This window comes from Cottoperca gobio, chromosome 10 (genome assembly GCF_900634415.1).
Source record: "Cottoperca gobio chromosome 10, fCotGob3.1, whole genome shotgun sequence".
In the NCBI taxonomy this organism is placed as follows: domain Eukaryota; kingdom Metazoa; phylum Chordata; class Actinopteri; order Perciformes; family Bovichtidae; genus Cottoperca; species Cottoperca gobio.
Genome location: NC_041364.1, coordinates 6,564,801 through 6,788,752, shown reverse-complemented (window position 1 = coordinate 6,788,752; position 223,952 = coordinate 6,564,801). Strand labels below are relative to the sequence as shown.

The 223,952-nt window shown below is 40.8% G+C and overlaps 7 protein-coding genes across 13 annotated transcripts; 1 reads left to right on the top strand and 6 right to left on the bottom strand.

The window, feature by feature from the left end:
• Positions 1-7,487: 7,487 nt before the first annotated feature.
• gfra4b (GDNF family receptor alpha 4b) lies at positions 7,488-50,820 on the bottom strand. Its single transcript, XM_029442418.1, has 8 exons — positions 50,533-50,820; positions 24,384-24,659; positions 24,002-24,082; positions 17,612-17,957; positions 16,740-16,849; positions 15,835-15,969; positions 11,043-11,209; positions 7,488-10,483 (listed from the first exon to the last, which is right to left on the bottom strand). The coding sequence occupies exons 1-8, from the start codon at positions 50,573-50,575 to the stop codon at positions 10,340-10,342; spliced, it is 1,302 nt and encodes a 433-aa protein (XP_029298278.1). The 5' UTR covers positions 50,576-50,820; the 3' UTR covers positions 7,488-10,339.
• Positions 50,821-69,016: 18,196 nt separating this feature from the next.
• On the bottom strand, positions 69,017-76,260 carry smyd5 (SMYD family member 5). Its single transcript, XM_029442354.1, has 13 exons — positions 76,130-76,260; positions 75,167-75,275; positions 74,652-74,791; positions 73,990-74,111; positions 73,817-73,886; positions 72,869-72,973; positions 72,576-72,638; positions 72,054-72,124; positions 71,858-71,964; positions 71,596-71,652; positions 71,380-71,474; positions 70,894-70,964; positions 69,017-70,567 (listed from the first exon to the last, which is right to left on the bottom strand). The coding sequence occupies exons 1-13, from the start codon at positions 76,220-76,222 to the stop codon at positions 70,417-70,419; spliced, it is 1,254 nt and encodes a 417-aa protein (XP_029298214.1). The 5' UTR covers positions 76,223-76,260; the 3' UTR covers positions 69,017-70,416.
• Positions 76,261-77,882: 1,622 nt separating this feature from the next.
• Positions 77,883-87,527, bottom strand: sfxn5b (sideroflexin 5b). 2 transcript variants are annotated; one of them, XM_029442320.1, is made up of 14 exons: positions 87,191-87,527; positions 83,749-83,817; positions 83,350-83,427; positions 83,086-83,112; positions 82,916-82,970; positions 82,794-82,819; positions 82,608-82,661; positions 82,166-82,222; positions 81,908-81,973; positions 81,497-81,587; positions 81,293-81,408; positions 80,961-81,046; positions 79,400-79,517; positions 77,883-79,150 (listed from the first exon to the last, which is right to left on the bottom strand). In XM_029442320.1, the coding sequence occupies exons 1-14, from the start codon at positions 87,245-87,247 to the stop codon at positions 79,073-79,075; spliced, it is 978 nt and encodes a 325-aa protein (XP_029298180.1). In that variant the 5' UTR covers positions 87,248-87,527; the 3' UTR covers positions 77,883-79,072. The 2 variants fall into 2 exon arrangements, with proteins under 2 accessions (XP_029298180.1, XP_029298181.1); XM_029442321.1 differs by lacking the exon at positions 83,749-83,817 and having other exon boundaries at positions 79,073-79,150.
• A 2,232-nt stretch (positions 87,528-89,759) lies between these two features.
• rab11fip5b (RAB11 family interacting protein 5b (class I)) lies at positions 89,760-102,770 on the bottom strand. The gene is given in 9 exon segments (XM_029442318.1): positions 89,760-91,056; positions 92,864-92,999; positions 94,350-94,607; positions 94,609-95,003; positions 95,005-96,799; positions 97,426-98,035; positions 99,486-99,870; positions 99,872-100,013; positions 101,878-102,770. Coding segments are annotated over 9 exon segments (4,362 nt in total). The 5' UTR covers positions 102,258-102,770; the 3' UTR covers positions 89,760-90,795.
• A 1,786-nt stretch (positions 102,771-104,556) lies between these two features.
• On the bottom strand, positions 104,557-113,726 carry bend4 (BEN domain containing 4). Its single transcript, XM_029441501.1, is given in 7 exon segments — positions 104,557-106,403; positions 107,276-107,516; positions 107,807-107,833; positions 108,008-108,099; positions 109,597-110,131; positions 110,133-110,206; positions 113,023-113,726. Coding segments are annotated over 7 exon segments (1,683 nt in total). The 5' UTR covers positions 113,504-113,726; the 3' UTR covers positions 104,557-106,170.
• Positions 113,727-115,255: 1,529 nt separating this feature from the next.
• Positions 115,256-119,672, top strand: shisa3 (shisa family member 3). The gene is made up of 2 exons (XM_029441503.1): positions 115,256-115,914; positions 117,556-119,672. The coding sequence occupies exons 1-2, from the start codon at positions 115,644-115,646 to the stop codon at positions 118,125-118,127; spliced, it is 843 nt and encodes a 280-aa protein (XP_029297363.1). The 5' UTR covers positions 115,256-115,643; the 3' UTR covers positions 118,128-119,672.
• A 539-nt stretch (positions 119,673-120,211) lies between these two features.
• On the bottom strand, positions 120,212-220,609 carry atp8a1 (ATPase phospholipid transporting 8A1). Of its 6 annotated transcripts, XM_029441496.1 has the most exons (40): positions 220,476-220,493; positions 220,232-220,364; positions 211,803-211,856; positions 202,871-202,985; positions 197,130-197,229; positions 194,764-194,862; positions 189,358-189,403; positions 189,175-189,215; positions 186,966-187,039; positions 185,503-185,572; positions 185,259-185,386; positions 184,618-184,729; positions 184,150-184,315; positions 183,789-183,794; positions 180,997-181,124; positions 180,412-180,489; positions 180,203-180,291; positions 175,836-175,880; positions 172,890-172,962; positions 169,402-169,507; positions 167,643-167,725; positions 167,039-167,088; positions 166,655-166,724; positions 165,804-165,888; positions 164,528-164,667; positions 162,411-162,549; positions 159,960-160,024; positions 154,374-154,546; positions 152,327-152,510; positions 150,305-150,415; positions 144,666-144,740; positions 142,906-143,028; positions 138,657-138,735; positions 137,352-137,413; positions 137,033-137,089; positions 136,621-136,728; positions 127,697-127,785; positions 127,239-127,331; positions 125,735-125,826; positions 120,212-122,737 (listed from the first exon to the last, which is right to left on the bottom strand). In XM_029441496.1, the coding sequence occupies exons 2-40, from the start codon at positions 220,278-220,280 to the stop codon at positions 122,640-122,642; spliced, it is 3,555 nt and encodes a 1,184-aa protein (XP_029297356.1). In that variant the 5' UTR covers positions 220,281-220,364; positions 220,476-220,493; the 3' UTR covers positions 120,212-122,639. The 6 variants fall into 6 exon arrangements, with proteins under 6 accessions (XP_029297356.1, XP_029297355.1, XP_029297358.1 ...); XM_029441495.1 differs by having other exon boundaries at positions 220,232-220,609; XM_029441498.1 differs by lacking the exon at positions 175,836-175,880 and having other exon boundaries at positions 220,232-220,609.
• Positions 220,610-223,952: the final 3,343 nt, after the last annotated feature.

Below are 223,952 nucleotides of genomic sequence, written 5' to 3'. Positions count from 1 at the left end.
GAATGTGGCAAGAAAACTTATTTCCTTCATACTGTAAGTGCGAAATACAGCACAATGTGGTATGTCACCCTAATGCCACTGAACTGTTGCTCTTCTTTACATATTTTCTTTTATTAAAAATACCTTTTTTCTTCTTCTAGGTGTTCATTTCATTATGTGTTATAACTTAATAAATGACATTTGAAAATTGCATTTGCCATTTTATAATGGCTTTCCACCTGGTGCTTTTGAAACTTGACATTTCTTTATAAGTATGTTTGAGCACCTGCGTAGATTCTCAGTATGTGTCCCCCGGGGTTGCCATGGCTGCAGAGAGCTTCAGTTATTGCAGGTTGCTTTCAGAGCCCCCACGTTCGTGCAAAGACATGTTGGATAACTCTCGGTGCACTGAGAGCAATTGTTTGATTTCAGTGATGTCAACACTGATGTGGTTGTATTGTAAACAGTAATTGTAAAATGCGAGCAGATCTTTATGTTTTGACTTCTGAAGAAGGGATGTAATGCTCGTCCAAACCTTCAGGGGGCAGTATAATCCCAGTTCAGAGTCTCCCAAACTGCCAGTTTCTTAGAAGAAATACACAAAAATACAAATTCGTCTTTTATAATAGCTAAGTGAGTGGAAATGAAGTTGTTGCCTTTTTATATTGATTAATGGCTGCGGCTCGATGTGGTATTTAATGTTTTGTTAAGCACCTAATGACTACTAAGTGCGGTTGATTGTGTCAGGTCCTCTACTGGTTGCATTGCTTTGTGTTTTGATTGCTAATTGCAGCCTTCACATTACTTTTAATTTCTTACATACTGTCTGTTTAATCTGTGGTTTTAAAAGAACGAAAACTCAAGCTTCTCAAATAGAAGGAGGTGTTGCTTTTCTTTATCATATATGATAATAAAACAATAATAACAACATATTTTACACTTACTTATAATTCAAGACTTAGACTGGAAAATAAGTGGTGGATTAAAGTAAATACTTAAGAATGAAAGGAACTGCATCTTTAAAAATGTTGTACATGAAAGCCTGGGATGATATTCACTCCTTGTGTTGTTTCGGGCAAAGATCAAGAACGCAAAGGTGGTTTTATTAAGGCTGACTGGATAAGGTGATATGCAACCAATGGGCAGCTGTTGGCTTGACTTACATCTTGAACTTAAAGCTGTGGAAAAGTTGTTCAGCAGTTGGTGGATGTCTGCAGGAAAGGGAGAGACAAGAAAGAAAACATGACAAACCTCTAGCCCATATCTTTGCCCATGCAGAGACTTCTCTTCGGGGCAAATTGCTGCTTGTTCTAGTCTGAAAGGCTTTGCTACAATGATAGTGACTGAGTGAGGGCATTGATGGTATCAGAGGTGGATGTGAACTGACATCTTCATACACTCAACCCACCAGTTTGTTGCGTTCAGAATGTCTCATTTAGCAGCAGAGCAGAAAGCAGACAGAAACGCTCTGACAGATTACTGTCAGCATGGTCAAGACTTGTATTTCTTGGGGGAAATTTGAATATTGCACCCCTAGTATGAGGACAAGTAGAAAACATGTAAACATCTCAGTATAATTGAGGCACGGGATGAGTATTGTATGGTGTAACTCAACAGAAGGTCGATGAGTTTTTGGTTTTGTAGACTGAATTTCTGGACTTGAGGTCACCAGCTGCACACACTGACTCACTGTAAGCCTCTGTGGGTGAAGGCAGGAAGGTGATGGGGTCGTGATGAATCGGGGAACGACATGTTGTGACTGATGAGACCCAATCAAGAAAGTCAATGTGGGTGTCTGCTTCATCGTCTTCAGTTTCAGTTTCAGTTTCAAGTTTTATTTGTCATATGTAGGTTAACACATATTAAAACGGCAGAATGAAGTGGTTGTATATTAAATCTTTCCGCATATTTGAAAATGCAGTTCTTACACAATTATTCCCTTAAATATAACAGCTGTCCTCTAGGGATTATCGGCCACAGAGACTTCACGGTGGTGGGACATGATTTAAGGCAAGGGATGATTGGGGATGGCATTTTTAAAATGTCAAAAGGGGTGAGAAGTGCAGAGCTGCCAACTGCTTATCTGTAGTTTGTCCCTGTTCTGTAATATCACACTATCAGGGGTATTTCATGAGAAGGGGGGGCGGGGATACTTCTCGCTGCTGCTGTTGGGGACACAATAGAGAATATTAGAGACAAGCCATGCCTTTGTTTGAGCTGTAACTGTACATTCAGATACAAGTAGCTCTACTGTATATTTTATTCAGTGTATGGCAGAAAGACTGAAGGGGCTGGATGTGAAGGGAGGTCAGTGTGGACCCAACTACCCTTCTAATATTGTGAGATGCTTGTCTACAGTACAGGTACATGCCTGCAGCCTATGTTATTATGTTCCATCTAAATATTATTGACAACTTGACACACTCCCCGTGTCAGTTTCAGGTTATTGTCAAGAAGTGCAAATTCTAGTCTAAACATCCTTGAATATAGGAAGTAACATTTTCTACAAGATACACAATCCTAACATTTTCATTGTTGCAAAACCTTGAATTATTTTCAGTGACAGATGTTTTTAAAGTTCAATGCCAACTTTCTCCAATATCTGCAAAGGGCAACTATGACGTCATTAAAGCCGCTCTGATCAACTTGACTTTTTCAATCGATCAGATGTCTACATGTTATGATGAAAAGGTGTTGCTCCTGGTGATGAACTCACAGAATTATCACCCAACATGTTAATGTCTTTGAGCTCATTGTTTGGTTTTACAGCCTACAACTTTACTGCTTTGGTTCAGTCTCACCGCTCCCATCAAACTTGTTTCCAGTATCTGCAGGCAGCTGTTTTCTGCAACAACAAAAAAAGATCTGATAAACCCTCCGTACGTAGTCTGCTCAGCACAAAACAGCAGACAGACAAAATTACCGAGCAGCTTGTGAACACAGAGGAGATCATACGGTTACAAAATACATATTCATTGAAATAAATGCAGAGGATAACGCAATAAAGTTAAAAATAACGTATTTCCATTGTGGTCCTATTGGTATAAATGCTGGACAAAAATAACACAAACACCAGTCAGTATAACGCGACACAATTCAACATCACAAACTGCAGCCTCCAAAACGACCATAAAGTTGAATCCGCTTGAGAATTGTCCAGCATGAACATAATTCCTAGAGATGGATGTTGCCCAATTCCTCCACTTTCAGGCAGTAAATTCGGTCTGCATGTTACTGTGAGTCATGACACTGTATACAAACTGTCAACCAGCTCACTATAACATACTTGCAGTAATTGTGGCAGTCATCGTGAAAGGGCCTCTGGGGGAGGGGCTCTGAAAAATGGCCTCCCACAGGGAGAACACAAGTACCCAACAATCTAGTAAGCTCCCATGAGGCCCCAGTTGGGGTCCATAGGGGGTAAAGGCCAGTGAAGGATTGGTGCATAGTGGGCAGTCATTACTGTCCAGCTGCTCCCCCTCTGACGCTGTCCTGCTCCGGGACAGGAAGGTGTCTTCTACAGTGCAGCTGCTGGCAACTGTAACAAGAATTCCTAGCCTGTAAGACTTGACGCTAGATGTTCACATGCAAGTTCACACCTGTGAACTCCAAACACATGCTCACATGTAAATGACTGTAGGAACACTGAGTCTTCTTTCTGTCAGAAAACAAATGGCACGATGAAAATAAAAATCACCTTTACGAGAGAGATTTGTGCACGTGCGTTCATGCAAACACAAAAATACACATCTATGCATGGACACACACAGATTACAGACACAAACAGATGTCTGCAGACATACGCCTACATGCTTCACACACATACGCATGAACACACAGACTCTGCACAGATGTGAGCAGACAAACGTGAACGTACTCATGCATCTGGAGGACTATGTCTGCAACAAAATATGCAACGCTGTTTTCAACTCGTGGAGACATGAGATTGAAAGGCGTCAAGTTTTGTTCTACAAATATGCGCTAATTTGCACACGTACAAGTAGAGGAATCCATGAACATTTATGGAGCAAGGAGAAGATGGCGGGAACGTTTTCCCGAGACAAAATCTCCAGTCATAATTAAACATAACCCCAAGAGAGATTTACCTTACACGTCACATACAAAGCACTATTTCCACCTCTAAATTTAAAGCAAAATATCAGTTTGTATCACCCTGTAGTGTAATAATGACTGAGCATTGCATTTGCCTTGCTGTGAGGACTAGACTCTTGCAGGGGAAAGACAGTGATGCCCTTCAGACAGATTATTAGTACTGAGTTACACTGATTAAAAACCATGCTAAGTAAACAAGCCACGTTCAGGGGATTAGTCTCCAAGACAGAGCCGTTATATGCAGATACAATTTTTTGTCATTTCACACGGGCAGTTCAACGGTTTGAACCTGCTGCATGTTTCTGTTGCTTTTATCCAACATTGTTACTCATATTTTCCTCTTTGCCAAGTACTTAACAGGCTGAAGCTAATTTCAGCTGTCATTGGTACTCTTATCTATGCAAATACTGAAGTGGATATGAATCTCAAAACATATTTAAGTCATGCTGGATTTTAATGACGCTCTACATAACAACTTTGCAAATTGACATTTTAATGTCTCACAAAAACATCATTTATTTCGCTTTAACAGAGTGAACAGTTCAAACTCTCCTGTCGCTATTTAACAATCGTCATTACTCATTTTCCCGAGTACATTTTTTGATTTACAGCTCATACTGTATTCTAAGAGGGAACATTGAATAGGTTTTGTTTGTGATTGCAGTGAGTTTTAATCACGCTTTTCATTGGAAGTGAAATCATGTCGCAGCTACTAACAAGTCATTATGTTGGAGTGGAAAGCAGTGAGACAATTAAGTTGACATATGTTAGAAGCCCTGTATGTACTTTGTTGCAGTATTTACAGCAATTAGTGGAAGGAATCAATTTCAATTTGTTCCCGCAAACACAAGAGATGGATAAAAATAAAAATAAAACACAGGAACTGCATGAAAGTAGTGAATGTTTGTTGATGTGTTGCAGGTCAAAAGACCCAGTGGTAAATGGCAAGAGGTTTCAACACCCTTGAGCAACATTTGATAGTTGCTATTGATCGGTGTTAGATTCAGAGCCATCATTGGATAGAAACTGCGGTGAATGGAGGGGCAAGGGCGACGGGGGGGGTGAATAAATCCAAGCGGTACTCCCTAACATATTAAAGTTATAGAAAAATACAAGAAGGGGAAAGAAGCAAAGAAAGAAGCTTTGGACAGCATAATGTTTCATCTGTTTTGTGTGTGTCAGGATATTTTGCCAGCCTCATTCATAAGCCAGTTCGTCCATCTAGTGCTGATAACCTAAATAAGCAGTGTGCCAACTCTGCTTCAAAGCTGCATCACTTGTTATACCTCAAACAAGGTCGTGGACAAACCTCAACCCTAAATCATTTTAAATCTGTAACAGAGCCTTGGAAAGCTCATCTTAAATATTTTAAATCCTACACCTCGCAATATCAGTCCATACGCTCATCCAGTGAGTACTGGAGTACACATATTAATATGGATTAAAACTTAATGCTTCAGTCATAGACAGTATGGTGAATATGTGCTCATATGCATATAGAGTTCACTCTAGTCATGACTACATTTATGTAGAATATACATCAGATGCATAAATGTTTGCAATTGCTGTCTTCAAAACCGTAGATCATAGGTCCCCCCCCCCCCGTCACACAGACCTCCTCAAGCCTCTTGTGTAAAATATATACAGTAGGGGGTCCCTGCACTACGCTACACTAGTTTGGGGGTCCTTGGCCCAAAAAACGTTGAAAACCCCTGCACTAGATTATGTGAAATTGTCGCAAACTGTTTGTATTGAATGTATTTAATGTACTCTACATATCATGTATGTTCTACAATATGAGCAAAGTGCTCGTTCAACATTAGGGAGAAGTTATATCATGTTCTTGGTTAAATATTAAAATCTCGACAGTGGGCAGGACGCGAGACTTTGTCTCTGGTTTCAAAGTCTGTATTTGAGTACCAAACTGTCACTTTTAATTAACATTCAAGTATTTTACATTTGACATTTTACTGTATTTTGTATTAAGTTACTGAAACCAAAACATTTATGTAACGTAAAAAGAACTCTTCTTGACAAGAGGTCCTGTTTTATGATTCAGGGTGTAATTAACCATAATCACATCTGTACTAGTTCTATAGAAGCGCGTTGTGAGGATGAGATGTGACAACGCGATTGCTTGCATATTTTATCAATGTTTCTTTTATCTTAATGCATACTGTGTTTAACATTGGGGTGAGAACAGTTTTGGGGAGTGAACCTTCACTTTGACTAATTGTATCATGGGTCATCAATGATGACAGATTACACTAAACTTTGTTTGTTTTTTCCAGAACGCTGAACACTGAGAATGAAAAGTCATTGCTCAAGGAGTGATGAGTCTGTAATAAATCATATTCTGAGCCTTCAGATTCATCACAGCGATCTGCTTCTCTCCTACACTTGTAGGATGACGAGCGGAGAGTTCCTCTCTGTGGTGTTGTTATTTTTGGAAGACACCGGCTGATTTCAGTGTCAGTGCCTTTAGAGTAATATCACCATGATGCAAACAAAGTGTTGCGTTCTTGACTTACTTTTGATGGACAGCTTTGTAAACACCCCTCCCGCCTTTTCCCCCATTGTGAGTAAGGACTCCCTTCTGGTGTCATAACTCTGAGACAACTTTGATTCACCTGGTTAATTTCTCTCCCTGAGCAGAGCTGGATAACTCTTACGTCACAGTCTTCTCTTGAGTTTCTTTCTCTGCTTGTACAAAAAATAGCTGTAACCTTTTGAAATGACACCAGTGTTTCCATGCAAATGTATTGTGTAAACGTACCATAACATGAAGAGGGACTGACACTGTGGTATAAATGACTCATTCAGTTACAAACACTACTACAAAGTCGCTTTTGAGCAGAAGCAATACTTTGATTAACTGGTTCCAGTAATTGTGAGACTTTCCTGCTTTTCTGTGTTTTATATCATTTTAAATTGAATATTTTTTTGGGCTGTTGTGCGGACAAAGCAACACATTTTAGGACGTCACTTTGGGATCACAGAACTTGTATTAAGCCTCTTTATACCATCCTGTCACTATCCTATTTTTCCAAGAATGAATGATTATTTGATTAATCAATAACGAAACAATCAGTAGTTGACATTCTTTCTGTTACAAAAAAATTGTGGCAATCAGCATATTGGTGTACGTTTTCAAATCATGAGACAAAATAGGGAGTTGTGTGAACTCAATATGCAAGTATATCAGTTTAATAACTGAAAACTGACAACATAAGCCAAAAACAGACAAATTACTGTACAAAGAGGAACATTGGTTAAAGGCTGAAAATATCCAACAGGCATACAGTACGTCACGCAAATACAGTTTGATAGAAGCTGTCATAATTGTTGTGTAATATGTCCAACCTTTGGAGCAGTGTTTGCTTTTTTTTTATTTGTTGTAATAGCCTTGTTAGCAGTGTGGCTCTCGGGATGGTAATATTGGTCTGCCCACCACTTTGATCCAGACGGAAATAACTCAACAACTATGGACTGCGGAGGTTTGGAAATGACATTCATGTTCCCCTAAGGATGAATTATAATAACTGGAGACTCCTTAGCAGACATTGATATTCCCATCAGCTTCAGCTGTACTTTGTGTTTAGTGTTCATTTAGGAAATGTTAAACTAAGATAGTGAACATGGTCCAACATCATACCTGCTGAACATCAGCATTTTAATACTGTCATTGTGACAATGTTAGCATGCTGACGTTAGCATTTAGCTCAATGCACGGCTGTGATTCTGTGTATGATGGAGCCTCGAGGAGCTTCTAGCATTCACTCTTATGTTCACTCTTAGTCATGTTGGATCCTGTCTTCTCCTTCTGAAGAAGAGAGGAAACAGACTTTTAATAGTCGGGAACAATAAATCTTCTCTGGATTGACATCTACTCCAATTTAGCAGTGACGTCAACCAACGTCCTTTTGGTGTGGCCTATTTGTTGTCAAATTCTTTACAATATGTTGAATGTTAACAGGCTGAAATTCTGCCGTGTGGTTTGTTGGTGGCTGAATTCGGCTTCTGACTGGGGGTCCGTTTCCTGAGCCACCGCCCCCGGACTGCTCTCCTCCTGGCAGGGTGGTCTCCTGGCGAATGAGACGAAAGTGGCCAACCCACTTTACGCCTCCAGCCCAATTTGGCGTCACGGCTGGCGTGATCCCATTGCAACATGGTCTCCAGTCTTACATTTGATAACAACATGAGAACATTTTAGGCTTTCTTTTTCACTTCCAAAATAAAGAGTAGTTATGGCTCAAAATATTTGATCAGTAATTTAAATGGCAATATTTCCAAATATTTACTTAAATATCTCATAATGTGTATGAAAACTACTGAAATGCTGTTGAAAGTAAGCCTACATTAAATCCAAACTGTAACAGGATGAAGCTCCATTCCATTGACCTATAAGCCTATGATATATAATTGATTTTGTATTTCAATTGCCATTGCTGCAATTTTTCATTGGTTCATTGCAGTATTGTTTTCCTCTTCCCACTTAACACACAGTCATGCTCCTTGACAGTGCAGTTTGTTTCTACCTCATAATTAACAACCAGAAGATAATTACATCATCCAACCAGGGTTTAATTATGGAGACTGTTAATTGTCTGTTTCCAGCAAACTAAAGGCAAAATGGAAGCAATGAAACAGTGGAGGGTTCAGGGTGATTGTCAGCAGAATCTAAAGTCATCACATTTCCTTCTGAGTATAAACAGAAACAAGTAAACAAAGACAGCTCTTTCTGGCTCACTCCTTGTGCTTCTTCTGGCCATTGAATTCAGTATTTCTTAATTTGTCAGATGAGGGATAAATTAACCAACAAATAGTTCTGGTAAATTAGTATGCTTCAATGCCTTTTTATAGGTTAAAATGTGTTTATATTGTCCTTAAACAACTTTATTTGAGGTCCAGAAAAGCATTGCATAAGTTTAGTAGATCTGAAGTGAAGCGGCTGATAAGCTTTTAGCGAGACAGATTGTTTGAAAGAAGATCTTGGGTCACTAATGGCTGGATTATGCTGTAAATCCTGTTATATATTCTCATTTCAAATAATGCACTCTATAGAGCTGTGGAAGTCATGTGAGTGTTAGTTTAGGTAAACAATGTATTCCAGTTGTGTTTCTTCTCTCTCTCCAGACGACTTACTTCAACACCACCAAGCATTTGTCATTTAAAAAAGAATTAATGATGCTAATGTGTAAACATAATTATCTGAGAACTTTTTATTTGCAGCACCTCTGGTCCTGTTCAGAATTATCTGGCAAGTACCCAGAACAGAAAATACTGAATCATTCATAACTGTCTAATCTCAAACAGGCTCCGTAGTGGAGTTGGCGACGCTCGCTAAGTCAAACCATTCACTTAATTCTCTGATACAAACACCCAGAGCCCCGTAAAGCAATGTTCACTGACACAATGAGAAATAAAAGGGTATTACGCTCACAAACACACAGTACAGCAGCTACATGTAAAGAGATACTGCTTCAAGTACAGCTTTAGCAATAACAGATAAAGTGGTGTGAGATAGTTTGACAAAGGGCAACAGTCTTGATTGAGAGGACAATTATGATGTCATTCTTTGTCTTGCGTACTCTGGTTTGCCACGCTTTCTAGATAGTGCTGCAGGTCATATAAGAATCATGGCATCGGTTATGGATATCTGAGCAAAATGGCGGTCCAAATTCCAGTATTGATCAGAAATAATAGTTCTCTTTCAGTCCATTGAGGGAGAGTTGTATTAAAGATACTCCAGCAGCTTTCCAATCACTTTGTGTGCTAAGAACAGAGCAGTCACAAAGCTCACTGGTCTCCCCCGACCATTTCCCTTTACAATATTTCAAAGAGCTTTTGTTGATAACACAAATCTTCACATGTACTGACATACTTCTTATCTTTGTATCATACATATCTGCAGTATATTTTCATAATAACTTGAAAATGGAGACAGTTTGATAGCTGAGAGCTGCGTTAGTCCACAATAGCGACACTCAGACTTCATTTCGGCTTGATTTGATTGCAACGACAATGTAGAAATGTACAGACTGGCTTCGGTCTGCAGAGGTCTCCCACAGTCTGAGAGCACACTGGCAGGTGGAACTGGACCACTTAGACACAAAAATAGAAAAACAGAATTGCTGTACATGTTTAGAGGGAGGAGTAACGCCACACGGTCCATTTTCCTCTGAACTGCACTGGTCCTCCCATCTGCTTGGTACTAGGAGGGTCCTCATCGCGCCCCCTGCAGTCTTTAGTGTCCATTGTTGAGCAGATGAAGGAGGAACAACAGAAGGCTGAAGGCAGCTTGAAGCATTAAGCTGGGAGGTGAAGCAGAGTTTGGGAGGCTGTTGGATGGCAGGGTGGACTGGCCCACTAGTAGCTCATTTCCCAGGGCCTGGGAGGAGACACAGAGATCAGTTAATATGGCCACTCTTTTCTTTGGATAGTCCAATCGTGATTATTGCTAATATTAGTGTGTTACAAACAGCCCTTTGAGTTTTAGGTGAACATCATTACTCATTGTGTAAAAGCAGACTGCTGATAATACGCGTTTAGCTCTGCAGGTCAGGATTTTATAAAAACCTCATCAATTCTTGCCATGTCTTGGCCAAGAAACGCAGCTAACTACACATTGGACCTTGAAAAATCCTTGTTTCTGTTTTTACAGCTTGCATGCTTATGTACATAGTTGATCTTTAAAGTGCCATGGCTGAACTCACTGTTTAAATGAATATTTATGTACATGATTATGTTTTTATGAATAAAAGTGAACCTAGGAACCATTCATTGTCACTTGGCTCTTTATTTTTCCTTCCCAGTCTGTTTGAAAGAGGGTGTGTGGGTGCGTAGTAGGGGCGTCACAATTCTCCAAATTCATGATTAAATTTGACATTTTAAGGTCATGATTGCAAATATGCAATTTCCAAATTTAAAATGACAGTTACATTGCACACCTGTGTTGGTATTATTGTATCCAGAATGTTCCTCATAGTTTCAATGGTTTCTGGTGGAGACGCGGTGCTCCTGTTTTCTCTGCTGCTGTGGCCGGAGCTGGGTGAATGGGACTGGCTGACAGTTGGCTGCTGTTCAGATTCACTTCCAAACGTCATAAGAGCATTCCCTGAAAACATTAGACATAGCAATTAAAAACATTTTGTATGTTCATGGACTTCCACTCATGTAATCACATTGGATGCCTCCAGTTCTGAATAGTAAATCTTTCATGATTTGCTGGGCCTAGAGCTAGTTTGGATTTGGTCAGCAGAGGCGCAAGAGAGAGAGAGAGAGAGAGAGAGAGAGAGAGAGAGAGAGAGAGAGAGAGAGAGAGAGAGAGAGAGAGAGTAAAGTAAAGAGTAAAAAAGAAAACAGAAAATACTCAGTATTCTCTTCAAGTATCCAAACTGCACCTGCCTCTCCACATCGACCTCATTAACTCATAGACCGTTTGCACTGGCCAAACAACTCTGAGACTCTCTCTGTATCTCTTCTAGGCTGGGGGCTCGAGGAAAGACTGGCCACCTCGCCGCACACACCAAGCAAAGATACCCATTGTGTGTACAGGTTCAATGATAGATATATGCTCGCTGACGTCAATAATAAGAACCATTAATTATTCATACTCAAGAGCAGAGGTCATAATAGAAATGGAAAGAAGAGAATTAGCATTAGGTAACATGGCAGGAGAACAGATGACACTATCAATTACAAGCCCTCCATGTAGGACTTATGTAGCACCATGTTATGACATGCTGACCTTTAATCCATGTTATTGTCTCCATTATTTACGTAATATAATTTATTTACTGCTGCTATTTCTACTGTTTATAAATTGTGCAGCTCACCTTCTATAAATCTGTAATCGACAGCATACTGTGATGCAGTTGCGGGCCGTGCATTTCACACCTAGGCCTTCAGTGATGTCCTACACAGTCCTACCTGAATTATTCCACCTCTTAATACCATCATTATGACGCCATGGCTCTAGAAACTATACATTTAGACAGAAACACAGTATAACCGGGCGTTGCATCACCTTAACAACAGAGTTATATTAATATGTACGAAACATTTAGTTGTAAATAGCAGGCATTCCCAGCAGTACAATGTGCAGTGCCTCTCGGAGGCTGTGAGCCGGGGGTACCGCTCGTAGTTAGTGATTTGAAAGTGGCGGACAAACCCTTTTCCCGGCTGTGATAGGCTCGCTAGCGTCGGGGTTGGGGTTGGCGATGTCTAGCTTTTCTTGAAAAGTTTGTCTTGAAAATGGCGTTGTAATTATATCTGCGAACCAAATCCGATCTCTTCTCCACCTTCAGCCATTGTGGGTTGAAAAAAAACAGCTTGTAGAAATCTACACAAATTAGTTCCTTCAAGTTTGCTAGCTCTGCATAGCTCTGCCTCTCAATAGTGCGTATCCAATCAAAAGACGTGGACGTGCTGACGTTATCGTACACCTGCTAGCTGGCCCCGGTGTTCCCAACTCGAAATCTGATTGGTTAACGCCACAGTTTAAGCGACAGGCGCCCGCACTGTTGATTCTGAAGGCCTCAGGGCAGATTTCTTGGACCCTGGCAACACATCATGGCTGAAATATGATTGGATAAAAGCTCTAACATAAAGGCCAGCCCTCCAAATCTCGATCTGAGGCTGGAAGCAGCGCAACCAAGAGGAAAGCTATTAAATGAAGAGAATAGACTATGGGGAATAATTTAATACATATTTGTGGAAAATATATATCAAGATAAAATTTATATTCTGATGATGGCCAGCAGAGAAGGCCTTGCTGGCCCTGACGGCCCACCACTGCTGTGATGCCTGAACGTGTTGCTTGAGGTTTTCTATATGGTCCTCTTTTGATATATTGATTTTAATGTCAGATTTTCCATCATCTTTAGTCTAATTTTTGCAGCTGACGCCATCATTCAGGTTTCAGAACATTTACTTAGTACCTGTAACAGCTGAATATTTATGTTGGATAGTCAAGCCTTAAATGCCATATACATATACGTGTATATATATAAACTACACTACACATCCTTAAGGATTAAAACTGATTGGTGTCCAAAATAATGAGCATTTATCTGAAGAAAGTTTTAATGAATTAGTGCTCTAACTTTTTCCATCAACTGTTAAAAGAAAAAGAAAAGAAAGTACATCAGGTGTTTGGAGGAGATTCCATAAATATACAATTACCTAACAATCACAGGGCCAGCTTACTTATAATTCACTTAGAAGTGAAGTCTGAACAGCCAGGTGGAATTACCAAGGAAACAGCATGAAGGGGATGATTAATAACATGAGAAGATGAAGTGAGCCAGTAAATGGTGGAGAAACAGAGGGACACACTAAGAGAGAGAGTGAAAGAGAGCATACTGTTACATTTACAAAAAGCACAGGAACTCTGATTTGAATACATCTCACTCTGCTGCTGTTTGAGCATGCTGGGAAACATCTGTCCTGTCACATTCTTCTATCCAAAACTTATTTACTTTGGTTTTCATATCAAGTCTGTTTGAATGTCCCCTGTTGCAGGTTATCAGTGCAAATTATTCTGATTGGGGAACGCTGTTTTTGTATTTCATATCATAATCAAATTACTCTGGCTGTACCAGCAGGGAAGGGAAATGAAATGAAAACATAAACATCCAAACGTGCACCTGAATATTTGTGGAACAGTATTTGTTTCTGTTCTACATTGATGGGTTTTTCTTTACACCTGTTAAGACTTTGTCCTGCTATATTCAGCTATATGAGTGTGTGTGTCCATATGCTAACTTTTCCATCTCTGTTGATATAGATCTAAGGCTGCTTGATGTCTCATTTTTGCAACCTGGATAAAATCTTTAAATAGTACCAAATTGAGCTTAAAGGACCAGTTTTACGTAACTCCCCATGAAACCACTGCCTATCCTACTTTACACTTACACAAACATCATGTTAGTTAGTCAGCTTAAGAAGAAAAAAGTATTTCTATTTGACGACATTACTACGTCAACGTGTGCTTGAGCAAAACTTCAACGGTAACTCGGTGACAATTTAGCTTGCCACGCTTTGCCATTGTGTTGCCTTGTCGCTCGTAGTGAGAACATAGCACAAGGGATGCTGATGTGGGATTTTGTCCCTTTTGGACAGTGCCAGTTTAGCCGTTTCCCCCTTGCTTCCAGTCTTTATGCTAAGTTAACATCCATCCATCCATCGTCTACCGCTTATCCGGGGTCGGGTCGCGGGGGCAGCAGCTCCAGGAAGGAACCCAAAACTTCCCTTCTACGGGCCAGATCCGCCAGCTCCGACTGGGGGATCCCGAGGCGTTCCCAGGCCAGTGAGGAGATATAATCTCTTCACCGAGTCCTGGGTCTCCTCCCAGCTGGACGTGCCTGGTGTTCCAGGTGGCATCCTTACTAGATTCGGGGCATCATCAGGACCAGGGCAGCGCCTGCTGGTCCTGCTGGACACCGGGAAGCCTTTTTGACATTATCCTGGATTCATCCATACTTTCTCTTTTTTGACATAATTTCTGTCAAATGTTGTATTTTTGCTATGTTGTTTATCCGGTACACACGACATCTATTGCACGTCTGTCCGTCCTGGGAGAGGGATCCCTCCTCAGATGCTCTCCCTGAGGTTTCTTCCATTTTTCCCCCTTTAATTGTGGTGTTTTGTCCTTGTGCAATGCAAGGGTCTATGGACAGAGGGTGTTGTATCCTGTACAGTCTGTGAAGCACACTGAGACAAATGTGTAATTTGTGATATTGGGCTATATAAATACATTTGATTTGATTTGATTTAAATGCCCGAACCACCTCAACTGGCTCCTTTCAACACAAAGGTAAGCTAACAGTAAACCTTACATTTATTGGACAGATATAAGACTGGAATCTGCATTAAGGATGTACGGCACATGTGCAACTTGTATCTGAATAATGTAGACAAACTCTTTATCGTTGCTATCTGATCATGCAGTTTGTGTTCATGGAGCTGTATAGAAGCTAGGGATGTCACAATACCGGAAGTTTTGTAGTCGATACCAATACCACTGAAGTTTCATGATTTTTGATCCTCAACATTTTAGGAATGTGTGAAAGAGGCTATATATAGTATATCTGTGAAAACATCTCCTTTAAACAACTGTATTTATTCAAAAAGTAAATGTTAAATACATTTGAACACATCATGATTTTGTTATAATTTACCTTCGCCTAATAGTCATTATTACAAAAAAACCTGGTGTTCTATCGTGCCAACCTGGTTTGTCCTGTTTTCTGTTGCCTTGGCCTGCTCCCTCAGTTTTGTATTGTACCAATGTGTTGTGTTCGGCTTTGTTTAATAAAGCTAGCTTTTTTGTTTGCAACCTGCCTGTTGTGTGTACTGCGCTTGGGTCCTCTTTTTAACCGCAGCATGTCACTAGCAACTCCTAGGAAAGGTAGTCACCGGCTGTTAACAGCTAACGTTGACTAGCTTTCCTTGTGATGATTTCAACACAGATTTGTGTTGTTCACAACCCCTGGGTGTCACGTTTTCAGAAATTTGGCATTGACTTGATACTGAAGTATTGGTTTTCATGACATCCCTAGTCACGAGCAGAAACAGAAAAAATATATCCTGGAAAAACAACAACATGAAGAGGCTCGAAAAAACCCAACACAAATTCCTTAACCTGCACAACACCCCATACCTCTATACAAACACAACCCCTTCCCCAAAAACTTCTGTTGGTATGTTCCAGTACATTGTGGATAGAGTGACACTCACTGAGACAGATGTTGTCGGTGAAGTATCCCAGGAAATGGTCACAGTCTTCTCCCCGGCTCAGACTGGCCGAGCACGAGCACCACGGAGCCACGCTGGAAGTTGAGTTGTCGATATAGTTGGGAGTTATTGTGCTTCCTGCAGAGAGACCGCACCAAACCTCAATCAGTATTAAATATTTAATATCCTTTTGAGTTGTTACACTGTATTCATAGTGCTTTATTATCTGAAACATTAATGCACACAGCATTTTCTTTACGCTGACCTAATGCACAGGGCTGATCATATTCTAGTGTTTGGTTGGACTGGATGTGCACTGACCTGTATGATATATTTGAGAGAGAGTCATAGAAGTCTTTGGCATTGACATTTTTTTTCTGTGGCTATATTTTCCTTCAACATAGTGGAGGTTTGATTCCAAGTGCTTTAATAAATACAAGACAGGAATGAAAATGCTAAGTGTGTGTTTGTGCTGAGGGGCACCATTTGAGGTTGTTGAAATGCATTAGGTTAGCTCCTCTCTCCAGTGTGTGTGTGGAAAAGAAGTGGCTGTTCTTTTTTTCATTCACAGATAAAACAATTAAAACACACCTTGCATTGTGTAAAGAGCCTCTGTCTTTGTGTAAAGAGAGATTGTTATGCTTCTGTATCATAAACCCTGTTGAACTTTTGACTTTTGGTTTAGAAACACAAGTTTCATTTCATTCTCCCACTTACTCTCACCTGTTCGGTATTATTAATTGTTCCTCTAACTAGCTTTTTTCACTTATTCCTGGATCTTTGTTGACACTTTTCCCTTTCCTTCTCTAACACAGCATATGGCACATATCTTCATTCACATCTCTTTCCTCCTCCACCTGTCCATTTAGTCTTCCTCTCTGTGTATTACCTATTAGTTGTGCACCTACCTATGAGCCCTGTGTAGGCGAGAAGACAGGCTCCATAGTTCCCTTGCTTACATCCATTGGCAGATGTTTTGGAGGGTTCGCAATCGTACTGGAACTGTGATAGGCGAGACCTAGAGAAACAACGGGCACTGGTTAGCACGTGATAGCTTGATAGCGTAAAAAGTTTTCTGGATATTTTTTTTAATACATTCTTTTTACTATAACTTTCATTTAATTAAGTATGCCCCTCTGACATAAAGAAATATTGTTGGATGTGTTGAACACTGAAAGCTTTGGACTGTAATGTGTAAAGTGATAGAGTAATATATTTCATCCCCCAGACCTGGGATCATTAGCAAAGCCCTCTGAGTGTAATGGGGCTGTGAAAAATAATGGCCATGACCAGAGATAGCAATGAGCGATAACTCAGATCCATCTGGCCCTTTATCTGTGCTAAATATTTAATGTGTTATTCCAACAGGCTCTCTGGGGTGTTCTAACCAATGGAGGTAGAAAGCTTTAGGATAAAACAGCAGGCCATTTTGTTGATTGAATGGCTGTTTATTTGGTTTCCAACAGCCATAATACTGAACAGCACTGGCCCAAATATGTATTGTGATTATATTTAAAATCTATATCTAAGGAGTACTTGAATAAATCCGGAATGATGAAACATTAGCTTTGCTGATTTGGGATACCTTGAAAAAGGAGCAAGTTCATTAAGCAAAGCAAAACTGGGGATTATGATCATATTAGAGCAATATGTTAGCATATCCATATGAGACCATGGCTAAGTGAGAAATAACTTTAATATCTGTTATAGACATGAGAGAAAGACTGACATTGAAATAAATGGGAGCCAATTAAAAGCGTCCATTTAGCTCCGTTCTTACCTGCACACATAGTCAGCGTTACAGATCCTCATCTGTGGGATGCAGTTGGGTTTTTCCACGCTTTCATAAGAGCAACTGGGTACAATAGTCTGCCTTCGACGCTCTGCGCATGCTGTGTCCGTACAGGGGCAGAAGAGCAGTTCGTGTGTGTAGTCGGCGGGGACGCGGTCAAAGAACCTGCGCAGAGCCTTATTGCATTTAGGCCGGTTGCACAAGCCCGACTTGGCAGTGGGTTTGATACAAGCTGACACATATTCTGTGCGGAGCTTCTGGCACAAGTCGTCCACATTGCAAGCCTTGGCCGCATCCAGGCAGCGATTCACAGTTGTCATGCCAACATCTGAGTCTGTGGACAGAAGTAAGGTGAGAGACAAGCGTATATATCAGTGGAAAAACAATACCAAAAAGTTGTTGTGTTTATATGAATAAGAGCGTGCGTGACCTGTGATATGTACTGTATTTATTTATTCAACATGCTGAGATGTAATATCACAAACGTTGAGATGGGTAGTTTGGAATTTAAGATCAGCTGCAAGGTAGAAGTGTCTGTGAACAAACAATTGGGGCTCATTTTCTGAGGACCAGAATAATAAAACGAGTATTATTATTATTATAGGAGTCTGGTCTCTATTTTTATGTTATGAAAAGAGAACAATTTCTTAAAATGAAAATAAGGACACAAGTATAACCTGGCTGGCTTCTTTGTATTATTTAAATGCCAGCACAAGAACCAGGTTCACGTCTCTCCATCCTCCTGATTAAAGTGATCATACTACTACTAGGTCGTCCTCAGACGGGCCCTCCATCGGTGCTTCCAGTCATCCTGATCCTCCATGCATCTGGCTAGCTCGCCAGTATTTTCTGCTCCCGCATCTTTCCTGAGTACATCCACGTATGTTATTGTGGGGCGCCCTAGTGATCGGTGACCGTGTGTTGGCTTCCACAGCACAAGTTTGCTGGCTGGCAGCTCTTGGTGTCTCTGGCAGTGACCTGCCAGCCTCATTCTCCTGACCGCTGTTTTCTCACCCACCCTTAGCGCTCCCCCATACAAGTGCGTGTTGGTGACATGCTCATCCTTGTTGATGCCAAGTACCACACGCAGCATTCTCGCATAGCACCCATCTAGGGATTTCTGCAGGGTGGGCTTCAGGGTCCAGCATTCACTGCCATACAGGAGAACAGACTCCACTGTTGCATGGAAGAAGCTGAGTTTCATTTGTCGGGGGAGGTTGGAGTTCCACACACAGGTCATGCCATTCAGGGCACTCCATGCAAGCGCCTTCCTCACTTTAAAGTCTTGCTCGGACGAGTTGATCCACGAGCCCAGGTATTTGAAATCATTGACTTCCTTTATAGCAGTGTCTCCTGTTGTGTTTAGAGGTGGATGGTCCGGGGAGATGTTATATGTTATGAACTCAGTTTTCTTGGCATTTAGCTGAAGGCCAACCTTGGCGCACTCCACTCTGCCCAGGAGTTCCTGTGCTTGCTCTACGTGGTCAGAGAGCAGACTGATGTCATCCGCATAGTCCAGGTCCGTTAGGACTAGAGCGGGGTGTCGTCTCAACGTCCTAGGTGTTATTATGAGGCCGAGTTCTAGCTCCCGTCCACTGATGGCCTTCCTGAGCACATAGTCTAGGACTATGATGAAGAGGAAGGGGGCAAGTGTGTCCCCTTGCAACACCCCAGCCAGGATGTCAAACTCTTCACTGTTGCCATCTGCCATCTGCCATTCCTCTTGTACCCTTATACATGGTCCCTATGGCCCAGTGTAAATTGGAAGGGACACCGTAGGCCTTGAGTATCTTCATCATCACGCCTCTGTGTATCGAGTCAAATGCCTTTTTGAAATCGATGAAGCACAGTACCGCTGTCAGGTTGTTCTTCTTAACCTCCTCGATGATTCTCCTCAAGGCCAAGATCTGGGTCACAGTGGTCCTCTTCTCTCAGAAACATTTTGGTTCTGTCTCAGGTGGGGGTCGATGGCGCTCTGTATCCGGTTCAGTATCATGCGGTTGTACATTTTTGCAATGACACAAATCAGACTTATGCCACGATAGTTTTCTGGCTTCGAGAGATCTCCGGACTTAGGCACTGGGATGATGTTAGAGAGAGACCACATATCAGGCTGGCTGTTTGTCATAAGGGCCCGGTTGCAGAACTCCAGGATGATGTTGTCAAGATCACAGTTCTTACAGACTTCTGGAGGGATGCCATCCCGGCCCAGCACTTTTCCCCTGCTTCAGTGTGGATTTCACTTTGGCAAACTCCCTGACTGTAAAGGGACCATCGTCAATAGCGAGATTCGTGAGGACGACAGGTATCACTTCCTCAGGTCCATCCACTGTCAGGTGTGTTCCCAGGAGATTTCGGAAGTGAGTGAACCAGGAGGTCACCCTCTCTTCTGGGCTGTCGCCCGCCACCTGTCCCTCCTTCGACCTTTTCCTCCCACTCATCTCATTGATGACCCTCCATGCCTCCCCGTACTGCCATGCGCTGCCTCCACTCTCTGCACCTTCTCCATCAGCTCCTCCCCCCTGATCTTATCGTAGGTATCGAAAAGAAGCTGTTTGGCCATATTCAATACCAAGCGATTCTCTGCAGTCGATTCCCTACCTCCACTGCGTACCTGGTTTGAAGGCCAGGGCTGGCCGAGAATGCCTTCCAGTCATACCGGGTCTTCAGGCTTGGTTTGGGGACCCTGAGGCTCAGTCTCACCCTCATGGAGACCACTCAATGGTCAGAGCCCACAGAGTTGAACGTGCTGTAAGGTTCAGCGTTCAAGATGGAGTTTCTCCACCTTCGCCTTACTAGTATGTAGTCCAGTTGACGTTGCATACCGGTAGCCCGATCCTGGAAGGTCCATCTCTTGCCCATTCTTTTCTGGAACATGGTGTTCGCAGCTAGTAGCTCATGCTCCATAAGTAGGGCTGCAAGATGTTCGCCATTGCAGTTAGTGGAGTTGTGGTACGTGAGAGGTGCATCCTCCGGTCCGAGCCTTGCATTGAAGTCACCCAGGATTGCAAGGAAGTTGTGAGCCGGGATATCATGGACCGCTGTTGCAAGGTCCTTATAGAACTTCTCCACCTCCTCAGCTTGTGTCACATTGGTGGGTGAGTTCACGACTATGACAGTTGTGACTGGGTTGCCATCAAAGTCAGCACTAAGGATCCTGTTGGTGTGATAGTGTACCCTAAGGAGAGCCTTACGTGCCCGAGAACTCAGCAGTAACCCCACTCCGCCAGTGGCAGCTTGTGCCTCGTTTCGCCACGCTGATGAGGTGATGAACCAGCATTTCTCCACTCTGTGATACACGATCTGATCCTCAGCATGCACTCTTCTATGCTCTTGGATTCCCAGGATCTCCACTCCCCTTTCCTTGGCACAGTGTGCCAGCTCCTCCATCCTCCCTTCTTCTCTAACTGTGCTTGCGTTGAAGGTTCCCATGGTGAATGGTCTCCGGCAACGTAGGAGTACTTTGGTCGGATAGAACCCTCCCTTCCGGGTTTGAGGCCCTATCGTCATACTGTCCTCCGGGAGAGGACCACCCCCACCGTCCGCTGCTTGGTTCCTGCGGACTCCCGCCGCTGGAAGTATAGGATTTGGAATGACTTTGTTCTCCATAATTTAGGCCTTACAATGTGCAAATATAAGAATTGTGGGGCGCAGCTCCTCACAGTCCTACTCTGGCCGTTTTGGGCATAAGCCCTTATCCACCCTTGACTCCGATGCCTCCAGATGGTATACGGCTCGGAGCCGGGTGTGAACAGCACCCTTGGTTTTTGTTCGGAGTGTCCTTCTCCTAGATGGGTTGCCTTACATGGCTATGCCTTACATGGCTATGAGGCTATGAGCCCCAGCTGCCCAAAATAGGATGCAGTTTAACGTCTTACCCAGGAACAGGATCATGAAGGCGGCATATTGCACCAACAGGCTCTGAACTTCAGCTGTTAACCTGCTAGACATATGTGCCATTTTCTTTAAAGTACAGACTGCATTGTGGTATTCCGCTGAGTTGCGTCTGTCCTCTGTCTGTTGCAAATCCCTCTCTGTCGTTCTCTTCTCTGTAAAATGTGCGTCACAACTACCTTACTATGGCTGTTCATCCTTTGTTCATTTACTCTAAGCACCCAATCACATGTATTGTGTGAAATAGTGCAAATGCCCAAATAATCATAACTTGCTTGACTCTGATTATAATTTCAGGGTTGTGATGGCCATCAAGCTTAAACGTGTGTGTGTGTGTGTGTGTGTGTGTGTGTGTGTGTGTGTGTGTGTGTGTGTGCGTGTGTGTGTGTGTGTGCGTGTGTGCGTGTGTGTGTTGCTGCAGTGTGACATTGATTTGGGCAGTTATACTTCACATTGTCTGTCAAATGAAGGGAGTCTTTTTTTGTACCCTGTTGATAGAATTGTCCACCAACATTACTGACAACTGTTTTAATTGAGATATTGAGAGTTGCACTTCTGAACTCACATCTAATTAACAATTCAGTTGGGGACAGAGAACATAAGAAACTAATACAAAAGCTGATTTCAAGGGACTACCCGATAGCCGATTGGTAAGGGCGCAAACCACATGGGCGCAAATGCCTTTAGCAGCGAGTGCTCTGTTTGATTACTGGCTGGCCGGATCGTTTGCTCTATGTCATTCCCCTACTATTTCCCCCGCCACATTTCCTGCCCATCTCCACTATCGCTATTAAATAAAAGCATAAAATGTCCCAAAAATGTCCATACGATTTAGGGAAATGCCTAAAATATTTGATATCTGAGTATCTGTATAATCAGATCTGAAGATAAGTGTAACGTGAGTATTGCTAGTGCTCTGTGATCTCCAACGAAAACATAAAGACAACTTCCTGTCCTTTATGGCATCAGTGAATAAAGCAGGCCTCAATTTGTGAACGGTCATGTTTGCTGTGAGAGTGGACACTGGTCCTCGGTGTGTGGCAACTTCTGAATGGACCTTTTGTATACATGTTGCCTGGGAAATGAGCAACCAGCTGACCTTGTTGAGCTGTTTGAGCTTCAGGGATGAGTCATCAGTTTTCTGCAGTGTGTGTGTGTGTGTGTGTGTGTGTGTATAGTTTTTTTACACTGACGCGTGTTCTGGTCGAATAGGTAGATGGATATATTGATGCCATTTCTGTTAGTAAAGATGATGACACATTTTTGTTGGCAGATTGTAGCTGGAGGCAAAACAATTCTCTGAACACATTTTAATGGCTAAAGAAAATATGAGTTTTTCTGAATCATTAACTCTCAAGGGGCCGTAAGTGTTACATAAGGAAGTTAACATTAGCCAACGAGACAAGATTGGCCAACCACCAACATTACACGCTGACGGATGTCTAACAGGATTACCTGCAGTGAATGGCCAGACATTTACACACCTGATAGAAAAAGCAAATCTGCATAGTAAAGAGAAACAGTTTTTAGATGTGTATTCTGTATAACTATTCAATCTATGGTCATTTCTAAGGAGAGGACACTTCAACAGTTTCCTCTGTGTTTGAAATCAAGATCCACCAAGATCATCCGACCAAAGTCTCTTATTCATACCCAGCTCTCTCCGCATATCCAGGGGTGATTGTGCGTTTGCCGTAAGGGCCCCATCCCTCTGGAACTGTCTCCCCCCCTCTTTAGGTCAGAACTTCTCAAAACCCATCTCTACCAACTTACCTTCCCTGTGTAGGGGCTGCAATTAATTTGTGTCATTTGTATTTGTATAGGTATCCTTTGTTTATAACTCTATATGTATTTCCCCTGTAAAGCACTTTGTAACTTTTTTTTACTTACTTACATATTCGATGTGTAACTTAAGACTACTACTCTCAGGTGTTTGCCTTCAGTCTTTCCTTTGTTTTACCTCTAGCTAACACTGTGACGTGATTGTGATGTTGACACTAAAAGGGTCTATAGCTTACATACTGTATGCCTTGGACTCATGCAAAGATACCTTCCAATGCAAGTAATTTTTAATTTCTTGGTAAATGTTTTCTTATTTAACCCTGAACAAACAATTATCCTAATTCCCAAAGTCAAACCTGAACTAATGTAGTTTTACTTACTTAAATGTGTAACCTTAAGATAATGCTAATACTGCATTAGTAGTATAGAAGAAATGTCTGCATTAGTATAGAATTGACACCCATGCATTGAGTTATTTAAACTCAGTCTTACAAATGATTAAGGTTTCCATCCAACAACCTGAAGACAGTTAGGATGAATAGTAATCCTTGTGTTAGTGTGTCTTAAGAACAGAAGGGACCTCTATTTGTCTTGGCATGCTTCCAGGGGAAATTCAGTCGAGTCATGTATTAGTACTAGAACAATACAAAGGGTAGAATTGTATAAGATAAGGTGAAACTTAATGAAGGTCAGTGAACTTGCCAGCTGTAATAGAGGCCAAGCGGACATAGTCGTAATCCCTATGCACAGTCTCATAGGGATAACTCTCCACCAGGTTGAGTCCTGAAAGAAAAATAGAAACATTGGCGTGAATGTCGTAGCGTCACAATTCATTTAAACTGTATGAAACAATAATTATCTCATGTTATCATTTTGCTTTTGCCATTTAGACTCCAATCCACTAACGGATAATTTATACACAGATAAAAGTCTGCCTATTATTCATTTGTTATCTGTATTGTTTTTACCGACCTGTGCTTCTCCATCTTCTGAATGACAATAAAACAAAGCTCTAATTTGTACACTTGTAAAATTCAAGTTTTATTTTAGCAGTATAGACTGCTGCTATCCACAACGCACTTACCATGTATGATGGACTGATGAAGGCTCCAGTAGATGCTCAGGCAGTTCTTCTCCTTCTTCATGCCCCTTTTACACTGGCAGCCATGTAAGGGGCTGGACAGCAGGGCGGACACTGCGTTGGCACACTGGCTCCTGGCACCGGGGCCCAGCTTCACGCTGCCATTGCCCGCCACACACTGACGCAAAGTCCGCAGACGTGGACTACAAGCCTCATCACTTGAGCATGAGTCTCCAGCCACCAAGCAGTCTCTGCCGGCCAGTATAACCTCTAACAGAGCTGTGAGAGACAAAACCAGAGCACAACAGAAGCCGGAGAGATGAGGGAATGAATAAAGGAGAAGCCAGCTGAAATCACACAAATGTCACGAATAAGACAGTAAGAGAGCTAGAAACTAAAGAACATTCTGGTGGGGAAAATCTGAACAGTTGTAAGGGGATATTGAGCGTTAAGTTAAATCAACTGAGTGGCTGTAAATCTGAAAATGTGAGAATGCACAGGTGAGATTCACTCAAGAATGTAATCATCACAGCTTCTCTCATAACATCCAGTGACATTTGAATAAATGCAGCTGATGCATCTCATTGCTCTTTTGTTACATTAGATATTAATGGTCCCCAGAGAATGAATCCTCATGACTTTGGTGATCCCTTAACTTTTTATCTAGTGCCACCATGAGGTTGACATTTGTAGTTTTTCATCAGGTCAAAGTTTTAATGTTTCCAATACTTTGGTTTGTGAACAAATGCCTGCAAAACTATCAACATTTCCATCATCCTCAGCTGTTCCTCGTGTTCAGTGGTTATTAACAAAATTAGCAAGCTAAACTAAGATGGTGATAAATAGTAAATGGCTGCATTTATATGCCGTTTTTATCCAAACTGCTTGACAATTTGCCTTTCATTCAACCTTTCACATACACTTACACACTGATGGAAGTGAGCTACCGTGTAAGGTGCTGGCCTGAACATCGGGACCAAAAGAACAAAACACCCCATATATTCAGTCCTATCGCCCAAACCTATGTGTACGACCCATCCTGAGCCCCAGCTGCTCCAGCTAGTGGCTACTTAAGGAGAATAAAGAAAAGCCCTTCAAACCCATTTCACATTCATACAAAATATTTTACAATTGAAGGAGTAGAAAGTTAGTCTTGACAGTTAGCCCTCTCTATAAAGCAGATCCGCTCTTTTGTCTGTGGTATTTCTTCCTCACACATTAAGCATTTGTCTTATCAAAATTCTTTCTTCTTTTTTATCTAAACTCTAAAACACATTTTCTGTTTGAGCTGTTATATCAAGGTATCTTTTTTTATTACATAACCTCTATTAATTTAAGTTGTTTAAAACTTGACTTGCAATGAAAGCCATACTTTGTGACGATTCATTATCTTACAACTCTGCATGAAGGCTGAATTACTTTAAATATTCTTACTAACTTCCCACAGAGCTTACGTTATGAAACCTTGAATTAATGCATGCTGAATATCTGTGTTGGATATGCTTTTACTGTGTGAAAGATCTTATGTGAATGGCAGACTTATATGAATTATAAACAAAGCTCTCATTGATTCACTGACTCACCTTGTCCTGAGCAGCTTTGACTCCTTCAGTTCTGCTGCGTGAGTCAAGGCTATTCAGCGAGCCAGGGAACATGAATAATAGATGTGTGTCATGTACAGAATAGAACGATAGGTATTAATTTGTTGCTGTGGTGAAAAGCCTGTGCTGTACCATCTCCTTTTATTGAACTATATCTCAGTGCGCCAACATAACAGCTGGTGAGATGGGAACTGTTGGTTTTCTTTTGCATCGCTGGGCTCAGATTGCAGCATAATTACTTTGGGTAAATGTGGGGTCATGAGAAAAAGTTAAATGTATATTAAGTCCTGCCTATACTTGCAGTACTTGGGGTTGTTAGTCAAATCACGAGGGAAGACAAATGGAAATTCATTATTACAACATTATAGGATGTTATGGCTCTTTGTTCTTATATTTTGCAAACAGCTGACACTTTGAGGCATATCAATATGGCCTTCTGCCTTCTGTGTCTCTTGAGTTTGAGTCTAAACGTAATTGCTGCCTTGGTTATGTTCACAGGTGATGTTTGTTCGAGTGAACTAAGCTCCACACACTCATAGAGACAGGGGTTTGCATCCTGAGTCCCATCTGTGCTTAGTTTTAGGGAGGGAAAGCACGTTGGTTATGGTTAAGAAAAGATTGTGGCTTTGGTTAAGTGTTGATAAGCACATTCTGTCTCTTGATTAAAGCTACTGCTGACTGCTGACTTTTTCTGTTGATCTTATGATCATGATCATAGACTTCATACAAGAAGTAGACGTAGTCGCTGTGACGTCAACTATTGGTTTGTGGGCTACAGTTTTGAAGCATTGAGTTTGGCATCTTCGCCGTCGCCATCTGGTTTTTTTAGGACCAGAAGTAACAACGAGGGGACGAGAGGGTGGAGCAAAGCACAACTGAACACTGTACAAGACGTTTTAAGCAAACACAATGTCAGAATTAACACTCATGAGCTAAAAACACACTGTGAAAGGATTAAAGTTGTAAGACACAGACAACATGGAGTGGCCCCTTGCACGATATTAGAGAGAATGCAAGTTTAGGGCACTTATGCATTGGCTTCCCTTTCTAGGCATGGAGGTTACCGCTTGGATCAAATGGATAAATAAAAAACAACTCTATTGCAATCAGCTGGGAACCAGTGTTTTTAAAGTACACACAGTAATATGAAGCAATATGAGCAGTGGCAGAAATATAATCATACACGTCAAGATGTTGACCCAGTGTGTAAAAATGTAGACAATTTACAGAGTAACATTTTTATGGGAGAAGTTTTTGTCATAGAGCTCATGAATCACTTAAAATCCAGAGCCTTGCTGGAGTTAAATGCAGTGGAGGTGGTTAATTTAAAATAAGAGCTGCCACTTTGTCAAATTAAAAGTTTGTTTGTTTGTCTTTTAGATGTGTGTTCTCAGGTTATTCTAAATATATATATATATATATATATATATATATATATATATATATATATATATATTCCTAAGCATGACCCTATAATAAGCCAAGAAGATCCTTTTATTCAAACACTTTAAATTCATACCACCTCTATTTTCTCTACCATCTGCTTATATCAAAAATATTCCATTTCATGCTGCTTTCATCTGCTCTCAGGTATTTCACAGGATTTTGCTGGCAAAATTGTCTCAGTAACTGTTTTGATCTCATTGTTCAATCAATTGCATGTGCCTTTTTTTTAAAAAGATGGATCTATAATCCTCTAATCAGCACATGTCAGCTACGTGCATCCAACTTTAGACGTGTGGATGCTGGGGAAAATGTTTTTTTCTCCAAACGATACCAAAGTCCGACCAAGGCCAGATGGTCAGTTGCAAATTCAAGGCAGGGATCCCAGGCTCTTCCTGCTATGTGTGACAGTTTGTGCTGCCTGGGCAGAAGCTGGAATAGACACCATACATCATGAATGCAAATGAGGTGCTTGATTTGACATTTCCAATAAGCCTCTCTCAATGTACCAGTGGGTTTAGCCAATTAACCATGTCAGTAATCAATGTGGTCTGAGGCTCAGTTAAGTCCTCAGTTTCCCTGCCACATAAATCACAGGCAGATTAGCTGATCAGTTACCCTTGCGTACGGACTTAATGGTCCACTTCAGGAGAGATAAAATGGAAAATGAAACTTAATGAAGTCATCTGGAATGTGACCCTAACTCCTATATACCTACAAAGCAGTACGGCTGTGGAGGAAAATGGTAATGTATTGGTTCACTTATTGAGCATTTCCTTTGTTTCAGTGCTCTTGTGAGATGTAAGTAAGCAGCCTCCAACATCGACGGCTGCCTAACGAAGGCCATTTGGCAACATGACACAAGCCATTTTGTGCATGGTTTTTTGGCAGCTATTTTGCTATATATATATATATATATATATATATATATATATATATATATATATATATATATATATATATATATATATATATATATATATATATATATATGTTTCAGCTAGAAAACCTTTGAATGTTAAGAACATTTAAGACATTATTGTAATTTTTCCTCTTCATATCTTTTTATATTTTAAAACTCGAATTATCGCTTTACGGTTGTACGGTCCATGTCTGTCCAAAATGACATCACTTCTTCATTTTATTCTATTAGACATTTATGTGAAATTGTCATAATTAGAGTATGAACTCTTCAGTTATGGCCAAAAACGTGTTTTGTGAGGTCACAGTGACCTTGACCTTTAACCACCAAATTGACAGTTTTTAATGTAGCAATTAATACAGACATTTCTACGTGTTGAACATATGGATTTGTTCACTTTTAACCTCATTTCCAGTCATGTTCCTTTTTCCACTTACCCTTTCTCAGCCTATCAAGCAATAGAAGTATAAACTAAGCTGTAATCAATCAAATGTATTTTCTTCAAAAACTAGCTTTTATAGTTAAGGTGTATTCTCTTGAAATATTAACTTGAGCCAAAGGAGAAATACATTCAGACCCTGTGCCTCCACATTTCAATTCACTCATCAAAAGTCATTAAAATGTAAAGGGTTAGAAGTGACACATAAAAATCCAAGTGAATATTAAATGTGCTCTTATTCTTTATTAAACTCATGCTGGTCACATTAAGTTCTTGAAGTATAACACTTTGCCTTTGAGAGCAAAGTGAAGTTCATCATATTGGGAAATTAATATAGTTCATTATGTGTCCTGTCGTTTGCTTTATCAGGGACAACTTCTCGGAGCTGAAAATGTAAGTTACTGGCATAAGTGAATATAAATTGTTCTACCAGTGTATGAATCATCATTGCAGAGATGTAGCCTGTATTCTTCTGTTATAAATTGTTGCTGTCTGATACTCTGCGTAAGACAACAGTATTTTCTTTCATGAGACAAAATTAGCAATTTCAGACATCAAAGCAGAGTAGATTGAATTTGACAAAATGCGACTGCAAAATATCCATCTGCGTTCAAAATACAGCAAAGTCAGCTCCACTCATACTTCATGTTAGACATCAAACAAATAGTGCACGAAGAGCTGGAAAAGTGCAATAAATTAACTTCAAAGTATTAAAAAGAGACGCTTCACACTTTTCATCCCAATATGTTAGGTAACTTATATATGGTATGTATAACACTGTTTAGCTTCGCAGCAGCTGTAACCACCGTGCGAGCGCAGTGCAGAGCGGCTGTTCATTAGCTCGCCGGTGGGACATACACTGAGGGACTCGCATGCACTGACAGAGCACAGAGAAGCTCGATTTACCACACACAGTTGTGACTTCCTCCTCTCCTTCCTTGTGACCTCACTATATCTTGACATAGGAAATACTTGTTTGCTACTATAATAATGCTCTGAAAGCCGTATGTAGAACCTTTAAAACAAGACAATGGGCTTTTACGGCATGCAGGGAGTAACACAACTCGGAGAACATTCACACACACACAAGTATCCCATTTGATTTGAAATGTCCGTTAAAGCACAGAAAAAACTATTTTCCTCCAAGTGACGTCTCACATCTCTAAGATAGCATCAGGTCCCGAATATAAACAAATTAGTTCCCTGATAAGCATCTTCCCTCCTCCAGCAACACCACCACCCCTGTCTTTGATCAACACTTTTCCTCAGGGAGGCTTCAGAGTAACTTATATGTGGGATACATAACACTTTTTAGCGAGAGGAGATGGTCCTCCAGTTCGTAGGAAGCCGAGCCTGAACTCAATCTGCTTTCCCCATCTGCAAACATGGACACAAACACTGCATTGCAGTGAACAAGTGACATTTAAGTAAATAACAAATATACATAATCTCAGCCGGTACCAAGCTTTCCCAGGCACTCAACTTCTCAAAACAAACAATATTGCATATGTCTGCGACGCCACTGTAATGAATTATGATAAATGCAATGTCACAGCTTTAACTCCCTCGGCTGCCTCTTGTTAATTCTGCTGCATGTGCTTACGTCTCTCCCCCAAGGCGCTTACATTGACAAATATGCATATTATTAATCACTCTCCATTACTAGAAGCAGGAGCATGATGTTGCCGTATTCTCTCAATGTATTAACACAGGCATGTTTTCTTTTCCAAATGTGTATCGGTGTTTCCTGTGTTTCTTTTATTCTTTGAATTTCACATTCAAACTGTGCAGTTTGAAAACCTCCACAAACACACAAAGTGATCCTGTAATGCAAGGGCTGCTGTCTGAAGGGAGCGAATTGTAAACAAAAGATTATATCTGAACGCACGGAAGATGGTGGTTGTTATTCATGGCTCGAATCGCTGCCTCGAGTAAGCACCCATGTCAGTTTGATCCAAGGGCTAGATGCTGTAAAACTGTCACTGGCACTTGTATCATTAAAGTTTGTTTGGTTCTTCGAAGTACGAGCTGACTAGTAACGACTTGTGTGTGTGTGTGTGTGTGTGTGTGTGTGTCGTGCTTTCCTTTTGATAACTAGTTTGAGCTTTAATTCGTAAATGACAACATGTGCACAGGGAGCTGGGAGGTTAAGGAGTTTGGGATTTAAAGGAGCATTAAGTAATTTATTACATTAATCAACCTCTTACCGAACGTCACTGCCCGAGTCCTGTCAAAGCTTTCTGCTGATAAAGTCACAGGAGATCATATCACTGCCAGGATGAAGTGTTCTCATTGCTACAAGCTAAGAATATAAATGCAAGAGACGTTTAGTGGAGATACTTTCTCTGCACAGACAGAATTTCTATTTGCAACAGTGATTTTGTCCTTGCTGTGCACCGGCTGCTGTTAAAGAACAGGACCAACGCCTTGAGTACTTAATCTAGGTATGACTGGGTAGGGAAGACGCTTACAGGCCTGGCTATAGGGTATAAACTTGTGATGTTTAGCAGGTATAATGTTTACCATGACAACAAATGACAATCCATCGAGAAATTTCACTCGGAACCAAAAAATGTGAACCTCTTGGTGCATAATGTGGACACATCATGTGGGGACCAGGAATTTCCTTCACAAACGTTGAAACATTCACCTGCTGATGGAGAGCGAGGGGATCGCTGAAGTCATAGGGCTTCATCCTCTGGGCTACATGAATGTCTGTCCATCTAATAATAGTTGTTGAGATATTTCAGTCTGGATCAAAGTGGATCACCGACCAACTGACATTGCCATCCATTACATCTACGGTGCTAACACGGCTAAAAATAGCACAACATCCAGTTACGATAAGCAAATCTCAGACGTGAGACACAGAGAGCTCTTCTCTGCTCGTGTACATAGATGTACACACACGGTCTTTGTCCTGACTGATCAGGGAAAGTGGGAATAAATAAAATGAGAGATGGTTTCTCATAGCTAATATTAATCTTTTAGGTTTTTCATGTCATTACATATTATGGGCCAAAGGCACATTTCTAAACTTTTGAATTGCTTTTCTTGTGCGCTCAACTTTATTGCCTTTATTGTTGTCGTTTTCATCGCTACATCATTTGAATTCCTTGTGTTTGTGAAGCACTTTGTAAACTAATTTTAACAGGAGTGCTATAAACTAAATCACTATCATCAAATAGTCATCATTGCCTGTTTGATGTTTGGTGACTGTCTGATGATTTACAGGTGCCTGTGTGATAAATTAAGACTATGTGTGCTGTAAATAGCCGCCGTCGAGTGTAGTCATCAGAGCTCAGGATATTGTAAAACTGGTTATTTTTTGCTTCTTACTTTTTTATTTAATTGTCTAGAGACTGGTGGAGGATAGAGATGGACGTACAAACACATCTGTGAAAACACATTGCTTTAATCTGATGCAAGAAATATGTATATTGTTTCCCCTTTTGTGCAGTTGTGGTCTTAAACATACACCGAGTTTAATGCATCTGGCTCCTGGCTGCCTCACAAGGAAACACTAGAAGGGCCAACTCTTGCCAAAAACAATGGTGAGGCAAAAGCAGAACGTGTTATTGATGAAACAGATGTTGCACTGGTGTAAACACTGAAATTTAACCTAACTTTATAAAAATAAAATAAAAAGGCTGCCTGAAAATCTCAGTCATTGTTACTGAAGTGAAACAGAAGCGACAAACTCCACCAATGTCTGTGTGTTCTGCAAAAAGCCTTAACCGTTCCTCCTCGGGTGGTTTCTAAAAGCTTTCTGAACCAACTGAGGCTTATATCACTGGCAGGCTGAAATAGTCTTAAAGCCAAGTGGGCCTAAGTGCCAAAATTCAGTCCGACACAACACCACCCACCTGCTGACACATAGAAACACACATATGAGCAGACTACAAATCCACAGCTTGATTTGTTCCTGTTGAGCTTTAAGAAAGGCTACAAGACAAAGACAACAATGACAGATAAAGATGTCTGTCGACACTGAAACAACAAGAACACTGCCCAATCTCCTCTACTTCTTACTCTTTCAGGTGCCAAAGGTGTGTTTCGATACAGCAAACTTTAATTGTGTTGTTCTCATTTACAGAATTTACATATTTTATGAACCAGTAATTTCACTTCTTCTTCTGAGACTGCTACAACTACAGTTATTTCATTTAATCTTCAAATTAATAGATTCATTGTTAAGTCTATAAAAGATTTTAGCGGATAATAAATGATTAAAATTGCTGAATATAAATGTGTCTACCAACTAATCAACTCTCTAACTGAGACATAAATCACTGTTTACTGATGGCAACGTTATTTACATTTGTATTATGACCTTGGCAGTACGACGACAGAGAGAGGAGAAACACACACCAGTGTTGGAGAAGTTCTGAAGTCTTAGCCAAACATTGGCCTTTGAACATTTAAATGGAGGTCGGCGATAAAACTTGTTACCTTTTACTCCTTTTAGAAAGTTATGAAAGCTTTCTTCTGATATGCAAAACAGTGTGTGTGCGCAAATTTGTATGTCGGTGTGAAGGCTTGTCAAGTTCAGTGTCAATGTCACACAACAAAGACTGCTTTATCTTCACTTGGAAATTGTGACATTATGAGTGCATGGACTGTTGGTGTGTAATGGTTGCAATTAATTTATCAGCATATCGTCCTTTGCTTGCAGAGAGGGAGAGGGTGACACATCATGTTTCTCTCTGTGTGAAAGTGCTGGCTGTCTGCAGCACTGCGCAGGACTCGTGCCAGCCAAACGGGGCATACAAATGATGCAACAACAGGAAAACATTATACTAGTGCAAGGTATGTGCTGCTTAACTGTAACTTTACGTTGCCTTCCTTTTTATATGTTAGAGTTACATCAAAATGTTAACATTATATTGTTTACCTTCGTGGGGAGGTTGTGTGGATTAATCCAACTAATGAATGCATGCCATCATATTGCTCTGTGGTGAAAGTTACTTCTCCAAGCTCGGGACCTGAAAGGGTCCGGAGGAGGAGGAGGAGGGTCTGAAGGTGAGAGTTCAAATTAAGGAAGAAATTGTAATGAATGTAATTGTAACGGGGAATGAAAGCTTGACTTGAGGCTTAGATCTCATGCACTATATCTCCTGTATCCTGTTAGATGTTTGCATTTTGAGAGAGAAGAGGTTTTTGGGCTATATTTGTATATGAAGTTATGTATGTGGTGGAATAGTTAAAACTGTGGGTCTGAGAGTAGTTTAGAAATGTTCTTCTTCTGATCTAAAAAAAACACTGCTGGCTGTAAAGAGGTGTCACTTTTGACTTTAATTGGTTCAAAACTATAAAACATTCACAAGACTTTGAGCTTACAACATTTATTCTGTGTTGTGATATCTTTTAAAGTGTGATGTTTGCATGTTGTTTGTAGTGTCAGTCCTGCAGGACTACTGTAGTTCAGAGGCCGACGACAAAATGTTCAAACAGAAGAACAATAGAGTTCCTTGTGGCCTTTTGTCCAGCGCTCACACATAGGAGGGACATGTTTAGAGAACAGTAGCAGTGCTGCCTAAACAAAGTAATTAAGTGTTAACCTTCTGTTGGGTCTGATGTTGAGGCAAGACCATAATACCTGCCAGCTGTGGCTGTCACTCAAGAGTCATTACAGGAGTGGGGAGGGGCCGCACATTCCAACATGATGATTGATGGGCACTTTTACTGATGAGACTCTTAACAGCAGAGTCCCGTGTGCTGCTCATACTCCCAGCATGCCTCCAGTCCTTGAGACCCGTCTGTTGGGTCGTAATACAGCAGAAGCATCCACAATGAGAGGAGCTCACACATGAGAGATAGGGCTTTTCAGCTGATTGCCTCCACTGCGATAAAGAGTTGCAACACAGCATTTTCCATACCGTGTTTGTTTTTTAAGGTAATAAATCTAAGGGCTTTTTGCTGTGTTTTACACACTCAATGTATTGCATGGCCTTTAAAGCAGCACTCTGATCTGTAATCGGTGTGTTAACACATACACTGAACCACTTTGTACACGAATATCAGTGCAGGGAAATTATCATTCACCCTGTGCCAACGTTGAGATGACAAAAAGTTGAAAAGTGGGTCAGCATGACCAGATGTTAACCTATTAAGGAGACTCCAGAGCACAGGACTGTGTCAATCATGGGCGACCCGTGGGACTACAAGAGTGATCTTCAGTACATGACGTCTTTGTGATTCACTGTTTTAAATCTTCAGATGAAAGGTCACAAAGGGATGAGAGACGCCAAAAGGCATGGCCTCGAGATCAAAAGGAGCGTAAGCCCTTCGTCAACGCAGGCTTAACTATAAAGTCAAAGCGAGTCTGACACCGGCCAATGCCAAATTTCTTGTAAACTCTTCTTTAACTCGTGTTTCAGTGTGTTTTGCATAGTGGGACTTCTTCTGATTATGATTGCAAAGGATATGTGAAAGTCATTCCTCACGGATCTGAAAGCAGGCTACCTATTTGTCATCTTCAGAGCTGTCAGTTATACTTAAAACACCGTTGGTGATAGATGAAATTTAAAATCCGTAGCTGAAGTGTTGAGCAGTCTCCAAAAAATACTAGCAACATCCGACAGGATAGGATCACAGTGAAATCTCTCCATTAGCAGGTGTAATTTATAACATAGCACGCTGCCTTGCATGCTAATATATCTGATTATTAAGTCATTATTTATGTGCATTTTAATTGTGTGACGTGTTAGAATTTGTCCGTGGTATTGGAATGTTTATTCGTCCAAATATAAAATGTTACATCTTTATTTTATCTTCAAATCGTCGGGTCAACACTTGTTTGTGACACTAACTTCGTCCGTTGTTTGTTCTATCTATTATTATATCTCAGACAAAAAAACCATTAGACATTTCTGTCACAGTGTGGAGAACAAAAGCAATGCCGTGCATGAAATGATTACAATTTTCTTTTTCAGTCACTTCAATTTAACTTCCACTTGCAATAAACCATAACAATGTCCTAATTAATTTCAGCTCTGAAATTCATAGGTACTCAGTCAAACTGGCTGCCTGGATTATAGCTTGCAGGGCCGAACATGACTGAAGCTGAAGTCTAATTGAATAAGAGACATCATTAAACATGTTTGCTGTGTTTCTGAGAAGGTAACGGTGAAGAATCTAAAACTGTTCATAGACAGACTAACAAGCTGTTTATTTCTAGAATGACTAATATGACAAGCTCTGCACAAATCCAAAAATATAACAAGTACATGACAGGTGCTGTAATCCCAGCAGCATTCCCGTCCCTTTCATCCGAGGCCCAGTTTTTGCCATCATAATGGTGGACTGTTATCCACATTTCACTGTACAGCTTGTATGCATGTGTAGTTTGCCAGAACTGCTCTAAAATACATACAGACCTGTCTAACACCGCCTCCAACGTTTAAACAAAAAGATGTTTCAACATAACACATTAAACATCTGTCTTATAGCCTACTCTGACCCACACAGGCATCGGCATTATATTTGAAAGTGGACATTTCATGCTTATTTTCTGTTTTATACTTTCTTTAGGATTTCTACTAGAGCATGTTTTAATGTTTTAATGTAAAAAAAAACAACCATATATTTTTCTCATACTGTCTGAAGCACTTCGTTTAAGTGTCTGTCTCTTAAAGCCTCTCTCTCGAAAAAGCCAAGTCTGCTTTGATTGTAAAACAAATTGCAATGGTGGTTCTCGAGCCGTGGGTGGAGATACTCAGATGAAAGGGGGGCACTATATTCTAATGAGCCTGCATGTGACACAGGAAGGAGAGCCTTGTTGAATCCCATGTTTTCTGAGCTCATCAGCCCACATAAAACTGACTGGGTTGTCTTATTTCACAGATTGTAGGCGGGTAGGGACTCCAAACACCCACAAGCACTGAAAAAGTGAGTTTTTCATTATATGTTACTTAAGAGAGTTAGTTCGAGGAGTTATTTTGGGCGCACCTTTTTTCAGAAGTAAAATTGCCATTAATTTTCTCCATAGACAGTTTTAGATGAGCTGGTGTCTTGGATGGATGTGAAACTCTCCTGGTTAACAAATATCTCACATGCATACATACAAATGTAATGTGAAACTCCCAATGTGCATTTCAATAAGAAACATTGAATCAGACCTTAAGTTTCTGTTATGTGCCCATCTAAAAAGAACTGACAGAAAATTATGTTTTGGATCGTGGGTACATTTTTATTAATTCGGACTATGGTGCCGTGTTTTTTTTTTCAATTATAACAGAAGCATTTAGATTTCACTATATACCCCATGATGTTTACCTAGAGGCCCTGTCACACATATCCGTATGGCAGAAATATCGGCAATAGGTTGATATAAATGAAGGGTAAGTTGTGATCGTTTGAAGGACGCAGACGATACGCCGAACACCCCATTCATACGGCCCTGTCACACAGCTCCGTATGGCAGAAACATGCCGGCGTATATGAAAATTAGCTCAAAATTTAGTCCAAATACGTCCTAACTTTTCCACAGCGGTGTTGTAGCTGACGTATACATAACAAATACATAACGACTTATTATACGTATGTCAAACATTGATAGAGTATCACTTACTTAAAACGTATCAGAGCGTCTGGACAATGGAGCTGGAAAAGTGCCATCTGGTTCACGTCATGCTGATGCTGGAGAACGGCTAACATGTTGAACGCTAGCTGTACTGTAGAAACACGTTTAATAAGTTACTCCGTCGTCAGGCATCATCTTAACATAGGGTAGGAATAGATTATCCACTCGTTACCAATACGTTGGCTGTAGGGTTCACCGTCAGCTGACGTTACCTTTATCTAACGTACCTCTAACGTAGTCACGTAGGTATTTACGTAGGTAAGTATTCACCTACGTATTCACGTATGTCTAACGTCACGTAACGTCTGCATATCTTATGAAGCACACGTCGGGTACAGTCCGGTAATTTTGAACATGCTCAAAACATCAGCGTTCAACAACGCACCCCAGCGTAACACAGTGAGCTCTTAACGAATACTACTTATACCTTACCTTATATCAACGTACACCAGCGTGTTGCCGATATTTTGTATACGCCATATTGTTGTATACGTTATGCATTTGTTGGACATTCGTCTGATTTTTTTGGGGTACCCGATACCTGGCATTTTGGATTCGGTTCTTACTTGGAACCGAGTTTCGGTGTCCAACCCTAATTGTGCAGGAGACTCCTCTTTATCAATTATGGTAGTCGGGAAAAATGCTTCTAGAACCAGTTGACTAAGATTTAAGTCGGATGCTGCTTTGGTGAACTGCTTTTACTATTAGGGAAGAAAATTGATGAAAAAGAAGAAACAAGAGAGAAAACACACCAGTGTGGGCGAGAGAGGGGAGAGGGAGCATGCATATGGAAAGAAAGAGGTGAAACAAACTTAACTTTGCCAATTGTTCAATGTATTCCAGTATTACAGTAAAGTGTCTGGAACTACACTGCAGACTTTAATCACTGCTGATGGTGACAACCAGAGACGAGCTTGTAGCAGCTGTTTTATGTGAGTGGATCAACACACATGGAGTAGACCCACATCATATGCGTCTCCTATATTAATCCTTAAGTAATGTAAGAGACAATGGAATGGAGAAGAGTATTTGGGATTTGACATCTTAGTTGTTGTATTTCAGTTGCTATTGTACCTGAGAAAAGCCTTTGGACCCATGTAAAGCTCAGAGTACCTGAGTAAAGCCTCTGGACGGATCCAAGAGCAGTAGGTTACATGGTTCGATTGTATTGTGTGCTGCATTGCCATTTGTATGATAATCACATAGATTGCTTTCCTTACTTTCCTTTGTCCCTGAATACCAAGACTGTCAAGGCTATCTCATACTGAATGCAACGTATGTCACCCCCCCAGCTGCCTGTTCAAGGATTCCTGGTGTGCTAATCTGTTTTTAAATGAATGTATATTGGCACATTAATGTGATTAACCTGCTTTATAAAAATAAAACGGCTTCCCCACTGATAGGCCAGACTCAAGGCTGGCTAGACTAAATGTCTAAAGTAAAGCCTATAAGATGACCTGAGAATAGTAATTTTTTTTTTTACAATATTCACACTTGAAAATGTGGAGCTCTCGTTAGTGGTGTCGTTTCCAGAAAAGTTCCTTTGTTATAATTTCAACACATGGAATACCATATATATATAATATGTCCAAATTGCTTCGATGAATAGACGTACACTGTGGATACGCTTCTGATTACAATTAGTCCAAGAAGTTCAGTGTGTAATCTTCTGTCTTGCCCCTCTGCACAACCTTTCCAACAGCATTTTATGGATATTTTGAGCAGGACATTAATCATTAAACAACCTTTGTTTTGTAAGAGCCGGCTTGAATAGTCTTGTGGCCTTTTAACGACTTAAAGAGAGCAACGTCAGTTTTTACATGTTTACATGATGTTTTGCGCAACATCACCATGTGTTGTTTCCCGTAAACCCCAAACAGATGTTCCTCCCAGGTTCGAAGGGCATTTAAAGTACAGGTAATCTCAGGCAGCAGCTTGTTCTGCAAAATTGCTGTACAGATGCCCTCCTCTGCCTCCTCCCACCTGTCCTCAACCTGGCTCAAAGGCTCTCTTCCTCTTCCTCGTAGGCCGAACATGTGATGCTTTTCCTTAAGGGACCCCTTTTCTATCACGGAGTAAACTGACGACCCTGACTGAGTGACATGGATATTGCATATTATATTCCATAGCAATAGCAATACAGAACAGCTGATAAACTGTACAATTAGTGAACAGGATAACTGCAGGTTTGTGTAAAATGAGTGAATTGGATTATTTTTCTTTTATATTTAGGTACTTAATACAATCCTCTGTCTCTACTATGTTTTTTTCAAATTTTATTATAACCATACATACTTAATAGGCTTCTTCTTCTTCTCCCTAACACTTGGCCATTGTTTAAAAAGCTCTTTGGTTATTTTAACTGCGTACTTCTCTAAAGCAGAACGAGGCTGCATAGAGGGAACGCTCTGTGACTGCAGCGTGTGTTCAGATCTTTACCCTACTCTTATCCTGTGAGATTTAAAACAAAGTTTATATCTTTAATAATAATCCAAACTTTAAAATGAACTATTTCATCTGGTTCTCTTCACAGAACTTAATGAATTCCTGAGATATAGACCAACTGTATATTTTAAATAAAAGTTGCCTTACACCCATTAAAAATCAAGAAGGCCTCGAGACCCGCAGGTTGGAAGCCAGAGCTGTAAGAGATATCAAGCTGAGGCTCATTATAATGCAGACCATGAGAAGTGTGGGGCAATGGATCAACATCCCCAAAGCAATAGCAATGCTGCCAAAAACAATATGTGCAATATGTGCAACATTAGTTTAAGGCAAAATGTTTGTCAAAATACCATTTAAATGAAATATTGTAATGCATTATATTCTACATACATCTTTGTTTGGAACAGATCCTGCAGAAATCACAGCATAATCATTTTTTATATGCTTTTCCAATGACAATAAGAATAATTGCAATTAGTTATAAGTTTTGTTCAGCCCTAATTAAAAACAAGTATTTGTGTCAGAGAAGTATTTATTATTATTTTCAAGCTACTTTGAAAGAAATTCAACAGAAGATCGACTTGTGTATCCGTTTACAGGGCAGCCGAACAAATGTGCATTGTTTTGATACAGAAGTCGCTCAATAGTTGGTTGAGCATCGTTTCATGTGAATCACTTATGCGTGTGTTTGAATCCAGCTGAACAATGGTTGACTTTACTGCCACTAACAATAAAAACTACTATAATAAGTGTACTGAACATTAACACATTGAGTGGGTATTTACAGAACGAAAGCTGACCATATAAAGTATCAAAACAGAGTTTGAACAAATGCTGTTGATACGTTTTCCATTATGCTAACCATTATGAAGATATATTTACCATGACTAACCCTAACCCTCTGCAGCTTTCAAAGCAGGGTCTTCCTGCGCTTTATCAAATGAGCAGTATTAACTCCCCCTGGATGTGTGTGGCAGAGAGTCAATGAGCTTAATAAGGAGTGATTCTTCTCCAGAGACATATCCATGGGAATGTGGCTCTGGTTTCACAGTTATCACTCACAGAAGGCTGTCAAACGCTTAGTGGCTTTTTCTTGATCCAATTAATTAGGATCTAACAAGGCATGGAGAGGGGAAGGGATTTGAATCTACCGGGTGGTGACAGAGTCAAAGGCTTCTACAAACGAGGCCAGCATCTCGTCACGCACTGGCCATTAATGAGACATGTGAAGTACTTCTGTGTCAAAGAAAGCTGAGTGTAGTACATGCTCATTTAGGTTTCCAACAACATATGAACATGTAGTAAAGCCTGCCTCATAGTAATGAATAATTCACGTTCAGATGAAAAGCTTCCTTCTCACAAACGTTGAGGAAACAATCCTGACAACTGAGCAAAGATTCAACAACTTTTCTTCTTGAGATTCTGTGTCAAGTGAGATGAGAATCTTCCGTGCACTCCTTTTGCAATGTATTGTTTGCGTCATTCCCTGTGTCTATAATAATCAATTAAATGGAGGTGAATGGACGGTGCATCCTCTGCTGCATGGAGCAGATGTTGTAAATCCAATGCAGCTCACACAGACAGGTGCCCTCCAGCCAGTTCCTGTCTGCTGCCTTGGTAATGGCGTGTTTCCTTTCCTTACACTGGAGGAAATAAGCAGCTCTCAGTCCAACCTCTAACATCTCCACATTACAAGGTTATACACAGCAAGTTGACTGATCACCTCTGGAGAGTGCTTGGTGTAAACGAAATGTACTGAACACCAATATGTATTGAACGTCCAGATGAAAAGCAAACACATTCTTAAATGTTCTGTAGTCCTTTTCACTGATCAGATGAATAAGCTGTTTGCAATAAAAGACATTCCAGTGAGTCGATCAAAAAGTAATTTTATTATTTTCTAGTTTGAAATATAAAAAAGGTGCGTTCACCAAGAACTTCCATTGAAAGCCAGCTTCTGCACATCCATGAGTTTATATCTGCTACATAAACCTTAAAGGCCACATGTGGGGTAATGCCACATGTGTCTAACATGGATGGACATGTTTAACACTTTCAGACTGTTAGAGTCAACACTTCAGATCGGAGGTGTTAGTTTGCTTTTGAGCTATAGAGAAATTAAGACCATGGATTGCCCTTCTTTCATGTCAATCTACATCTGCACCTTTCATTTTCATTTTTATTTAGCACAAAAGCCCAAACCAATAGCAATCCACTCAGACAGTCATATATCCATCTGTCTTCTACGCACTCACATCTGTGTAAGTACCAGCATGCATAATTACATTGATACCCGGGTGGGGGGGGGGGTACACTTGTCCTGCATGTTTTGTGAGAGGAAACATACAAATTACGAGAAGAGGATTTGAACCCAGGACCTTCTTGTTCCTGCTTATCTATAAGCCAGTGCGCCACATATTTGGAACAATTAATATATTAATGAACAATAAAATATATGGCAAATGGGCCTGCATGTAGTGTGAAAAAGAACAACCACAAGTGTTTGTGTTTCTAGCCGCAGTTGATGAAGCACTGAAAAAACATGTTGCTCTTTTAGGAAGTGTATGAATAAAAGATTCTTGAATCTTTGTTTTTATGGTGCGGTCACTACCACAAATGCTTGTGGGCTGATATTTTTCCTGAATAATAAAATGTTGCAAATGTATATCACCTCAAGCAGCCTCAACATCATTTCCACTGAGATGTGAGCCGATGTCAGTCTTCCTGGCAGGCTGTACGGTAGCCATGACGGTACTACGGGGGGACATTGTATCAGCGACATGGTTAAGACCTAATAGTGACGACACATGGCCTGAGAGAGTCCATGTACTGCTGCAAGGTTTTACTTATATTTCTCAGTGTAGACAATAATTCAATGTATATTGCGCAAACAAGCTCTTTCCAGTCAATCCTTTTTATTGTAACTACGATGAGGCCAAAAACTGATTTCACTGATTTGATTAACTGAAGGGCCCCTCCTAGGCATAAAGATGCCAAATTAATTTCCGTGATAAACTGCTTGGTGCTATAGCTCTGCTGGTATATGGTCTAGTCTGTGAACGCTGATAAGAAACTATTCCATTTGCTGGCTCAACTGCAGTGTAATTCACTTGCCTGCACAAGTAAACAAACATTGAAACGGTAATTAAATACTATAAAGTTCGAGGCTGCACTTATTTTAATCGAATAATAGCAATAATAAAGCAGTATAGTACGCATGCACAGCTACAGATATCAAAAAGCTCAGTTAGTGAGCTCATTCATCCTGCCTGTCATGAAACCTGTGTTTGGACCACGATGATGCAAGGGTGCGTCATCGTTGTCTAAGTTCCTTTTCTGGCTTTTTGGTCGTTTTATAAACTTTCCGAAGACTTTTCCTCTCAGTTTTTGGCTCAAACATAATGCGTCAAAGTTTATGGCAAGAATAAGTATAGTGAGAGACGATGGAAAGAAAATACAATAACTTTTTTTATAATTGTATTTAAGCAGTTAATGCCACTACTGTAAGATATACTGCTGCATGAGGCTGCCCACAAAGCTGCCCACTGTATGATACTGTAGCTCTACACCGCAGGGAAATTGGAAAGCAGAAAAGGAATGAATTTCAGCAGCTGTCATTCCTATTAGAAGGGAACATAACATTGGACAAATGACTGGTTCATCAGTGATTGTTTTCTGCCAGCAAGTCAAATAGAAAACAGAAGTCCACATCTCTCAATCTCACCAAGGTTTAGAAATGGCATTGTTGTTTTCAGAATATTACTGATTGCACACCGGTTCCTCGGAAAAATGGCAAATAACGTATGCCCACTCGATGGCTGTAGTGTAGGGCTTATTGTGCAAGGAAATTCTAATTTCACACTCAGCTAACTAGAGGAGGGAGACCAGAAAATTTGCCCTTGGACCTTTGTCGCATGTACTCTTCCAAAATTTGCTTCCATCCATCTTCATGAAACTTCACTCACCTCGAATAGGTTTAGCAGTGTCCCAGAAATACAGCAAGAAGGCCGGAAGTGGATCTTAAACCCTCCGTTTGAAATAGTGTCACAATGGGGCTGTGGCCACTTCTCTGGAACAGTCTTGCCCTCTGGATAACCACCGACAGACTCTGAGTTAATGAGCCTTTGTTTGGCACTTTGAGGTCACTGTATGTCTGTGACCTCAGAGCCGTTTTCTACATTTCCTAACTGGTCTAATGGAGAGGGAGACGCAGCTCGTAGTCGGATCGGGAGCCCTACTTATGCAAGTGCTTTGTCCTTTTCACCTCTAGCTCTAAACTTGATGATCAACGGCAGTTTTAAAAACCAGTGTGTTATGCAGATTAAAGGAGAGCCATCCGGCGAATAGATCACTGTCACTTGAGTTAAGATAATGACCACTGGTGATTTTAGCTGAGTGGCAGCTATACCGTCAGTTTGTAGTTTCTCCGTCTCACTTTTGAAGATCACCTACCAGTATAATAAAGGGCATCGTCTTATATTTAGCAGAGAATCAGACCTGAGATCCCAGAATCTGACCAGAAACACGACAATTGACAATTGTTGTGACAGCCAAAGGAAAGAGGGGAGGGGGTCTGGTGAAAGCAGATACTACATGTAATGGAGAATATAGCACGTCCATCCCAGAAGTTTAATTGACTTAATCCTGAAGCATCTCCAAGGAACTGGAGCATCATCTTTCTGTAGCCGTTCGCAGTGTTTTATTTCACTAAACCCACAACATTTCATCCAATAATGCATCTAGTTGACTAAGGGACTTTTCTCAGCAGTTCACAGAAAACATTTGAATAAAAGATAAATAAAATGTACTTTTGGAAGGGTCATTTACAACCACAAAGTGGCAAGTTTCTCTTCCGAAAACAAAGCATCTTCCCATGAGCTCGATTGTTCCTCCAGCTTTAACCACAGTGGGCTTTTCTTGCCAAGACCTTTGTCAGTGTTTGCTGTTGTAATGCCCTGAAACTTTAAACCAGCCACTGAGTCTGAGTGTTTACTTATGTTGAAACACACACACAGGCAAATGAAAGGGAGATCTGGAGCTATGGGCCACGCTGTTGCTTCTACATAACACAGAGGTTTTTATTAAAGCGTGTTTTTGGAATTCCCAATATGCAATTTAATGCATCCACAGTGGCTTTCATTCTCATTATACACATAGTAATAACATGGGTGCACTAGTACTAATCTACTATCTACTAGTACCAACACAAAGCGTCTATCTTACACACCAGGTCTGTTTCCAAGTATTGGGGAATACTTTGGCATATGTGCTTGGAGTTTGGAAAGAAGTTAGTTGGTGGTCAAGTTGAATTGTTGGCAAGTTTTTACAAAGAAGACTTCATGGAATAAACGACAATATCTCTAACTTTGATTTGTAAGTCCCACACTTTTATATAGTTATAGTGCAATGCTAAATCGATGCAATACTCTTTTAATGGTAATATTGTTGTGCTTTTTTCAATTATATTTGGGATCTTGATAGTTGAGGACAGTATGTGATACATACATGATTTCTGAAGGGTTTCCATGGGATTATGGGAATAAAAAACGAGATGGAAATATCTGACTAGAACAGTAAAGCCGGAAAAATCTAATCGATGGGCTCAAATATCCCAGAATACCCTGCAAACGGAGGGAAACTGCAGAGTTGGGTGATTGTCTGTGGGTTTGTCATGACCTTTCACATAGACAGTAATTTGGTTTGCAATTGCAGCAGCTTTAAGTACTTAATCAAATTTCATTACAATAAACTCAATTACGTTCTCATAATTAAAGCATGGAATTCAAACGGACAGATTTTGTCATATTTTTCTAAATATTTGCCAACATGAAGACAGCTGAACATGAGGAATGGAAAGTTATTAATATGAATGGACAGACAATAACGTTTTGACAGCTCCATCTAACTCCAAATTAGGCTCTGTCCTATTTTTATTGGCAAACTAAGCCAGTAAGCCTCTTAAGACATGAAATATAAATGTAAGATCGACAGGAGTTGTAGACTGTGTCTCCCTATTGCACGTTGTTGGTTATTTTGTCCTAACAAAGAGTCTTCAATTACATAAATCTCTAAATGTAAAGCCATTGACTAATGAGTTAACAGTGATATAACTGGAGGCACTCGACTACAGTAATGGATTAGGGCTTTAAACTCAGACTCATTTATTTTTCACTCACATTCATCACGTCTAATCAATGGTACGTCTTTGGCTTCACCCCTCGCCCAGCACGCCGAGACACTGTCACTGCTTGCCTCAGTCATTTCAACTAAGTGCAGCTTTTTCCACAAACTTTACAGTATCTACTGTTTGAAGTTTAATATTACAGGCAGATGATTACGTGAGAAATTGAATACTGTCACCATTAAAGGCCGGAGCAATCAGACCTGACTGACATCAGATGAATGGCAATGTACCAGCTCAAAAGCAGACTTTAAAACCTCACTAATTAAACACAAAGGCATTTCCTAAGGCTCTGACAATGGCTGGAGAACGCTGCCCACAGGAAAAGTGTAACAGCCATTCTGTCTCGAAAGCTTTCAACCCAGCTCTGCCAGAAAGTGAACGTTACGCAGATATATTGATAGGGTTTAGATGGAAAACTCATATCCTTTCATAGAGTTTTATTTCCAGTAGAGCTGACTCTGGATGAATAATACCCAGTTCTGTTAAGGGTTCAGTAAAGGTACATTAGTACGGATGCATTAAGTCATTACTGGAGCTATTATTTATGTCAAAATCCATACCATATCTCCTTTGTTTCCTCACCCGTTTTACTACATTATATAATAGTGCTTAAGCTAAAGATTTACATTTTAAACCCCTTTTTTATATCAAAGCACAAACTCAAGATTAACCCAGTTATAGTCCATATCAGCTGGATATATTGGCTGATATTAGCTTTTGCAGATATCTCAGAGTATATGCATTTATGTCGTCTCAGATGAGTCAAGAAATGTCAAAGATATGTTTGAGGTAATTTAGAAACAGTGTGCATTACAGGCGTTTGTCCACCAGTGGGCACTGACAAGTTCATTGTTCAAGTGCCCCCCCCTTGGTACAAACCGTACTGTGTAATAATGAAATTGAAGGAATCCTTATCAAAAATGTGTGTTTTTGTTATGTGTTCATTAAAAAAAAAAAAGACTGTTTAAATATCTGTATTGACATTAAACATCTAGTATTGGTCTGGCTATAACAGTTATTGCACCTGGCTCCATGACTAGCTCGCAAATTGGGTTAAATGTCAGTCTGTAACTATCATTTATTTTATGGGTCCTTTTGTTTTAGATACATCTGGATAAAAAAAACAGCCCTGCAATAAATTCTGCTTTCATGAAGGCTGTAATGTTCGGCTTTTATGGAAACTATTTTATAGAAGTGTTGATTCAACTTTATGATCACTTTAGAGGATGCAGTGTGGTGTTGTTGAGTTGCACTACATTATACTGAGAGGCGTTTATAATATTTAGTTCATCCACATTGACATAAACTGGCAGCTGAAAGTAGTTAGAAAGCATATTTTTTTGACTACGTTTTGTAAAGCTGAACAGTAAAACACTCTCCAGGCCATGCTAGAAATAAATTGGAGAATGTGCAGAGATTACCATTTGAGAAGTGCATTTCCGTAGCCTGATAGCCAGACCTAGTTGCCATTTTGTCTCACTTCATCCCAGAACACATCAATGATGTGGGTAGCGATGAGATCTGGAACTAGGCTACATTTCCCCCAAAATCTGTACCAAATGTTGTTATGTTGTATGTATGTTCCACGATAAAGTTTCTAAGAAATAAAGATATCAGTTCCTCTCTTGGAACTTATGAAACCATGTTTTCTTGCCCTCTCAGACATGTCTTGCTCTTCTGAATCACAGAAATACTTTAAAATGACTGTAAAAAGTCAGTTATTGCATATATGTGTCACAAGCTGACAATGTACATGTAAAAAATGCCATGAATTGACACCACTTTTCGCACAATAACAAGTGTATTGAGTCTCCAGTGTGACCAGTTTAATGAAACAACATCCCCTTTTAGGCACACAAGTGCTGTATAATCGTCTGGTTTAGTTGTGATGTGTAAGGAACTAAACCAGTCATTTCTAAATACATTTAACCCTGACCAACACTGAGTATGAAGGTGCATGCTTCTCGTGTCATACATGGGGTTAAAGTGGGATTAACGTGTTGGTGAAAATCCCATAGTCAAGGTTACACTATGTCCTCTCGCCAATAATGCCAATGTTTTACTGGGACTGGAATGACTGACCTATCTGTCCCGCATGAAGACAGCATGAGCATGTGATGGGGTGTTTGTCCGCCTGCTTCAAATGAGATTCATGACAAATCCCTTACAAGAGGCCAGCCAATATGCTAGGTAATAGCATCCTTGACAGTACTTATCTGTCTCCATTAAAGACGCAGGTCCTATCCCACAATGTCAAAACCATTAAATCAAAAAGATCTAGCGTGATGGTATTCTGAAGCTGGTCACTGATGCAGTTAAGAAGCAGCTCTGATTGAGGAAAGGAGGTTAAAGTACAAAAGATCTGAAAATAAAGTAAAGAGCTGTGACAGGCCTCAATCACAAATATTTCAAATATTACAAGAGTTATGAACAATTTGCATATCATGGTCCGCTGCTGTTGGGTTTCCACTGCAACCAATGCCGGTTTGAGTGCCTCTAGAGATAACTGCTTTTCAGTTTAACCCATTCATATTAAATGCAATTACCTTGTGCTGCAACTGGGACTTCATCTAAAACTGTGCGGCCCCTTTTGCCCCCCTAGTTAATACTGCAGGAAAATGCTCATCTAACCTAAAAAAAAATTACTTGGACGATTGTGTTTAATTCTATATCATTTCGAGCCTCTGTGTGGATCTGTCAAAGTGAGCCCCGGTGCACATTCATCATGCAGATAAGATCAAAGCTTGGACAGTCGGCTACTTTCCTGGGATTCATTTTTATTTTTCATAACAGTGGAGGCAACAGTGATTCAGTTTGAACTCCTCTGAATGCAAAAACTGACCTTCTGCTAGATGGATGTCTTCTTCAGGACCAGAACATCATCACTGCTCAAGGTTCATGTCCTCAGCTCCGACCAACATGAATCACATACGCAGTGAGCCAGATTGGTGTAGAAATATTGGTTGCTTCACACTGATGGCACATGATGATTAGTTGTTTTGTCTGAATAAGTATTCAAGAGCTGCAACTAAAGACTATTTTCATTATGAATGAATCTGCCTTTTTTTTCTTCTTTTTTTTTACAACAAATTAATTAATAAATCGTTTAGTGATGTTTAGTGTGTACAAATCACAATTTCCCAGAGCCTAAGTTGACCTCTTCAAATGTCCATTTTTGCCTGACCAACAGTGCAACGTTAAAAGAGGTTCACGTCACAGCTCTTCCTGGAACATTGTGGTGCCTTCCCTCTGTGTTGGCTTGCAGGTATCTGGAGCAGTTTAGCGACCTGGTTAATGTGTGAGTCTGGTTTTTTGTCCATATTAAGCCTTGAAAGTCACAGAAACTTCCCAGAATGCCACACAAATGAGTTGAGTCATCCAAACAGTTTCTGACCTTTTGCAGTTTGGTGTTGGCTAATTAATTTGAGCAGATGGCTAAACTGGCTATAATCAGCATCCGGTTTATTATCATCATCTATCCTGAGTAGAGCAACACTTTTTCTTACATTTAAATATGCAGGTTTGCAAAAACAAGTACAGAACTCTTGAGTTGTTTCCAGGTTTATGACTGTCCCCATCTATTACCAGCCAAATACATTTATGACCGTCAAACGTCATTACAGAGAGAAAAGCAGATTCAAAAAGCAAAGACCATTTGTTTCCATTCAGCATTTCTTACTGGCATCTCCATTCATCCCTCTAATTAATTAATAATGAATAAAGGGGTAAGATATAATGCACATCAGTTGCCTTTGTTAAGCAGGAAAGCTGGGGCCAATTAAAAGGAGAATGATCATCTATGGGCATAATTATATTAGCAGTTAACTCTGTGGAGGCAGGATTGAGATTGACACATTTGTGTATTGGTGACAAAGAGGCACTGTGAGGCAACAATCCGCAGCTCTCCCCTCACAAGACTGTAGATTGTTCCAGCTTTGCTCAATTTCATGGAGAGTAGGTAGTTCAGTGACATTGCCATGACTGATTTACTGCTGAGGATGGTCACCTTTTAGACTGTTTAGTAGATTAAACAATAAAGCAAGTGTGCCATAACACTTAGAATGCATCTAATAGGTGAATATGACAGTGTTTGGTGTTAGGGTGAAAACCTATTGAATATTAGATGATAAATATTGTATGACGCGAACAGTATTAATCAGTGGGCTTCTGCAGTGAGTACAAATATGCATTACTAGGAAACCAAAAATGATATCCACACTGACCCCTTGGAATAAAGGAGCCTTCCTATGCAGTTAAGCACGTGCGCGTATGCGTAACGCTCTTTTTTTCGCATAACAGTGAAATCATGTTCTTTAATTATAAATAAGTAATTGAATTATACAAAATTATTTTTTTAGCAGCTTGGCATTCAAAAGATTAAAGACAGAAACGACAACAAACTTCTTCTATTTGATTAATTTGCTCAGATTAATCGAGCTCTTAATGGAGCGGATTGGATTATTTTCTTCCCTGCTGAAGACACACAATCCTGACATTTGCTAAAAAAAAAAATTAAATACAAGTCTTTACTTACCCAAAGTTATGAGATGAAACAGATAAACTCCCCACAGATCCATCTCTATGTAAAATGAGAATTTCGGATAACGGGTCGGACCTACACGGACAGCTGTATAATTACACGGCACGAAGAGGAAATCCTGTTCTGCGTGTGGAGATCATTATTGGAGAATAATGTCTTGAGAAATCCTTAAACCGTTTCTTTAGTGTTTTATTTTTATTAGAATCCCATCAGCTTCTTCTAAGAAGGTGTTACAGTCGATTTTTTGCGCAAAACCAGAGCCATGCGTAATAATGTGAGGGAAAGTTGTCCTGCGCGCTGAATGGTCCGGTATTGTGAGAGAGAGCCTTCTGTTGCGCGTCGAGGTGGTCGCACAAGTCCTTGAGTCCGCTGCTGGAGAGATGCTGACTGCTGCCGGGAAGAACCACTGCCAAGAGGGAGGGAGAGAGTGAGAGCTGTTTGTGCAGGAGAGGGCATTAAACAGCCTGATTACAGGGTCAGGGCTTCCGTGGCATTAATAAAGCATGACAGAAGGTTTATTCAGCAACAAAAACAGCATTATAATATTCCTACAGTGACTCATGGCTGTGGTAGTCAATAGTCATTTAATCCTGCTTTGTGGTATTATAGCAAAAACTGATGCTCTGATAATATTCTAATAGTATTCCCATATGGTCTGATTATTATATCCTATACATGTAACATAATATCACTCAGAATCACTCAAGGTCTAACACCTGTCATTGCATTTTCTTATATAATCTGAAGTGTGAGTTTCTAATGAAATGGCAGAAAGTGCATCTAAAGTAATTGAGTTGGCAGTTTGAACTGAAATTAGGTTGTGAAATGTCACTGCTTTGACTGAGGTCAGCCATAATCAAATGTGTTACAAGCCTACATCTGAGACCTAAGTATTCATGATCAATGCTAAGCCGACTTTGCGCTAATAGAGGCTCTCCGTTCTCCCGGAAAATCTAACAAAAGATTAATATCAATACAAGAAATAGCAGACTTCTCAGGTTTCTGCTTGAGAGTGCCCCAAATCTGCCTCTTCTATTTCATTTTAGGTTTCCTGTGCTCAAAGTTTGAGAGCTCATAGTCCAAATCCAGGTCGACAGCACACCTCTAATTGGTCATACAATGGAATACAGACAGACAGGCAGTCCCTTCTGGTAGATTCATTCCCAAGTCAGATAGCTTTAGGTGGTGAGGCACCTAAATTGGCCATATTTACTCTCAGAAGCTATTAAATGAAAAGTATTACCACATTTATAATGTTTACAATGAGGTAAAGACTGCTGGGAACGCCAGAAGTTACCTTGACAGCCTGTGGTGTAGATGAAAGTTTCCAAATACATTTTAAAAAAATGGTTTTCTTGTATCCTCAACTGTTAAAAGTTTTTTTCTTTTTGTTCCATCCAAAAGCAGAAAATGTTAGCCCCCGCAGAGAGGTGGATCCAGCTCCTGGTCACTACCGATTACCAGCGCTGCTCCATTTTCAGAGCTGTTCACTGTTTTGAAACAGGCAGTTATTGATTCTTCAGTGTTAAGAATTCAACTTTCGTAACCATCTGTTCATTTTATGGTTCAGAAACTCTTTTTGTTGGAAATAAACATCGGCGGGTCAGATTGTGCATTTGGAGTTTGTTGACTCACCCATTTAGTGCGTCTCCAAGACGGCGACAACAAATGGAGCTTCCAGATGATCCATGCAAACAAAGCTGGCGAGGAACAGATAACAAAGGGTCACCATGTTGTATCAGCCATACTCAGTGTGTGTGCTTTACTGTATGTGTGTGTGCATGTGTGTCAGTGTCTGTAAAGCAACAACAGGGGTCCAAAAGGATGATCCAGCTGTGTACCATAGACAGAATGAAGACCTCTGAAGAGCCATTTCAGCCTGCTGGTGTTATCTTTACTGCCATTCATGGCTGCTCCACGACAGTGCTTCACTTGATTTACATGAGCTGGCGAAGTTAAGCATTTCCAGAGCCTTGGTTGTTTCAAGTTTTTTGCTGAGGCTTTAAATTGGAAAGACTGTAACTGTAAAATGTCTTAACGCCTCAACGATTGTAATTTTAACTCCCTAACAAGCTTGCAATGAGAATATTTGGAACAATACATTACCATTTCTATTGGGAGTTAGAGTGCTGAAACGTGGGGAAGATGGGCTCTGAAAATGCTTTATGAATCTTTAAAGAGCTACTCGAGTGCCACAGGGAGCTCCGAGTAAAGTACATATTTGCAATGTGCATGTGCATTTGTAATTCAAATCAACATTAAATGCTCCGAGAATGAAAGAAACCCCGTCAACAGTTTAGGGAGAATTAAAGAGAAAATGTTTATTTTCTTCTGAACCATTAAAGTCTTTGGCTCACTCCCAGTGGATTGTGGGTGCGGAGGGCTTTGTCTTTCTCACCCTCAAATTAACAAACACCAATCTAACGTGATCTGAATCCCCTCAGCTGTGATTTCTCCATCAGAAATGTGGCATAGATCGTCTCTTATGAAGTTACTGTCTAGGTCCAGGATCCCTGACTTCTCTCACAATCTTTCACTTTGGAGAGGAGGTGCTGTCCAAACATGGGAGACTGGACAGCGCTCAGTTGAGCTCCAAGCATTGATTTCCTATCTTAGTGAGCCCAGAGCGACGTGGACACGACATTAATGAGGGATTAGTTATTGTGCCCTTAATCACTGCTGTGTCAAAGCGGCAGAGCTGGGTGATGTAGAGGGGCTTTGTAAATATTTGTCCGAGGCATTTAACAGCTATATAATCACTGCCAAATACAGACTTCTAACTTCTGCATGACGAACCAAAGCATAGTGGCCTCATTTCCCTTTGCTTCAAAGTGGAGTGTCCCATATGATGCATGTCTATTTCTGTTAGTTTGACTATTTTGTTTTGTTTTCCGGAAGGTTTTAAGGCTCCTACACACCACTGGCAAAGCCTCACAGGTGTTTTCAGTTATTGTGTGTGATTCGACCTCATTGAGTTTGCAGCTGGGAGGAGCTGGCCTTGGAATTACATGAAGTTACCAAATGCCCTGTAACCTTTTTTTTTGTCCTTTGATCGACAGAAAGGTAAGATTTCCTGCTTTTCTCTTTTTTTAGATCATATTAAGCTGAATATCTTTTGGTTTTGAAACATTTAAAAGACATCACCTTGGACTTTGAGAAATAAACCCCTAGTGTGCACCTGTGGATAATCTCCAGGGCTTGATAATGATAAAGGTGTTAATTGTCCTTTTCCCAATACATAGGAGATGTTCATCATCAGTCAGTCTGTAGACACAACCTGAGAGGAGGTCGAATAAGGATGAAATGAGTGTCTCTTTAAATACTGAGTTTGCCTTTAATTGCTATTCTACCTAAAAAAAAAAGAAAAATTAGTTCTCTTGTTTCTCTTCTTTATTTATTACCATAATTTGAGGTATCAGAGCTTTGCTGTCCTTCTTTCAGAAGAAGTCGTTAGCTGTCATTCACTCTTACGCAGCATGGTAAACAAGTTTTGCAGACTTGAACATTTCCCAGGCTGGATAATCCTTCACAGTAAACATAAAGCCTTCATTTCAGTGTTGTTACTTCACTGCCCAAGTTGAGAAAATGTTGCATCAGGGTCTGCATTATGTTACACTGTAGCTACTGTCAATCATCTGACATTCATAGCAGGAAATGGAAAGTCTGCAGCAAGAAATAATCCCTGAAAACAGCATACATTTCAAAATCTTATCCATGTCATCATATTTAAGACATCTGTGTTGGCCAGGACAGATGAACAGAAGGACACAAGTAAATAACTTATATTAAGGAAGAAAAGCAGAGACAAGAGTTTGTGTTGCAGTGCAGTTCAATAACGAGTCTCGTGTGTTTCAGGACTTCATTCTACACCTTCACCTTCACACAGCAGGCCATACATACTGCTCCCAGGACAGTGACGTCATGTTCAAACTTGATTTTGAACAGAGTGGTTGCTGTTCTGAGCGAACCACTGGGACACCTCCTCTTGCTCTTTCTTCCCAACTGAGTAGGTCAATATGAAACAACTTACAAGAACTCTTTTTCCAAACTACAAATGTCATTGTCTCATCTTTGAATATTTGAAGAGGTTCAATGTGGACTAATAAAGCTTTCCTTCCTGCAGGCCAGCCAGTATTGGCAGAGGAGTCTCTTCTAAATGTCAGGGGAGGAAATCTACCTTGTTATCTCCAGTGTTTGACGAAGAGGGGCTCCGGTGTTTGTCAGACATTCAGGGAAGTTTGGATGCATGCAGTCACGGCGATCTGAGAAGGGTGTTTCACAGCCCGTGCCATGCCAAATAGAGCAGTGACAGACTGCATGGCGGGCACTTGCACAGACGGTGACTCAGTTAACTCTCACTACAACAGATGGCGTGTCTCACGCATGCTGTGTGAAAGGTTAGGTCACTTCTCTGTGGATGCCTAGTTTCTTAGTGTCTTCAACCTAATTTGGACCACACAGACACAAACAGACACACTTAGGCATGAAATGTACATGGAGAGGTAAAGATTGGCACAACTTGCTGCAACATCAACGCAGTCACAAAGGTGTGGGTTCTTCCCCCCCCCCGCCCCAAATCCAGCTGACTATAGAACACATGCATCCACTCCTGACCGGCTTCACTGCGGTGTATTCTCCACCTTCCCCTTTATTTCCCCTCAGGGTTCAGCTATTACCATTCATGTAATTAAAGATTAGGAGAGACTTAGAAAAAGAGCAAAAAGATCAGATTACACTGGCTGAGACAGATGTTAAATTCATGACACTCTTCTTCTTTTTTCTCAGCATGGGCACTTTATCTCTGTGGTAGGTTTAATGGGGTGATAAGGTTATCCGTGAGCATCTATCACAGATTTCCTGACACTCCTGGTGGCCAAAAATAATCAGATGGCACCTGGATCAACAGCTCTGTGTTTTAAGATCCATAACTCATCCTCCTGGGATTTGTGAATGTGAGCGCTTACACCGAAATATGTGTGGGTGTGTGCAAATGTTTGTGTGTTTAGAAATAGCTACTTGGTCTTTTTCTCTGACACTTCGATGAGAATGTATGCTGTTCAACGCACACGTCTTTGTAAGATAGGAGCACAGATGTTCGTGGGAAGTGATGCTGTAATTGAAAACCATTTCGAGGCGCATTCTGCTCAAAGATGAAATACTTTAAACTTTTACTCTCAAATCATGATCATTTGTTTCACTGTCGGGATGCTCGCCAGCAAAATACCTTTTAAATAAACTGATCCTACAAAGGTTTGTGTAATGCGCATCGTCTGACAGACGGAATACCTGTTGCGTGTTATAAACGTATACACCGCTCCGCCTTGCTTCAATGACTATGACGTGTGTAGAGTGTTCAGAGCTGATCATGGGTCTACTTGGATAATGGACCTACTTGGGTATTACACGTGACACAAAGATCAGGATCTTCGGCACTACAATAGGACACTACTGGACCCTGGATCGCGAGTCATCTGTGGTATATTTGGAAGCGTCATTTGTAAACAAGCCAGACAATGAAACACAATCCAGTTGGAGTAAAGGAATAGATAGCTTAAAGGTTTACACTAGTAAGAAACAGGATTTTAGAACTCTATTTTATCTTTCATCACAGCGTTTGCAGACTGGCTCTATTCAAAGGGATGCTTCTTTCACACGCACAGCTGAAGATGGCTCAAGGACTCGCCTTTAGGGTTAATTTAGTAACTTTGTTTAAGGTAATTAAAGCTGATTGGTTAACACATGTCACAACACAACACTAGACTAAAGTGGTTTGAGCTTCCAACCATCCAATGTCTACACTGACTGCATCGCTCAAGCAGCATGTATATCTGTATAAGCTTAAACAATGTTGACTTATAATATGAAACAGGTGTGTCAGGTTGTTGTGAAAGTAAAGGAGCTGGAGTGAAAGCATACAGAGCTGTGTCGGCAGCAGTGAACATAAAGTCTTACTGTTGTGGGAGATAGACGGTTTGAACACCTGAGTGATATGTAGACAGACTCTTCTCCCTTTGGACGTCTGTGTTGTGAGGGAAAGAAAGTCAACATGTAGCCTTAATAATGTATTGCTGCTTTAACCGTGAGAGATTGAGCTCATTTTAGGCACATGTCTTTGTTATAAATCACGTTTTAAGACTGACCTGACCTGGACACCAGCTCATTGATGTTGCCGATGCCGGTTGTGTATGCGTCCCCTGGGAAAAAAAACAATTAGCCTAATTAAAGGGCAAAATCTGGCAAAGGCAAAGGTCAAAGGGGAACCACTGCTGTTTTTCATGATGGTTGTAAAGCAAACAGCTCCGCAGCAGTGTTATTTTTAGGAGTCTAAAGTGGAAACCTATTACTTTGGCTGTTATCTCACAAGCTACCGGGCTTATGAACATTATTATTTTCACTTTATTTATTTATTATCAAAGACCTACACAAGAGTACATGCATAAATATATACAAGAGTGCAAAAGTGCACATATTTCTTTTTTTGTTTGTACACACAGTTTAGAGCTTCCATAGGGCATTTCACAAAATCTCCATAATGAATTCAATCTCCAACTCTTTGAAGTCATCATTACTTTCATTTTTCCTCAAACAAGCTGAAGTAGCAATTTACCTTGTGCCTTTATTTAATAGGCTGCAGAGTGAGTGGTTGAAGTTGGTGCGGTCTGTCTTCAGCAACAAAATGAATTTGCAATTTGTAATGAGCTCCGCTTCCATCCAAGTAGTTATTCATGAAATTTGCTGTTTGGCAGTGTGGATGGATGTGACCGTTAAAATTCACATGGCGGTTTGCAAGCTGTCGTTGTGTTGTTGTTGTTGTTCTTCTTTTCCTGTCGGTATGATAATGCTACTTGTCGATTCCTATTAACAGGGAATTTAGCAGCTGCTTGTTGTGACTTGAGTAGGAGTTGTGAAGGTATTTATTGTGAGTTAAAAGAACTGAGAGGCTGATTATTTGATGGTCTCCATATGCGATCATTAATTTTCTCTAGTTTAAGCCTTATGTGAGGTGTACGCTAGGCGTAGTGCGGCTTCTGCGTCAGGTAGTCATTCACTCTTTTGGCCCTGAGGCAAAGAGATGTGATCCTTCAACTCATGCAGTATTCAGCGCTATAGGTTTTTCACAGGGCCGTGTATTGCTTATACTGGCCTGAGGTTTCCATGAATACTGCACTGTACCATGCTCTATGATAAACTCCATGTTGTGTGCAGTGTATCGCATTACTTCATGAATTAGAGATGAAGGTTATGACAGAGGGAGACTTCACATTCAATGTGGTTCAGATTAGAGATTAACTGATCACTTTCTCAGATACTCATTGTGCATAAACTTTATTTTATTTTTAAGTTTAGAATCTGTATGCATGTGTTTCATCTCATGCAATGCATAAAAGAGACACATGTCATTGCATTAAATGTTAGTTATTTTCTCTATGTAATTTTGCATTAATGTTCTCTGTTGTGATATAAGTAATGAATTATTATTATTATTATTAATAATAATAATAATATTTAGCCATATCCCACAGGTCTAGATTTAGTTTATTGCATTGAAATACTAAATAAAATGTAAGTGGCTTAAATGAAGACATTTCTGAGACATGAGGATCATTTCTTTTATTTTCACTTCTCTAATATAAAGAAAATATATTTTAATTATTAATCTCTAATAGTAAAATTCATCATGTATCACCAGCAGCACCACATTTAATGCAGTATAACTTGCACACCAAAGACTAAACTACTACATACTCTAAACTAATACAGCCTAAATGAATGACCTGTCAAAAAAAGCCACAATAGAAGTTGTCATGATTTTAACTTTACTCTCTTCTCGGCGCTGCTCTCATAAGCTGTCATTGTAAAACCTCTCACATAATGCACAGCATTATAAATAATAAGGCAATCTGCTGTAAGTGTCATCCTCTCCTGCTTTAATAAATGACTTCTCCAACTACTGGGCCCCAGACCTCATAGAAATACCTGCAATACATAACGCTTTACTTTTTTGTCTTTTCACATAGACGATATTTTACAACTTTTTCCACATGTTTCCACAATGATGGAGATTTATGAAAGAACAATGCACATGCACAGCATTGTAAATCAGAGGAAAAGAACGTGTATGCGTATTTCATTTTGTGTGTAGACCGTAGACTCAGAAGTGACGTCACCCATTGGTTTGTGGACAACGGTTTGGAAGCGTCAAGTTTGCCTTTGCGATCCTGGTTTTTTGGAATGAGAAATTACACCGAGGGGGGAGCATAGTACAACCGAACGCTGAACACTGAACAAGACATTTTCAAGCGAATAAAATGTTACAATTAACTTTCATGAAGCAAAAAAACACTGTGAAAGGGTTAAAGTTCTAAAGTGAAACCACAAACACCTAATCCGTGCAATGCTGTGGTAGCGACCTGTCAATCACAAGGTAGCCACCCCCTAAACCATACCCAGCTTTATCATCTATTTTACTTTAAATGGGACCATAATTTATCAAATTAACATTTTGCTGTATTGAAAAAGACTTGAAACAAGCGATTAAGACGATAAACTTATTTTTATAATGTTTACTGAGGTAATAAATCAAGTGAGAAATATGATAATTTTCTCATAGACTTCTATACAAACAGACTTCTTTTTTGCAACCAGTGGAGTCGCCCCCTGCTGGCCATTAGAAATAATGCACGTTCAAGGCAACTCCGCATTGGCGTGACTTTTCAGAAGAAATTTTAAAAGATTTAATCAACTGATATCGGTTGAATCAAAGCGATGTGCTGAGAAGGTCCAACAGCCACATGCAAAATAATCTTAAATTAAATGGCCTCTTCAAAGTAATGATGTAATGATTTTTTGCCATTTCAATTATTGGATCGTGTCAAGTTGGGTAACAGTCACAGTGAAAGCTGCAGAGACAGGACGCTGCTTTGAGATTAATGACAATACTTCACCCAAAAATCTAAATGTTTGTATCAATCATAAACTCATCCTTCATGGAGAATGAGAGGGACGAAAGTGTTAGTCGAGAGAGGTACTGCATTGGCCAATGAAATACCTGCATTGTGCATATTTTTACTGTTTAACAAACAATCATCACAACAAAAGATGAAGGGATTTTCCACCTTTTGAATAAACTTCCACAAAGTATATGGATACCAATTCTAGAAGCTGCGTTCTTAATGAAGGATGCGAGCAAATACTTGTGCGGTGTGTGTTCAAGGTACTCGAGGAGTACCCATGGGGAAATTATAATGCTGGAATGATAATGTGAAGAATAATAACAATTTGTCCAAGGAAGATAAAAACAGGATTGGATAGGACGTGAAAGCAGTGAGTTCCACCCTACCCTATAGGATTTGACTGGTTTCATACGATGGTAAGATAAGTGTAAGAAAACTGGATGTTTTAAAACCAGCAAAAGAACAAATTCATAACATTTCCAGTGTTTCTTGTCACCTTCACCTGAGATACTTGACACTGACGTGCTGATAAAGTGGAGGCACAATCAAAGCTGATTGAGATAATTATGTAATAGCAAAGGTGATAATTGTTCTTATTACGCTGTTAAAAATGTACTGTAAAAATAAATCTTATGTGAGAAAATCACTGTACTTTATTTATACACATGAAACTGCAGCCAAGTTTCATAAGAAAATTAAATACAAGCAAAAATCGCATGCAACTTCTTTTACTTGGAAAATTGATCATTAGGCTTTTACTACAACGTGTTATTCTCTGTGCATTCTCTGTGGTCATTAGCTTGTTTTATGTATTAAATAGATTAATTGAAATTGCTTTTTCGCTTTATTGAATCTCAAGTTGTAATTGGGTTAATTTACCCCAACGCCACTCTGTTATTTCCCCTGTACGGTGGGTAATTCCCTGGAGATTTGCTCATCACAAATTCATATTGATGTTTGTCAGGGAAATATGACCAAGGGAAATCAGTGTGAAGTCCCAGTTAAAAACAGAAAACCACAGTATTTTGTCTTAAATGAGCTCGGATCTATTTCCCTAATGTGTGAGACGAAGTATGAAAAGCTTCAAGGGGATGTAAGGGCATTCCCTGACTAAATATTTTTTTCACTGAGGGTCACTTAAGATGTTACTACTTTGGCATCGCTATCTAAAATGCAACCACTCTTAATAATGATGCAAGGTCATCTGAGCCGTATGCATTACTTTATGGTACAATAATCTTGCGATGCATTGCGCAAATAGCATGCAGAGTTATTCAGGTCCATGGGAAATGTGCCTCTGTGTCCTCTGGGGAGCGAGAGTGAATGGGAAGACTCAGGATCCGCTCGGCTGGAGAGGGATTACATCCCACAGAGTCTCGTGGGGAGAAAGACACAGATGCTGCATTGATCCTGCTGATAAACACTGAATGGCTGGAAGCTTGAGTAAGTGTCAGGTTCCCCAAACGGAAACGCTAAGTCAGCCCAGAATGAAGTTTGGAGCAGTTCATGGGAGACATGCAATGTGAAATTACCAGAACTAATGTGTGCTATTTGCCAATCATTTGGATCATTTTCCCACTGCAATTTAAATGATGGTAATATGTACTTAATGAGAGACACAACTAAATAACTTCCTGTGTTGCCTTGAGTAGTTAGATGGACATATTATTGTTTTTTATGCTCTATTATTTTTTATATTTTGATGACTTTATTGACAGTATTACATGTTTTCTTGGGGGGGGGGGGAGTTTTCAACAACTTATTAAAGTGGATATAATGGATATTTTTATAATAACAATGTATAAAAATGTGGCGCTCGTAGTGATGAATTGCAACCTGAAGCTGGAGCTCGGCTTAAGGAGCTTTGTATTGAGTTTCAGCTCATTTTTTATCTGTCTGTGTTAGACTTTCTCGTTGAGGACCGTAAAAATTCCTGTTTCTAATGAAAATAAGACATATTCAAAAGCATTTCTTCAGTGATAAGTCGATTTCTGAATGCGGGGCTTCACCGCTAGGAAATCCCAAAGCACTTCTGCACCAGCTGCACCCCTCTGTGACCCATAGCGGGGGTCCGGGCCGTAGCTCTTCGACATGCTGTAATTTACTTAAAGTTACAGTAGATCGCCCTCACTGTTCTAATCTGTCAAAAGATTCATTAATCGTTAAAAAAACAGTCAATAACAGAAAATATTCAGCTAATGTTTGACCCACAATTTTACTGTTTTGCTTCACACACACACTGTGTCGTGGTTTGCGGCTGCACCAGGCAGCTGATTCCAGTGAAAAGGCTATTTTTCTGTCGACTACCTGCTCAGCACTAAACAGCAGACACAGTTAGAGACGAGCTGGTGAACATAGTGGAGCATTTAGCTCCTAAAGAGACAAATATTTCCCCCAGGAGTCGGTGGAGACCAAAAACGGAGCTAAAAGAAGAGAGCATATTGAACTTACACACACACCACATCATGTGGACACACACACCACTCTAAATTAATGATTCCATGTTCTCAGATTGTTTCTGCTTCACCCAAATAGCCAATAGGTCAATTATTGTAGGTTTAAAGGTCGTCATTAGAGCTAAACTGTTGAGTCTATTGATGAATTATTTGATTGACACATTCTCTGGTTTCAACTTTTCAAAGGTGTGTTGTGTTCTTTTTAATGGAATATATTGTGGTTTTGGGCAAAAACATGCAGGGTTATGTTACACTCGAAATTATGATTAGGATAATTATTTAAACACTTGTTAGGCTAATCAAGAAAATGTAGTTACAAGTAAAGAATTGTATTCTGTGTTATTTCACAATTGTATGCTTATATTACATGACTTGTTTCCATTTAGTTATATGATTATTTATTTTATTATTGTCTTATCTATTTAGGTATAATTGATCACTTTCAGTCTGGCAAAAAAAGCCAAATGAATGATTGATTAATTGTCTCTAATCAATTAATACAACGGAGATCTTATCTTTAACTCTATTTAAGCTTTAACAATGATCAACATTATATATCCTGGTTACCATAAAGTGTTTTTATATCAGCACTTGCCTTTAAAGCAGCACTATGAAAGAAAGAAGTACACAATGAGGCACTTCCACAGGGGTCACCGAGTGGAACAAGACCCTCCTGATCACACAGGAGACGACCCTTTTTACGCACAACACAGGCGGCTGCACAGCAGAGGAAACCAAACGATCTCCCTCCAACTGCTCTCTGATTTGCGCAGCGTGAAATGACTGTCCTGTTTGTATGAACAGGAGCGGTGGCCACCCATGAGGTAGGGACCGTGGAGAGGGGTCCAAGAGGCCCTCGTGAATTAAGGCTACATTCATAGAGTCTCCGGGGAGGTCTGCTGATTGCCTGCAGCACTCCTAATTGATTTAGTGCAAGGTCGGAGCCTGAGTGACAAAGGCTAAAGGAAAGAATTTCCTGTTTCTGCATCTATAATTCAGTGGCTTCCTGTGTGTACAAGAGTGGGCTTGTGTGGAAGAAACACATTTATTCATTCACATGTGCCTGATGTAAATATCTGCCTATAGTACGCGAAGAGACTTTAAACTGGGTGTCATTTAAATCTACTGATTATGTGGATTTTGTTACAGTCATTTTTTTATACATTTAAAATGTTGATGTTGAATTTGAACTTGTTGAACATCAATCCATTACTTTTAGCTGTCTTTTTCAAACATGTATCCACTACTTTAACCTATATTTTACTATTTATTTAATACTTTTAGCATAATGTTTAGCTGTCTTTGTTTCTAAGCTACTGCTCTATAATCTTTCCACTTACTCATTGGCAAATACTGATGTTGGCCTGTACTTTGCTTGCTCATCCATGATGGTGGGTGATGCTGTGTTTATGTGTGCTGGTCTGTCAACTGGAGCTGTGTTGTAAGGTATGCAAGCTGTCCAAACCAGCAGTCTGCCAACACGCCCCACTGCGCTGTCCCTTTGAAGGTCTGGTGGATTTCCCTCTGGTGTCTCAAGACTCTTCAACCAGTCACACAAACAGACCGCCAGCTTTATGAGAGAGGCCTTTGTTTTTATTCTCTTCCTCTACAATCCTCGAGCCGTCCCATTACAGTTGAAAAAACACTGCAATGTTGCAAAATACTGTGATTCAATTATTGCTGTTAGCAGATGAAGATCATGGACCATCGTCGGAGGCATGGAGAGAGGCTATTTTCATTTGAGGCAGTTTATTAGATAAAAATATTTTTTACAATTCCCAGAAGCAATTCAGTTTTAGCTAAAGCTTTAACCCATTTCAGACTACGTATTGGAGTTCTGTTTTGTAAAGTGATCTCTCTTTTACTTGGTATGTGTAACAATTTAATTTTAAGAGCACCTTGCTTGAGGCTACAATGACCCTTAACTCCCGACTATTTGAAAGTCACCATTTTCATAACTTGTGGATGTGAAGGACGAGAGGAAAGAAGAAGAAGAAGACTGAGCACTTTATTCGCTCTCTGAAACAGAGAAGGTATATTCCAAATCAACGTGCAAAACTTTCACAGAGAAAAGGAGAGAGACTGGATCATCAAACAGCCCGAAGCAACCTGAACATCTCTCACTAAACCACACAAAGTATTTCCCCTCCCTCCTAAAAAAGAAAATACTTCCCATCACATTAAAGAGAAACATCTGCCACTTCGGGGGCCTTCATCCCATGTCACACTAAACAGGTTTATGTTCAGAAAATGCTAAATGTCTCCAGAGGATCCACGGCAGAATTACGGTGTTGGGTATGGGATTTGTTGGGTGGATCCCTACCACAGAGGTTCAGGCCTTAATCACATTTCCAGCTTGTGCTCGTATCCAACTTTCTGTCTTGGTGGATTTTGCACCTCGAAGCTCAATCATGAAACTTTTTGGAACGGTTCGGTTTCAGACAGCGAGGGCCTTCAGAGGCACATCCATCTGGAGAAAAAGACATTCACTGCGTCATAGAACCACCTGATGCGTCATTTCATCTGCGCTGGACTTGTCTGTGGAGGATTGTGTGTAGAAAACTAAACACTGAGTCGTCTGGGAAGTTCTGGGTAGCTAATATCACGCGGGTGTTCTTGTTGTGTGCGGTGAAAACGAACCCATTTAAATGTTTTATCAGTTCAATCCGTTAGATATATGAGGAAGCCAGCGCTGGATAATATGCTTATTGTTTGTCCCAGCCATGACGTTGCTTGGTAATTAGATGATGTCTTGAGGTGATATTGATTACTAACAATATTTGCTTCTCATAACAGAGGCTCTGCCTGTGGCACAGGGCTTAGGATATGCAATAAAGCCAGATAATTATGTATGTATCTATAGAATTTAATAACAAACTACATTGAAAATAATCAAAAGGTCAGCCTATGCATACCAAATGTTGTTTTTGTGTGGCTATAGGTCTTCATGAATCAATTCATCAGCCAGAAATTACAAATGTGGATATAATACCCCATGTATGAAGGAAATTCTCACTGTGTTATTTCATCCTGAGAGCAGAGAGGGGAGAGGCCTCGTGAAGCCAAGGCTCCGATGTGCTCTTTTTGTGTGAAATCAATGGAAATTGTGAGAAACTCAAATAACTACACAAAGCATTAGGCATGGGCTTCCTTCCCCCCCCCCCCCCCCCCCCATGCTGGTCAAAGCATGTCCTGAGGGTATATGGTGATGAGGGTGGGGCGGGAGGGGGGCTCACTTTCACACGCAGGCCATTTCATTTGGGAAATTTGCAGATGAAGGATCATTTTCTTCTGAATTCAAGTATGGAGGCCATAAATCTTCAAAGGGGTCACTTCACAGAGGCTCCTGCCACCTGCAGGCATTTTCATCAGGGATTGATTAGAAGACACAATTCTCACGGGCCCACAAAACAGGGGTCAACGTAGTGATTAATATGTGAGAGACAAAAGCATAACATTTTGAGTAATACCGGTTCAACTTTTACTGATTCTGCATCTGTTTGTGTATTACCCTCCAACTAAAGCTGAAACGATTACACAATTACTCGATTAGTAAATGGTAAAGTATTCATCAACTACTTATAACCGAATTTGATCTTTCAAGGAAAAATGCGAAACAATTTTGTTTTCAAATGTGATGATTTTCTTTGTGGTTTTTATGATAGCATATGTTGGTGTTGGAATATGTGAAATTATGAAGTTTATTGCATTTAATTGTACAGCTTTCAGCAATATCTACTTGATTTGCACTAACTAGTGCGGTAGCCATTTAAAACTTGCCTGTGTGGAACAGATCAACTTCACACTTGGGTCCTGAGCAATACGCCGGCCAAGTGTGAAGTTGATCAGATCAAAGGTTGTCAAAGGTTGTCTCTATTAATCAGATGGTAGATTAATCAGTAATGAAAACAATTAGTTAATTAACAATAATTAATTCTGACTGCACTACAGTAACACAGGACACGCATCTTAAAGTCAAACACAGTAACTGTTGAAAATGTGGTCAAATTTGGTCATTTATTCTTAAAAAGCATCTTTGAAATATAAAGAATCATTTTTGACATTTTCAGCAGAGTTCATCTCATTAAACTAAATGAAAAAACGGTCTTTTTTTAAAAAGATTCCTGTTGTAATTGGTTCATGAATGTGACCTTTTGCATGATTAACAGTCCATCAGCCAGCTGCCCACAGGATGTGAGAGCAGCTCTTGATATTGAAAAGTGTCTTATCTAGCAAAGCTATCTTGCTAGCATGCTTATGATTCTGACTAGCAAGAATACGCTTCACATAATTGGATACAGTTGCTTCTTTCGCATCCTGGACTTTGAAATGCCACAGCCAAAGGAAAGCATTAGCCTCATCCTGCAAGGATTTGTTGAATGTCCTGCATGAGATGTGAAAATGAGATAGGGAGAGATAAAGCTGAATAGCCAAAGTGTTTCAAATGCCTCATTTGCACTACATGAGTCAGACCGTGTTTGGTCTCAGTGGGAATGTCTGGCTTGACCTTAGAGAAAAAATTCATCTAAGCATTCACAGTTGATCACAGTTGAGCTCTTTCACATATAGCACAATGGTCTTATTTTTAATTGTCCAAGCCTCAAACTGGGAGGTTTTTGCGAAAATTAAATGTACACGTCCTGGACGTCTCAAACCACCACAAGAATGGAAACCCTCAAACATCTATACGCTTTATTGTTGCGATATTATGTTTTGTGGTACTGTGTCGATTCTCCAAAACCCTGTATGGACTTTTAATTAATAGTTTACACGCAAAGATTCATGCATTAAAGGAAGAGCCGGATTCATCCTAGAACCATTTGATGAGATGTTGACCTAAGTGGTGGCTTGTCGACTGACAGACCCACGTTGCTGCAAGCGTGGCTAAAAACACATCAATCCTTTCCGTTTGCAGAAAAGACTTAAATTCTCAAGCAACTGATTGTGTCACCGTATCAACAATAGCATATTTATCTCGAGTCCTCCGTCACTAACAGGACGTTAGGGTTACTGTAGATCCTGTTGTGGCGCTAAAGCCTCAGTTTGGATGATTCACAGCACAATTCTTCATGTTCCAGTCCACTGGCTCGGGCCGCACTGCAAGATTTATATGACGCCATTGAGGTCTTAAACATTTCTCCCTGAAGATGAATGTGATGTTATTGGGCAGCTCACAATGTTTCTGTTTGGTACTGTTGACGATTTTTATCATTTTGATTTTTGCAGAGGAAATGATTTCAGCAGAACCACAGAAATCTCAAACATTGATCAAAGCCAGCAGGTCACTCAGCAGCCATGTTGGTGTTCTCAAACTGTATTTCTCTCTCATGTTTATTTTTATGCAGGGTGAGCTAAAGTGCAATAACCTTACTTCAGGTCGGCTAATTGCACATGAAGCAGTCGTTCATCACTGTAGTTCTGGAGTCGCCCTCCAAGGTAGCAATGGTATGTGTTGTGGTAACCAATCTGGACAGCGCTGATGTAGGTTGGTGATTGTTTCCATATGGGGCCTGTTTTCGAGCAGTCAGTAAGCTCGGGGTCTAAAAACCAGCTTCCATTTCATAGTTTACCCACTTCGAGCATGCATTATGAAATAGATGGACAACTTTCACACTAGCAGTCATAACAACACAAATCAACAGCAGGTGGCTGGACATTTTGACGATAGGACGAAGTTCAGTATGTTAGTATAAAACCATCCGACTGATTACTTCTATCACCAGTTTAGAGTTGTTTAGAATAAATCATGTTAAATTAGGAAGCCTATTTACTTGAGGACAGATTTTTTAAAAATAAAAGGACTTTTAGAAAGCAACAGACAGTGACAGTTACAACCCTAAAGTGTAAAGCTTTACCCATGAAGTCCACTGTAAGGTCACATTCTGCATGATATTATCCTTTTAGTTATTACACAGCTTACAGGCCCTGACGTAAAGATCCCAATCATATTTTATTCAACTGTATAGATTTTTGGAGCAAATCCTAAGAGCATCTCAGGCTGATAGGTTTAAAAAAAATAATACACACATTTGATAAAGCAATGTGCTGTCCAGCATTACAAGTAAGAGGTAAAACCTTATATTTCCTGCACTTAACATTAAAAGTATTGGGAAAATGTGCCATCTTTTAAGTCTTTAAATAGAGTGAAGTACTCTCCCTCCACCATCATAATGCAGCAGTGACAGTAATATACCACTTTCAGATCATTGTAGTCTTTGAAATGTATATGAAGTGTTTTGTACTTGGTTTGTCAGAATAAAGGACTCTTTCTCTGCATAGTAATTATGCTCCCCGACTTCCCTTTCTACCCTTTCCTCAAACACTTGCCTCACTTCCCGCCTCCTCATTCCTCAAATGAGCCTCTATCTAGTCCACTTCTCTCGGGGAGGACTCTTTGACCTCTCCGCTTTCAGTACTTTAAACGGGCCGGGCAGCGTGATTTGGAGGCCTAAATGTGAGCTCGACCCCTGCGATGAGCTGCTGCACCGACGTTACAGAGCTCCTGCAGCGATTCTGGCACGGCTTCAGAGAATGACGGTGGGGGAGGGTTAGCTGGAGGATGTGTCCAGAGGTCCAGCCTCCCACTATGCTGGGTCCCAGGTGTGCATCCTTTCATGAACATAATGTGTCCCGCCATTTCCTTTTTTTGTGTATCCTGGGTGAATTAGCATTTGATGCAGCTACAACTGGGGAATGCAAGTGGAGTAAACTGAGAAGGTTAATGGAGAAATGTCATCCATAGACTGGAGGCACTGGGGGAAACTAGAGGATTATTCTTAAAATTGCAAGTATACTATTATTGAGACGTATTCTCATCCAGTACCTACCTGTGCTACCACCAATTAGACTGCACTTATGTCAGTGTGAACAGTGATCGACTGGCAGGCGTCAGCAGTAAAAGACCTCATTTAATCCTTTTACTAACTAATGATATGAAAGGAGGTGTCGATCTATATGTGGAATGTTAAAGCCAGGAAAAAAAAATAAGCATATGCAATATGCATAGACTGAACAAATATTTGACCAGTAGTCTCCTGTAGCAAAGGCAGATAAATGACTCAACAGACATCCAATTGCAATGCTTTATGCTAGAGTAGTAAGCAACAACTGCTATGCTCCCGTTAGAACATTTTAAATCATACTTGTGTCACTTACTCGTTCTCCTGGGCCACTGCGCTGAATGCCAACTGAGAAAGTTGGGATTACTCATTCAATATTTCCAATCTCTGTCGAGGAACTGAAAATATTGGGATTTGTGATTACAGTCACTGTTGTAATATTGATTCCTGTGTGGGCCGCAGCAATTTCACTCATGTGGAACTGCGGTTTGAAATACAGTTCTCAACAAAGGCCAAACAGTTACTGACAAAGCAATTTTCAACTCAAGGTCTCCACAATACATTAAGTAAGGTTTAACTGAACCCCATAGATCATTGTATGAAAACCAAACTATATTTCACTGGCTGGATGTCTCCCATATGACAAGACTGTAATTACAGAACAGAGCAGAATATAAATAAAAAAAGCCTCTTCAGTACAGTAATGCATAGTCATGTAAGAAACTTCTTAAGTGGAGAAAACCACGGAGAACCATTTGACCTTCGCTTAATCACTTTGCCTTGTTCATGAGTCGTCAGCAACAAGAAGTGATGACAGTTGGATTTAGTGGACCTGACGGTCAGACACGAGGATTGGGGCAGTTTTGTTTTGACTCTGTACTCCAGCACATTGGATCAAACTACACAACAGCTGTGAAGATTAAGTACCGACTTTCAGCTTTAATTTAAAGCTGCTCTACTCAATATTTTTACATTAACAATGCATTAAAAAAAAGGGACTGTGATACCAGAGCTGGTAGTGATGAAGCTGCAGGGAATAATTACAAGCCTCTGCAGTTCCCATCAGCCCTTTCAAGCCTTTTAGAGTCTTTCAGCTCATCGTTTTGTTTTTTTTGGTCTTTTTGTTATTCTCAGCACTGTTGCTGGCAGCAGTTTTAACTCTTTGGTTAAAGGCTATACTAATTTGGACTGCTATGTTTAGCCAGAAGTGGCCAGAATGTTTTGATTTAAAAAAGCAGCGTCCACATTGGATAAACTGTTTAGAAATGTTATCCCTTTTATTACATAGGCACCAAGTTTTGGTGGGCCTACCAGTCCTTAACGTTTTACACACAAACCCAGATAGTTGAAAGTCAAAGTCTTTGTTTTATTTAAACCCACCATTGTGCTGAAGTAGAGCCAAAACAACTAAAAACCTCCCACTGCCCTAAAGCTGCCTTTACAGTTTTCTGTGGCCGATATCTCTAAATGGACACGTGATGAGTGAAACGTAGCGATGACAAGATATTATCCCGCACATGTGGACAGTTCTGGTGAAATGCAGATGGGGTTTTGAACTGGTCTTAATTCCTCAGGGCTTCGTGGTTGCAGGAAAGGGAACGGCTCAGAACAATATGGGCAAGTCATTCGTCAGACATCCGTCATCTCGTCTTCCATCTCATCCCCCTCCGCGTCACCTTCTGCCTCGCCTTCATCCTCCTCTTCCTCCTCTGAAGTCACGTCAAGCTCATCCATTTGGGAGACGCACTTTGGACACGAGCAGACGAACAGGTAGTTCTCCCTGGGAAGAAAATGTTCCGCAGGTCACATTGTGGCACCTCTCAACAAAAGCTGAACTTAACCATTATTCACACCAACATGGCGTGCAACTGCACCTTCTCAGAGCTGAGAATTAACACAGGATGGTGCGAAACACTCAGACTCAAACTTTGCCTACTGAGTGTTGGGCTATAATTCAAAGATGGATTTCCATGTTGATCAATGAGGAGCCATCAGACCCCTAGCGTCTCCACCTCAAGACTCCCCATTATTGCCTGGAAGGGCTTATTGATCCAGAACAGTGCGACTCCATTCGAGTGGACCATCTGGGGGATTAAATATGCTTACCTCAGAATTTTGTGTCTGCTATGACGGCTTCGGTCGCGCTGACAGCAGTCCAAATAACTGATGCAGATCTCCTAAGAATTGAAGAAGAAATGTTTTATATATATTGAGCTCTTAGCAATTACAGTTTAGCTCCATAAACATCCTACTGGTGTTTTCACATAACTGAAAAAATAAGAAAAGGTTTTTCTTCTCCCGCCCTCATGCAGGAAGCCGCTGTGTCCTTCCATCTTACACAAAGCACTCCTGTCTCAGTGAGCATTCAGAGGAGAGCTTTGCTGTGAAAGTAGCACGGCTGCTGTGACATCACTGTGCCACGCAGATGCACTCAATCTTTTCTGACAGCTTGACAAACCAACTCCAATCCTCAAAGTCTCAGCCTTCTAATACCGCCTGACAAGGGAGCACACAAAGCTAGGGAGGGATGTTCTGTCCCGTCTATTTCCTGGGCCAGAATTTATCACTCCAAGCCCAGACGTGTTAGCTGACCTCTCCTGGGCTGATGTCACTAAGGGCACCGAGTTGAAGCAGGAAATTGTTGTCTGGGAAAGAGGCCTCTGCGTTGGGTATGCAGCTGTGGTTACCTGCAGGGGTCAAAGGGTCAAAGGGGCAAAGAAGACAAAGTCATCAGTCCGTCTCTTGACCAGAGTAGCAGTGTGTTTGAACTGAAGTGACAGCAGCGCTCATAACATCATCTGCACTTACATGAGCTTTGAAGCAGAAAAAGTCCAGAGCCCTCGCAGTTTAGAAAGTCTCCCGTTTCTACAGAGAGAAGAGACAATGATGCAAATGTCTGGCACGTGTTGAGATCTGCACACAGATTACATAATCACAGTAATGGCATTGGGACAACACACACACACAATAATCATAATAAAACACTCACTTCTAAAAAAAAGTGCAAATCTGCTCAATTGAGACAAATATTATTTACTCTACAATATACTGCAAGAGATAAAACTGTGACCTTTCTCGATGTCCTTGTACAGCTGGTCGATAAAAGAGTCCAATTGCTCCTTCTGCTGGGCAGGAAGCTGAAGTGCATCGCAGGCATGAACCCACTGACTCAAGGAGCTGAATGGAAACACAGAGCACAAAGAGAGAGAATTATTTGAGCCCAAGTGGTAAAAGAAAATTGAAGGACAAGAGTGCAGAGTGTTTACCTGGTGCCGATGCCTTGTCCGTTGGTTCCCACAAGAGCGAACAGAGAGCGGAAACCCTCGGGGGTAAACCACTGCAATACAATCATATCTTTACTGATCAATGCCGGAGAATCATTCATTTCCTTTGGCCCCTTTCAAACTAAAAAAGGTCAGAGGTCGGGGTCAGCGTCTCTAGCGGGTAGGAATTAACTCTGTGTGCTTTCACTTCCCAGTTCCATCAGCACATTAACATGATTCTGAGTTCAGTAACGCGTCTCAGAAATCAACTTAAATCATAACACACATTTCTGTAACTGCCTGTGCGTCGTCATCATCCGTCAGCACGACTAGGAACATTTTGGATGACATTTATATTATTAAAAAAAAAAGGGATATAATAAAGTAGGGCAACATTTATGGCACAAAGCTCATCACTAAACTGTATTATGACACATTTAATTTGCAACACTGTTATTAGTTGATTAGTCATTAACTGTTAAATTATGTAAAGTATTTAACAAAGCATGAAGTGTTCTTTCTTACCCGACTCAGATGGTCATCATATAGTGTTGCTTTAAAAAGGCTGTGTAACAAGGCCAGCTGCCCCTATAGAGACAACGATTAAAAAAAGAGATTACATAACATACATCATAGATGGCCTCACAGTGGGAATAAAAAGGGTCTTGAGGGAGTACCATTGTCCCGCTTTGCTTATTGACCGTAAACAACTGCGATTAGCATAAGAGCATGACATTTTCTTTGAACTGCCAGACTTTATACATTTTGAACCTCAACAATATCATATTTCCAGCAGAAATAACAGGACAATTACTTACTCTGAACTTCTCTCCCAGTAGCTTATGGGCGATCTCCTCTTCCTCATTACCCGTCCGGCTGCAGAAGTGAGAAAACAGCTTCTGCCAGTGCGCTTCGTCTTTGGCCTGCACGACATAACCAATAAATAAATCAGTAACAAACGTTGTATCACTTAGTTAATTATAGTGCATTTTATTGTTAGTATGCACCATCTTTGTTACACATGTAACGTTTCAATGGCTCCTGTCTTTTGAAGGATAATCAAAACAAAGTGTCAGACAGTTTCCTGTTCACACATAAAGCAGCAGAAGCATTCATTAGCAGCCACCACATGGGAATGCAAGTCCACTCTCCTTTTAGCTCTGTTTTGGTCTCCATCCAATGCTGGCTCTTTAGATGCTAAACGCTCCGCTATGTTTAGTGCTGAGGAGGCATCAGTGGATTTATCAGAGTGGGGTTTTTGTTGCTAAAAAACAGCCGTCTGCTGCCGTTGCTAGAAACAAGTTTGGTGAGTGCAGTGAGAGTGAAGCAAACCAGTAAAGTTATGGGCCGTGAAACCAAAATAATGAGCTGAGAGACGCTAACACACCGTAGAGCTGTTGGTGATAATTCTCTGTGGGTTCATCACTACAAGCAACACCTTACATATGAATCCATCGTTTATATAAAGATATCGATTAGAGAGGCTTTAAAGTTTTCAAATTATGTTTTGTTTACCGTCAGGCGCCTGAAATCCATGAGAGCAAAGTTTATTAAAAATGTCCTCTCACCTGCTTGTCATATAGCTTTCATATTTAGGACGTCAGTTTTAGTTTGGTCTAATATAATGTCAAGCTAAGTTTAAAATCTATCAAAAAGCTAGATTACATGCGGCATGTTGTGTCCTTCTACGACAACGTGTTTGTATTATGCTTCCATGTTGAATCCCAAATGATTTATACTCACTGGAGCTAACGTCAGAGACTCACCTGTTTGACTGTCGCTACCATTCGGGCCATAAGCATGATGCTGGAGGTCTCTGGGGGATAATGCATACTCCTGAAGAGAAGACAAATCTTCATTGGGGGGGGGCGAATGCCATTTTAAAATAGAAAACTCAAAGAGGGTTTACAATGACAACAACTATAAAATGCACTCTGACCTCCATGCATCTTTAAGCTTGTTGACGGGGTGGTCTGCATCGTCCTGAGAGGAACCCAAACACAGAGCCCGATGGTACTGATCTGCCGCAGCTTGTCGACACTCGCTGCTACAGTACATCACCTGTCGAGTTTTAGACCAATCAGAATACATAGAGCCAAAAAACAGAAGCTCATCAAGTGACGAATGTAAACATGCACGATACATTTCGGGTCTTTGTGAGGCAACTCCCCCCCCCCCCCCTTTAATGTAATTTATTAATTTGCTCTTTTTTTATCCTAACATCTATTTTCTGCAATGTACATCTATTAATTTTACATCTTTTGTGCAACACTTTGTAGCTAGCTTTTGAAAGGTGATATAGAAATGTATATACATAATATTTTCTCTTTGGTTAATAAAACATTAATAATAATAATAATAGACGGATTATCTTATTGATCCATCGTACCAGTTCTGGCCTCTAAAAATATCAATCAGCTAGTCACACAGAGTCGACGTAGTGCAAGGTCCTCCCTGACCACAGCTGTCTACAAATCGATAGGTTGCCGGTCTTATATTGATCTGACCTCTTTTTTCAGGACCTTTTCCTTCTGTGAGAAACAAATGACACTTGCTACACAAAGTCAAACCCAAACATCTACGTATCCTGTTTTGACTAACCTGGCATTGAGGGCAGGCTTGGTGCTTCTCTGGTCGAACACGGCAGAGCTCAGGGTAAGGAAGGCTGAGTCCAGGGATGCCGCTGAGTCTCTTCGCATTCTCCTCCGCAGTCTCCAGAGCACGTAAGCAGTACTCGCAGGCTATAAATAGGACACAGTGCAGCAGATGAGCGGAGGTAAAACATTACTGCAGAACCGGTTAGTTTAATAATCAAGTCTGATAAGACATACATGATGTTGACTTCACTGTCTGGACCATCAATAATATATTACATTATTAATGCAATATCAGTCGCTTTGCTTCTTAATTAATACAAGATGCAGTTAAAAAGCACATTAAGTAGGGGCGCCTACTAGTGTTCCAGTGTTTGCTTTTATGTTTATTGTTATGCACCTAAACAAATTCCTTATAATGTGAAACTTGATTTCTGGCGACTAAAATGTGCACAGTAACGTTTTGCAAAAGTTTCTTTACTAAAATGTGTCGTGTGCATTTACATGCAGTCCACATCTCACCTTTATATTTGTACAAAGCATTCCACAGGAACTGGGCAGAGACCAGTGGCCGCTCAGAAAAAATGGCCTCTCCCTTCTTGATGCTCTTTTTGGCAAAGAGACCCTTGCCCTGGAACATAAACAACAAACCATTACTGTGGGGGAATATTCACCAGTCCCTGGACACGTTTCACACATGTTGACACAAACATACCTCACAAATAGGAGTTAAGAGAGATGAGACATGATGGGTAATGGTGAAGTTAAGTTTTCTCAGTGTATAATGTCATTTACCTTTATCTTTCAGATCATTACCACTAATGCATAGAACATTTTCTTTTTCAAGAGTTGTGTTTCTTTCATTTGCCTTTACCGTCATATTTCCACAGCTTTGAAGGCTTATAAGTGCATGAATTCATTTTTTTAATCAACAAAAATGACACTAGACTGAGAAATAATGTGATTGTGGCTCCTGAGTAAGGTACACCACCTGCTTTATGTAAATGCTACTGACATAAACCCTTTTCTCTCCAATATAAACCTCATAGTAATACTGAAGCTAAATGTAATTCAGAGTTGAGCCCAACACAAATCACGTCTGGGTACAATAACGAGAACAACATTAGGTTTACTTTGCGTTAACACAATTAAGTTACATGCTGCATGCATATGACACCATAATAAGTTTAATAGTGTAAAAGGATGGATGTTGTCCCTTAGCGTCCTCACTTTTGGTTGAAATGAACACACTAAACGTCAAAAACCAGGAACTACCAGGTAGTTTCAGACACATACAGATATATAATGATCAGAAAACGTTTCATACAGCAGTCCAGTTCCTCCAGTACTCTGAGCCCAGCAGGCTCTGCTCTGCCCAGCTGTGATTCAGCCGACATGCGACTACCACACCTCTGCTGCACGAGCCGATTTAAGCCACGTATGTGTCTAAAAGTCTTTTTTCTGGCAAACTCTAAACAGCCTTACCTTGATATTGTCTATAAATCGGACATCCACGCAGGTGGAGACTTTGCCGGGGTCCACGCAGAAGGAAAACATGTCATCCAGGGGAGCAGCCATGTTTCTGACGACCTTTTCCCTCTGAACTCTGACACTGACGCTTTATCTCTGCGCAGGCGCAGCAGCACCCTCTGGCGGCCAACACGTGTCACAGCTCAACACTGCAAACTCATTGTTTTATTGTAGGTGACTAAAAAAATAAGCAGCTCAAGAACTGTCAGAAATATATTCAAGATGTATAATAAATATTCGCAAATGTCATCATTTAGCATTTAGTGAACATTATAACATTCATACATACTACTTTACTTTTGTCTTCACTGGTCAGCTAAAAAAGATAATATAGACAATTATCAATTAGTAAGTTGATTATTTTCTTGATTAATTGCCTAAATACATTTTAGAACATTGTGGACTTTTTCTGATTCCTAAGGGGACAAACTACTTTTAAGACTTATCAATTATCAAAGAAGTTGCATATTCATTTTCTAAATAACTGGAGAGGACGGCCCTGTTTATTTTGTTTTATTTGTTACTTTTTCTCTCTTTTTTTTACTTCCGTGTTGCAGGGAGTCTGAGATCTAAGAGTTTCTCTGTAATTGTTGTGCACATGACAATAAACATCAAATAAAGATTATCTAACATATTTCAAATGTAAATGGTGAAACAGTAAAACCATGATGGTCCTTGTTGAAAGCCCCGATGCAATATACTGTATCAATATATTAACATTAAACAGCTGAAGCAAAACATACAGAACAAACTCTGACATGTCGGAAAATAAAGTCTTCACAAAAAAAGTAAATGGAAAAACAGTATTTTTTTATTTTTCTTAGATAATATAGATAAACGTTTTACATTGTTCGACTATCAAACATTTAATAAACTTGTAGTAGAAGGAGTTTACAAAGAATAAAAAATACTAGTTCATAATCAGTAGTATAATATATTAGCTTATACTTTTCTGTTTCAAATATTGTACAAAAGAAGTCAGGGGAAAAGAGTCGTTTAAGAAACAGTAGTGGAGTAAAATGTCCAGTGTTTGGCTATTGCAGGAAACAAAATGTCCAGACAGCAGAATGACGTTGTTGTTTCACATTATTAGGGTAAAAACAGCTGGAATGTGATAAAACAGTGTGTAACTAATGTACATCGACAGGACACACTCCACATTTCTCCATAGACGTATACAGTAAAGCCACTGAGGGAGTGGCTTCATATTGTTCCACAGTTTCATCACTCTCAGTCTACAGCACTGCAGCCTGTGTAGTGCAGAGTTTCTCTACCATCACGTGATAAATACACTTGTTCCGGAGAGATTTCTAAGACTTTTATTTTGAAATCTAGTGCACAGGTCGAAAATATCCTTTTGGGGGGGAAGCTTTCACTCGAAGCTCCTTTTGTCTCATATATATATGTCTTTATATATATATATATATATATATATATATATATATATATTTATATATATATATATATATCTATATATATATATATATATATATATTTATATATATTTATATATATATATATATATATATATATATATATATATATTTATATATATATATATATATATTATATATATATATATATATATATATTATTATATATATTTATTATATATATATATTATATATATATATATCATATATATATATATATATATATATATCTATATATATATATATATATATATATATATATCTATATTCTTATTGCAGATTTAAGAACGTGCAGAAGAGAAACTACATTAGATTACATTATCTCTCTAGTTTGTCCAGCAGAGGGCACTGATTTGTTTTTGTTTTCAACTGTAAAATATCTTGATCAAAATTATTTAATAACCAAATTTAAAGGATCCTTGTCAGAAATGTGTGTGTATTTAATGTGTTTGTGTAAGGAAATACATATCGCTATCTATTATAAGCCTCAGAAATCTGTCGAAGGATTGTAGATTCAGGACAATGGACAAGATTTATCCGCAAGATAATTAGCAGGACTAACATTTCAGCTACACAAAAAGTTGCCGTTATTTTAGTTTTTATCTTGTGAAATACGACGATAGTTTACCTTACGTCTGCCTCACAGGTAGATATAACGTTTCTTTATGGATCACAAGGTAAAAAGGTTAAAACCCACTGATTTAGGAGGTATTGGGTTTAAATAAAGATAAAACCGAGCTGATTATCTAACAAGCACCTGTTTAGTACCACAATCTTAGTCTTTCGACAACACACCATCCTTCACTTCCTCTCACCTCACCGTTTTTCTTAACTCGCCGCAACTTCACTCTTTAGGTTCACTCTCGCCGCTCTCATCACTGTTGTTTTTGGCCAAACAGGCGGCCGTAATCAGCGGAAAAAAACACTGTGCACTACCTGATAAAACGGCAGATAGACAAAGTTAGAGACTTTGCTGAATACAGTAGAAAGTTTACAGCCAGAGAAAGTCCGTTATTGCAGGTTTAAACTGTATTTATAAAGCTTATGAAAAAGCAGCCATAACTATGCTTTAGTGAGAAACAAAGTGTAGCCTGTGTGTGTGGGAAACACTGATCTGTGTATATATTAAAATGAATGAATTAATACTAAAAACTATATCATATCATCATTTCTATATAAAGAGCTTTTGTTATTCGCTCTTGAAAACAGCAAGGACGGAAGAGATATGTCCCATTTTTAAAACCTAGCCTGAATAATTGCTTGGATCTTGAGAACCGTACTTGGAAATAAAAAACAAACCTGGGTTAGTACACGATGATCTACATGCTCTGCTATTATACTGCAGGAGGAAGACTCCCAAACCTGTCAGGACAGGAGGAACCCCAATTTAAGTTCTCCCTGACAGCTTTTCACAATGCAGCCTCGCTCCCGTCCTCTGCTCTCCGCCCCCCCCCCCCATCACCCATCATAGACCCTTGTTGTAGGTCACCACCTTGCAATCTGTTGCCATAGCAATCTCCGGCTCTAGGCAAGACACGTCAATCTGCAAAAGAAAACAAACATAAAACTGAAGGTAAATTCTTTAAGCTTTGAAAATCATTGTGACTTTTAATTATACGTGTGAAGAGACATCTGGAATAAGAGGTGAACCCACTGTTGTGGGCCCGGGCTGTGCATGTCAAGTGGTGTATGTGTAATTTGAATTTCTTCCCAGCTGCTCTCTCTGTCTCTCCGTGAGCCATCTGGTCTTGAATTAGCAGTAGAAGCAGCTGAACCGACGTTTGTACTTTACCTGAGACATCTGGGGGAACAGGCTGATGGCCACGGGCAGGGAGAGGCCGAAGGTAACCAGGCACACGAGGCTGTGGACGGGCAGCAACAATCTGCGGTGGCTCTGCAGGAATCGCAGCCTACACCGAGTCAAGATAGTGATAAAAGGAAATGTGAGCCTGCTGTGTGGATCGATCCCAGATGACTACTGCCAAGCCGGGAGTTATTTTTAGATCTGGAGAAAAGACAACGTGTGCAGAATTGGGGGTGCTATTTTCAACAATTAGAGGGTGGGAGATTAATGTGTCTGTGCCGACGTTCCCGCTCTGGCTTTAATGAGTCCGACTGCAGATATCCAACATTATTCGAGTTTATAATAGAAACAAGTTTGCGTTTAAAAACATTAGGCTGTATTATTACAGTTTTCCTGGCTGTGACCTACTATCCAATGATTATCACGGGAAACACTTTGGGGCACAACATATGTTGGATCTGGCTCATTACACCAACATATATTTAGAGTATTTTTAGACCCAGAAACAAACGAACAATACCGCCCTATAAAGACAGAACGATAACGTTGAGAAAGAAGGAGCTTTAATGCAGGTTGGCCAAACAATGAACATTGTAATGTTGTCAATTTAAGGCCTTTAGGGAAGATTATCTTACACTCTTAACGCTGGACGGTCTTTATTAGGCCTGTGTCAGAGGTGTGTGAGGTGCTTACAGCTGCTCTGCTAAGCTAGTCATCTTTTAGCAGGACTACTTCAGTTGCTGTTACTGTTTTGTCATGGTTGGATTTAGCTCCTGCTTAATTCATGTGGCACAAAAACACTGAATTTCTATCATCAAAATGGATTTTTGAGTTACTGACAACAGGTAGGAAAGAGGAAGTACATTTACTCTCGCTGTAACTGTCAGCTTTAACCCAACAGCCTGTTTTATACATGCAGTACGTCAGTTTCTTAGGTTTCTCTACCTTGTCTGTTTAAAAAGGTTTAATCAGAACATTTAATCTTCCACTAGTTGGTGTTACGAGATAGATCTGAGGGTTGTAGAATGTGGTGAGAAGCAGAAAAAGGAAAAAGCACATTTATTGTTTGTTCTTCTCCTGAATTAACGGATACTTTACTCATAGGAAGTCGTAAATATGTCATTATGTCAAAAAATCATAATATAGTATGTCATAAAAATGTAATATTTTGTATGTCATAAAAAAAGTTAATTAATAATTAAAAATATATTTTATATATATATATATATATATATATATAGTAAAGCAGGTCATAGTCTCATATAAAATTCATAAAAATATATTTTTTACGTTTTCTATCAATATACATATTTGAATATGGCCATAAATGGGGGGGAAATCACTTGTTTCAGCTTCTTAAATTTGAATATGTTGTGGTTGTCTTGGTCCTTTATGATAGTAGACAGTACCTTACATTACCTTTGGGCTGTGAACTTATGTGATGGCCATTTTTCATATCTTTGACATTTAAAGATGAATCAATTAAATGACAAAATAATCGATTAATCAATAATGACAGTAAAAAAACAATATATATTTCTGTACAAACTTCTCTAGGTAGGACATGATGATGGGGGGCAGGACAAAGATGGGCATCGGGAGGACCACTCGTGTGAAGGCGGTCTCCGTGATCGCCTGGGGAAAAAGATGAGAACATTGTGCACACGCTTCATTTCAAATACTGCAATGAGTTGGATTTCATTTTCCCTTTTCGTGAAATGTGTGCTGACTGTAGACTGTATAAAATAGGTGCTGAGTGACAGGAGTCGAGCAGGAAATGATGCATTTTCCCCATTATCGGGGGGGGGGGGGGGGAAACAGCAAATCATATTCAGTGCAGTCGAGTACAAATGATGCAGAGTATGCAAAAAAGCCTCTCACGTGTCTTGCAGCAATTTTAGAGGATCCCACCACATTCCCATTGTCGTCCAAAACATCAATTCCTTCAGATAGCTCGTTGTGTCTCATCAGGCCCACGTTACAGATGTTTGCACTAGCTGAGGACGGCGAGAGAAGGCGGCTTTTACAATTTAATATATTTCCATAATAACTTGTGCTGGTACACAGGGTCCTTTGAAAACCTACCTACAGCTGGGAAGGGGACAAGTCTCTTTATTATCATCCGGGTAGCAGGACTCAGCTTGTTGGCCTTCTGAATCAACACATTCAGTCCCACCTAGTGAAAATAAATGTAAAAGCAGGTTCATTTGAATTAAAACCATATTATAAAGTATGTAACATGCTTAAAATACTCATATACAGTAAAACTGTTCTTTGTATTTGCAGCAGTAATATTGTTATTAGAAGTGTAAAAACACAAGTACTAGTACTGTAGTGCTAAAGCGTTATGTATTACCAGCACAGCTAATGATATAACATGCAGCCATCATTACAACTGCTTGTGGTGCAGCTGTAAAGCAGCTCATGTGCACGTAAAATAAAAACCTTTCGAATCAAACGTTTTAGAGGATGTAAGAAGAAGAAGAAGAAACTCACTGCAATAGAAACAGCGCTGGTCACAGCTCCTACGTAGCCTTGAAGAAACTTGGATGCTGGTGTAGGCTGAGGAGGGAGAAAACTCATTTTATTATACATGGTGACACTTTGTATACGAATGTCTTAACACATGAATGATATTCTATTATGGGGATAAAACAATAAGAACAAACTCATTCTAAAGCAGCCACACTGAGTGTTGAAAGTGTTTGTGGAGACGAAAGTATAATACATATTCACAGTAAAGTAGTTCCCAACCTTTGTGGCGTTTCGGTTTGCATAGTTCACGCAGGCATTGTGACTCTGGTTCAGCCACTGTGGGAAAGAGAGAAGGAAATAAAAAGGAGAGATGGGGGGTTAAAGCAATGAACAAAAGAAAGAAAGAAGGAGTATGGAGGGAGGGAATGAAGGAAAGAAGGGAACAGAGAGGTGGGGGCAGAAAAAGGAAAGAAGTAAAAGCAACAGAGGAAGACATATATGTATATATACACACACACACACACACAGATATTTACAGGCGTACATGTTAAAGCGACAGCACACAGAGAGAAGCAAACAGAACAGCAGCACTTTTATTTTTTACAATGTCCTTATTCCTATAAAAGGTGGGAAAGCATTGCATGTAAAAAGTGTGCTTTCCAGATGCACAGAAAGAACAATACATGCAATGGTTTTACAATATGTTGGTTATTTACAGTACCTGCCATATAATGGTAGACACCACAGTCTGATTTGGGAGAAGAAGGCCAATGACCTAAATGAGACCAGGGAATAAGAGCTTATTTTTTGGGGCAAAATAAGTCTATCCATCCCCGAAACACGAGCATGTAAATGGACATCTGCACAGCCGTGATTTTAAAATGTATGATTTTCATATGAGACTTACAATCGGTGTTCCGAATGGTACATAACCTGCACGGTGGAGAAATGACTTTCAGTGAAATAAACGAGGACAGAATGGAGGTAACTTTCAACAACTTTAGCAAAGATCTTCATCTGAGGTCGTACCTGACATTCGAAATGGCATGAAGATCTTCTCTCCTGTGTCAGGATGAATGATTGCCTGCGTGCAGAGAGCATGACCTCATCCTCATGCGGCCAGGAGCCCAGAGGCTTGAATGTATGGAGATGCATTTACCCTGAGCTGACTTACAAAGTGCGACTGATGAATCACTTACCTGCTTGATCTTCTGGGCTTCCCACAGCTGCACGGGCAGAGCAGTTAAAGAGAAGAGGTGTCATTAATCGTGAGGTTTACATTGTTCTTCTTTTGTATTTGGTGAGGAGACGTTAGTTCACTAAACTCCAGCCAGGACTTTTTGCAGCCAGCCGTCACTACATACTTTCTAATATGTACTACGTTTCCCGCCTTCAGGAACACACGTTTTATTATACGGCAACACACTTTGTATTGATTCACATCAACGTGGATAAAGACTCACCTGAAGATCAGACACTCCAGGTGGACGCTCGCCATGTTTACAGTCGTCAAGTAGTTTCATGCATTCTTTCAATTGTTTCTGCAAGAGAAAGCAAAGAGGCTTCATTTAGACTGAGAATGTTTTAATGTTGTGGCATGTAACGAGAAATACAAACATATTTATCTACAAGGGCTGCCAACGACCGTTTATTTACAATTTACTATCATATACTATATGAAAAACTAAACTCTTTTCATCTTCTGCTTTAAAAAAGAACATTTAAGTCCGAACTGAACTGTAAAGTAATTCAGCTCTACGAATGTTAACTGTTGTTTAAACATGAACAGATTCATTTGAAAAAGGATCATTTATTACGTGACAGTTTATACAGTTGGAAACTTCCATCAGCAACATACAAACCTCGGACACAAACAGCGTGCTGGGGTCGATGATGTCTACGAAGTGTCTGAGTCGACCGAGGAATGAACCCTTGAGAAGACAGTGTGACAAAGTTCACTCTTAATGGAAGCAGACACGTAACAACAGCAGACCATCCTCCACTCTGTGAACGGATGATATCACAAGTCTTCTGGACTCTGAGAAGATGCGTCACTGTGCTTTAGTTTATGCTTAGTAGTTTAACACGTTGTAAAACATCGCTACATCTGTAGCACACTGCTGATTTGTAAATTAAATGTATGCATTTAGAAGGACACAGTAAAAGCACAGTTTATATACAAACAGGGCTGCAGCCATATAAACTGAGGTCATGATCCAAATGACCCCAATTCAAGCCCTAACAAATGTTTGCCTAAGCTACAGTACACAACTAAAACACTACAGCTAAAGTAATACTGAGTTTAAATCTTAGTTTGAACCCCTAACGTTATGGTGTTAATGTTTTATCTTCACTCTGCAGGCATATGATAAAAAAATACCAAATTTATTCTAACTTTTAGAACTTTTAGCTGTTAAATGGTGAAATCCTCAAAACAAAACACAGCCAATAATAATAATAATAAAAAGTATATAAATGACAGTCTTTGCTATCATAACTTTACAATATAACTAAAGTAAAATGTGCCTTTTGAGATGAACTTTTAAGTCAATGCACGAGCCATCTGAGTAAGTTTACCGAACACATTCCTCCAGCTAAGTGCGGCTTGGAGCTGCTGGTGAAGTGCCCTGTTCTCTGTTCCCTTCTCTGTCTTCATCAGCATGCCAATTGCTAAGTACGTGTGCCAACAGTCTGAAAAGGCCCAACAGCAATTTATGCCAACAGTCTCTTTGGAAAACCAGATGGACAAAAACATGGCAGCTTCAATCAAATTCCCTCAGTGACATTTATCAGTTATGAAGGGCAGAAAACACAGTGGAACAAACCCTTCTCTATTTTAATGATCTGTTTAGCATCGGCTCCTAATTGAAATGACTGTATCCAGCCCTCCTGAAGACTCTTTACGGTACTGTAACCCTGCCATTCCTCCATCACATGTCTCCTCCTCTGACAGGCCATATGTGCTGCAGTGCTGTTTTGTAAGAGTGGGGTAGACTGAGGATCCATGTGAGGATCCTGTTTTAATTATGCATGAGTTTCAGCTCCCTGGAGAGTGAACAACAAGGCTGAGCAGAGACTGAGCGCGGCAGAAAGCACAGACAAACTGAGCGAGATTTATGCTGATTCAAAGACTGGCCTAATTTTAACTGTGTTGACGCAAGGAACTGAAAGTATTACAGCACCTTTATCAACCCCGACATGAACTGCAGGTTGCAGATAGAGGGGAAAAAGGTTTATGGGGGTCAGAAAGACTTCCTACCAGAGTCAGCAATAGGAGCCGGAAACCAATATTTAATTACCCACTTCCTTAAAATGATGGTGTTCTAAAAAAAGAATTTGTGATGGTAATCGCTAAAGAGAAAAGTAATTCACAAGAGACAAAGGGTGTAAATGAACTGCTATTTAGGCTTTTTGTGAAACATGCAATATCCTGCGTTAATTAGTCCCTCACCCTCCGACCGAAGAGCAAGAGCGAGTATGTGAAGCTGTTGTTCTGCACTTAAAGGATTTCACCTATTTGAAGCTAATGTACTTGCAAGATTCTTGCTGTTCGGAGGTGTATCCTCATGATTGTTTGCACTTTTTGTAAGTCCCTTTGGACAAAAGCGTCAGCTATATGAACTGTAATGTAATGTAAAGACCCCCAGACTGAAAGAGACACAAAACAACATCATTTTGCATCTCTTGTGGTCATTTTGTTACCATTTGTGGCCGTTTTGCATCTACATGTGCTGGATTTGCGTCTCTGTGTAGTCACACTCATTTTGCATCCTTATGTGGTCGTTTTGTGTCTCTTTTTAGTCGTTTAGCGTTGTATGTGGTCATTTTGCGTCCTTATGTGGTCATTTTGTGTCTCTTTGTGGTCGTTATGTCTCTTTTTGGTTGTTTTGCCTCCTGTGTGGTCATTTTGCATCATTATGAGGTCTTTTTGTGTATCTTCGTGGTCTTTTTGTGTTTCTTTGTGGTGGTTTAGCGTCCTATGTGGTCATTGTGCCTCCTTATGTGGTTGATTTGAGTCTCTTTGTGGTCGTTTTGTGTTTCTTTGTGGTCCTTTTACGTCCTATGTGGTCATTTCACAACCTTATGTGGTCCTTTTGTGTCTCTTAGTGGCCATTTTACATTTCTTTCTGGTTGTTTCGCATCTTTTTGTGGTCATGATCCTTTTGCATTTCTTTATGGTCATTTTTATTTTCTTTGTAGTAGTTTCACAGTTCATTCTCTTTGTAGTTGTTTGATTGAACAGTCACTTCAAACTGAGACTTCCGGCCCAGAAGCCCTTTCCTCCCTGGGCCTGTGCCCAGTAGGCACATTCAGTAATCCATCCGAGTGTGTCACAGTTTGTGTGAGAAGTGAAGTTGGCTCAAAATGTAAGATAAGTTGCTTTCTTTTCGTCTTTTTGTACCTTTCCATAGTTTTTCCATGCTATCGTGCATTTTAATAAAGGTTGCATTTAAATCTCATAGTATTTGAAACGACAGCAGATCATAAAGTTGAGTGACTTATTCAATGTTTTTATGGACCTTGCTCTGCAGTGCAAAGTCAATATTCATATCAATAATGTCTGCTGTTTAATAAATGGCTTTGAAGAAAGAAGTCTTAGAAATGAAATGGACCACCATGCAGCTTCCTCAGTTAATGTGCAATCCCAGTTATCGTGAAGGTCACATTATCTTTCAGGGCTGACCAATGCAAATTCATTTACGAGGACGGAAAATTGAGTAATGGTTTTCAGATAAAGACAGACAGCGCATTAATCTCGATCACATGTGGGGGACACAGTAAGTCTGCAGAAAGGATCCTGAACAAATAAATAAACTTGAGAGAGCTAAAGTGCTATTTTGATTAGATGCATGTACAGAATGATGCGCATTTATGTGTAGATATTGTATCAGAAATCCCCAACAGCTGCGATTGTAAAGCATAAAATAAAACATTTATATTGACATTATATAAGACATCAGTGTCTGCAGAACACAGTCTGATCAAATGTTTCACGGAGCAGCAGCGAGGCAAAGGGTGTGAAATCTGTGGAGATGATAAACAGCGATATGAATGACAAACCTAAAACTAGTATAAACTCAAAACTAACACAATCACGCGCAGAAGTTCATTATCAGTTCAAAGTTGTTGCAGTTGCACAACAAAGACTCGGATCGCAGATGAAAGGCAACTTTGGCTACAAAGTGAGAGCATCCAGAGCAGCAGCAGGGCGGAGGATGGAGATGTTTCCCCCCCCCCCCCCGAAAGCCTTGAAAACAAAATGTAATTAATGCACGTTTGACAAGAAAAGAAGACAGGACTTACCTGCTCGTATCGAGGTCTCCCGAGCTGGAAGGCAGGACATGCTGCAGATTCCGCCATGACACCGAACTATTTATTTATTAATGAACTGAATCATGAACGGATTTTTTTTCCAAGTGGGACGAACTACATTCAATGTGTAACTAGTGAAGCCAACGAGCCGCTCCGTCTGTTGGGATGTGTAGTCTTCTCGTGTGCGTTGACACTGGCAAAGTTGAACCGCATGACTACACATCCCGAATAATCGATAACGTGAACGCTATTGCATAACTGTTCAGATTGATATTGGGAGAGTTAGCAGTTGATGCACCCGGAGGTGGGAAGATCGACCCAATACATCATTTTGTGAAGAGGTGTGGCCTAAAGAGAGAAACCTTGTCTGCAGGGAGTAATGAGCATCACACATGCACTTGATCATAAAGAAAGAAAAGAAGAAATAACCCAGAGCAACAGAGAACAAGAAAAGAAATATTAGTCACCACTTTCATCACTCTTGTCATGGCCGATGGCAACAGACTGCTGCTTTCAAAATGACTTAAGTCTATTAAATGTGCATTATTATCACATTATTATGAACCTTAATCATATTGCTAATTGTATCCATGTAATCTATCCCAATGTACTAAAAACATAATAAGGAATATTGCTCTTAACAAGTGTGTAACCCCATCCCTATATAATTGTGTTTTATTGGTGTTATGTAAATAAGTACTGTACTTTTTATATACTCTACTTGAGTATTTCCATTTTTATACTTTTTATTCTACTGCACTACATTTTGGAGGCAATTATTGTACTTTTTCTATCTGACAGCTTTAGTTACTTAACAGATTCAGATTATTAATACAACATGTAAATCAACAAATGAATTATGAAGCTATTCAGCATAAAGTAGTTGAAAACAAACTACCTTTAGCATCCGAGGCATTAAAATGATGAACACATTAATGCATAAATAATTATAATCCAGTAATATCATAAATGTGATTTTCAAATGGGTCATTCTGCATAATGAGTACTTTTACTTTTACTTGATGTGAATACTTCTACCACTGGAGACAACTTTTCTATTCTTTTCTTTTTCTGTTCTTAAATCTTTACCACTAATGGGGTATAAATGTAAAGAAGCTGCTCAACAGACCGCTCAGTTTAAACAGGAAATGTATCAAATCTCCTGGATCTATAAACAAGAAAACTGCCTATGCTGTTTATATTTTGCTTTGGAGCAGAAATTAATGTAAATCAGCGAGAGAGAGAGAGAGAGAGAGAGAGAGAGAGAGAGAGAGAGAGAGAGAGAGAGAGAGAGAGAGAGAGAGACAGACAGACAGACAGACAGACAGAGAGAGAGAGAGAGAGAGAGAGAGAGAGAGACAAGAGAGACAGAGAGAGAGAGACAAGAGAGAGCAGAGATAGAGAGAGAGAGAGAGAGAGAGAGACAGACAGACAGACAGACAGAACAGACAGACAGACATAGACAGACAGACAGAGAGAGAGAGAGAGAGAGAGAGAGAGAGAGAGAGACAGACAGACTAGAGCAGAGACAGACAGACAGAGAGAGAGAGAGAGAGAGAGAGAGAGACAAGAGAGACAGAGAGAGAGAGAGTGAGAGAAAGTGAATAGAGAGAGAGAGAGAAAGAAGATGAGACAGAGGAGAGATAGGAGAGAGTTGGAGAGAGTAGAGAGAGAGGATGAGGAGAGAGAGAGATGAGAGAACGACGTAGAGGAAAGAGACAGACAGAGAGCGACACGGAGAGAGAGAGACAGAGGAAGACAGACAGACAGAGAGAGAGAAGATTGAGAGGATATGACAGAAGAGAGAGAGAGAGGGAATAACAGAACAGGAAGAGAGAGAGAGGGAGAGAGAGAGAAAAAGAGAGATGAGAGTAGATAGAGAGAGAGAGAAGATCTTTAGAGAGATTTAATAATATTAGAGAGAGTATAAAGACGAGAGAGAAGAGAGCTGGAGAAGATAGAAAGATAAGAGAGTATATATATAGAGAGATAGAATATGAGAGGATTCTCTTCGAATGTAATAGGATATATATAGACAGGGATCTTATATATACAGCTATACATTTTTAATGATGTAATATAGAGAGAATATAGACGACAGGATATAGAGAGACAAAGAGGAGAGGGACAGAAGGAAAAGAGAGGAGAGAGAAGAGAAGAGAAAGGAGAGGAAGATATAGGGTGACAGAGGGAGAAGAAGAGGAGAGGAAGAGAGAGTGGAGATAGAGAAGAGAGAGAGAGAGAGAGAGAGAGAGAGAGAGAGACTTTTTGTGAAGTAAATTAATAAGCAGTACAAAGGCAAATTGTCAACTATTTAAAAAAATGCAATAGATGTAATTTACATCAACATCATCTCTAAACAAATCACATCGTAGATTTAAATCTCCTGAGAATATGCGGAAGTGAAGGAGGTCCATGCTGAAGCAGCAGGTGTCCACACAAACTGTGCAGTAAGGAGTGCCCTCTAGTGGAGAGACAAAAGCATTGCAGCATATGTACACCAAACAGTACCGACGTCTGTTCAGGGACAAACTAACAAAATAACATCACAAACTTTGGCTCATGTGCACTTTGTTTTATTACAGTACAGTACTGAGGTCATGTAAAGCATTGCAAGTAGCTACAGTGGTACTGGAGTGACATTAGAGAATATATTATCATGACAAAAGTATTTTATAGAAATAACTTATAATACTCTTATCTACTGCACTGTGTGACTTCTACAGTAAAACGGTGCTATGTCAACACAAGATAAATGCAGAATAGACAAACAAAACATAAAAATATAAACATTCTTTCATTTTAGCGTGTAACAGGAAATAAGGCTAAAACGAACAAAGTATTTAGTAAAAATGAAAACAAAGAGACAAAATGCAAACAATAAGTCTTCATCTTCTTTCGTCTTTTCGGGCTCAAATACCGTTTTTTGCATAAAGTGATGTTAATGCAGAAACGTCTCTTTTTATAGTATCACATTGCAGCGCAGCATTTTATGATTATGTTGCTGTTTTTTGTAGCATTTCTTAAATTCTATTTGAAAATATGCAATTACCTCAAGTGAACCTTTTTGCACAATCTCACAAAACTGTTTGAGATTAAACTCGTGTCAAAATGTCGAACTTCGACAGCAGCAATTTTAAGGTTACTTAAGCTAACATCATATTTTGCCAGAGGAACTACTTTAATCTTTAAGTTAAATGCACTTTGCAAAAGTGTTTCCTATAGCCTGTATTTTATTGTATGCATGTGTATAAGCAGTGAGTTTAAAGTTTAACAGCTGACTACCTTAAATTATTCTACAAAGCATGAGTAAAATAATCATTTGGCTTTGATAGAAGCTTTTTATAATGGTCATTTCTAGTGGTTTTCTCTTCGTGCCAAATTAGGATAGTAACCAGCATGCATGTTGGGTAATATCGTGTCTACATCAACAAGGCAGTATTAGCAGTGAGAAGACCTGGATGATTGTGAGATCAGATTTAGTGGAGCATTTGTATGACTGTCTCTAGAACAGGGATTCCCCATCTTAACTAATAACCCTGTGTTTTCCACTCACTCTTGAGGAGTCAGTATTCTAGAGGATGCTACGTCACTTGTCACTTGTGTCTAGTGCGCACTTGCAGCAGCGTGGGTGTCTGCTCTATGATCCGCAGTAAAAGATTATCAATGTAGTCCTCCAGGTCTCGAACCTGTAACTTGACCTTTTTCAGCTCAGCCTCACATTTATGCAGCTGCGCCGCCTGCCGCTCGGAGGTCGTGTCCTGCTTTTGCATGTCCATCTCCTGCTGCAGCAGCAGGGAGATCAGCTCCATGTTGGTCAGATGCTGGTAATGGGCCGAGTTGTCCACCGTCACCTCCTGCGAGAGATGGAACAGGAACAGTCAAGATGACCGTGTGTGGCTGGTAAATGTCACCGTTAAAGAATTAGTTTGACATTTAGGGAAATATGCTTATTCCCTGTGATGATGTATTTTTGTAGGCCAACCTGGAAGTTAGCATCACCTTGGTTCCCTCTACAAAAAGCCAATGAATGGGATTATGCAGAAAATAATCTCTGTGGCAAACAAATGTGTACAACGTTTTGTTCAGCAAGATAATCTGAACAAATAACGTTAGGCTGTAAAGAAACTACACCACGGTCACATGACTTCCCATGACTTCACGTCACCACCACTAAAATAAAGGTGGACTAATGTTAAGAATTTAGTAGTCTCATTCAGCCACTTGTTAGCAACCGCCTTTTTTAAAAGCTTCAAAATATTAAATAAATTGGGTATTTATTGTCGTAGAACAAAACGTTAAAATCTCTTAAACTTGTGTTAACCCCAGACTTTCAGTCATCGAACCAAAAAAAACATTAAAGAAACTCCATTCACGTCGTGACGAGAGAACTGGAAGTACAAAAATGCTTAATCATTTCCGGGTATAGGACTCATTCCTAAAGCACTCTATTCAATATGAGGCTAAAGCCAAGAGCTTATTATCTTAGCTAAGCATAAAGACTGAAAGCAGGGGGGAAACTTGGCTCAATCCAAAGGTACACGTCAGTTTTTGTACTGTGGGACGGAGCCGGGCTAGCTGTTTCCAGTCTGTTATGCTAAGCTAAGCTAACTGTCTACTGGCTGCAGATTCATATTTAACATAGGCCTACATGAGAGTGCTATCAATCAGCACATAAGCAAATAAGTCTATTTCTCAAATAGCTAAAATATGCCTTTTAATGAGAACCTGATTAAATGAAGGCTTATTAAGATATTAAATAGCTTACTAACAGGAAACTATGAAGTCATCCTGCACCGAGGGAACTGCTGGTGTTAATAAATGCTCACAGAAGCGTTAAATAGTCTGTGGACCTAATGGCTTTCTGTAATTTATTTAGACATGTTAATAACTTAATTATTCTGCTGTTTGCACACAGTGAGACTCACACAGTGTTATGGGTTCATTTAGAAGATTTACCGTGATTTCTTCCTGTTGGCCAATTATTAATAGGTGACATAATGAATGTTATGCACACCAGCTCAGATCCACTAATTGATGTAGGAACACATTTCCTTGTGTTGTGACAACTAGGCTGTGATTTTATTGTTCAACCCCGTCAGGAACGATCACAGAAATGTGCAAAAAACAGTTTCATATCTTAATTTTCCCATAACAAAATCAGAATCATCTTGTTTTCCTTGAAACACTGTAACAGAGACAAACCAAGGTCTTACAGAGGAAGGCTAGAAACATCATTTTAAACTCTTTTCTAGGCCAAAGAATTAATGGGATCAGCATTTCTCTCCCCAGTGTTGAAAGTAACCTCAGTCTAAAAGGGAGCTGGTCGGTTGCAGCTGCACACTGTCATGTCTGGTTTTTTTATATCCTGGCTTTACTTCATGGCAGTATTAATACTCAATCACAAGATGAGAAATGTGCATAGTGAGCAACTTAAACTAAATCAAGCTTAACCAGAATATGAGCAATACGTGTACTGGCTACATGTAACTGGTGTCGAATATCTGTTGGAAATATCACATCAAATATTTCATTTTATCTGGATTTGTATGAGTAGAAAACCCATAATGTTTCTATGCATGGCAAAGCAATGTATACATTCGTAAATATTATTTATATTGAAGGTTATAAAGGGGTTAATAAAAGGTTTTTGTCTCAAAGTACCTGAGTCCTCTCAGGTTCTGCTGCAGCGTGGTGGGCCATGCGTCCAGGGTGGATGGTAGACTTCAGCTTCTCCAGAACCGAACGACCCTCCTTCTTCTCTGATTGGCTGGAGGTCAACGGCTTCACTGGATGAGTTCTGTAAAATAACGATGTCAGCACGAGCATTTGAACACGGTACGTTTACTAAAAGTGCATAACTGTTTTCTTCATGAATAATCTTGCACAGACAATAGTCAGCAGTTAAACATTGAACTGTCACACACACTTCAAAAGCAGATCAAGAAAGTATGAAGGAATCTGTGAAGGAACAATAAGCTATAAGAGGAACAATGTAAGCGCCGTATACTGTTCGTTTAGCATTAGAAACTGCAGCCATGTGAGTCGAGGTCGAACAAGAAATTTGCTTAAATGCAAGTGCACTAATAATCTTAGGGGGAAACACAGGGTTGACTCACTCAACAACAACAACGGCACAGAAATGTTTAGAAATAGAAATGAGAATAAAAACTTGAAGCTACTTTGTGATCACAGCAGAAAGACGAGCTGGGTTTCTGAGATTACACGTTTTTTTTAAATTATTGATACTAAAAGGTTGTGACACAATAAATATCCACATGTCCCGCCTCACTCTGGGTCCCCTGAAGCATTTCCTCCTCTCCACCCCCAAGTGGTGCTTCTGACTGCCCTCTACTTATTCTTAAGTGTACATCATATGACCAGTATTGTCCTATATTGCAGTTGTTTTTGAGCCAAAAGTCTGAAATTAAATTAAATTAAATTAAATTATTAGACATCAAAGCAAAATTAACATTTTGCTGGACGGGAAGCCGTCACTGGCATGTGTTTTGAGCGCGTCCAGTGATAAGAGTTTCACAAAGCACTAAAAGTGCACACTTTACCTCTCCCAAAATATACAAAGTTACTCAATTTTGAAAAATAATCTGTGGGTGGTAGAGGAAATACAACTGCTTTTGTCCTGAGGAAAATCATTTAAACAGCTGTACCAAAATAAAGATTAAAAAAATAATAAACTAAATTATACTGACTTAGACCGAATACTCTGAATACTAAAACATATTCTAGTTATATAATATACTCCTACAGGCAAAATGACAGTTTAGTACTTCTAGAGATCTGAACATAATGTATCAGGTGTTCAAAGAAGCAGCAGAAGTAGCCACATTTAGGCAGAACAAAGTGAAAGGAAAACAACAAATATACAATAGCCAACAAGAAGCTGAATAATGAGATGAAAAACATAAATGTGAAGCAAAGCCAAGAACAATGCAGCAGGTGTCATCCAACCACTTTGGATGAAGAAACAGAATTTATAGAAGCTTAAATGCATTCAACATCAAGCCAGGCCAACAATAAACAAAGCAACCAGAGCAACTAAATAAAAACCATTACGTGTTTTGTAGTTTATGTGGAAATCTACAGCTTATAAAATCCTACATATGTCATATCCTAGTGTGAGGTTTCTCACCTGCTCTCCTGATGGGGCAGGTTGCTAGCTGGCTGAGTCTCCTCAGGCAAAAGTGAGTGCCGTGCATCGACCAGGGGCTGGTCAGTGGTGGAGGTGGTAGAGGAGTAGGAGGAGGAGGAGGTGTAGGGTGCGACAGCCAGAGTAGTGTTGGCTCCGGCATCGAGCCCCATGCTTGAGGGATGTATGGAGGGGCAACAGACAGGGGTAGGGTGGAGCGTAGCCTGTGCGTCAGCTGACAGGGAGAGTGTACGCGGGACAGGACGGACAAGAGGGTTCTTGCAAAGATTGCCCAATCTTTGACTTTGAAGGGGTTCTAGAGTTTGGTGCTACTTTAGCGTGAAGGTCTTCAAAACTAATGTCAGAGGATTTTCCTGTCACTGTTGTGTCGTCTTTTGAACATAGTTGTGATGTCGTATTAGACTCGTTTTGATCTACTAATGCCATTAACGAAGAAAGAGCTGATTTAGAGGGCTGATATGACAACGGTCCTTCACTGACTTGGGAAATGTTTTGAACGAGGGACAAGAACTGTTCGAACTCTCGATCTCCACTTTTGCTTTGGTTGCTTGGGCTGCCGCAGCTGTTCTGTCGGGACAACCCTTTTGGTCTAAAACGTGCACTAACCACCCCGGGAAACGGCTCTTTCGGGTTAAGTAGCGCCTGTTTTAGCTTGAGGGTTTCCGTTATCATCAAACTCCTTTTTCGTCTTTTTAAAATCCGCCAAACTTCTTGATGTAACTTCTCTGGATTCAGTTTTAAAACCGTCCGCATTAGGTGCTTGATTTTGTAACGACAAAGCAGCGATGTCTCTGCTGTTCACCCTGGAGTTATCATGTGATGCCATGTTATTCAGATCGTAGCAATTGTCTTGGCACACTGAAGAGACTTTATACAGTTTGCTAGATGATGCAGTTATTTCAAAGGACGAGTTCATCTCAGGGATGTAGGTGTCCTTCAAAGTGAACAAATCCTCAGCTATGGTCACCGTCTCTATATGGTAAGCAGCTATCTGTGAAGCTTCTGGCGGTTGTGGAAAAGTCCCGCCAAAACTCTTGATGCCTTTGAGAGTATCAACTACCTCTGACTGAGAAGAGCCATCTGAATCGATAAAACCAAAATCTGAATTATTCACATTCATGTTCATATCTCCTAAAGTTAGTGAGGAAGAGACATTATTGTTGATGCAGGTGGTTTCAGCTGGATTAGACTCCTCTGCTGGAGCGGTTGTAATATCTTGTACTTTTGCAACTGGCTGTGAGGAAGTAGATGACATGTCCAAAAGGTCTGTAACAGATATGTCACTATCAAGAAGTATTTTAGGTCCTGAGTTCACAGATGTCATCTTATTTCCAGGAGTTTCTTCAGCATTCAACGATAAACGATTTACGTTGGGTTGTCCGTAGTTTCCTCTGCACATCCGTCGTCCATACAAGTCTTGCTCAAACAACATCCCTCCCCAGCGGTCGGTTTCATCTTCCAAAGGTTCATATTTGAACTTTTTGAGCTTCTCTTCAGACGTGAATCCTGACGGACTAACGTTTGCGTATGTCTGAGAGTTAACGCTGAGGGAGTCGGAGGTCTCGCTGCTGGTGTGAGGGTCTGGAGATACGCTGTTTCTTTTGCCTTCTGCTTCTCTTCCACGTTGCAGCGAGGCCACGCCGGTCTGCGAGAGGAGGTAGGCTTCTTTATGGACAGCCAGCTCTTGACCTCTGTGCAGCCAGCCATCAGAGTAAATCTCATTCACTGAAGTTCTTAAAGGTCTCCTTGGAGGCAAAGGTGGAGGCTTCTCTTCACATGTTTGCAGCTCTTGTGCGTGATTATTGGTGTTGTTATTAACTGGAAGATAACTATGTCTGTGAGATGGCGTTGGACTGGTTCTCAGCTGTTTCTGAGGAAGATTCCCTTTAGGTGAGTAGAGCCTGCTGGAGGCGAAAGCATCAAACGAGTCATCCATTTCTCCCGCACTCTCTGACATGGAGCGAGGGGCGGAGGAGTTTGGTGTGGCTGATTTGGGTAATAATGCAGGGAGAGATATCTGCCTAGCTACTGGCCTGGGGCGCTCCCGCTTTATGTAAGCCATATTTGTAGCTTTAGCTTCACAAGCAGGGCTGGGTGTGCAGGTTTGGGAGGGCAGAGTAGTGTAATGAAAGGGAGATGAGCTGGATGAGGAGCCAGGCGCAAAAGTAGGAGACCTCTGTGACTCCTCTGCTATGAGATCCTCGAAAAAGGGGTTGCGTTGCATACGAGAGGGGAAAGGGTTAGAGGGGGAGATGGGGGTTGAGGAGGGAGAGGAAGAGGGGGTGAAGGGGTTGGTGTGATTGCAGTCATCAGGTGAGACATGATCGGAGGGGGAGGCAGAGGGAGAGGAGCACTGAGGGGGTACAGGGGAGCGAGGAGGGAGGGGAGGGGGTACGTCTGAGCTGCTTTCTACCTTAGGAGAAACTTCCAGCCTGTAGAAGAAGATAGGGCACAATAGTCCTCTTAGTTAATGATGTGCCAGGTTACCAAATGGGGAACATCTTTCTTACACAAACAGAAAAGACAACCAAAATACTAACTGACATTTCTGTTACCTAGACTAACATCAGTAGATATCAAACTGGCCAAATAAAAGAATTATGAAAACAGTAACTTAATCAAAAAAGGCGGAGCACATTTGCAAAAATAATCAAGCAAAAATAAAAATGCATTGTAGCCATTCAAGACCATCTGCACTGGCAGCTATTCTGCTGGGTGAGCTCATATCAACATGGAAGGATTTTCATTACATTCTTCTTCAGGAGCAGTTTTTTAAAGCACAGGGATGTTGCATCTTTGATTGAGAAAAGTAGACACACGTTGATAAAGAAAATGGAAATGCTTGAGTGTTATTTGTGGAAAATATAGTATGAGATGATGACACGGCATGGTCGTAAAATGGAGTAAACTACCTATTCCATTTTCAAATGAGCATGGAGCAGAGCAAACACTGAACTCAGGACACCCAGCTGAATACAGGCTTCCCATGTGCCTGTTGTTGTGAATTCATCAAACACTGTGGAGCCCAGAGGAAAGCCTGTAAATGACCCAGACTCACCTTGGCTTGGTCTGGGAATCACCGGAGCCAAACCAGCCTCTGAGCCTCCCCTCAGATGTCGAACCAGCCTGGTTCAGGTCTGACTTAGCTGGGAGGGAATCACTCCTTCCACCAGAGAATAACGTCTTTCTTAGCTTCCTCCCTTTGTCAGGGGAAACAACAGTAGAAGAGACGGCCGGCATATCTGCCTGCGCAGCGCGACCCCCCATCTGAGCTTGCTGAATTTGGAGGGACGAGGCCTGAGCTTCCTTTTCGTCCTCTTTATCCTCTTTCTTTATCTTGTCAAAGGACCAGCGTCGGCCATCGGCAAAGGAACCTTTGTCCTCGCTTCTCTTGGTGAGGTTCTGCAGGGAACGAGACAGCGGGGAGCATTTCTCCAGCAGCACCAGCTTGGACTGGTGAGCTCCTGAGCTCTTTGGAGTCGATGGCTCGGAGTCGTAGACGTGGCTGCCATTTATACACAAGGAAGACTTGGACTGCGTCATGGTCTGACCCTTCAGAGACTCCACTGCTAGATTTGATCGAGGGAAGGCGGTCGTGATCTTACTGGCCTCATCGCTGAAGGCTCGCTTGTGTGTGAGAACCTTAGTGGTGTGCTGGCTGGTGAGCACTGTTGGAGGGAAGGAAAACTAAAATTAAACGTTTCAAGTCTACGTCTTTTTTATCTTAACACAGGTAAATCAACAACACTGTCAATCAAAGCCATCCTTAATAAGCTACTATTCTATTAATCATTGCATTTAAGACTTATATAGGGATACTTGTTCATAATAATGCATTCCCTTGGATTTACTACTTACTTGACTTAAAACAGGAACAATTATAACCAAACCACTTGGGGCCTATTTACACGTCCAGATGCAACATTAGTATTCATTTGGAGTCATGTTTGTGTCTACCCGACAAATGTCACTCTCATTTTAGCTTTATTTTGTTTTTAACCAGCTCCTGGGGGAAATATCTAGCCCTTCAGCTGACTACTTACCAAATATCACAGATAGAATGATATCTGTGTACATGTCAGCTGATAAATAACAATAAATTGTAGTACAGAAGATGAAGACGGGCACTTTAGATTGATAGATATGCAACATAGACTTTATTGCATAAACTGATGTTGCCGATGTTGCTGTGTCTGTTCTGTCACCAGCAATGAAACATTGTTACATCCAATATTGTGTCAGATCTGTGACCAAGAAAACATTGACAAGCATCTTTTATCTACTGTCTGAATGCCATCGCTAAAGCATTATCTGTAGGTGACTGTCATTTGTTCATTTTGTTTACCACTAACCAAGCTAGTTCTTATGCTAGCTGTCTGAAGCTAATGTGTTGCTAATACAACATTACAAGTATCTTGTATTTTACAGTTGTCCCATCTCAAGTGTTTTACTCTTGTTGACTCTACTTCTGAATCATTAATGACTGTGTTGTACTTCCTATGGGTATTAATGTTGATCTTTCTCTGGTGATGCCTTCATTGGAAGTTTGTTTAGCTTGCTGTACGACTCCATCGTGCTCCAGCTTCCTTTAGCTACCTGTTTGTTTGTCATTAAGAAACAGTGTCGCCATTACATCATTTGTCCGCCTGAAAGCACGTCCAAGTTTATTTTTCTGTTATTAAAACACAAATATTAGCCTATTAGCCCATTTCAAACAATGATCTTGGTATCAACCTCACAATCAAATGTCAGTTGTGTTTTTTACAGAGGGAGTGACAACTATCTATCGGGTTTCACTAGAGAAATTGTTTAGCAGAGCCACCCAGATCCTGACTCTCTTGTTTCCTGATTAATTTAGTTATTATGTGAGGGCCTAAAGCTACGCTCATCAAATATAGCACAAGGCATTTAGTGTGCGATCGTCCTTCTGCTATTTTCCCTGAAGATTAATGCTTTATTTCTCATTGTTTAATGGTGTTTGTAGAGGTCGTTCTATTTTCCGGAGAGGTCTCTCACCTCAGCTGTAAAACACTGTGAGAATGTGGCTGATTATCAGACAATAATGAAAACAGTGACCAGCCTTCATCTCATACACATGTGAATCATTTCAACGCCTACCTTGTTTAGCTAAAGCTGTCTCTCCGTAATGGGTGTCCACTCTCACTTTGCTCGTGTAGATGGGAGAGCTGGGAGGGTCCGACATCAGATCCAGGCTGGGCGGAGGGCCGGGGTTATCACTGACCATGGACGACACGCTACTCTCTGAAGCCAGCGACGAGCATGACCTGGTGTCAGACGACTTGCGCAGCCTCCCTTTGAAAAAATCTTTCATCTTGCTCCTCTTTTCCTCTGCTATCTCCACATCTGGAGACTCACCTCCGCCCATCTCATCTCCAAATGGCTGCCCAAGGGATCCTGACAGGGCGGCGAAGCGGCCTGGCACGATGGCTGAGGAAGACTCCACGTCCCCCCTCTTCCTCCCTGTGACGCGATCCTTGAGCTTTGCCAAAAGCAGAGCGGGGCTTGTCCTTTATGGTGAGGTCGAACATGCTGGCTGTCATGTTGTTGCGAGTGAACTGGACTGTTACCTGAAGTTCACCACGTTCCTTCTCCTTTCTGCCCGCCCGAGAGTTGAGCTTGAACCATCTGGAGCCACAAAAGAAAAGGGACAGTCAATCTTATATCACAGCTTTAAATATGTTACTGAAGAGGAATGTTATCTGTTTAAAGCACAGATCATAGGGTGCATGTGTTATGTGGTAATTCACAGGGACAAAACGAGCAGCAACAAAAAACATTGATTTCCTTTTGCCAAAGTGTTCCACATATTCGGGGGGATTGTACTCATAATCTCTGACAGCAAACTGTTTTTACAATCCTCAGAGAAGGAAATCACAACCCAAATTCCTCGAGGTCCAGTCGCCTTTGTGTACAATGTGAGACAATACTGTATGAAGAGTCAACCAATGAAATCCTCCCTCTGTTCCTGCCCTCCCAAATCCTTAGAGTGGACCAGAGAAAGTAACAAAACCAGCCAAAACTAACAATTCAGTGAGTTTCACTGAGCGCAGAGAGGGCAGAGAGCCCACAATTAAAGCCAGATGTGTTGCATCGCTTTAGTGGAGATGTTTCACATATTAATGGTGAGTCCTGTTGCATCACCTGTGGCACAACTGATGTCTTCAAATCCTCACAATCAAGGCAAATTAGAAAAGATTAAAAGTTATTTTGAAGATACACTACAACATTGAAAATAACTTAGTCTTACAGTATGTAAACAGAATTCACATTCTTACTCACTTTGGGGAACCTAAACCACAGAGTACAGACTAAACTACACGTTTTCGATCATGGACACGCCTTGCATGAGCAAAACAATTATGCATCACTAATTATAATTCAGCGATGTTATATGTATGATTCTAAAATGGGCCGTTCTGCATAATGAGTACTTTTATTTTTGATACTTTATATTGTGATGCTGATACTTTTGTACTTATTTATATACTATATACTTTACACACTGTGTGAGCAGTAATTCAATCATTTAAAGATGCATTTAGTGTTGTATAAAAGGAAACGGAAGATGTGCATAAAAAGATGGAGGCTTTTCTGTCTAGAATCGCTACATGTACTTCTTCCACAGTGGAAACTGCAGCTCATCTTGTTGATTTGCAGTGCATTGTGGGAATAGCTTCTGTAATAGCATCAGCCTAGAGGGCCAACATTTAATGAGTCTGAATGCATTTAGGATTCAAGCTTTAGCAGTTTTCTGTGTCATCCTGCAAAACACTAACACATCTTATTTCATTGCTTCACTCTCATCGTGTCTTTTATCAGCTGCTGTGTTTTGGGTTGTGGAAGCACATGGTTCATAATCGCTATGAGGATTATCGAAGCAGGTGAGAGGAGAAAGCTTTCCCAAAAATAGTCTGGAGAATGAATTACATCACCTGAATGAAGAACTAGAAAAGCATGTCATTCTCCTGTCATGTTTACTAAATAATCAAGTTCTGTACTTAAGTATGACAGGTACCTGTACTTTAATTTAATATTTCCATTCCATTCTACATTTATTTAGTTACTCTACAGATTCAGATTATTAATAACAAATGTAATCAACTAATCAATTATGATGTATAATTATAGATTAAACCACTCTGCAGTAGTTGAAATGAACCCCACCATTACGGTCTGCAACATAAGTGATGCTTACACATGTATGCATCACTAATTGCATTCTGCATAATGAGTACTTTTACTTTTGGTTCTTAAGTTTATTTTGAGACTAGTACTTTTGCACTTTACTGAAGTAAGATTTTGAATGCAGGACTTTGACTTGAAACAGAGAATGTCTACATTGTGGTATTGCTACTTTTACTAAAACATCTATGAGTACTTGTTCCACCTCTGCCTGTCCCAGTCTGACATAAAAACATGACACATCACTTCTATGTGAGCAGTAAGCTGCTTTTTGTCATGCAGTCTTGATTTAAAATTCGCAACGTACTCATCTCGAGGACATATTCCCTCCTGGAATATTTTATCAAGAGGAATGATGGCTTGACCGAGAAACACGTCGAGTCCGATGAGCACGCGGTGCATGACGGTGAGCACCAGGTCACCGCTCCCCGGGGGGTAGGCGCTCCGGCCACAGTCCTCCAGGATCCCGGGGAGCAGCTCGAAGCAGCACTCCTCGTTCCACTCGGGCACCTCCGCCTTCTCCACCAGACCGGTGTTGTACTTCTCCTTCCCCACCTGGAAGATGGTGTAGAGGTAGCGGCTGCCGTGCTTGCCCTTGGTTCGCAATCCTCTAGCCCGGAGGACGGTGACATTGACATGAGTGGGCACCCATCGCTGATCATCATCCAAATCTATCAACGACATCATCTTGCAACCGCTACACGAGCTTGCCTCTGTGTCCTTTAAATCGTACTTCACTCAGTACTGTCAGTTGATTTTGAGATCATCCCCCCTTTGTGTAGCGCCAGAGTTTCAGTACTGCGCAAAAACACCTCTGCAGAATATCTCCAAAGTCCGCGGAGCCTCTGAGGGTTTACCCGAGGTCAGTCTCCAGACAGTAGACCTGGGCCTGTGATCAAGTTGCAGCTCCGCGTGCCATTCCCAAATCCAATCATTGCAAAACGAAGTTAGTCGAGATTGCGTGCTCAAATCACCCCCAAAGTGCGTGCATGTCGCATCAGTTAGTTTTACTGTCCGATATGTGCTCGTCGTCCTCACGGCCCGCCCTCCTCCAGAGCAGCAGCAGGCCCGCATACAGTGAGAGGGATGCCGCAGAATTAAAGAGAAACACCCAACCGAAGCTTCATGAGAACCAGCGACTCATCACGCTGCTGCACGCTGCACGGGGCGTCCAGAGAGCCGGGAACAGATGCATTCTGTAGCTTGACTTCGTTTTTGAAACAACAGAAAATGAAGTCACTGAAGTTTCTGGGCGGAACCCTCCCTGAAAACTAATTATTTTTCCAGCTCGTGCTGCAAATTCTTTGATTTCGAGAATTAGTGTTTGCAAACCGAACAATGTGTCACCACGTGCGGGAGTGCTGAGAGCTCAAAGAAAGAGGCAACCTATACAAGTCGTAAAAAGACACAATAATTGAATTAAGAAATTAATTGAAAGATTATCAATTTATAAAAATAAAATAAAAAAAGGTTTATTCCCTCCATTAATAGATCCTGACCAATCATTTTAAAATATATATTTTATTGACACACTTCAGTGTTTTACCGTTCGTGGACATACCTGTGCATCATTTAAATTACAGTCCTTTGTCGATATTGAACAGCTTTTACTGATGGACTTCATCATGTTGCTGTCGTTCTTGCAGCTACAGCGCCACCTGCTGGAGATCAGTGGCAATTCATTTAGAGAAGCACAAAAGAGAGCAACGACAGCACATAGTGAAGACTCCCAGGTGGAGGAGCTGAAGTCACTTCCTGTTATTTCTTTCAGTAATAAAACATTTCTGCCACCACACGATCCAATTACATATAAGCTGTAACACTGGGACATCTTGTGAAATTCACTGGCGTTTTGCTAAATCTTACTTCAAAACTGAATATATATGTAATATTCGGTAAGCATGATGCGTTATGTTTGTTTTATTTGCCACAAATTTACCAATTCAGCTTGTTTTGTGTGATTTGGTGAAGTGAAAACATTATTTCTATTAAAACAGTGTTGTTTAAATTAGAATATGTCATCTGCCTTTTATTATTGGTGAAAAGTGTTATATTACTTTTAGATATTTTGGGGAGGGAGTTGCCATTTTTATTTTCTTTTTTAAGTAAAGACGAGGACCTAAAGAAAGTATGACTAGTACTAGTGTATAAACATAATGTGCAACCCTCCCTCAACGCAACAATACTTTTTATATTGCCCCTTAAGGGGTAACTAAGTACATTTACTAGTACAAGTACAGTTTTGATGTACTTGTACTTGTACTTTAGTTTATTTTATATTACTTTATACTTCTACTCCACAATATTTAACTAACAGCTATATTTACAAGTTAATATTAATATTTTACATATTATTAATTTATCAAATATGATGCAGTGGTATAGAGTCAACTACCCAACAGCATAACTTATTTATTTATAATTTAAAAAAATATGGGCTCCGCTGCCACCAGCTATGACATTAAAAATGTTTCTATCATAATATACATCAGTAATAATATTCCAATACATATATATGTATATATATATATATATATATATATATATATATATATATATATATATATATATATATGAATACTTCTTCCACAACTGCTTGCAAACATCAGAAAACCTGATTATTGTTCATGGATCAGATCACAAACCCACAAACCTCAAACCCTCCAATCGTTACTTTATATCAGATATGAATGAAAACATTAAAATAGGCGCAGGATTAATGCCATATTTACAATAATTACCTTAACTTCAAAGTGAGTCGAAACACAATTTAACTATCCAATGAATCACAATCTGTAATCATAGATTTGATGCCATTTAATGACACAAAAATAAAACTGTACTGCAAATAAACACGACTCTCCCTTTAAACTGATCTTTCTTACTTCTTTAAGAATGGAACAAATGTCTAGAGTAATGCCATGTTTGACACGTTTGCATAACACCTATAACCGCAGATAGATCATCATCGACGTACGTTTTTAGCTTCAGTGCTTATTTCATTTATTATAAATAAAAAACAACAGAAGCAATTCGATTTGTAAAAATCCTATTGATGTTTCACAGTGTTGATAACAGCCACTTTGAGGGAGTAAATACAAAGAAACGCTCACATTCAGAACAGCAACACAACGACAGAATCCAACAGGTTGGAGGTTTCTGTGGCACTTTTCTACTTGGCTTCTTAAGAGAGAGACGTGGTATTTCAAGAACACCTCACACAATACTGTACTTTATATTACACATTTACACAGCACTGTCGACGTGGCAAACTGACCTAATAAATCTGGTACATTCAAAACGTAGAAAACATTGTGTCATGAAGTTATTGAGTACCAAATAAAATAAATACAAAGTCGAATGGCTAAATGATGTCCAAGGACGAGACACGTTCAAAAGTGCAAATAACAAAATAAGTGCTCGTTTCTTTTCGACAGATCGTTATTTAGAAATGGATATTTTTCTCTCATTGTGAAGAAGACAGTAACAACACACATTGTGATTATATGACACACGAATCATCAACACTTAATACTGTGGAGGTTTAAGTTTAAGGCATTATTAGATGGCAACATTCATTCATCCCGAGTTAAAAAGTCTCCTCACTGATGAAAACGTGAAATGCAATTAATTTGACCTTGCAGTTGAATACTTTTTGCGTCGGGGTGAATAAAATAATCTATGACGGAGCAAAGAAAGTGCAGAAATTAGCATAACAAATACAGTCTTCTCGTTTTTTTTTCCTCCACTGTTTGTTTTTTTGTTGCAAATCTGCATTTGAGCTGCCGTATACAGCATTTCAAACTAATTTAGGAAACATCTTGTAACCTTTACAGATTGTTATTGAACTGTTCATAACTAAGACTGCTACAGGAAGTTCAAAAACAGATCATCCTTGACCAAAACCTAATTCAACCCAAAGGAAACTGCACTTTAAGCACATTGGAAAGACTTTGAATGCACTTTTAAAACTTGACAAATCAGAATTGATTCATTCAAATAAAATCAAACGGGGATGCAAAGTGCAAGACTACAGGTAACACAACATGACTTTCTCAGAGGCACTCCCGTCGAAGGGTTGCAAGTAAAGGTGCTTCGCCAATGACGCAGAATTTGGCGGATAAATATTGAATGCTACTTTCAGTGACGTAGGCGATGAAGGACGCGGTGTCAATGATGGATATATAAGTCTCTTACTTGGGTTACATTAACACAAATATCTTCCTGATGAACCTTAAGGTAAATTTGTGGGACTCCATCCCAAAAACACAAATCAAAACAAACAGAACTGTTCTATAGATAGTGACAGAACTGCTCAAAACATCAAACCATAGAAAAAGTAGCAAATGGAAGACTCAAATCTTAAAAGTTTAAAACACCTTAAGAGTCTAATTTCGACTAAACAAAATTCTAGGTATAAAAATGGCAAAAGAGCTACAAACTATTGGAACGGCTTCAGAGAGACTGTAGTTATATTCTGTTTCATAGACTTCCTTGGAATGTTTTCTTCACTGGGTAAAGTGACAGGTTAAGGTCAGTGTTTTGGGATATGTTGTTGTACAGCTACATTTCCGGCATTTGTCTTTAGTTTCTCCTGACTTCAGTCCGACTGGCCGTTGTGGCAGCCTTTCAGATACAGTTCGTCCTGCGACAGATGTCCATCGAAGCCGTCCATGTAGAGGCTGCTGGTGCTGCTGCCGCTGCTGCCCAGGAACGTCCCGACCGCTCGGCCCTGACGGGCGTGACCGACGGCGTCGCTGAACACTTTGTTGATCTGCTCCTCTGACGGCATCCACCAGTCTGGGTTTGAGGAACAGTGCATCCGGATGAACTCTAGCAAAAAGATTATCAATAAAAAGAATATTAAAAACAATCTGGAACTCAAAGCAGGCTTTGATTTGTACCAGAGTGCGACAGGAAGGAGGTTTTAACAGCCGACAGACACAGCTGGAGACTAAGTGGAGAACATAGAGGAGCGTTTAACTGCTGAAGAGACTTTTTCATCAGAAGAGTTGGTGGAAACTAAAAACACAACGTTTTGGACTTAAATTCATCAGGTGGATATAAACAATAAGACAATGTTTCCCCCGTAACTGCTGAACGTGGCAAAAAGCAAGTCAAACAAATTCACCATGTTAACTTTAAAGACGGCGATGTGTCGGTGTTGTGCTCACCGTTTGTTTCTGCTGACACCTAGTGGCCAGAAAAGTGTGAGACAGTTTGTAGTGGAAATGATTGAAGTAGTGGTGCGAGTGTTACGCTGATACAGTGTTACACTTTGAAATGCTTTGTTCTGATCGGTTATAACTGAACACAAGTGACCTCGAATGTATCAGATCTTAGACCGAATATAATGATAAGCCACATCCATGTGAAGGCCCACATTAGCTTGTCATGTGAACATCGTCTCAGCTTCATATTGTTATGAGCTCATAAATAATGAACTCACTCGTCAGTTACGGCTGCTTTTTCAAGTCTGAATCTTGGGCTGTAAAAGTGAAGTACTCTAACACGCATGGCACCACATCACTCAAAGCACACTAACATTTTATACGCAGACATTTGCCAGAGCTTCTGGCTGTAAGAGTTCTACCAGCGTTTCAATTCCCAGTGTTTCCATAATAATGTATCACTTAGATTGAGCAGACTGAAGCATAAAGCAAACACTCTTTTTTGACTCAACAGACTTTTTCCAGGCCGCGTACCTCTGAGGCAGCTGACTTTGACGGGGTTGAGCGGTCGTCTCTCCAGGCCTGGATCTCCTGAGTGGACTGAACGTTTCCTTTTGCCCAAACCGCAGGAGAACTTGAGCTCGTCCGTGGTGAAGACGAAGCGAATCAGGTAGCGCAGCAGCCGCCTGCCATCTTTCTTGGAGGAGTTGACGGCTTCGTCCCACTGCTTATTAGAGATGTAGAGAGGGTAGTTCTCCAGCAGCTGTTTACTGCCCTGCAGGGAAGAGGAGCACAGCATAGGTGTTGGTCAGAGGGAGTCCAGGTATTTCAATATCCCTAAATGCACCACGCTTTACCTGCTCATAAAGATTTACTTTTATTCCACATTTGACGGCGTTGTCAACAGTTTTGTCAGCTTTGAAATCGACTCTGAACCTTTTAAATTTGGTATTTGAACTTCCTGTTGGTTTCGCTGGGAAAAAAACAACCAAAAATGACACTGAAATCCTTTATGTTCTAAGAAAACAACAGTATTTATTATAGGCTTAAATAAATAACACAGACCTCGAAGACTGTTTGTCGTTCTTCTTCCTGCAGAGAAAGAATTTTCTTTAATTCCATATTTTCACACCACTTAATTGCTTCAATGAAGAAGTTACTACTGCTGGATGGAAGTGAGCTGATATTTCTTACACCTTAACAAATGCTACTGATCGCACAAGCTTTAAATAGCTGTGAATAAAGTACAGCTGCGTGTTTCCTCACCTCCGTGAGATGCTCCTCTGGCATCGGCTGGACCAGCTGGTTGTGAAACTCAAGAACAGTCTTGAAGTAGTCGAGAGCGTTTTGACAGGGAACTGTGTGAGAACATGTGACCAGAAATAAAGAAGACGTTGTTAAAAATGTCCCCGCAAGCGAAGAGACGACTGATCTCGTGTACAAATGACCAACAATGATCCAGTAATGTGCAGATCAAGTGAAACGTTTTAATGCAAATTAGGTTGAGGTGACGCAGAGGAGCTCCGAACGCTTGGGGGAGAGCGGAGCAGTTAATAAATATAGATGCTATTAAGACTGTTGCCCCAAACTCTGTGATGCATTTAGAGAGCGAGAGCATGCGGCTCTCTGAAACTGATGACACACAAACACTTCAGTTGTGGAGGACTAATGATGACAAACTACATGGAGGTGGAGGATCGGTATTTATAAATGCATTAGTATGAATAGAATATGCAGAAATCAGTTCAACATTTTTGTAAAATATTTTTTCTGCTTAAACAATTTTACTGAGACAAACAGATTAAAGAGCTTGAATAAAGGAGTTGAAACAAATAGTCAATTAATCAATCTACGTCAAATTCATTTCTGTAGATCGAATAATTGTTTTGATAATCGACTTTAATCGTCATTTATGATGTAGATTGCTCTCAGTGATGATGGCCAATGCTAAATGCACCAAATGTATGTGAAAAGTAAAAGCAGAAACTAGCACATAAATACATTATTTGTGCATCAGAATCATTTCCAAGGCTGCAGGTAGAAAAAGAGTGGATATGCCAGAGAGGAGAGGATTAAGCTATTCATGTCTGTGTTTAAGGAGACCCCGGGGAAGACCCAGGACTCGGTGGAGAGATTATATCTCCTCACATGTCCTGGGAACGCCTCAGGATCCCCCAGTCGGAGCTGGAGGATGTGGCCCGGAGAAGGGAAGATTGGGGTTCCTTACTGGAGCTGCTGCCCCCGCGACCCGATCCCGGATAAGCGGTAGACGATGGATGGATGGATGTCTGTGTATAAAGACTCATTTAGTTAATAATAAAAGGTTCATTTCTCTCATTGGAATTTGAAAGTTTTCTCCATTTTATTCTGATGCAAGCAGCCGCAACTGAAAGGTTAAGATATTTATTATTCGTGAGTTTGCCAGAGCTCCAAAATAAAAACTATGCATTTTCCAATATTTATGGTTCACCTTGTCAAATCTCCTAAACTCAAGTGTCAAGTTAGTCTCACGGCAAGCGAGTCCAAGTCAAGACCCAAGTCCTAATTATTGTGACTCCAGTCCATCTAGCAGTATATAGTTAAACAAGCTCCACCTTAAAGAGACTTTAAGTGAATATAAGTGCATTTAGTTGATCAAACTTCTGCACTTTTAGTAAAATATTAAATGCAAATCCCAAAATCTGCCCCTGACACCAATTTAGTGAATATTCTTTAGACATCCAGTATCTCTCCAGATACTTAAAGAATGAAAAGAAACGCCTTTCCTTTCATTTGCCACCAATCTGTAACTCTGCACCTCTGACCCAAAGAATACCCTGAACACCCTGTGAAGTCCTGGCTTTTCACTACTGCACCTGGGATATTCTCCAGCTTGTTGCGGAGCTCCTCGTTCTCCTGCTGCAGAGACAGCACCTCCTGCTCCAACTCCAGGCAGCGTGGACAGCAGTTCTCCTCCTCCTCTTCCTCCTCGGGCAGCGTGGACGACGGGTGGCCGTACGACTCTGACGGAGTCGGCGAGCCCCAGCCTCCCAGGTTGTGTCTGGGAGGAGACACCCCTGAGCCGGGCTCCGCAGACGGACACTGCTCATCCTCCAGACCTGCAGCCAGATGTTGCTGCTGCTGCTGCTGCTGCTGCTGCTGCTGCTGCTGCTGCGGCCCTGAGAGCAGATAGTTCTGTAGGGAGTCTGTAAAGATGCGGAGAACAGCAGAGGTCTGTTGTTGGTTCAAATGGCTTTGTTGGGCCTCCTCTTCTGGGTCTGTGGTGGAAGAGCTCTCTTCAGGTTTGGACTTCCCCAGCGAGGAGCAGTGAAGTCTGTGCACCTCCCCTGATCCGTCTTCCAGCTTGATGTTGGAGGTGAAGGAGGAGGAAGAGGAGGAGGAGGGCTCCAGGAAGACGGCCGTTGTTGAGGAGGCTCAGGACTCGGCTACACTGCTGGGCGAAGGCATCCAGGATGAGACGATTCTCTACGGCAGAGAGAGGAGAAAGCAAGAGGTCAACCGTGACATTTCATCTACAGGTCTATTGTGTTCGTGCTCAATGTTCATTGTTTGACCTCGGAAACAGCTAAATAATCTCAACACAGTCCATTCAGTAGCAATTCTGAGACGTCCAAGAGAGGCTCAGATTACGTTTTAACATCTACAGTTTTATGACAGTCAGGCAAACTCACTCTGATGATGAAGACCACGTAATGCAGTCAAAAGCTCCAGAGCAACTAATAAATGAACCTTTTCTTTGTTGGCTATCATCCGGCTTTAATAGACATTATTTGTTGCCATGTGGTGAAAGAAGATCCAAGTGAAAGTTCTGAAGTATTATCAGCTAAATGTACTTGAAGTAAAAGCACTTGTTCTGCAGTGACACGTTTTTGATTAACAAAACAAAACAAGGGGGAAAAAGCTTTTACTGCACAAATCTGTATTCATATTTTGGACTGTTTTCTAATCTTTGCATTTATTATGAAATGTTGGATTAATTGACCTCTTTGGGACTTGAAAACGTGTTTAATTAAGCCATGTGAGAGGTTCAGAGGGGAATGTTTTCTTTAGTGGATCTGCTGATAACTCTTAGACATCTAAAATGTGACAAGGAGCCCCAAACGCACGTGTTGAGAAGCACTCGGTTTCATTTACTGTTTAAGCTTAAATCATGTGTTTTTTTTAATGCAAAATCTAAATATGAAAAGTAAGTTCTGTCGTCAAATGAATACAGAGGTGTAAAGAGTACAACGTGTATTCTGACGAGTAGGGACGTAGAACCAGAAAGTACCTCAAAAGTACAGCACCTGAAGTTTAGTAAGGAACAGATGGACTTCTGGAAACATTATGAGCAATTCTGTGTTTTATCCTTCACTGGTTTTTGGTTCTTTCTGCCTCCCTTTTCTTTTTCACCCTGTCTTTCTGTGGCAAACCTTTCCACATACTGTAGGCTCCTCTGCTCATAGAAATGTCAGCTTCATTATGTTGATTTATTCAGATGTCAATAAACTCTAAAGTCACAGTAGCTGCTGTGACCAAACCCAGCCGTGCAAAGATAATCAGCACGGAGCTATTGTCCAGAAACGAGCCTCCGTGTACAGTTTCCCTGGTAGTCTGGGCACGTCTCAATGAGATGATCTCACACATACCTCCATGTAATGATTATGAGTCCACTGTCCTCACACAAACACACACAAATATGCACACAGACAAAATGAGTTCTAGGCGGCCACTGCTGCGTTCTCACTCACTCAGACGTGTCTATCAGCATGGCGCAGATGTGTCGCATCTATTAATATGCGTGCTGTCTCTGTTTACTCGTCGAGATGTATCTGATATCATTCTCCTTCACCCTGCACCCCCCCCCCACCCCACCCCACCCGCCCTCCTCTCTTTTCTCACCAGTTCTGTGAGCTGAGAGCCTCATAAAATTTCATTAAAAACAACACGCTCGGCAGAGGCAAATTTATGAGCCCCATTTATTTTAATCACAACTCTTTGGGAAGGGCTTTTCAATGCAATTTGTATTATTGTGTGCTGAACTGATTGCTGAGTCCAGGGGTCTCTGCTGCCTGTCTTCACGAGAAGGGCATCAAGTTGTTTTTTTTTCTTTTCAGCCATGAGAGGGACATTAAGTTGCTCCCATCGTGCAAGATAAAAAGCACTTTGTTGTGTCATTATCAGTAAAAGAAATGCACAGCATGTGAGATTGTGTGCAATGAGCAGGGAAAATATGGTTTTGTGTCATTATTTCATAAGTGATATCGGGACAACGCGCATGTCAGAAGAGGCACAAACAATGGGTCATCATCACTTTAACCTTGGCTTTAGACTTACAAAGAGCCGGGCTGCTCTTCCACAGATTTAAGTGGGTAAAAAGAAAGGACGCTAATACTTATTTTTAGATCAAACCCTATGATACTTCAAGCACACTTTTACCAATTCTCATGCAGGTGAGTTAATACAGTGCAAGCTGAGCTCAGACTGAACACCAGATTGTCTGTAAATCAACAATAACCAGCTGCAAATTGAGCCTCTGCTTCCAGCTGTGATAAAAAGATTAATATCTGATTAGAGGATGAGATGTAATGTTTAATTTCGTAACTGCCAGGATTAGGTTCATTGCTTTCATCTTAATGTTAGTTCCCATGGACCCGCCCTCCACAGGGGGAACACATTTCTTCCTGAGCCTGCACAGCCCTCTAATGAACCGCAGCTGAGGAGAAAAATTAGCACGGAACAATGTGTTTCAACAGAGATTGTGAGGGCCCTTCTTGCACACACACACACACACATACATGAAACACACAAGTAAACACATAGACACAGACAGACAGACAGACAGACACAAACACACACACACACACACACACACACACACACACACACACACACACACACACACACAGGACAGACAATTACCCAATGTAATTTTTATCACATGCACACTGGAGATTCAATCATGACTGCTCTCATTACAGCAGCAAATCAATCACTGCTGACAGGAAGAAAAAGAGGGGAAAAGGGAACAAGAACATGAAGCTCCTGTGAACAAAAGAGATGCTTTCTTTAAATAACATGTTGTTTTCTCTTCCATTGAAGTTGATTGACTCTGTAGAGGCTTTATGCTCAAATATCTGGGCAGCAAAACCCCAAAAATATACACCAGATTCAGGACAATGCGATGACATAGAGCTCAGAAAAGTCTCAATCCAAATAAATAAAACTACATTTTGAGATGGAGCACACCTCCACACCAGGAGTCACTCTCATCACTCACTCTGAACAAGTTTGAAACCCACCTGAGCTGATTCCGTAGGTGCAGTCTGGAGAGGATGTGGGCTCCGCTCTGCCGCTGCTGACGCGCCGCTGCTGGGTAGCAGGAGATGCTGCCGCTGCCGCTGAGGTGGATGTCGGAACTCTGCTGCTGGGCCTGCTCTCACATGGGAAACGATCCTGCTGCTGCTGCTGCTGCTGAGGCGTCGGGTGATGCTGCTGGCTGCTGCTGCTGATAGCGACACTGGTTTGGTGGAGCTGCTGCAGACGCTGGTGGTGGTGGTGGTGATGGTGCGGCTGGAAATGATGAGGCTGCTCGGGGTGGAAAGTGAAGTGATGTCCGTCGCCAAACAGAGGCACCTCGACCACAGCGGACCTGTCAAAGCGCGACTTGCCCGCCGAGCGCTTGCTCTGGAAGGTTTTCAGTGTGCTGTACGGACCCCGTTGCTGTCGGCTCATCTTCGGGGCGCAGGGCCCTTCATCTGCGGGCTGCATCTCTCCCTCCATCCCGGCCAGGTGTCACAGCGCGGCGGATGGCTCCGGGTTGATATTGTGGCGTGCTGGTGTGACGGGCAGGAGGATCAGATCCGTCACTGTCTGGCTCGGTGTCCCTCATACACACTGTGTGAAGGGTGGGCTCATTTAATGACAAGCCGCCGCTCCAATCCCCAGTCGGGAGCGCCGACACTGAGACTCCTCCAGAGGGAAATACAGGCGGGACTTGTGCGCCGCTGCCTGCCTCCTTTGTAGCCACCATCCACACAGAGAACAACGGGGCGCTATAGCAGTTGTACAATCTGGAAATGAAAAAAAACGCAGAACGAAATCCCACAAATGAAAAGGCAGAGGCCATTTTGCTACAGAGCATCAAATAGAGCAACATGAGCGCAAATGAAAGAAAAGGCCACCCACACCCATCCTATGTCAAATGAACACATAGAAAATACTTAGCCATTTTTTATCTATTGCTTCTTCTAATAATGTTTAGTTGGATCAATGAAACGGAATAAAACAAACTGCTAAAATAAGTATGATTTTATACCTCTATTGTTTTAATCTTTGGATTTATATGTATACCTTATTATATTTAAGAAGTTAAAATGACAACTGTTCGTCAATTCAGTCAGAATTTACTTTATGCTTGAAATCCTTTTAGTTTGAAGGCTGGTGTAGCTGTCTAGTAGCCTGCGGGCCTAAAAGTTCTCAGCTCCACGTGGGGGCGCCACATCAATAGGTTACGACACAAGAAGATTTAATAGATGGAGGAATAAAAAGACCTGCTGCTGATTAACATAAATATTTTTCTCTCTCCTTTTCAACAGCTCAGACAGCTCGGTAGTTTTTGCTCCTGCGTAATATCCAAACACATCCAAGTGCTCAGTCAATATTATGTCTAGACACCAAACTGAACAAGAGGTAATAATGAAAGATTTATAGGCCTGTATAAAGAAATGGTCCGAATAAAAATATTGATGGGCTAACAACCTTTAAACGGTGATTGTCATAAACGACCAAATTAAATTCTTAATTCTCACACAGTAATGGTGTGTTTGTCAGTCAACAAGTTTCTAAATTATTCATCAATCGTTTTCACTTCCTTTGAATTAGGGTACTTCCTCTCCTTCACATGCATTACAGTGAGCCTTTATTGGGTTTTATTGGGACCAAAAATAATACAAATAATTGTAAGATGATGATTTAGTTCAGTTTTTTATTTTAATTTAGGGACAAATCTCTTCTTTCATAAACAAAACAGAGGCCTAGCTGGCTAATTTCAACAGTAGTGCCTGGACAGGTTCTCAAAAACATTATAAATGCAAAAAAATAAATTGATAACAATAATACAGATACAGAAGACTCATAATGTCCACACACTGACACAGCAAATTATTTCTTTCGTTTCTTTCTTATTAATTCAACTTTGTATTTGTTACAGGAGTATAATATTAACATAGTCCCCCTTTAAATGTTGAATTGCTCCTCTGCATGACATAATCCTGTTGTGCATTGTTCAGTCTTAAATGTAATGATTATGTATGATTATAAACTGCAATTAGATTTTTTTTTATTGAGTAAACTTTACCTGCTGCACTGTGGCTCTCCTTTCATGCAGAATAATTTCATTAGGATAATGTATCCATGTTATTTGGGCACCTTCATGGTAATAATCGGCACCGCTGCGACCACTACCACCACGTGAATGCGCACGTTTGGTTAATGGGGGTTACGTGCGCGCGTACACAGCCAGAGTCACAAAAGCAGCAACTCTCCAGTGAGGTGGGCTCACAACTTCTGCACCGACGTCAACAAACAGCCGCAGGAGCAACTCAATAAAGAGCAGAGAGAACCCCGGAGCAGATTGTTTCACATGTTTGGATGAGAAGAAACTTCAGTGATGATATTTTAAGAAGTGACTTCAAGCGAAGTTTCAATTAAGGATTTTCTCTTATTGCAATTTGCGAACGTTTGGCTCAAAACGACTTTTGTTGGCGGAAAGATGACGGTGACATAACTTTACATCTCTGGGTCGCCTCGTTTCTCTTTCAGGAAATTTATCTCAATGAAGAGTCTCTAACCCGGGCCGACACACTCGGTGGCCGGGAGCCTACAGGACGCAGGGAACCGTGAACCCCAGCGGCTTGCCGGGATGGTGTGCCTGCTGAACTGCCTGCTGCTGGGTTATCTGACCTGGAATCTGCGGATATCGGACGCACAGGGGGAGTACTGCCACGGCTGGCTGGACTCTAATGGGAATTATCATGATGGCTTCCAGTGTCCGGAGGACTTTGACACCATGGACGCCACCGTGTGCTGCGGCTCCTGCTCGCTGCGCTACTGCTGCGCGGCCGCGGACGCACGGGTGGACCAGGGCAGCTGCACCAACGACAGGGAGGAGGACAACACAGAGTTTGCAGCGCGTAAGTTTACTTGTTTAAAACTTAGTTACCAACTTTAAAAAAATTGCTCAAAGTGCAGCAATTTGGCAAAAGTTTACAAATGAGTTCAGAGTTGGGTAAAAACACCACACATGCATACATTTAAATTATACATCAATTGTATTTAACCTACATGTAATTATAAATAAAGTAAACATGCATACACATGTTTAGTGTAATTATTGGCTTATTTAGTCTGATTGATCTTTAGGAAAGATGGTTTCTACACAGAGGTCAGAGGTCAGCTGAACATCAATAAACACAGAGTAAAGCAGGTTTCAGGGTCTTTGCTCAAGAACACTTCAATTTCCAACCAGAAATTAAACACTATGCTAAAGATTTAGTGCATCTACTCCAAAAATACACTATTAAATGTCTGTTCTATGGGACAACATTTGTACGATTAACCACAACACATAAAGGAAAATATAGTAATGTGTGTTAAATTGTTTAAAGTAAAAAACTCACATAGAAAATTGCACTTTTCTAAGACTATGGTCCATTTTACCAAACTGAAAGTGTTTTCTCATGCCACCTTGTTTCTAAATGAAACTGGTGTTTTAAGGTTAGCATGTTTCATGAAATACACAGAAGTGTCCAGTTTCCAGCACCTTTTTTTTCTCTCAGCTCCTGCGGCTTCATTTGACCTGAACTCCCTGCAGATTGCAATCAGCGTAAAAAAAGGACGCAGCCTGTCAGTCACTCAACAAATGTTCTTAAAACTAACTCCAGACAAATCTTTAAGCAGAAATGTGCAACTAATCTTAATCGAGATTAGTCGGATCACAATGCAGGAATGTATTCAAAACGTTCTAACACAAGCCGGCTTATTGTGCTGCCGAACATAAAACACATTCACTTTGACTTTGGATTTGCCAACCAGAGTAATCACGACACAATGAGGCAGCAACTTATTTTCTTTGGCTCCTTTAAACATTCAACAGACCCACTGTGAGTTGTGAAATCTGTATTAATCGTTCCCTTTAACCCTCAACATTTTATTTTTCTTCAAGGTTTTCTTTAAATGTCCCGAACTGATAAGCTTTGGGGGCTTTAACTGTGTGCTCACAATTTCCTAATTTTTCCTATCAAAATAAATAAACATTCGCTCCGAGGGCTTCATGGAGTGTAACGGGATCTGTTTGTGTTTTCCAGCAGGAATGCGTCTGTTAGGTTTTGGTAATAATACCGTGAATGACTTAAATGAAAGTAGTTTATTAAATAATGTTTAATATTACAATTTTTGCCACCATAAACATCAGTGTAGTTTGTAGTTTGTACTCACCAACAAGGTACGACTTTGCTTTATTTATAAGCACCACATAAACAGTTAATGTTTTATAATTCATTACAATGAAGTTGTAAGCAGATACAAGTGTTTTTGTAAGTTTATTAAATGTTTCTATAGTACCTGTACATGTTATAGAGGGAGGTTAAAGTATTTAATCTTTGATTTATTCAGATTCTTGTGTTATTTTTGTGTCTCTGGTGGAAATGTGAATATAAAATCAGAATAATTAGTAGTCGGTGTTTTCTTACATTTTAATAACCTGCAGCTTTCTGTCCTACGGAGGTGCTTCCTCGTAACTCGTCCTAACCTGCCTGTGTTTCCTCCGCCCGCAGAGCCCATCTACGTGCCCTTCCTAATGGTGGGAAGCATCTTCGTCGCCTTCGTCGTGGTCGGCTCTCTGGTGGCCGTCTACTGCTGCACCTGCCTGCGGCCCAAGCAGCCGACCCAGCAGCCTATTCGCTTCTCCCTGCGTAGCTGTCAGGGTGAAACCATCCCCATGATCCTCACCTCCGCTCCTCCGAGCCTCCGCGCCCCCTCGCGACAGTCCAGCACGGCCACCACCAGCTCTAGCTCGGCTGGAGGCGGCAGCTCAATGCGGAGGTTTTCTCTCGGAGGGCCGGGGCAGCAGCACGGCTGCCTGGTGTCTGCCACCGTCTCCTCGTCAGCCTCCACCCCCACTCAGACTCTGCCTCCACCTCCACCTCCCCCCTACACATCCCCACCAGCAGCCATGTCAGGAGGCATGCAGCATCCACTGCCATCCACCCACACCCACACCCAGCTACAGCTCCACCAGACCTCTCACCCCACTCAGACCTTCCTCCTGCCACAGCAGTACTTCTTCCCTCTGCAGCCCGACGCCTTCTCGGCAGCCAAGGGCTTTGCCGACTTCGGACAGAGCTGACAGGGCTCCCTGCGGGGGGAAATAGAGGGTTTACCAAGATTCCTAGATGGTTGGATGTGAGTCGGCGAGGACAAACACACTGCAACACAGCTGGTGGTGTTTGGGTGGAAGGCCCGGCCGGCTGAACAGTCCTGGAGGACGAGGGATAAAGTACGACAAAGCTGCGTGGCCTGAGGCGCTTCCCCCTTCTGCATCACAGGACACATCAGAGCTCAACAGACCTGTTGAGGCAGTAACAGTGTCCAATCTTATGCACTTTTATCTTCTATTGTGAACAGACCTCACTGGCCTTACTTTCTTTCTTTTATAAAGGTTGTTTTTCAAAGGGGACATCCTACAATACAGACTAGAATCTTGCCAATTTATCACAAACCTTCCTCCTGCAGACGGCACCAACACTGTCACTCTGAGACTCATTGCTACACGATTAGAAATAGATGTTGGAAACCAGGGAAATATTGTTGTTTTTTTGACAATCGTAAGGACTTCTGAAAGAGGAGAGGATCTGAAACACAAAGGACATTTCATTTGGGAGGAAATGTGGACTTTTCTAAGATGTTGTACAGGCATTAAACCCAGAGCAAGGTTGTCATATTGATTCCCTAATTTACAGCTAAAATAAAACGTCGTCTCTCAGAACTTTCTGTGCACTGATAAATGTGAAGTCTGTTAAAGTGAAATGTTTGTGCTCTGAAAGAAGCCTCATCATCATCACTCAGACAGAAAGGAAACCGGAGCGGTCGCGCCTGCACAGCGGCTCACTACCTGTCGCTCACTCTTGCGCCAGACTTCACAGCAGGAATGCAGCGCTGAGATCAGTCATTGTCAGTGTTCAATGAGCATGGCATGGTCACAGTGTTAAAAACAACTCGGCCCAGAAATAGAGGTTTAGGTTGCACCAACAGGTATAGCAAAACCTTGACAAAGAGTGTTCTGTTCTCCAGCTATCTCTCTGTGAAATGGACGTAGCGATCAGTGCGTCGTGAAACCCCGCACACCGTTCAGTCTGAGGATGTTCGCGGCTACATTTCAAAGTGCTGTTCGATCGCAAAATACAACTTACCTGACTGATTCCAGTGTTAACTTCTTCAGGTGTCGTTTATACTCGCAGCTGTCAGATCGCACAGCGGTTCTCACATTCCACGCTCTGCTTTATAAAAAGGTATATTCTTTCTTATCTTTGCCAGGACAGCAACACGTTTCCAGGTCTGATTATTACTCCTCATGCTGAATGCTTCTACTTTATTCTAACAGATTTAATCAAGTCACAGTCATATATAATGACACGATTTTAATGAAATCAAACCACATGTTTGGTTGGCATTTCTTCAACAACAGCCAGTCGATGTATTGACCTTCCCTGATTATCTCTCTGTATAGTAGTTGTTGTTATTAGTGGCGGAGTCCGCCAAACCGTCTACCTGCTCACACGGGATGTCCTTAAGATGTGTTCTAATCATAAATAAGTATTGATCAGCGATCCCAGACTGTAAACAGTGTATGAATGTGACGCTGCAGTTTGAAATAAACATAGTGATGAAACATGCTAAGATAATAACTTCTCCATTCCCGAACAGCCGGAGATGGCACCGAGATCACACCCCGTGGATTTCACATGCAATGAATTCGTCACGGAGGTTAGCACGGACCAAAATAAATACACCAGCTGCTCTTCGCTTGAAATCATCTTTCTTTATTGGCTGCAGTGTAAACGCACCCGTTTCTCTTCCATCATATTTCTGTCAAAGCTGCATTTTTTTCATTATTTCTTTCAGTAGGGCCAAAGCACACGATCACTTTAATTATTCATTCATTCTTTCTGGTTTATAAAATGTAATTTGAGTCACTTTTAATGAGTCTGGATGAGCATCTACATGAACAGATTACTGTCTGTTTTAGTGGAATGTCGACCGACTCCACCGTCATAACAAATATGAACGCTATTGATATCATTTGTGGCCTACAGGCAGACTCGCTGCCTTTTCCTGTTTAGGTTCTCACTTTGCTTTTTGTCCCGATGGTCGCCACACACCAGCACGACAGTGATTGGAAACGTAAAAGAATAAGCAACAATGTTCACAAAGTTCCTCCATGATTGTAAAGTTTATTTCAGTAGTCCTTCATGGCAGTAAAAGACAACACTTATAAGTTTGCAGTCCCAACATGCAGAACAATCATCGAACAAAATGACGGAAAAAGAAACGAATATTAAAACGTAAAAGTTAAAAGGTGCATTTTTTTCTCTTTTGTAAAGTGATCAACACTCGAGGGAGAATCAAAGTAGTACAGTTAAACATTTCAGAGAACAGTTTGTGTTATCCATTCATGCAGCCCACGACTTTCACAGACAACGTGTGTTTTATGTTTCCTAGAAAAAGAAAGCAACAGTCCACATTCAGCGCTTTTGGAAACTCTTGACAAGATGACGACCAATTAAGTTTTTAACACTAAAGACCAGCAGAGAAAATGAATCGTTAACCCTCACTAAAAGAGCTTTCCTTTAAAGCAGAGGTACACTGCATGAAGAAAACAAGTTACAAACATTTACACTCAAGAGAAATCATATACTGTAACCAGATAATACCAGATATCCACTACTGGAAAGGTACATCGAGTGCATTGTGCAACATCTCCTGTCGAAGCGAGCTGAGCATCAGAAACTCTCACAGTCGAGGTCGAGAGTTTGACCACACACACAGTCATACCGCACACTAACACTCGCACTTTCCCATACGGGCCATGCATCAGCACACAGTAGTACACCATAGCTATACCTGTAGTCGTGCAGACGGACAACTGGAGCAAGCCACACACACATATTCATACTCACACACACACACACACACACACACACACGACAAAAGAAACACACCAGGAGACGCCAGAAACTCCCGGTCTCACATAGAGGACACAGACATGCAATGCATACATAGAAGTTATCCACAGTAGAGGTGACACACGCGCACACACACATACACACACACGCATACAGCACATGCACATGCAGGCAATACACTGACACACACACACACACTCACACACATCGTCAGAGATCTGATCTCCCATAGGGAGAAGAAAGCAATCACACAGACATTAAGTAGTCAATTATAAATAAATCAAGCTGTAACAATATTAATATTAATAACAAGACATTTAAGAAAGCTCAGTTTCCTCATTCGATCTATTCTATCCTGCCAGTTTATCAGAGGAAGAAAAAAACTAAAAGTTACAGACAGTTCATTACAAAGCCAGTCAATGCAAAATTCATACATCTCCAATATAAAAATACAAATCCACAAAATAACTATAGAGACAAAGTAGTTTTGATATTGTCGTGGAGTTTTCCTGGCTAATATTTCTCTCTCCCTTAAGCTAATGGCACTTATGTTAGAAGGATAAAATCTCCATTTTAAGGGAAACACTATCTCCGCTGTAAGCTCCAACAACACCATCAGAGCGCCTCCCCTTCACCTCTGCGGGAACAAATCTTAAAGTTTATACACGTGCCACAAGGCACAGTAGTTTTCACATTGTACAAGTGCAATACTGTGGTGGGGAGACAGTGATTTTGTCTTCAGTAGGTGTGTGTGGAGCACTGGTCTAAGCTAGCTGGCTAAACTATTCTTGGCTATCTATGAGGGAAAGGTTCTACGTAGGCACCGTTGTGATCGTTGAGACAGGAGTGATGTGTGGAATGCAATTATTTGTCGAGAGCAATGCGTCTGCTGTAAAAACGGTGGAAACAGGACTACGGTGGGTTGCAGGAGGCAACTTCTTAAACAAAGAAATAAAAAAGAAATAAAACCAGGCACGATATCTACATACTTTTAAAACGTGAAACTAAAAAGTGAAACACGTGTTTCAAAAGAAACAAGGATGAAGGCATGAGCAAATGTAAGGCTTTACACAATAGATGCTTCCTTAAGTGCAAAAAAGAAAATGTTAATATTACAATGTCTGCTCTGAAGTGGTCCGTTTAGTGCTGGAATACACTCGGGAGTGTGATTACATTTGGTTTAAAGTTGTCCGAATTCACTAGTACTTGGAAGATTGTATATATACGACTGCTCTTTGGCAATCTTTCACAAGTTAAAATCTGCTAAAACTTCTCGTTGTCCAGCGTTTTAACTTCTACAATAACAGTGTTTAGGAGCTTAATTATAATGAAATGGTTTTAGATGACGGTTAATAGAGAAGAGACGTTCACTCCAACAAACTGAGCGAGAACAGTGAAGAACTTCAGACCACAGACTGCTAAGAAAGCACAGTGCTCGTAATGTCTGCTGGACACACAACTACAGCTGATAGTGAACACAATTTGTTTTGTTCCTTGTTTTTTTTTTCTTTCCCTTTTTCAAAGACACTCTGTTTGTTTCCTATTCATGTCCAAAAATCCCCTCAGTGCTGGAGGCACACGCAGGCACCTCGTCTTCCCACCCCCGCTAAGCTTCAAATATCGCCATTAGAAACGGCTGTTGTGGCTCCGGGTTGGCCGACCGGCGGGCCGGCGGCTCACCACTCGTTGGTCCTCTCTTTGGTGGTGTCGTACGCTCTGATGACCTCCGACTGAGACACCACTCCGTTCTCGTCTTGAGAGAAGGCGTAGCCATCTGAAAAAGAGTTGAAGCAGTTAAAACTATGTACATCAATTGTTAATGTAATAAAAAGTATAAAACGCACACATATTAACAGAATAAACAATTAACAAAAACACAAATTCAAAGCAATAGTTCAACATTTTTGGGAAATGTGTTGATATTCTTTCTTGCCAAAAAGATTGATACGGCTCTCATGGTAATACGAGGCTACAGCCAGAGGCCAGTTAGCTTAGCTTAGCTTACAGACTGTAAATAGGGGGAAACAGCTAACCTGGCTCAGGTAACAAAGTCTGCCTAACAAGAAATCTAAAGCTCAATAATTAACATGTTATATCTTCTTTAATCTGAACTCAACTTCAGGCTTACTGTATGTGCTGGAATATTTCTTGGCCTGGAGAAAGAAGCAGAATTAGGCTTCTGAGCTCAGGTACCTGCGTTCACCTGCTTCCAGTCTTTATGCTAAGCTGCTAAGTAGCTGTGTTGGTGTTACATCTGAGTCACAGTGCTAAGCCTCCTTTTCTCTGGAAGAGAATCAACTGGCGACGTTTGAAAAATGCACAAGGTCGTCTAACAGTACGGATGAAAAAAGGATTTGGTCCGCCCGCACGGCAACATTTGAACGCGTTTCCAAGTTGAGACAGTTTACTTATTTGTTTTTTATAAACATACAGCATAGGCTGTATATACGGCACAGACTGGGACTTGGTTGTAGTTTCATATTCAGCGCACATACATGAGAGTGGTATCGATGTTAGTCTTAAGAAATCGTATAAGAATATTCCCAGAACGTCACACTATTCCTTAAAATGAAATCATGTGATGAAAAACAATAAATTAAAAGGTGTTTTAATAAAAGTAGATCACAGCTCTCTTTAAAGTCTTATCTCTAGTACAGCAGCAGCCCTGGGATCTACCAACTAGACTTTCCTACAGGGTTCCTTCCTGACCTTTGACCCCTGACTCACCTTCAGGTGTCAAATGACTCGGTCACTACCTGGAGGCCAGCGGCTGAGACGAGTGCATTGTGGGGGAATAACAGCGCAACATTTCATCATTTCATCGATATCTCGCTCTACTGAGCTCAACTCAAGACACACAAGGCACACGAGGGGAAGGACAGGAAGTGAACAGCCAGAACAAAGAGGGAGAGAGGCGTCTATCAGGGGGCTAGAGGAGGCTGGAGTTTTAAACGGGGTGAGGTTTGAATAATGACATGTATAAAAAAAAGAAAAGAAGGTATCACACAACAACGATCTCATCCCCACCTATGAGACAAACAAAAAACAAACTGATCAGACGAAGGACAGAACAAAACAGAAAACCAAACCCATGCTTAGAGTATCATTGAGAGTTCTGCCGCTGATACGAAAGCTATACTTCTGCGAGACCTTATTATGCAGCAAGTATAAAATAAGTCTTTCTTACTGCGCACGCGGAGCCTCATCAACATGTAGGAAGATACTGTGATGTAGTTTGCAGCTGTCTGTTAATAAATGATAGTTAAATCCCAGCTGAATAATGTAAATAACACGAACATTCAAAGACACTGAGCCTGTCGGTGGAACCAGCTGCTGTCATTTGGCTAAAATTACTTTTATTATGAGGGAAAATATCTTATTACCTCCAACTGTAACATTAATCCTGTCTGAACGGGGCCCTAAGATACGATGGTTAGATCCCATCCTATACTAAACAACCATGCAAGGTCAAAAATAAATTTGTTGATTTTCCGTTGTATTCTTTTTATATATATATATATATATATATATATATATATATATATATAAAAAGAATACAACGGAAAATCAACAAATTTGTGACTTAATGGAAGAAAATGATTCTGACAAATTCTTCACTGACTTCAGTACCGTAATTTCCGGACTATAAGCCGCGACTTTTTCCCCATTTTGCGACCCTGCGGCTTATATAACGGTGCGGCTTATCTATGGATTTTTACAGCTAACGGCCACTAGGGGAATTCCTAAATCTATGGATTTTACAGGTTACAGTCCACCGGATGCAGGGAAAGAGCGCGCAAAAGTAGCGAGTGGTACGAGAGACAGACGGACATTACGAGAGCGAGGCAGTGTGTGAGACACCCTCATTATGTAAAAAAATTTTCGAGGAGTCTTATTTTGTTAAATATGCTTTTATGTTGATACTCCTGAAACCGGCACTTTCTGGGGGTTCGCGCCACTTTTTCGGGAGACGGAAAGAAGGATACGCTGAAGAGAGGGGTGCATGTCCAAAAACCCCGACTGTGGAGTTACCGTATGATGATGACTTCCATGTGTTTCTTCTGTTTCAACGGTAATTTATGGACAAATTAAGGAAAACACCAACGGTCAGAGACAATAAATGCTGATTGAACAGGCAGAAGTTCTCCATCGTTATTTCCTGGTTCTACACAACACAACGCAGAGTCGATCGTGGTGTCAGCTACAGACCGGCTACATACACGTCAGTCAATTTAGCGTCTGCGGCTTATAGCCCAGTGCGGCTTATATATGTACAAATTAGTCAATTTAGCGTCTGCGGCTTATAGTCAGGTGCGGCTTATAGTCCGAAAATTACGGTACTTGAGTACTTTACAGATGATGAAACAGACGTGAGATTTAACATCCAGTACTTTACAAACTGTTTGTATTCATGTCTCTTACTCGCCATGAAAATAGCTAATCTAAGTTTACGAACACAGGAAACTGTAGTTACTGACGTGCGTTACCTGCATCTCGTTAACGCAGAGTATTCATGTAGAGAGGTGGCATGAGCAGAGAGTTACTGCCTCCCCAAGACCAAGGTTTTAGAGACGCAGTATGCGTCAGAGGAGGAGTAATGACGCTCGAGCCGTTCCCGTGACGAGGGAACAGATTTGGAAGCAGATAAAAACTAACGTGGATGAACTGAAGTCTTTGTTTAGTTCTTAGGGGTGAGAGAGTTAACTTACGCCTCCATCTTCAGACACGTTTAGTGAGAAAGGAAGTGAGAGAGAAATGTTGTGTAACTTACGGAGCAGGTTCTGCTGCATGGAGTCAGACCGGTACAGACTGACTGTGCTCTTCTTGAAGACGTTCTTCAGGAGCTGGGCTCTCTCCGTCAAACTACACACACACACACACACACAGAAACAGGCAGGGTGTTAGCAGCATGCTGAGCACCACAGGCAGATTTAATGAGCAATACATCAGTCCAAGCACCTCCGGAGTGGATGGACCTGCCAACTGCTCTACCTGCTGGTACAAACCCCATGTAAGGCAGACACAAGTCTTCAGACGCAGGGGCGAGAACAAAGTGTATTTGTGGGGGATATATTTGAAACAGCATGTTGGCCAGAAGGCATCCATGTAACGCTAATAAATTGTGTACATGAGTCCTCTTTGCATACATCTTTATGTGCAAAGCCATCCAGGTTTCTGTATGTGTTTGTGTGTGTGTGTGTGTGTGACCCTGCAGCCTGCTGGGTCTGGGACAGCGGCCAGGCTGGGATCACTTTCAGCCAGCAGGAGATCTCACACTGATCTGCTCCATGTTGATTCCTGCTGCAGGCCTCAGGCCCCAGAGAGCAGAGCAGAAGCAGTTCAACTAATACGGTTTTTTTTTATAATATATGGCTTTCATATAGGAGCTCTAAAATGAAACATTCACTGTTTGGGAGGGAAAAAAGAAGGGGATATCTACTCTTATGTCATGATTACTGACATTACAGTCAAACTCCTGCAATTTAGCAGCAATTTTAAGATTTCTGTCTTCCACACAGGAATATCGTTGGCAGCGGAGCTGGGAGATCTTTGAAGGGATTTGGAGGTTACATATGATTCTTCCTCAAAGTTATTCTTGAGAATTTGTCAAAAATGCTTCATAGTTTGTGAATCAAAAGAATAGTGGCCAAAGCAAACATGCAGTCCCGATAGCGCTTGGGCCATATGGTGATATTCACAGTGAGAGTGAGTATACATCTCTCCTTTTATTACGCCATTCATAACTTTGCAGATCTCCTGTTTCAGGCCATTGTGGGCAATTTTGGCAATCTCTGTTTATGGTGGTAATTGATTGTTGCATCATTGTAATGAGGCACGTAGATTAGTCATTTGATTAACTTGCTGGATTAACAAAAAACTAACGTTTCTGTCGGTTATTTTATCAATTAACAGTCTCTCAATCAATTTCCTCCAAAACAAACAAACAATATATATATATATATATATATATATTGTTTGATAGAAGAATCCAAATGACTAAACTATGATTCTCGTTGTGTAGTCTGTTGTTTCTGTTTGGCTGATGGTGCTTCTTGTGAATGTTGAATAGAGATCTTAATCTCAATGAGAAGAATACATAACGTAGAAGACCCACTGAAACACTGAATGTGTCACTAACATTATAGCAAACAGGAAACAAAAAGATGATCATTTACTACCACAATTTATATTTGGTCCACTTACAGACAAAACATTACATCAATAAATAAAGAAATATAAATGGAACAAAGATAAGAAGTGATGTGTAACTGTACCTCTTTCCATGCACCACTGCTCCAGGGTCTTTGGATAAAGCCTCAAGCTCCTGCACCTCATCCACCAGAGTCTTGAAACACACCTTCTTTACCCTGTATAATAAACAACGTTTAGATCAAAGTTATTATAACTCGACACATAGTCAATGACAGATGCTTCACCATGATAAAACCTTCACAGACCGACACAGACCCCCGCTGACCGATTCAAAAAGGCTTTGAGTACATCGGGAAATAAAACTCTGCTCCTGACACCCTGAATCTGCTGTGAGCTGATGTCAGCCAGACGCAGACGCTTCCCATGGAGTATTCCTTGGGAGTATATCCTTGGGAAGTCTGAAACTAAATGTAATTTTTTTCTTCTTTTATACAGGAGATACGAGAGATTCTTGAGGAATTTCCTGTATAGGATGTGTATTGGAGTGATGATGAGCGAGGAGAGCGCAGAGAAGACTCACACTTTGTAGGCCACGTCAAAGACCAGCGAGGTGATTGGGATGAAGACCAGGCCCATCCAGAAGACCCCTGAAGAGAACATCATCTCCGCCTGTCACACACACACACACACACACACACATATAATATATACGCTCACTCATGGTAGACAATGCAGAGTTGAACACCTGATCAGATGAAAAGAAGAGCTCTTTAGAAGAAGAACCACCTGATAAAGAACAGCTGTTATTACCCTCTGTAGTGCCACATAATATAAAACATACATGACAAAGGCAGCCCAAAACAAACGGTTATGTTGTGGAAATAAAGAGGAGATGGGACTAAATAACTCTCTCAAAGTGGGTTAATCCTGTGTGACTAAATGAAGCCATGTTTTTGTATGGCTCTCCTCCACCTCTCGGCCCTTCAGGGCGGAGGAAGAACCTGTGAAGTATTTCGACAGTGGTGTCTCTTTCACAGGAAAACAGCTCAATTGTTTGCTGTGTTGAGAGCTGCTGTCAATAACTCACAGGAGACACAGGACTGTGATCTGGAGAGCTTTTAATGATATTTACAATACAGTCGCCCAGTCGTACAAGAGCTGTAATGAATAACGCTCACAAAGTTTGAATGTTTATAGAGAATATCCACATAGAAAGCCGCAGACAAGTCTACTAACAAGACCCTTTAAACAAGGGTTGTTAGATTATCCACGAGACCCCTGCTGTTCTTTGTTGACCAAAGATTATTTGATTAGTCAAATCGACAGAGAAGTAATCCGCAAATATTTTGAAAACCAGAGAAATTATTTATGTAATTTCTAAAGCAAAAATGTCAAATATGTTCTGGGTTCACTGAGGATTTGCTGCTTTTCTCTGTCGAAAATGAAAAAAACACTGCAAAACCTAAAGATTATCAGTGTTGAGCAGAAAAGAACTAGCGATTTAATGATGTCGGCTCAGGCTTTAGGATATTGTTTCAGCTACGCTAGCAGGATCGGGGGATGGGTAATGTCGGTGCACCACTTTGGATTCAGATGACGTTACAGACTTTAACGTAGACCAGAATTGGGGTTAATTTGGGGGGGAACTTCGGTAATCCCTAAACTTCTCATTTACCGCTATCATCAGGTCAAAGTTTTTAATTTGTCCAGTACTTTTGGATTATGACCTCAATCAGCCTCAAACGCTCTTTATGGTATAATTAGCAAATGTTAGCATGCTAACACAACATCGTAAACATTATACCTGTTTAACATCAACATTATTAGCATAGTTAGCATTGTATGCATGCTAATGTTAGCATTTAGGTCCATTTTGCCTAAGTACAGCTTTACAGAGCCGCTAACGTGGCTGTAAGTCTTGTTCACGATTTGCTGACATTTTATAAACCAAACGATTAATCGAGAGAATAATTAGCAGATTAATTAATGAAAAACATCGTTGCGACATGAAATGCAAAAAATTTAAATCTGAAAGCAATCATTCTGTAATCATTCTGCGAGGTGTGAGTTTGACTGTCAAATGTGAACCTTTTTCTACAAAAATAAATAAATATATATACGTAAACATTAGGTTTTCTAGATAAAAGTATTATTTATATGGGCAACATATCATTATTGTCAGCCAAATTGACTATAAATTCAAAAAGGCAGAGATTCTTTGCTTTACGGTCACATAACTCCTCCTTATAAACAATCGCAGTGTGGAACTAATGTTCACATTAAGCTCATGAGCACAATAAATCTACATATGAGACAGCTGTGATCCTCACCGAGACTCATTTATCTTGCTGGAAGAAAAACACATTTGGATGTGATCTAAAACAACTCAGGCAATTTAAGGAACTGCTTCTCCTCCGTACTCAATCATTTGTAGGAAAAATATGCTTCATTAGTAGCAGACAAGTCGCCTGTGATGATTTAAATTAATAATCACAAAGTGGTAGAGCGGAGACAGTGAAACGTCTTGTGGGGGTGAAACCATGTTTGCTTTGGCTCGCTGCACTGAAACTATCCGTCATTACATGTCAAAGTGCAAAACTTGCAAACTCCTGCTCCGCGCATTGTAATGTGCCACTTGTTTAAACTGCTGGGGCCCCTCGTGTGACATAGGCCGAACCCTCAGCGAACACACACACACACACACACACACACACACACACACACACACACACAAAGAGTCAAAACCATCAAGGCGCTCAGGTTTGCTCAAATTACCTAATCTGTTCGCCATTACCTGCAAATTGACTTTGATGTCTGACAAAACACTGGGGGAAGAGGAAATCCCAAATGACAGGAAATCAAAAATGTCTTTTTCCTACAGTTTGCGACGGGACTCTGATGAATAGAGCTTTTCTGTGTCGCCCCGGAGGCTGAAAATCTATGAGATGAGGGAAAATTGTATCAAAGCATCGGGATATTTTCATGTCAATTTCTGAAATTATGCAGCCCTGGTGGAAACATTTACTGGTTTATCCCCCCCCCCCCCCCCCCTCGTGAAGGCAGCTTAATTATTTTCGTTTTCATACAGTGTATCACGCATTTTAATGGGAGCGTTTAACCTGTCTTGAAAATCTTTTGAAAATAAACCATGAATGTATACTCAGCATATTAAATCAAAGTCAAAAGAGTTTGAAAAATAAACCGTCCGAGTCTTTCACAAGTAAAATCTATAAACCATTTTTATATATCTCCGTGCATACCTCGGGGGCCACAAATGATGTATATACAGGACTGATACTTTAAATCTCAAGTTTATCGTAAAATGACATTTGGTACAATAACTCATTATAACATAAGGTACGACTGAGAAACCACATGAGACAGTCATGAAGTAGAAGACTAGACCTAAACAAACTGACGTCAAAGTTTCTAAATCCAAACAAATCCGACCAATTACAATCAACAAATGTTAGTCTTCGGGCATCTGGACGGGCTCCATGACTACGAGCGGGTCAACAGTGTTGGTGGATGCCTCATACCACGGGACCCCGGGGAGCTGGACGGGGTGAGAGAGGTCCGAGGAGCGGGGCTGTATTTTTAGGACAAACTAATAAACTTGTCTGGCTGGACAGACAGTAGTGTCCGCTGGCATGGAGGGGTGTGTTTTGACAGGCCACTGACCCCCTCATGGCCACACATAAACACACACACACACACACAGACAGATGGACTAGACACAAGACGAGACAGACAGAAGCAATCCTATGTGCACAGAATGCCCACTGCCTTATACACTGCTGTGAGTAGGTTTGCTTCTTAGTATTTCTACTCCTTTCCTCATAGTGGATAGTATTTGGGGACGATGTGGTGGTCAAGAAGTTAAAGAGGTCAGTACCTTACAACTCTCTCTCTACACCTTTCCAAATGAAGCTTAAACATCTTTTAAAATACCCAATTAGGATTATGTAATGTATCGATTCTCAACAAACAATCCCTCTCAATCATCACTTATTAACTATTAGAAGTGTGTAGCGGTGCCCTCTATCAAAACGTAGGTGCCAGATTGCAACAGCGCGTTCAAAAGGAAGCTACGAAAATGGCACACACAACAACAAAAAACGCCAAGCGGACAAAGCGTCCTGGATATCAGGAAAACCAGCCCGAGTGTTTTCTGCTCTCCTTTTCCAGGAGGACTTGATAAGGGGAATCTGACACCTGGGCTAATGCCATTGTAAATATAAAGGTAATCCACTACTTTAGTATTCACCCCACATGCTTTCAGTGAGCTCTGGATCCAGTAAGAGTAAGAAAAAAACTACTTCATAACCCTTGAGCAGCTGTACGCATCCCAAAGACGCTAATATTCAAGCATTAGCTTCCTGAACGCACAGAGCTTCTTTGTACTACACTTCTTATTAGGTAGACTGAGAGGAGAAGGCTTAGACTCAGCTGAATCCTGTCTCAGACTTTACTTTGGTCAGCATCTATCCATGTTGATTATCCAATTGGCTGAATTCAGCTGGCTTAACCAGACAACACTGTTCATGCTGGCTTCAAGGAGAGGAGGGAAATTGAAGATGAAACTAAACATTTGGCCAAATGGAGCTCCAATCCTCAGACATTCTTGTGAATACTAAGCTTCTTATGGATAAATAGCAAACACAGCAGAGTCTAGAGGAACCAAATGACTGAGGTTGACAGAGAGAAACAGCTCAGTCAAAGAAAGAGCATGTAAAGCAGAAATTACTAAGAAAGCAAATAAAAAGAGTAAAAAAGCAGCCTTGCTTGGACAAGGCAAAAATCCACAAATTCCCCAAATGTCATCAGCAGAAACAAATCAGCCAATAACCCCCCCCCCCCCCCCCAAAAAAAAGAGGTCAATGTTTAAAACAAGCAATGACTGTCTCAGCTGGGTCCTTCGTCCACTCCAGGCTCTCTGTGTGTCGCCTAACAAAGACAGCAAGACATCGACTGTGAAAACAGAGAAAGAAACTCTTCGCTTAAACACTTGTAAATCGGGCAGTCACGACTACACACACGTGATTTACAGTGTGTGTACAGCAGATTAAACCGGTTGTCCTCACTAATACTGAACACCACGGTCAGTTATTTGTTGTTTATCAATCATTAGCGAGGAGGGAGGACGAACAGTTCTGGGTGCAAGAGTTTAACAGAACCTCCCATACGACACGCTCATGAGTCTTAAAGAAGGACCAAAAGGATTCCACAAGTACCACTGAGGGACTAAGTCAACAGCGGTGATGAACAGGGGTCAGTAAATCCATCACCGGCTCTTTCACAAGTTTAAAAAACAGGAACTTCTTGCAAAAAGCCAAAATGCTTTTTGGAGCGCTTATTTGAAAGACCACATAAAAAGGAGAACATCTAACACTGACACGGTCTTTGTGTTGGGGAATATTGGCAGCTTACTTATTCATCCTCTGCATTCAGATAACCTTTTCAGGTACATTGCAAACAATACATAATCAAACTTGACTTATTATTAACTGTGATGGATTACTTGCCTTTAGCAAGTTTCTCTTTAAGTTGGTTTCCAAACCAGCAGCTGCCTGGAGGGCAATAAAAACACACAGAACAAAACAAAAAAGCACTGCTTTGATACTTTATGGAAAACCAAAGCAGTGAAAGGATGCGTGACACTAAATCGGACTTAAATGTGTAGCTTCATGACAAGAACCTTATCATTTTGCAACGTACCTGCATTATGTTACACGCAGCGCATTATTCGAATAAATGAAGTCTGTGTTTTACTCAAATTTACTTGAATTGACCAAACTGAGCAATTGAAAGCGAGTAGAAGCTCCAAAATGGAATCAAGATCTTATTAATGAGTCAACAAAGTGGCAGATGGATGAGTGAAGAAACAGGAGATGTGTGTTGAAAGAAGGCTCACGATATAAACCGCTCTTTCGAAAAATGATTCGATCCGTTTCTCTAGAAATAGTTTTCATTCCTGCTCCTAATCTTATCAATTTCTCACGGCCTGGCATAGATAGCCCTGAGTGTACTCCTGGCGCGCTACACATCGACAAAGTGATTCTTATCACTGAGCGGAATCTGATGCACACCTGCAGAGTGTAAACTCCGTGTGCAGATGACGAGTACTCGAGTCTGAGCGGGAGTTGCTCCTCTGCAGCTCGCAGCAAGAAATTGGAAAATAGCAAAAAAAGGTGTGTGTGTGTGTGTGTGTGTGTGTGTGTGTGTGTGTGTGAGAGAGAAGCGGAGCGAGAGACGGGATAAACTGTACAGGAGGCAGCTGTGTTGATAGCAGAAGCAAGTCAGCAGACAGCGGGTCAGTGTGACAAGAGACATCTCCTGAGGTGAAGCTAAGCCGCTTAGCGTGGCAGATTACCCGCCTTGAACAGAATAATCTCACATTTTCTTTTGATATCTGTGTCAGACCTTTAAGAGGAGAAAACGGGATGAGCCCCACTTTTGGGAGTACCTGTGAAAAGCACACAAGCTGCTTTCGTGTGGGTTTCTTTTTTTTTTATGAAGGGATCCTGCACCTGTCTTGTCAATCGTCCAAAGAATATTAAGCCTGACATTGATGAATGCGTTCACATGAAGCTCAGCGCTGCTTTATGTCTCTTGTTAAAGGCGGTGAGCCGGGTAGTGAGTGAGAGCAGAAACAGGAGGAGAAAGGACTTCTGGTGTCTGTTATGTTGTTGGCCCTCGGGCAGCTTTTCAACTGGCAGGGTTGGAGGGGTGGGGGAGGTGGGGCGGAGAAGATGAACATAAAGAGAACAAAGAGGAAAAAGCTGATGCAAAAAGTAAAAAAGGAGCAAAAAAGAAAACAGTTGGAAGGACAGAGAGCACAAAAATATTTGAAGATTCAAGTCCACTTCCAGGAGTCCGTGGGGAAATATGTGACGCTGCTGAGAATAAACCTGCTCTTCAGAGGCCACGAGGTCTCTGATGCCTTCTCGGGTTTCGGAGAGATGTGTCCCCCGTTTGATGATATACTGGCATCCCTGAGTTGGGGCAGGGGCGTAGGGTTACCGACTACCCACAGGACACCATTACTGTCTTCAGTCAAGTGCTGCAGGACATGGATGAAAGCACCAGGCTTCACAAACAGGGGATAGAGTGAAGCTAATATACCCATCGCCTCTGTGTGTGTGTGTGTGTGTGTGTGTGTGTGTGTGTGTGTGTGTGTGTGTGTGTGTGTGTGTGTGTGTGTGTCACAATTTCTGTGCATGTATAGTAAGCTATGTTATTTAAGTGCCCAGTCGTCATGGATTTTAAATGCCAAGAAGATTAGAAATAACAACTGCAATGCAAACTAATTATTTTGTCTTCTGTCCTCAACCTGCAGCAGAAATAAACAGAACTCAAGTGTGTTTGTGATCATCAAAGCAGCAGAACTGATAGGAAGTTAAGGACATTTGACTAAAAAGCCCTTAAAACTAATAGTTTTACATCATTGGCAATAAACGTATTTGTTGAAGATTGATACCACTCTCCAAAGACTCTTTAGTTAATGTGACGCTACAGCCAGCAGCTGCTTAGCTTAGCTTAGCCTAAAGACTGGAGACAGGGGGAAACGGCGAGTTTCAGTCTAAAAAGGTAACATAATCTGCCAACCAGCTCACTAATAAACACGTTGTACTGTACCAGGTGCTGGTAGGCAGATCGTGTTACCACTGGAAAGAGCCAGAGTCTGTTTCCACTCTTCATGTTATGCTAAATGAACCGTCTCGCTAGCTGCAGATATGAGAGTCGTATAAATCTACTCAAACCAAAAAAAGCGAATAAGCATATTTCCCAAAGTGTCGATCATCAGATAATGAGCACAACAAACAAAGGCTTCTTCTCTTCAGGAAGAACATTAGGTCTGCCTTTAGTCTATAGCTAATAGTGATGTACCCGATCATCACGGTGCACATCTCTTACTCTTTTTACTTTTGTGAAATGAGGCTTTGCACAAGGCGCTACACCAGGGGTGTCAAACATATGGGAGGATTAGTTATTTTGATCATAAAGTAAAATACTATATTGTTCAGCTCCAGACACCCGTGACTAAATGTGTTGAGCCTTTGCAGATCCACTGATCTGTAACGCACATGTGTAAATGATAAACTGAAACTAATATTGTTGAAATCGCACTTATTCTTCTTAAGAAATATCATTTTCTGAATGTACTTGTTTGCACTAAAACAAGGAGTTGTCGTTATTTTTGACATGAGGAGCCATTTGCATTGAGCATTGTGGATATTACACTCTAACTCGTAAAAGATCTTTCAGGTCAGTGTCCGTTCATTAGCAAGTCTGTTCTTATTTATCTCACATCAATGTCTGACATTTGAAGTATCCCTTCCAATCGGACCAGTGATGTACCAAAACTGCTGTAAAGTCATGAACTCGCAATGAACTGTTACAATTTAAACATTCATTGTATCCTTAAATGCCTGAAGCACTATCTCAAACAGGACACACACAGACAGAAAGGCAGATTGACAGACATTTTCTTCCACTGCATGCTGTGTGGTGCCAGCCTTTTTGGTTGATTAGCCTCCTACTGTGTTCTTGTTCTCTAATGAAAAGATGCCTCACTCTGCTCCCCAGAATGCACTGGGAAATGTCACCTGTGGTTAATCGGCTCTCATTGACCACCTGTGGTGACCCAGAGAGACAGTGGTCCCATTCACATGCAAATAATAACTAAAACAAAAAAAGAAAATGGGGGCCTTTTTAGTGGTCTTTTTTAACATTTAATTAACTTTTAATTGCTTCTTAAACTAAATGTCTGATCCTGGTGATCGTTAGGAAGACTGTTAAGACATCTGTGTGTGTGTGTGTACCAAATACATCCTCACCTCTCTTTGCTTAGCTTCCAGACTGCTTCACTGTTTCAATGTCACCTGTGGATACTCAGAGCCGAGGGAGGGCAATGTAACGCAAACATTGGGCTAATTGACCCAATTAAGTCATTATGCAACACAAGCCAGGGGTCTGACAGTTTACACCCCTCTGGCTCTCCTTACAAAGACCTGTGTCAAGTTTAACTCGCAAATTTCCCACCAGCATGTGTCCGCAGCAGAAAATGAATTATGAGCCACTGCAGGTCTGTCAGTGATAGACGATTATATCAGCAGTTTCTTTAGTACCAGAGGAAGTTGTTGCTGCGAGACGGTGAGAGAGAGAGAGAGAGAGAGAGAGAGAGAGAGAGAGAGAGAGAGAGGGAGAGAGAGAGACAGAGACAGAGACAGAGAGAGAGAGAGAGAGAGAGAGAGAGAGAGAGAGAGACAGAGAGAGAGGGAGAGAGAGAGAGAGACAGAGAGAGAGAGACAGAGAGAGAGAGAGAGAGAGAGGGAGAGAGAGACAGAGAGAGAGAGAGAGACAGAGACAGAGACAGAGAGAGAGAGAGAGAGAGAGAGAGAGAGAGAGAGCGAGAGACAGAGAGAGAGAGAGAGAGAGAGAGAGAGAGAGAGAGAGAGAGAGAGAGAGAGTGTGTAGATGTGTAAGCATGTGTGTGCTTACCTCTCCTGACATGTCGGGAGCCAGAGGGATGAGGGGCCACAGGGAGGAGTAGATAATGAAAAACACCACCCACAGGCCGATGCTTCCCCAGATGGCGATGTGACTGAACTGTTGGTAAGGAAACAGAAATTGTTTAGGCTTTATTCACATTGTCATACATTATCCTGTCTTGTTCATTGCCATTTCTTTTTTATCATTTGGGCCCAAAGTGTTCACATTGAGGGGCTTCTAGTAACTGGAAGGAGTAACCATACGGTACATGTCATTTCGCTGTGTTTACAGTTACAAGCTCAGTGGGAAACAAACCCATAAAGAGACTTGGAGATAAGACGAGGATGTAAAATATGTCACAAGTATCGGCGGGCATATAAAATGCAGGAACTGGGAAGAGAAGACAGAGCCATCAGCTTACCATGGTCCAGGACGAGGTCTCGAGGCCGGCTTTAAGACAAACTGTGATGACCACAAACTGCGGAGACACAAATCACACTGACAATAAACCAAGTCCCTCTTCAATCCTAAAAACTGGTCATGGAAAGTGCATCGACCACATCCAACATTTTGTTTTACATACTGTACGGTATAAAAATGGAAAGTTTAAGCAGACACAATTAATGGCAGAAGAAAAGGAAGTCGCGCTGATGTTAACTCACAGAAATGGGATAACACTTGGCTCAGACACTGAACCGTTTAACAGAAACACCGCCCGTCAAGAAGATTGGTGCACTTACTGTGTAAACCATGTTGCCTAAGAGGAGATAGTCTGGAGTTCTTCCGTTGCCAAAAACTGTATCTGTGAAGGAAATCAACAACAGAAGCTTTTAGGGCCAAAGCTGTCTCGTTTCAGCTCTTGGGTTTCATACAGAGTTCCATTAGGTGATCCAAAGAGCAAACAACCAGACAGCACGTAGGACATTACTTCTAGTACATCTCCGTGTGAACTTTGGTGTGAAATGCTGGGATATAAAAGTGGACACGTGAACGTGAAGTGAAAAGCACGGTGAAACGCTGCTTCCATTACTGCTCTTTGAGAGAGGCTGGAATGTTAATTCTGTCTTTCGCAACTATTAGGAAAGAGAGTTTCTGTGAAAAGCCATCAGTACGACTGAAAAGCTGAATTGCTGTGCATTAATCATGCTCAGAAATTAAATGCTCTGGCTAATTAACTGCTGAAATACAAAGAACATGACAAAAGGGTTATTTATTCTGCCATTAAATCGCAATCCAACCTACTGAGAACACTTTCCCTAAAACAGAGGTTAGAAGAATTTCCCAAATTAATAAAATAGAACTTAACTGCAAATTAAACATTAACATATTGCTTCAAACTGCCCACGTGGGTTTGGGCTGAAGCTAAAAATATCAGCAGTATACGACTGCCAGTGAAGTAAGAAAGAGAGGCTCCCTTTCCCTTTACTTCCGGCTGGTCACATGTCTTGTGTGCGGTGAGGCTTTGCTGACAGCCTGTCAGTCAGAGTGAAGGGGCTTGGCGCCTTTGTTTTGAGAGCAGGCACAAGCTTGTGTGGTCCTCTGCTCTGGCCAGCCAAGACTTACAGGCTCAAAGATCCCTATTCTCTCAGCACTCGCACACAGAAACCTTGCATCTCAATGCGCACAAACATGCACAATTGACCTCATACGGATAAATAAAGTGAATTAAATTCAAATTTAATTGCACACACACACACACACACACACACACACACACACACAAGACTGATATTTGTCTATTTGGATAAAAAGCATCAATGTCTGCACTGAACAATCACCTGGACAGTTTGAATCTGAGTGGTGTGTTTATAAAAAAAATGCAAAGTGAGTGTGTGCAAAAGCATTCTTGCAGGTCATTGTGTGCAAACATGAATATATGCTTGTTAGTGTGTGTCGCTCTTGCCGGAGCACACACATGTTTGTAATTCATGACCGGGCGGTTGAAGAGAGAACTAATTAAGACAAAGTATGTGTGTTTGACTATCCTCCCTCTTCATCCACCGAGTCCACCGAGGGCCTTGGCGGAGTCTCTGGGAGCTACTTACCATGCTGGAAGGCTTTAAGGGGGAACCAGAAGAGGATGACGGAGTGGAAGAGGCCGTTCAGACAATGGGCCCAGAAGACCTGCAAAAAAGAAAAGAGGGTAGAAGGATGGAGGGGAAGGAGGCAGAGAGGAGGTGGAAGAGAGGGTTGGGGGGTTGGAGGCGGCAGGAGTTTCAAAGAAGAGAGAGGGAGACAGAGAGAGGGAAAAAAAAAGCATGAGAAAAGGGTGTGGGGAGCTCCAGCCTTCCAAGTGACCCCTGACCTGGGCCCTTTGTGGCAGCCCAGCGCTAGGCTAAGTGGCGGTTTTGTCGGGGCCTCCTCACTGAATGGCCACCCCGCTGACAGACACGTTGTATATCCTCTGTGTGTGTTATGGGGGAGAGAGAGGCTGCTGAGTATGTGTACGAGCAGTGAAAGGCAATAGGACAACGTCAGAGTGGAGGTTTTAACTTCTTTTCATTTTAAGGTTACTCTATATTTAACAGAATCAGAAGAACAAAGCAGTGAGCTTAAGAAACTGCAAAATACACCTCGTCCTCACCTCGACGATAAAAACATTATACAACTTTAATATATGTGCTGCTAGTGCGAGGGTTTCCTCTCGATACATTTCATTAGGCTTCGGCCCTTTCATGTGAGAATTTTACCTGGTGTAGAAATAAATGACAGGAGAGTTTAAACAAGCAGAAATCAGCCTAGAAACACACACACAGCGAGACTGACAGGCCTGACAGAGATTAAACTGTTTTCATGGTAATTATTAAGGGCCTGGAAAATCGTGCTGTGGACCGCAGTCTGCGTGTGTGTCTATGTAGACAAGCATGCAGACTTTGGATGAGTCGTTTAAATCAATACTCCCACTCCAAAAACCACCTTGTTTCAAATGTACATTATGCAACACCAGAGCCAAACAAAACACTAATGGGCGATGTAGCATGAAACAGCCGTGAAATCTATTCTGCCAAAAAAACGCTCCACATTCGTGCCCCCTTTTCCTCCCTGTGCTGACCCAGACGTCGGTGTTACTTCTGAGAGATGAAAATCCGTCAAACCCCAGAGAGCAAACTGGCTGACGGGGGGAAAAATAAAAACAGAAATAACATCGCATTTTAATCTTTGGCGTCTTTTTAATCATCGGTTTTTTGGCAGACAAGTTAGAGGCTCCCTTTCTTAAAAACACTCTTTTCAACAACTTCAGCAAATCTGTCAGTAAAACATAAAGCATGGCTCATTGGAGACACGTTGGACACCCTGAAACTCAACATTTCCTGGGATTTCCGCAGGTTTGAGTAATTTCAGAATAACTATTAGTTATGCTTTACACTGCGGGGCTATTCTAAAATGGCCTAAAGAGGAGAAGGAGAGGAGTAAAGCAGCACAGGGTACAGTGAAGGAAAGGTATTGTTGCAAACGAGGAGTCTTTGTAATACACCTTGGCCTCTGTGGCACGACCTACTCACCTTTCCTATCGACCAAACAAAGTCCCATAGCAGCCAGCCCCCCCACCCCGCCAGGATTACCTCACCCTCCCACTGTGTACACAAAACCCAATACACTGAGCCGAAACCAACCCCCACCGCTATATCTCTGTGGTCAAATGTGGATTAAATTATCACTAATGTTACAATCACGTTTATGCCAATTAGCCTCCCATTGACAGGCTCGGCTCTCGGTCACCCTCCTCCTCAACTATCCCATTCCCAAACACTGCGGGGGTGCAAAGCTCGAGTGTCCCTTCCACAATAATGAATGCTAATGAAATCAATAAATGTTCATAATCATTTGTCACAGTGGGATCCTCCCTTTCACCCCTCCAGCCACCCTGCTCTTTCTCTTTCCGTGTATCCCAGCAAGTTGCCAGGGATCCCGTCCCAATGAATGCCCAGTCTGTCCTGTAAAGATTCTGCCCTTTGTGGAACTCCTAATTGCCAAAATAAAGAAGCATGAATGCCGGTAATTAATATTGAGCCAAATATGTGTAGAGCTGCCCACTCCTCCCCGTTTCGTTTTTGAACCAGTGAGGTAAGAAGGGAAAGCGGGGGAAAGAAATAAAGGAATATAAGAGAGGGAAAAGTGCCGTGTAAAAGGTAATAGTTGCTGGTAAACTGCTGCAATTACAACGACCACATGGAGTGACTCAAGTGTCAGGATATATGTAATTAAAAGTGAACGGGTGGCACAGTTGAAGCCACGCCTTGAGTTTCTAACAGCCCCTCAGTCACTCCCTTCTCCCACCTCAACACAAACAGCTTTAATTCACAAAGACAGTATCTGTTGTGTACAAAAGAGCCAGGCGTGCAGAAAGACAGGCTTCGAGAGGCCAAATTCCTGCTGGATTTTCTCGCCTCGCCTCGGGCCAGCTGCAAGGAAAATATCTCGGGAAAAAAGAGTGGACAAGCCAGCAAAAACAACCTGCTGACCTGGCCGAGTCATCATTTACGGGTCTTGGAAAATGTGGCCCAAACAAAATTGAGGTTCATTTACTTCTAACTATCAGACGCATACTTTTGTGACCCGTTTTTGGCTCAAAGATGTAATGAAGTCTTCAAAAGCGTTAATGAAGGAAAAATCTATCCTACATTAGAATTTAACAAAAAATGTGGACAACTAAATGAGGACAAATGTCTCTGATCTACTGTTTAATACAGAACAAAGACGATTCATCTACAGGCGACCTATAGCACTTATTTTATGTATAGCGTGTCTGTTTTTTGGACACCAAATGACCTCCATTTCTTCAGCTTTCTTTAATTATGAAACACAATCCAGGCCAAGACAAGAATTAGATTTACTTACATTAACTCACCTAATGACCTAGAGTGTGTTCATTAATCATGAGTGACAATCTCAAATGTTTTCTTTTATATATTGTTACCAATTTCCCACAGCTTCCCATGTATTCAAATTGTTGTTTTTTTGGAACAGGTGAAAACCCAAAAAGTATTCAGTTAACTATCGAGCATTTGAGAAGCTGGATTCAGAGAACATTTTACATTCTTGCGTAAAGAATTGACACAAAGAAACAATTTATCATCAAAAATATTTACCAACTGATTTTCTGTCAATCAACTAAACGATTAATCAACACATTCTTGCAGAAAAAGAGATTTCAATGACTTTAGTTTGGGAGGAATATGCAGGATTTAAATGGGCTAGCTGTCTCCTCATGACTAATAAACCTTATATTCTATTTATAATTTACACATTTGAGCGCTATCACTTTTAATGGAAGTAAGTTGTCCTTGCTCAGTAAAACTACAGATGGAAACACATTTCACACATTCAGTGTGGTCCTGGATGGGTTAAACTCAATCTGACAGCCCTGATAGGAGAACAAACAACTCCCTCACAAATTGCATAATTTTCCGCAACAAACGTTGTCACACAATGACAGCACACTCTCTCGATATCCCCCCCGATTTATTCTGCTGCATCCCCCAACCTATCTGACCTTCCCTGCCCCTGACCGCCATGGTCAATCCGTCTTTAATCCACCTCCATGCTGCGCTAACCAGGTCACCACGCCTGTGAGGAGGATCCAGGGCTTCTGGCTGAGCATGGAGAATAAGGGAGACATCTTTATTACCAGCGGGGGAAAGCTAACGGACAGCCCCTGCAACCAGACAGAATAGGTCAAGCCAGGCCAAACCAGGCTACGACTGGAGACCCACTGACTACAGCTGCCAGGTCACTGTGACGGGAGACGCACCCGTCCTGAGCAGCAACACGACAGGAACATCTTGTGTAATTCTTTTGATTTTTAATTGGTTGTAAGAGCTGGAACATTTGACCTTTTCATTTGTGTGGTGGAACACAGTGTAATTCTCAATTCTAGATGATTGTTATAAAATGTAAGATTAGATAATATAAGAAAATGACCAGATGTGTGAGTACTTGGTGACACTTAGTAGGAGATTAGCTGTATAAAATCACCAAAATGGCAGGTAATGACATTGGAAAACTACAAAAATATTAACTGAATACTAGTTCCTCACAATTGAAGGAACGTTTGCTTGAAATGTCGCTCTATATATTTGGAGAAACTTTAGAGCTCCATATCAAGAAATGATATTAATGTAGCTACAAAGAGCAGGACAGAGACCAGAAAAGATTTTAAAATGAAAGAAGTCAAGATAAAACAACAATTAACTGCAACAAAAAGACCAAAGTGAGAATAATAAGGAAGTCATGCAATAGAATTTAAATCTGGTCGTGCGTAAACAAAGAACAAGTGATGGAAAATAGCGTTACCTTGGTATTAAAGCCCATAGCATTCTGGGAGGTTTTGTAGAGTTCTGGGTATTTCAGCATGTTCTCTTTCCTGCAGGAGCGCTCAAATATTCCCAGAGTGAGAGGAGGCAGAGCCGTGAATATCTGCACAGACACAAAGAAACATCAGTGGTAAAGATCAGTTCTCATTATTTTGTTTCACACAAATGACCAAATGTGTTCACATACCTCTCGTCTACAGAATCCACAGAATCAGCTTTATTGTTAAGCATGAAAATTAATTCTTGACTTTAGTAACAGTATATGAGACAAATTATTCTCAATTAAAAAAAGGTCCACATGATCACATGAGCTTTTAGTCACATCGGATGTCATTTGATGAAGCCTGAGGGAGATCACTTTTAGATCTGACCGAGCAAAACAGTCTCTAGGTATTAAAGGAAACATATTTATCCAACCAAAAGCCAAAATCACTTTGCAAAATTCACCCAATTCATAAAACTACTATGTATGAACAATGTAAACAGTTTAACTGTTACTTATGGTAAATGCCCGTCTTCAAATTGCCCCCATCTCCATATGTTAAATGTGTAGAAGAATTAGCCCTCATTTTGTTCTCCATTATCCCCATTCATTATTTTACATGATTGAAGACTATTGACCTTAAAACCCTTCAGGGTTTCTCATTTTGATTTGTCATGCTTCAAGTCTGTTCATATGCAAAGCCCATCTCCAATGAACATCTGCGATGCTCTTGACTAAGAAGCAGGTATTTAGGCCTAGCTAAAAGTGTAATTTCTTAGCGGTGTTGTAATGTTGTTCTGTATAGCAGCTGCTGGGAGAGGAGTGATGGTATTGTGTGACTGGGGGGCTCAGTGGGTCAGTTGGTGTGAGTTCCCTCAAGCCCCATCTGGAGTGGGAGACTGCAGGCTCCAGTCTGCAGGACCAGCGGGCCACAGGACATGCTCCACTGGGCTCCTTTCTTATTCAGACCCAGGCCCAGGAAGATCTCTATTGAGAGGAGGATTCAGTCCACTGCTTCTGACAGACTCCCACTGAGCCGGAGGAATTCCCTCAGTTTTTGGAAAGAGTGAACCCTCTTCCCACCTCCCGAACACAGTACTGGATGTAAGATGGTGGTTTATTATGAAATAAATGTGAGGCAAAGAGGCAAAGCTGTGGAAAGATCCTTCTCACTTGACAGTGTGTCCCTCCCATTAATTACTTCCATTTGAGGCCGATCAGGAACGTGATGAAAGTTCACTCTACACGTCTCTCATTAATCTTTGTTTATTGAATCGAGTTGATTTTAATAAACAGTTTAAAGTTACATATCAACTCCTTATGGCATGGTATTAAATATTAGACTTGCAGATGCACATGTTTTACTTCTACTTAATTCATGACAGATATGAAATATGAGTTCATTAGGAGTGGTCCCGTTATAGGGCCCTGTGGGACCCCCTATATCAGCAGCCCACTCAGCTGCTCCATTCTTCCTTTTCTTTTTATCATTCAAACGTAGCTGCCCTTGCTAACACTCTTTAGGGCAAGCAAATCTGTTGTTCTTTCGTATTCAGTACATAGTTCAGGGCACAGAGGGAATATGGAATTGACAACAGGCCATAAATAATGGGGAACATTTTAAAGATGTTGATGACATAGTCATGCAATAAAGGGATCAGTTTTGGGGCACCACAGAAAATCAGTTCTACGTCAGAGAGTAGCGGGTTAAAGGAGTAAAGTTGGTTCTTTGGAGAGTCCATTTTATTAACACTCACCACATTGTATAAGCCGATGCACCAGCGTTCGAACAGGATCTGGCCTGAGAAGCCATTGACGAACGCAAACCAGATCTAAGGGAGACAAAATCACACAGAGAAAGAATAAGAAGAGAAACCAATGGTGGTGCAACAGTTCAATATAACCACAGATCTAAAATACAGATTATATTAAAGAGTTTATATTTTTTATTAAAAAACCAAGATGAGTAGGATGGTTTACTCACATCTCCCTTTCACATTACTGTCCTTTTAATCAGTCAGGCACTTAGGCATGAATGTGATACTGCAGTCCTCACTAGATGATGAAAACACTAAATCTCTCTAGTCTTTTTTGCCCTTTCAGTATATGCTTTCCATTAGTGATCGTGAGGGTGAGACAGGCTCACTGTGTCTCCGTCACACTACATTCTTCTCTGTCTTATGACAACAGAGACTTTAGAAAGAGACTGCAGGGCATCTTATAATATGAACATATATCTTTAAAATCATTGCAACGGTGATGATGCATCTTGCGATGAATTTTGTATTGTTTTTTTAAATAACTAAATGATCTTAAAACTAATGTGGGTTTGTTTGAAGTGCTGACCTGTGATCAACATGTCATTAGTCTAAGTTACCCAGGTTTCAAACTCAGGAAAGGCAGAGAGAGGCCAGAACAGAAGAAAAAAAGAGGAAGAAGTATAGCAATGGGAAAGCATAGACCTTTAAGATGCCACCTTCACGATACAAATTGCACACTGGATTCATCACGGGATTACCTACAGACATATATCAAGCCCACTATTTCCCTCCTTGATCTACCTGAAGACAAGTGGGTGACAGACGAGGTTAGTTATAGGGGCATAGTCGGGGCTGTGGGACTCTGAATGATGGAGACTTTGATATATTGTGTCAGGAAAGAGAGACAGAGGTAATATAAACCATATGTTAGGTGGAGACTAAGTTTATCACGTATCCTGATTAGTCATACTTATCTGAACAAAACAATGCTTCTGAGACCTGGACAAAAGCCATGTATTGTAAATAAACTATATCAGTGTGCAAGTAGGGAAGTTGAAATACAGTCTCTAGAGGAAAAATGGCATGTGTGAATTTTATTAATTCTTTTTTATGGCACCTATTTCAGACACATCCTGAAAACTGCTCGTATGCTGACAGTGAATCAAAGTTTGACACTTCGCGGTCCAGAACCGGCTCTCGCTCACGGCAGATCTTTCAAGGAAACATCAGGGGTGCTGTGTTTTGGCCATGGCCAACCAAGCATTTCCTCGCTTCATTTAACTTCATTATGAAGGCTTGAACTGCTACAGATTCTTGAATTGGGCCAAAGCCTATTTGAGGGCCCCACCCGCCCGCTGCCACTCTCTACACGACCAATACCAATCTGCCACTGGCCCTTTCCATTTAATCGTGTAAGCGTATGCATGAAAACAAATGTCTCCCCCCCCCCCACCCCTCTCCACTCAACCCCGTTCATTCCCTTGGTGAGGTGTGGGGGTGGGTGTCTATAGACGAGGCCTGTGTTTATGTGTGTGCCCCCAGACCCTGCCCCTCACCTCCCCTCTATGCCACACCCACCCATCACAGCTCCGAGCCTCCTCTCCATCAGGTGCACTCTACCATGATGTTGTTTCTTTTATATGAGGGGGCCTGTTTTCAAAGTCACGTGGGATGTTCACTCAAATCTGGGCCCAAGTGGCTCTGTAACCATGAGAATCAGGAGATGTACAGTACATCTGTTGGCAGTGCAAGAATAGTTTTAGGTGTTTTTGGGGTCTTGGCTCGATGAAAATACATTCAGATGCCGTTGCTATGGTTTATGTGTAGATGAAGCCCAAGCCATGAGGCAGGTTCAACCATTAGCGTGGCTCAAGCTACGGTAACGAGAGGCTAGCGAGTAGGTCAAACTGCTGAATTAATTACGGCTCTGCCCAATGAGAGGCTCTGGGCTGATATATTGTTGTGCTAAGTTAAAAAAAGGCTCCTATTCATAGCATGTGGTAACTGCCTCTGTGTGAGTGTTTTGGCCTGGTCCTTGGGGTCCCAATAGCTTCTGTCTCTTTCTCCCTCTCCCATCTCTTGAGGGACAGATGCATTGATTTGCTCATTAGGGGAAGTACCAGGCAGGATTTTTGTTCCCCTTTTCTTCTCCTCATTGAGTGCCACTCAGCGGAGGGGTGTGGCTGGCCTCTCTCCCCGACTGCACATCATGAAAAACAGTAATGGAGGGAAGCGGGAGTTGAGAAAAGGGGGATTGGGCAGCGGCTTCCCGATAAGAAGACTTCTTGCATATTCATTAGCAAATCAAAAATCACTGATTCCAAGGCTGATCCACAGGGCCTTGTCTAGAAGTGGCAATGGGTTGGAGGGGTGGGGGGGGAGGAGCATGACATTTGTCCCCAACAATGTGAGTCCTGATACCCTTAAGCTCAGTCCTGCAGAATTGCAAATGGAAATTCATACACAAAGCAAGCAAAGAATGTAGAGGGACATAAAGAGGGAGCTGATAAATATGCTGGAAATATGTGGAGCTACAAACACAAGCTGCCTTACAATGCCAGACACGGCCTCTGTGGCTTCATTCAGCGTGCAATGGTCGGCAAGCTTTGCTCTGCTACTCGGAGCAGTCTCTAACTACACTGAGCCGCACTGAATGAGCTTTCATGTAATTGCCTCATAAATGCCACTTGTCCATCAGGCCCCTCTGTAGCACCCTGGCAATGTGTCAATCAAACATGAGTGGCCAGCTGGATCGGTAATTTGAATGAAGTTGCTATGGCGTCCTTTGGAAAGGTCTCTTAGGTTGAATGTGGCTGAATTCAATTCTTTTCACTCCTGTTCTTTAGTTAATGGTGTAATTTGTAAGAAAGTAGGAGTTATCAATTCTGCTTGAAGTTCGTTAGGCACTGCATTGCATTGTTTGAAAAACATTTGAGAAATTATAACCGCCTTTTCAAATTAGACAGCAATGTTTCAAGCGTGATCATGGTTGAACTGTTTTCTAACTGATTAGGACATGAATGCAAACCATAATCAACAGCGTGGGGAAATCCAAGAGAAACCCTGTGAAGCAGTTCCAGCTGTCAGTCAATCATCCACTGGAGGGGCAGCCTTACTTTCTGACTCACAATTAACCCTCAGAGAGTCACAGAAAGCCCTGAATGATCATACAAGTCTTCCAAGAGTCTCAGACTTAGCTGCGCTCACATTCACATTTTCCACAATAGGCGTGGAATCTTTCACCCTCCTACTCCATGTCTCTTAAAAAGAACCAAAGACCCAGTGGAACGAGAGGGAGACGAAAAGAGGCTTAAACACAGAGTCTCCCGATCCTGGTATTCAAATTGTAACACACACTGTACCAGACAATGGCGCTGCCGACAAAAAAGTTAAAATTCCCGTCAACATCCTTGATTCTCTCCTTGCAAGGTAGCCTGGGAGTCGACGAGAAAAACATGCAAGCACAAAAGTAAACCTATTAGTACAACAACTGCAGCTTTTTACCCACACCCCGGGGTTGCTGCTGTGTTAGATGTCAGGACCTTACAAAACAGGGACATTTGAAATATTGAAGCAGCATAAAAGTGAAGAAATGTCCTATTATCTACTTCAATCCCCTGAAGGAGCGTCGCACAGGGGGGGAAGGGGAGTTATGTTTTCAGAAAGCAACAAAAGGTGTGCTAGAAAGAGGCTCGCCCTGCAGACAGAACTATAGATGTTGTGTTCAAATTGTAGGAAAGGACCTGCTTTGAACCGGGACATGATATGTTTCAAAGAGGAGCAGTATTTGGACGCACAAAGAAATGAAGAGCAAAGGGTAAAGATTTGAATGTATGTAATGTATACATTAGAATTCGTGCCACCTCTTTTAAACAGTAACATTCTTTTTAACATGGTTAAACACAGGGACCAAAATGAATGAATTCCATATTTGGGCACAGATGAAATGTCTTATGTAATGTTTTTGCAGACAGAAAATTCAATTAGCTGTAAATTGAATTTGGATGTGCATTTGGAGCTGGTATTTTACCTTATCTGGAAAAGGGTAGCATGATCAGACAGTTGCAGTTCCTATAACTGCAGTTGAAGCATGGAAAGAGACCAACTGCCCTGTTTTTACTTCAGGTCAAAAATAAGCCAGCACCAGACATGCTGGAATGTAAAAGGTAGTCTACTGATTCTCCATGGTACATAAGTTAGAATGAGATCAGAGGTCAAATGTTAGAGAAAGAGGAAGAACCAAAGACAATTTTAAAGTGCTCATATAACCAGGACAGGTTATAGGGTGATGATATTTTAAAAACATGAGCCTGACCATTTTTTTCCAGCACATAGCAAGGCCAGGGAGCACTCTCGAATTGTCATCATCTCAGTGTGTGAATCATTTGCTTTCTATGGCTGCCGGGCCCCCTCAAGCAGTAGGTATTTCTGTAACAATCCCCACTTGGTGGCCGATAAAGTTCCTACATAATTAAATACCAGATTTACAACGTAAGTATATTATCCGATATGTAGTGTGGGACAAAAACTTGGTTGGGACTTTTTGAAGCCAAATTTGGTGCTTCCGTCAGTCAAGTGCATGGACGGAAGATCAAAACATCTGAGCACTTCCAATGCTAAAGCTGCGGCTGATAGGAAGCACTTAACCTGTCCGGTCATTCTTGGTTATAGCTCTGAACCTGCAATCAGTACCGAGTCTGGTATCTGTCAAATGCCATCAAACCTACCGCACACCAGCAGACCGATGTTGGGAGCAACGTGTGTGTGAACCTTCCTAACCATCGTGCATTGATCTACAAGGAGAGTGGAGCTGGGTGGCTATGAACTGACGTTCCTTATCTGCTCATTGTTGTCCATCCCAAGTACCATTCCTGGGTCATCAGTGCAGTAACACTTTGATAATCACAGGGCTGATCATAAATGCTATGTTTAAATTTATTGTCTTGACTTTATCTTGATAAAAATTCTCCCACGTCCTATAGTTAAATATATCCTATAGTCAAATCATGAGAAAAGTTTATTTTTATCAAACGTTAAAGATTGTGTTCAAGTTAAACACAAGAAAACCGGATGACAAGTCCGTAACATTTTTTGTGATTCTGAATTTTCTCGTAAATATTATTATCACATATTGATGCTGCGATTTACACAATATTATTTTGTTGTAAAAAAACAAAAAAACATTTTATTTTTTACCGTATCCATTGTGATGCATCTGCTGTCAACGCAATATATCCTAATAATAATAATGTAATCCTAGGCCTGAAAAGAAATGAGTAGCATTGCTGGTGAGACGGCTTCACGATTATTCAGATGAGCTGGATGGATTAATATTCCAATAACTAGCAAAGGGTTTGTGAAAGGCAGACTTCCAGATAATTAGGTGGAGTTTTCCCCTTCGTTACTGTGAGTGTACGTCTGTGAGTGCGCCTGTTTGTTTGTGTATATTCCGTCTCGTATGTCAAAGACTCAAAGTATTCGCCCATGAGCTGAACCAACTGGCAGGTAATGTGAAGGGCCAGTCAACAGAAATACAAACATGGAAACTCTAACAAGGAATCTTTGCCTTTACACCTAATCATGTCATGTGGAAACATCTCAATGCTTTGCATTCAGAGCTTCTGCGTGAGACTTACCTCAATGATGTAGAGGACAATATTCTTGTAGAAGCAGTACAGGATACACTTGGCTACACGGTTGTAATTCCAGGCTCCATGGACGAGCAGCAGATTCTTCAAGTATTTGAACTGTGTGGGAGGAAATGGAGGAAAGCAACAAGATGAATGAATAGCAAAACTCTGTGTACAGTACACTGTCTAATGGTTCCTCATAATCAGAGATCAGTGCTGGAACACTGAAGCAGAAAGCAGCAGTGCTTTGTCATTCCCCAGCAGAGAGGACTGATGAGGCATTTGTGGCCAAAGACTCTCACCAACACATTCCAGAAATGTCAAGTTAAAGATTGTAAGATCAAGCTGCGAGCTGCTGAAAATGGAGTTCATATGGGGGTATTAGGCTCCTAGGGCTCGGGATAATTGTTAAATGGCTTTATAATTATAGCGCTGTTTAGGGACTGTGGTGAATTTACAATTTCAGTGCAATTACGGGCTGATAAGTGTGATTACGTTGGAGCAGAACTTCGAGGCAAGTGTTTCATTTGAGTTGCCAGTAAATGATTTAAAGAAAGCACACAACCTACACTGCATCTTCTTTCAAACCAGCTAAAAGAACAGTTCTGTTTCAGAAACCAGAGTTGGAGGTAGGGAGGAGTAGAATGTATTTGACATTTTTGGGAAAACAAAAGTCTTTTAGCATCGCCACAGTATTCTTTGGTGAAATGACAGCACGGTGGCGGCACCCCCAGTTAGTCTGACCCCTCGAATGGCTGGATCAAACATCAGTTAGCACAAAGCTGAGCTGATGACGGATGGAGAGCAGAGGTGCATCGGCCCAAAGCCTCTTCACTCTCCACTTGCTTCAACAGATAACTCTGAGCTTTCAAGTATTAAATCCTTGAAACTAGCTCCTTAACAATCTACAGCAGCAAGGAGCTCATCTGATACTCTACACAACATAAAATAAATCACGTATAGGAAAAGAAAAACAAGTTACACGACTTCCAAAACATTGATTTCAGTTTGCAGTCTGCAAATTACAGTTAATGTAGCGTTACGCCATTATATGGAAAACACCACTGGAAGTCTGGAGGTGTAATTTAATTTGATGGCGAGACTCAACCTAAATAGATTATAAGAGGCCGACACGCACTTTTACATGTCATGGCGATTGAAGGGGGCACTTAAGACAAACCCAAGTCTCTTGAATGGTAATTGCATACAGAAGCACAGAGAGCGTACTGTGGTATCGTCGACATTCGGTATCCCGTACTCTCAAGCCCCGTGGCCGTAATAGAAACATGATGTAGTGAGTGGCGTGCGTGTGTGGAAACAGAGCCATGATGCAGGAACTCTACTGCTCTTCTGGCTTATGTGTATATCACATATCAATGCAGAGTTTCAGACAAACTGGTTAGGAAGATAAAAGCACGTATTTAAGCAGCATTTTGCCGGGATCTGTTTCTGTGGGGTTATGTTGGGGGTCGGGTGTCACCAGATGCTTGTTTTACAGGTGTTACTATTTCCCTGTATAAGCTAATGCCCTAGAAGACATATGACCTATTGTTACTCGGAAACAATGTGCCAAGCTATCACTAACGCGTTTTATACTCGAGACCACAATGACAGGTCGGACAATTTGTGGAATCGGACTTTTAGAAGATAGAAATGGACAAAGGTGTTAGTGTGCTGCTGCCACGTTGATGTCATGCACCTGCAGCTTAAAAGCAAACATACTGTGAAGTTAAAATCCTGTTTTAACAGTGCAAAAGCGTCAAATCTAATCTTATTTTCATTTGATGTTCATACTTTAGCGAAAGGTGTCAGTGCTTATAAATAACTTAAAATAAAGTGTTTACATTGTTTAGCTCTATAGATCTTGAAGATTGTATCTAGTCTCTCTGATTGCCTGATGACTTCCCATTGGTAGTCAAAGTTACACAAAGCTTCGCAAAGCACAGCAACTTCATTCAAATGTCTTCCTTCGCCGACTCCTGATGATACAACAACGTACTTTAGATCAACGTGTTGTGTTTCTCTCACCTGGGCGATAGAGTAGTCAGAGGAGTTTGCTGCTTGCAGACCCTCGTTGCCTGAGATTCCCACGCCGACATGAGCGGTCTGGATCATTCCCACGTCGTTAGCACCGTCACCAATGGCCAGCGTGATCACCTTCACCTGTTTCTTTACCATCTCCACCACCTCTGACTTCTGAAGAGGAGATACTCTAGAAGGGAGCAGTAACGCAGGGAATATTACACAATGGGTATTTTATGAAACTAAAAACTGATTGGAGTTAACTAGAAAGAGCAATTAATCATACAGTGAGCAGTGCAGAGAACAAAGCAAGACAAACACTGCACATTATAATGGAGAGTAGATGTAGGTTTTGTCCAGGAAGTTCTATTTCCTATTTTCCCAGTATTGGGCAGCATCATTTGGGTGTGCATACAATAATATTCATTCTTGAGGTCAGCACTTGGCAAAACTCAAAGCTCTTCCTTAACTTTGTAGGATTGTAGATTGAGGCGTGCAGGCAGTCAAACTGTGTGAACACCCTGAACATAAACACGGGGGCATTTCATGCATAATATTTCTGTGAGAATTACAAAAGAGCAGGTGCCTCGTAGGGACGCCATTTAATCCCCAGAGGGTTCAACATTTATGCATTTATTTAGCATGTTATATTTTATAATTAACTTCGGTCACTTTGTAGAGGTCTTTTTTCACTTTGACAGTAAATTATTTTATTGATTTCGATTTTCAAAAAGAAAACAACAGCTCGGTAGCATAAACACAGTATTTGTATAATCGGTGGAGGAAACCAAACACAGCATCCATCAGAGCACAAAAGTATTAAACGCCGGTGTTGCTCGTGAACAAAACATTCCCTCAGCTCAGACAATTATCTTCATGCCAAACTGCACTTAATCTCTACAAGTTCAGAGATCTCATCTTCTCTAAAGTGACACGTTTTCCTCCCCAACCCACGACGTCATTACAGCCTTTCTAGCCAACATGACAAGAAATTGAACTGTTTCTTTGTGTACCTCCAAAGAATCCGGTATTCTTCCTACTGGGATGGAGAGTTGTTTCCCTATCATCACACTTATTATTATTTCTTCGCCCTCCACTCATGATTTAATTGTTTTGCACTCCCAAAGACAATGTACTCCAGTTTCCATTTTGGACATTTTAAAGAAGCTCCTGTTGTAAACTTACTATAAATAAATGGCGATATGTGAACATTAAGTAAAATATCATATTGCATATTCTTTACAAGAGGACAGCGTTGACTGACTGCACAGTGTGCAGCCCCCCACACATGAGGGTAGTGTACAGTACAGTCTGCAGAGATGATGTAACTGCATGTCTGTCTTAAGCTGTGAAATTGTTAATGTTTATGTTCTCCGTGGTTTAAGAGGCCTCATTCATCTCATGGTGTCTCTTAGTGCCCACAGAGTGTGCGCAAGGCAGCGGCAGGTAGAGTTCAGGGGGGGGGGGGGGGGGAAAGTAAATAAAGATTTCAACGCAACGTACTGAGTCACAAGGTTTGCTGTTGTTCTGAAAACATGGTGCCAATTTCTGGCCTCAGACCCCGTCATGGTTGCTTGAGTGCTTAAGTACTTCCTATTATTTATGTGGCCTGGGTAGGTCAACAGTGAACCTGCATAATGTTGAAAGTTGCCATTTAAATTTACAGCTATCACACTTTTTAAACTGCTTCCAGAAAATACTCAATGACCTTTGTGGCAAAGACGTAACACTTTGTAGTTTAACCACAGAGGGGTTTTAAGCAGAAATGCCTGAACATTACTTCTCACTTGTGAGGAGTTGCTGCTGTTTCATATCATAGTAAGATATTTGGATTTGGGGATGTTGGTCTGACAAAATGTGCAATTTTATGACATCGTAAAAAGTGTTTTCCATCTCTTTATACATGTGCTTTTTTGATATGCTGCATGAAAGTGGATACTTGACGATTGCTTCACCTTGTGAGTAGTTCACAGTACTGTATAGTATTACACACACATGTTGTGTAGTGTATATTGTCTCTGGTTCATGTTATTTTTTAAAGAATAAATCTTACCTGCAGCATATGACAGCTTTACAGGACAGGGCGAGGTCCAGGAAGTACTGTCGCACTCCGAATGTGAGGGCGTATTTCAGAGTCTTCCCATCAATAATGAGCGCAAAGTCGTTCTCCTTGTACAGGGCATCTCCCAGCACTCCACAGTGGTGGCTGAGTGTTTCCCTTGTTCTCTGTGTGATGGAAAACACATTAAGAATATTAGATGAATGAGTGTAATTAGTCATCATTTCAAGCCTATAGTGTTAAGAGGAGATATGCACTGTTATTAGAGAATGTTATCTATTTTAACCCTGGTGGATTGGTTTTGAAGCTCAGGAGAGTTATTTCAGACGGTTTGTTTCTAATTAATTATTCTATTGTAGAAGAAATTGGCAATTTCTTAACAGATAAAACAACAATTATTACAATAATACCATCTGTTATCCAGGCTAAATGAATTAAATAGCACATACATATCTATTAATAACAGATTAATAATATTTGTGAAGTACATTGAGATGTTTATAGATGACTGATCACTATACAAAAGTATAAGAACATAGAAAAAACCAAAAAAGCTTCATTAGCACCACTTCAATGGTTCATTACAAATCATTTTTATTTTTCATTTACACATGAGGACTGATAATCCCAGGGCGGAGGTGCCTGGAGGATTGGAACGATGGATACTGTAATCTTCTATAAGATTTATATTTCATCTACAGAGAAACACCGACAACACTTTCATATTAAGACTGTAAGTGTTCGACTCTTATTCGCATTAGAGTTATAATGATGAGACAGATCTGTCCACTCTGTTTGCTAATCCCAAACTGCTGCAGAGCAGCTGCTCTTGATATTTTATATATTTATTATGTTTCCCGTGCTTATTACACTCAGACCTTAGCTATGAGGTGATAACATAGACGAGTTCTGAGAATGGATCATGTTTGCTTATACAGTATATACAGCTACGATGATGAGTGATGATGAAAAGCCATAAATATGAGACTGACAAGAGGATTTACTGTCCTGGTACAGAGGCATGTGGAGTGGATGGATGGAATGTGAGATCATCATTGTGTTCATCGTTCAATCATCTTCTCCACAGATGGTGAAGCCATTAGGAAATAAAACCGTTTTCAGAGGGACTGGTAGATGTACTACTAGGGCTGCAACTAGCGACTACTTCTAGATTTCTAGATTAATAGTTTGGTTTAGAAAATGTCAGAAAATAGTGAAAATGTCAATCCCAGTTCCAGGTGATGTATTTAAATGTCTTGTTTTGATATTAAGTGTATATTATATAACACACAAATGTATTACATGTTTTATGAGAATGGGTCGATACAGACAATGATACAGGCAGGGTATCAAACCTAATGTGTGATGCAGATGCTCAAACAGCTGTAATCATTAAAAAATGGTGGCCATTAGCAGTACTGAGGGAGGGAGGTGGTCCGGCCTGGTGTTGAGGTCAGATATGTCAAAGCAGTCAGATTGTACCAGAGGGACCAGGCAACATTCGCTTGGCATAACAAAACTCTGAAACCCCAGCTTAAAGGAAATATTTGGAGAAAGGGGCTTTACGTTTCACAAAGCGAGAGAAGGAGAGTGAGAGACACGCACAGAAAGAGATGATGGATTAACAGAAGAGAGAAACTGAGCAAGAGGCTGGAAGCAGAAAGCAGCTGCGAGGACTTAACCATCCCTGATGGGGTCTGTAAAGCAGCATGAGATGGAGAGCAGTGAGCAGGCCTGTGTTGTGTGTGTGTGTGTGTGTGTGTGTGTGTGTGTGTGTGTGTATGTGTGTGTGTGTATGTGAGAGCAAGAGAGAGAGAGAGGAGGTGAGAGAGAGAGAGAGAGAGAGAGAGAGAGAAGAGAGAGAGAGAGAGAGAGAGAGAGAGACGAGAGAGACCAGAGAGGATAGAGAGGAGGTGAGAGGAGAGAAGACAGAGAGAGAGAGAGACAGAGAGGAGAGAGAGAGAAAGATAGAGAGAAGAGAAGAGAGATAGAGAGAGAGACAGAGAGAGATAGAGAGAGAGAGAGAGAGAGAGAGAGAAGATAGAGAGAGAGAGACAGATAGGGAAGAGGAGAAATCTCTCTCTCTTGCCTCTCGCGCCCCCTCTCTCTCTCTCCTCTCTTCACTCTCTCTCTTCCCTCTCTCTCACTTCTCTCTCCTCTACATCTCTCTCTCGCCTCTCTCTCTTTCTCTTCTCTCCTCTCTCTTCTCTCTCTCTCTCTCTCGCTTTCTCTCTCTCTCTCTCTGCCCTCTCTTCTCTCTCTCTCTCTCCCTCTCTTCCTCTCTCTCTGCCCTCTCGTCGCTCTCTTCCTCGACGCTCTCCTCTCTCGTCTCTCTCTCTCTCTCTCTCTCTCGCTCTATCTTCTCTCTCTCTCTTCTCTCTCTCTCGCTCCACCTCCTCTTCGCAGAGATCTACGTACTCTCCGATAATTCTGCTCACGCTGATTTTATGGCCTTCCGGGAACTCGTCAGACTCTCTCGTCCGTGTCTTCTCTCCTCCGCCAGCAGAGTTCGACTCTAGCGCAAAGCTCGCGACCAGAGAGACCCTCTAGGAGCGCGAGGCGGTGATCGGCGCAGATAGATTAGCCTCAAGAGAGCGCGCGACCGAGAGGAAGAGAGGAGGTGAGCGAGATCGCGAGCCCTCGCTGCTCTCTCTCGTTATCTCTCTCTGCTCTCTCTCCCTCTACTTCTCATCTTTTCTTTTCTCGCGCGCTCTCCGCTCTCGCCACTCTGCTCGTCTCGCTCACGGCTTATTCGCTCTCGCTCCCATGCTCTCTCGCTCTCTCTCTCGCAGCGCGCGCGCTGCTCCGCGCGCGCTCCCCCCCCCCTCGCTCTCTCTTTCTCCTCTCTCTCTCTCTTCCTCTCTCTCTCCTCTCTCTCCCCTCCCCTCTCTCCCTCTCTCCCCTCTCTCTTTTCTTTTCTCACCTCCCTCTCTCTCCCTCTCTAGCCCCTTTGCTCGTCTCCTTCGGTGCTCTCTCTCGCGCCCTCGCTTGCGCAGCTATCTCTCCCGCGTGCTGTGCGCTCCCCCTCTTCTCTATCGATCGAGAGAGCTAGCAGCGCACGACAGTCAGAGACAGAGAGAGGGGAGGTGAGACAGACAGAGAGAGACAGAGAGAGAAAGAGGGAGAGAGAGGAGGTGAGAGAGAGAGAGAAAGAGTGAGAGAGAGAGAAAGAGTGAGAGAGTGGAGGTGAGAGAGAGAGAGAGAGAGAGAGGAGGTGAGAGAGAGAGAGAGAGAGAGATAAGAGTGAGATGCGAGTAGACGAGAGGTGATGAGGTGAGAGATGAGAAAGAGTGAGAGAGGAGAGGAGGTGAGAGGAGAGTGAGAGAGAGAGAGCAAACAATGAAACCCTCTCCATCTCAGTTAAGCGGAGTGATGTTAGCGGACATCTTCAGTGTGTAAGTCGGTTTTGGTGCTGTTTTGTTGTTAGTTTTAGTCTGTGTAGCAGATGTATGAGAAAAGAATTCACTTTGTTTGGGACACAAATCTATTCATTCACAGTGTAATAAGCAAAGTTTACCATTTCCTCAAGTAGGGCGGCCATTCCCCCCCTAATTTCCACTGAGGAATTTTAGCACTAATGCTACATGTCTCCTCCTAAGCCCTCTTTGTTATGGCTATAATGACCAGTTTAGCCGATGTGACTAGCTAGTGTTTGCATTTGGAATGGGTATGTGCTGTCCATTCAAGAAAATCCACAAGAGCTTCCCATAAAGACTGAGCCCTATTGTTGATAAAGACCCTTGAGAGATACAGCCAACAGGACGTGGCACTCACGATGAGGAATCTGGACATTTGTATGTATGTAATGTCATCATCTGTATTATTGTGCTGCCACCCACAAAGAGGACCTTCCACCTCAGAGAGAAGTGTGTGGACACGTACTTTCCCCTTCCTTCTCTGACCTACAGCTCACTGAGAGAACACCTGTGAGTGTTTAGGCTATAAATCATATTTTCCCAATCCAACATTCCCCAACAGCCTGATCTGTTTTTCGTCAGGTTTTTTTTATATAATCAAAACACAGACATTTTAACTTTTTTAAAGAAAAATTCAAATGATGTGACCGTACTTCATAAAGATTAATATACTAATGCTCAATAAGCACCATCTCCGAATGATTAAGCACGCTGACTGGAAAACAAAGCTGTTCAAAATGACCTAATCTTACCTTTGAGACTAAATTTCACTTTGGGAATTTCAGTTCTAGTAAGATTTAGTACAGAAGATGACTAAAACATTGTCCTCTCTTTGATAAGCATTTCTTAACACAGCAAAGAGGGAAGACATGCTCCAATTACCCTCTTCCACAGCACAAAAGCACTCAGAATTACAGCCCTGCTGCCTGCTCCTCTGTTCACTGTGCCTCCTAAGTCTTGATGGAGAGGTTTCTCCCTTATGTAAGCATCTGTTCAACCACAGGAGAATAAGAGCTGACATTTCAAAGCGCCGGACCGCGTGCTTTATGAATGCACCGACCCTAAATTTCTACCTCAACTTCATTTATCACGCTTAACGACTGGCTGACAGAGTGAAGGCTGTCCGTCATCGCCCTTAAACCCCCCCCTGCTGCTTTCCCCTCCCTCATCCACTTCTTCTCACCATTCCCCCTTTTCTTGTCCTAAACTAAACTAAACCCAGTCGAGTTGTTCGCCCATCTGTGGCTCCTTTGCTTAGCTTTCTCCTGCTCGGAGTGCAGGGACTTGCCCTTTTCAATCTCAGAAACAACAGACAAGGCTCTCCTGCCGGGGGGGGGGTCAACAGACTTCTCTGTTGAGCGTCTTATAGATGTTAAAGGCCGTTTTGGGATGTGTGTCGGCGGTGAGTGGGGAAGGCTCCCTGTGGCCTCATCCTGTCACAGGGATTGGGTGACGAGATCAGGGGATTATTACACCGAAGGAAGTCCTCGTGATGTCATATTCTCTCAAGATCAGAACCGCTAAACCACTAAAAGTACTGTGTATATATATATATATATATATATATATATATATATATATATATATATATATATATATATATATATATATATATATATATATATATATAATATATAATATATATATAATAATATATATATATAATAATATATATATATATATATAATATATATATATATATATATATATATATATATATATATATATATATATAATAGGTGCTAAATTGTTAATACATTATTATCAAATATACTGTTATAGATTCTAATTAATGTCAAAACATTAATAAATCATAAACGTTGAGTTATTAAGAGTCTTGACCTCTGATGCATCTTTGCTGCTAATGTAGCAAACACTTATGAATGTAAACAGATAGATTATCAACGGGTTGTGCATTTGTATTGATAGTCAGCTGTTCTGATAACGCTGGAAGATTCAGGCATGAGGAAAATGACAATTAGGTAACTTTGTTTTTAGCATTGATTGATGGATTGAACGACTGACACAATAAAAAAGAGTTGTGTGTCGATTAGATGAAACGACAGTCTTAGTAAAACATTTGGTGAAATAACAGTGAGCTTTATGTGCTTTGGGGAGGTTTCTGGTTCTGGATTGTGGATAAGCAAAATTGCTAAATACTCACATCAAGAGTGTCTTCATTGATCACGAGCATGCCCATGTTCTTGGTCAGTAGTTTGCAGGAATGTCCTACAACAAAGAAGAAAAACGAGATGTGAGCAAATGTGGAAGACTGGAAAAGACTGGAAAGACACACACACACACACACACACACACACACACACACACACACACACACACACACACACAGACAGGTTAAATAGATAAAAGAAAAAAGAAAACTAAATCAAACAAATTAGGGACAATACACTATATTGCAATACATTTTAAGGGACAGCAATTAAAATGTTACAGTTCAGAGATGGTGTCTCAGGACATGACTAATGAGTTTGGTTTACTAGAGTTCATCAGTTTCCTGTTTTAATAGGCAGTTACAACACTGCGTTACCCAACATGGCTCTCTGGGGAGCGCTCCCCTCAGCTCTTGGCTGGGACAGATGCTTAGGGTCACCAGCGAGGTGGTAGATGGAGCCTCCCATCGGGGAAAACAGAAATGTTTTCTCGATCCAAGACTGAAGCCTTCAGTTTCAAACCGTGGCTGTATGAAAAGGCTGCCATCTGTGGCATAACCACACACATATTTGTGGGCTTCAACACTTTGCTTCTGTCTGGAAAGAGATTTTAGTTTCTTTAAGGCGGTTACCACAAAGCCAATGTTTTGTGAATACATGGGTGGCATTTTCTGTAACTGAAACTGAGATAAGATTGTGCACAACACACACAAACACACACAGTCAAACACAATAATGCACACACAGTATTCACAGAGGGGGCCTCGCATGAGGAAATGAGAGGGTCTCACCTCCAGAGTGCAAACCAAACAGGGTCTGGCAGATTGTTTTCTTAAGTGTAAAAGGTGCAAACGTCCAAAAAATGTGCCAATGTGAGGAAAATGTCTCTCCATCTCAACACTGTCTCTACTCCCTTCCCCCTCGTCAGTTCCTGCCACAGCCCTTCCGCTTAATGTGTTTACCTTAAGCTCATTTGACTGCGGCAAAACTGCCCTTTTCTTTTTATTTCACCAGAGAAAGTTGAATTCCTGGCCTTTCTCCATCTCAGGCGGAACTAAACACAGCTCCCACAGGACCTGAGGAATGTGTAACAGGGACACTCGAGTCACAGTAATCTCAAATGTTGCAACGGGGGCAACAATTAAAGTAAAGATGCAATGTTTAGCTACAGTGGGATGAAGCATTTGTATGTGCTTCTCGACTGCGATACCTTCAGTAAAGCGAGCAGCGTTTCCCAACAGGCTGTAGAGCGGGAGTTTCCTTTCACTGAATTCTTGACAGCTTCAAAACAAACAGACCTGCCGTGCTTTTATTATCATTTTATCTGTGAAAATGAGTCAACTTAACGGCATTTATGCCCGATATTCTGTGCCAAGAGACGTTTTGGGTGGTTCAGGCCACCTTGAAATGTAGAATAATCTAAATGTGATGGGCCAAATTCACCAGTTAAACGTGGCAAAAAGGTGCACCATTAACCCTGGCAATGGGGATCGTCTTTCAGTGGGGAAAATAGTAAAAAACTAAGTCAATATTGAGCTGAGATTTTTACAGAGCAACTTAGTCAAACGGCGGTCCTGTAAAAATACTTCCAGTGAGCATGTGCTTCTGCGGAGCTCCCGCACATCTGGGCACGGTGGGCACAAAGGGCTGATTCAGTGAGGCCACAGTGGTAAGTATAGTCACAAACGGAGGCACTTTTCATATCTATGTTTCTGGACTCCGTGTTAAAATGTCGGCTGTATTTAAGGTAAATCCGTCTGTAGTATTAAGCCACATCTAAGAGCTGCAACACCAGCGACAACTGAAGAGACTGAACTGAAACCAGAGTTAGTCATTCCCCTTTCTGATAACATCTGCAAGGCTAGAACCTCTGGGGGGGGGGGGGGGGGGGGGATCCAGATACGTGAGAGCTGCCTCCTTATGTACATATGCATGTTATTTATTTCATGTCAGTGCACTGTGCTCATACATCATCTAGCATTCTGCGACAGATGCTTTTGCTAGATACGTGTGACAGAGAAGCATTCAGCTTGTCAGTAGTTTGTCTTGCCGTTTGAAGAATGACCACAGGCCTGACTGCAGTACCCGTAAGAAGCTGGCGCGCAAATCTATCACAACACAGATCCGGTTCACCAGAGACTCTTCATTGAGACCAAGTGCACACGCCGGGCATGTCATGATGCACACAAGTTAATGGGAGTATGTGGGTGCAGAAAGTCTTTAATGTAGAGGATCTTAAATTAAACACATGAAGCTCAGAGATGTGGGGTTTGAAAGAAGTGGGCATGTAGGAGGCGGGAGGGGTCTAACGATTATGCAATGAAGTTGCATTATGGGAAATGTAGGATCCATTGTTTTTGGAGCTTGACACACACTAACGTCTAAAAGTCCAGATCTCTGGTTCTCTTGCCTCCTAACTTTATGGAAGTGCGTCTGACTCTTACCAATGTTAATGGCTGTTTCCTGTTTGTCCCCCGTCAGGATCCAGATCTTGATGTCCGCCTTCATTAGAGTCTCAATGGTCTCAGGCACCTTATCCTGGAGCTTGTCCTCGATAGCTGTGGCGCCGAGCAGCTGCAGGTTCTATAGCAGAAAAGAAAAAAAAAAGTCTGTACATGGTGACAACAGAGGAAGTCATGTGTCAGAGAAACTTGTGAGCCGGGATTGTGTCACTCACTGAGCCGTGTTTTTCGCTTCATCAGCTGCTCTTGTTTATCACCCGGAAAAACCACCACGGGCTTAAGAGGTTTTGGATCAGTTACTGTGCCTGTGCGCGAGTGTGAGTGTGAGTGTGAGTGCGAGTGTGAGTGTGAGTGTGAGTGTGAGTGTGAGTGTGAGTGTGTGTGTGTGTGTGTGTGTGTGTGTGTGTGTGTGTGTGTGCATCTGCAGACCTCTCCCACACAAAAACACCCACATAATACTGTTGGTATTTTTCCCAGGAAACCTTGGTGGTTCTTTGGGGCTGGTTGTGGGCTCATATGGGCCAAATATTTGACAAGACCCAGAGGTAGAGGGGAGACAGGAGCCAGCAGCAGAGGAAGGGCTGGGGAAGCTCTTTAAGTTGTGACCTGAGCCCTGCTGCCTGCACATCTGTAGCTCTGTCCTCTCTAATCATTGTTGAACCACACAGCACGGAAAACTGAGCCTGAGGGAAGAACACGACGATAGCTGATGAGTCCTCATTTGCCGGTTTGATGTGAATTGTGCTCTTGTTCCGCTGGTTGTTGTTAAAAGGCACTCTTTGTGGTGTATGATTCAAGAACAACACCAGTGAATAGCCAAACACCGGTAGATTCTGTCTGGTGCGAGTGGATAATCCATCATCTAAGGGATTGTATTTGTGACTCGGTGTCCTAGATGCCATGTTTAAGAAGAGGAGTTTTAACTTTGCATACTGAGGCTGTCACACTTTCTCTCTGTTGCATACAACACTGGCCTCCTGATGGTCTTCCCGGAACATTATGTCCAGTTACTGGTAGTTGGCGGAGCTAAAGTGAAAGTAGTCCAGAAATAATGAATTTAAGCTTAAACCAATCAGTTCATGAGAAACATTTCCTCCAGAGACTGGAGCCGTTTTCTTTACATGTACGCTGGAACATACCGTGATAATAAGAGGGCAGGAAACTATGTTGAAGCGAATAAGATCATAACACCGATTAACTATTAACGGGAACCATCAATACTTATTCAGAATAACAGGATTAGGTATCAAAGAAGTACAATGAATTAAAGTCAAGTTTCTTTTTTTTGCACTAACTACTTCCTATCAAGGCTGATTAATTTAGTTTATCATATATTAACATTTTCCTACACAATATGTAATCTCACTTGTTTGTGAGATGAAGGAGTAACTTCAGACGACTGATTTCACACAGTGTTGGAACTTTTCTGTTCTTAAATTTCCCCACAACTCCATTGTGCCCCCGTGTGGCGTGACTGTGTGCATTTCTAAATATGGATAGCCCTGAGGAGCCATGAACCCCAAACCCTGGCAGCATCAGTGCCACACTCTGCCCATTAAGCAATGCACATTGCATTTTCCTCTCTGAAAGCTTTTATGTTTATTTCATGATTGATTGCCTCCATTTGTTTTGGGCAGCCAGGAGCAGCCATGAAGAACGTGCCAAGTGGTTGATTAACGACTGTGGCTTCCTATGTTTGACTACCGCTTCCACATAGACCAACCTCACAGAAAACCAATTCTACCGGCTGGTGAACCCTTGAATGTCTCTCTCTCTTAATTATTTTTTTCACTTTTCCAGGTGTGATTTCACCGACCCCATTAGTTACACAGGAGGAATTGAGTTAAGGCAGATTTTCCTTCGGTTCATTTGCAGAAAAAAATCTGCCTTAACTCAATTCCTCCTGTCAAAAACGTGTTTTATATGAAAACTCGTACATCATCTAAATGCAGCATGCTACCAGATGAAGAAAGATTGCCTTCTCACTTGCATTCACTGCACATGCATGACGGCAGGGCTCGTTCAGGGAACATAACAGGAAGGCATTCCATCAGGAACTAATACCACACAAACGCTTATCAGCTTTTCACTTAGCAAACCTTCTCTATCAGCTCGTAGCTCTCCTCCTGTTTCAGGGCTCTGTTCTGCAGGGAGGTGCAGGCTCTGTGGTAGATCTCCAGCCACTGCTGATAGGACGACTCACTGACGTCTGCCACCGCAAAGCACAGAGTGCGCAGCCCTGGAAGAGGAAAACAGTCACAACACCGAGGTCAGGACTTCTTACCATTTTAAAACCTTGATTTGTTGACTAGATTGAGCTCTCTAGTAGACAGATATGTGCATTGTAACCTTTGGTGATCTCCTATCTTTACTTCTTAAGCTTTTCCATATATTCCTGTACATTTTGAAATCCTATGACATTTTATACTATTTTTAGGGTGATTTATTTACATCTGGCCAGGGATAAAAGATGGCAATTAGCCGCCTACGCATACTCTTATATCATATAATTATATATATATATGTTTAAATAAATATGTTTAAATATATAAATATATATATGTTTATATTTACTTATATATAAATATATATATATAAATATATGTTTATATATATATATATATATATATATAAATATGTTTATATATATATATATATATATATATATATATAAATGTTTATATTTACTTATATATAAATATATATATATAAATATATGTTTATATATATAAATATATAATATATGTTTATATATATATATATATATATATATATATATATATATATATATATATATATATATATATATAAATGTTTATATTTACTTATATATAAATATAAATATATATAGATGTATATTTATATTTATATATAACTAAATTACTCTGTTCAATGCCAATAACATTTAAGAAAGATGACATACGTAGTTATCAATAGTTCATTCCTTTGTCGGAGAGATAAAGAGATAAGAAGTTATACATTATTCAGGCTTCTCTAAATTACAGTGACTGAAGATCTTCACAATCCGTCCTGAATGCTATATTTAGCCTTCATCAAATATTCCCAATGACATCATTTTGCTGGTGTCTCACAAGGGGGCAGCATGAAGACAGAACAAAAAGGAGAGTCTCTGATGCAGTTTCTTTCAGCTCCACTGCGTAACTTTAATACTGCTTCATACTTGTATTAGGATTCACTGTTTATAATGTAAGGGCATATAAGGACGCGCTCTAAAGGAAAAGAGAACTACTTCTTCTGCTGCAGCTGATGATCAAGTGGTGATAATGACCAGACAGAAATGCGGGGAGTAAATATATTATCATCCTAAAAGAGGTTTTACTTTTGGCAGACAGGGGGCGATGTTCATCCACTCACCCTCAGTAGCAAACTGTTCCAGGTGCTTCAATGTGATCTCTTTGTACCTAGAGCTGTCTGCCAGGCGGTCATAGATCACTGTGTCCTGAAGGGAAACAAACACTCATTGGTTATTGACACCCGGAGTGGAAAGAAAGGAACCTCCTGGACGTGGGCTAATGCACAAATGGGTTTTCTCAGGTTGAATCCAGCTCTTTCTGTTCCCTGTTGCCCTTTCTGTTTCTACTCAGATTCACCCAAATAGCTTTTTGTACTGAACTAAATGTATCTGGATCCTGTAATGGATCATTTATTAAAATGTTTTAATAACATAAAAAAAAACAAATCAAATGACTTAAGAGTTTAACAACAAGCAATTAAAATTAAGTGATTTCCTGCTAATTGATTTTTGAGCATTTAGCAAATGTCCTTGTTTATATATATATATATATATATATATATATATATATATCTCACAACATAAATAGTGTGCCAAATTAGAGTAAAATAAATAAGCAAGTAAAATAAAACATAGGCACTAAAAGAGAAAATTTAGAAAATTATAAATTAGCTTGGTACACTCGTCTTTATAAGACCAAGTGAATAAAAAATAAAAAACACATTGAATGATAACCCTCATTGTGTAAAATTGTTACTAACGATAGCAGAATATAGAGCAATCATTAAAATTGCACCAAAAAGATTATGTTCTTCTGAATGTACTGTGAAAGTGTGTGAGGGCCTTCCACACTAGTGTGTGTGTGTGTGTGTGTGTGTGTGTGTGTGTGTGTGTGTGTGTGTGTGTGTGTGTGTGTGTGTCGATGATGGTGATGGGCTGTCATGCGTTGCCATGGAGAGAGACAGACACTCACAGCTCCTTTGCAGTAGAGGCGGATCTTCCCAGATGGAGTGCGCATGATGACAGACATCCTCTTCCTCGTGCTGTGAGGAAAAAAGGCAAGAAAGAGAGAAGAAGGTGGAATAAGGAGAGGAAACACGTTATAAGGTGTTACAGCCACTACAGCAAATTATCAAGTACGGTTACAGTCTGCTGAAAGTAGAACTCACACCTAGGTCACACAACTAATTAGTAGAAATCATTTGTGCAAAGGAAGATGATTAACTGTGATAACATACAAGTCTTATGTGGATCATACAGAAAATACAGGTCATGTACACTTATAGTCAACTACAGTATTTGGCAGTTGTGCACATAATAAATAATGAAAATAACAATGCTGTTATCAGTGGGTTACCTTGTAAACTCCAGCACGTGAAGCAGTTCGTACCTCTCCTCTGTTCCGGGCTGAATCCAAAGAGACAGACGAGTTAACAGCTCAACCTCAGTCAGACAACTTAAGAAGCACAAGCCATCCTACTCAAATCAGCTTTAATTATGCTTTAAATGTGTTCATCGGTTGCCTGCACTGAGCTGATGGAGGTAGAATAACAAGGTAAAATTCAATTAACTTCCTTAGTTGTAGAGACCGCGAGGTACAAGACGGAGTGATTGAATAGATGCTGAGAGCGTCAGAAGGCCGAATAAAAGGTTAAGAAATTGGACAAACGTCTTGGAGACAAGATGTTCGCAGCAGAAGAGAATAATTTGAAAACAGCTTTGGCCTTTGTGCCTCCGCCTCTCTTAGTGCAATCATCAGGTTAGCCAATTACGGGAACAACAGGATGAGTGACATGAGCTTCGGAGAGGACACACAGGATATAATCAAATGTGATGTTCGTCCCTTTCCATTTCTGTGGCACATGTGAATACAAAAGGCGGAGTTCTCTTTGGCACAATGCATATTAGCTTTAGTTTAAGGAGTGTTTTGATTTCATTAAACGTGTCGTGTCAAAACTTACCATTTCCACAATGACGCTGTCGGGGGTTCTACCAGAGAACACAAAGCCAAGGGTTTGTGCTGCTCTCACCAGAGCGCCTTCGTCTTTAAAGCAAACGCAAAACAAAATGTAGGATAAACACAAAACGGTCTCAAGATAACCTGGAATTTGAACCTGACAGTCATTGATAAGAACCATGTTCACACTGTGTACGTTAAACTGGTTTGCCTGGAAACATTTCCACTCTTTTAGAGGGCAGTGCCTGGAAGCTGTGGACCAGGTAGCTGATGCTACGGCTTGCATGAAGATGCTGCAGGGCGAGAAAAAAAGCTCTCCGCTTGTTTTTTTACAGTTCACTTAACTACCCTTCTCTCTGCAGCTATTCCCCGTTCTGCTTCAAACCCCAACGCTCAGGAAGACCGTGATTGTTCTAAGCAATCAGGCAAAGAATGTCATCTCTCTTATCAAGAGCAAAATGTTAGATGAAGAGCAGCAGCATTGCTTTGTACAGTTATTATAAAACCCTTTTAGCCAATCAATATGTCTTCATAATGTGTGCGTTTATTGTTTTTATATTGAACTGAATATCGAGCCAGTTTCACTGCTGTGCTCTACCTCTCTACCTCTCCTGTAGTATATGTATGTAGTATATACCGAAAGGCTTGTCAATCAATTTGCTAATAAGCTTCAGATGCTGTTTTATTTCTTTCTTCCCGTGAGAGCTACGTCTTTGTTTACATTTTGGACGACAGATTTGATCCTTTAAGCATAGCGACAGTTTCAGAGTTCATTAAGATGGTCCTTATTTTCAGGACATTTACATAGTGCTGCTAGGCGCAACCACTGTGTCTAAGTGGTGAAGCCATTGTGCAAATGCCTTAAGCTGCAGTCATTCTCGTAAAACAGAAACGCAAGCACATTTTCTCAGTCGTTCATTTCACCTCCTCGAATGCCAATGATTTTGTGGAGTTAAAAAGAAAATCACGTTTAAGTGCATGTTTTTTCCTTGATTGGCAGGTGTCTCACCGCTGCTGTGAACGTGAGAGACCGAGGGATCAAAGTGACATACAGCATGCATTCTGTAAACAGGATATTATATTTTCTAAATGTGATTTCCGGGCTCTCTCCTGTATAAATGTCTTTATGAAATACTGCTACCTGGAGGCTGTAGTGATGTTTTCCATTTGCAAAGACACAGAGGTCACCGGATGGAAAATTAAACATCTCAACAACAACAAAAATATATCAAGGACACAAAGCATGATTGATGGAAAGCACCTGCAACCAAGATCACCCAGAGCTGCAGCACTGGCAATTTAAGTCTTGCGATTTCTTCACTTGCAGTTTGAGTTTAACGTTTGCCACCTAGCAGCGAGAAAAGTAACATCTGCAGCAGTTTGGAATTGCACATAAACGTAATGGGCTGAGCACCATCTACAGGCAAGGGGAAAAAAGAGTTTCTGCCGTTGATACTTGCCACCTGAAGGCAATTTTTTTTAATGCTGCATTAGCAATAGCTGTGCAAGTTTGTAAGTAGCAATCCCTTTTAATGATGAGCTTCGGATCTAAAAATGTAAATCTGATTAGCTGCAACATTCCAAAATTTGTATTCTTGGTCATGAAGACTTTATTTAGTTTTTTCTCTTTTGAGCATGCAGACAGACAAAATGTCAAATTATAATGTGCGCACACACAACTGACAGTGGGTTAATACCCGAGAAGCGTACTGTTAATCCACAAGCTGTATTCAACTAGCCGTGTTGACGGAGGTGTGATCTACCTGGAGACGCAGCCTGGTAGGTGATGTTTCCATCTATGCGCTCAGGGACTGCAGTGTGACAGATGGCCATCATGGTCATGAAATCCAGGATGACAGCAGCTGTAGGCTACAGGAAGAGGAAAGGGCTCTTTTACGGTTAATGTTCTTTAATAAAAACATGTCACAACACAACAGAAATAAAAACAACTTAGAAAGACATGATGACACTGTGGGAAGAGAGAGCGCACTGATCAACCTGGTCAACCTGCATAACGCACAATCTGTGCAGCCATGTTTACGGACAGCTTCTTCTTAAATGTATGCACTGAAGGGCAAGTTGTAGCATTTATTTACTTACATTCACCATGCCAATGAATCACCCCAAAACTCAAATGATTGACTTCAACCTCACTTCTCTGGTACAAATATGTTACTGTGACATTCAGGAGTAAAAAAAAAAACAAAACTCCAAAAATAGAAGTCTGTCTGAATATCCATGAGCTCCACATGTTGTTGTTCAAAGCCACCATCCATTTCTGGAACACATGGGGCTCCAGCAGTCACCAGTCAGGTTCGGCCAGACTAATGACTGCTGGTAACAAGCCAGAAGGATCGCACAGACAGACATCTGCTCATGCATGTGCATGCAATATAGACTTGCTTCGGTTAATGAAAAAAAGGCCTAACCTATACACTGAGGGCATTTTACATTAATGAGGGGAAACGTATGACTAACTAGCCGAGGGGTGGACTCGGACAGGCATCTGCTGAGGCTCCCGTCTGAGGCTGCAGAACCACCAGTTTCTAGTCAGTGAGGCAGAGATATCAGCTACCTCCAGGGCTACGGCAGGCCTGAATCATACAGCAAACAGTAATCAGGCTGCTGATGGTTGTTAAAAATGAGTTCAATAGCAGAATAACCAATGAACCTATGATGACGTAGAGACTCTACAGCAGATGTAACAAATATATGCCACGCTATGCATTGTTGACTGCTTATTACTCAAAAACATCTGCTGATCTCTTCCCTTCTCAAGCAAAAATATACGTACACACGCACGCAGTATTGTTAAATGTGCTCTTTCTGTTGGCCATGGCAACTCTGATGAGAGATCTCTAACTGGGAACAAAGGAGCAAATGGATGGAGGGGGAGGGCATATCAAAGGGCCTCTTGTAAATTAAAGTACACAGCGTTTATTACAGTCCAGGTGGCTGTAAGAGCCCCCTCTGCTTTGTAGCAGCATGCTAATCTGGTCTGGGTTGACAGGTATCCTCTGAAGGACATGTCAGTGTGTGCCTGTGTGTGTGGGGGGGTTCTTTGTGAGGAGCCAGTTGAGTTTTAGACACTAAAAGTGAGGACATTTTCAGTCATCACCTCTGCAAGGGGCTGTTCGAGGGTTTAAACTTGGTTTTAGGGTTAAGGTTAGAATTAGGTTTTGGGTGAATTCACAATAAGGGATGGGGTTTGGCATATACGTTTGGTCTCTGCTGTTTACCTGGCAACTCCAGGATGTCACTGAGCCAAGGAATAGTCTACAGAACACACAGAGTGCAGGGCACGTTGTGAGCTTTGCCCTGATGGCACAATTAGAAGTGACAGCTAATACCGTGCTGCCAGCCATCACCCCCACTGACTCCTGGGTAATCTGTGTCACGACAACAGTGACAGACACTCATCAGCGTCAGACGTGGCCAGTGTGGAAAAAGTTGAAGGGTCAAGAGAAAATGAAGCCGAGCGTCCAGACGAGCGAGCGAGTAAACAAACACCCACGAAGGCTGCTGAAGCTCTGCGGGCGGAGAACATGTCCAGTGACTCAAGAGAACATGAAAAGCACCTGAGGGGATGTTTATTTTTGTCAGCACTGTTAATTTTCCTCTCCTCTAGTCTGCCATCCCCCTCAACACTGTATCAACACTCCTCCTACGAACAGCCTGCAGCCACACAAAACTGTTGTTAATGTTAAGGATTAGTAATGTTTAAGTAAGAAGCATTCTGAAGGCCATAAGGACAAAGAGTGAGAACGGAAGGTGTTAAATGAAATGTATGCTTTCATTTAGCCTCTGTGTGTCACACAAGGGACAGGGAAGCATTGATCGCTTGCAGGTTGTAGATATTGTCACAAAGACTAGTGCAACATTTTGGAAAACACGCTCGTGTGCTCAGAGATAGATGAGAAGAACAATGCCACCCTCATGTCTGTGCAGTAAATATGAAGCTACAGCCAGCAGCCAGTTAGCTTAGCTTAGCACAAAGACTGGAAACAGCTAGCTAGTGACTTCCTGGAGTCTCGTCATCACAGTAAGATTGACAGGCAACGAGTGAAAGTCACTGTTGAAACATTTCAGTACTGTACTGGTTAAACAAACGAGACATAACGTGCTAGTTAGTGAGCTCTAGAGGTGCTGGAAGGTGGATTGTGTTACCTTACCTGCAGCGCCTATACAACAGGAGGTGCATAAGCAGAGCTTGGAGGATAATAAAGGACCCCCACCACCCCAGCAATGGACTGTGCATCCACAGCTCACACACACACACACGGAGCTTCTTCCCACAGCCTATCAGGACAATTCATGCATATATTATACTATACCTGCAATACAGCCGTTTACTCATACACTATATCCAATTTATCTGCACTGTTCACTGTAATCACTGGATCTGTAATCTCCATTGAATGTTTACTATTTACTATATGTTGGTTATGCATAATTAGCAGTGGGTGCGGTGCTATCAATGTGAAACTAAAGCAGATCCGAGACAAACTCAATGTGTGGAGAGATTCTGCTGTCATAACAAAGCAAACAGTGCGATTGCTACTTTCCCTGGGTGCTGCTACTGTATGTAATTAGATGTGACATTCTACCTCCCCCACGCTGTTCTGCAGTTGTGTGACTCGAGCAGCCAATCAATCACAGGTTTTACTCATTTCATTACCACAGGTGGCCTTTGCTGCTCCCTCTGAAGTCCTGTGACGGATCCCAAATGCATGTACAAGTCCATATTTTAAGACGAAGGCACAACTGCTAAATATTTGATTTTCTTATGTTCTTTTTTGGGCAGTCTTCATATCCACAAGTTCCCACTAACATAATCACTCTGCAGCAGGCACCGTTCCCCACGGTGGATAAGCAAATAAAGTAGGTCTCCATCCTGTCAGAATGAGCTAATTAGGTTGTTTGCCTGCCTGTGTTTACGATGCCCTGTAAAGTAAAATTGTAATCCATCCTTCAGCAGTATTTTAATCAAACTGATATTAAAGAGAATTCAGTCAACGTGTCAACAAAACCATGCATGGCATTACCATCACATTCTTTTCTCCACAACATAAAACGCTAAAGTCCACTAAAGTCCATTTAAGATGACAAGAAGACCATACACACACACACACACACACACAGACACACACAGACACACACGGACACACACACACTTTTAAATCCTTCTTAGTTTCGTCCTAAACAGACAGCAGCCGTCACACTAGTGGCGGAGAACCTTGACATTACTTACGTGATTATTTTGGAGGTTTTCCAGTAAGCTCAGGTCATTAAATCCCTCCTCTTCCGATGAGTGGGTGCTGTGGCTGTAAAGAAGAGACGGGGAAGTCAAAAAGACAGAACACACTGGAATATTTGAGAGCACCGACAGCCAAACTAGAACATATTGTCGTGACACTAGATTAGTGACGAACAGATCATTCATTTGTATTGGCGTCAGATCGTTATTCAACAATGCTTATGACAACATGGCGTCAACATAAAAGTCTTTCTACTAACATGTCTTCCAAATACATCAAGCATGACAAAAGTGTTTCTTATGGATCCAAATCTTCTTGGAGCCTGCATAGAATACGCTGTAATTTCTCAAGCAATGTCCACAACCTTCAGATAAAACTGCAACTTCCTTTATTTTCTCGAGCTGCATGTGACGTATTCAAACTGGGTGTTTTATATGACCAACAGAAAAACCCAAACTCTCACATACGACAAGAAAAGCATCAAATCTAAACCCGGAACCAGTGAATGTTTTTGCATTGTTTGGCCTGAAGAACGATAGAAGCGTTTAAAAATCGATTATAAAAACAGTTGCCAAACAATCTTCTGTTGATCAACTTCAGCTGTAGATAAAAACGAATGTGCGCTGAGAGCGGCACCAACAAACAGATGTCAAACAGCCAGTGCTGTAAGCCAACAGTATTGACATTTACATTTAAAAGTATCACCCGCAATGCAGACAGAATGTAAATGCAGGTCCCCTGGGCTTTAGTAACGTTATGTACAGTGTGACTGTTTGGGATTCTGTCCATGCTGGCAGAAGCAGATCATCCCGAAGAATGAGACGTTATTATTTCACAATGCACAAAAAAATCCACTCGTTCAATTTCCCTTTTTATATATATATATATATATATATATATATATATATATTCCCTTCAGTCTTTTCCATAAATAATAAACGGTGTTCCCCTGCTTCAGAAATTAAACAATGCAAAAGGAAGTGCTTACAGGGACACAGCAGGCTGAATTTCTGGCAGCTCAGAAAGATGTAATTACTCATACACTAATCAAAGCCAAAGCCTAATAAATCACTGGAAATACAAGTAGTCGCTCATACTTGTACCAGAAATGAATTGTGTTACTGGCAAGATGCAAAATAATTCAATATTTTGCATTCAATTAGGAATAAAGCAAAAATAAAAATAAATGATACAATCTTTCATCAACAACAGAAAGTCATGCTGAAACAAAGAAAAACTTTTCATTGGTAAAAGAAAAGATGTTTTTTATCTCTCTATAACTGTGAATTTATATGTAACTATCCGCTCCCTGGCCGTCCAGCAGGGATCGATTTATGATTCTGTGATAAAGAGAGTCCTATAGATCAGGTAGACAGCAGCTTTGTCCGTGGCACTGGGGCTTGATAGAAATGTTACCGAGGCTGCCATTAGCAACCATAAGTCTTTCTAATCCCACAGGATACACTGTTGGGATCCCTCAGAGCCAAACAGCCAGTAATACTCCCATCTACTGCACCGCACAGAGGTTTGGGAGGAAAGGAAAAATACAGCAATGCCATAAAACAGCAGGGCTGGAGTCGATATCGTGCTGCACATACGCAGATGTGATCTGTCACACTTGCAGGTTATATTAAAAAGATGTCAGGGAGAAATGGGCAAACAAAGTCTGCATTTCTAAACGCTCCACATACATGATGTCGACACACACCGAGGGCGGAGGTTTCTACTAAAAAAAGCTTCGTATCATATACAGTGAAATATCTTTTCTGGTTACAGCAGGTTACATCTAAGCAACGTATTTCAACATGTGTGAATCCAAGTTAGATTTCAATAGCCTTATAAATTCATATGCGACATAAAAACAGACTAATCCACGGAGTCCTTTTTACACTTTCTACGCCCTAAGCCTTTTTCTTCTGCAGCAGTAGCGTCGCTCGCTACGCCTATTGTCTTGATGAAATTTCTGAATCACAGGGCTGGATGTGGAGGACGGTCAGTTATTGATTACCTGCCAGCACACAGAGGTCCCGTCACTATGGGAACAAGGGCGCTGGCTGTTCACAGTGTATATCTGCGGACTGGTTCCTGAACTAAATCTGTGACACGACGTGCTCTCCTGGAGGTAATACATTTAGAACTGTGTCAAGATGGCACTGAGATAAGCGTCGACTTAAATTAACTTCCAATTTAAAAAGGACTCATTTTAAGACTGATTCAGTACTGGGTTGGTTTGTTTTATATCTACGATCGAGCAACAAAACACACATTAATTCTCCCCCGTTCCTATATCCCGAACCCATTTTGTGTATAAATAAAGCTTCTAACTTTTGTTTCAGTGAGAATTTAAAAAACAGCAAAAAGAGACATGCCTTCATGGAAGCTGGCAACTTCCTTTAAAAGTAGAAAGATTCAACATTTGGCATAATAGGCATTTACAAATATGCCCCAATCCCCCATGCAAAATGGATGAGACACGCCCATGCTGTTACTGCAGATCCCAACACTGTAGCAGATGGATCTCATAAGTAGGACTGTGTGCGTGTGTATGTACCGTACGTGCAAGATAGAGACCGTGACAGAGAGAATAAGTGGGAGTGTAGCTACCACCTCCAAAGTTAGTTTGATGTTAACTGAAAAGCAGAATGTGCCGCACAGATTCAACCTCAACACAACATACACTGAAGGCTCGGTCTACCAAACCTGCTGAATGTACAAGTGCCTGTTTACGGCCGTTTCTTCACATCAACAGATATACACAGTGAATCAAGACACAGTCACATACAACATGTCCAAAGTGTACTCAATGCACAAAGAATAAAAACACCAAACACACACTGATATTGTGTTCAAAGTCACGAGTTCCACAAGGCAAGGCAGCACTAATACATCACAGAAGCGAGGAGCGAAAACGATCACCATTGTACACCCAGTCATCTTACCAGTCGTCCTCTGCAAAACTACCATCCTCAGCCTCAGGCACGTGACTGTTGGAGAAAAGATGATCTTGTTGACAAAGACTATTGTTAACATAATCTGTGAATGTGCAGACGCCGGGATTGGATTAAAGATGGGTTTGTTTATGAGTTGGCAGGTGTTAGAGTATGATAGGTCAGATGCCGGGAAGGATTGTAGCGGAGGTGTTGTGGTTAGGTTGACAGCAGTGATTATAGGTCCTCTAATCATGATGCTACTTTCACGTCTGTACGCTAGTACGCTGGTTAGCTTAGCTTAGTTTAGTAACAGGTGCTATTCATACTACTTATGACGTATGAGTGTGTGCGTTCCAACTGCATAGTATGTGGATTTTGTGTACGGGAGAAATGCCTGGATGTATACTAGATATGCAAGAGCTTACTGGACATACTATCGCGAGGCAGACTGTTTAAATAATTAACCTCTGGATAAAATATAATTACGAATGATGGACAGTGATGGTACGGTTAAGAGGAATATATATATATATATATATGTAGTACGTCAGTGTGTGATTTTGAACACATCCACAGTCGACTCTATCCAAATGTTAAAGCACACCTCTCCATCTCACTAATTAACAAATGACATTACTATATTATATCGTGTTTGTTCAAGTGTACAAAAACCAAAGCGTATAATGGAAAATAGTCCATCACATAACTCTCCCTGTAAAGCCACAACGTCTTGTTCATAAATGTTGGTTTTTATACAAATTAAATAAGCAAGATGTCTTTAATAGCATACTTTAATACTTTACTGTTGCTGGTAGGTAAAAGTTGCATGTTTTCTTTACGAGTCACTAATTTGCAATTTTAAGTAAATTATTGAAGCTAAGCTAAGTTACTCATTTATTAAGTGTTACAATCTTTTCATGCACTTGCATTTATTTTTAAGATATTATTAACTGGAGCTAACTTTCTTTCCTTACAAGTAGCAGATTCATTCTGCTGCTTCTATATCCAGTTGTGTTGTGCATGTTATGTCAAATGTTAGTCCTTTAACTCATCAACATCAACACATTTTGGTATAAAATACATGTGAGATTCAATAGAAATGTACTAGGAGTGAAATTTAACACTAAAACAATAGCAAGTATTTTCTTTATCACACGTACTGGAGTAAAAACTGACATGTGACGAGTCAGTTAGCGGTTTTATTTGGCTGAATGTCGGGAAAATAAGAAAATATGATGCACCCAAAATGTTTGGACCATTAAAACTTAATTAACAAATTTGATACTGGAGAAGTAAGTAAATATAACCGGGGTTATAGCACATTAAAGATATTACACTTAAAAACCTAAACCAAGAAAGTCAGACACATGCATATACAGGCATATATGAATGTCTGTGAATATCTTCCCCTCTCGTTCCTCATCAGGCCAGAGCAGGAACTACAGCGACACCGTGTATGTGAGCATTCTGTGTATATTTCCAAGGCCACCAATGAAGGCAGCTTTGAAACTTAATGTGGTCAGAGTGCACACTGCTCCAAAATGAGGCAACAAATTATTTTGACATCTCTGTTCTGGCAGACTAACTGCAGTGCAGCGTTTTGTTAACTGGAAGGAGTGGAGCCGACCAGACGACGTGCTCCACTGAACATCACGGCTCTCCGTGTGATTCCAACTCAGTTTGAGTCACGCTGTGAGACTGTTCGCTCTTGTACCTTCAGTAAGGCAACATCGAGTTTATCTGCATTACCAACAAAGCAATCAGTCTGCACGCGGGCTCGGGTACAGCACTGAAACAACTGTATCCAATGTACAGATCTGCCGGGTCACACTTTACAATCACAAATGGCCTAAAGCGTTTTGTCACTCGAGTAGATTTTCTTAAAAACATGCTTTCACTCAACTTTAAAACAGAGAATACTAAAGAGGATTATTTCTAATCTAAACAGTATCTTTCTTTGAGATTTAGTCTCCAATCCAGTGGAATTAATTAATGCCTACACCCTTGGGGTTGGCTTTATTAATTACAGCAGCACTTAATTTGTGGTGAGGAACACATGCAGGCGGCAGTGTCGGGGGGGGGGGGGCTTTGTGTGCGCGCTGCCACCAAATGACAAGTCACGTCACAGTGCAACGTAAGTGCATTTGTATTCAAATATGGACTGTTTTATCGTGCTTAAATGATCGCTTTTTTTGCACAAGAATATGCGACTACATCCAGACGTAGAGTCAGACACTTTGAAATGTGTCCTTGTACAAAAAGTCAATTAAAAGTCAGTGCTGAAGAAGCATTTTAGTATGTTAATACCAGAGGTAGAGACATGTTACTGACAGATCATTTAGATCTGAATCAAACAATATCTGCCTCACAACAGCATATATTATAATACCATATTTCAGGATTAATCTTAGACATCAGACAAGTGGATGCAGTCAAGTCAGACATCTACGATAAGGACGGGAAGTAGCAGTCATCAAACTCACGCTGTTTATAACAAAGTGAAAACCGATTCAAGCTTGCCAAGCTGCTTCACTGTTGGGTAAATACAACAATTATGAATTCATTATGTGTTTATATCATTAAATATATGCTTAATAAATTGCAAGAGCCTATACCTAACTTGTGCTAACATTCCCGTTCACTAGCCTGATAAATATGAGCGCACATCTTTCGTTTGGAACTGTTTCAATCATTTTGGCCTCTTAAATACTGATTGGCATTAATGTGTCATGAACTGAATAAAAACGGATTAAAATCAACACAAAGTTCAGAAATAGTGTTTTTGATGTGGAAAGACTGAAGTTTAAATAAACACAATCAACACCCAACACATATCTGCAAACACATCAATGCTCCGTCGCAACTTTCCAGACACACTTTAAGAAAAAGCGAGATAAGTTTAAAGAAATTAATTTGATTATATTCTATGAAGGAGGAGTAAAAAAATAAACCAATTAAATGGATGACAGAGTTATAGCACTACACTGGATTACATTACTGTTACGGCAAACATTGTTATTGTCTAGGTGACACAGAACAATGACCTGCACTGTAAACAGTTTCTGAATCTAACCCTCCCAACTCTTATTTTAGGAGACCAAGAAGAAGAAGAAGAAGAAGAAGAAGAAGAAGAAGAAGAAGAAGAAGAAGAAGAAGAAGAAGAAGAAGAAGGCCATCAAAACAGCCTCGCCTCATTAGAACCTGCCTTTTTTTCTCCTCCTGCTATGAAACATTCATCCATATTTATCAGTTGCATAAGAGGGAGTCCTCGTTTCGGAGAATCAAAGGCAAACATCTCTACTTGGGATGAAGGAGAGATAGACTGCTGCCTAACTTCAGTCTTTGCAGGGATGAGTGTCGATCCCTGATGATCAGCAGGCTTGACCCAATTAAATAACCATAAAAAAAGGCAAACAAAAAGCACATTCTGTAGCTCAAAACACCTAAATACCAACAACAAGACCCCTGCCTTTAATCAGCAGCATTAGTATATAAAAAAGAAAGAAATATCAGCAATGATCTTGGAGGTATCACATCATTAACATGTACTTTACCACTAATTAAAGTGACTTCATGTTCTTGACCCAGGGATTGACAATGAGAAATTTAGGCTAGCAATCATAGCATAATGAGAGCTTTGGTACCGAGAACTCCACATAAAACACTCTCTTTTGTCCTTCAGGCTGCACTCCATCAATCAAGCTTTTAATTGAATCCTAATGGGATTAATCATGTACTGTCACGCCTGCGCTTGCTTTGGTTCTGTGAAGATCTGCTCTCCCACTTGTTTTGCATCCACTGAGGCTTATTATCTGTGCACTAAAATGAAATGAGAATATATTGAGGGGGGGAAAAAAACATTAAGAACTGATTTAATGAAATGTTAAAAAGTAATAGAATATGCTTTTATTTCAGTGGATCTGATGGGAAAAAGTTAATTACTGTGGAATGTGAATTTCGGCTAAATCTCTATGTTTAGCATCTACTGTACGTCACTATTCTCGTTTCTAACTCGTGTCAAGAGACTGTCAAGCTCTGGACCTTGTAGGGAAAATACTGAAATGTAGAGCCAGTTTTCACAAACACCTCCAACATGACAGGTGATGGACGAAAGCCTGCGAAGGAGAGAGTAAAGTGCCTTCGCTTGCAAATGTCTGTCTGCCCTTTTATTTATAGTTTATGTTGAGAGGAGCACTGATGCAGCTGCTAATGAGAAGGCGAGGGAGGAGAGAGAGACGCCAGCTGCACTGTGATGCACACTGGGCATTTAATGAAGGTGATGGGGGAGGAAACGGTAGAGGATGCAAAGGGGGAGGGAGGGGGGGGGGGGGGGGGGGGCAGGGGAAATCAAAAAGAAAGAGGGAAGCGGAACGTACCCATAGGCAACACCAGCGATGGTGCACTTCTTGAACTGCATCACGTTGCAGGTCAGGGTCCCCGTCTTATCAGAGAAAATGTATTTCACCTGAACGGGTAGAAAAACGGAACAACACCTCATGTGCATATGTTTTATTGAAAAGCAGATATTTATCTTTTAAGTAAGCATTAGCATAATATAAAGTATTATATGAACGGCGTAGTTTACCTGGCCTAGTTCTTCGTTCAGGTTAGAGGTGCGAGCCATGGCGGGGGTGTTGGTGGGCTCGTAGAGCATGTCGGTGTCCTGAAACCAAAACGCAAAGAACTTTCGTTTATAATGTCGTTTCTTTAGTGAAGTTAAACTTCACAGCAGCAGTGGAAGTAAAAACCAAAAAAAAGTCCCCTCGGTCTTTTTTCCCCCCTCCAGAAAATACTGAACCAACTGCGTGAAGAGAGGCCAACTGAGAACTGCCCTAAATGTTGCAAAAAAATTCTTTGCCAGGATTTTCATCTAAAATGTAATGAATAAAAGAGGGGCCCAGAATAACTTCGGGTAAAAACACAAAAAAAACCAGTACGTTTCCTCATCTGAGATATTTGGTGGGGCTGACCTAGTTGCGAAAGATATAAGCGCAAAAATATTCTAGGTGCTCACTCAAATGTGTCACGTCAGTCAGGTTTCAGAGTGCTTCATGATGCTTACCAAAATAACTTTTAAATGCATGCCTCCATGTTTTCATGCATGTAAACATGGAGGCACTTAAGTCAGCGCATCGATCAGTTAGCTTAGTTCAGATAAACTTCAACTCACCCAGTTGATGAAAAAGGCTTGGATGAACTTGATAACTTCCAGCGTGACCAGGAGACTGATGGGAATCAGGTTGTTGAACAGGATGATGAAGGTGAGGAAGTTGAGGCCAAAGTTAGCCGCCCCGCCATCTATCAGAGGACGAGTTTTGGACAGAGGGAAGTGATACACGGGAGACTCATCAGAGCTGGTTCATTAATATCAGTTAGTTAAATGAAAATGCCCAAAGCTACTTCCAGCCAATGATCAACATTATCCCAATCCAGAGAATGTTTTGGGCGAACGTCATGCATTAGCTGGAATTAGCCATTTCTTCCACCCAACCTCATCCTCTTACGACTCAACCGATTAACAGTCCAATTTAATGTCCCAAAGATTCAAAGTAGCGAACAGGGACTGAAGTATCTCAAATGTCATTAGTGTCACAGCAGCAGCCTTGGCATCCAGCATGATCCAGGCAATGAATTCCACAAAGCACTATGCGAAATGATGCTGGTCCCCCCCAAAGCCCCAAACAATTGGCAATGATCAACATGTAACCCCACTGACACCAAACATGAAAACAGGAGGGATGTGATTTACCTTTCCTCAGCTTGCAGGAGGTGCAAATGTTACCTTCCTCAACCCAAGCCTTGATCTTAGCAATGTGGTTGAGAGGGACAGCCCTTCCCCATGACAGAACGATTGCAAAACAAAAAACTGGATGGGAGAATGGAAGCTACTGCTACTGGTACAACGACACACATAGGAGGGAGTACTTGTTCAGAAGTGGGGAGGAAGACAAACGTATTGGATGCTCTCAAGACAAAGGAGGGAGATTCAGTCCATAGCACATTCTCAACCAACAAGGAGTGGAAAAGAGGGGGTGGATTATGCCAGCAAAAAAGTTTGGGTGTTAATGATGATCACTACATCACCTCCTGTCACTCATTTCTAGTTGCCAGCTTGTTACGTGATGTTAAGCAAGAGTTCTGCTATCAGATGAGACAGGGATACTGTGTTGGATCAGTAGAGAGTCATTAAAAGAAATACAAATCAAACCAAAGCAAACCAGGACATGCACAAGTCACACAAGTGCAAAAGTGCACCTGATGTCTTCTTTTCAAAATATGTCACTGTAATGCAAGAGCAAAATGAATAGAGGGTTTTCTAACCAACGTGGGAAATATTGTGTCAGAATTAATTCACAGTAGTTGGACTGTACATTGTTGGGGTTTCATTATTCTGAGTGAATTTGGTGTGGCACATGTACATTACAGTGAGAAGACCACACCTCCTCGCCAAAAGAAAACTTTACCATGCCGTCAGTTAAGACATCAGCAGTTTACTAGAAAGGAGATAGTCAGCATAAAGTCAATGATATGGTGATAAAATGCACAACTACATAGAAAAACTGACCGAGTAAACTGTAGCAGGTGGCACGAATGCATAACAAATGACCATTCATCATTTTTGCTCTCAATCTGCATAAAGTTAAGTTGTCACAATGTATATAGGCTTAATGCCGGGGATGACCTGTGTCAGCACTCTGCAGCGGGTCAAAGTCAAATGAATTACTCCCGAGGCATGCATAATCGCAGGCCTCTGTGACTTACAAGCCTGTGTGACGTGTAGCGGGCTAACATTGACTCTTCTGTTCCTGTCTGCATTTAACTTCCAAATGTTGGTACGTGAGTGAAATTATCACAATTTAGGAAAATGTATCGATGTAAGTCATGGGATGTTTAAGAATTGACAATCTCCCCACCTCTCTCTTTTGTCACTGGTTGGATAATATGCACTGGACAGAGTCTCAACAACTCCTTATGGAAGTACAATCAGTCTCAAGATGGACGCCTGCCTTATGACTTACACTCCCCTCATCAGTGTGATATGGGGTCTTTTAGATGTGGGTTTTAATGCCACTGAGGACAATGTTAAAACCCCTTACAAAACCAATAGAAGCCAATGCAAAAAAAAAAAAAGGGACAGTGTAAGTCGTAGTGCAAGCTTAAATTGACCAGGGCACAACCTCTCCTACACAGGCCTATCAGGGTACAGAATAATGGCCAGAGCGTCACGATAATCACTTTGCATACCCGGTTCAGAGCTTCATCACAACAGACCAACTTCCACAGAAGTCGAGCAGCCCATATGTTTTGTGTTAATGTCTGTAATAGTAGCTTAAGAAATTGTATATAATGCTTTGAGAATACATGTAAAACCTAAATAGGTTTGCACCTCTCCCCCTCCCCTCTCTGTTTGTCCTTTGAAAACTCTGAATATAAAACTAAATAAATAAATAAAAAGCGGCAGAGGCATTTAGAAAATTTCATCTCCTGCCCCTTGGGTTGCACCACATGTTGTGTTCCGAGCAATAAACACGTTTAAGCCTCCTGCTATGAAAAGCTTCCTGAGTACAACCTCATCTCCCTGGCAGTCAAAGTAAAAGCTATTCATTTGTAGTAAATTGAGGTGTGGGGGGGGGGGGGGGGGGGGGGGGAATAAGATGAGGGTCTGAAGCTTGGGAACTGCAAAGTGTTTAACGTGGCACAAAAAAATGGAGGAAAAGTGAGACACTGTTTGCATCAGGCACTGAAAATAACTAGACGAAGGTATAAGAGAGCTGGAGGGGAAAAACCTATTGTTGGATCCCTGGTATGTGCTTGTCCATGGCATGGGCCCATACAAAGTAGGGCAACCATATAGGGGGCGAGGGTAGGGGGCTTCATTTGCTTAGCAAAGGCAGAGCTTCAGTAAGGGGTTAGTAAGGGAGGGTCATTCACGGATGGCCAAGGCTTTTAAATGGTTGTTACCTGGAGCTGTTAAAAAAACGACAACAAAGAAAACAACAAAATCAAACAGAACATTAGAAAGGAACAAAAAAGTACAGCAGCGCAGTGATATTCAACCATTTCTTTTTTCACTCAAACTCATTCACAACACATCTATGCATGTCACAGCTGTCTTTTCTCAGTTAACAGGGAATTCACTTATTCCCACATTGCCACATATTTCACTTGTAATGCGAAACATTGTTTAACTGAGGCAACATAAAAACGACACAACACATACCAGCATTTAGGAACTTAAAATGACAAAGAAATAAGCTGATATGGACAAGTGAGACAAAATATGTGGAATAAGAGGTGCAGCGTGGGCTGTTGGGACTCTTACAGTTGAGATCCATGTACCAGGCATCATTGCCGTACTGGTACTTCCAGATGGTTTGGCCAATGGAGCAGACCAGAGAGATGGCCAGCAGGCAGCCAAACAGCACCAGGATCTGAAAGTTGGTGATACGCTCCACGTTGGACAGCTTCAGAGGAGGCCGAGTGGAATTCTGGGTAGCAGAAAAACAAAAAGGTGATGTTCTTTACATCTGCTCTGAAAACAACGGCGAGATAAAACATGTTCGGGGTAAGTACACCTTCGTAACAAGCTGCTTAGGAGCATGAAATGTATGAAGATTAAAACTCAGTATAAAAACAGAATAAGGCGTCATGACGTGACGTGCAGTCGGATATGTTTGTATGCTACTTGTTTGGTTGCTTAGAAAATGAAAAATAAAGAACAACATTAACTATGCACCAGTTCACCAGAATGAGTTTCTTCTTACGTTAACTTATTTTCAATATGCTTTACCTGCATGAGCTTGGTGTCGTGCCCGGTGTAGACCACCACACCATGCACCCACTGAGTGTTCCTCAGCTGCGCTCCTCTCAGTAAGATCTGGTCTGGACCCAGTGGTATTGTACTGTAGTAAGAAACATCACCATGAGTAAAAGTTTCATACTTTCCCTACAGAATAACAGGCTAACAAGGGAGGTTGGTAAAAAGTAAAATAAAAAATGTTAACAATTTGGTTGACACATTAAACGATCCATTATCTTATTCTGATACTAAAACATGTGCAACACTACAATCCTTCTAAATATCACCGTAAATCATTCAATCAGCAAGTTGTATGCTGGTAAAACTAAATAATGGAGAGAAGAAAAGCTCCTGGTAACAAAACATATTCAGGAGAGTTTTGTGCTAAACTCCTAGAATCGAGCCTTCATGTCATAAAAGCAGGCATAAAGCATAAAATGTATTTTCTGTACAATAGAAAACCCTCCAAACAAATATCAAATTAAATTCAACTGAGGCAGGTGCTATTATTTATTTAGCAGAACTATTAAATAATCCCTAAAACCTCATAAAGCACAGATTCTGGCTCTGCTCCTGGCTAATGGCTTATTGAGTTGGTAAGAGGGGGCATGGAGCTCTGCAACCGAGCCCACCTGTGTCCTTCCAGGCGGAGGTTCCCAACAAACTCGTACAGATGGCGGTTTGGGCTCTCACACTCCATCCGCCCTGAGAGACGCATCAGGCTGTCGATGTCCCTTATGTCTGAGGTCACTTGGAGACCCTGTGGATGTCATTACAGCAGGGTTTTTATTTCCCCCTCATTGTCTGTTCCAAACTAAACAGAAGATTCCTCTTGGTTTTCATTGTATGGACAGTAACTAAACCAAAAACAATCACCTGTCTGATTTTAAGGTTTGTTTCTCCATCCAAGTTAGATGTTTCAATGTAGCACATACCCTGTGGTTCACTGTAGAGGAAGGAGAGCAAATAGACACTTTGAGTAGTAATACAAGAGGACGGCTGCGATTCATTCATATATTACAGTGTATCTAACCTCAGCTGATCGTTAGCTTATAAGATGTTCATCTATATAATATTGTATATCAATAAGCAAAAGGGTACTGAGGATTTACCACTAATAACTTCTCACTTTCAATATAAATTTCAATTAGTTATAAACTAAATCTGATATTAACAAAAGGGTCTAACAGCAGAACATTTATATAAGACTAGATTACTGCAAACAAAGCTGCCGCATGTAAGCCTGAAGGCCACTCAGGAACATTAAACTAAAAAGGTAGTTACCCACTTAATGTACACTAAATATCCTTAAGACAGACGTAACATCTTTGTTTTTGTTGAACTGTCTGAAATACACCGTTTAGGGAATGGAGAGGGAGAAAACGGCAGTTTAGGGATATATGAGCGAGCAGGCATGCCGAGCACAACAAACAGAGCAGACAAATGGGCCTCTGACAGACTCTGGGCACAGGGACAGCGGGTGAGAGCATGCCGGTGCTTAAGGTGTGTTGGGTCGCCGGTTAGCTTCTCTTTTCATAGAGTGATTTATTCATACCGAAGTCTGGTCCAAACACACACACTGGGGGGGTGGAAGCAAAATGAGATCTGGACACTGAAGCCAGTCCACAATCAACGAGGTTTGGACTCAGCTGCTATTAGCCATCAAGTGAGAGCTTTGTTTCATGGAAATGAGCAGACGTCTGCTGCGATGACCAGGAAGTGAATTCTAAAATGTGGCGCTATTCATAAAACAGCCAAATCCTGCTTTAATGCTGATTATGAAATACTGAACTACACTTAAAGCCTGGTCTGTTGGCAGTAACACCTTAGCACAAATTAAAATTCCAAGATGCTTTTCAACTTTACATCTTGGAAAGTGACTGCATGCAAACTGTCACATTGGATTAAAATGTTGCAGTACAAGCCGTGCAAAGGGCAAGAATGTGGGGAATCAATAAAAAAAGATGGCAAAGAAGGAGCATGTGCTCCTGCGCTGTGATACTAGACGCCATTCATCCGAGCAGTTCCAGCCAAACACTGAAAAGGGTCTACTGTACAAGTTATAGTGTGAAACAAAATACAACATAATAAAATGACTGTATAAGCGAGTAATAGTGCGGCTGCCAAACCACAGTGTAGGATAAAAAGGACGGTTTCATTGACTGTGGCACTGTGACAATATCTGGTTGTTGCCAGAATAATCACAGGCCCTTTCCTTCCTCGAGTGTGTAAAATAAACGATTTCTCATTTGAGTGAGAGAAGAGCTAAAATGTCTCGTCACACTCGGTACACACAGACTCCACCTCTCCCATCGCTGTATTGTTGGTGGTTTCCTGACCTGGATGACAGTATGACGAGGTCTGCCGGGAGGTGATCCCCATTTGAAGATCTGACTACTTCCCCAACAGCCACCTGATGTTACCAACCACGCACCAGCAGGGGGCGAGAGAGAGGAGGGGTGGCAGTTGTTCGCAGAGAGGGGCAGGAGAGGCGAGGACGAGAAAAGAGAAAGGGAGGGATGGAGAGGATGAACAGAAAGAAAAGACAGACAGACAAACAGAAAACACATAAGGGGAGAGAGAGAGAGAGGAGAAGAGCACAATGATCAGTCCTGTGTGTTCAGAGAGGTTTTAAAGTGTTACAGGATCGATGAAAGCTCTATAGCAATGTTTTTTGAAAAGGTAAAGGAGGAAGGTTAATGTTGACATGACATCCCATTACCACTGTCCCACCTAGAGAACTGATGGTTGTCACATCGAGATACAAAAAGCTTCACAGCCACTCAAAAAGTTGTAGCTCACTGAACATCATTTAAATTCAAGTTAAATTCAAATGCAGGATTTTAAGTCGCGTTGACGGTATCGGCCCGATGTGTTGTCTAACCATCACTTCTTTAGGGAGAGAAGAAGAAAAGAAGGGAGAAGTTCCCCCACAGTTTGGCAGCAGGTGTGAACTCCTATGACGACAAAATGGCAGCATCCGCGGGAACGAAATCACTGCCATTTACTCTAAAGATATCGCCCACTTCAACCTGTGAAAATAAACTGGTTACTGCTGTGCACTGCCTATAAAACAGCATACATGAGTTCTACATCAGGAGCAAAAACGCACAGTTGAGTAGGAAAGGTAAGTACATTAAAGCAGTGATCATAGTACAGAAACAGCTGCAGTCTTCTTTCTATTACTGCTGAACTTTGCAGAACAGGTTCAACCACTCAGCATATTCAATCATTCAGCGAAACATTGTAGTTATCAACATTTGACGTTCATGCATTTCAGAAACAACAAGCTCATCATGGCTGTACAGAATGTCTGCTGTATTTTACGATCAATGGCAGCAATAACATCGGGCAAATCATGTCATAATGTCACTCAAATAACGACGGGACATTTCAAGAGAAAACGGGTAAATTAGAAAAACCCAAACTTTTTGTTTTCTACAGTAAAATTAATCTATTACAGCTGAAAAAATAAGATTACATAAAATACATAATGGTAACAAAACAATTGTGTTCCCCAGATCTAGATATTTATGATCATGTTGGCCTCGTTCAAACTCTCCTGAAAGAGCTTTATTAAAGGAACTTGGAGACCAAACAGAAATTTGGGAGAGAAGACGCTTTTACAATATGCATGATGAAGATGTAAAACGCATCAATTATTTAAAGCTAGCCTTTTTAGAGAGGATTTCTGTGTACAGAAAAGGGACGGGACATTCCCATAGCAGTAAGACACACAGTGATTTTCTCCTCGCATGAACCAAGTTAACGCAAGGAGAACATTTAATATTTTTGTTAGTTACAGAAACCGTGTGCTATCATCACCTCACATAACCTGTACCTCCTAAACCCCGTCCTTCAGCATTAATCATGCACGGCCACATATATATATTTTTTATTTTACCTTGCTGTTGGCTTGTCTTAAATATGTGATGTAGCTTTCACATTCTATGTTTTTATTCATGTTTGTATATCACATTTCTGTTGCTGTAATAATAATAGGCTAGGAGTGGAGATGGAAAGATGTTTACACAGACACTACATCTCCTGCTGTTAATTTAGTCAACAAATCAACAAATACTTGGTATTTACATGTATTAAATGTAATATTATTTCTTGCCCGTCAAGAAATAATCTGCATACCCCCGAGAGCAGGAAGAAAGATTCCTGTTGTAATGCGCTGCTACATGCTGAACGTGCCCTCTAATGGATGAGGCTATACTAACAATTCAAATCTCATTTCTGTACTGCTTGGTGTTTCTTTTCAGCTTTTAGGGAAATTGTTGCAGCCACAGTAATAAAATAGTTCCATTATGAGGGGTTAGAGGAAGCTCGTCTTTGTCCTGCAGCAACACCTTCTAATGACGCCGGATTACTTAGTGGCTGGAAACTAGAGCGGTCAGGGGGGGTGTGTGTGCACATGTGTGTATACGGTATGTGTGTGAGTTTCTCCAATTGACAACAGCACACGAGATGGCAAATCTGCAATAAATGAAAAACATGTGAGCTGGTGAAATTGACCATTAGTGACACATTGTGGGTAAATACCTTCTCCCAGTGCACAATCTCCCAGGCACCATTCCTCAGAACTGTGGAGAGAAATGAGAGAGAGAGGAAGTTACAGCCAGAGAAAAAGAGGACAAAGAAAATAAGAGCCATGTTTTCTAGTAAAACCCAACAAAACACTGGCTTATTTGTTTAAAAACCTGAAAAATAAATGGTTTTCAATACCTTGACATTCCTTTTTGTTGACAACACCGTCAGCATTGTGGCGTTTCTGTAAGGAAGAAAATAACACAGATTATCCTCTGATATACATTAGTTAAAAAGTACCAACAAACAACAACAAGATAATCATTAACAGACTAACTTCCTGGATTATAAAAGCCTCAACTTCTCTAATTCTAACAAGAGGAAATGGCCTGAAGAGGCTGATGCTGCATAGCACCATTACAGTGAGAGAGAGAGGGAGAAGGATTCATAGTGTCTGCAGTTACAAGCTGAAGAAAGATTACACCACAGCACTGACTGAAGAGTTTATGTGAATATACTCACTCGGACTACACAACCTCACATTATGCAGTATGCCCTTTAAGTAATGCCTTTGTCCAAAGCTCCCTACTGTACCATGACAGCATGTAGTTTGTCATGTCATGTTGATGCTGAACTGTACCCTTTGTACCTCAGCTTACACGTAGAGAAACAAGTATGTACATCCAGCAGCACTGAGCCAAACGGAGACGCTATTGAGTCCTGTTCTCCCACAATGTCTCTTTGTTTACTGTGTTTAACGTTTTGATCAATCAGATCTTCCAAAGGGACAAACGGCATTAACAAACATCACAGTACACGCACGCACCTCAAAATGGTGGCAGCATGATCTCCAGCAGGTGACCCAACTGAAAGACCATTTCAACGATGTGTCAGGCCTGTCACTCTGTATATAATGTGATGTTTATTAATATTGCGTTCCTAAATTTCCCTCTGGATGAATAAAGTATCCATCCATCCATCTATCCATCCATCCATCCATCTATCCATCTATCCATCCATCCATCCATCCATCCATCTATATATCTATCCATCCATCTATCCATCTATCTATCCATCCATCCATCTATCCATCTATCCATCCATCCATCCATCTATATATCTATCCATCCATCTATCCATCTATCTATCCATCCATCCATCTATCCATCTATCTATCCATCCATCTATCCATCTATCTATCTATCCATCCATCTATATATCCATCCATCTATCCATCTATCCATCCATCTATCCATCTATCCATCTATATATCTATCCATCCATCTATATATCCATCCATCTATCCATCTATCCATCCATCCATCCATCTATCTATATATCCATCTATATATCCATCCATCTATCCATCTATATATCTATCCATCCATCTATCCATCTATCTATCCATCCATCTATCCATCTATCCATCCATCCATCCATCCATCCATCCATCCATCTATATATCCATCCATCTATCCATCCATCTATATATCCATCCATCTATCCATCTATCCATCCATCTATCCATCTATCCATCTATATATCTATCCATCCATCTATATATCCATCCATCTATCCATCTATCCATCCATCCATCCATCCATCCATCTATCCATCTATACATCCATCCATCCATCCATCCATCCATCCATCCATCCATCCATCCATCCATCCATCCATCCATCTATCTATCTATCGTGTGCTGCAAGAAGATCTAACCAAAGAATCAGCTAATGTACCATCAGGGACGAGAACACCTTCAAGTGCTTGTAAAAATAAATGTTTAAAAAACAAAAAACTGGAAATTTGAACATCTGCAATTCCAAGACAACGGTGCAAACTCCATCTGCTGATGAAGAACATGTGATCAAAAGCCTCAGAACAGCTACTAACAGGACCTTGCGGTGAGATTGTTTTCCCATGGACTTCAGGTTTGCAGGACTACTCAATAAGAGGGAGAATTAAGCGTGATTAAAGCAGTGATATAAAGTTGTCACATGGGGCAGCTCTGATGGAAGCTTCTGCATCCAAGGAGTCAATGTAATAGGAAAATGATGTAGCAAAAATTAAACAAATGTGGGAAAACGTTGGAAGGAAATATGATTAAATGTTCGACTACATGTCTCCTGTTGTTGTGTGTATCAACCTCCCACATACTGCAGAGAAAATTGTCTTGTCCTTAATTGTCCATCAAGCTGTATTAAACTATCCTATATGTGCTGCATGTGACTGCATCAAAATACTAATCAGCATTACTTCCCCTCATGTCTCTCTTGTTTGTTGAACAGTCATGCAATCAACTGTGACTTCAACAGCTGATTCCAAGGGACAGCTTGTCAACTAGCATCACGCTGACTAATAATGTGTTGCTGAGTCTGTCTCGTATAAATAATCACTGTTTCACAATGTCGCTCCTAAAAGCAACATGTGCTGCTGTACTTGATAGGCGAAGAAGGAGAGGACATATCCACTCATGTCCCCGCTAATAATCTGTTTACTTTCAGGATCCATTCTAATTTGGTCTAATTATAATTCAATTTAAAAGCTAATTTGGGTAATTAGGCCCACTGTACTATACATTTCAGGAGGGGGAAAACAGAGAAAACAGAGCCCCTAAAAGGTGAAGTGGGTTGCATAAATACAAAGAGGTTTTCACTGTCCTTTCCACAGATTTCCTCCGATGACCTGTGGACTCAAGCTAGCAACCTTACAGTCACAAAAACATGTCTAATGCTACAGCTGATACTGCCGTGGTCCAAGGAACCTGCGGCGGGGCCAGTAGTCTTCAGGTTCTCCACAAAGTTGGAATATTTTCAACAATTCAAATAACAACAGTAGGTTTACTGACCATAAAACACAATACAGTACAACTGAGGGCTTCTTCCATGGAAGAGAACACTGAATCATCCGCTCACAAATTCTTGCTCATATATATATATATATATATATATATATATATATATATATATATATTGTTCCTCCTTCTTTGTAGCTTATTCATAATCTCATTTACTTGATCCCTCCTTTTTTAATTTCTGGGAATTTGACGTCAGAACTAGGTGTTTCTATACACCAGTAGATAAGATGTGGTCTTAACACTCTCTCTGAACCGCCTCCTTCATTCCTGCCTGCTGACGTCATTGGCTATCCTTCTGTATCAGACACACACCACATCTGGATGCTCCTTTAATTGTTACAAAAGGAAAATGGAGGCCTGTGGCCTTTTAATTGTTACTCCACGTATGAGGCCTGTCCTTTCCTGAACACTCGGTTCTCAACCGTGTCTTTGTGCTTCTCATGATTATCCCCAACACAAGAAAACCTATCATTGATACAAGGAAAATATTATTATATACTCCGAACAACTATTAAACGGAATCTGCCCTGTAGGGTTTGTTTTCTCTTGCACTCTTAAGTCTCTCTCTGATTTTATATTCTCGTGTTTGTTATACTTCAACTCTTTTCCTCTCTGCCGTCCACTCCCTGACTTCTTTTTCAGGCTCCAGTTAATGGTTTTAATATCCCTGCTACATGCTGTAGTGTCTAATGAATCGGATGTGTGTGTGTGTGTGTGTGTGTGTGTGTGACTTCAGATTTTTACTGGCAGCACTATGCCCAGAAAAAAAAGCTTTTACAAAGCTCATTCCTCCTCCCCCTGTGCAAGAGCTGTCGGCTAATTTCATTCATCCACACACTATCTGTTCTGGCTGTACAGAGCCTCCTCTATTCATACATGTGTAGTAGGAGTGAAACTGTATTAATATATGTTATTCCACAACTTCTCCTGTTCATTCTCTCTGCCTCTTACTCTCTCGCACCTTCTGTCCTGTTGGACACGGAGAAAAAGGAGATGCACTGTATTTAGATGATGTGTGTAATCACAGTGCAGTGTACGAGTAGCATGTAGAGGTTATGCGTAAATACTGCAGTATCAGGCCTCTGTAGACTTCTGCTATAGAGGGAGGAAAGCATCTGCAGCGTTACCTTGATTAACCTGCTAATATGGCTTAAACTAATGCGACGCAGTTGTGAAGTTTAATTGCTGTTTTCATATCAGTTTGACTGGAAACTTAAGAGTGATAGGAAACCACACACACACACGCACCACACACACACACACACACCTTTGTGATTCACAGTATTACTGTACTAAGCTACTGCAGCAGAGGCAGCCAGCAACAAGGTAAGATATGTGCTGTACAGTGTGCGTCCATAGTGCATGATTCATGAAGTTAGGGGTCGATGTTGCCCTGTCAGGTCAACTTGTGAGGGACAGCGCAGCACAGGGAACAGACGTGTGTGCAGGTGACCTTCAGCAATAACGACGGAGTCATCACCACTCTGTTCCCATGTTTTTCACAACAGGCCGAGAGAGAAAGTGCTGCGCTGGTCCCTTCAGCACGAGATAGAGGCTAATAGTATAGAGTAACTGTCCGCTGGGACCTGCATATAGGATCGCATTGCAGGGTCACTGCAATACAGTACAATGCAACATTCCCTCACTTAGTTCAGACCAGCTTGAGTGGATTACTTGCCAACACAGACACAAACATATTTTGAAGCCTCTAACTTCCCAGCAAATAAAAATATATCACCAAAACAAAATAATACTGAAATCAACCTTTCATACTAAATGAATTGCATAAGCTATTCTTTTTTCTTTTTCTTTTTTTTAAAGCATCTGTTCAACAGTTCAGATTTGCTCAAGGGCAGACAGTTGTTTTGTTTTGTTAGTGCTAACTGCCTTTGTGCATGAGCATCCAGTATCTAGGTTAATTGACTGAATGAGTACTGCGGGTGCAGTAGGCACAGCTGTGACCTCGGAAATGAGTGTGTGCATATGCATGTGTATGTCTGATGGTGTGTCTATATGTTGTTAGTATCCTACTGTGGTCATATAACCATCAATGCCTCCTCTCTGCTGCACAGGGAACCCTTCAGCACTCAGAGGACATACTGTACAGCACGAGACAAAACAAGAGTCCACACTCTCTTTAGGAGAACAGTCTGTCCAAGTGAAAGTCCATCAACTGAACTATTAACCTACTTTACTAGTAAAGTAACATTTTCAGAGAATTTGATTTCACTTTATGTACTCTTCTTCTGATAAGGCATTGCTGACTGCATCTGGCGGTTTAGTATTTTTTATAGAATACCTGGATAAAAATGACTTATTTAGCACAGACAAATTGAGGATAAAACATTTCTGTTTGCAAAAATGTTGCAGAAAATGCTAACCCCACTCTGCTACTTATCCCTTATTATGTCCACATTGTCTGTATTTATTAGGGACCATGAAGTGATATCTACGATGCAAAAGTTGCTTTAAACCAAATGCAAAAGTTTGTTGATAGCCTTTGTATACCACCTTCACTACGCTCTCAATCAGGTACGTTTAAGACAACATCGTATGACAAATGGTTTTATAAAATGATATATCATACTGTATGATTCAAGCCATGAAACTAATTTGAACATACTTTGAGTACAAAAAAAAGGTCTTAATGTTTTTATTAAATACAAAACAAGTCAATATTTCACACTTTCGACAAGGTGAAACAAACACTAAAACTAGCATCCAATAATATCTGAGGTTTGTCTCACCAGATCCTCAATGAACTCCTTGACAGCAGCCACCACCAGGATGAAGAGCAGTGGCACCAGTGTGGTCCAGCGACCAGTGGGAGACACATCTGGGATTTGCTACATGAGACAAAAAACATTTTTAAGTAAAAAAAAAAAAAAAAGAATTGCAGAAGCCAACGTCACAATGTCTGAGGCAAAGACAGTACTTCAAACATCCCCTGCCCCAAACCCACCCACTCTGCCTAACACATTTGCAAACACACTTTTCAAAAAGAGAAAAGGTTTCCCTTTCTCTACACACAATGTTTAACCTGAATTAAATGAATCAGCTCCATTTGCAAGTTTAACATGATTTTGGATTGATAATTATGTGTGTAAACTCCCAAGTACGTATATTGAGCACAAACAACTTTCTTACTACTATTAAAAAAGCTCTCCTTCCCACTGGATCTTTAATGATATGGCTATTTCAAAATGAACAGTCAAACATCTAGCGTAATTAAAGCCAAGCGAGGGCCACAGGAGATCGTCACTGATCGTCAAGGAAACTTGAATGAAATGGATCTTTCGTCTCCCTCATCTGCATAGATGTTTTATTCAAGGTCGCACCATCGACAGGGCAGGTAATGAAGATTCACACTGGCTGCTTTTCAAAGCCGCTGCTTCAAGGTCACTGGATAGAACACTTTCCCCATTCGCAAAGCTCACATTAACGTAGGGTGTTCCGTCAACGCGGATATATAGGTAAAGACAGAATCTCAGTTCTGTGCAGCCTTCCTTCTCTTTATCTAATCGTTTCTGCAAAGCTTTCAACACCTGAGACATGGATTTTTTGGCTCCTTTGAATCATGTAGTAATGATTGGTGGTTGAAGCTTTAAGTACCGTAATTTTCGGACTATAAGCCGCACCTGACTATAAGCCGCAGACGCTAAATTGACTAATTTGTACATATATAAGCCGCACTGGGCTATAAGCCGCAGACGCTAAATTGACTGACGTGTATGTAGCCGGTCTGTAGCTGACACCACGATCGAATCTGCGTTGTGTTGTGTAGAACCAGGAAATAACGATGGAGAACTTCTGCCTGTTCAATCAGCATTTATTGTCTCTGACCGTTGGTGTTTTCCTTAATTTGTCCATAAATTACCGTTGAAACAGAAGAAACACATGGAAGTCATCATCATACGGTAACTCCACAGTCGGGGTTTTTGGACATGCACCCCTCTCTTCAGCGTATCCTTCTTTCCGTCTCCCGAAAAAGTGGCGCGAACCCCCAGAAAGTGCCGGTTTCAGGAGTATCAACATAAAAGCATATTTAACAAAATAAGTTTTTCCATAATGAGGGTGTCTCACACACTGCCTCGCTCTCGTAATGTCCGTCTGTCTCTCGTACCACTCGCTACTTTTGCGCGCTCTTTCCCTGCATCCGGTGGACTGTAACCTGTAAAATCCATAGATTTAGGAATTCCCCTAGTGGCCATTAGCTGTAAAAATCCATAGATAAGCTGCACCGTTATATAAGCCGCAGGGTCGCAAAATGGGGAAAAAGTCGCGGCTTATAGTCCGGAAATTACGGTATTCTTAAAAGAGATTAATGTTGACCTACAGTATGCAGGCAAACCACCGCAAACTTTCTCAAGGCGTGAACGTCTTTGTTCTGCTAGTATCTAAATCAAAAACGGTGCCAGTGCTGCTCAGATCTGTGGCTGTTTTAGGGAAGTAATCAAAACAGGAGCAGAGCCAATAATCAGCGACACTCTGAAACTCTCTACCCAAGAAAAAGAAGCTTATTTCTTAACTAATCTTATGCACCCCTGCTTTTCTTCTTGTGGCTCTACATCAGTTGGACTATTTGAGTGTGTTGCCTGCGTCCCATGTTACACCAATTACAGTACAGTTTCTTTTTTACTGCAGTGTAGTGCTCGGGGTACAGTGAAGGAACAAAATACAGTCTACAGTCACGCCACCCATGCATTTCCAAGGCATGTAATATGCAGTATAGTGTGTTGAGCCTGCAGGCAAATGTAGTTTTCCTTTAAATTTTAAATTGGCACGCATAGTAATACATGTATTATTCATTATCAGGATATATATAAAGTACTGTGTGTGTGTCTGTGTGTCTGTGTGTGTGTGTGTGTGTGTGTGTGTGTGTGTGTGTGTGTGTGTGTGTGTGTGTGTGTTTGAGAGAGAGAGCTGGTCTATGTGTATATGAAATTACAGACATGACCTTTGGAAATGGTGTCTAGGTTATGGCAAACAGTAAAAGAAAAGACAAGCTGAGAAGAGCAGTGATTAAACATTTATAAGACGGCTGGATGATTATTTGAATGTTACTTTTGTATTTAAATCTTTGTCACACAAGCACATAAACATCACATCTTACCTGCAACAGTGCAATGAAGAGAAAGAAGGCATTGGCTGCCCTTCTGAACTGAGAGTAGAGGAATCGGGGAAGGAAGGTGAGGACATTATATTTGGCTGTGCTGAAGACGGCGACAAGCAGCAAGCAAGGCCATGGGTGGAGGAGGGAGCAATAGAAAGAGAGACACATTGTTAGTTATCAAAACCTGTTCATAAAGCATTTATACATAAACACATTTATGTTGTCTAAGCTAGGCATTTAAATATATTTTTTAAATAACCAATTCCTTGCCGCACCCATTCAAGAAAGCACTTTCTGCTGCAGAGACAGGTGCGCGTGTGGTTGTGTGTGAGACTGATGAACAGCAGAGACCAGGGAACTCAATGGTGATAAAGAATAATTTGGAGGAGGAAGGGCGCCCTAGCAGACGTGAGATATGTTGCCTGTTCTGCAGTTGGGGCTGGGTTGGGTGGGGTGTGCGTTTGTTGGCAGTGATGGTGGTATATCGAGGCTGAGAGTCAAACCTCCAGCATTCTGATATAAGGGCCAGTCAGAACAGTTACTTTGGGAGAAGATGTATGCCATGATGTATGCCAAGCCACTGGCAATGTTTTGCTTACTCACGCGTACACAAAAGCAGTCACAAATACACAAGTGGAATATCAGAGAGGATAGCCTCCAACCCATCTAAAGGGGGTTAAGCATATGGAGGTTAACATTAGTGATATCACGTTTTATTCCTGTTAGACTGAATTATATTCGACGAGCAGATTTGCAGCATTTTTCACTTGTAGCACCTCCACAAGCACAATGTAAAGTTATGGGACGAAATGGGACATTTCTTTTTTTATTTCCACTTTCATTCTGACCGCCTGGTACGGCTGAGCAGTCCACAGTCAGTGAGAGGGAGTGAAAGCGATTGAGTAAGAGCGAGGCATTGTTCTGACAGCAGTACAAAGTAACACCAGCGAGGAGGGGGAGGAGGCTGATGAAGAGCCTCGTCAGAACAAGGGTCAAGAAAGGGTCAGCTTTGTTTCATTTAACAAAAGTATAGCAGTCATTAGTCCAGTATAGTTAGTCTTCTATTTATGTGATAATATAAATAAATCATAATCTCTAAATCACCTAGTTTCATAGAGATTTACTGAGCCATGTTGAAAAGTTAAATCAAAATAATTTAAATCAATACACATAATATGGCAGCAAAGATGGGTCATATTCCACTGGATTAAAAACATTTTCCCTTGAAAACTCTGTACCCGAGTTCATGTGAGTTCAAATTCCCTTCTTGAAAATTTACTGAAGGTAATTTCAAAGACGTTTTTTTTGTCTAAAGTTCACCAATTCAGAGAGAAAACTTAAGTTTTAGTTGTGAAATACATCATATATCATCCAAAGCCCATAACAAAACCATGAGTGACTTATTTATATTTAGTACGGGTGACCCCACTGCGTACCAGATAGAGCCTGGAAGTGCTATTGCAGAGTTACCCAGTTACAGTTTCTCTCTTGAGAAACAAAGAAATTGTTGCTGGTGAAGCTGCAGGTTTAGCACAAAAACAGGTCGTGGCTTCATCATTTATCTCTTTCAGTACATCTGACATCTTGTCTTTGAAAAAAAAAACATACAAAAAAAGTGATAAAAGTATTGGGTTGATGGCACTTGTTAAATACAGTACGCTGCCTACAGTAGGTGGTCAATCTCTGCCGACTGAAGGCCTGCAGGATTTACCAGCATATATTCAACCACAAAAGAGATAATCAAATGAGCCAAGGCCGTCAGCTCCTGAAGCTCATACAACCACAGTCAACTCAGAGAGTTCATTACAGAATGTTGTTTGTATCTTCTTCGTGGGTTTAATGCTTCAAAATGTACAATGAATTTCAAATGTTGATTGTATGGTTGGACAGCTGGTTAGATAATGTCTGACTTAGCATAAAGGATGATCATATAGGTCTCTCATTGTCCAACTCATTTAGTTTACAACATCACCAATAAGGTGGTTGGACCAGTAGTCTTTACAGATGAATGACCTCCTGTTTAATATCCTTTCAAGATGTGCCTCTATTTGTCTTTGTAACATTGCATATATGCGTATATTGTTAAAATGAGGTTTAAATTTGGTCATAATGATATAAAAAGCTATGGAGCTTGTTTTACTATCTTCATTTAAGAGCATGCCTCCTTGATTTCACGTTCAGATTTTGTAATGCTTTTCCCCAAAAGCCATGCCCTCACACTCACATAACCCCTGCTTGTGCTTAGATTTGCTCTGCCTCTCCTCAAACTGCAGGCTTGCACTCAGATATATTGTTGCTTGCAGATGCTCACACTGCTCACGGCTGCTTCTGTGCGAGCGGGAAACCTGTTACTCTTTAACCAGGTTCATTCATCCCCTTCTGCAGTCTGAGGAGAAGGGCTGAAGCTGGAGCGCAAGAAATCTGTGCAAGCAACAATATATCTGAGTGCAAGCATGCAGTTTGTGCAGAAGAAGAGCAAATCTAAGCACAAGCAGGGGTTATTAGAGTATGAGGGCATGTTTTTGGGTAAAGCATTACAAAATCTGAACGTGACATCAAAACACGCTCAGATGTACATAAATGCCACTTGGTGAAAAGCGTAGTTGTAGTTGATTGAGTACGGCAACTCTTCTCAGACAACTGTACAAATGTTATGTAGTTAATGTGCACACTGATTGTATACTTGCATGTCACAATTGTCCCTTGTTTTCCACACAAGACATGCAATATTAGCATTTCATGGACACATAACAGTAAAAGGGTTTGTACAGCCACTCCTGTTTGCTGTAGGATCTCAGCAATTAATCACCTTTACACTACAACCAGATCTGCCAGTAGCCAGTTCAGCTGAATAAACAATCCACAACAATACTCACGCATACAAGAGAGAGCCGGGTGCCTTTCTGTTGTGAGGCAGGAGTCACATACGTGTATCTGTGTGTGATGGTGTGCTGTGACACATGAGAGGGAGAACGAGACCAAGTGCAAGCAAGAAACCTGTGATGGGTGTGAAGATTAGATTCACCTTTTATCACAGACCCTGCTCCTGTAAGTGTCTCAGGTCACTTTGAGAGAGCAACCAATCATCTTGAACACATTTGATCTTTGAGAGTCTAAAGCCTGATGGGCCTCCAAGGATAGAGGGCAATCTTTAGGCACATTTAGAATTCAAATATAAAAGAACATGTCAACAAAGTCATCTGCTAGCTGTGTACTTTACTGTTCAAATAATGCAGTAGCACTTAAAGCTCTGAAATCATTTGGACAAGACACAACTTGGCTGCATTACAGTCAGATCCAAAAGTAGTAGGTCTGAAACAAATGTGGCTTGAAAAGGCTTTAACATGCACGCTGCCATCCAGTTCACTGTGTGCTCAGAGACAAGTCTTGTCATTTTTATCTATAAAAACTTGCCAAACATTCACACATGATGCTAATTTATATATTACTAGGCTGATATTTTATGTACAGAATCATCGTTGGATCAAATGTCAGTAGTATCTAAGCTAAGTGATTCTGAATGGGAATAAACTGGGAGGTGGAGCAGATATCATACTTCAGATGAGTGGAATATTGGGAAGTCTATAAATGAGTTATGCTTGATAATTGTATCTGCCTTATGTAGGGTGTTTGTGAGTAATGTGATATTTTTCCTTTATTTTTCAGTGAACACGGGCCACCTGCTGAATTAATGACCGCCTCCGGTAAGGTCACAAAAATGTAATAAGACTTTTGTTTTCAAAATATGCAAAGGTGCTCTTTCACAGCAAAGGCCATACACAAAAACTTCTCTGATGCAACATAATTCAACCATCAACCATCTGGTACTTCAAACAGATTAATAATGCTAAGTGTTGACCTCGGTCTATTAAAAATGTATATCCAAACCAAAAGTAAAAATCTAATAATAGGTGAATGATTTGATATCTACATAACTACCTTCAAAAGGAGCTTAACAACTAAAGCAAGATAGAATCAGCATCCACTTCCTTACAGTTGAGTAAGAAAGCTGCTTGCATCAGTTATTTGTCATGTCAATAAATGAAGCGGCCCTAACAAATGGCATAATCATTACCACACTAGCATTTTTCTTTTATAATTCCTTTTCACGTTATAGCGGTGTCTGTGTAAGCACATACATATCTCAAGCTGCTCATGCAGCAGGAATGCTAACGGTAATATTCCTTGACAGAGGATGGCCTGACCCAACAAGCCTGACCTTTAATGCTAAAAGCACTGCACTCCTCCAAGAGGAACAACATGATAAAAAGGGCAGGCCTGAGTTATCTGGACTAAGGCGCCACTGGTGATACAGATCTTGCAGGTACTTATCAAACATCATATGGCTGAGGGTGCTGTCATAGTACCTGTAACAGCCATCTCTATTGCACACCAGTAGTGGCTCCTCACATCAAAGCCACTGCTCTGTACACGGTTTTAACTCGTATTCAAAAGTCATCTTAAGAGCGTAAAATACAATAACTAAGTCTGCTACTTACTTACTGCTTTGCAGACACACCAGAGACAGACAGAGTTTACAAAGTAGCGTACAGATTTTCTCTTTAAGACAACATTTTCCCAACATATGCTCAAAAAAGGCCTTTAAAATGAATTCAAGATTGCTTGCCATCAGGGAATTTTCCCCAGGCTGACATAAGTCACAGCCACACAGTAGGCATTCTTTAGTTCAAACTGTTATGCATGTGACTCTGAAGGTTAATGTAGGGTTAAAGGCAAAGTGGCAAGTTATGCTGCAGGTCACCATGAAAAGCACTGTGGGCCCCAGGTTTCCATTACCAAGTCAAAAATAGCACAAATAGCAAAACCCTTGAGAGAATACAACTTTGAGTGTGAATTTTTTAAGCAATTAGGACACAACTTCATTTGTAAGTGACACGGGGAAAGCATCTTCAAAAGCACCTTACATAATTACAGTGGGCATGCTGGATGATCAGTGATAGAGGTCAGCCATGTGACTGGTGTGACGCCTTATATTCATGGCTAAGACCGAAGCCCATACTAATCAGCTGTACATTAAACCTCAACAGCATGAAAATGGTGTCTTCTTATCATGTTGTAACTCTCACAGAGGATACATTACTGCATTTTTCTTCTGACGGCAGGGAGTGTGTTGCTTCCTCAACTTAGTGAAGAATAGTTTAGTCCCTGATCAAAAATCTTGAGTTAATGGACATAATAGTGTAGCTGACCATTGTGTAATTCCATTCCAATGCACCACAGGGGCTGCATTGAGAATTAACTTTAAGAGGTTTTGTTTTGTACACATTAAAAAAGCAAGAAAGTGCCTAATGCCCAGCTCAATGCTCAGGCGAGAGGTGTACAAGACGACAAGCTGCTATGCTTTTTATTTTGAAGGAGGTACAAACAGACCACCGCAGACCTACAACTGCTGCTTAGATGGCACTCCAGGGTTAATTTAGTGAAGCTATAAATGTGGACCATGCAAAACCTCCCAAGTATTAACTTCACATGGAGTACCACCGTAGCAGTGGTAATGCATATGTTGACCCAAAGGAGGGTCACAGTTGCCTAATGCAGGGCTCCTGCAAGCACTATAGACTAACGTTGGTTACGCTGCCGCACTGATATTTACTTAATGTAACCAGCTTTCAATACATGATTGATTTTAAGCACATACTTTTGCTCTTTATCAAATTCTCCATCAGTTCATAAATATTTATCATATTCAATACATGTCCATAAATGCAACATCTCCTTACCTGACTCGATTGTTGCAAAACTTGGTGAACTGCGGCTGGTTGAGGTATATCATTCGGGCATCTTCTTGGTCAGCTAAGGACGTCTTTTCTGCCGTGTCCTCTGTCTTTTCATATCCTGCAGCGTGGGAGAAAAAGTAATTGTATAAGAAACTAAATCTGCCTTGAGCACAAACAAAAGTAAGATGAAAAGGTGTTTTGAAGTCTTTGAGTTGTTGAGTGTCAAAAAAGTTCCCAAAGGTGTTTTTGGAGTCTGTAAAAGGTAAGTCAGTGATTTCAAAACTCTATAGAGTTGACCTTGTTGCTTTAGAGGCCTGTGATATATACGTTTTCTCTTTTTCAAAGGAGTGTCAAACTAAAAACAAATGCTTTTATTTGACTCTTTATATGATGGGAGTACGCAGTGTATAAGTCATTGAAGTAGGATACAATCACGATACACGATACATTGACGAGACATTTGTAATTCTCTGTTGGATACACTTGCCTTAGATCAGGAGCAATAATCTAATAGATGTATAATGCTCAAATTATTATCTTAATGAAGTGAGGAGGCGGCAGTGCTTCAGAAAAATCTAACCGTGGGATTGTCAAATGACATGTCACTGACGATGCATCTCTCACTACCACCTCCACAGTACAATGGCAACTTTGAGAAAAAGCCTGTTATATAATAATGCAGGGAATCACCTAGCTAACAGTCTGACTCAAACTAACAAATGTACTGTATGGAGGCAAGCAACAGTCATGATATTCCTCATGTCCAGAGATGCACATCACATTTATAGTTTTAGGAGACTAGTATCCTCAACTTTAATGTGTATGATTACCAAAGTAAATGTCTTTAGTCTGATAACTTGAGACATTTCAACAAACTTTCCATTTGTTGCTAGAAACATGTTAGAGCTGAGAATTTCCTGTCCAGATTGACATCCTGCTGGCAACAGTAGATGTAGTAGATGTTGTAGAACTACAACTCAGATGTATTGTGACATGCAAGGCTTTGATACAACTGTATGTTTGAATATTGATTCCACCGTGTTTTAAGTCCAAAACCAAATGCAAAAGAACAGCTTACAGAACTCATTCATTCATCACGCAAAACATTCTGCCTTACTGACCCTTAAATGGAAAAAGACCACAAAATGTTTAATTTGCAGAAGCCGTCATTCAAAAGAAATCAATAAGCCCTCTCCTTGGGGTGGATAACACTCCTTTTCTCTCTCCATCTCTTGAAGAGTCAGCACTGCTCTGCTCCCACTAGGTTCAACAAAGTGGGATGGAGCCGTGTACGCTATATCAACACTACAAATGAGGGCCGTGGGTCACAGAGATGCTTATTATTTAGAGATTAAAAATAAATAAATCACAAATATATTGTTTTTTGATTGGTGAGAGGCATTTGTGTGTCTTAGTTTGCCTCTATAGCAAAGTCTGAAACATCACAGATGGACAGTTAACATGCATGCTTTTCATGCTGGAGACAGGTGCTGCGTCATGAAAAAAGGATGTCTAGGGATGTTGCACGGGGAATATCGCAAGCTTCTAGCTTGAAGCTGCTTTCTGCACTGCGGGACAGCGAGTAGGAAACACCAAAGAATCTCTCTATTGAACACAGAGTGACTCGCAAAGATGTACTAATATGTACAAGGACATTTACACCCTGTACATCCAGTGTATGTTTAACTCATTTATACAAATGCATGGTTTCCTCCGTGTGGCGGTCCTCTTTTGATCATCCCTCATAAGAACACGTATCTTAAATACCTTTTCCGCTATTCATAAACCAATAAATATAATTGAACAGACCCTCCAGCTCGTATGGAAGGATGCAGCAAAAGGATATCTTGGTATAACATTCTCATTTCTCATTTTGAAAACCTTGTTTTAAGCATAATGTTTAACACAGGTGCCAGGAAAGAAAAACGCCCCAGGAAAATTATTTTCATGGTTATAAATGACATTTTTGAGCATTACAAATATTGAAAGCATAGCTTTAACGATTAGTATATCAACTGGTCAGTTGAAAGAGCTTTTGAAAATGCTAGCAGCTTGTACGTATAGATAGCAGGATGTACATCTCCTTTATCTTATATATAAAATAGTAAACTTGGTTATGGACTATTGGTCAGACGGAACAAGATATGTGAAGATGCCACCCAGGGCTTTGTGAAATTGTTCTTAGCTTTTTTTCAGTATTTTCATGCATTTCATAGATCATTTCAAAGATGAAAATAATAATTAGTTTTCACTCGGGGCATTTTGTAGCTACAGCAGTTGATGTTTGAGACCGACTTCTCCTTAACTTAAATGTTCTGTACCATTTGAAGCTGACGTATCTGACACTACAGAGGCAGATTTGACAGGATAATCTTGTTCGTAACATGAGAAATGATACAAATAAAGATTCCTGAGGTTCACATTTCCCTACCCTCTGTTTTAATTGATATGTCTAGATTAGTGTCTTCAGCACTGCTACAGTTAAACTCTTAAGTCAACAGTTTCTGCAGACTCTCAAGTTGCATGCATGTGATCCGGTGGATGCATGGCCTTCCCTAGCATGCAGTAGTAGTGGTGGTGTTAGGAGTTATGAGGTACGTACAGGCATAGCATAGCTTCCACAACTACAGATAAACCCAGGAGTTTAAAATTGGAAAGAAGGGAGGGGAGGGAGTGAAGCTGGCTGACTGCTTGAAACATCAACAACAACAAAACGCAGAGTCATGAGGTGCTGTAACCCGAGCCTCATACCGGATATGCGCCAGTTGCAACCTGCATGCCATCCTTCTGCCTACAGTATTTCTCTCTCGTCAAGTCAAGAGGAAACAAAAGGCTGACACACTTGCAACTTTCTCTTGCTCTTTTTTTCACCCCCTCTCTCGTTCTCACCTTACTCTTCTTGGCACTTTGTCACTCATGTTACACAAACCCTGAATCTTAAATTACAGGACTCGTTATTTTTAATGATCCACTTGGCTCCGCATAGAGGATTACCGGAGGAGTGACTGCCAAACTCTTCCTTCTTCCCTCCATCATCTCCTGATAGTTTCTCGCCTAAACATGTGCTCCAGGGCTAAAAATAACTGGCCCCCTGTAGTCATTTGGTCACCGGGGGACCACGGGTTGGCTATCCCAGGCCTGTTATGAAAGACGTCAGATCAGCATGGGTGGTTTATTGGATTAGCGTGGTGACAAAAGGGTGTGTGGATGCAGGCAGGTGATGAAAGAGTGGTGCTAGTGCTTAAGTAGGGAAACTTCCTGCCATGATGCCTGTGATTATCACTTGTCAAGGAGCAATACAGGCTAATTGCATGGTGTCCACAAAATGATGTAGTCAAGTAAAGGTCCTCGAAGTAAATCACAGTTCTATTTTTGGTATACAGTGGGAACAGGGTCGTCTAGAAAGCAAGACAGAGGTTGGCTTGTAGTATATGCAAGACATAATGATGTCAGAAAAGCAATTATTTCACAATAATTTAAGTGCAAACACACTTCAACAGTCAAATTTAAGTTTTAAATAGTGATATCTTAATGGGATCTAAATTCAGCACTGGGAAAAGTATCAAATGTAGCCAGGTGAGGATTTACAGAAACATGAACTCATAAATCTAAGATGTGAAAAATGATTAAAAAGCATGTAATGGCATGTGTCACCACGGCATTACATAACATTCATCAAGAGTTGATCCACTGTCCTTATATCACCTTGGTGTTCAGAGCCCTCCTGTCTGTAGGCACAGCCTCTTTCATCCAAAATTAAAACTGAATTTGCAGCCAAGAGCTCACCTGGCGACACTGGGTGGACAGGTGGTTGGGAATGAGTAACAGCACTGAGGAAAGGTGAGGGAAAGGACATTGACTCAAGGGCATGCTACCTCACGGAGTTTGGACTGGATGAGGACAGCGCTACATTATGTGGCTACAGCTATAATCCCTTTTTTACCTCGGCCAAGGAGGATGTTTCCAGTTTGGTATCTGGTTTGTCAGCAAGAAACTACTGGTCCGATTTTCATGAAACTTTGTGGAAGGGTGTAACATGGGCCAAGGAAGAGTCCATTCAATTTTGGAGCGGATTTGAATCACAGGGCGGATACACACATTATTTTTCAATTATGGAAACGGCCTTGGCGGAGGTCTGCGATCTCTGAGTGCCCTTCTGGTTTTGTTATGCATTAGTCTTCATAAGGAACAAAACTATTTCCACATATTATTAATTTGGTAGTTTAAGTACAGCAGACATTCTGCATCGGAGAGTAACACTATGAGTTATACAACTACCTGTAATGTCACCTCAAAATACAGTATCAATGTCACAGAAAGTGTTTTTCTTTCAATTGACTAAATCAATAAATTGTCTGATAGTTGCAGCTCTATACAGAGGCAATATTTTCATATTAAGGGATTTTCTCTGGGGTGCCCTGGTGTCCCTGTGGTTAAGGTGACTGCCATGAATCATAACATCAAAGGTTCGTGTGTTGACCTGCGTTGCATGCCGCTCCCCATATCTCTTTACTGCACACTATCTAATGAAGGCATACAATGCCCCAACAAATAAAATCACATTTTTTTAGTGAGATTCTCATCTGTTTTGCAGCAGTGATATATGGCCAGTGTTGACTGATATCCAAACCTCGATAATATATCGATTATATGCCAAAGTGCGATCTCAGCTTGCACATCAAAAGGACAAAGCCAGCAAACAAAGTAAGGCAAGAAACTTAAATCTTTAAGACGCTCGGGTGATTTAGGAATCACTGTCTACAAAGACAAATGAAAACAGGAGCCCGGGTATTGCTGGTGACTGCAGCATAAGGCCTGTGTGAAATAGCAGGCCAGAGGAGCTGGCTGAGCAGCTGTGATTGATGTTGCGTCTCTGTGTTCTGAATGAGCCCTCGCAGCAGGAGCCTGTGTGCCGTGGTCGGCCAGGTGCTGCAATGCACCAGTTGCAGCTGGTACTGCTACTGCTTAACTTAGTCCCCTTTGCTTTCACCTTTTAGCGGCTTTGACACAAGGGGATGTATACAAGTAAAAACACAATTTGTTGGATTGTGTCTAACATACAAGTATGCTGTATTTCACCATATGTGAAATATGCTGGTATGCTTACAATAAAAAGGTGTCAATTAGGGGTGGGGATTCTCACTGCGTAAAAATCGATTTTCTTTCACACAATACAGTTTTTACAGTGTTATTTTGTGTGCAATTTATTTTTGAAAATGGCAAGCTGGCCTAAGCCTGCCAATGTTATTTATGTAACAGGCAGCATTTTTATTTTTATTAAGTCACTGAGAATTAAGAAATGTTAAAAGTGTTTATTTGTGCAAGTTTAGCAAGTTATATTTTGTCTTAAGTTTGCCTTTGCGTGTTCACATTATGAATCAGTTGATATACGTTTTTCAAATATAAATACAGACTTTACTCTGCTTTCATGCCATAATAAGCCACACCCTTATTAGAGTACATCGGACTAGAGTAGATCCTGAAATTAGCACCCCTACGTACTTAATCGGGAATCCATTTTGAATTGTGAGATACAGAAAGATTTACACTTAATATAATAGAACTATTAACTTTACTCTTTATCTTTTTCTCCATTTTTACAAGGCAGCAGTCTGAATAAATAAATGGTAAAAAGAGAAGAAGATGGAAATAGACCACGGGCGTAACGGTGCACATATTTGTCCCATACTGGACACTTGTTTGTTCTGTTGAATATGGCCTATAAACCACATATTTACATATTTATATGCCGATGCGGTCTTATATATGTGTTATCTGATTGTGTACAGTTTTGCTGTTCTGACTACAACTAGTTGGAAGCAGAATTGAAAGTCTTGTCACCACTTAGTTAAGAGTTGTTCTTCTCAAGTCTTCAAAAGCCTCCTGATCTCCCCGTTACTGCTACAGCTACTATTCTCGCACACCTGATCCAATTAAAGGCTACATATTGAACACATTAATTGGATTAAAAGATCAAAAGTAGAGCTAAAGCCAGAAAGTGGCCAGCTGGACTTCAGGAGTAAAACACTGGTCTAATAGTCCTGCCCATCGATCCCACTGTTTCACTTGGATAAATAAATGAATGAATAAAAAGTACCGTCATTCTTTTACAACTCATATCAGCACAGTTTGGTTTAAAAAATGCAGGAGCTGTTACAGTTGACATACAAAAAGGTAACAATAGGAATCTGTTACACATGTATGTGCACCCTGACTGTGACTGTGGCCTTCAACAAATTTAAAAGTAGAGCACGAGGCCAACCTTGACAGGCCAACACCGCAGAGACTGAGGGTGAGAGCTGGAGGAGGTTCCCTAATGAAAATAGCCTTTCAACAGCTTCCCCTCTACACGCATTAACAGGATCTATCCTTAGTTTGGAACACAATGTGTGGATAATGTACTCAGTCACTGCCACAGATATCTCAGTGGAAACTGCTCTTGATATTCCCTAGTGGACACTGTGCATTTTCTCAGCACTAATTTCATTAACTGCGGACGTGTCACGGCTCAACTACCCTGACATCAATAAAGAGAGTCAGAATGGGAAACTGGGCGGATACTCACTGTGAACATGATTCTTAATCTGACTTATATTAGGCTTCATAACAACACCTTTCATCTACTAATGGAGCCAGCATATTACCCATACTCGCTGGCTGTATAAAAACAATGTAAGAGGCATGGAAAGAGAAGAGAGAGAAAAGAGTAGCAAGGAGCCAGATAAAGCTCAGTAGGAGTAGAGAGCAGATGCACACGGCTCTGGAGGGGAAGCCTCGAGAGGAAGGATCAATGCCATCAAGTGTCGTAATGAGTTTGGACGCAGGCCAGATGTCAGGATTATTGCTTGTGTCAGCCAACAGACAGACGGGTGGAACAATAGTCACAAGGGGGCACATATTTTGGAGACGTTGCCCAATGGGGAAAGAAACTAGGCCCAGCATGCTTTGGCATTGGCCAAGGCATGCCGGTCTTTCCCCGATCTGTCTTTGTATCCTTCGCTGAGTGTTGTAGGTTACAGAGACTCTGTGCAACCATCAGGCGTGGAAAATCCTTTCCGTGACACCCAAGAGATTTAAAAACATAGTCTCTTAATGACTGCTGAAAATCACGGTCACCATATAAATCAACACAAACAACTAAACTTGCATTTGAGAGAAATCACAATTACTCTTTAATCTGAAGACTTAACGTATTGTCCCTCAATACTCATTTTACCAAACAGGTTAAAAGACAAAACCATCCTCTGCAGATTTATGATATCTGGAGTGGTAATGTATAAGCTCAGGTCAGGCAGAAGTGGTGGGGGGGGGGGGGGGGGGGAATAATTGCTGCCATGACTGTCACCACAAGCACGATTAAACGCATCTAATGGCAGCAATGACAGGAATAATAATGACATGATACTCACACATATGACCCGGGCACAGGGTTAAATATTAAAGAACACAATAAACAACTCACTATATTTAAAATACATCCCCAAAATATTGTTACAGCAACAAACGTGTTGTTTCTTGTTGTTAAAAATAAGAGGGACAACTAGAAAAATCGTTGTGCTAGTATAGATATTTTTAGCAACCCTATCTTATTCTGGCTATTCATGTTTGACCTTAAGCTTTTACAACAAATCGTAAAACATAACATGTCACACGCCGGTAGCATTTTACAACTTCGGTGGTCACCTACTATTTCTTTCATTACAGCACTGCTGAGTCAGTTGGCTCCATGACCAAGCCCTGGGATTCTTCAGAAAGGCCCTTGAGTCAATCACGGGGTATAACATCCATTTGAAGGCAAATCAAATTGAAAAAAAAGGCTTTTTGTTGCTCCAGAAACTGTTCCAGGCAGAGTCCAATCTAACTGCTGAGATACCGAACAAGCAGTAATGAGCCTGAGAGAGTTGTAGGCTGGTCAATAAAGAGTAGATGAGAAGGCACGTGACCTGGCCACGACTCAGCTCCCACACGATTCATTCAATAATCCCAGGGTGGGCGGGGCCAGGCAGCTAAGGGCTACTGACATTGATCTAACACAAACAAATGAATGGCAGCCAAATCACAGTCAAGAGGCTTTGTGGAGAAAAACTGCATCAGATACTCTGAAGACTTTATCTGGCTCCTGTAGAAATGTTTAACACACAGAACCCCACCATTTAACAAGTAATAAAAGAAGAAGTAAGACAGAAAGGTGTAATATGGAGTTCAGAATAGTCCGTCTGCACATTGTTCACCTTAACCTGAGGCTATCTACCATAGCTATTAGGGTCAAATTAGTTCCAAATCCCTGGGCTTTCAGGATCTCTCAACCCACTGAGCCTAATGTGGCATTCATATCTGCTCATCAACCTCAAAGAAAGATCTGGACATGATTAATTTATGCCAGATAAATATTTCAGTGCCCTCCCACCCTATCTTCAACCATTTGTGAATTGGTGGGCAAGAGCTGGAAGGGGGATATAGATACTGCCTCAATATAAGCAACAGCAGCATCCATAAGTCGCTTATCAGATCACAATGCTGTAACCAGCACTCATAACAACAACAGGGCAGCTGCAGAATTAATCCCCCTCCCTGTCCGGCTCCGTCTGGCTCCCCATAGGCTCATTCGGGCTATAGTGGGACGGACTGTCCAGGGACATCACAGGCAGCTGGGGCTTGCTGTGACATCACAGGGATGGCCTGGCTTATCTTAGCGAGGGATCTGCAGGGAAAAGAAAACCTTTCCACTGTGTGCAACCTTATGAATGGTATAAGGGAAGAGCATATGGCGTGCCATTCAAAGATCAGAAAACAGGAAATACCTTGTGAATATTACTCATAGTGTTGTGTCGGCGTTGTGCGTGACCTCAAACTACTCTTTGCTTGTCTTCATCAAAATGTATATAATAACACATCAGGTTCTATAAGCCAAAACATCACACAAGGTGTCACCAACTTTTTGAATTTGGCTTGAGGTTCCTCCACAGCTGCTGAAACACCCTCAGTAGTGCTGGAAGAAAATTTAAATTCATCCATTAGTCAACTGACAGAAAATGTATGAACAACAAATGTGTTAATTATTCATTTTGGTTATTTGCAGCACTTTGAGGCTGCACTTGAGCTAAATGTTAACAACAGGATGGCACGAGATGAAAAGTTAAAAGATCCCTCAGTTATTAGAAATCATACTGAGGGAAACATGAATGTCTGTACCACATTTAAAAAGCAAACTATGGAAACTGATTAAATAAACATTATCATAAGTTGCAGCCCTAAACATCAGTTTTGCATCCAAAAAAGGTTAAGGACTTTGTTCACTTGTGTACTTCCTCTTCCTGTATTTACAGGGCACAACTGTACTATAAGCACTGCAAGACTCTAAGACCCAAGGTTATACATTTTCAGATATTTTTCAAAACAAAAGTATTGAGCATTTAGTGGATTACCATACACCGTTTAAATCAACATTTTAGTAGCTGCATCGTGCTGCACAGCTTCTCAGTTATACAACTAACAAGTAACAAAAGGCCACAATGGTACGTAACAAGTTATTTTGTTGCGTCTAATGATATCATCGACTGCCTAAAATTACACGTTTATGGTAACTGTCCATGTGAGATTCTTATTGTGAAAGTAAAAGTAATGTGGAGATTTGTATAGCACCTTTCATACAAGAATTGCAGCCCAAAGTGCTTCACAGCAAAAACATAACAATTAGTACAAGATTAGGCAGAATAAGAGCATTTACAGTACAATAATCACAGTGTTGATGTAAATGAGTCTGAAGTACCGTTATAAAAATAGCAGCAGATAAAATAGCAGAAATGAAATAGTATAAAATAGCATTGGCAAACAATTCTTGTAAATGTTTTAAACTATCAGGGCCATATTTTGAAAGTATGAGATCAACAATGGGCCCCTGTGGCCCTTCAACTGGTTTACTCCCTTTGCTACCCATTATTTACATTTACAGCGTCAACCTCTTTATTGACCTTTTAACGTATAAAACACAGACGTCTCCGTGAGTCCAGATTCTTTTGGCAAAATCTTGGTTAAAGCCTGCTTCATAAACAAACCCCTGTTTGTTAAGTTTTATGAAACCTATCGGTTAAAGCCAGTTTTTCTCCAATATATTCTTTAATCTTTCACTTTTCCACTAACTGTGTAAAGAACATGTAAACACATTTATTAGAGAAACTTCCTCTTTTTCCCCGTGGTAAAACAGTCTATTTGATCTCAAGTTTTTCAAAAATACATACGCTGAAAATGTATCCTAGTTACCTTTACACATTCAATGTTAAACCAGTAATAATTCACCATTAAAAGGCTAAGATAAAAAGATATGAAATATCACCATTAAAAGACTAAAGTAAAGAGATATAAAATATCACCATTAAAAGGCTAAAAGTAAAGAGATATAAAATATCACCATTAAAAGGCTAAAGTAAAGAGATATAAAATATCACCATTAAAAGGCTAAAGTAAAGAGATATAAAATATCACCATTAAAAGGCTAAAGTAAAGAGATATAAAATATCACCATTAAAAGGCTAAAGTAAAGAGATATAAAATATCACCATTAAAAGACTAAAGTAAAGAGATATAAAATATCACCATTAAAAGGCTAAAGTAAAGAGATACAAAATATCACCATTAAAAGGCTAAAGTAAAGAGATACAAAATATCACTATTAAAAGGCTAAAGTGAAGAGATATGTTTTTAGTTTACTTTTGAAGATATTGAGCGAGCTTGCCTCCCTAATGTCTGCAGGTAAAGTGTTCCATAGCTTTGGTGCATAATTGCAAAAGGCTGCATCCCCAATTTTCTTTTGGATGTTTCTGGGAACATTTAATAAACCAGTAGTGGATGATAGTAATGTTCTTGGTGGCACATAGTTGATTAGAGAGTTGGCAGTGTAACTTGGTGCGGTTCCGTTTAGGGCTTTGTATACAAGAAGGAGGACCTTAAAGTAAATTCTAAAAGTTACTGGAAGCCAGTGTAGAGCGACTAACACTGGACTGATGTGGTCTCTCCTCTTGGTTCTAGTCAGCAGCCTCGCTGCAGCATTTAGTTTTCTCACTGGAGATCAGTTTGCCTCATGTCTCCTACCAACAGTCAATGTTGATTCTCTTTAACATGACGCCTTAACAAATAACCTTTACTTTCCTAAGCTTGAACAAACCTTAACTACAGGGATGGTTCAGTATTTGTTTCTGCTGTCAAACATATATCAATTCAATTAGCTTTACTCATTTAATTAGTGTGCAGCTGTATTTGGTAATAAAATCCAACAACACTCTGTATTGGCACATATAATCAATATTAAAGATCAGGATTCAGATTTGAAATATGGTCAAAAAACTTGATTTGGACAACTGTACTAATTTCTATCTTGTTGTCTATAAAATGGCTGTAATGTGCAAAATACTATGACAATTAATCCGTCCCAGTGTAATGTGTAAGCTAAACAGGGAAAACTGGCACCTCCATCCTCCAGAACAGAGTAAGTAAAACATGTGCACAACACACACATACACCCTTTCAGCTCTATAGATGAAATAATAAAATGGATGCCATCCTTGTCTATTACTGATACACGTGTCAGTCTTTAACTGCTAGCAGCCAGCTGGCTGGTACGTATTCAGACTGCATCTATTAATAACTAATAAAGTACAATGTTTTTACTGCAGAAGCACAGGCAGTCATGAAAGCGATGAAAGCATTATTGTTTTGTTGTACATTAGAGGATTACTGAGTAGGTGATTAGTAGGATGTAAAGAAGTAGCACAGCACTTGAATGTAGATCAAGCTGCGTCGACTATGCCTTTACTTTAGTCCCAGATCACTAATGTCCGCCTATTCAGAAACAGAAACTGTCAAGTCTTAAGACAGTAATCTCAATAAGGGTGAACTGTAAACAATGCTGTGAAATATAGAAGTCCTTAATGCGTGTTTTAATGGAAGCAGCGCTGTGGCTGAGTTGGACGTACAGAAAAATTCAGATGAGAACGAGGTCATAAAATTATCGAGATCTTGGGACTCAAGGGCAGCAAGAGTTTTATCTTCCCAGGCATTGATGGCGTTGCTTTGCTGTGGACTGCCTGCGCACACCTTTCCACCTGACCTTGTCATCCCGCTGTGACATGATCACAATGACTATCTCCTGGCACGTGCAGGCTTGCTGCTGCATTTCCCTGCTGTTCATGTCTGTGTGCATCACATAGACAAAAACAGCCAGGACAGAAACAAGACACCAGCTAATAAAATGATGATTGCGGATACAGTTTAGGACCTTTTCCTCAGTGTCTATTGCTGCTTTGGTGAATTATTTGACGTTTGGGAACAGGAGGCGAGAACAGAGTTAGCGTACATCTTATGAGCTGATGGCTAGGTTGAGAAGATTTATCTCCCTACGAGCATACGTTTGCAACGCAGCTTTTCAGTTGCTCGTAAATAAAAGTTTGATCGAAGCAACTCCAGCTGACCTGCAGATCAGAGGCTCTAATAAATTCCAGAAAATTGATGGTTTAAGGACTTAAATCATTCAGGACATTAAGACATTACAATAGGTTTAGGGCTAAACAATAAGTCTCATTTGTGGAGACTATTTCAAAATAGCCACGTTATTAATACAAAAAAACAGAAAGAACAACGATATTATATCAGTAATGTAAAAGTGACTAGATGGTGTGAAACTTTGGTAAAAGCAGCCATATAGATTTATATTAGTTTATTTGACTTTTCCAGCTTAATAACTGCCACCATATTTACATTTGTGTGATGTAATGAGAATAAAGACTATCACTGTATTGCAAAGAGCCAAAATGTTGCTATTATTAATAACAAAAGAACCACAGAGCCAAACTACTCTTCTATTTCTGAGGCTTTATGCAGACCATAGGTAGATCATTTATCTGTCCACAAGTACAGCAATATGTTTCGTAAGAACAGAAACAATATCTTTGCAGGTCGGACAAAACATTAAGACATCTGCAGATGCCATCTTTGCTTTTAGACATAATGTAATGTCAAACACGTAATGGGCATGTTTCACATTTTACAGACTAAACAATATACATATATTTTTATTTTATTTATTACTATTATTATTATTATTATTATTACCTTAACCTATTTTTTTTTTTTTACGCTGTTATGACCTCAAACAAATAGTCAACTGAATAATTGAAAATGAAGATAATCATTAGTTGCAGCCTTTAATAAGACAATGCAGTTCCTTGTAAATGGACAATGTCTGCAAAGTTCTCACTCGTCAGCTCATAGGTCTTCATTGTCTCAGGTCAATATAACAACGTACATGAGCAAACAATAGAATGGGTGCTGTGTTCCTTGCATTCTTTACTGCATGGACACGTGCACTTGAGCATTTTCACATCTCCCCCTCCTCACAACAACCTGCCACATCTATTTTCTTTTTGCTAGTAGAGGAGAATCATTGAGGTGAGGGAAATTGAGTATCTGAAGAAACCCATATTAGACTGGCTGCAGGTTAGTGGTGGAGGCAGGACATTAAGTGGAAAATAGAGGAGAGGAGATGTCATGCCGACACATAGACAGAGTAGAGAGGCCCGAGGGGACTTGATATGACACACCAGCGGCCCCAGACAGGGGATTTAGTGGCGTGTTGGGCTTTTGTGCCACATTATTATCAGCCAGTGATCCGCCAGGCACATGGGCAGCTCTCGATCCCTTCAGAAGGGAGCAGTCTATCCCCCTCCAGTCTCCCTCTCCATGCTGTTCCCACTATTCAGACAGAGCGAGGCTTAGCTGGTGTTATTGAAATGCTACAGGGGAACATCCTGATTCAAAAGAATTCTTGAGAATGACAGAAAGGTAGAGGTGTAATGCTTAAGAGAAGACTACTTTGTGTTTTTTAAAACTAGTATGTGAGCAATCAGATGCTAAAGAGCACCTTCTATCATGTGAATCAGCTGACACGGAAAGACGAGCATTTCATCTTCTGATAGATTCATCCTCACAGGACAGGCTTACCTGTCTATCTCCACCTTTACAGTCAACTGGGAGAGGGGATTTGGTCTGTCTACAGATAAGCATACAAGCTAAGACAGCAAACCGGATGCTTCTTGTCTTCAGCCTAGTCTTAACTTGTGTGGCTTCTTTCGATCAGCTATCCCATCCAGGCAGGGGAAGCAGGTATTAAGTGCCTTCACGCCTATCATGGAAATTTGTATGGGAAAGATAAACCTCGAAGGTGGCTGTCTGTCAACGCAGGATCACACATTAATCATGCTGATAGCTACTGACGTCACCTGTACCCCAAAGTGTCCCAGATAAGGTTATTTTAGAAACACATGCAGGCACAGACAGGCAGTGATGTTGGATGTTTCCACAGCACAGCAGAGAAGAGTGACAAGGAGTGGAGCGGCACGTGGTGGGCAAGACTGGTGAGTGTGCAGCACGGAGAGCTGACGGACAGGCCGCTGATGGATTAGGTGGTAAGCTTGGCAGAGGGCTGCCCTTTCTAGATGGAAGCCTGCCTGATGCAGTGTGGTGATTAAAAAATAAAACTGAAGGGTGGGGATTGTGCTCAGGCTCTCATAAAAAGCAGCCAAAATAAATAATGCGGAACGGACGTGTGATTGAGCAAAAGACTTCACTAGATATGGAGTAATGAGGATGGGAATGTTGGTGTGCAGAGTAGCAGCATAGGTCGTCAACCTGGCATAGAAAAGGAGTTGATCGAATCCTACATTCAGGAAGAGTCAACAAAGACAACATGATACTGTTTTCACTGAAGCAGAGGGAGGGTAGTGGACGCTTAGTGCTATGGAGCCAAGTGAAAAACAGCAACGTCGTTTGCTCTTTGTAACCTAAAAAGGTAGTGTGTGATAGTTGGGGGTTGGGAGTGACAGCAATAGCTGCTGCATAATTCATGTGTTTCCTGTGACTGCATATTGGTCAACAGTTTTCTATGGAATTTATATTAGTATTTAATTATTTAGATCTCTTCCAGTGTGATGCATGGGGGGCCTTCAGTGGAATAACACTATCCTTTCTCTTGTGGTGCACAGGAAGACAAATTGCTTTATAATTACCAGCTCTCTCTACAAAAAAATAAAAACATAAAACTATCACCAAACACAACCACTTACACTAAGTGAGAGATGCCCCCTGATCACACCATTTTTATAAATAAAAAAATAAAAAGGAGAAACTCAATTTAGCAGCATAGAAATTGGTTTTACTGATATACTTTCATCTATTTATTGTTATCATTGAATTTAGGTAAAACCACCGCATTTTGTTTTTATTATCAATTTATTATTATTATTATTATTATTATTGATCATCCATAACTGTCTGTCCTCCAGCCATAAATCAGAAAGGCAATCTTACCACCACGTGACTTGCTCTGTCACATAAAATGCACAGATGTATTTTCAATGATTGCAAGTAATAAATATTGTAACATCAAGGCCATCTGTTGGGAATACAGATACGCAGTTAAAACCAACATTCATATGGGCACAATTATTGGTTTATAAAGAGAATAACTTATTTATGAGTTATATATATTATCTGACTCAACAACAACAGATTCCTATTGATTGTCTATAAGGAGTTAGATCAATGTATGGATGGTAGAGATTGAAATCTTCAGAAATCTGATAAGCAATAATGGTAATTTAGGCAAACATTCCTACCAACATTATTCACTTTACACTAATATTTATAATATTATTTTTCTCCATTTCTTTTTATATAATGCACACTTGGTTATTAACTTTATCCTTTCAGAACTGGCTAAGAATTGTCACATTTAACAAAAAGTAGTGAATTATTTATAACGCACCATTGACTTATTTGTTAATTACACATGAGTCAATGGCGTGTTATAAACAATGCGCTCTATCGTGGATAGGGATAAGCTGACCAACATAAAAAAGGAATCACAGGTTGATATTAGTGTTGTGCTCTTCTGCAGACAGTCCTTCATGTTCAGAAATACTGCATTTTTAAATTGAGTCGCATGTGTCTCTTTAAAAATGTATTTTCCACAGTCCTAGCTACTTGGAGGACATAGTTCAGGAAGACTTCCTGTATGAACGCATACTCAACAATCAAACTGTTTCATACGATGAAGTGAAGTTACTGCGTTACTAGACGTAAATGACAAGGCACACTGCATTATTGTCGACGTTGTATAAATAATATCTATTAATGTAATGTTTCTACACAAAATGCAAACGAGAGGAAGTTCATTTTAATTCACTTTTAGAGGCCAGGACTGATTGCATTAGCAGCCAAAAAATATATATACACTCAACAGCAATAACTCAGATTGAGATATTAGTCTGAGTCTACAGTTATATATCAAACCTAAGTAATCCCAAATCAAACCAAGACAGTGCCTCTACATTTAGTGTGAGGAGAAACACAAACTGCACCATAAATAATAACAATACAATATGTTATTGATCCCTGCAGATAAATTCTAACCCAGCCCAGAGAGGTCAGAGGTCAGGGTGAGCCACAAATAAGTGATGGGAGGAAACCCCACAGGACTGTGCATCTGCAGCCAGTAATAAGCCTGTATTAGCCATAGGTATTCTCCTCCTGGATAAACAAACAGACCTTAACATCCAAAGCTACTAAGCAGTCTTTGGAGCCCTAAGGTAAACAGATCCCCTTATGAGCATTCAAATCACTTAGGTAATGTGTATGTATCCGCATCGTCTTTCCCTGGCAAACACAACTGAGATGCAGTGGAAAGTTACTGGTGCAGTGAAGGAGTGAGGGTCCCAGCTGAATTACAATGGCTGTATTATTAGACCCACGCTACTGTAGGAGGCATTTGCTGGACACTTGTTATTGCGCTGTAAGACTTGTCTTCTGTCATTAAGCATCAACTTGCAGATTTCCTGGTCACTTATTCTGCTTGCTAAAATGATGGTAGTTTTGTGGTGGGCATGACATAGCTGGGGGGGGGGGGGGGGGTCCCAATCTGGATAGGTGCTAGGTTTGCTGGGCCAGGTGCACCCTACATTCATTTTAACAAGCTTCATGCAGACTACAGACACCCATTTGATAAAGCATTTTGTCTGGGAAACCCCATGTTAGAGCTGCAGTTATGGATATGACATCATACTTTCTCCTTATTGAAATAAGTTACATTAAAATTGAAGTTATTTTTCTGGAGACTCCCTTCAGAAAACTATCAAGGCCCGCGGGGTTTCCTTGACCCCTTGTTGGTTAATCACAGCTTTAGCTAGCAAGTTACTGTCCTGTACTTCCAGACAGCTCCCGGTCGGCCTACTTTCGTTTACAAGGAAATAACCGTGGACCAGATATCCGAACATTTCTGTAACACACACACAACGAAGTGTAATTGTCTTTACATACCCTCCGCTCGGCTACGAAGATCAGACATGGTTCTCTGGACGGGCGGCATCTCTCCACGCAGAGCCGGGCGACGGCACCTGTCAAGCGGCCGCGGCTTGTTAGTTCTGCTCCCTCTAGCTGGCTGCTGCTCCTTCTAACCGTCAAAGAATTAAAAAAAAAAAAAAAAAAAAACGGCTAAAATTCAAGAAACCTCTCTCATGCGGACAGTACGGCTGCGTGCTTGCTACTAATGAGAGATACAGACGCGGTATAAACAACATTCATTTCCTGGTGGTGACAGAACCATGCCCGGGAGCCCACGGCTTCATGGATCCCCCAGCATCCCGGTTCACACGGCGGATTATAAAGCCGATAGACGGCTTCGGTAAAGCAGGAGTGGACACGGTCTTACCATAAACTGACGTGAGGGGGACGGTGCCGCTTCACATTATGGACCGTACCACCTTCACCCGCAGCGGCAGGGGGGTCCCTGAACATAATAACTCTCATTTCACTGCGGCAAGGAAATATATTAGTCATGAAAAATGTATTTTATGACGATATAAAATAGACAAAGTGCTGGATTTTGATCAGCTGGGCTAATAATGTTCAAGACACCGATACGTTTTCGAAATTGGCCAACAAATTGTTCGTTGGTGTGGGCGCCTTCCCCCTCTGCAGTAGATGTTGTTCACAGCTTGAAGACATAACAATAGTGCACTGGGTGGGAGTTGGTTTATCACAATATAGTCTTGTTTTTGTACAAAATATAGTTATTAATGTATTAATAGTTATTGCAATGTCAGCAAATGACAACCCCCACCACTTAATGAACATTAAGTACATTAATATATATGCGCTAACATTAAAATGCAATACATTAGAAATATGCATATATACTGTATTTGTATGATAATGCTTTTTTGCCATTTATCCAAAACTTATAATGTATATTGTTAAATGACATTTAGATGATACTAAAAGCATACTTTGTAAATACTTTGTGATATTAACATTATGCTATTTAACTGACACAAATAATGAAAAACCTAGAATGTAAAAATATTATATATCCAAACATGGACAGTATATCTGATATATATAAAGGGATTCTAAATTGGGTCTCATATCTTTATGTTAACCTTTGAAACTATAAAACAACAATGTATTGTTATAACAATGTTAAAACATGTTAAAACATGCATGATCTGAGCATGTAATTTACATTTGACTAATACTATGTAATGATACATAGATCTGTTAACATCTGCACTGAAGGTAGATGGAGAAGTTTTAATCCATTGTAAAATATTATTATTTAATGCAGCAGTGTGTCTAGACTTTTTAGACTAAGGTGGCCAAAGTGGGGCACTGACTAATGCAGGGTTGGCATGAAGTACACGCACGTCTGAATAGCATTAATTCACTTTCTGTCTCCACTACTTATATCTACTTTAGTTACAAACATTACAGGATCACAACATAATGGAGCTTCCATATTCAAAAAATACAATCACAGTATAAAGTACCAAAATAATTAAAAGCCTAATCTTTCGCCTCTGATAGTCAATCATAGTTCAGGATGATGGAGTGGCACCGGTGGTGGCCAATCAGATTTCAGGGGCCAGGCCACTCCCTGTACACGATCTTGATTTAACGCCACAATAATAAGAGTTAGACAGGAATATTGATATCTATGATCATACTTTATCTGTATGTGAGAATTAAATAGACTGAACATATTTGGATAGCACAAAGGCTGGACATTGGTGGACTCTATTAGCCATCAAACATTTAAAATAATACACCCACCATCTCAAAAGCTGATTTAGACTGCGATTAAACATCAATATATCCAAGAATAATCTGACATTTGTTTATAGTGGAGCTACACAAATGTTCAATTCTATCTCCATGTACACTTTGTATGTATACATCATTTGCATCTGCAACTTCTACTTCTACTTCTGATAACAGGAAGTTTTTGAATGTTTATTATGGCAGAAGTAATACCACCTTTATATTAAAGGTCTCCTTTTTGTTCACCAACAGATAGACTAATGAATGAAATGATTAGTTCTGTCCATAAATAAACTAAACTCATAAACATGTCAAAAATAAAATCCTGGACATCTTCTGAGCACAACAATGGAATCAAGCAGTTGTAAGTAGACACTCATCAGTCACTAAATTATCATGTGATTATCAGTAGAAGATCTAATCCAGGGTGTATTACTCTATGATACAGTTCCCTTTAAATCCCTCATCCACATATAACTCTCCTGTCATGAATCTTCTCTAACGTGGACACTCAGTTACCAAAAATAGGACACATAAAAAGCATTATGCATGCAAATACAAAGAAGAAAGCCGAAACAATGCCGTCTCTACTGCTGTCGCTGCCTGGCTGTACAGTGAATCAAAGGGTGTTCTCATTCTCACTGCAGTTGAAATGCAAATCACACCAGAGACAGCATTTGTACAGCAGCAGCACCACTGCAGTTGCCTGGGAGAACTGCAATGTTACAGACACACTACAGTTGTCTGATGTGTGTATAGCTGTGGCAATATTTTCATAATTCTAACTGTCCTGCTCATGTGCATGTCTTTTAACTGAGCGATTCCTTAGTTATTGCTGCCAAACTCCTTGTATATTGTCATGTCATATGACGCTCTTTGTTAGAAGTGATTCAAGCGACTATTTTGATCCATACCACCTTTAAAATAAATGTATTTGCTGTTGTAGGGATTAGGGGAAATGAGATTATGGTTCTTTGTGTATGAGCAGTGCAGTAGATGCTGTAAGGCACGTGTGTGTCCACATTTCTTTGAACACGATTCTGTCTGCTAAGATTAGGTATGTCCATAACAATAATAAACATGTGTTTTTTCCTTGTTCGTTTTTTTTTTATATTGTAAATGCAACTGCAAATCCTATTCTTAACAGCCAAAAGAAAGCCAAAACATTGAGAGAGATTGTGTTACATGGGATCTCAAGATTCACCACATCCAAAAATAAGGAATGAACACCTGATCATCTACGCCTCCTCCTGTGCCTGCTAGAGACACATCTCTCCCAAAGATTTCCTTTCTTTCCCCCGCTCCACCTAATTCAACATCAGCTTGCCACCACAGTGATTTGGCTCGTATAGCTCCCACGGTTGCTAAGCAACAGTGACAAGAAGCCTGCCTCTTCAACTCTGTGTGTGTGTGTGTGTGTGTGTGTGTGTGTGTGTGTGTGTGTGTGTGTGTGTGTGTGTGTGTGTGTGTGTGTGTGTGTTGGTTTTTGTGTTTTACAGCAGATCCAGTCCAAACAATGAGTCATTCAACCAGTCGTAAAAAAAATTGATCATTGTCCAAATCTGTGTCAATTACAAACAGCATAAGTGTTATTTATCAGTTTATATATATATATATATATATATATATATATATAAACATTTCATATTTTATCAGAGTGACCTAAAATGATTTCACTGATACTCCCTCCGTACACCTTTGTTCCTCGATACGCTATTGCAGTGTAAATAAACATGTTGGCAGGCTGTGATTAAAATGCAAATAAAAGATCGAGCACAATATATAATGTTGACATGGCTTTACAATCAATTCATTTAAATAAAGATGTTGTACACGGCTCGAAAAAGCTAGGCTATTGATAACAATAAAAATGACAATTTATCATTCCAACTATTATTCCAACTAGATGTTTTTAAACTCAGCTTTTGGCCTACAGTTCTTA

Coding starts and splice junctions, on each gene's coding strand:
- smyd5 (XM_029442354.1), bottom strand. CDS start 76,222: ATGGCTGCTCCCCTGGATGACATGTTTTCCTTCTGCGTGGACCCCGGC. Junction 72,974..73,816: donor TGGTAGCGACAGTCAAACAG/GTGAGTCTCTGA, acceptor TATGTCGTGCAG/GCCAAAGACGAAGCGCACTG. Junction 70,568..70,893: donor AGCAGACACAAAATTCTGAG/GTAAGCATATTT, acceptor TTTTCTTCCCAG/GGAGAACTACCTGTTCGTCT.
- gfra4b (XM_029442418.1), bottom strand. CDS start 50,575: ATGGATCTGTGGGGAGTTTATCTGTTTCATCTCATAACTTTGG. Junction 16,850..17,611: donor AACGCTGACTATGTGTGCAG/GTAAGAACGGAG, acceptor TTGTTTCTCTAG/GTCTCGCCTATCACAGTTCC. Junction 15,970..16,739: donor CGCCTACACAGGGCTCATAG/GTAGGTGCACAA, acceptor GTCTCTCTGCAG/GAAGCACAATAACTCCCAAC.
- atp8a1 (XM_029441495.1), bottom strand. CDS start 220,280: ATGCCGCCCGTCCAGAGAACCATGTCTGATCTTCGTAGCCGAGCGGAG. Junction 144,741..150,304: donor TTGTCCTCTACATCATTGAG/GTAAGTCTCACG, acceptor TGTCTCCCTTAG/ATCTGGTTTGCGTTCGTCAA. Junction 137,090..137,351: donor TAGGCAACATGGTTTACACA/GTAAGTGCACCA, acceptor GTGTCTCCGCAG/TTTGTGGTCATCACAGTTTG.
- shisa3 (XM_029441503.1), top strand. CDS start 115,644: ATGGTGTGCCTGCTGAACTGCCTGCTGCTGGGTTATCTGACCTGGAAT. Junction 115,915..117,555: donor CAACACAGAGTTTGCAGCGC/GTAAGTTTACTT, acceptor CTCCGCCCGCAG/AGCCCATCTACGTGCCCTTC.
- sfxn5b (XM_029442320.1), bottom strand. CDS start 87,247: ATGGCGGAATCTGCAGCATGTCCTGCCTTCCAGCTCGGGAGACCTCGA. Junction 83,428..83,748: donor GCACGCTGTTTGTGTCCGAG/GTTTGTATGTTG, acceptor TTTCTCTTGCAG/AAACAATTGAAAGAATGCAT. Junction 82,662..82,793: donor TACCATTCGGAACACCGATT/GTAAGTCTCATA, acceptor GGTCTCATTTAG/GTCATTGGCCTTCTTCTCCC.